At 44.4% G+C, this 274,260-nt stretch overlaps 4 protein-coding genes and 1 long non-coding RNA gene across 5 annotated transcripts; 2 read left to right on the forward strand and 3 right to left on the reverse strand.

Moving 5' to 3' along the window:
* Nucleotides 1-2,655: 2,655 nt before the first annotated feature.
* LOC115106464 (unconventional myosin-Id-like) lies at nt 2,656-119,814 on the reverse strand. The gene is made up of 22 exons (XM_029629231.2): nt 118,616-119,814; nt 89,154-89,362; nt 88,445-88,538; nt 80,388-80,553; nt 80,223-80,276; nt 79,551-79,646; nt 78,774-78,890; nt 75,164-75,367; nt 74,636-74,781; nt 74,277-74,391; nt 73,924-74,094; nt 51,675-51,745; nt 50,837-50,911; nt 46,161-46,293; nt 45,630-45,796; nt 42,955-43,162; nt 31,502-31,725; nt 30,875-31,013; nt 30,444-30,548; nt 30,127-30,240; nt 22,094-22,248; nt 2,656-5,774 (listed from the first exon to the last, which is right to left on the reverse strand). Exons 1-22 carry the CDS (start codon nt 118,708-118,710, stop codon nt 5,618-5,620), a joined length of 3,015 nt encoding a protein of 1,004 aa, XP_029485091.1. The 5' UTR covers nt 118,711-119,814; the 3' UTR covers nt 2,656-5,617.
* Nucleotides 119,815-119,917: 103 nt separating this feature from the next.
* Nucleotides 119,918-123,315, reverse strand: LOC115106465 (uncharacterized). Its single transcript, XM_029629232.2, has 9 exons — nt 123,297-123,315; nt 123,035-123,072; nt 122,767-122,844; nt 122,485-122,550; nt 122,257-122,319; nt 122,120-122,159; nt 121,401-121,853; nt 121,085-121,177; nt 119,918-120,995 (listed from the first exon to the last, which is right to left on the reverse strand). Exons 2-9 carry the CDS (start codon nt 123,047-123,049, stop codon nt 120,586-120,588), a joined length of 1,218 nt encoding a protein of 405 aa, XP_029485092.1. The 5' UTR covers nt 123,050-123,072; nt 123,297-123,315; the 3' UTR covers nt 119,918-120,585.
* A 674-nt stretch (nt 123,316-123,989) lies between these two features.
* Nucleotides 123,990-126,998, forward strand: LOC135564016 (uncharacterized). Its single transcript, XR_010460760.1, has 2 exons — nt 123,990-124,259; nt 124,376-126,998. It is a non-coding gene; the product is annotated as an uncharacterized LOC135564016 (long non-coding RNA).
* Nucleotides 126,999-128,003: 1,005 nt separating this feature from the next.
* Nucleotides 128,004-141,372, reverse strand: pdk2a (pyruvate dehydrogenase kinase 2a). The gene is made up of 11 exons (XM_029629233.2): nt 141,139-141,372; nt 135,434-135,575; nt 132,614-132,685; nt 132,352-132,536; nt 132,167-132,256; nt 131,884-131,961; nt 131,427-131,503; nt 131,238-131,336; nt 130,407-130,517; nt 130,053-130,166; nt 128,004-129,748 (listed from the first exon to the last, which is right to left on the reverse strand). The coding sequence occupies exons 1-11, from the start codon at nt 141,254-141,256 to the stop codon at nt 129,605-129,607; spliced, it is 1,230 nt and encodes a 409-aa protein (XP_029485093.1). The 5' UTR covers nt 141,257-141,372; the 3' UTR covers nt 128,004-129,604.
* A 41,550-nt stretch (nt 141,373-182,922) lies between these two features.
* tbkbp1 (TBK1 binding protein 1) lies at nt 182,923-227,406 on the forward strand. Its single transcript, XM_065007940.1, has 9 exons — nt 182,923-183,159; nt 191,217-191,342; nt 194,548-194,652; nt 196,615-196,759; nt 210,193-210,395; nt 210,562-210,623; nt 218,586-218,701; nt 222,935-223,740; nt 224,342-227,406. The coding sequence occupies exons 1-9, from the start codon at nt 182,932-182,934 to the stop codon at nt 224,468-224,470; spliced, it is 1,920 nt and encodes a 639-aa protein (XP_064864012.1). The 5' UTR covers nt 182,923-182,931; the 3' UTR covers nt 224,471-227,406.
* The last annotated feature ends 46,854 nt before the right edge of the window (nt 227,407-274,260 follow it).

Raw genomic sequence — 274,260 nt, forward strand, 5'->3', positions numbered from 1 at the left:
TCGAGACCACCTTTAGTCCACACACAGAGAAGTGTACAAAGCTCTCCCTCGTCCTCCATTTGGCAAATCTGACCATAATTATGTCCTCCTGATTCTTACTTACAAGCAAAAACTAAAGCAGGAAGTGCCAGTGACTCGCTCAATATGGAAGTGATCAGATGCACAGATGCTAAGCTACAGGACTGTTTTGCTAGCACAGACTGGAATATTTTCCGAAATTCATCCGATGGCATTGAAGAGTATACCACATCAGTCACCGGCTTCATCAATGACATCTTCACAACAGTGACCATACGTACTGTACATATCCCAACCAGAAGCCATGGATTATAGGCAACATTCGCACTGAGCTAAAAGCTAGAGCTGCCGCTTTCAAGGAGAGGGACACTAATCCGGACACGTATAAGAAATCCCGCTATACCCTCCAACATACCATCAAACAGGCAAAGTTTCAATACAGGACTAAGATTGAGTCCTAATACACCGTCGCTGACGCTCGTTGGATATGGCAGGGCTTGCAAACTATTACGGATTTCAAAGAGAAGCCCAGCCGCGAGCTGCCCTATGACACAAGCCTACCAGACGAGCTAAAATATTTCTATGCGCGCTTCGAGGCAAGCAACACGGAAGCATGCATGAGAGCACAAGCTGTTCCAGACAACTGTGTGATCACGCTCTCCGTAGCAGATGTGAGTAAGACCTTTAAACAGGTCGACATTCACAAAGCCTCAGTGCCAGATGGATTACCAGGACGTGTATTCAGAGCATTCAACCTCTCCCTGACCGAGTCTGTAATACCTACATGTTTCAAGCAGACCACCATAGTCCCATAGTCCCTGTGCCCAAGAACGCCAAGGCAACCTGCCTAAATGACTACTGACCCGTAGCACTCACGTCTGTAGCCATGAAGTGCTTTGAAAGGCTGGTCATCAACACAATCACCCCAGAAACCCTAGACTCATTCCAATTCGCAAACCGCCCCAACAAATCAACAGATGACGCAATCTCTGTTGCCCTCCACACTGCCCTTTCCCACCTGGACAAAAGGAAGATCTACGTGAGAATGCTGTTCATTGACTAAAGCTCAGCATTCAACACCATAGTGCCCTCAAAGCTCATCACTAAACTAAGGACCCTGGGACTAAACACCTCCCTCTGCAACTGGATTCTGGACTCCCTGACGGGCCAGCCCCAGGTGGTAAGGGTAGGCAGCAACACATCTGCCACGCTCTTCCTTAACACAAGGGATCCTTAGGGGTGCGTGCTTAGTCCCTCCCTGTACTCCCTGTTCACCCACGACTGTGTGGCCAAGCAAGACTCCAACACCATTATTAAGTTTGCCGACGACACAACGTTGGTAGACCTGATCACCGACAACGATGAAACAGCCTATAGGGAGGAGATCAGAGACCTGGCAGTGTGGTGCCAGGACAACAACCTCTATCTCAACATGAGGAAGACAAAGGAGCTGAATGGCTCCATTCAGATCGACAGGGCTGTAGTGGAGTGGGTCAAGAGTTTCAAGTTTCTTGGTGTCCACATCACCAACAAACTATCATAGTCCAAACACACCAACACAGTCGTGAAGAGGGCACGGCAACACCTATTCCCTCTCAGGAGACTGAAAAGATTTGGCAATCGGTCCCCAGATCCTCAAAAAGTTCTACAGCTTCACCATCGAGAGCATCCTGCCTGACTGGTTGCATCACCGCCTGGTATGGCAACTGCTCGGCATCTGACCACAAGGCGCTACAGAGGGTAGTACGTATGGCCCAGTACATCACTGAGGCCAAGCTTCCTGCCATCCAGGACATCTATACCAGGCGGTGTCAGAGGAAGGCCCTAAACATTTTCAAAGACTCCAGCCACCCAATTTCTAAACTGTTCTCTCTGCTATCGCACAGCAAGCGGTACCAGAGCACCAAGTCTAGCTCCTTAACAGCGCCTATCTTCCAAGCCATAAGACTGCCGAACAGTTAATCAAATGACTATTTGAATTGACCCTACTTATTATCTATGCATAGTTACGTTACCCCTAATGTACAGATGACCTCGACTAACCCGTACCCCCACACATTGACTCGGTACCTGTTCCCCCTGTATATTATAACATTATTGTTATTTTACCGTGTAACTTTTTTGAACTTCAGTTTATTTAGCAAATATTTTCTTACTCTGCATGGTTGGTTAAGGGCTTGTAAGTAAGCATTTCACGGTAAGGTCTGTTGTATTTGGCGCATGTGACAAATTTGATTTGATTTAGTGATCGTCCATCGGAAGGCTGATGATGTGTCTGTTGAGGACAGGGAGAGGGAAGTGGTGATGCTGTCGACCTGACCTGTGACCTGACTGCAGAGGCTTTGACTGTCGCGACGTCATCTAGGGAAACAGCTGCTAGGTTAGTAGGCGGTTTAGCGTGGTTTGGCTCCCCCCAAAAATCACACAGACAACACAACAGCTGGGAGAAGGAAAAAAAACCCTCACAGACTAGCCTATATACCAGCAGACCTTGATGAACCATGTCTTTTCCTGGTTGAAGAGAGATAAAAGGGGTGTCATCATCACATCTCCCCATTCACAAATTTGCACACACACGCACAAGACTAGGTGAGTAATATCAAATGCTGTATGCCAACAAAAGATGAAGTCATTGAGCAAACTTGAGCAAATACATTTATTAATCAAATGATTGATCAAATAACCATCATTGTGGCTCTTGCATATAACATAAAACAGTGACGTTCCCTTCAGATTTGGTCCAAACACTTTTTCTTTCATCATCAATATTGATATATTACATAAATATGCCAAATATAAAATTAGGCACGTACATTTTCTGATCAAACTATCTATATATTCATCTAGATATTTGGTGTATTGAATACATTGAAGGAAATGAGAAGATACAACAATGTTATCAATCTTCCCCAATTTAACATTTCCGGATATCTTTGCAGTACAATTTAAACCATTTTAACCATGAAAAGTTGGGAATACGGGACACATTGTAATCAAAAGGGTTAGCAACAGAACAAACCCAATGAAATAGCATAGACTGGGATCCCTTCCTGAAGGAACGTTAGTGATATCCGGCTAGGAAAAAAAATAACAATGGAAGGGATTGTAGGTAAAGCTTTGGATCAGACAAGTCAAAACCCAACACAAACCAATGAGGGACAAGGATGCAGCAGACACAACACCTTCTAGAGTCACAGATCACAAACTGTAAGGTACAGCTGATAGAACATTTGAGTGTAAGAGACTAAATGGCTATGGACTCAACCAAAAAAATCTGGAAAACGTGATGGAAAAAGTAACCTATTTTCACTTTGATGACTTTTTCCCATTTGCACTGGATGTACGGTAGAGGACTCAGGATATGAATAGTCTCCATGCTGCACCCCAAAGAGTGTCAGTGAACCATTAGAATCCTCTACTCAACTGAAGAACCACGTGTTGTTCCCGTCTTATTTATGTAGTAGTGGGGAAATTGGGCATCTCATCTAGCTCAGTGTCTTCATTGATGCACTTTCCCTCTCTCTTTCTCTTTCGTCTCCTCCTTCCTTTCCCTCTCTCCTCAGGGTACGGGGGGGGGGTCAGAGTAAACTCCTCCTCGGCTCTGCAGTGGCACAGTCTACCCACCCGGGCATAGTGCCAAGACGTGATGGAGTGAGGGGAAAGAGAGAGAGCGATAGAGAATAAGAGGGGAGGAGAGGAGGCAGCCAGGCTGGGCTTTTGTTCTCAGACAAAAGTATCCTTCCCTAAAAGACAGGCATGTCGGTAGACAGGAGATAGAGAAACCTATTTCGGTGGGATGTGACACACAGTCACAGACAGAGCATTGTAATGAGTAGTGGAATAGAGAAGCCCTGTCGAAAAACATATTGTATAACTGGAGAATATGGGGGGATAGCTATAGTTGGCCTTCTCATAATAACCAAGTCTTACAGGCAGCCCTGAGGACTAGCCACATATTAAAAACCTGCCGTTAGAGATACTACTGTGACGTCCCTGATAATAGCCACAACACAATACATAGCCTACAACTTTCCCCCCAATACAGGGACATTTTCTGGTCTGAAGTGGCTTATTAACCAACAGAACAAGGTCATCATAAGCCATAGCTGCAAGGTAAAGGAATATTTGATCAGTTGAGAGGGACGCTAACTAACTAATTACAATACCGATTTTTACGGACGATATTCAAAGCAATTAGCGCTCGGCAGCAATTCTGAAAGTGATTGGAGAAAACTTTTTTCACTCCGAAAAGAATGCCAAGTGACAGAGCGATATCTGCAGCAGTGCTTTGACACTGAAACTAGAACTACTGGAAGTAGGCCAAGGATCTTGGGAAATAGCGGTGTTCATAATATCCCTCCACTGCCACCTCAGTCTAAGTCAATACCCACTGGGCACAGATGGCAATTCAACGTCTATTCCAATTGGTCCATTCCAATTCAACGTCTATTCCAATTGGTCCATTCCAATTCAACGTCTATTCCGAGTGGGTTCAAAGTCATTTCCTTGGAATGACATGGTAACAACGTTGATTTAGCCAGTGCGTGCCCAGTGGGCAGGCCTAGTCAGTCACACAAGAACACAATACTACTGATTTACTGCGCGGGTACAGTGTCGGCATCCTTTCTCTCGTCTATGGAAAACGTACAGCATCTGGCTGTGTCGTCTATGGAAAACGTACAGCATCTGGTTGTGGTCATATAGCATAGACATGCTGAAATGTTGACATAATGGATTAAGTAATTTACGGTGCATCAATAAATCATTATCTAGAACTATTGTCATGAAATGTACACAATCTGGCGGGGGCAAGTCCACTAATAAGCACATTTTGCGTAATACTATAAGCATGTAGAGTACTATTAATGTACATACAGTACACAGAGAGAACAGATAACAGGTTTTAAATTGAGATTTTAATGCTCCCCTCAGAGCACGTCGTGACGTTCGGGTTCAAGATATGCTCAACACATCCCACTTCACACCCTGTGACTAACCGACTAAACACTTCTCATCTGTGCCTCTGACACGGGTTCTGTCCCTGAAATACATGGGACAACATTCTCTCCCGTTTCCAATGTGTATATGTAGGACTGTCTGTGAGTCTCTAGTCCAAAACAAAAGGGTAGTGTTAAAAAAATAAAAAATAAACTTCCATCAAATCTCCACTTTAGATCAAAATAAATAACGAAATCTGATTCTAATCGAAATAAACCAAAGCTAGCGTAATATAAAACGATTAATGCCCCAACTAAACATATGAACTTGATATTGAAAAGTGAGGGGGAAAAAATCTACTCTTTGATGAATTATTGTTGTGCATGTGTGAGAGTCTGTCAAACAAATGTCGTTTTTTTTGCATGTGTTAAACATCTTACATGTCCTATTGAATTTTTTTGTTGTTGCGTAAAATAAATACCCATTCAAAAAAGGTACACATTTGGCATGTCTGTCATTCTGAGAGCTCAAATCCTCCCCTGCATCATTTCCATACTATCTAGTTCACAAATCAGCTCTATACCTAACATATATATGGTTCCTGTAGTCTTCATTTGACACTTGTCATCGTTACAGACCGAGTGGCCCCCGAGGGGCCCTTTTAGTTTCCAGGAACTGCCAGAATGTAACCGGAGCGGCTCTTAGTGAAGTCTGGCTGTGATTGGTTGATTTTGGGCTCCACAATGATGGTGCACTTCCTGCCGTTCATACTGCACTGGATGGGACTGGCGATATTCACTTGCAGCTTCCTCTTCTCACTGCAGAGAGAGGGAGAGAGAGAGAGAGGGAGAGAGCGAGAGAGAGAGAAAGAGAGACTTGTTAAGCATGTGTTGAACATGCATAGCTTACAGCTGTTACATCAATATCAACAGAGAGAGAGAGTATGGGTGTATGATGTTTGGTGTGTGTTTCTCGTTCAAAAGGCTAAAGGCCTTTTTACACCAAAAACACTGACATGGTTCACTACAATTGAATGTGCATCCTTCAGCATTGTCAATATTCCTCGTCATAATATGGACATGACAGCGAACTGGATGCCAACGGGCATAGATATAGACTATAGAGCAAGGCTCAGCATACCTGTTCCCGGAGAGCTACCATCCTGTCGGTTTTCGCACCAACCCTAATCTAGTGCACCTGATTGTAATAATTAGCGGGTTGACCAGCTGAATCAGGTTAGTTACAACTGGGGTTGGAGCAAAAACCTGCACGAGGGTAGCTCTCCAGGAACAGGGATGGAGAGGCCTGCTATAGACCATGTTAGACTGGTAATGTAGATTGACAATAGCGAGCCCACGTTAGGCTAGCCTATACCCCAGGAATGATCCCTGTGCCTGTACTGTAGGTACGGCTCACCAGCCAATTGGATTTTAGCGCTTGCCATCTAGTGAAGGGGTTTCTGGCTGAATGGCCATTGCACTATTCCCTCTTTGAGAGGATCAATGAGGCAAATCAAAGATTTGTTGAGGGGGAAAAAAGCATTTGTGAGGGAGTCAGGGTGTCTGGGCAAACAGATGGAGTGTTTTAAAGTGTGTGTTTAAGAGCTGTAACTAGTGCTACAGTGAACGACAGCACCTGGGAAGAGAGGGAGAGAAATGCTTGTCTACGTAATCCAACTCTCATCCTGACACCATTCCACCATAACGACGGTCGCTCGCATCGTTTGTCAACAAAACATAATTCATGATAATACACTTGGTGACTCGTGGAAACGGCCGGAGCCAAAACATCCACTCAACCAGCGGTGCTAAGTCTACAGAAATTAATCAGCGCGACCTCGACACCCATTAGTTACGCAACAATGCTTAACAAACAAAAATAAATCACCTCAAACTACCCACGTCAGACTTCTGCATTTTACATACAGCACTGTAGACTAGCAATGAGGGCTGCATCTGTCATGGCCGCCCATGCCAGGGCCAGCCAATAGGACAACAGCTCAGATGAATGCCCGGGCCTGTCTCTGGTGCTTTCACCACCTCTCTTTCTCTCTGTCCGTCCGTCTCTGTCCGTCCGTCCGTCTGTCTCTGTCCGTCCGTCTCTGTCCGTCCGTCTCTGTCCGTCCGTCTCTGTCCGTCCGTCTCTGTCCGTCCGTCTCTGTCCGTCCGTCTCTGTCCGTCCGTCTCCGTCCGTCCGTCTCTGTCCGTCCGTCCGTCCGTCTCCGTCCGTCCGTCTCGGTCCGTCCGTCTCCGTCCGTCTCTGTCCGTCCGTCCGTCCGTCTCTGTCCGTCCGTCTCCGTCCGTCTCCGTCCGTCCGTCCGTCTCCGTCCCTCCGTCTCCGTCCGTCTCCGTCCGTCCGTCTCCGTCCGTCCGTCTCCGTCCGTCCGTCTCCGTCCGTCTCTGTCCGTCTGTTTTTCACAATTACTGACATTTAACCCTAGTAAAGAATTCCCTGTCTTAGGTCAGTTAGGATCACCACTTTATTTTTAAGAATGTGAAATGTCACAATAATAGTAGAGAGAATGATTTATTTCAGCTTCACAATCCCAGTGGGTCAGAAGTTTACATACACTCAATTAGTATTTGGTAGCATTGCCTTTAAATTGTTTAACTTGGGTCAAACATTTCGGGTAGCCTTCCACAAGCTTCCCACAATAAGTTGGGTGAATTTTGGCCCATTCCTCCTGACAGAGCTGGTGTAACTGAGTCAGGTTTGTAGGCCTCCTTGCTCGCACACGCTTTGTCAGTTCTGCCCACAAATGTTCTATAGGATTGTGGTAAGGGATATGTGGTGGCCAGTCCAATACCTTGAATTTGTTGTCCTTAAGCCATTTTGCCACAACTTTGGAAGTATGCTTGGGGTTATTGTCCATTTGGAAGACCCATTTGCGACCAAGCTTTAACTTCCTGAGTGATGTCTTGAGATGTTGCTTCAATATACCCACATATGAAGCCATCTATTTTGTGAAGTGCACCAGTCCCTCCTGCAGCAAAGCACCCCCACAACATGATGCTGCCACCCCGGTGCTTCACGGTTGGGATGGTGTTCTTCGGCTTGCAAGCCTCCCCCTTTTCCCTCCAAACATAACGATGGTCAGCATGGCCAAACAGTTCTATTTTTGTTTTATCAGACCAGAGGACATTTCTCCAAAAAGTACGATCTTTGTCCCCATGTACAGTTGCAAACCGTAATCTGTCTTTTTTATGGCGGTTTTGGAGCAGTAGCTTCTTCCTTGCTGAGCAGCATTTCAGGTTATGCCGATATAGGATTCGGTTTACTGTGGATATAGAAACTTTTGTACCCGTTTCCTCCAGCATCTTCACAAGGTCTTTTGCTGTTGTTCTGGGATTGATTTGCGTGGTCCCATGGTGTTTATACTTGCGCACTATTGTTTGTACAGATGAACGTGGTACCTTCAGGTGTTTGGAAATTGCTCCCAAGGATGAACCAGACTTGTGGAGGTCTACAATTTTTTTTCTGAGGTCTTGGCTGATTTCTTTTGATTTTACCATGATGTCAAGCAAAGAGCCACTGAGTTTGACGGTAGGCCTCGAAATACATCCACAGGTACACCTCCAATTGACTCAACTTATGTCAATTAGCCTATCAGAAGCTTCTAAAGCCATAACATAATTTTCTGGAATTTTCCAAGATGTTTAACCTCTTCAGTCGACCCTCTACTTTTTTGAACATTTTGTTAAAAATCGCGCAACATTTCAGCGCCCTGCTACTCATGCCAGGAATATAGTACGTTCATATGGTTAGAATGTGTGGATAGGAAACCCTCGGACGTTTTTAAAACTGGTTAAATCACGACTGTGGCTATTACATAACGTGCGTTACATCGGAAAGCGCAGGAAAACCTGATCACAGAAAATGGAAATAAATATCCTTGCGCCACTTCCAGCAATTGTTAACAGTGAGCCGAATTAGATAAGACCGAGCATTCAACTCCCACAGCATCCCCATGTTGTCTAGAGTCTTGTGAATTGAATCATCTTTGATTCTTGGTTGAACCGAAACAGGGGCACCGCTTACCTCCGGTCTCCGCCCAGATCATTCCGGAAGAGCTCTCTCCTGAAATTTTTTCCAAGACGACAGCTAATGATATTTACATCGCCTACGGATGATTTTTATCACTTATTAACGTTTACTAATACCTAAAGTAGCATTACAAACGTATTTCGAAGTGTTTTGTGAAAGTTTATCGTCTACTTTTTGAATTTTAAAAATGACGTTACGTTGTGAAATCGCTGTTTTTTTCGTTTATCACACAGTCTACATATAACGATATCTTGGCTTTATATGGCCCGATTTAATCGAAATAAAGACCCAATAGTGTTTATGGGACATCTAGGAGTGCCAACAAAGAAGATGGTGAAAGGTAATGACTGTTTTCTATTTTATTGTGCGGTTTGTGTAACGCCGAAATGCTAATTATTTTGTTTACGTCCCCTGCTGTGCTTTTCTGTTGTAGTGTATTGGTGCATGCTATCAGATAATAGCTTCTCATGCTGTCGCCGAAAAGCATTTTAAAAATCGGACTTGTTGCCTGGATTCACAACGAGTGTAGCTTTAATTTGATACCCTGCATGTGTATTTTAATGAACTTTTGAGTTTTAACTAATACTATTAGCATTTAGCGTAGCGCATTTGCATTTCCAGAGCTCTAGTTGGGACGCAAGCGTCCCAAGTAGAGGCAAGAGGTTAAAGGCACAGTCAACTTAGCAACTTGGTTGAAATCGGAAGTTTACATACACTTAGGTTGGAGTCATTAAAACTCGTTTTTCAACCACTCCACAAATTCCTTGTCAACAAACTATAGTTTTGGCAAGTTGGTTAGGACATCTACTTAGTGCATGACAAGTAATTTTTCCAACAATTGTTTACAGACAGATCATTTCACTTAGAATTCACTGTATCACAATTCCAGTGGGTCAGAAGTTTACATACACTAATTTGACTGTGCCTTTAAACAGCTTGTATAATTCCAGAAAATTATGTCATAGCTTTAGAAGCTTCTGAAGCTTCTATTTGGTTTGGTCAGGGTGTGATTTGGGGTGGGCATTCAATGTTTTGTGATCTACGATTTTGTATTTCTATGTTTTGGCTGGGTATGGTTCTCAATCAGGGACAGCTGTCTATCATTGTCTCTGATTGGGAACCATACTTAGGTAGCCCTTTTTTCCTCCTTTCTTTGTGGGATGTTGACTTTGTTTAGGGCACATAGGCTTTGAGCTTCACGGTTTGTTTTTGGTAGTGTTTATTGTTTTGTTCGGCGTCATTTAGATTAATAAAAGAAAATGTACGCTCACCACGCTGCACCTTGGTCCTCTTCGGAGAGGAGGACAGCTACCTTCCATCCTCCTCTGGCTAAATTGACTTCAATACAAAACCTAGGAGGCACAGTAATTAAGACAACTTCCAGAGGACGTCCTCCAACCTATCAGAGCTCTTGCAGCATGAACTGACATGTTGTCCACCCAAATAAAGGATCAGAGAATTAATCTAGTTCTTAAATCATAAGCTACAGCTAGCTAAAACTGCACGCATAAAATAGGGTAGTTGACTCAAAGAGACAGAAAGACAATAGTTGAACAGTTTCAAATTAATTTCTTCAAAAACAAAAGAGAAGCAGCGTAAAGAGAGAGATAGCTATATTTAATATTTTTTTCACTTTAATTTACTTCGCTAGTTAATGCAGCTAGCTAATTTAGCCTACTCAAATACCCGGCTCATACCGAGAGGATTGCTATTTATGTTGGATAGCCTTAGCCAGCTAGCTAACACTGGAACTCTTCCAAGTCAAGGTAAGCTGTCGGTTGTATTAATCTATTGCAATCGGGGCCCGCTGGTGTAACTGCTAAACTGCTTGCTGTACACTGTACTGCGTGATTTGCCTAATAGAAACATTTGTTTTCAACTGTTGGACTAATGATTACACCCTAAATCAGCTAGATGCAGGCAAGAGTGTGCAAGGCAGTATTGAATGTGCCACTGTTTTGATTCTCCAATTTGTCTTTTGAAATGTGCACCGTTATAAACCTTCATTCATAGGCTTGGTTGTAGAAACCTCATGATGGATATAGGGAAAATTTGAGTATCATGTAATAGCCTAAACCTATGGATTTTACATTGAGCTGGGTGAATGGGATATGAATGAGAGTCATCCAATATGCTGTAATAGAAATAAAGCCATGCTCATAAAAAAAAGAAACATCCTCCCTAATCTTAAACAGCACCGACCGCCACTGACACACACAGACGTTGCATAGAATATGTGTATTGGGACATCTTTATATGTGGTTAATACTAAGAAACGCTTAAGAAATGTAATATCCATTGTAAAATCCCTGTGATTCTGGTAGACGAAAAGCAAATCAGTCGACTGTTGATGTCACATCAATCCAATACTAAGTGACCAGTCTTAGTCGAGTTATCTCCCCAGGGGGACACTCAGACACCACTGCCTCTCCTCTCCTACTAGAAAAAAACATGATTTCCTACTCTCTTCCCCAGTAACTGTCTCTTCTCTGACTTATGAATCCTCTACCTCAGCCTCTCTGAGGATAAAGTGGAAGAAAAGGAAGAGAAGTAGGGAATCTTCTTAGAGGTTGGGGACCGACAGGGCAACCTATCTGCATCCACGCAACACCGCTGACTCATCCTTTTAGGAGTGTTTTTGTCTCGGAGCCAAGCTCTCCTGTCTCCTGCAAAATATATGAGAACTTCCCATGCTTAAGAGATACAGGTAAAGTCACTCAGCAAAGCCGCTGTGGCTTGCAGAAGACTCTGGGCTCAGGATTAGGTTAAATACTGAGCAAAAATCTAAATGCAACAATATTTATGATTTTACTGAGTTATAGTTCATATAAGGAAATCAGTCAATTGAAATAAATTCATTAGGCCCTAATCTATGGCGTTCACATGACTGGGCAGGGGCGCAGCCATGGTTGGGCCTGTGCATAGACCCACCCACTTGGGAGACTGGTCCACCCACTGGGGAGCCTGGCCCAGCCAATCAGAATTAGTTTTTCCCCACAAAAGGGCTTTAGCTGTCCAGGTGGCTGGTCTCAGACGATCCCGCAGGTGAAGAAGCCGGATGTGGAGGTCCTAGGCTGGCGTGGTTACACGTGGTCTGCGGTTGTGAAGCTGGTTTGACGTACTGTCAAATTCTCTAAAACGACGTTGGAGACGGCTTTATGGTAGAGAAAAGAACATTCAATTCTCTGCGAACAGCTCTGGTGGACATTCCTGCGGTCAGCATGCCAATTGCACGCTCCCTCAACTTGAGACATCTGTGGCATTGTGTTGTGTGACAAAACTGCACATTTTATAGTGGCCTTTTATTGTCCCCAGCGCAAGGTGCACCTGTGTAATTATCATGCTGTTTAATCAGCTTCTTGATATGCCACACCTGTCAGGTGGATGGATTATCTTGGCAAAGGAGAAATGCTCACTAACAGGGATGTAAACAGATTTGTACACACAATTTGAACGTTTTAGAGAAATAAGCTTTTTGTGCGTATGGAACATTTCTAGGATCTTTCATTTCAGCTCATGAAACATGGGACAAACACTTCACATGTTGTGTTTATATTTTTGTTCAGCGTAAAATAATTGATATGTGTAGGTTATATTTAGACCATTTAAAATCTTCTCTGAGAGACTTTAAAGTCCCTTTCAATGTGCTATGCTGGGAAATACCTATCAAGCTAACTAACAACAGAGGACTTGTTGTAGTGTGACGCAAATATGTGCAGATTACTGCAAATCTGGACAGTGCATGTGAATAGACTGTCTGTGGCAGAGACAAAGACAGACCAGATGCTCAACAAGAGTGCAGGTTCTATGCCAAGAGCAGCACGCCTGCCCCGAGGGAGGGGCTCCATAGGGTGCTGTTGATGTGGATCGGAGATGGAGAGAAACCCCCACTGTTCGCCTGTCAGATCGAATTTCCCTGCTTTCCTTAACATCAGTTCTAAAATAAAACCTGCCCGCCTCCTCTGATGAATACTGAGATTGTGTGTGTGTGTGTGTGTGTGTGTGTGTGTGTGTCTTTACTGACATTTTCAACCTCTCCCTGACCGAGTCTGTAATACCTACATGTTTCAAGCAGACCACCATAGTCGCTGTGCCCAAGGAAGCGAAGGTAACCTGCCTAAATGATTACTGCCCCGTGGCACTCACATCGGTAGCCATGAAGTGCTTCGAAAGGCTGGTCATGGCTCACTCACATCAACAGCATCCTCCCGGATACCCTAGACCCACTCCAATTCGCATACCGCCCCAACAGATCCACAGATGACGCAAACTCAATCGCACTCCACACCGCCCTTTCTCACCTGGACAACAGAAACACCTATGTGAGAATGCTGTTCATCGACTACAGCTCAGTGTTCAACACCATAGTGCCCACCAAGTTCATCACTAAGCTAAGGACTCTGGGACTAAACACCTCCCTCTGACACTGGATCCTGGACTTCCTGACAGGCCGCCCCCAGGTGGTAAGAGTAGGCAACAATACATCTGCCACGCTGACCCTCAACACTGGGGCCCCTCAGGGGTGTGTACTTAGTCCCCTTCTGTATTCCCTGTTCACCCACGACTGCGTGGCAAAACACGACACCAACACCGTCATTAAGTTTGCTGACGACACAACAGTGGTTATCGATCACCGACAACAATGAGACGGCCTATAGGGAGGAGGTCAGAGAACTGGCAGTGTGGTGGCAGGACAACAACCTCTCCCTCAATGTGAGCGAGACAAAGGAAGTGATCGTGGACAACAGTAAAAGGCGGGCCGAACAGGCCCTCATTAACATCAACGGGGCTGTAGTGGAGAGGGTCGAGAGTTTTAAGTTCCTTGGTGTCAACATTACCAACAAACTATCATGATCCAAACACACCAAGACAATCGTGAAGAGGGCACGACAAAACCTTTTCCCCATCAGGAGACTGAAAAGATTTGGCATGGGCCCCCAAATCCTCACAAGGTTCTACAGCTGCACCATCGAGAGCATCCTGTCCGGTTGTATCACCGCCTGGTATGGCAACTGCTCGGCATCTGACCGTAAGACGCTATTGATGGTAGTTCTTGAACTGCACTGTTCATGGGTGGCTGAACCACTGAAGGACCATCAGGGAAATCAATATATTGATGAGGATGAGTCAAGCGCAGGGAAAGAAAAGCAAGAAGAGTGTCTTCAATGAGTTTCTTCATTACAGATGGAGCGACCGCTCCCTTTTAAAAGAGACTCAGGCTCTCACTTTGTCATCCCAGCCAAAATCAATAGATCAACGAAGACGCCATTCCTTCCAGCTTATCGATGCTTCACGGGTCCGAGTGACATGGGGGAAGGGGACGAGGTTGCGTTTGGAACCGGGATAATAGAGTTGACAGGCCCAAGCTGGAGGTGACAGGGGGAAAAGACGAATGGGGAGAAGCGAGGGATGAGAAGGATGAGAATGATCAGGAAAAAGAGTGGAGGGTAAAGGTCAAGCGGGGGCTACATCTCGGTATACTGTACAAGGATCGAGAGGCTTGCAGCAAGATGGTAGAGTACGTGGGTGTCTCTGTGTGAGCGTAGGTGGAAAGGCTAGAGGTATGGAAGGGAGGCCAGGGACCTTTCACCCCAGTCAGGGGAGGGGATGTCTGGGGCCACAACACCACTCTATGAGCATGGTAGAGGCCTGTTGACCTGCACCTCACTGCGTCTTTTACTGGTTGGTTGGTTGGCTGGCAGGCAGGCAGGCAGACAGCACTGCAGTGGTGCAGGGACCCACACAGAGGGAAACTAGGTCAGATCCCATCTCTCTCAGACACACACACACTCAGTCTACACCCCTCCCCTTCAATCACTCCACCAACCAAGTGACCCCCCAGGCTGATATTAAATATAAAACAGAGCAGGACTCTCTACTGTCCAGCAAAAACAGTGTGTGTGTGTGTGTGTGGTGGCTGTAGCCACATGTAAGTGTGTTATGATGACACGCGCACACGCACACACACACACACCCATCCATTTATGCAGGAGGTAGCAAAAACACCATTTTACCGTATGCTTTTGTAAGGCAAATGAGTGTTTATACGGATGTCTATCATTGGTGCTCTGCACAGTTTTACATGACAGGAATACTATCCAATCCATCACCTGGATAATGTATAAGGATGGAGACAGATCCATTCATGGCTAAAGAAAAATACTCTCTCTCCCTCTAGCCCCTGTTTCTCCCTCTCCCCCTCTCTTTGTCCTTCCTACAGCTTCTGTTTACCTGTCTGACACTGTTTTTCTGCCTCTCCATCCTTTTCCTCTCTCCTTCTCTGTCACTCCCTCCACCCCCCCCTCCCGCCCTCTCTCCCTCTCCAGAGGAGATGAGTTAGTTCTCAGCCAGCAGGGTTATTATTGGACTAAATACCAGACAAACATGGATCGGCTGGTCGCTATGGCAACTGCATCTGCAACACGGCACAGGGAGGGAGGGAGGTAGGAAGAGTAGGAGGGATGGAGGAAAAAAGGGGAGGAATGCTGACAAACAGAGGGGGGGGGGGGGCAGAGAGGGAGGGGGGAAGTGGGAGGGAGTGAAGGAGGGATAAAGGAGAGGGAGTGGAGGGGAGCATGACTTCCTTAAGTCTGAAATGCTCCACTCAGCATAAAGGGTGACCTTGATGGCGTAGGGAGACAAAATCACCAGTTAGCAGCACGCCGCCTCTGTCTGTCTTAGTGTCTTTAAGCGTGATGATGATGATGATGCCATTTCAAATTACACAGGAAAGTGCAGCACGGCACATTTGTTCACGCCAAGCAGCACTTCTTCATGGTTTGAATATTCATCACGCTTCCGTTGTACTGACACTGCAATAACACAAACTTAACAGATCGTCTTTCTCCGGAAAGGAAAACAGATGCCTACTTTCTCTGGCCGGGGAGGAGAGCAGAGAGGATTCGCCAGAGCAATCAGCGGCCTCAAGACTTCTGCTACCTGGCTGACAACAAGCAACAGATCTGTCACAGTCTCTTAGATCTCCTTCTCTCGCTCTCCTATGGCTCATCTTCTCTCTCATGAGTCAGCAGTATGAAGCCCATAGCCTCTGTATTGATCTGATGTAGCCTTTTGGTTATGTTCTGACCTGGGGCTGAACTGAGGGCTTGAATTGATCATGTAACTACGCTGCCCTGTCAAATCTGGGCCAACCTCAATCTGTGACACACATAACAAGGGAATGACGAGGGAGAGAGAGAGAGGGCGGGGGGGGGGGGGACAAAAGAAGAGAGCTTGAATGAAACGAAACAACAAAATGGTAGAAGGACTAAGCAAACAGTTACGTCCAATAACTGGCGTCACACAGACATGAACAGTATTACAGCACAGAAGTGTCTCATATCTTTAGTCTGTCGGGCGCCCTCTCTCCCTGTCTTTCCCTAGTGCTATTACGCGAGTGATGCTTTCCTTCTTATTACCGGGTTAGGCTGGGCCCAGAATAACACCATTCATCTCCACAGTGGGAAAACACAGGAAAGAATTCCTGGAGAGAGAGAGAGAGAGAGAGAAGAAAGAGAGGGCGAGAAGAGCACGAGAGAGAGCGCGCGAGAGTGGAGGAAGAGACAGCGACAAGAGACACACACTCATCCATCGTTTGCCTTCACAAGGATCTCTCCCTCCACCCCCCGTGTCAATACTTTCTGGACTTTCAGTAGTCACTGAAACAGCAAGACAACAGCAAGACAACCTACCACAGAAAGCTCTTTTCTCAGAACCCAGTAGTTCAAATACAGCGCTACACAACGGCGAAACAAAGCTACATCTAGATCCGAGACCATCGCAACAGAGTCATCTCTGTCAGGGACTTACACATCTCACAGTGGAACTTTCTCATTGGATCGGGTTCCACTGGAGCACAATGTATAGTTTAGAAACCATAACAAAGGGAAGAGTAGGGAAAAAGTAGGGAAGTAGGTCTGAGTCCGAATCAGACGGACATAGAGTAGAAAAACATAGCTAGATGTTTGAATTTGGACATGAAGACAGAGCTTGTGCATTGCTGGTATTTCACCGAGTTAGCTTCTTTATAATTCCTGAGAAAAATGAATAATTAACAAGGAGGCTATTTTTAGGACAGGTGTGAACTGGTGATCGGGTAAGCTGAATGTAATGCACATGTAATGTACACTGACTATACCAAACATTAGGAACGCCTTAATATTGAGTTGCATCCCCCCTTTTACCCTCAAAACAGCCTCAATTCGTGGGGACATGGACTCTACAAGGTGTTGAAAGCGTTCCACAGGGATGCTGGCCCATGTTGACTTCAATGCTTCCCACAGTTGTGTCAATTTGGCTGGATGAACTTTGGGTGGTGGACCATTCTTGATACACACGGGAAACTGTTGAGTGAGAAAAACCCAGCAGCGTTGCAGTTCTTGACACAAATCGGTGTGCATGGCATCTACTACCTTACCCCGTTCAAAGGCACTCAAATATTTTGTCTTGCCCATTCACCCTCTGAATGACACACATACACAATCCATGTCTCAAATTGTCTCAAGGCTTACAAATCCATCTTTAACCTGTCTCCTCCCCTGATTGAAATGGATTTAACAGGTGACATCTATAAGGGATCATAGCTTTCACCTGGATTCACCTGGTCAGTCTATGTCATGGAATGAGCAGGTGTTCTTAATGTTTTGGACACCCAGTGTGTATCAGGGTCATATACAGTCGACTGTAATGTACTGCATGTAGGGTGGATGATGTATAAGTAGTGGTCAATCCTCCTCCTGGAAAGCTGCCAATGTGCCCTTGAGCAAGGCACTTAACCCGTAATTGCTGTAAGTTGCTCTGGATAGAAGCGTCTGATGAATGACTCAAACGCAAATATAAAAACATACTGGGTATGCATGCAGGCTTTTGATCCAGCCCTGCAGTAACACACCTGATTCTACTAATGAGTTGTGTGTTAAGTGTTGTGGTGTGTTGTGCTACAGTGGGGTGCATGTCAATAGAACATAGGTCTGGGCTAAATATAGGAGAGAGAGAGCAGAGCAGAGCAGCTCATCACCTTAAATATTTAATCTCTCCTCTTCTGAGTTGCAGGGAGAGGGGTAGGGAGGGAAGGAGGAGAGGGAGGGATGGGGGAAAGGGAGGGGCAGGAGAGATGGAGGGGGGTATGAGAATGACAGAGTGAGAGAGAGGAAGAGAAACAGAGAGAGAGAGAGAGAGAGAGAGAGAGAGAGAGAGAGAGAGAGAGAGAGAGGAAGAGAAACAGAGGGAGAGAGAGCAAGAGAGAGGAAGAGAGAGCGAGAGCGAGAGAGGGAAGAGAAACAGAGGGAGAGAGAGGAAGAGAGAGAGGATGAGAGAGCGAGAGCGAGAGAGGGAAGAGAAACAGATGGAGGAAGAGAAACAGAGAGAGAGAGAGAGAGAGAGAGAGAGGGAAGAGAAACAGAGGGAGAGAGAGCAAGAGAGACAGGAAGAGAGAGAGAGCGAGAGAGGAAAGAGAAACAGAGGGAGAGAGAGCAAGAGAGAGAGGAAGAGGGAGCGAGAGAGGGAAGAGAAACAGAGGGAGAGAGAGCAAGAGAGATGGGAAGAGAGAGCGAGAGAGGGAAGAGAAACAGAGGGAGAGAGAGAGAGGAGAAACAAAGAGAGAGAGAGAGAGAGAGACCAGAGAGAGAGACCGGAGAGAGAGCGAGAGAGGGAAGAGAAACAGAGGGAGAGAGAGAGAGGAGAAACAAAGAGAGAGAGAGAGAGAGAGACCAGAGAGAGAGACCGAGAGAGAGGGAAGAGAAACAGAGAGGGAAGAGAAACAGAGAGAGAGGAAGATAAACAGAGAGAGAGAGAGAGAGGAAGAGAAACAGGGAGAGAGAGAGACGGAGGTACAAAGAAGAGGAATGAAAATAGGGGAACGACAAAAAAGGAAAAAGAGATGAGAAAAGAAAAGAGCGAGGGAGGAAGTGAGAGCATGGGAATATAATCCGTTTTCATGCAGAAGCGGCTGGACTATTTGTGAGTTTCTAGACAACTGTTGTGCGTCACAGCCGATAAGAGGGTTATGTTCTTATTCATATGTGGAGCAGAATTCGCCGCGTCTGTTTTACTCTCAACAGATTTGGCCCCGATACATTCTGAGAGGGCGCCTATCTACTCGTAAAATATGACAGCTTTGACATTTCTTGAACAAACCCGTCAAGTCGCGAACTCAATCTGAAAAGTAGCCTTTGCCCCCCTCCAGTGAAATAATCCCCCATATTGAAAGTTGGAACTCTCATACACTAACTACACAGAGAAAGAACCAGTGTTATTTGGAGTGGGGCTTACACAGTGTCACTATCACTCTGCACTGCACATGCTGTACATTTGGGGAATTAAAAAGCCAGCCATTGACACTGGGTCCCTGTGTGTGATGTAAGCTGCTATGGTCCTCCGCTCAGTATTGTGTGGGCTGTGCACCATGCTGAAGGACAGATAAAGGTTACATCTACAGGGATGTGTAGGGCACATAACACATTATACACACATTATACACACTTTATTCAAACATTATACACACATTATACAAACATTATACACACATTATAGCTAAGGGATCTTAGGGGGGGGGGGGGGAGAATGGTTCACCACCCAAAGGACATCCAACTAACTTCACACAACTGTGCATTGGAGTCAACATGGGCCAGCATCCCTGTGGAACACTTTCGACACCTTGTAGAGTCCATGCTGAGAGTCCTGTTCTGCAACTCAATATTAGGAAGGTGTTCCTAATGTTTGGCGTACTCAGTGTACATGGAAACACACACTGAGACGTCTCGGCGTGGCCTTTTGTTCTGGCCACGTTTCATTGTGATAGATGGGCCTCTATAGGAAGCACATGGAGACTAATTAAGAGGGACCCAATGGCAGAGGGCTTTCTCTCTCTCGGTCTCTCGCTGAGAGCGCGTATACAATGACACATGATAGCATCGGAGCAGAGGCGTGTTCAGGCACATCCCCCCCACAAAATAGACCCGTTTCAGACCAGAGGAAGGATATGATAAAGTGCCTTGGCTTAATTATAATGTAGGTATTCTACAGCAGGGAAAACATGCTGCAATCATCTATCATACGTTACTGAACTATCATACAAGGCCCAACTTAAAAACAACACGACATTAATGCTTGTTCTCTTGTCCGGGACAAGTAAAATAATAATAATGATAATAGTCGCACAAGAAGAATATAGTTTTAAGTTGTCTGAAAGGGCAAGTAAAAAAGTAAGTAATGAAAATCACACAAATCACGATATCACAAGCATTGGAATAATATACAAGTCAATGTGTAGGTGCTACGCATATTGGCTACAGCCTCGCGTCCAAACCGATGCTGACATGAGGAAGGCGCCAGAAAATGGAGCCAAACTTCAATGAGACTTTTAATGACAGTAATATAGGCTAAACGCCAGTCAGGTTTGACAGGTATAATGAAGGATAATTAACATTAACATCTTGAAAGGCTCGATTTGGTTGACGTTCTGAAGGCACGGTCGGTTCAGATCAAATGGTCAGACGACTGGAGAGTGAAGGACAGTGCCTGACAGGCACCACACATCATCACCCACCTTGAATCGGAGCAAAGGTGGTCAAGCATTTTGAAACTATTTAAAGATATACTTGTTTAAAACCTGGATATTTGATGTCCTTTTATGAAGCAAGTCTAACCTGGTTTCAAAGTAGCCTAGTCAAAATACGACCAAATGTTGAGGGAATTACTTAAACACTTAATATGTCATTGAAACCAGCATTTTTCAGGTAAGATTGGTTTTCAAATCAACTTTATTTGATTGTGCAGCAGCAAAAGGCATAATCCTAGTCATATTAGTAACCCGAGCCAGTTGATGCATCTTTAGATCTCCTCTCTTCATTTGTAACGGATATTTTAATCTCTGTCACATGAACCCGCTCGTGCGTGTGGTGAGAGCGGTGTTTTGTCGCTAATAGCATTTTGGAACATTAGTGCGTAGCCTACAGCCATGTGCACATAGTTGATCTTATAATATGAAGAAATACAACTTCATCAACATTTTAAGATAAACGGCCTGACCTGTTGCATCTGCCTCATTGCTTTTTAATTTTCTTCATGTTCAGCGGTATGAATTTTGGATCTGTCGTCCCAGAACTTTTGAACCGTAGACATATTTTGAATCAACCAACGGACAACGGGACACCTTAAATTACCAGCCCTGGGGGGGAATTATTTTATAAAAGACATAACAAGTATTTGGTTGTAATTGTAATGTTGTAATATTTGATAGGCTACCTAGGGTGGCCAACCATCCTCCAGGAGAGCCTTAAAGGGGCAGTGTTGTATTTTGAGACAGCCTTGAATATGTAAAGAAGCCAACAGGCAGAGTGTAACGTACATTTTTGTCTGATTCTCTGTGGTAAAAAAAAAGATAGTAATGCAACAAAACAAACATATTTTGGGGGGGACAAGTGACTTGAGCTTTTGGACAAGTAAAAACAATCGGTCCTCCTTGTCCTAAGGACAAGTGTCGAAACAAGTTCAAAGTCAAGCCCTGGTATATAATAGATGTACAGTACCATATCAGGTGGGACAGTAGAGCAGTTCAAATCTGCTGCGTGTGCAGTTTTTCCAGGGGTGACCGAAGGGACAGTGAGTAAGTAACACAGTAGGTGGGGGGTGACAGCTGGCCTGGACCACAATCTCCTTTCCTGTCTGCACATCTGAGAGAATGCACCATACAGAAGGTGCTGGACTTTGCTTACAGGAGAGCACAGGAGGCTGCTGAAGGGAGGACGGCACATATTAACGGCTGGAACGGAGCGCATGGAAAGGCATCAAACACATGGAAACCATGTATTTGATTTAGTTCCACCGATTCCGCTCCAGCCATTACCACGAGCCCGTCCTCCCCAATTAAGGTGCCACCAACCCCCTGCGGAGGACAGGTTCTGTATAGCTGTACTGGTTCTATGGCTCCCTGCAGACACACGTCACCAACATACGCAGACAGACAGAAAGACAGACAGAAAGACGAGTAGAAAGACAGACAGACTCACCCACTGACCGACTGACCACCTGACCGACCGACCAACAGACAGAAAGGCAGACACATGCACGGCACACATAAACACCCACTGGTTACCTTTTGAAATGGCTGAGCAGGGTGCCCACCAGCTCTCCAATGCGGCTGTCCCCGGCAGGCATCATCCCCTTTAGACAAACCACCAGGTCCCGGCTGTCCTTAGTGTGGAACACCACCAATTGATCCTTACCAGGGGACACACTGATCCCAGTCACCTGGTAGGACAGAGAGAGAGAGGACACACACGTAAGTACGCAGACACACACACACACACACACACACACACACACACACACACACACACACACACACACACACACACCAGGGAAGTTTGAGTTAGCGCAGCTCAATGGACACAGCAATACACTAGCGGTTCTCAGACTGAATCAAAATTGCTATCCATCACCCCTCATTTGCTTAGTAAGGAAAGGGACCAGGGCTTATTCTGACATGGTCCTACACAGACTGCAATAGACAGGTAAAACCCCAAGGTTCTGTGTGTAACGTCTGGCTGCTTCAAGGGTTATTGTTCCTGGTGTGATTTTTTTATTTAACGGAACATAACATCTCTAAGGAACGTAATGAAGATAATGAAAAGTAGACTGTATATTGTGCATTTGTTTGCTCTGGAATGAATCATATTTTGTTTTGTTGATGGATTTTTGCTGAGTGGGTTATACTGTTAAATAAATATGAACTGAACCGAGCAGAACTGTGTTTGTAAAAATAAATCAATTTAAAAAAAAATTTAAAAAGTGCTTGCTCAGAGAGGCTGAGAAGAATGTGGCCAAATATCTTCTTCAAGATAGAAATGTTTTCAGTTATTGGTCTTGATCCCACAGGACTAATCAATGACTGATCGAGGCTCATTGAACCAGCCAGTGTGGTCAGATGCCAACATTCTGCAGGTGTGTAGTTGGGCTTTACTGAGCTCTGCAAAACCCCACCAAATGTGTTAGACCTAGCCCTAACCTCTATTTAATAGCATCACAGGTAAACACCGCTTAAAGATGAGGGCTATGCCTAAAGGTCATGGTGTGTCAAATTACCTCTCTCTTAGACACCCTCCTTCTCTGTCTCTGTCCCCCCCTATCGTTCTCTCTCTCCCACAGGTCAAGACAGCGCAGAGGTTAGGGTCTAATGCTCATAGCATATAGTTTCTTGCTTTCTTTCCCTCTCTCTTTCTATCCCTCCCTACCTCTCGTTTTCTATCCCTTCCCCTTTTCACTCCTTCACCCTGTCTCGGTGAGTCCAGGCCCCATTAAGCACAGTGTAGAGTAGACTATGGCAAGAGTCTTACACATTACCCCTTTAGCCCAGCATCATACTGGGACAAAATAATAATTATACTATCTCCATCAGATGAAGGAAATGTGACAGCTCCACCATGGCAACATGCATCAAGGGGTAAACAACCAATAGCTAGCTAGCTGCTTCACCAATAGCTAGCCGAAATAACTGAACGTGAAATGAGCCCAGGGGTTAGAAACGATTTCAACAGGTATACTCCCAACACCATATGCTCGTGTTCGTGACAGCATATTAAGAGGAACAGGTTACATTTATATTTAAATGAACAGGTCAATTGATTGGAACGAGCCTCATTTCTTTTTAATTAGTTGGGATAATGAAACAGTCAGACTGGCGTTTTTTGATTCGGCTTCTTTCATCGAAATCAAATCAAATATTATTAGTCACATGCGCCATATACAACAGTGAAATGCTTACTTACAAGCCCCTAATCAACAATGCGGTTTAGAAAATATGAAAAATAAATAAAAAATGTTCAGGAGTCTTATGGCTTGGGGGTAGAAGTTGTTTAGAAGCCTCTTGGACCTAGACTTGGCGCTCCGGTACATGGTAGCAGAGAGAACAGTCTATGACTAGGGTGGCTGGAGTCTGACAATTTTTAGGATCTTCCTCTGACACCGCCTGGTATAGAGGTCCTGGATAGCAAGAAGCTTGGCCCCAGTGATATACTGGGTCGTACACAACCGTGCTCTCGATGGTGCAGCTGTAAAACCTTTTGAGGACCTGAGGACCCATGACATACTTTTTCAATCTCCTGAGGAGGTTTTGTTTTGCCCTCTTCACGACTGTCTTGGTGTGCTTGGACCATGTTAGTTTGTTGGTGATGTGGACACCAAGCAACTTGAAGCTCTCAATCTGCTCCACTACAGCCCCGTCGATGAGAATGGGGGCGTGCTCAGTCCTCCTTTTTCTGTTGTCCACAATCATCTCCTTTGTCTTGATCACGTTGAGGGAGAAGTTGTTGTCCTGGCACCACACGGCCAGGTCTCTGACGTCCTCCCTATAGGCTGTCTTGTTGTTGTTGGTGATTAGGCTGTTGTGTCATCGGGAAAACTGAATGATGGTATTAGAGTTGGGCCTGGCCATGCAGTCATGAGTGAACTGGGAGTACAGGAGGGGACTGAGCACACACCCCTAAGGGGCCTCTGTGTTGAGGATCAGCGTGGCGGATGTGCTGTTACCTACCCTTACCGCCTGGGGGCGGCACGTCAGGAAGTCCAGGATCCAGTTATAGAGGGAGGTGTTTAGTCCCAGGGTCTTTAGCTTATTGATGAGCTTGTGGGGCACTATGGTGTTGAACGCTGAGCTGTAGTCAATGAATAGCATTCTCACATAGGTGTTCCTTTTGTCCAGGTGGGAAAGGGCAGTGTGGAGTGCAATAGAGATCGCATCATCTGTGGATCTGTTAGGGCGGTATGCAAATTGGAGTGGGTCTCAGGTTTCTGGGATAATTGTGTTGATGTGAGACATGACCAGCCTTTCAAATCACTTCATGGCTACAGACATGAGTGCTATGGTCGGTAGTCATTTAGGCAGATTACCTTAGTGTTCTTGGGCACAACATGTTTAAAACATGCTGGTATTACAGACTCGGACAAGGAGAGGTTGAAAACCTTCTCCTATAGAGCTCCATTTTTATGGAACGGTCTGCCTACCCATGTCAGAGACGCAAACTCGGTCTCAACCTTTCAGTCTTTACTGAAGACTCATCTCTTCAGTGGGTCATATGATTGAGTGTAGTCTGGCCCAGGAGTGGGAAGGTGAACGGAAAGGCTCTGGAGCAACGAACCGCCCTTGCTGTCTCTGCCATGGCGGAGATCTTTGTGGACTATACTCAGCCTTGTCTCAGGATGGTAAGTTGGTGGTTGAAGATATCCCTCTAGTGGTGTGGGAGCTGTGCTTTGGCAAAGTGGGTGGGGTTATATCCTTCCTGTTTGGCCCTGTCCGGGGGTGTCCTCGGATGGGGCCACAGTGTCTCCTGACCCCTCCTGTCTCAGCCTCCAGTATTTATGCTGCAGTAGTTTATGTTTCGGGGGGCTAGGGTCAGTTTGTTATATCTGGAGTACTTCTCCTGTCCTATTCGGTGTCCTGTGTGAATCTAAGTGTGCGTTCTCTAATTCTCTCCTTCTCTCTTTCTTTCTGTCTCTAGGAGGACCTGAGCCCTAGGACCATGCCCCAGGACTACCTGACATGATGACTCCTTGCTGTCCCCAGTCCACCTGACCGTGCTGCTGCTCCAGTTTCAACTGTTCTGCCTTATTATTATTTGACCTTGCTGGTCATTTATGAACATTTGAACATCTTGGCCATGTTCTGTTATAATCTCCACCCGGCACAGCCAGAAGAGGACTGGCCACCCCACATAGCCTGGTTCCTCTCTAGGTTTCTTCCTAGGTTTTGGCCTTTCTAGGGAGTTTTTCCTAGCCACCGTGCTTCTACACCTGCATTGCTTGCTGTTTGGGGTTTTAGGCTGGGTTTCTGTACAGCACTTTGAGATATCAGCTGATGTACGAAGGGCTATATAAATTAATTTGATTTGATTTGATTTGAAATGTCAGTGAAGACACTTGCCAGTTGGTCAGCACATGCTCGCAGTACAAGTCCTGGTAATCCGCCTGGCCCTGTGAAGGTTGACCTGCTTAAAGGTCTTACTCACATCGGCTGCGGAGAGCGTGATCACACAGTCGTCCAGAACAGCTGGTGCTCTCATGCATGTTTCAGGGTTATTTGCCTCGAAGCGAGCATAGAAGTAGTTTAGCTCATCTGGTAGGCTCATGTCACTGGGCAGCTCTTGGCTGTGCTTCCCATTGTCATCTGTAATGGTTTGCAAGCCCTGCCACATCCGACGAGCGTCGGAGCCGGTGTAGTACGATTCGATCTTAGTCCTGTATTGACACTTTGCCAGTTTGATGGGTCGTCGGAGGGCATAGCGGGATTTCTTATAAGCTTCCGGGTTAGAGTCCCGCTCCCTGAAAGCGCCAGCTCTAGCTTTTAGCTCAGTGCGGATGTTGCCTGTAATCCATGGCTTCTGGTTGGAGTATGTACAGTACGGTCACTGTGGGGACGACATCATTGATGCACTTATTGATGAAGCCATTGACTGATGTGGTGTACTCCTGAATGCCATCGGAAGAATCCCGGAACATATTCCAGTCTCTGCTAGCAAAACAGTCCTGACCACTTTTTTATTGACCAAGTCACTGGTGCTTCCTGCTTTAATTTTTGCTTGTAAGCAGGAATCAGGAGGATAGAATTATGGTCAGATTTTCCAAATGGAGGGCGAGGGAGAGCTTTGTACACGTCTCTATGTGTGGAGTAAAGGTGGTCTAGAGTTTTTTCCCCCTCTGGTTGCACATTTAACATGCTGATAGAAATGTTGTAAAATGGATTTAAGTTTCCCTGCATTAAAGTCCCCGGGAGCCTCCTCTGGATGAGCATTTTTCCTGTTTGCTTATGGCGGTATACAGCTCATTGAGTGCGGTCTTAGTGCCAGCATCGGTCTGTGGTGGTATGTAGACAGCTACGAAAAATACAGATGAAAACTCTAGGTAGATAGTGTGGTCTACAGCTTATCACAAGACACTCTACCACAGGCGAGCAACACCTTGAGACTTCCTTAGATATTGTGCACCAGCTGTTGTTTACAAATATACAAAATCACTTGATTTTGTAATGAAACACTGAGAATGGTGTTGTTGTTTTTTTTATTCAAGATGTTGTTTGGTTTTGTAAATGTCATGTCGGTGGGTAGCAGGTAACCTAGTGGTTAGAGTGTTGGGCCACTAACCGAAAGATTGCTGGATCGAATCTGCCGTTCTGCCCGAGCAAGGCAGTTAACCCACTGTTCCGCGGGCTCTGAAGAAGTGGATGTTGATTAGGGAAGCCCCCCTCTCTGATTCAGAGGGGTTGGGTTAAATGTGGAAGACACATTTCAGTTGAATGCATTCAAATGTACAACTGACTAGAAAAAAGCAGGTCCGGGACAAGGTAGCACGTCCGGTGAACAGGTCAGGGTTCCATAGCCGCAGGGAGAACAGTTGAATCTGAAGCAGCAGCACAACCAGGTGGACTGGACAAGCAAGGAGCCATCAGCCCAGGTAGTCCTGAGGCATGATCCCTTATTGATGTCACTGGTAAATCCACTTCAATCAGGGTGAATGGGCAAGTCAATAGATTTAAGTGCAATTGACTGGGGTATGGTAGTAGGTGCCAGGTGACAGAACTGCAATGCTGCTGGGTTTTTCACGCTCAACAGTTTGGTCCACCACCCAAAGTTCATGCAGCCAACATAACACAACTGTGGGAAGCATTGGAGTCAACATGGGCCAGCATTCCGTTTTTACACCTTATAGAGTCCATGTTTCGATGAATTGATGCTGTTCTGAGGGCAAAAGGGGGGGTGCAACTCAATATTATCACGGTGTTCTTAATGTTTTGTACACTCAGTGTATATTGATAAGATCATCTTTGAGAACTAACAACCACCAAAATAAAAACTAGACAGTCAGGGAGAATAAAAAAATCCCAAAATGTTATGGCATGAGGAAACCATTGATTTAGTTATAATGTTGGAGTCACTCAATGTTGGAGATAACCTAAGAACATGTATAAGCCATGGCAAAATGTGTAAAATTGCAGGAAATTAGTTTAAAACAGCAACATTTTGTCTATGTGACCAAGAGGTTGTGTTTGGAGAGATGGAAAGATAGAGTGAAATAGAGTGAGAGGAAAGACAAATAACCTCTATTGGAAAGCGGAGCACATGTAGCAGCCAGGCGATTTGTGCACATGCCTGAACGACACCAGACATCAGCTGATCTGCCCTCCCGCACGGTCGTCATGACAACCCCGTCTCCTGGGAAGTTGGCATGACAACGGCGGAGGGAGAGAGCAACGGCCGGAGAGGGAGAGGGAGGAAGATGGCAGGAAGCAAAGGGAATGTGTTGGGAAAAAGAGGGATGGAGGGAGGTAGAGAGGGATGTACAACGGATATTTGTTTTATTTTTACGACTTAGTTTTTTTTTTTTTTCAAGGGCACAACAGTTAACACACTAACGATCGCTGTATGCACCGCAAGGTGGTGGTTAATTGACCTATAAATCGGAGGTAGACAGCCATGACTCCTCAGTAGCATGGACGTATGGGGAGCTATCCATCTCCTAGTGGATGCGTCTCAAGTCGCACCCTATTCCCCACATGGCGGACTACTTTCGTCCAGAGCCCTATGAACTACAGGGAATAGGGTGCCATTTGGGATGCACAATTGCCTCTGGTTCCTGCAGGGGCAGGAAATAAACACAAGGGCAGCCAAGATTTAGCGTGGCAGCAACCCAGCTAGCTCGCTAATCTACAGGCCTTTCCCCTCCATCTGACCTTCAAGTAATCGACGGTTCCTCGTCATGCCTCGCTGGCTCCCCTAGCAACCATACGTCTCCATTCCAACCTACTCTCTCACCTTGACCAGCTCTCTAGCTCCTATAGATGACATTCAGAATAATGGAGTATTTCGTCATACATTCAGTATGTGCGACCGCACTTGAAGAAACCTTCCGGATTGACTGACCTTCATGTCTTAAAGTAATGATTGACTGTCATTTCGCTTTGCTTATTTGAGCTATTCTTGCCATAATATGGACTTGTTCTTTTACCAAATCTTCTGTATACCACCGATACCTTGTCACAACACAACTGATTGGCTCAAACGCAGACTGGTACTGTAGCTGTACACAATGTTCTATACTGTAAGTATTGTGGGTACCATCATTTTCTACCCCTCCGAGTAGTCTTCTTATGTCTCCCAGTCTGTTCCATTTAACAATACTGAAGCTTCAGCCGTGTGTCCAGCACACACACTTTCTCTCTCCAGGATCTCATGCGTGTGTGTGTGTGTGTGTGTAAACAATAGCGAATAGCCCTTCAGCCAACCCCATTCTCCTCCTAGCCCTGCTTTTCCATTTCCATTACAGATGCAGCGATAGGACCGGGGTGTCCATCCTATAATTCTTTCCTGACAGTTTCTCCAGATTGAACACTGTGGTTCCTTGTCATAGTTGCTATCGGTCGCCTCAGCTCATTCCTCACTTATGACAACAGCACATGGAGGGAATATCTGGTCAGACGGATGACCTTTTTATACATTTCTATCCTCCCTCCCTCTCTCTCACCCCCCCCCCCCCCCCCACACTGTTAGTATCTGCCTGTTCTGTAATACCAGAGATTATACTTTGCCGCGCACTTTGACTCGTACGTGGAACGAGGACAGAGGTTTAAATGCGGGTGTAGGTTACATAAACGAGTTCTGATAAAAAGCCAGGGTGTTTTGGGTAAAAACAGGGACGCACTGCTGTGAATCTAAAAAACAACCATTCTCACCATGGAAACAAGGCTCATAGTCTTTGTGTGCCTCATAGTCCACCAATCAGTGAGAATGTTTTTAACATAACATGAATGCAGCAGGGAGAAAGGATTGGGAGAGTTGCACATTTAAACGCTGTTGCCTTAGCTACAAATAACAGTCTCCGTATATAGCATAATAAGAGACAATTTAAAACGAAACAAAATCCCATCTAACCTTTTTTCAATGGAAGTCTACCAGGACATGGGAAAGACAATTATTCCATTATCTCAACATAGGGTTCCATTTTCTCCTCCTCCTCAAACCGTGCTGTTATTAATTATCAATTGAGAATCATTTAGAGAGATCCATTATGCTGTTTGGAGCAGCAGCTAGTAAGATCCCCATCAAACCCAGCACGTTAAGAACACAGGGGAGATGATCCTACGTTGTAGAGGGGGATGCTCTTCATGGGTTTGTACTGCTTCAGGGGGTCCATCTTGTACAGGTGGCGGTCTGTGATGAGGACGGCTCGGTCCTCTGCCTTGTGGAAACGGTTGATCTGAGAAACACAAAGGTCCTCATCAGTTGCCCCCACAGGAGACACACAGCACTGGGAGTTGGCTAAACTCAGAGACAGTTAGGTGAGTGTGTGTGTGTGTGTGTGTGTGTGTGTGTGTGTGTGTGTGTGTGTGTGTGTGTGAGATGTGATCGGAATCTCTATTGTGTGTGTGTGGGTGCGGGTCCGCGTCTGCATCTACGTACCTTGCGCACGTTGCAGGAGAAGAGAACTCTCATGAACTTGTCCTTACGCTGCAGCTCATTGGACACCAAGGTGAAGGAGGACGCTGTGTCAGGACTGTCTCGTTTCTGAACACACAGACACACACAGACAGACAGACAGACACAGACAGACAGACAGGCAGACAGACAGGCAGGCAGACAGGCAGACAGACAGGCAGGCAGGCAGGCAGGCAGGCAGGCAGGCAGGCAGGCAGGCAGGCAGACAGAGACACACAGACAAAGACTGTCATGAAGATCATCAACTCTACAAAGACAAACCTCTTTCCATTGTATTTTAGTTCCAACAATACACACGGCGCACACACACATTTACAACTACATTCAAATAAAACAATAAAATCACACACATCAGAGCTACAGTGTCAGAACCCCCCCCAGCCAGTTCAACTCACCAGGTAGTTGCCCTCCCAGGTCCTCTGCAGCCCCAGGTCGGGTCTCTGGTCCTTGAGGGCCTCCAGGGTGGCCCCCTTAGCTCTGATCCGCAGCTTCTCCTCTGGAGTCATGTCTTTGATCAGCATCCACGCCCACCACCTAAAGCAGCATGGAAACACCCACAGGAATAGCCATGGAGCCAAGATATCGACTCTGATACAGTAGAATCTATAGCCTTGACAACATGATTGGCTATTTCTGACGTGATGATATTGTAGAACAGTGATTTCTTGGGGGGCTGCACACTCTCTGACAAGAAACATCCTGCCTTGAAACTGTACTTTCGGGGATTTACGTGTGGAATTTCACTTTCTCCAGATGAAAGTATTGAATGAGGCTTTGATGGGGGAAAATCAATGTCTACCACAGAGCTGAGGCTGGAGGAAACATGGGTAAGCACCTTCAAAGGAAACCGGTTGGAGTTTAAATCAGCACCCCTGGTTATGGCACTCCACAGAATTCTTACCACACTGATGATATACTGATGGAAGGGCTTACAGTGCATTGCGTTCAAGGGTTGATGTTCTGTCTGAACAGAGGTGAGACAAGTCATATTACAACCTTGTGTGTGTGTGCTGTTTGTTAACCTGTTGTAGAAGCTCCGCAGCGCCTCTTCAAACCTCCTCAAGACTTTGGGCGGCGTGGGCCACTTGACGTGCTTGCCGTGGTCCTTCATGGAGCGCACGTTTTTGAATTTGCGGTTGACGTCTTTGATGTAAGACTTGACTTTGAAGCGCCGGTAGGCCCGTAGAATGATGGCGGCGGCACGCATGCGCCGGTAACGCATCCTGGCTATGGTACCGCGCCATACCTGGTGAACAGGACCGAAGAGAGAGAAGGGGATGGAGAGGTTCATACAGTGGAAATGAATAAACTTTATTGATACCACCCAATAACAACTTTTACGTGAACAGGATGTAGGTCTAGAGTATGAAACAAACTAAATATAATACCTGTAAAATGTATATAAAGGAATACTTTTTTCTCTCTATATATTTTAGATACATAAACTAGATTTTGTGTATGTTTTAATGAACTCAAGCAAGAAAGCCAGAACAAAGATTCACATGATTAAAATGTCAAATTGAAGTTAGCTGTTGTAAATCTGAACAGCATGTATGTTGGACCTTTATTGAAAAGAATGCAGACACTAACTTGAATGTACGTTTTTTTATGAGCTCAAGCAAGAAAGCAAAAACAAAGATTAACATAATTACATTTCACGTTCAAGTTAGTAGCTGTAAATCTGAGCAGCTTGCATGTTGGACTATTACCGAAAAGAGCCGGCATAACCCCCCACCCCACCCCACCCCACCACCTCATCAAATCCCTCATAGCTATCCTTTGACAAATGACAGGAGTGGCAAAGAGTGGAATGTCAGCTAAAAAGGCTGGTACCCAGGCTGCTCAAACATGAAAGAATGAACTTCATAGCCATTAGTTATTTCTGTGCATTACAGAGAAATAATGCACACTAGAATGTCAGAAACTACACTGAACAAAAACATAAACTCATGTTTCATGAGCTGAAAGAAAAGATCCCAGAAATGTTCCATACTCACAAAAAATTAAACAATTGTTAACACATTTGTTTACCTCCCTATTAGTGAGCATTTCTCCTTTACCAAGATAATCCATCCATCTGACAGGTGTGGCATATCAAGAAGCTGATTAAACAGCATGATCATTAAAAAGGTGCACCTTGTGCTGGGGACATTTAAAAAAATTTTTTTTTACAACTTTACAATTTACAGTTTTGTCACATAACACAATGCCACAGATGTCTCAAGTTTCGAGGAAGTGTGCAATTGGCATGCTGACTACAGGAATGTCCCCCAGAGCTGTTGCCAGAGAATTTAATGTTAATTTCTCTACCATAAGCCGCCTCCAACGCTCATTTAAATAAAATTGTCAGTATGTCCAACCAGCCTCACAACTGTCATATGGGTGAGCGATTTGCTGATGTTAACACTGTGAACAGAGTGCCCCATAGTCGTGGTGGGATTATGGTATGGGCAGGCATAAGCTACGGACAACGAAAACAATTGCATTTTATCGATGGCAATTTGAATGCACAGATATACTATCACGAGATCCCGAGGCCCATTATTTGATATTATTTGGCCATTCATCCGCCGCCATCACCTCATGTTTCAGCATGATAATGCATGGCCCCATGTCGCAACGATCTGTGCAAAATTCCAGGAAGCTGAAAATGTTCAAGTTCATGCATGGTCTGCATACTCTGACATGTCACCCATTGAGCATGTTTGGGATGCATATCTGTATTCCCAGTCATGTGAAATCCCTAGATTATGGCCTCATTTATTTATTTCAATAGACTTTCCTTGTATGAACTTTTAACTCAGTAAAATCTTTGAAATTGTTGCATGTTGCGTTTATATTTTTGTTCAGTATAATTGAATACAGATTCACAAAAAAACATTACTTTTCTAAACTATTTGAATACAGATCTTGGAAAGTGACTACTTTTCAAAACTTTGTGAATACAGAATTCAGAAAGTAACTACCTTTTAAAACCGGACACATATCAGAGAAAGCAACTCATTTGTCATTATGGGGTATTGTGTGTAGATTAATGAGGATTTTTTATTTATTTAATCCATTATAGAATAAGGCTGGAACATAACAAAATGTGGAAAAGGGAAGGGGTCTGAATACTTTCCGAATGCACTGTACTCTAATGTTGAAGTGAATCCATGTCCTTCATGTATTTAATTATAGGCTATAGGCAATATTAAGATGAATATCCAAGAGCCCTCCAAACCATGTGCTAATGATCATATATATAAACTAATTCAACTAACTGTTGTAGTTTTTGGCTTTTCATCAAATATTTGGCAGTCATCACATTTGTTTTGTTTTCAAATAACTTGCATATTTTCAAATACCTTCAAATATTATATGGTTTTCTGAGAGGTATTCAAAATACCTTCAAATGTTATATGGTTTTCTGAGAGGTATTCAAAATACCTTCAAATGTTATATGGTTTTCTGAGAGGTATTCAAAATTACCTTCAAATATTATATGGTTTTCTGAGAGGTATTCAAAATACCTTCAAATGTTATATGGTTTTCTGAGAGGTATTCAAAATACTTTCAAATATGACTTGGTTTTCTGAGACCTGTATTTGAAAATCAAAGAAAATAGTTGTTTTTATTTGAACAAAAAAAGATATTCGACTACCTTGAGATTTGAATGTTGCTATTTAAAAATAAACTACAAAATACAACTATTTTCTGCCCATGTGCCTCACACTCCCCCAGTCCCCCACCTTGCTGCCCTAGGTGACTCAGAAATAAGGAGGGACGAGAGAGATCAGAGTGATTCATATTCATCGGTCCCATCTACCCATGGGCTGTATTTATTAGGCAGCAAACAGAAGAAAAAAAATACTGAAAACCGGGAGGGACTAACTGAACTTGTCCAATAAGAAACCCTCATTTTCGTTTTCCATTGCAAAATGTTTTACTACAGTGTGCAATAATGAATACAGACGGGCCTGTTACTATCCTCCCACGTGACAAGGATGATGATGAGGTGAATAAATGAATGGAATCCAACTCATAGATGGTCCCCACTAGCTAACAGTGTTAGAAAAAAACACATTCTAATTCAGATCTGATCAAATGTTTGGAGAAATTAAGTCTGTTTAAGGCGAACAGCATTGAGATAAGATATTATAATACAACATATTAAAATGGAGATGGAGAATTAAAGATATTTCTTAAGGGACCCGAGTGTATTATGGTCTTGGGTTGAGATTCACAGAATATGCTTAAAGGTGCAATATGCAGACATTTCTCCACCATTTCCTGTTTGCTAAAATTCTAATAGTTTGCCTAATTTCAGTTTATGTGAAACAATAAGCAATATTGTAAAGCTTATAGTATAGTGTAGAGAATCATTGTGCCATCTAAACCGCTGTGAAATATATTTTCATTTAGCAAAAATATTGTATTTTCAGCTGATGTACAAAACCGAAAGTAAAAGACGCAAAAACTAAACTCAAGAACGGAAAGCATAGAAATAGTGCACATATAACAGCTCTACCGCTTCTTAGACTTGCTTTCAATGAGAATGACACTTCTTTAACAAAACATTTCTATGTGAATTTGGATAAATATTGCCACTTTAAACTGATTGTGAGCAATATACTGTAGGGCTATTGGACCCTCAATGACCTTCTTCACTTTGATTTTAAACAAAGACTGGGATTGTGAGCAGAGAGATGGTGGGATGACTGCGTGTCAAAAGAAGCTCTCGAGTTAGAAGAACCTCGCAAGCTGATTTCATACAGTACATCTCTACCTAAACATTCCATATGGGCAGACATGAGAAATGTTATCTAAGTGACAAAATACTGTAACCACAAAATACTGTAGTCACATATTATGATACAACTGTGGCAGTGGTTGCCAAGCCCTTTGTATAAACATACATTTCAATGCGAATGTCCTGAGCTAAAAGTAAGAAGCCCGGTTACAGGAAGAGCAACAGCTACATTGGATAAGGCCTAACGTCATCTAAATCTATCTGAATTATCTTAAGCCGACTAAAATATACAACAGGTAAACGGCGGGATGTGTGTATTCACCATGGATTTAGGTGGACCGCCCGCCTGCCCAACACACACACACCCCACTGCTTGGCTGTGCTTAAACAAAGGAGGGGCAGACAGTGTGGGATGATCATGAGTAGGAAGGTGGGGAGAGGAGAGGACGACACCCAGGGGAACGTGTGTAAATCAGGCCAATAACACGGCCGGACCTCCGTCTTCTCCAATAAAGCCATCTGATCAGCTTTTTACAGACTCCCTCCATCCTCCCTTCAACATTGGGTCGTACTAGCCACACGCTGCCCTGGCTTTGGGGCACCAGATTTAAGAGCTCGTCAAAGCCAAATTGGGGGTGTCTTGGCCAGACAATGTGGGACAGATTGGTAAGGCTTTATTGGGGCGCTTTGAAATGCATGCTGGGTAGAGAGAGGCCGGCCGGCACAAATCACGTACCATGACAATGGCTGGATGTGTAGGGGGTTTGAGAGATATATATCTTCATGTAAACGTAGAGATATATAGGCTTGGTGTACTAAGCGATGCAACTGCTTTAGGCTTACTGAATATCCATATACCATTCATAGTCTCTGACCAAACATGCTAAACAAAATATCCTTTTATGTCATCCACAAAACTAATCAAACATGGAAAGATGGATAACCTAGTCAATTTGGGCAGGCGGGGCGACACACTCGACTACAATCCAATGCTGAGCGCCACTATTTCTTTGTCCTCTGGGGACACCAGGCTGGTTTTCCAGTGACATGCTCGACACCAAGGTGGGTGGAGACGGCATCAAGCGGAGTGTGTGACACAATTTAACAAGGGCACCACACACACACACTCTGACCGCAGGCAATCACCAGGGACACTGGGTGAGACACTGGGCCAACGGGTATTAGCATAAATCAATCCAGCGCTCGGGTGAACAGCAACAGCATCGCCACATGCTCAAGGCAGCAGGCTTGCTCTGAAACCCTCATTAGACTGACATCCTCTATACATGATCACCATGTTCCATCATTGGGCTCATGTACTGTGTGACAAAGGATTTTTAACAATGGGAATACTGGAACTGAAGTGATGAGGAAACAGGCTAGCTACGGATACTGATACGAATTTTGATATAAATAATTTGTGTTGCCTCCAATGACCGACGGTCAGACGCTAAAATCACTAACTGAATCAAAGAAACCATCAGAAATGATCGCTTGTATCCGGTCCGTCAATTAGAAATCCAGACAAGTAGATCATACCTTATTGTACATGAACAGACATGCCAGAGGATAGAAAGCAAGGGGGGATTCTATGAGGAGTCGGGGAACATTTTAAATGAAGGTCATCTCAGAGGAAAGGCTGGGAGCCAAACCTTGGTTGCCATGGTGAGAGCCCCGTCTATCCATATCCTTCCACTGTCAGGGGGACGCGTCAGGTCAGTGGATTGTTTTGAATGTGGAACGCCTGGCAATACTGTATCTTGTTGCTAGTGCGGTGAATCCGAGCGTGAATAACTATACTCAAAATAGCCTACAACTAATCAATTACATGACCAACTCAAGGATTTTTTTGCAATAAAACATGAGCCGGTATTAATTCGGTTTGCATTGTAAAATATCAAATAAGTATGTAATTATGAATTCAAAGGAAACAGCGGTGCCTTGATTGTTCAACAGTGGGAAGTGGGAAGTTGTCGGTGCAATGAGAAGTTGCAGCAAAAGAGAATAATCAAACTGTCACGGCGCTAGTTGACAGCACAGAACAGAACAAACAGCATGAAAGAACACAAAAGGAGAACGCAGCTGAGCTCCGAGAGACAAGAGGGATAAAATACTCCGGTACAATCTAGACACACTTCTTCATCATCAAAGTCTTCCTTAATAACAGAGGATGCATGTGCAGTATCTCCCTAAGCGAAGCAAAAGTCACTGACAAAAGGAATGACAACAAGAGAAACAACATGGCTCCAACCTGACGAGGCATTGGGGGATTATTTACTAAACAACAGTTGCTGACTTCTTACGTCTTACAAACACGTACGTTATCAAATGTCCTAGACTTTAGTAGCAACATTTGCATCGATGTGATGTTGTTCTAACTAAAATGTGTACGTATAAGGGGAGCTGACCCTCATAAGCCAAATTGTATCTTAAAAGGCATCGTTTCAGACTGAGGGGTGCTGTAACTCTGTTAGGGTTTGCTGTTCTTCTGTCTGTCTGTGGCATGGCCTCAGGGAGAGAGTGGAGGGGTCAGAGACAAAGCTCAACAGGGTCACGGCGCAGGGAGAGAGAGCAGACTGAGCGAAGTTCTGATGCAGAGCCGAGGGACGGAGGCCGTGGGTGCGACCGACGAACACACAACCACACCTGACATCTGGAATGAGGTGAAAGAGCTGAGAGACATGGTGGTGGAGCAGAGAGAGAAGCTGAGGTACACGGAGGCCAGAGTGGCAGCCAGTGAGGGCCTTACAGTGGAGCAGAGAATCACTACGAAAGAAGTAGACGAACTGAAGACAATACGGCCTTGGAGGCCAGACTGACAGCCAGTGAGGGCCTTACAGTGGAGCAGAGAATCACTACGAAAGAAGTAGACGAACTGAAGACAATACGGCCTTGGAGGCCAGACTGACAGCCAGTGAGGGCCTTACAGTGGAGCAGAGAATCACTTCGAAAGAAGTAGACGAACTGAAGACAGACAATACGGCCTTGGAGGCCAGACTGACAGCCAGTGAGGGCCTTACAGTGGAGCAGAGAATCACTACAAAAGAAGTAGACGAACTGAAGACAGACAATACGGCCTTGGAGGCCAGACTGACAGCTAGTGAGGGCCTTACAGTGGAGCAGAGAATCACTTCGAAAGAAGTAGACGAACTGAAGACAGACAATACGGCCTTGGAGGCCAGACTGACAGCCAGTGAGGGCCTTACAGTGGAGCAGAGAATCACTACGAAAGAAGTAGACGAACTGAAGACAGACAATACGGCCTTGGAGGCCAGACTGACAGCTAGTGAGGGCCTTACAGTGGAGCAGAGAATCACTACGAAAGAAGTAGACGAACTGAAGACAGACAATACGGCCTTGGAGGCCAGACTGACAGCCAGTGAGGGCCTTACAGTGGAGCAGAGAATCACTTCGAAAGAAGTAGACGAACTGAAGACAGACAATACGGCCTTGGAGGCCAGACTGACAGTCAGTGAGAGCCAGGTGGAGGAACTGAAGAACAAGAATGCAGGTAGGCCTAATACACCTGTGTACGAATTACGACATCTGCTTTATATGAGCATTAATGGCTTATGTTTACATCATTTCAAGCCAAGAAGACGAACTGTCAGGAGCGGAAGCCAAAGAGACTGCCAGTGAGACAGAGTGCAGCCAGCGAGAGAACAGAACAGCGCAAATCAGCTCTAACCAGAATAGAAAGAGGTGTGGCCCCGATGCACAACTGAGCAAGAGGACAAGTACATTAAAGTGTCTAGTTTGAGAAACAGACGCCTCACAAGTCCTCAACTGGCAGATTCATTAAATAGTACCCGCAAAACACCAGTCTCAATGGCAACAGCGAAGAGGCGACTCCGGGATGCTGGCCTTTCTCAGGACAAGAATAGACTGATGAGTTCCAGAAGGAAGTTCTTTGTTTCTGGACATTTTGAGCCTGTAATCGAACCCACAAATGCTGATGCTCCAGATACTCAACTAGTCTAAAGAATGCCAGTTTTATTGCTTCTTTAATCAGGACAACTGTTTTCAGCTGTGCTAACATAATTGCAAAAGGGTTTTCTAATGATCAATTAGCCTTTTAAAATTATAAACTTGGATTAGCTAACACAACGTGCCATTGTAACACAGGAGTGTTGGTTGCTGATAATGGGCCTCTGTACGCTTATGTAGAGTTTCCATGAAAAATCTGTTGTTTCCAGCTACAATAGTCATTTACAACATTAACAATGTCTCCACTGTATTTCTGATCAATTTGATGTTATTTTAAATGGACAAGGACATTTCTAAGTGACCTCAAACCTTTGAACGGTAGTGTATGTCACTGAAGGGTGTAGGCTATATGATGATACTAATCACATGATCTTTAGTAGCTTCTTGCTCTTCACTGTGCGAGAACCTTGTGAATACTCAATGCTGTAATGGTCTGAGGTGAACCTATTTTTGGAGCCCCAAATGCATGATAAAAATCAATACTACTTGGTGTTGTTCGGGCGGCAGGGTAGGCTAGTGGTTAGAGCGTTGGACTAGTACCGGAAGGTTGCAAGTTCAAACCCCTGAGCTGACAAGGTACAAATCTGTCGTTCTGCCCCTGAACAGGCAGTTAACCCACTGTTCCTAGGCCGTCATTGAAAATAAGAATTTGTTCTTAACTGACTTGCCTAGTTAAATAAAGGTAAAATAAAAAAAAATAAAAAACAAAGACATTGTCGACAAACCTTGGAGTAAAACAACCTCATATTGTGTTATAATGAGGTTAGACAGTCGTTCTCAGCTCATGAGGCATTTCAAAACTGCATTATTCAAAAATGAAATGGGCCTACGTCACTAACTGAAATGATCATTGAAGAGTTGTTCATATTGCAGAATGTATCTTGCATATATTTCTGTCAGATTGCCCATTTTGGAGGTAGCTAGGTGTTTTGCAGTCAGCAGGTGTAAATCTACCATAAGTAGTAGAACACCATACACACCGCTGCAACAATGCCTACATGAGACCAATTAGGATCAGGTTACATAGTGCTGAGGCGTGTGGATAGAAGGGGATCAGTTCAGGCCCAGTAGGCAGACAGACAGCGTGCTAGGGCTTACGCTAGGCTAACGCTAGCCTATCCTAGCCTACAGCCTCACTGATAAAAACCTCAGCCGCTCAGATACATGTAATGCTTTCAATAGCGATTAATGCCCAGTTCCTTATACACAGGGGACTGACTCTCTGTCATCTCAGCTAAAAGAAATGCCCTGACAGAAACTGATGTGGATGGCTGGGCTTAAATGTATGAAATATTCATTTAAAAAAAAGGGTAGAAGCTCATGAATCATTTATAAAGTCTCTGCATTTGTGTTGGATTGTAGTATTTAATCCCCTTTAGGTTGGTTCAGATTGGGACTAATCGGCCCTTTCTGAGGATAAGGTTCTGACTGCGGGTTGGATGGGGACTTGTGTGCTCAACTGCCCGCACAGTCCACACTAGGAAGTGGGCAGTGGAGCAGATACAGGCCATTGATAGTGGGATGTAGTGCACTCAGTCAGTCAGCGGGGAGGGCAGAGTTGATAGCCGTGACGGTGGATTCAGCGGAGCCAGGGTTCTATCCGCTGGCTTGGGAAGCAGAGGAGAGCCGGAGTGGAACGGCTTAGAAGGGGGCTCGGGAGAACTGGGCGGAACCCGAGGAACGACGGAGCGAAAGGTAGCGTGAAATGAGACTGGGAGAGAGTCCCTCTCTCTCTTCCCCCGCCCTCTTCAGGGGATGAGGCTCACGTAACGAGGCTGTAACGAGGGGATGACGGGGTGGTAAGGAGAAAGGTGCATTGTGTACTCCAGAACCAGGCATGGAGAAGGGTACCTCAAACCTAATTGTCAGGTTCTATATATAGGACCTCTCACTGCTTATGTGGAGTGCAGTCACTGACAAGCACTTGTGTTTGTCTGGGGAAGGAGGCTCGTATGGGGGGGAGGGGAAGAGCGCTTGAGATACTGGCATGGGTTCTGCCACCCCTGGCATGGTGGGGCGGATTGGCATAAGGCACATTGGTGTGCCAGCTGCTGATAAGGGGATTGCGTCGCACAGAGGATGAGCTGAGTGAGCTGAGCAGGGAACAAATAGAGTAAAATAGCAGTCTATTTTGCTTATATCTGGAGGGTGGTGCATGAGTGTGTGTGTACCTGCGTAGGTGTGAGCAATGTCCATTGACAAAGAACTTCTGTTCTTATTGTCTGGCAGAGCCCCTACATGATTCCTTCCACCCTAAACCTCTCTTTTGTGTGATGTTTGTTTTGGTAGAACGCCGGGAGTTCTCTCTGGTGTTTGTACTTGGTTATCAAAGTGACAACATCCTTTGAGGTAGGAAAACAGGAGCACGAGGCGAGCTCGTCTGTTGGGCAGCCCAACCAGGTCCTTGTAGATCAATACAGAGGTCAAACAATCGATCCCAGATTGAAGCCATTTGGTTGGTTTAAGCCTTTGATGTCTGTGGGCAGTTAGATCGCAGCACAGTCCTCTGAGAGAGCTGACTGAATCAAAGTTTTGAACGTGAAGGAATGTACTCCTAGGGATTTGAGTAGCATTAACAGGCTAGGTAAATGTATAGCCGTCAATCTTTATTCTACCAGAACACCAAACATATAGATGGCTCCCAAAATAGGCGTTCAAATCCCAAACTGGGAAAAGGAAAAACAAAATAGAACAGATAGACAGGCGCTGAGAAATGGACGTTTTGGAGCTCTGTACAGAGAAGGCATTACCTTTAGAGATGCTCAGCTAGATTTCACAGCAAATTGACAGCGCAACATTCTACAACAACAACCCCCCCCCCCCCATCTATACAGAAGCCTTGTACAGTCCTAGGCTGTCTTAGTGGGTGTGTAGGGCCCACTACCAACCAATCAACGGAGGAAAGCATATAGAAAATCCAACATCCATGTCCCCAATCCAATCACATAACAGAGAACATTTATGGAGAATTGGCTGTAATAAAACAATAACGGATTACGCTCCGGTCTGTATCAACGTCATAACAACTGTGATAAAAGGGTCTCGTACTAAATGGATTTCCCCTACAGCTACAGTACATTAGCTAATGGTTTATATTGATACATGTGGGTATCAGCATCTCAGGAGCTGTGGTGATATATTCCAACTAAGAGAGGGAGTCGCTGATAAAGGTTGAATAGGAGTATAGGGAACATTTCGATTCTGTTTTCACAGTTGGCTTGTTCTTTTAGTGTGCATGAGTTGCTAGCGGCGTCGCAGAAGTCTGCAGTGCGGATGTGTGGACCCCTCTTCTCTCCTCCAGATCATTTACTGAGCTGGGTCGGCGTGGGCAGATGAAACCCAGAGAGGAAGAGAGAGAAAGCCAACGCTATAATAATACAACATTATTTTAGGCTCTGAAAATATCTCGGCGCCTAGCGGCAGTGGCATATCAAGTGCTGAGTCGTTCCAGTCTCGGGAGTTTGTTACTCACATGAGAAGGAAGGAGAGTGAATTTAAATGAGGACACAAGAGAACGAGGTCACTGGATTTTTAGGTAGCTTTGACCAACAATCAGGCTCCCTGACAATGTGATATTGAATATTAAAGTGTCCGCTATTGAATTTGTAGCGTATTTTTGTCTTAAAACGTATTTGTATTCATTTATAATAATAAATGTACCTGTAGAGGTAACACCTATACAATGTTTGCACTCGACCTAGGGCCGTTGCGATGGAGACCAGGCCAAAGGTCAAATGTGACGAGATTGACACTGACCTTCTGAAGGAAGAGAACGATTCTCCCAACCATTTCGGTCCTCTGCTCCTCCAGGCAGAAGAGGGTGCGTGGCGTGCGGATGAACACCTTCGTCTTGCCGTACGCCACGTCCTGCTCGAAGCCGCAGCCCTGCAACAGCTTCTTTACCGCCTCTTTTTCCGATGGGAGGTCGTGATTGGGCCACGTGAACTCCGAGATCATCTTGTACCTGAAGGGGTGGAATGGAGGCCGAGGGGAAAGGAGTCCAATATCAGTGGACATCAAAATACGTAAGCACGATCGCAAACCAGAGTGGTTCTGATTGCTCAGTGGTCAGAGCACGGGGTGTACAATGCCATTTATTGGTTTAATTCCTGCATGGGTCATAAACACGGTATACAGTGTGTTAAATGCATGTCAAAAGCATCAGCTGAATGACTAGGACTTAAATTCCTAATGGTGTTTGCTTCTTTTATGAAACCTGAACAACAGAAAAACTGCCCAGCAAAATACAGAATGATTTGTAACTACTACAGGACACTGTGATAAGATATTATTTGACTTCCAAGAGAGGTTAGCAGGCCAGACAAAAAAAATCATGGCATTTTACTGCTAAGGTATGATGTAATACCAAATTATAGCAATTTCCAGTGAATGAAATGAGTGAGTGGGATAGTTAGAGGAGAAGTGTGCAAAATGATCACTGTTAACTATCACAACTATTACCTAATCTATACTGAAAAAAAGTATAAACTCAACATGTAAAGTGTTGGTCCCATGTTTCATAAGCTGAAATAAAAGATCCCAGAAATGTTCCAAACGCACAAAAAAAAGCTTATTTCTCTCAAATTGTGTGTACAAATTTGTTGACAGCCCTGTTAGTGAGTATTTCTCCTTTGCCAAGATAATCCATCCACCTGACAGGTGAAGAAGCTGATTAAACAGCATGATCATTACACAGGTGCACCTTGAGGCCACAAAAAATGTGCAGTTTTGTCACAGAACACAATGCCACAGATGTCTCAAGTTGAGGGAGTGTGCAATTGGCATGCTGAAAGCGGGAATGTCCACCATAGCTGAAGCCAGAGAAATGAATGTACATTTCTCTACCATAAGTACGCCCAACCGGCCTCACAACCGCAGACCACTTGTAACCACGCCAACCCAGGACCTCCACATCAGGCTTCTTCACCTGCAGCCCAGGACCTCCACATCAGGCTTCTTCACCTGCGGGATCATCTGAGACCAGCCACCCGGACAGCTGATGAAACTGTGGTTTTCTGTCTGGAATAAAGCCGTTTTGTGGGGAAAAACTACTTCTGATTGGCTGGGCCTTGCTCCTAAGTGGGTGAGGCCCTCCCAGGCCTCATGGCTGCACCCCTGCCCAGTCATTTGAAATACATAGATTAGGGCCTAATTCATTTATTTGAATTGACTTATTTCCTTATATGAACTGTAACTCAGTAAAATCGTTGAAATTGTTTCATGCTGCATTTAAATTTATGTTTAGTATAATTTGACCGAGGAAGGGCAGGGGAGTGGGAGATCGAGACAGCTGTGAATGAATTAGGGAAAGGGATTAACAGTTAAGAGAGTGTGTGTGTGTTTGTGTGTGTGTTTGTGTTTTCATCATTTGGAGCTTGTGTGTGACAGTGCAGTTTGGACCAATTCCTAATTAAACATTTGGTCAGTCTTGACTGCCAAGAGTCCAAAATAAATCCTCGAAAAATCCTCATTTTGCACACAATATAAACCTGTTTCTGTTTCCCAGATAACACACTTTTAGAGAAAAGTGTCCGAATTTATTATGCAACATCTCATCTGATGTAAGAGACTTGCTGCCACCTCAGTGACATCACTGCTGTCGCTTAGCGCCCGATCTAGCTCTGGAACAGAGACGCAAGGTGATGTGATGATGCAAAGCCCATCCTCCTCTCTCCTCTGCACAGATCTCTATGACCTAGTCCAGTACTGACTGGATTCTGCTTGATCAAACTCAAGCCCAGGCCTGGTTAATTCACGAGTTGGTGTTAGTAGGAGAACTGTTGTACACAAAATAATATCATAGCATCATGGTAGAGAAACATGGTTGGGAATGTTCAGTCTATACTGGTGAATGGATTGAAAACAGAGGCAGGAAGAAGGGAGGGTCACAGAGCTTGTTTTCCCCACTGAATTGCAGTGCGTCGACTGAATTCGATGAAAAGGAAATTCATTAAATAAATCCACTCTGTTACACGGCTGTTCCTAGTCAAGGGCACAGGAACATTGTGTTGGTGGGGAAGTATCAAATCAATTGTCTGGGACATTGGCTAAACAACACCTTAATATCGGACAGCAGGAAGTAACAAGATAAGGATGAGGTAGGTAGGGAGGATGACGTTGCCCCTAGCCAATGATCTTATGCAGGGGTGGGCATCTTGTTCAGGCTCTTGTTCCAGCCCAGTTATAAACACAGATGTAAGAACATCTTGCAATGAAATCACACATATTATCATGTATTTTTTAGCACTATGAAAATGTTGCTCTCACAGTAAGACTGCTGATCTAGGATCAGGATCACAACTTTTAGATCATAATGAATAAGATTACATGGACAGGAGAGACTTGATCGTAAAATCAGTACAACTCTGAGAAGCTTTTTGAATACAGCCCTGATTCTACTTCTACCCGGGAGATGGGGTGGAAGCTCATACCTCTGGAGGAAGCGGGGGTACTCCTGGCGGTTGGCGAATCCGGCGCGGCGCACACGGACGTTCTCCAGTAGGCCTAGGTACTCGACCTGGTGGCGACAACGCTCGTGCTCGAACAGCAGGGGCGACTTGACGTCGTTGGGCTTGATGCAGCGCACGTAGTACGGCTCCTACACACACACGCCACAGTAAGGTAACACATCATTGGCTACTATGGGGTTCGTCAGAAAGTGGCACTGAACACTGACAACAAGTCAATAGTCTGACATGGCTTTACCCACTGGTCTTCTATCTATTATCTACACTGTTGTGGAAGAACGGCAAACGGGAAAGCTCATTCGTGTAGGATAGCCAACATGTTTTTTCACCTATCCTGTGAGTTCACATTTGTGTAATTTTGGAGGAGAGGAGCTGAGGAAAGAAAACCACTTTAGACGTTGAAATACACACACACCAGCCAAGTCAGTAGTACAAACAAAAATTGGAAGTTGTTGGCCAATGAAATAGTTGCCCGGCGGTGGCCGCGCCCCTCACCTTGCAAGCCAGGTTCTCCACCAATGCGATCATGGAGTTCTTAAAGAGGGTAGCGGCCGTTAGGGGTCGTTTGGTGACCTCAGTGATCTTCAGCTTGCCCTCCGGCCACATCACTTTCAGCACTGGGTTGGAGCTACGGAGAGAGAGGAACAGAGATTCAGCTTCAGAGATTCAGAACAGAGATTCAGCTAACCACGGTTTGTGGTCATCAGCTATCCTTTAGCTCGAAAAGCTATCGGCAGTTTTGTACAACGCGACTCAGACCAGAACATACCGGACCTTTTTTCTCTCTCCATATCCCCGAATTTCTACCACAAGCTCTGGACATTTACATCTGGATATCGCAGCTAGCTAGCTGCTATCCGTGTGACTATTGGCTTACGCCGATCCTGGAGCAAACATCAATTATTCCGGAGCCAGCTGAAGAGTTCCATCAGCCACTCCTGGGCTACAATCACCTATCCGGACCCGTTTTACTGCGGATGCGGAGCCCCACCGGGCCTTCACGACTGGACTACCGACATTATCTGCCCGAGGGAGTTATCCAACTGGCCCCTCCGTCGCAACGTTACCTGAACGCCCATCTGCGGCCCGCTAATCATTAGCTGTCTTATCGGCTGCTATCTGAATAGGCCTATCGGACAGTTTATCTTGGGTCACAATAACTATATCTATTTTGCCAATTGGATTGATCCCCTCTACCACACGGTACCCCACTAATCTACTGACGGAAACGCACGAGGTGGCTAAAAACAGACCTCCCTCCTATGCCCGCTTGCTACCGATGGCCCGGCTAGCTGTCTGAATCGCCGTTACCCCAACCAACCTCACCACTCACTGGACCCTTATGATGACTCGACTAAGCATGTCACTCCTTAATGTCAATATGCCTTCTCCATTGCTGCTCTGGTTAGTGTTTATTGGCTTATTTCACTGTACAGCCTCTAGCCCTGCTCACTATACCTTATCCAACCTTTCAGTTGCACCACCCACACATGCGATGACATCACTTGGTTTCAATGATGTTTCCATATCTTTCTCATCACTCAATACCTAGGTTTACCTCCACTGTATTCACATCCTACCATACCTTTGTCTGTACATTATACCTTGAAGCTATTTTATGGCCCCCAGAAGTCTCCTTTTACTCTCTGTTCCGGACGTTCTAGACGACCAATTCTCATAGCGTTTAGCCGTACCCTTATCCTACTCGTCCTCTGTTCCTCTGGTGATGGAGAGGTGAATCCAGGCCCTGCAGTGCCTAGCTCCACTCCTATTCCCCAGGGGCTCTCTTTTGATGACTTCTGTAACAGTAATAGCCTTGGTTTCATGCATGTTAACATTAGAAGCCTCTTCCCTAAGTTTTTTTAATTCACTGCTTTAGCACACTCTGCCAACCCGGATGTTCTAGCCGTATCTGAATCCTGGCTTAGAAAGACCACCAAAAATTCTGAAATCTCCATCCCTTACTACAACATTTTCAGACAAGATAGAACGGCCAAAGGGGGCAGTTTTGCAATCTACTGCAAAGATAGCCTGCAGAGTTCTGTCCTACTATCCAGGTCTGTACCCAAACAATTTGAACTTCTACTCTTATAAATCCACCTCTCTAAAAACAAGTCTCTCACCGTTGCCGCCTGCTATAGACCACCCTCTGCCCCCAGCTGTGCTCTGGACACCATATGTGAACTGATTGGCCACCATCTATCTTCAGATCTCGTGCTACTAGGTGACCTAAACTGGGACATGCTTAACACCCCAGCCATGTTACAATCTAAGCTTGATGCCCTCAATCTCACACAAATTATCAATGAACCTACCAGGTACCACCCCAAAGTCACCCTCATAGATATCATCCTAACCAACCTGCCCTCTAAATACACGTCTGCTGTTTTCAACCAAGATCTCAGCGATCACTGCCTCATTGCCTGCATCTGTAATGGGTCAGCGGTCAAACGACCTCCATTCATCACTATCAAACGCTCCCTGAAACACTTCAGCGAGCAGGCCTTTCTAATTGACCTGGCCGGGGTATCCTGGAAGGATATTGATCTCATCCCGTCAGTAGAGGATGTCTGGTTATTTTTTTTAAATGCCTTCCTCAACATCTTAAATAAGCAGACCCCATTCAAGAAATGTAGAACCAGGAACAGATATAGCCCTTGGTTCTCTCCAGACCTCACTGCCCTTAACCAACACAAAAACATCCTATGGCGTTCTGCATTAGCATTGAACAGCCCCCGTGATATGCAGCTTTTCAGGGAAACTAGAAATCAATATACACAGGCAGTTAGAAAAGCCAAGGCTAGCTTTTTCAAGTATAAATTTGCTTCCTGCAACACAACCTCCAAAAAGTTCTGGGACACTGTAAAGTCCATGGAGAATAAGAACACCTCCTCCCAGCTGCCCACAGCACTGAGGATAGGAAACACTGTCACCACTGATAAATCCACTATAATTGAGAATTTCAATAAGCATTTTTCTACGGCTGGCCATGCTTTCCACCTGGCTTCCCCTACCCCGGTCAACAGCACTGCACCCCCACAACAACTTACCCAAGCTTTCCCCATTTCTCCTTCTCCCAAATCTAGTCAGCTGATGTTCTGAAAGAGCTGAAAAATCTGGACCCCTACAAATCAGCCGGGCTAGACAATCTGGACCCTTTCTTTCTAAAATTATCTGTCAAAATTGTTGCAACCCCTATTACTAGCTTGTTCAACCTCTCTTTTATGTCATCTGAGATTCTCAAAGATTGGAAAGCAGCTGCGGTCATCCCCCTCTTCAACGGGGGGGGACACTCTTGACCCAAACTGCTACAGACCTATTTCTATCCTACCCTGCCTTTCTAAGGTCTTCGAAAGCCAAGTCAACAAACAGATTACTGACCATTTCGAATCCCACCATACCTTCTCCGCTATGCAATCTGGTTTCAGAGCTGGTCATGGGTGCACCTCAGCCACGCACAAGGTCCTAAACGATATCTTAATAGACATCGATAAGAAACAATACTGTGCAGCCGTATTCATTGACCTGGCCAAGGCTTTCAACTCTGTCAATCACCACATCCTCATCGGCAGACTCGATAGCCTTGGTTTCTCAAATGATTGCCTCGCCTGGTTCACCAACTACTTCTCTGATAGAGTTCAGTGTGTCAAATCGGAGGGCCTGTTGTCCGGGCCTCTGGCAGTCTCTATGGGGGCGCCACAGGGTTCAATTCTTGGACCGACTCTCTTCTCTGTATACAGCAATGATGTCGCTCTTGCTGCTGGTGAGTCTCTGATCCACCTCTACGCAGACGACACCATTCTGTATACTTCTGGCCCTTCTTAAGGACCCTCCAGACAAGCTTCAATGCCATACAACTCTCCTTACGTGGCCTCCAATTGCTCTTAAATACAAGTAAAACTAAATGCATGCTCTTCAACCGATCACTGCCTGCACCTGCCCGCCCGTCCAACATCACTACTCTGGACGGTTCTGACTTAGAATATGTGGACAACTACAAATACCTAGGTGTCTGGTTAGACTGTAAACTCTCCTTCCAGACTCACATCAAACATCTCCAATCCAAAGTTAAATCTAGAATTGGCTTCCTATTTCGCAACAAAGCATCCTTCACTCATGCTGCCAAACATACCCTCGTAAAACTGACCATCCTACCGATCCTCGACTTCGGCGATGTCATTTACAAAATAGCCTCCAATACCCTACTCAAAAAATTGGATGCAGTCTATCACAGTGCAATCCGTTTTGTCACCAAAGCCCCATATACTACCCACCACTGCGACCTGTACGCTCTCGTTGGCTGGCCCTCGCTTCATACTCATCGCTAAACTCACTGGCTCCAGGTCATCTACAAGACCCTGCTTGGTAAAGTCCCCCCTTATCTCAGCTCCCTGGTCACCATAGCAGCACCCACCTGTAGCACGCGCTCCAGCACATATATCTCTCTGGTCACCCCCAAAACCAATTCTTCCTTTGGCCACCTCTCCTTCCAGTTCTCTGCTGCCAATGACTGGAAAGAACTACAAAAATCTCTGAAACTGGAAACACTAATCTCCCTCACTAGCTTTAAGCACCAGCTGTCAGAGCAGCTCACAGATTACTGCACCTGTACATAGCCCATCTATAATTTAGCCCAAACAACTACCTTCCCCCCTACTGTATTTATTTATTTATTTTGCTCCTTTGCACCCCATTATTTTTATCTCTACTTTGCACATTATTCCACTGCAAATTTACCATTCCAGTGTTTTACTTGCTATATTGTATTTACTTTGCCACCATGGCCTTTGTTTTGCCTTTACCTCCCTTATCTCACCTCATTTGCTCACATTGTATATAGACTTATATTTCTACTGTATTATTGACTGTATGTTTGTTTTACTCCATGTGTAACTCTGTGTTGTTGTATGTGCCGAACTGCTTTGCTTTATCTTGGCCAGGTCGCAATTGTAAATGAGAACTTGTTCTCAACTTGCCTTCCTGGTTAAATAAAGGTGAAATAAAATAAATAAATTAAAAGATAGAGGACGAGAGGAAAAGAGACAGGAGAAGATTGTTTATCAGTTCATCATTGTAGGTGCTGTTGTTCTGTTAATTGAAGGCTACTGCGGTGTCATGTGAGGGGAATAGGAGGAGAGGAGAGGGGAAAGCAGGTGTGTGTTGAGTCTCACCTGTTGTACAGTAGCCTTTTGAAGTCCTGGAAGAGAGTGTCCTTGTTCTTGTCGATGAAGCCAACCACCGAGTACCTGTGCAAATACAAAAGTGCACACACACACACACACACACACAAACCTCTTGATCATCTTTTTCTGACACTAAGACCGTCTTAAAACTTGCATCACCGAAGACGGTGCTTACAAATGACAACAGCGTCTCCTAAACCCTACTCAGAAACGATTAAAATGGATGAATCACAGAAGAATTAGAGAACAAATCCTCTGTTACCAGTCTGAGACAGTGGAAGAGTAGGAGCCATCTGTGTTACTCAGTAAGACCCAGGGGAAACTGGCCCATTACACCCCTTACTCTACAGTATCAGCCTGCATCTCAAATAGCACCCTATTCCCTATATAGTGCACTCCTTTTGGCCAGAACCTATTGACCAGAGACCTACAGTATGGGCCCTGGTGAAAGGTAGTGCACTATCTAGGGAATAGGGTGCCATTTGGGATGCAGAGAGTCTGAAGTTTGAGTGCTCCCTGAACCAATTAGGCTACGCTGCAGGAGGCAGAGTACATGGTTATTATAATGGTCTCATCTTTAAAGCCATATAATATGTTAACTATGGGGAGTTAGCTAGAGCTGCTGGGCTGGACAGGCAAGCAGGCACTGAGGATGGTTGGCACACTGTAGCATACAAAGCTTGTGATTTGGTTGATAGTGTTGGATGATCTCACGCTGTTGTACTGATTAGGGTATTAAGAGAACATAGTGAACTCCCTACTGCCGCCACAGTGACTTTTAGCCGAGAGTGGTTCCCTACAGTACACCACCGCAGCGGTTACTTACACCACATTCCCTGCATAGTGCCGGACACGGAAATCTCTGTCAAACTCCAAACTCTTGTCTGTCGGGGAGAGCTGAGGATGGAGAGAGATAAATAAAGAGAGAGAGACAGAGAAAGAGAGAGAGGGAGAAAGAAAGAGAAATTGAGTAACACAACCCGGGGGAAGTGGGGACATGTAACCTAATAGCTCCCATGCAGAGGAGCTAAAAAGATGGGGCAATATACTCTGTAATATCAAGGATACCTGTTTTCATATGTGCTATGCTCAGTTTTTCCTTACGGGAAAGTTGCTTCCCCAGATATAACATAGTGTGCACCATTAGAGAGCGACAGAAGCAGCATCCCCAGATGAGAGAGAGGAAATCTGTGCACATAAAATATGAATGAGCTGTATGTGGTGCCGCAGGAACTCATGTGGATGGCTGTATGTAGGCCAGTGTTGCCGCAGGAACTCATGTGAATGGCTGTATGTAGGCCAGTGGTGCTGCAGGAACTCATGTGGATGGCAGTTTGTAGGCCAGTGGTGCTACAGGAACTCATGTGGATGGCTGTTTGTAGGCCAGTGGTGCTACAGGAACTCATGTGGATGGCTGTATGTAGGCCAGTGGTGCTACAGAAACTCATGTGGATGGCTGTATGTAGGCCAGTGGTGCTACAGGAACTCATGTGGATGGCTGTATGTAGGCCAGTGGTGCTACAGGAACTCATGTGGATGGCTGGATGTAGGCCAGTGGTGCTACAGGAACTCATGTGGATGGCTGTATGTAGGCCAGTGGTGCTACAGGAACTCATGTGGATGGCTGTATGTAGGCCAGTGGTGCTACAGGAACTCATGTGGATGACTGGATGTAGGCCAGTGGTGCTACAGGAACTCATGTGGATGACTGGATGTAGGCCAGTGGTGCTACAGGAACTCATGTGGATGGCTGGATGTAGGCCAGTGGTGCTACAGGAACTCATGTGGATGGCTGTATGTAGGCCAGTGGTGCTACAGGAACTCATGTGGATGACTGGATGTAGGCCAGTGGTGCTACAGGAACTCATGTGGATGGCTGTATGTAGGCCAGTGGTGCTACAGGAACTCATGTGGATGACTGGATGTAGGCCAGTGGTGCTACAGGAACTCATGTGGATGGCTGTATGTAGGCCAGTGGTGCTACAGGAACTCATGTGGATGACTGGATGTAGGCCAGTGGTGCTACAGGAACTCATGTGGATGGCTGTTTGTAGGCCAGTGGTGGAGTGCAGTGAGGAGAGAAACGTAGCGTGACAGGAACGGCAGAGAGGTCTGCCGCAGTCCTCTGCAAACTCTGTAATGAGCCTGTGTGTGTATGTGTGTGCGTACCTGTTTGTGTGTGTCTATATATACATCCATCCATCCATGTTTGCACATCTGTGTGTTGATGTGTGTGACTGCGTCAGTGGTATATTGGTGTGCTACTGTAGAGTAGCTAGTGTGTCTGGTGACAGGGAGAGGACGCCCTAGGCAGCCCTGTGGCATGGTGGGAGTAGCATTATACAGTGGGTTTCATAAGTATTCACCCCCTTGGATTTCTTCACATATGTATTGTGTTACAAAATGGGATTAAAATGGATTTAATTGTCATTTTTTATCAACGATCTACACAAAACTCTGATATTTTTTGTATTTGTTGTATTGAAAAATAAAACACTAATATATCTTGAATAGATAAGTGTTTAACACCCTGAGTCAATACATATTAGGAACAGCTTTGGCAGCAATTAAAATCTGTGAGTCTTCTTGGGTGAGTCTCTAAGATTTGCATAGAGAGCCTGAGTCATCGAGAGGAGAGAGAATAGAGAGCCTGAGTGCCTGAATCATCAAGCGTAGAAAGAATAGAGAGCCTGAGTCATCGAGCAGAGAGAGAATAGAGAGCCTGAGTCATCGAACGGAGAGAGAATAGAGAGCCTGAGTCATCGAGGGGAGAGAGAATAGAGAGCCTGAGTGCCTGAATCATCAAGCGTAGAAAGAATAGAGAGCCTGAGTCATCGAGCAGAGAGAGAATAGAGAGCCTGAGTCATCGAACGGAGAGAGAATAGAGAGCCTGAGTCATCGAACGGAGAGAGAATAGAGAGCCTGAGTCATCGAGGGGAGAGAGAATAGAGAGCCTGAGTGCCTGAGTCATCGAGCGGCGAAAGAATAGAGATCCTGAGTCATCGAGTAGAGAGAGAATAGAGAGCCTGAGTCATCGAGTAGAGAGAGAATAGAGAGCCTGAGTTATCGAGTAGAGAGAGAATAGAGAGCCTGAGTTATCGAGTAGAGAGAGAATAGAGAGCCTGAGTTATCAAGCAGAGAGAGTATAGAGAGCCTGAGTCATCGAGCAGAGAGAGAATAGAGAGCCTGAGTCATCGAGTAGAGAGAGAATAGAGAGCCTGAGTGATCGGGCGGAGAGAGTATAGAGAGCCTGAGTGCCTGAGTCATCGAGGGGAGAGAGAATAGAGATCCTGAGTCATCGAGTAGAGAGAGAATAGAGAGCCTGAGTCATCGAGTAGAGAGAGAATAGAGAGCCTGAGTAGAGAGTAGAGAGAGAATAGAGAGCCTGAGTGATCGGGCGGAGAGAGAATAGAGAGCCTGAGTGCCTGAGTCATCGAGCGGCGAAAGAATAGAGATCCTGAGTCATCGAGTAGAGAGAGAATAGAGAGCCTGAGTCATCGAGTAGAGAGAGAATAGAGAGCCTGAGTTATCGAGTAGAGAGAGAATAGAGAGCCTGAGTTATCAAGCAGAGAGAGTATAGAGAGCCTGAGTCATCGAGCAGAGAGAGAATAGAGAGCCTGAGTCATCGAGCAGAGAGAGAATAGAGAGCCTGAGTCATCGAGTAGAGAGAGAATAGAGAGCCTGAGTGATCGAGGGGAGAGAGAATAGAGAGCCTGAGTGCCTGAGTCATCGAGCGGCGAAAGAATAGAGATCCTGAGTCATCGAGTAGAGAGAGAATAGAGAGCCTGAGTTATCAAGCAGAGAGAGTATAGAGAGCCTGAGTCATCGAGCAGAGAGAGAATAGAGAGCCTGAGTTATCAAGCAGAGAGAGTATAGAGAGCCTGAGTCATCGAGTAGAGAGAGAATAGAGAGCCTGAGTTATCAAGCAGAGAGAGAATAGAGATCCTGAGTCATCGAGTAGAGAGAGAATAGAGAGCCTGAGTTATCAAGCAGAGAGAGTATAGAGAGCCTGAGTCATCGAGCGGAGAGAGAATAGAGAGCCTGAGTGCCTGAGTCATCGAGCGGCGAAAGAATAGAGATCCTGAGTCATCGAGTAGAGAGAGAATAGAGAGCCTGAGTTATCAAGCAGAGAGAGTATAGAGAGCCTGAGTCATCGAGCAGAGAGAGAATAGAGAGCCTGAGTGCCTGAGTCATCGAGGGGAGAGAGAATAGAGAGCCTGAGTGCCTGAGTCATCGAGCGGCGAAAGAATAGAGATCCTGAGTCATCGAGTAGAGAGAGAATAGAGAGCCTGAGTTATCAAGCAGAGAGAGTATAGAGAGCCTGAGTCATCGAGCAGAGAGAGAATAGAGAGCCTGAGTTATCAAGCAGAGAGAGTATAGAGAGCCTGAGTCATCGAGTAGAGAGAGAATAGAGAGCCTGAGTTATCAAGCAGAGAGAGAATAGAGATCCTGAGTCATCGAGTAGAGAGAGAATAGAGAGCCTGAGTTATCAAGCAGAGAGAGTATAGAGAGCCTGAGTCATCGAGCGGAGAGCTCACACACACCAAAGGAAGAAGAGAAAGTCCCTGTAGATGGGAGTGAGGATGTTGTTAACGAGAGAACAACTCACAGGAAGCAAACTGTGGAGGAAAGTATACACATCTCTGTGTGACCGCATTCAAGTTCCTATTCAAAGCATTGAAAATGTAACATGTTTTCCATAGCAGAAATACTTCAGTGGAGCTGTGATAGGGAATTGATCCATGAAGGGCCCCATGCTCTTTACAGGCCAGTACCGCCAGCCAACCTGGCAGCTGGACATACAGCCATCTAGCCAGACAGACAGACGGAGGCTGCTGGAAGCCACCTTGTCCTCATCTATCACAATAAGTCCCCCCCCCCCACGCACACTGCCAGCTATACTATTACCACCTCTCTCTCTCTTTCTCTCTTTCTCTGTGTCTGTCACTCTTTATCCAGCCTAACGCCTACTGTATATCAGAGGGGGGCCGTGCAAGGGAGATACAACAGAAGGTTTAGAGAGGTAGAAAATAAAGAGAGAGGGGGACAAAACAATGGAAAGTAAAGGGGGTGAGAAAAGGACAGAGATGTCATAAGGTGAATGCACCAATTTGTAAGTCGCTCTGGATAAGAGCGTCTGCTAAATGACTTAAATGTAAATGTAGATACGCGAGGTGGAACAAAGAGGGTATGAGGGGAGACAGAGCGAAAGAGAAATAAGCCTGAAGCGAGAGGGGATACAGCAGAACACCTTCGACTGGAACAGAAAGGAGAGAGAAGACGGAGGTAGTGTTATGGGCAGGGGGGGATATTGGGTTCTTCACAGGTAGATATAGGACACATAGAACATATAACACATCAGGTGGATCCAAAACAGGTTTTGAACAAGTATATTGTGCCTATTTACACAGTCATGTGTACACGGACTGTAATCATTGGCATAAGTTCCCTTGCCTTTTGCATCTTTTAGTTCCACATTCATTCCTTGGAGAACGACGCTGCGCCTGCACACAAAAGCACCGAACGTTCTCGGGTTGAAATAGTACGTGAGCATGTAGGCCATTCATATCTGTAAACTCAGAGAAACGGGCCCCATGCATTTGTAATCACAATAAGGCGATAGCCTGGTGTGTAAATGGGTGAACAGCTTTATGGCAGAGACCCCTTCTGATCACCCCAACACCTGCTGTCCCTCGTCCTCCTGCCCAAATTTCGCCCTCCCTCCAGCATCTCTCCTCTCCTCTGCCACCTCCACCGCCATCCTGTTCACCACCTGTGCCCCCCCCCCCCCCCGCTGACTAAGCTGGCACCTGTCGGATAAACACGCCAGGCGGGCCGACTGACTGGATCCAAACCGGTCAATCACTCACCACAGGAGCCAATCAGGACACAGGGAGATGGACGGTGCAGCTGTCATGGTATTTACTCTCTCACTACATAACCTCTCTAGACTGCAGATGATTACTTATTAAAAACAGAAACAGACAGAGTGTACCAAACATTGGGAACACCTTCCTAATATTGAGTAGCAATACCATATTGCCCTCAGAACAGCCTCAATTCGTCAGGACATGGACTCTACAAGGTGTTGAAAGTGTTCCACAGGGATGCTGGCCCATGTTGACTTCAATGCTTCCCACAGTTATGTCAAGTTGGCTGGATGTCCTTTGGGTGGTGGACCATTATTGATACACACGGGAAACTGTTGATCTTTAGAAACCCATCAGCGTTGAAGTTCTTGACACAACAGGCACCTACTACCATACACTGTTCAAAGGCACTTAAATCTTCTATCTTGACCGTTCACCCTCTGAATGGCACAATCCATACTCAATTGTCTCAAGGCTTAAAAATCCATCTTTAACCTGTCTCCTCCCCTGATTGAAGTGGATTTAACAGGTGACATCTATAAGGGATCATAGCTTTCACCTGGATTCACCTGGTCAGTCTATGTCATGGAAAGAGCAGGTGTTCTTAATGTTTTGGACCCTCCGTGGATAAACTAGGCACCCACTTCTAGGACTAGTTCAAACGTGATATCAAGAGTATGATGCATTGAGAGGTAAAAAAGACATTACGTTGGAACCGGAGAAGTTGTGAAGCTTTCTCGCTTTCTCCCAGACGTGAATGAGAGCACTCTAGACATCCTTCCTTCCTGCCTCTCCAGTGCTTGTGTTGTAAACACCCTACAGCCTTGAACAGCAGGCCCATGCTATTAGCATCACATGGTGTATGCTAGGGTAATCACTTAACGATGGCCTGCCGCTGCCTCTGACGCACGCACACACACGCACACACACACACACACACATACACACACACACACACACACGCACACGCACACACACACAGCATCCTATGCTGCATCTGAACAGAGACGGCAAAGAGCAGGATCAGTGGGTGGATAGAAGAGGGGGGGTGAGGGAGAGGAGGGAGAGGTAGTGTGTGTGTCAAATAAAATAGTATTTGTAACATGCTTCGTAAAAAACAGGTGTAGACAAACAGTGAAATGCTTACTTACGCCCCTTCCCAACAATGCAGAGAGAAACATAGAAAAATAATAAATAGACCATTTGTAACGATAACGTGGCAATATACACAGGGTACCAGTACCGAGTCGATGTGCAGGGGTACAAGGTAATTGAGGTAGATATGTACATATAGGTAGGGGTAAAGTAACTAGGCAACACAATAGATAATAAGCAGTAGCAGCAACGTATGTGATGAGTCAGAATAGTTAGCACAAAATGGGGTCAAATGCAGATAGTCGGAGTAGCTACTTGTTTAACTATTTAACCGTCTTATGGCAGAAGCTGCTCAGGGTCCTGTTGGTTCCAGACTTCAGCAAGCTGAGAGAACAGTCTATGACGTGGGTGGTTTGAGACTGACAATTTTCTAGGGCCTCAAACACCGCCAGTTGCCATACCAAGCGGCGATGCAGCCAGTGAAGATGCTCTCAATGGTGCCGCTGTGTAACTTTTTGAGGATCATGCCAAATCTTTTCATCCTCATGAGAGGGGAAGAGGTGTTGTCGTGTGACTGTGTTGGACTGTGTGGACCATGTTAATTTCCTTAGTGATGTAGAAAAGTAGCCACAAAAAAGAATGAATTCCTATACAAAGACAGGGTATTACAGGGGTACGACCTCACAAAGTGTACAAGAGAAGGCAGAGAGCAAATTTGTAACGGTAGCGTTCGGTGGAAGGAGAGGAGGACCAAAGCGCAGCGTGGTATGTGTGGTACGAATGACACCTGCCTCTGATTGAGAACCATACCAGGCCAAACACAAAACCACAACATAGAAAAAGGAACATAGACTACCCACCCTAACTCACGCCCTGACCATACTAAAACAAAGACATAACAAAGGAACTAAGGTCAGAACGTGACAAAATTGGGAGATTCGAAATTTGAGGATGGTATCAACTAGTCTGGCTGACACCTAACTTGAAGCCCTCGTTACTTCGGAGTCTGGAAAGGCTATTTTGACGTTGTCGGCACGGTGTTATCATAATCAAGGGGCAGTGCTGTTTTACTGATTGGGTCTCCTCTGTGTCATTCTCACTCAAACAGCCACATGGACAGCCACACACAGCCCCCCAGAGCGCCGCCCCCTTCCAATACAACTGTTGGAATTATTTCAATCCCCTTCTTCGCGAATACTGCACTAACAACAGACTCCTGTCCAGACCAGCGTGTCACAGCTATCCCTCGCTGTGTACCACATCAGCCAAGCTAAATATCGACATCAGCATGTATGAGGAGAAGCAGGGAAACATTTCCCAAAACAACTTTATATAGCTACAACAACTGCAGTCCGTTTAACACTTCTTCAAAGTTATATTATAAAGTTGTCAGGAAGTAACCACTCCTGGAACACCACAAAGAGGAAGTAACCACTCCTGGAACACCACAAAGAGGAAGTAACCACTCCTGGAACACCACAAAGAGGAAGTAACCACTCCTGGCACACCACAAAGAGGAAGTAACCACTCCTGGCACACCACAAAGAGGAAGTAACCACTCCTGGCACACCACAAAGAGGAAGTAACCACTCCTGGCACACCACAAAGAGGAAGTAACCACTCCTGGAACACCACAAAGAGGAAGTAATCACTCCTGGCACACCACAAAGAGGAAGTAACCACTCCTGGAACACCACAAAGAGGAAGTAACCACTCCTGGAACACCACAAAGAGGAAGTAACCACTCCTGGAACACCACAAAGAGGACGTAACCACTCCTGGAACACCACAAAGAGGAAGTAACCACTCCTGGAACACCACAAAGAGAAAGTAACCACTCCTGGAACACCACAAAGAGGAAGTAACCACTCCTGGAACACCACAAAGAGGAAGTAACCACTCCTGGAACACCACAAAGAGGAAGTAACCACTCCTGGCACACCACAAAGAGGAAGTAACCACTCCTGGCACACCACAAAGAGGAAGTAACCACTCCTGGCACACCACAAAGAGGAAGTAACCACTCCTGGAACACCACAAAGAGGAAGTAACCACTCCTGGAACACCACAAAGAGGAAGTAACCACTCCTGGCACACCACAAAGAGGAAGTAACCACTCCTGGAACACCACAAAGAGGAAGTAACCACTCCTGGCACACCACAAAGAGGAAGTAACCACTCCTGGCACACCACAAAGAGGAAGTAACGACTCCTGGCACACCACAAAGAGGAAGTAACGACTCCTGGCACACCACAAAGAGGAAGTAACCACTCCTGGAACACCACAAAGAGGAAGTAACCACTCCTGGAACACCACAAAGAGGAAGTAACCACTCCTGGAACACCACAAAGAGGAAGTAACCACTCCTGGAACACCACAAAGAGGAAGAAACCACTCCTGGAACACCACAAAGAGGAAGTAACCACTCCTGGAACACCACAAAGAGGAAGTAACCACTCCTGGAACACCACAAAGAGGAAGTAACCACTCCTGGAACACCACAAAGAGGAAGTAACCACTCCTGGAACACCACAAAGAGGAAGAAACCACTCCTGGAACACCACAAAGAGGAAGTAACCACTCCTGGAACACCACAAAGAGGAAGTAACCACTCCTGGAACACCACAAAGAGGAAGTAACCACTCCTGGAACACCACAAAGAGGAAGTAACCACTCCTGGAACACCACAAAGAGGAAGTAACCACTCCTGGCACACCACAAAGAGGAAGTAACCACTCCTGGCACACCACAAAGAGGAAGTAACCACTCCTGGAACACCACAAAGAGGAAGTAACCACTCCTGGCACACCACAAAGAGGAAGTAACCACTCCTGGAACACCACAAAGAGGGATGCCATGATCACAATACAGAGGCAAAAAAACATCCACCTAAATGTCCTGGCCCATCATAGTCCCATTATATTGTACCTTTATTTAACCAGGCAAGTCAGTTAAGGACACATTCTTATTTTCAATGACGGCCTGAGAACAGTGGGTTAACTGCCTGTTCAGGGGCAGAACGACAGATTTGTAACTTGTCAGCTCGGGGGTTTGAACTCGCAACCTTCCGGTTACTAGTCCAACGCTCTAACCACTAGGCTACCCTGCCGCCCCCTGCCGTATATCAAATACATCCAGTAGTTTTATCTAAGCGAGAGGTCTATGTTAACAACAACCCAGCTCCAACCACCCCTTGATGTATACATAAACAGCCCTGACAAGACTGAAAACCAAATACAGGGATATTTAAAAAGGGATATTTTCATTAGACAACATAACAAGTCTCCAAAAGCCAAAATGCGCCTGAAGACACAGCCACTGATCAAGACACTTCTTCGTTTCCACTTTCTCTCTGATCTGGAGCGTGAGGTCTTTGCCAAAGGGTGGAACAGTGTGTGTGTGTGTGTGTGTGTGTGTGTCAGAGTGTTTACGGGGTGACAGTCAGCCAGGAGAACAGAGAGAAGCTTGGTGTGTAGCAGCTCTAGGTCTTCTTCATAAAAAATAGGGTGACAACATTAGTGCTGACAGACAGTGCAAATCTTATAACAGGCTAATCCACTATTATAGCACTGCTTCTCTCGCTCTCTCCCTCTTTCTTACACCCTCCCCTCCCACATCCCTCACTCCCTCACTCGATAGCCTTTCTCACCCCCCTCCCTCATCTTTCTACACATCCCCCACTCCCTCTGTATCACATCCCCCACTCCCTCTGTCACACATCCTCCCACTCCCTCTGTAACACATCCCCCTCCCTCTGTCACACATCCCCCACTCCCTCTGTCACACATCCCCCACTCCCTCTGTAACACATCCCCCACTCCCTCTGTAACACATCCCCCACTCCCTCTGTAACACATCCCCCACTCCCTCTGTAACACATCCCCCACTCCCTCTGTAACACATCCCCCACTCCCTCTGTAACACATCCCCCACTCCCTCTGTAACACATCCCCCACTCCCTCTGTAACACATCCCCCACTCCCTCTGTAACACATCCCCCCACTCCCTCTGTAACACATCCCCCACTCCCTCTGTAACACATCACCCCACTCCATCTGTCACACATCACCCCACTCCCTCTGTCACACGTCACCCCACTCCCTCTGTCACACGTCACCCCACTCCCTCTGTCACACGTCACCCCACTCCCTCTGTCACACGTCACCCCACTCCCTCTGTAACACGTCACCCCACTCCCTCTGTAACACATCCCCCACTCCCTCTGTAACACATCACCCCACTCCCTCTGTAACACATCACCCCACTCCCTCTGTAACACATCACCCCACTCCCTCTGTCACACATCACCCCACTCCCTCTGTCACACATCCCCCACTCCCTCTGTCACACATCACCCCACTCCCTCTGTCACACATCACCCCACTCCCTCTGTCACACATCACCCCACTCCCTCTGTAACACATCACCCCACTCCCTCTGTCACACATCACCCCACTCCCTCTGTCACACATCACCCCACTCCCTCTGTAACACATCCCCACTCCCTCTGTCACACATCCCCCACTCCCTCTGTAACACATCCCCCACTCCCTCTGTAACACATCCCCACTCCCTCTGTCACACATCACCCCACTCCCTCTGTCACACATCACCTCACTCCCTCTGTAACACATCCCCCACTCCCTCGGTCACACATCACCCCACTCCCTCTGTAACAAATCCCCCACTCCCTCTGTAACACATCACCCCACTCCCTCTGTCACACATCACCCCACTCCCTCTGTCACACATCACCCCACTCCCTCTGTCACACATCACCCCACTCCCTCTGTCACAAATCCCCCACTCCCTCTGTAACACATCCCCCACTCACTCTGTCACACATCCCCCACTCCCTCTGTCACACATCCCCCACTCCCTCTGTCACACATCCCCCACTCCCTCCGTCACACATCACCCCACTCCCTCTGTCACACATCACCCCACTCCCTCTGTCACACATCACCCCACTCCCTCTGTCACACATCACCCCACTCCCTCTGTCACACATCACCCCACTCCCTCTGTCACACACCACAATTCTCAAACTCACTTGAGAAGAACTCCAACAAAAACTGCAATGTTAAAAAACTGCCCGAGGTCTTTCAAGTCTGCAGAGTCTGAGCCCACTGAACCTGGGAGCCGTGAACATGTCTAAACATTTCAAGCAGAGCTGCTTGTAGAGTATGGGACGTGAAGCGTGAAAGTACAAATGTATCCCTCCAATGCACCAGGGATCAGCCTTAGAGCATTTTCACATATGCTTTTGCAATAATTACCACTTCTAAAAGTAGTCTTAGAGTTTTTTTCTGCCTCCTGATAACAATGAGAGTCAAGCATTTTTACTATGTCTACCCAGACCGTGGCTGATAGCATAACAACTCTACGGAAAAAGACATCCACATGCACACAATCATGTAACATTCTAAACTAGCTTTCTCTCTCATTCTCTGCTTTTTAAAAATTGTTTCATGTACGTAGTTCTGTCCTTGAGCTGTTCTTGTCTATTGATGTTCTGTATTACGTCATGTTTCCTGTTTTGTGTTGGACCCCAGGAAGAGTAGCTGCTGCTTTTGCCACCGCTAATGGGGACCCTAATAAAATACCAAATCTTCTCCACTGGAGTCTATGGGGACCGTGTACTCCAGCACACACCAAATAAAACAAAATGTTATTTGTCTCACGCGCCGAATACAACAGGTGGAGACCTAACAGTGAAATGCTGACTTATAAGCCCCTAACCAACAATGCAGTTTACAAATAAGAATAAGAAAAAGAAGGAACAAGTAATTAAAGAGCAGCAGTAAAATAACAATAGCGAGACTATATACAGGGAGTACAGGTACAGAGTCAATGTGCGGGAGCACCAGCCAAGGTAATTAAGGTAATATGGACAGTTGAAGTCGGAAGTTTACATACACTTAATTAGTATATGGTAGCATTGCCTTTAAATTGTTTAACTTGGGTCAAACGTTTCGGGTAGCCTTCCACAAGCTTCCCACAATAAGTTGGGGGAATTTTTGGCCCATTCCTCCTGACAGAGCTGGTGTAACTGAGTCAGGTTTGTAAGGCCCCCGTGCTCGCACACGCTTTTTCAGTTCTGCCCACAAATTTTCTAACGGATTGAGGCCAGGGCTTTGAGATGGCCACTCCAAAAGCTTGACTTTGTTGTCCTTAAGCCATTTTGCCACAACTTTGAAAGTATGCTTGGGGTTATTGTCTATTTGGAAGACCCATTTGCAACCAAGCCTTAACTTCCTGACTGATGTCTTGAGATGTTGCTTCAGAATATCCACATAATTTTCCTTCGTCACAATGCCATCTATTTTGTGAAGTGCACCAGTCCCTCCTGCAGCAAAGCACCCCCATAACATGATGCTGCCACCCCTGTAATTCACGGTTGGGATGGTGTTCTTCAGCTTGCAAGCCTCCGCATTTTTCCTCCAAACATAATGATGGACATTACGGCCAAACAGTTCTATTTTTGTTTCATCAGACCAGAGGACATTTCTCCGAAAAGTACGATCTTTGTCCCCAAGTGCAGTTGCAAACCGTAGTCTGGCTTTTTTATTGCGGTTTTGGAGCAGTGGCTTCTTCCTTGCTGAACAGCCTTTCAGGTTATGTCGATATAGGACTCGTTTTACTGTGGATATAGATACTTTTGTACCTGTTTCCTCCAGCATCTTCACATGGTCCTTTGCTGTTGTTCTGGGATTGATTTTCACTTTTCGCACCAAAGTACGTTAATCTCTAGGAGACAGAACGCATCTCCTTCCAGAGCGGTATGACGCCTATGTGGTCCCATGGTGTTATACTTGCGTACTATTGTTTGTACAGATGAACGTGGTACTTTCAGGCGTTTGGAGATCCCAAGGATGAACCAGACTTGTGGAGGTCTACAATATTTTGGCTGATTTCTTTTGATATTCCCATGATGTCAAGCAAAGAGGCACTGGGTTTGAAGGTAGGCCTTGAAATACATCCACAGATACACCGCCAATTGACTCAAATGATGTCAATTAGCCAACAGAAGCTTCTAAAGCAATAATATAATTTTCTGGAATTTTCCAAGATGTTTAAAGGCACAGTCAACTTAGTGTATGTTAACTTCTGACGCACTGGAATTGTGATACAGTGAATTATAAGTGAAAACATGTTGGTATTACAGACTTGGACAGGGAGAGGTTGAACATGTCAGTAAAGACACTTGCCAGTTGGTCAGTGAATGAGGTCCCTGTGGCCTTGTGAATGTTCACCTGTTTAAAGGTCTTACTCACATCAGCTGCGGAGAGCGTGATCACACAGTCGTCCGGAACAGCTGGTGCTCTCATGCATGTTTCAGTGTTATTTGCCTTGAATCAAGCTCGTCTGGTAAGCTCGTGTCACTGGGCAGCTCTCGGCTATGCTTCCCTTTGTAGTCTGTAATGGTTTGCAAGCCCTGCCACATCCGACGAGCGTCGGAGCCGGTGTAGTTCGATTTGATCTTAGTCCTTTATTGATGCTTTGCCTGTTTGATGGTTCGTCGGGGGGCATAGCGGGATTTCTTATAAGCTTCCGGTTTAGAGTCCCGCTCCTCGAAAGCGGCAGCTCTAGCCTTTAGCTCAGTGCGAATGTTGTCTGTATCCATGGCTTCTGGTTGGGGTTTGTACGTATGGTCACTGTGGGGATGGCGTCATCGATGCACTTATTGATGAAGCCAATGACTGATGCGGTGTACTCCTGAAAAGCATAGGAAGAATCACGGAACATATTCCAGTCTGTGCTAGCAAAACAGTCCTATAGCTTAGCATCTGCTACATCTCACCACTTTTTTATTGACCAAGTTACTGGTGCTTCCTGCTTTAATTTTTGCTTGTAATCAGGAATCAGGAGGATATAATTATGGTCAGATTTGCCAAATGGAGTGCAAGGGAGAGCTTTGTATGAGTCTCTGTGTGTGGAGTAAAGGTGGTCTAGAGTTTTTTCCCACTCTGGTTGCACATTTAACATGCTGATAGAAATTAGGTAAAATTGATTTAAGTTTCCCTGCATTAAAGTCCCTGGCCACTAGGAGCGCCACCTCTGGACGAGTGTTTTCCTGTTAGCTTATGGTGGAATACATCTCATTGAGTGCGGTCTTAGTGCCAGCATCGGTCTGAGGTGGTATGTAGAAAGCTCTGAAAAATACAGATGAAAACTGTAGATAGTGTGGTCCACAGCTTATCATGAGATACTCTACCTCACAGGCTGGCTGACTACACCGCTCGCGAGCATTGCAGAATAAATGTAGAAATCTATATTACACTGCTCACACTGCTCGCGAGCGCCAACGAGCGTCTGCGTTGCCAAAGGATAAAATAGAAGTCAGTCCGCCTCTCCCATCTCCTCATTGGTTTATAGAAGCAAGTACCCACGTGCCATCTCCTCATTGGTTATACCCACGTGGGTGACTGAAAAACTAAATAGGTTGGTGGCGGTAATGCAAGTAATTTATGAAAGTTGCCAATCGCAATATAAAGCCTGGAAGGAGGAGAGATGACTAGAAACGATTCGGTTGACCGTTTTATGTGTGGATTAATTGGTGGAGTAGAGGACCTTGTGCATTTCAGGTAAAATAACAACTCAATGTTTATATTCCAGGACAAATTAGCTAGCAACAGCAAGCTAGCTAAATAGGACAAATTAGCTAGCAAGTGCAAGCTAGCTAGCTAAATTGCCATAAATGTTTAATGCTTTTCAACCTGGACCCAAATTAATATAATTGGTTCAGTTTGTTTTGAGTTTGTTTTGATATTTTAACCTGCGTGTCGTGATCGTGTTTGGTATGGGGGGACAAAATACATTTATGCACGATGGCGCACGCGATGGTGCACGCGCGCAGCCGGTTTGGGTTCTGTGTCAGGCGAGAAAAACCTTGAGACTATATTTATAATTATACGTAGTCCGCCCCCTCGTCTTACCAGACACCGCTGTTCTATCCTGCCGATACAGCGTATAACCAGCCAGCTGTATGTTGATAATGTTGTCATTCAGCCACAACTCCGTGAAGAATAAGATATTACAGTTTTTAATGTCCCGTTGGTGGTTTAATCTTCCTCGTATGTCGTCGATTTTATTTTCCAATGATTGCATGTTAGCTAGTAGAACGGAAGGCAGCGAAGGTTTATTCGATCGCCTACGAATTCTCAGAAGGCAGCCCGACCTCAGTCTTCTTTTTCTTTGTTTTCTCTTCACGCAAATGACGGGGATTTGGGCCTGTTCCCGGGAAAGCAGTATGTCCTTCATGTCAGGCTCTTCGGACTCGTTAAAGGAGAAAAAAAACAGAAGAACTTCGTGGTGAGTGGTGAGTAATCGCTGTTCTGAAGTTCTTTTCGGTCATTAGAAGCGGTAGGAGCAACATTATGTGCAGAATAAGTAAAAAAATAAGTTACAAACAACGCAAAAAAAAACACACTCGGTTAGGAGCACGTAAAATGTCAGCCATCTTCTCCGGCGCCGTGATATTAGCCTAGCACTAGGTGTGTTATCTCTGCAGAGGGCTGTGTGCGTGCGCGCACACACACACACACACAGGAACACATGCACACACAAACAACAACACACATACCTCAACAGGATCGGTGTGTCCCCCGCGGGACGGTTGAGCTAACATGCGCTAATGTGATTAGCATGACGTTGTAAGTAACCAAATAATTTCCCAGGACATAGACATGTCTTATATGTGCAGAAAGTTTACATTCTTGTTAATCTAACTGCACTGTTCAATTTACAGTAGCTATTACAGTGAAATAATAACAAGCTATTGTTTGAGAAGAGTGCACAGTTATGTACTTGAAAATGTATCAATAAACCAATTAGGCACATTTGGGCAAACTTGATATAACATTTTGAACAGTAATGTCACGTTCTGACCATTATTTTCCTTTGTTTTGTCTTTATTTAGTATGGTCAGGGTGTGAGTTGGGGTGGGCAGTCTATGTTTTGTGTTTCTATGTTTTTATATTTCTGTGTTCGGCCTAGTATGGTTCTCAATCAGAGGCAGGTGTCGTTAGTTGTCTCTGATTGAGAATCATACTTAGGTAGCCTGGGTTTCACTGTTGGTTTGTGGGTGTTTGTTTCTGTGTCTGTGTTTTTCACCACACGGTACTGTTTCGGTTTTGTTATTTCACGTATTTGTTTATTGTTTTTGTATTTCATAGTGTTCAGTGCTTTTGTTATTAAAATCGTCATGAACACTCACCACACCGCATCTCGGTCCGATCCTTACTTAGGAAATCTGCCGTTACAACTAATGCAATGGTTCATTGGATCAGTCTAAAATGTTGCAGATACACTGCCGCCATCTTTTGGTCAAAATCGAAAATGAGCCTAGACTCGTAAGTCATATAACAGCCATTCTCTTGCATTTCAAATATGAAAGAAAATAGAAAATAAACATGTTTTTTTCTTTGTATTATCTTTTACCAGATTTAATGTGTTATATTCTCCTACATTAATTTCACATTTCCACAAACTTCAAACTGTTTCCTTTCAAAAGGTATCAAGAATATGCTAATCCTTGCTTCGAGTACCGAGCTACAGGCAGTAAGATTCTGGTATGTCATTTTAGGCAAAAATTGAAAAAAAAGTTACGATCCCTAAGAAGCACAAAAACGCACACGGTATGATAGCCATCTGCCTGCAAGCCCTCAAGGCCTCAGCCTTAAGCTAATCTTTGAGTTGATCTATGACCAGATGAATGGCACAGATGTAACGGTCGCTTTACTTGAGGGGGAATGCAGTCTATATCATTACCCATGGGAGTGATTGGACAATGAAACCTTGGCTAGTAGCGTTGCCCAATGTGTTGTCTTTGAATGGAGCAGGGATCATCAACTAGATTCAGTTGCGGGACTATTATTTTTTGAGAGGATAGACGGTCAGGGGGGCGGAACATAATTACAGATAATCTGTAAACTGCAAATTGACCGCAAGAAGCCCAAACATATATAATATTGGACTAAAACATAATAATGTCCAACCTTGCTTACATTTGTATACGAATTCTTCGGGGCATAGATTTTACAATGTGTCGGAAACGTTCGTTGCTCAATTGGTATCAAAGGACCTTAACGAGTGCCGGGAAAACATTCCCTACACCCGTACACCACCGCCACCAACCTGTACCAGGCAGGATGGGTCCATGGACTCATGTTGCTTATGCCAAATCCTGACTGTCATCAGCATAAAGCAACAGTAACCGGGATTCTTCGGACCAGGCAATGTTTTCCCACTCCTCAATTGTGTTTCCCACTCCCCAGTGTTGGTGATTGTGTGTCCAGTGTTGGTGATTGCCCACTGGAGCCACTTCTTCTTGTTTTTAGCTGATAGGAGTGGAAACCGTTGTGGTCGTTCTACTGCAATAGCCCATCCGTTACAAGGATTGACGAGTTGTGCGTTCCGAGATGCCGTTCTGCGCAATTATTTGTCTTTTCGTGGCCCGCCTGTTAGCTTGCACGATTCTTGCCATTCTACTTCGACCTCTTTCAGCAATGAGCTGTTTTCACCCACAGGACTGCCGCCGGCTGGATGCTTTTTTGTTTGTCGCACCATTCTCTGTAAACCCTAGCCTAGACACTGTGATGCATGAAAAGCCCAGGAGGGCAGCCATCTCTGAGATACTGGATCCGGTGTGCTTTGCACTGACGATCATACCACGCTCAAAGTAGCTTAAGTCACTTGTTTTGCCCATTCTAATGTTCAATCGAACAGTAACTGAATGCCTCGATGCCTGTCTGTCTGCTTTATATAGCAAGCCACAGCCACGTTACTCACTGTCTGAAGGAGAAATCAATCTTCATGAACAGGGTGGGTGTACCTTATAAACTGGCTGTTGAGAGTATGTGTCTCTATTATGCGTGGGAATACTTTGGAACAGATTTCTAGCTGATTTGCTGGTGTATTTACAGTCTTTTATGACAAACAAGAAAACTTTGTGGGGCAAATAAAATCAACTGGCTGCCAATTGGGGAACCCTGCCATAGAGAAACAGATAAGGTGATGACACATAACACAGTCTAGGAAGTTGAGGGTAAAACAACCTGGCTGTTAGTGATAGGTCCTCTATCTTTACCTTGTGCCTCCCCTCTTCTCCGTCTGTTCCTCTTGTTATGATTCTGTCTCTTCTCCCTCTCTCCCTCCCTCCCTCTAACACCCATGCCAGCGCAGCGAGACACCAACTCCATTGACTCCCATTGGCTGCCAGTGACATCACTGGGGGCAGAGTGTTGAGTCAGATAGAGAAACGAGTGCTGGGCTGACGCTTGTCTCCCTCTTGTGGTCCACTGAGTGAAATACAACCCTGTAAAATGCAGCCTTCTGAGCCACTGGGGAACAGATGTGCAGGTCAATTAGTTCATGTTAGTCTGGTGGTGCTTCTACACCTGCATTGCTTGCGGTTTGGGGTTTTAGGCTGGGTTTCTGTACAGCACTTTGAGATATCAGCTGATGTACGAAGGGCTATATAAATGCATTTGATTTGATTTGATTTGTGTACAATGACTTTAATGCCAATTAGACTTTAAACAGGATTTGATGGAACTGATAATTGAAACGTATACAGTATATGTCTCGTCTTATGTTTTAAAATACTACTCCTCCTCTGTTCCTGGTGATGTAGAGGTGATGTAGAGGTTAACCCAGGCCCCCAGTACCACACCTATTCCCCAGGAGCTCTAATTCGTTGACTTCTGTAACCGTAAAAGCCTTGGTTTCATGCATGTTAACATCAGAAGCCTCCTCCCTAAGTATGTTTTATTCACTGCTTTAGCACACTCCACCAACCCTAATGTCCTAGCCGTGTCTGAATCCTGGCTTAGGAAGGCCACCAAAAATGCAGAAATTTCCCTCTCCAACTACAACATTTTCCATCAAGATAGAACCGCCAAAGGGGGTGGAGATGCAATCTACTCCAGAGATAGTCTGCAGAGTTCTGTCATGCTATCCAGGTCTGTGCCCAAACAGTTCGAGCTTCTACTTTTAAAAATCCACCTTTCCAGAATTAAGTCTCTCACTGTTGCCGCTTGTTATAGTACCCCCTCAGCCCCCAGCTGTGCCCTGGACAACAAATGTTAATTGATTGCCCCCATTTATCTTCAGAGTTCGTACTGCTAGGTGACCTAAACTGGGATATTCTTAACACCCCAGCCATCCTACAATCTAAGCTAGATGCCCTCCATCTCACACATATTATCAAGGAACCTACCAGGTACAACCCTAAATCCGTAAACACGGTCACCCTCATACATATCATCCTGACCAACCTGCCTTCTAAATACAACTCTGCTCTCTTCAACCAGGATCTCAGCGATCACTGCCTCATTGCCTGTGTCCGTAATGGGTCCGCTGTCAAACGACCACCCCTCATCACTGTCAAACACTCCCAAAAATACTTCAGTGAGCAGGCCTTTCTAATAGACCTGGCCGGGTGATCCTGGAAGGATATTGACCTCATCCCGTCAGCAGAGGATGCCTGGTTATTCTTTAAAAGTGCTTTCCTCACCATCTTAAATAACCATGCCCAATTCAAAAAATGTAGAACTAAGAACAGATATAGCCTTTGGTTCACTCCAGACTTGACTGCCCTTGACCAGCACAAATACATCCTGTGGCATTATGCATTAGCATCGAATAGCCCCGTGATATGCAACTTTCAGGGAAGTTAAGAACCAATATACACAGTCAGTTAGGAAAGCAAAGGCTAGCTTTTTCAAACAGAAATTTGCATCCTGTAGCACAAATTCCCAAAGGATTTTGGACACTGTAAAGTCCAGTAAGAGCACCCCCTCCCAGAGGGCAGGAAACCCCGTCACCACTGATAGATGTACAATAATTGAGAATTTCAATAAGCATTTTTCTACGGCTGGCCATGCTTTCCACATGGCTACCGCTACAGCTCTGCACCCCCCGCTGCAACTTGCCCAACTAACCCCCCCACTTCTCCTTCACTCAAATCCAGATAGCTGATGTTCTGAAAGAGCTGCAAAATATCGACCACTACAAATCAGCTGGGCTAGACAATTTGGACCCGCTCTTTCTAAAATTATCCGCCGCAATTGTTGCAACCCCTATTACTAGCCTGTTCAACTTCTCTTTCGTATCGCCTGAGATCCCTAAAGATTGGAAATCTGCCACGGTCATCCCCCTCTTCAAAGGGGGAGACATTCTAGACCCAAACTGTTATAGACCTATATCCATCCTGCCCTGCCTTTCTAAAGTCTTCGAAAGTCAAGTTAACAAACAGATCACCGACCATTTCGAATCCCACTGTACCTTCTCCGCTATCTGGTTTCCGAGCTGGCCATGGGTGCACCTCATCCACGCTCAAGGTCCGAAACGATATCATAACCACTATCGAAAAAAGACAGTACTGTGCAGCCGTATTCATCGACCTGGCCAAAGCTTTCAACTCTGTCAATCACCGCATTCTTATCGGCAGACTCAATAGCCTTGGCTTCCCAAATGACTGCCTCGCCTGGTTCACCAACTACTCTCAGATAGAGTTCAGTGTGTCAAATCGGAGGGCCTGTTGTCCGGACCTCTGGCAGTCTCTATGGGGGTGCCACAGGGTTCAATTCTCAAGCCGACTCTCTTCTCTGTATATATCAATGATGTCGCTCTTGCTGCGGGTGATTCTCTGATTCGCCTCTACGCAGACGACACCATTCTGTATACATCTGACCCTTCTTTGGACACTGTGTTAACAAACCTCCAGACGATCTTCAATGCCATACAACACTCCTTCCGTGGCCTCCAACTGCTCTTAAATGCTAGTAAAACTAAATGCATGCTCTTCCACCAATCGCTGCCCGCACCCGCTCGCCTAGCATCACTACTCTGGACGGTTCTGACTCATGTGGACAACTACAAATACCTAGGTCTGTGGTTAGACTGTCCTCTCCTTCCAGACTCACATTAAACATCTCCAATCCAAAATTAAATCTAGAATCGGCTTCCTATTTCGCAACAAAGCCTCCTTCACTCTTGCTGCTAAACATACCCTCGTAAAACTGACCATCCTACCGATCCTTGACATTCAGCGATGTCATTTACAAATAGCCTCCAACACTCTACTCAGCAAATTGGATGTAGTCTATCACAGTGCCAACCATTTTGTCACCAAAGCCTCATATACTACCCACCACTGCGACCTGTATGCTCTCGTTGGCTGGCCCTCGCTTCATATTCGTCGCCAAACCCACTGGCTCTAGGTCATCTATAAGTATTTTCTAGGAAAAGCTCCACCTTATCTCAACACACTGGTCACCATAGCAACACCCACCCATAGCACGCGCGCCAGCAGGCATATTTCACTGGTCACCCCCAAAGACAACTCCTCCTTTGGCTGCCTTTCCTTCCAGTTCTCTGCTGCCAATGACTGGAACGAATTGCAAAACAAAAATCACTGAAGCTAACTTTAAGTATCAGTTGTCAGAGCCGCTCACCGATCACTGCACCTGTACACAGCCCACCCAACTACCTCATATTGTTATTTATTTTTGCTCTTTTGCACCCCTGTATCTCCACTTGCACATCATCATCTGCACATCTATCACTCCAGTGTTAATGCTAAATTGTAATTATTTTGCCACTGTGGCCTATTTATTTCCTTACCACCCTAATCTTACTACATTTGCACACACTGTATATATATTTTTCTATTGTGTTATTGACTGTACGTTTGTTTACCCCATGTGTAACTCTGTGTTGTTGTTTTTGTCGCACTGCTTTGCTTTATCTTGGCCAGGTCGCAGTTGTAAATGAGAACTTGTTCTCAACTGGCCTATCTGGTTAAATAAAGGTGGAAAATAAATAAATCACTGGGCTTGGTTGTTGCATTACTTTAGCATTACTTTATAATTGCCGGGAGCAAGCTTTTAAAATCACAAATGTTTTATAATCGCTAATGTTGTCCTAAAGTTAACACCACGCCATGTGGTAAGAAGAAACCCATTGGTGCATGAAGCCTAGGTTGATCAATTCCATGTGTCCACATTGTTGGTGTGAATTCCACTTTCAATTCAGTCAATACTGGAAATTAATACAAATTAAATGAATGAATTGCCAAAGATTTCCTATTGTTTCCAACGTACCTTGCGGCTGGTGTAGTGGGCGTGATTGGCCAGCTTGCTGTTGAGTCCCTGTAAGAAGACCTTGTCGGTGACTTTGCCCACGTTCATACAGGCCTCGTCCAGCACAGAGAAGATGCCCTTGTGTTGCAGCTCCACCAGGTCCACAATGATCTGGTTGTTGAAGAAGTCAATCTACGCCCAGGTACAGAGAGAAAACAGGGGATCAGTATATCATTACAACTAAAACCAGTACAGGGAGGAAGACGCTCCTAGTAGTCATATTCAATGGGAAGGAGAATGACTTGAGGCAAAGTGACAATGCTGCCGTAGAAGATACAAGACATGAGTGGTGTGGAACCAAGATGCGGCCTTACATGTTTCCAGGGGATTCCCTCGCGCTGGTACTCTTCCTGTTCCTGCCTCAGCACCAGCTGAATGAAGAGCTGCTGCAGCTTCTCATTACAGTAGTTAATACAGAACTGTTCAAAGCTGACAGACAGACAGACAAGGAGAGGGTGAGTGAATGACTGTGACCCTGATTTAAATTGAACTAGACCATACATGTTTTACGCTGTGTTACATACAAATCAACTAAGAGTCATGACAGAGAGATTGACACTAAATCTGTATAAATCCAGTACATTTCATATTGATGTATAAGAAAAGAGACCAACTCAAGTAGACGTTCTATACATTCTATGTTGACGTATTTCTAGCGGACACGGCTCATAACCTGTTGTTCTGAAAGATCTCAAAGCCGTAGATGTCCAGCACGCCGATGACCGTGTTCTTCCCGTGGACTTTGGCATCATAGTTTTTTACTTCGATGACATCATTGATCCTTCCCACGATCCAACAGAACATTCTTTCGTACATGGCCTGTTGGTCACAAGCCCCAACACCAAGGCAGACAACAGTAGACCAAAATCAATTGACAGAAAGCAGAGTGAAATGCATCCATAGTCAGCCTATCTACATTGGTTCCTCTTTTACACAGAAGCATTCATAAGATGTTACACTGGTTACTTTAAAAAAATGGGTAGCCCTACCACGTCTAAATCAACATTGGGCCCATTTCACAAACCCTTTTTGAGAGTTGGCATTATCATTGAGAGTTGGCATTATCGTTGAGAGTTGGCAATAGCTGCTGTTAACGAAGCAGCTAATGTAGTGTAGCGTGCTAGATAGCTACCTTAGCGAAGAGTCAGCATGTTGACAGTTAACTGTGCATCGGTTAATATAGCGTATTAGCATTAGCTACCTTAGCCAAGGCATCCCGGCCGTAGCTGGCCTCCTGGGCTGTGTGCTGCTTGTCAATGACGTCACGGCCGGTGGCCACAGTGCGGTAGAGCAGGGCCTTCTCAACATTCTCCTCCTTAGTGGCCAGCAGGTCCCCGATCACCGCCACCACCTTGGAGTTCTCAATCAGTGTTGTGTCACCATCCACACCAAACGTCAGGTTGCCCTGGGAGAGGTCACATGGAGGTAAATACAGGAAGAAAACTGTAAACTAAAGAGACTATGTGGAGTAATAGCATTGGAGAAAAGGGGAGGAGAATAGCACAAACAAAGGGCTGAACAGTTTCCATTCAAATGACGACGACATATTGCTGAGTATACAGTGCCTAGTGAAAGTCTACAAACCCTTTACACAGTCGTCACATTTTGCTGCCTTAAAAATACATCTAAAAAGGATAACATTCATTTATTTTCCTACTGATCTACACAACCTACTCGACATTCACAAAGTGAAAGACATTTAGAACATTTTCCAAATGAATACATAAAAAACACTTGGTGGACGCTCCTTCGGGCAGCCATTACAGCTGTGAATGATTTTCAAATAATATTCTACCAACGTTGCTCAACTCTTAGGGCAACATATGTTTTTCTTCAAATTTCTCAGTAATGCTCATGAAATTTGGTTGAGAATCATTGATGGACAGCACTATTCAAACCTCGTCTCTGATTTTCATGCAAATTTAGGTCAGGAATGAGGCTAGACCACACAGGAACACTTAACACCTCTTGGAAAGCCATTCTGGTGTGTCTTTAGATAAAAATGTGTGTAATTGCCTCGCTGCAAAATAAAACTACATCCTAGGGTTAGGTTTTCCTTTCACTAACAAACTCCCCAGTCCCTGCCGATGACAAGTATACCCATAACATGATGCTGCCACCACAATACAGAGGGTTTCACTTCTGCGTTGTGTTGTATTAGATTTGACCTAAATCTGTAGTTTTTAATTTAGGCCAAAAATTGTGTCGTTGCGGAGTTGTCTTGCAGTATTATTTAACAACCTGTTTGCAAATAGTCCAGTCGGAATGGCCTCTTTCATGACTTAATACATCTGAGACAAGGTTTGAATATTGCCGTCCATCATCGATTCCCAACCAAATGTTCTGAGCTTGAGCAATTTTGACAAAAACAATGCATATACAGCATGTTGTGCAAGGTTGGTAGAATCTTATTCAAAATGATTCACAGCTGTAATGTGTGTAATGTTGTCACACCCTGACCATAGTTTGCTTTGTATGTTTCTATGTTTTGGTTGGTCAGGGTGTGATCTGAGTGGGCATTCTATGTTGGATGTCTTGTTTGTCTATTTCTATGTCTGGCCTGATATGGTTCTCAATCAGAGGCAGGTGTTAGTCATTGTCTCTGATTGGGAACCATCTTTAGGTAGCCTGGGTTTCACTGTGTGTTGGTGGGTGATTGTTCCTGTCTCTGTGTTTTGCACCAGATAGGGCTGTTTTTGGTTTTCCACATTTATTGTTTTTGTAGTGTTCATGTTTATCTTTTGTTATTAAACATGAATCAAAGAAACCACGCTGCATTTTGGTCCGCCTCTACTTCACCTAAAGAAAACCGTTACAGAATCCCCCACCACAAAAGGATCGCCTTCCATGGGAACAGGTGGAGCCAGCTAGAAGAGCAGAGGCAGCCGGAGAGAGGAGCCGGCGATATGAGGGAACACGGCTGGCAAGGAAGCCCGAGAGGCAGCCCCAAAAATTTCTTGAGGGGCACACAGGAAGTGTGGCGAAGCCAAGTAGGAGACCTGCGCCAACTTCCTGTGCTTACCGGGGAGCGAGAGAGACCGGGCAGGCACCGTGTTATGCTGTGAAGCGCACAGTGCGGGTGCATTGCCCGGTGCGGTACATTCCAGCTCCGCGTATCGGCCGGGCTAGAGTGGGCATCGAGCCAAGTGCCATGAAGCCGGCTCTACGCATCTGGTCTCCAGTGCGTCTCCTTGGGCCGGCTTATATGGCACCAGCCTTGCGCACGGTGTCCCCGGTTCGCCTGCATAGCCCAGTGCGGGCTATTCCACCTCGCCGCACTGGCAGGGCGACCGGGACCATTCAACCGGGTAAGGTTGGGCAGGCTCGGTGCTCAAGAGCTCCAGTGCGCCTGCACGGTCCGGTCTATCCGTCACCACCTCCACGCACCAGCCCTCTGGTGGCAGCCCCCCGCACCAGGCTGTCTCTCCGGCTCATCCTTACAGAGGCTCCCGCCTCTCCAGCGCTGCCGGAGTCTCCCGCCTCTCCAGCGCTGCCGGAGTCTCCCGCCTCTCCAGCGCTGCCGGAGCCTTCCTCCTCTCCAGCGCAGCCGGAGTCTCCCGCCTGTTCGGCGCTACCAGCGCTCCCGCCCCTCAACCAGGGGCCGCCAGTGCCGCCAGTCAGCCAGGGGCCGCCAGTCAGCCAGGGGCCGCCAGTGCCGCCAGTCAGCCAGGGGCCGCCAGTGCCGCCAGTCAGCCAGGGGCCACCAGAGCCCCTCAGCCCAGAGCCGCCAGAGCCCCTCAGCCCAGAGCCGCCAGAGCCCCTCAGCCCAGAGCCGCCAGAGCCCCTCAGCCAAGAGCCCCCGCCCCTCTGTCCAGAGCTTCCGCCCCTCTGTCCAGAGCTTCCGCCCCTCTGTCCAGAGCTTCCGCCCCCCTGTCCCGAGCTTCCGCCCCTCTGTCCCGAGCTTCCGCCCCTCTGTCCCGAGCTTCCGCCCCTCTGTCCCGAGCTGCCCCTCAGTCCAGTGGGGTCATTTAGAGGGGTCGCCGTGGTTAGGAGGCCACGGAAGCAGACAATAAGGCGGACTAAGACAATGGTGAAGTGGGGTCCGCGTCCCGCGCCAGAGCCGCCACCGCGGGCAGACGCCCACCCAGACCCTCCCCTATAGGTTAAGGTTTTGCGGCCGGAGTCCGCACATTTGGGGGGGGGAGGTACTGTCACGTTCTGACCTTTATTTCCTTTGTTTTGTATTTATTTTAGTATGGTCAGGGCGTGAGTTGGGTGGGCAGTCTGTTTGTTTTTCTATGTTTCGGCCTAGTATGGTTCTCAATCAGAGGCAGGTGTCATTAGTTGTCTCTGATTGAGAATCATACTTAGGTAGCCTGGGTTTCACTGTGTGTTTGTGGGTGATTGTTCCTGTCTCTGTGTTTGCACCAGATAGGACTGTTTAGGTTTTCGTACATTTATTGTTTTGTTAGTTATTTCATGTCTAGTTCCTTTATTAAAGAACATGAATAACCACCACGCTGCATTTTGGTCCGCTTCTCCTTCACCACAGGAAAACCCTTACAAATGTATTACCTGCTTCCACCAGGCAGTAACTCTTGGTTGTGGAGACATACGCAATCCTCATTTTGGATTTCTTCAAAATCTGTCATATATTTTTAGAATGTGGAGTAGGTTGTATAGATCGATAGGAAAACAATCTAATGTAGTCATTCCCTTTTTAGATGACATTTTAAAGCAGCAAAATGTGAAGACTGTACAAGGGGTGTGTAGGTTTTCACAAGGGACTGCACATTTAACCCTGTTCCATGTGAACCTATGCTAACCCTGCTGGCAGGCCAATAGCGTTAGGAGTTAGTATGGGGTATTACCAGGTGCAGGATAGTGGCCAGGACCTTGTAAACCGTCTGGAGCTCATCTGCTGTGAAGCCGATCACCTTCATGGCGTCTGCCACTGCTTTGAAATCGCCACCATCGTCGATGGACGACTGTGACAGGGAGAGAGAAAGGAGGGAGATGGAGGAGTAGAACAATTGGAAAGTATTTGTCCCCTCATTTCACACAAATCACGTTACATTTGGTCAGTTTTGAAGGAAAACTTCCAGCTAGTGTCGTGAATTTAGTCAAAATATTTACTTGGCATCTACTTTGGGTCCGTCTGTAACACTGGCCAAGTACACCACTTCCTCACTTTGGCAAGGACGAGTTCATTCCTTACATGTTTCCCCTCCCAGCAGCCAAAGTCATACATTAGGAATCACTAGATGACCACAAATGTCTTCAAGACAGAACACTGAGTGTCAGTCGGGGACTATTCCTATGAAAATGGGACCATGTACAAACCACTTCAGCAGTGTGGGCCCTAGCTCTGTTCTGTTCCATGATGTCACGTTGTTTGTTGCTATAAAATGTTGTTTGGTTCCTACTCGTTTAGCTTAAAGTGCAAAGACAGCAGAATGGATATGCCTGCTTTAATTAAACAATGTTTTAATAGCTGGGCTTGTGTATCTTTATTCCTGGGAAAATAAACAGTGTGACCAAATAAACACAGCATGATAGTGACATTCTCTGTCTAGAGCTTGTTTTTGTGACCGTTTCTACAAAATTAGGGTTCAAACTAGATATAGTTCTGTAGTAACCTACAGTACCTTGATGTGGCCTCCCACTTTGATGTATTTGAAGGCTGTGGGGTCCTTCGAGACGTGGAGGGACCGCAAGAGAGACTCAGGACCTCCTTTAACCATCTGAAGAGAACGGATCGAGAATGAGAGAGAGACTGAGTCAGTACTGACACATGCCAATGACTGTTCAGTATTTACATTCTAAACCACTTACATTTAGCGACTTACAGGAGTAATTAGGGTTAATTGCCTTGCTCAAGGGCACAGACATATTTTTCACCTAGTCGGCTCAGGGATTCGAACCAGCGACCTTTTGGTTACTGGCTCAATGCTTTTAACAGCTAAGCTACCTGCCGCCCCCTATTTCATTTGAATGTTGCCATTAGTCATATGTAACTCCCCAGTAAAATGGAGCAAAGGAAAATAATAATCTAGATAGCGAGACCGGACCAATGGAGGGTGAAGTCCCTTGAGAATCGGGAGTTTATGGAGTGAGGAAGATGGAGGTTTATTAGTGGAGATAATGGGGTGAGAAGATGGATATATATTTTCAACTGACAGCACGGGGCTGTAACAGCTATGACATCACCATGCCTTTATGATTAACACAGTCACAGACCCACGGCCCATCTGGTCTGTATACCAGCTTATGGTGGAATCAGTCTGGCGTGTAACACACACGTAAACGCTCACACACACCTGGTAGAAAGAGTGGAAGCTTCTCTCCCCCTCCTGCTGGAAGATGACTCTGGACTGTAAGAGAAACAGATTTAGTTTAGTTGATTCAGAGAGAAATATATTTGATCTTTATTTATACAGGTGATCTCATCGGGAATAAAACATGTATTTTCTAGCGCCCCCTACCTTCTCCAGCAGGTAGTTGTTGATGTGGCCCCCGATGGGATCTCCCTTGAAGTCGAAGTTGATGTCCATGTACTTGCCGAAGCGGCTGGAGTTGTCGTTGCGGTTGGTCTTGGCGTTGCCGAAGGCCTCTAGTACACAGTTGGATTTCAGCAGCATGCTTTTCACCCTGGAGAGAGAGGCGACACATGTTCTCAGTGATACTAACGGCTCGCCGGGCTCCTATCAACTGATACTAACCCACTGAGATAAACAATAAGGTGGCCTATGGAGGACGACGGGGATGAATATAGTAGTGTGAGGTAGATACACGAGAGTTAAGACTTAAAGGGATAGTACGACATTCTGGCATTGTTCTACTTACTCCGAGTCAGATGAACTCGTGGATACCAGTTCTCCGCATGCAGTATGAATGAAATTAAAGGCAGCTTCGCGAGCCATTGCTAACATGCGTTAGCACAACGACTGGAAGTCTTCAGGTACGCTGGCCAGAATCTTACACTATCCCTGTTAGTTCTCCATTTTACACCGATTTAGGTAGAACTGTCATTACTCGGTCAGATCCTACAGTTGCCTGTCCCTTACGGGGCCCATCTGTGTTAGGACAAGGTTATAGATGGTTGGAGTGTCTTATATCAACATGGTCATGTGCAGTATACGACAACTCCATTTAGCACAGAGACTACGTTGGCCCTGGATATTTATGCTGTGTATTTATGCTGTGTAGTGCTGGGTCAGACCACAGGCTCCTCACAACATACTCTGTGCTGGGGTGCACACCTCCTCCCATGGCCCATACAAACACGAGCACCGCAGCGCACATATACCGCCCGCTCTGGCTATCCCATTAGTCGGAGCTCCATACAGCCTGTAGCATTTCCCTACAGGCAGGGCAGAACTGGGAGAGTTGTGGGCTTATAAACGTGATTTGTACTCTCTGTCTTAAAATAACACAAAACGACAGTTTTACTCCTTTAAAATGGCTACAGGGAAGATGTAGTGGGTCAAGGGCAATATATTCAGCACTAAAAGGCCATAAACAGCCCTATTTCTGGGATTTTATTACGAGTGGTGTGTGCCTATCATGTGTGTGTCATAAGGAGGGTTATAAAGTATTTATACAGCTGAGCTTTGATCCTTGGGCCAATGTAGAAATTATAACAGGGGTAATAACTAGTAATGACCTGATAGGCAGGGGTGTAGTGCTGCATGGAGTGATACTCTCTCATTTTTGGTCAAACGAATTCTGTAAAATTAATTCAGATTCCTTTTAAATAAATTATATTTAATTACCACTGAAATTCAATGAAAAACGATAGAAAGACAAACCAAATCAATATGTATAGCAGCCTAGAGATAAATGGTGGTTTCTTCCCTGTCTTCTCTGGTGTTGTCAAGGACGATGAAGAACTGTAGGCTTCGCAATAATGCATTTAGGTTATAGTTTTTAACAACGGGTCAAACAAGCTGTAGCTAGCTACAAACTAAACTGAAAAAACACGCTGCCGTGAAGCTACATTTTCAGATATTATATGTTTCTTAAAAATAAAAAAAATTCTCCCCAATTTCATGATATCCAATTGGTAGTTCCAGTCTTGTCCCATCACTGCAACTCCTGTATGGACTCGGGACAGGCGACGGTCGAGAGCCATGCGTCCCCTGCCAAGCCTCACTGTTTCTTGACACACTGCTCGCTTAAACCCGGAAGCCAGCCGCACCATTGTGTCGGAGGAAACACTGTACAGCTGGCGACCGAAGTCAGAGTGCACATGCCTGGCCACCACAAGGAGTCGCTAGAGAGCGATGGGACAAGGACATCCCGGCTGGCCAAACCCTCCCTTAACCTGGACATCGCTGGGCCAATTGTGCGCCGCATCATGGGTCTCCCGGTCGCAACACAGCCCGGGATCGAACCAGGATCTGTAGTGACCACTGCGCCACTCGGGAGGCACATTTAGTTTATAGTTTAGGATGAGTTAATAAACTACACTAAAAGATTGATTTTATGGCTATTTGAAAATGAATTTCCTGCAATTCTAGGTAGTAATGATTTATGTACACTACTTGGTCAATTGATTTGATAGCCTGTTTAATCTATGCAAATCAATTATATGAATTGATAGTTGACCTCTGTTTTCTTTTATTCTGTAATAGGGTATATTAGGGTAGGCCGTCATTGTAAATAAGAATTTGTTCTTAACTGACTTGCCCAATTAAATAAAAGGTTACATTTAGAAGAAAAAATATATAAAAAACAAAAACAAAAAATATTGTAACCATGTGTTCAAGCTAATCAAATCAAAGTTGATTTATGATACAGTGTAGTGTAGGCTACAAAATACAATCAAATGCCTACTCGCAACTAAAGCTCTCCTCGCAAACAGTGCAATGATATCAAGCTAAATGTATTTGTATTTACATTAGGCTGTAGTGTACAAATAGCTATACCACGTGGTCGTAGGTCTATTAGGCAATACTGCAAATTATTCCTGAACTGACCGAATGGCTAAGTTGGTTCAACTTCTTTATCATTGAGCGATCCTGACGCTGTCTTTTCATCACCAGGAAGGGCGCTCCAATCGTTTAAAGTAACACTCATCAAGATATGTTGCCTACAGCTAATATTCCTTCTCATCACTTAGGCCTAGTATTATTATTACAAATAGAAGATTATCACTTCTCACAATGGTGCTCGTTTAGGAAAGTTAGATCAAAGCTAAATCAATGTCTCGCAAGATCACATAATGATTCATTTGAGTTTTACAAAACAGAACTAAATATAATAGCATAGAATAGTAGGCCTATAATGTTACACCAAAAACACCTAACTTCTAACGAGATTTTAGGATGGTTAGCTGAGGCGGACGAGTCCCCAAAAAATGATCATGCGCCAAATCTCAACAAAGCGCAATATGCTTTTATTGAAACAAAATACAAGAAAAGGCTAATAGTTTGTTGACACCATCTGGTCTAATTAGCTCAAAATGCATATTGCCATGAAAAAGATCAATCAAATTATTAGCATGCAGACGCAGTTTTGGATTTTTCAACAAAAAAAACGTAAAGAATTCACAATGGACAGTAATTTTGAAATGAGGAATGTTTGAGGGTATACATTTTTTTGCATTTCCTTGAGACAATATGTGTGGGCATAGGCAGACATTGCAATTTAAAAAAAAAATGTAACCTTTATTAACTAGGCAAGTCAGTTAATAACAAATTCTTATTTTACAATGATGGCCTAGGAACAGTGGGTTAACTGCCTTGTTCAGGGACAGAACGACAGATGTTTACCTTGTCAGCTCAGGGATTTGATCTAGCAACCTTTCGGTTACTGGCCCAATGGCTACCTGCCACCCCAAATTGGAGGATGTATTGGATAATGTATTTTATGCATAGGCCTGTTCTACAATGATATTTGATACGCTACATCTGTCGGTACAAACTTTCAGGAAATAATGATGTCATTAATAGCACTACACTACTGCTGATAGGAGATATAATACAGCATGTGTACTTTAGAAGATAAGGCCTATAAGGATTTATACAACGGGTGGGTCTAATCCTGGATGCTGATTGGCTAAATCCGCATTCCAGCCGGTGTCTACTCCACAAATTACCACCAGCTAAAAGCTAGGAGGTTGAAATGCCTATTTACTCTGTTCCATCTCACTGCGCAATCCACTGTCTCATCAGCCCAGCCAGGCAATGTATAAACTTGATATCCATTATAAAAGCATCTAGACATTATCTCCAATTTCTTTTAGACTAGCAGTGGAGATTTGCATAAACCTCTCTGACATTTGCAGCATTGTTTCCATATTGCGTCACGTCGTTATTTGTTTATTGTTTTGTATTAGTTTGTATTCAGTTGTTCAGTGCTTTCTTTAATAAAAAAATCATCATGAACACATACCACGCTGCATTTTGGTCCGCTCCTTACAAGTTTGAAGTAATTGTGTTAGCTGTGTTGTTGGCTAGCTCATCTGAACAACAGTGTCCTGACAAGAGAGCACATTTTCTATGCCAGGTGAAATCATGCATCATTAGCTCACTGTTATGGATGTATCCAAATAAATGTCACTAGAAACAGGTTAAACAAACGCAAATGTAGCTAATTTGCTGTTATTCTGGCTGCACTATTTGACTTGACTAAGTTAGCTGTAGTTGGCCAGTTAGCAAGCAAAGGTTAAGAACGCCAGCCTGTATGGCAATGGAAAATTTAGAATGAACGAATGGGTCGCATCCATAGATACAGAACAAAAATACTTAGTGACTGGGTCGCGTCTCTGGCAACAAAAGACCAGCTGGCTTGGGTAGCAACCTTAGATTTGTGTCGGGACTATATTTTGTGGAAGGATGAAATAGTATGAATAAATTAATACAATGTTTTTTTAATGAAAATGTGTCAAACATTATTTGAATATTTTTCTAACCCATATAAAATGATAAAGCCCTGAAAGCTGGTGTTTGGAGGATATATTGGCACGGATTGCAGGCCCTCGACTTTGGTTAAAAGCCTGGGTGAAAGACTCGCTGGCACGAAAATAGGCATGAATGATCAATTCCCAAAAGAAATTGGAGAATGGCGCAAAGTTCTGTACCCAATCTTCAAGGTGAATAGATTATAAGGGAAACGTGTGTAGGCTACAAAAGTAGATGTCCTAACCGACTTGACAAAACTATAGTTTGTTAACAAGGAATTTGTGGAGTGGTTGAAAAACAAGTTGTAATGACTCCAACCTAAGTGTATGAAAACTTCCGACTTCAACTGTATATTTAGAAAAGTAATAAAATACAACAATTGTTAAAGAAGTAATCTACAACAACACTATACCATTCTAGATAGGGAATGTTGGAAAAATAATTATTATTAGACTTTCCATTTATAGTATTTTATAAATTGATAAGAAAGCATTTGAATAAAGGATCATTAGTGAAAGAATTACATCTTCAAATATAAGGAACTGGAACACAACAGTACTCAATCAACATGATAGAGTTAAAACACAGCAAACAGAGGACATAGAAGGCACAGTATGTGGGTATGTGTGGATGTATTGTGATGGAAGGTGAGATGTGTGTTTTTGTGTTTGGAAAAGTGTGGAGTTAAGTGAGTGAAAAAGGAAAACTGTTGCAAATCCCAGAGCTCATGTGTGCTTGTGAGCAGGGGTTGTGTGAGAGAGAGCTTTCAATTTTGTGTAGATATGGGATATACAGTACATTTTAAAATAAATGATAAATCTAGTTTATTTATTTATTGTCCTATCATAATTGAACATTCCCCAATCCTATACCCTAGACACCCACCAGAGCGACCCATAAACTAAAGAGAACTACTAAAGCAGCACTTTCCCCTCAAGATTCTGAGGCTGCTTGGCAGGGTTGGTCCTACAAAGCCAAAGCCCCCTAAAGGGAGAGCATACTATACAAGAAAATTCCAAAGCTGCTAATGAGAACCTTTACGACCTTGTACCTAGCCGGTGGGGATTCCGGTGGTGTGCCCCCACCCAGGTCATGGCAGTGCTGAAAACACTAGATGCAGTAACCCATTGGGAGGGGGACAATCAGAGAGGGGGCATATTATTGTGGCCCCAAAGTCTGACAGAACAGAGATGCTTGGGAAAATGGTCACAACGGGGGACCAGCGTGTGTGTGTTTCAGGGGAAGGGGGTGTATCTGATCTCCATCACCCAGGACTTGAAAATGGTTCATCAAATCTCCTGATTTTTGCCAGCATTAGCTCAATTTTGCATGCGTTCTCAAACAGCTACAACTGTATATGAATTTGTAAATCAAGTCCTTTCTTGAATTGGGCTCAGGGATGGAAAGACTTGAGCATCTGAGCTTATGGTTGTTTGTGGTAGAAAGGGGTTGAGGGTGTATGAGTGTGTGTATGTGTGTATGTATCCCACATCTGTTGCTAGAGGGTAATGATGTTAGGATGAATAACAACAATAGTGTCTGGTAATCTACCATTTATATAGGAGTGGTTAAAACATGCTAATAACGGTCCTCTGAGAAAATCAAAAAAGACTTGGTATACAGTACCAGTCAAAGGTTTGGACACACCTACTCATTCCTGGGTTTTTCTTTATTTTGACTATTTTATTAATTGTAGAATAATAGTGAAGACATCAAAACTATGAAATAACACATATGGAATCATGTAGTAACCAAAAAAGTGTTAAACAAATCAAAATATATTTTACATTTGAGACTCTTCAAAGTAGCCACCCTTTACTTTGATGACAGCTTTGCACACTCTTGGCATTCTCTCAACCAGCTTCGTGAGGTAGTCACCTGGAATGCATTTCAATTAACAGGTATGCTTTGTTAATAGTTCATTTGTGGAATTTCTTTCCTTCTTAATGTATTTGAGCCAATCAGTTGTGTTGTGACAAGGTAGGGGTGGTATACAGAAGGTATTTGGTAAAAGGCCAAGTCCATATTATGGCAAGAACAGCTCAAATACGCAAAGAGAAATGACAGTCCATCATTACTTTAAGACATGAAGGTCAGTCAATACAGAACATTTCAAGAAACAAGAGTTTCTTTAAGTACAGTTGAAAAACCATCAAGCGCTGTGATGAAACTGGCTCTCATGAGGACCGCCACAGGAAACGAACACCCAAAGTTATCTCTGCTGCAGATGATAAGTTCATTAGCACCTCAGATTGCAGCCCAAATAAATGTTTCACAGAGTTCAAGTAACAGACACGTCAACATCAACTGTTCAGAGGAGACTGCGTGAATCAGGCCTTCATGGTCGAATTGCTGTAAAGAAACCACTATTAAAGGACACAAATAAGAACAAGTGTCTTTGTGAGACACAGAGTAGGTGAATGGATGATCTCCGCATGTGTGGTTCCCACCCTGAAGCATGGAGGAGGAGGTGTGATGGTGCTTTGCTGGTGACACTGTCTGTGATTTATTTAGAATGCACGGCACACTAAACCAGCATGGCTACCACAGCATTCTGCAGCAATACGCTATCCCATCTGGTTTGTGCTTAGCGGGACTATCATTTGTTTTCAACAATACAATGACCCAAAACACACCTCCAGGCTGTGTAAGAGCTAATTGACCAAGGAGTGATGGAGTGCTGCATCAGATGACCTGGCCTCCACAATCACCCGACCTCAACCCAAATGAGATAGTTTGGGATGAGTTGGACCGCAGAGTGAAGGAAAAGCAGTCAACAAGTGCTCAGCATATGTGGGAACTCCTTCAAAACTGTTGGAAAAGCATTCCTCATTAAGCTGGCTGAGAGAATGTCAAGAGTGTGCAAAGCTGTCATCAAGGCAAAGGGTGGCTGCTTTGAAGAATCAAAAATCAAAAATATATCTTGACTTGTTTCACACTTTTTTGGTTACTACATGATTCCATGTGTGTAATTTCATAGTTTTGATGTCTTCACTATTATTCTACAATGTAAAGAAAATAGTGAAAAAAAAGAAAAATCCTGGAATGAGTAGGTGTGTCCAAACTTTTGACTGGTACTGTATAGCCATTGATTCTTGAGGAATATAACTTAGAAATGCCTCATGACCTTCAGTTGAACTGGAGTGTGACAGATTACTGACTACAATTTTGGACAGGTAACTAGTAACTGTAACAGATTACATTCAGAAAATAACCTGCCCAACCCTGGTTATAAGCAGTGCTGTAGCATGCACCTCCGTGAGGCGGTATTTTGTATACAATATTGAACATGTAGAAATAACACCGTATATGGTGTGACGGTATATCACCCAAGCCTACCTTCAACCAATGTTAATCTTGCATTGCAAGCAACGCACTTTTACTCAAGACTGTGTCCCAAATCATCACATTCTCTACGGCGATAGAGAGGCATTTCTGCTCCATCTAACAGAAACCCTCCCAGTGCATACCACAGATGAAATGGTGACAACTACCTCAACCTTTCGTTTATCATACTGTACTCCTGGGAATGCAAACAATTTCTGATTACTTCTGCATTCCCAGGTCATTTAGTATGGACATTCTGAGAATGTTCAAATGGAAACCTCTCACAGAAGAACGGCAGAATGTCTCACCTTTCCACCTCCGCTCTTTGCCCGGGGTTTGTGATAGCAGCAATGTATTGCATTATATATTTGCTGGCTTCAGTCTTCCCGGCGCCACTCTCCCCTGCAATGAAAAAAAAGAAACACAAAAATGTGTTAGAAAGTGCCAGGGCATCCAATGAGAGCGTCTAAAATGTCATCTATATTAACACAGGCTTCTTCAGGGTGAGTTTGGGGATTGATGCCTTTTGATACAGAATATTCCTCTCTTCACCACTAAGTGGCACTCTGTCAACCAAATAGATTCACCACACTGTCACAGCATGTGGCCACTTTCAATGTTTTCTTAGAAATAAGGTGAAGAATTGGTCCTGCTATTTTCAACTATATAGGTTCATATTGAGTTCCCCAAAAGGCTTTCCACTGAAATGACAAACTCACATTACTCCAGACAGAAAACTTAAGAGCAAAAGTCAGACATGACTTCAATATTTTGAGAAAATATTTTACACTTTAAAAAGGTACGTTTTCAAAGGAAAACTAAAGTTGGCATCAAGGAAGACGCAATTTGACCTGAACCAGTGTTATGTACGTGTATAACTTCTTATAAGCATTTATGAGCTCTTATAATATCCTATAATGTTGGGTATTTCTATGCTGCAATTAATTCACTAGACAGATAAGAATTCATCAATCAAAACTGATTTGGTTGGCCGTTTCTGGGGGCTTCCCCCGTTACCTGAGATGACAATACAGGTGTCCTTGTTCCTCCTCTTCATGGCTTTGTAGGCTGCGTCTGCGATGGCGAAGAGATGTGGCGGTCGCTCGTACAGCTCCCGGCCCTTGTACTGCTCGATGGTGTCTCGACCGTAGATGTTCATGGCACGGTAAGGGTTAACCGACACCACCACCTCGCCGATGTAGGTGTAGATACGACCCTTCTCAAACCTGCAGCCACATGAGACAACGAGCATGGTCAACTCCTCCTCATGTCACCTGACAACATACCGGTACCCCCCCCCAGTATATAGCCTCGCTATTGTTATTTTACTGCTGCTCTTTAATTAGTTGTTATTTTTTTTATATATCTATATATATATATATATATTTTTTTTTTAACTGCATTGTTGGTTAAGGGCTTGTAAGTAAGCATTTCACTGTAAAGTCTACCCTGTGGTATTCGGTGCATGTGACAAATAAACATTTGATTTGAACGTGTGATGCTACATTGCTGATTCATAAGATTATTAGAGGAAAAGGACCGTTTTTGGAGTAGAATGTATACATTTTCAAAAAGGCATATATTTAAAACATTTGTGGATAAAACATATCCACAAATGCTGGTCAGAAGTACAGGTATTCCAGTCAAATCTAACATTTTAGCACAACAAAAAAGCTCAAGACTATACGAGGTCATGTTTGGACAACCAAGCAATCTGCTCTCGCTCTCATCATAACCCTTGATTAGCCTTTATGATGTTCTATCACCAACCTTATCATCTCAACATTGACAGTAATCCACTGACTCTGTGCAGAGGTAACAGCATCTAGCGCTGAGAAACATTATATTAAGTGTCCAGCTCTCTATGTAAGACTATAAAAAAAATGTTTTATTGTCACATACACCAGATAGGTCCAGTGAAATGTGTTGTTTTACAGGGTCAGCCATGTTCAAGGGCACGTCAGATGTTTCACCTTGTCTGCCCTTTTGGTTGCTGGCCGAATGCTCGAACTCAAAGTACAGTCCGCCGGCCACTTCAATCCGTATTTACAGTCTTGTCCCATCGCTGCAACTCCCGTACGGACTCGGGGAGAGGCGAAGGTCGAGAGCCGTGCGTCCCACGAAACACGACCTAGCCAAGCCGCACTGCTTCTTGACACAATGCCCGCCTAACCCGGAAGCCAGCCGCAACCAACGTGTCGGAGGAAATACCGTACACCTGGCGACAGTGTCAGCATGCATGCGCCCAGCCTGCCACAGAGGTCGCTAGAGCGCGATGGGACAAGACAGCTGTGCCACTCCGGAGGCCCCCGCCAATTGATTTTATTAAACAATTGGTCCCCCAAAAAATGCCGCCCTCCGTTGGATTTCAAAATCCCGATGTGGCCCTCGAGCCCAAAAGGTTTACCCACCCCTGCTCTAACCGCTTGGCTACCTGCCGTCCTATCTAAACAAAGAAGTCCTCCATCACTATAGAATGAAGCATCCCTCTCTATATCTCAACCCTCCTTTCAACACAACAATGCGTCAAACAATGATAGCTGTCTATACTGATCTGCAGCCTAGAGGGATGCATGTATGCAGGCATGGATGCTACCAGGAACATGGTCTTGGTAGGTCCAACTCCAATGGCTACACACATTATGCAGTTGAAGACACTGATCCTACAGCTGTGTAGAATGCAGAGAGAGGAGCTGACTGGGGCTGATCTTGGCCTTCTCACTCTCTCTCTCTCGCTCTCTCTTTCTCTGCCCTCCGGCAGCCTGCCTGCCTGCCTGTCTCACTTCCTTCCTCTGCTGGACCAGGGTCTTTTCCCCCTACTCAGAAGAATAGAGCCTTTCTTCTCAGCTGCACCCCGGGCCAAGCCTACCTCTGCTCTGGCCTCTGGGTTCCTCCTGGCAGCTCTGGGTTCCTCCTGGCAGCTCTGGGTTCCAGAGGCCTACACTAACAGACAGTGGAATACAGCTTCAGGATCACTGCTTTTCCAGACTGTGTACCTCTGTATTGATGTACTTATGTGATATATCCAGGTAAGTTACTAAGAAAATATCCTATTTTACAGTATTTCAAAGACCCGGTTATCGTAATTACGATCTTAAGACCTTTGCTACAGCACTGCCCTTGCACAGAGTCCCTGGAAAGAAACCTTGGCTTCTGATTGTCGTGTCTTTACTATCATTAACTGAAGACTTATAGTTTTTATCAAAGATTCTCTGTAATTAGTTATTACGCGATCAGCTGATTAATCACGTAACTAATTAACTAGGAAGTCGGGGCACCAAGGAAAAATATTCCGATTTCAAAGTTATCATTTCCTAAAATAACTTTTCAGATATTTTATCTGATCAATTAGTCTTCGATTAATGAATTATTTACTGTACCTCACGTTACATGGTTGGTTATCTGCACGAACCCAGTCTTCACTATGAGTCATCCATACACACGTTAGTCTCATTCCAAACATCGTAAATGGTTGGTTATCTGCACGAACTCAGTCTTCACTATGAGTCATCCATACACACGTTAGTCTCATTCCAAACATCGTAAATGGTTGGTTATCTGCACGAACCCAGTCTTCACTATGAGTCATCCATACATCAATTAAATCATTTATTTATTACTAAGTAATTCACAGAAATGCATAAACAAACAAACAAAGGTAAATGTAATGATAGGAGGATGTGCCCTAGTGGGCTAAACCAGCATGTCGGCTTGTTAGACAAAAGGGGAAGTGGGGGTCGACTAAGAAGACACTACAGAGTGATAATTACAACAATTGAAATGCTAATCCTTTACACATGAACGCTCACTCATTCGGGAACAATTGCAATCAATATATATATTTACGCTCAGTGTGTCGTCTTGATCGCTGGTGAAAAGGTTGTGTCTTTTGTAGATTTGTCCGTCTCTCTCCCGGTTGTGGTTAGAGGGGATTGTTGAGAGTGATAGAATGGATGTTTCGGCGGTTGTCGTTCTTCGAGTTCAATGATACCGAATTTCTAGCTGCAGACTAGTAATTCATATCAAAGACTTGTTCTCATTCTGTCGGTATCGATAGTCTAAGAGTATAACCTTGTGGTATGGTTAAAAGATTCAGCAATGGTCCACAACCTTTGTCCCTCCTAATGGAGAAAACATGTTCTGCAACCTTTAGCCATCTCGTAATTGAGGTAAGCTCGGTCTGCTGATCGAAAACCCGAATGGGGTTTTATTCAGATAAAGCAAGCAATCTTGTGTTGTTAGATATAGGCCTATTGATAGTCATGGTGTGTTGTGCATTGGACATGCTTAAATGATGAACACTGAACGGAGCAACATACAAACATTGACAGAGCAATTGAGGTAAGCCACAACATACACATACACAATGGTTGTTGAAGAACTGGCCAAAACACACACAGAGCTGACTGTAATCGAACCAGTGTTTCAGCTGAAACGCCCAGACAGACAAACAGAAGAGAAAGATGGCTTTAGATATTAAATGAGAACTGAGAGAACAAATGAAAAGAGACCGAGAGCTTAATTAACGTACACTACAGTACACTACCCAAACAACCACGGCTAATTCTCTGACAGGTCAACACAGGTGGTGACTGGCTCATTCTCCTGCAGCCAACCATGTGTGAGCCCTCTCATGTCGTCATGCCACGCGCCACTGGGCATGGCTGACACAGAGACGCCATGTTCGTGTGCCCAGTTTGGCATCGTGTGCCCAGGCTGGCATGGTTGCCCATGCCCGAGGGCCTATGGAAGTGGTGGGCAGGCTGCTAAGCCTGGCAGGTTGGCTGGTGGCACCTCCCCTGGCACTAGAGAAGGAGCCATTGTGCCATCCTACAGGGCAGAATGCTGCTGTGTGCACTGCCCGCTCCATTGTTCACACGTCAATTGGGGGTCTTTGTATGAGAAGCACAGATAGGCCTCCTTTCCACTACATACCCTGGGCCAACACAGTGAGCTGCCCACTTAAAGTGCACGTGTACAATGTGATCTGGGGGAATGTAAACAATGAACTACCAGTTGGGAGTGTTCCATCTATGGCTGTGATCTCTGCTGGTTAGGAGTTGACAGCATCAAAAAGAAAAATTGCTGAATGCGAATCTACGTAACACTATATAGGCTACTGTAGACCTAACAGGTTTCAGACGGGACGTGGGGAAGTATAAGTCCAAAATCGAGAACATCACTAGGGAGTGTGATTTTGCCATTGTGGTTTGGTTTCCATCCACACTCAGTAACGTCATATATGGTAGAGAAGAAACACAATGGCAGACAAGGAAACAATCTGTTTGCGCTATATTACCGTTCCACCCAAACAGTCCGTCAGGCCGTTTCAACAATACAGACAGTGTCCTGGTGTTTTCCGAACCTCTGGGGTTTTAATAAATAGACATTATGATTCATGTCCTATTCCATCCTCATCTCTTCAGGATCAGAGGGCATCTGTCCAAAAACAGAATCAATTGTGCGCGTATTATGATGAGAGACACATCTGTGGGAGAGTATGTGTGACACCACTGGATGGTTCAGTGAGTCTCATTCCAGGGGATTTCAATAACGCAGAGAGATTATTACAAAGATAAACAAACAGACTGGAGTGTGAGTCTAGACTAAACGTTGGGTGGCTGTTTCTGGGAAGGTTGAGAGACGTTCTAGATCCCGGCTAGGGTCTTTAGAAAAACTGGAGGTGGGTGGGAGGGTACTATGGCAACTCTAGCGTCAGAGCGTGAGGGTGTTGATGTCAGCATGTCTCAGCGCTCCTCCCCTCTCTCCCTCCCTCCTTCTCTCCCTTCTCCTCCGGTTTCCCGGCAGCTCAAGGGAGGGGTACTGCTGGAAGGACATGAATGCTGTGGGTCATGCCAGTCAGACACTCTTCAACTCACAGCTGGGCCCAGAGCAGAAAGTGGGAGAGGGAGGATGAGAGGTAGACAGCGAGAGAGTACAAAAAAAGTACAAAAATGTATGAGCTTACCAGGATTGAGGGCAATTACATGTACATATTACCTCAGCACCGGTGCCCCCGCACATTGACTCTGTACCACTAGCCCCTGTATATAGCCCCACTATTGTTATTTACTGCTGTTCTTTAATTATTTGTTATTCTTACCTCTTACTATATTGGGGGGTATTTTCTTAAAACAGCATTGCTGGTTAAGGGCTTGTAAGTAAGCATTTCACTGTAAGGTCTACCTACACCTGTCGTACTCGGCGCATGTGACAAATACATGTTGATTTGATTTGAATTCCATTTCAATTCAGGAAGTACACTAAAATTCCAATTCTCTTCAATGCTTTTCAATGAGGAAAGTTTGGTTCACTTTTTGAGTTGACTGCACTCTGCATAAGAGCATCTGCTAAATTACTAAAATGTAAAATGAGAGAGAGAGAGACTAGGGAGAGAGACTAGGGAGAGAGACCAGGGAGAGAGACCAGGGAGAGAGACAGGCAGAGACCAGGGAGAGAGACGACCAGAGAGAGAGGGAGACAGGCAGAGACCAGAGAGAGAGAGACCAGCCAGAGAGACCAGCCAGAGAGACCAGAGAGAGAGCGGGAGAGACCAGAGAGAGAGACCAGCCAGAGAGACCAGAGACCAGCCATCGAGACCAGAGAGAGAGCGGGAGAGACCAGAGAGAGAGCGGGAGAGGCCAGAGAGAGAGAGAGACCAGAGAGAGGGAAGGTTGGATAGGGAAAGTGTGTGTATTTTGGACTCAAGATTAAGGTGTGGCCAACATTTTGGGACTGTCGTTTTCACTCCATTTTCCTTGACCTCTCCTGCCCTCTTCTTTTTACACCGCATTGCCCAGTTTCCAGTGACTTGTGCATGAGGTAGTTGATTGGGACTGGGCCTCCTTACACAGTACAAAAAGCGGAGAAGCGATATCCTTTGAGCTACACCACAAGCTAGACCACAAACAATCAATCTCAAGAGCTACCTTGGGCTTGGAGCTTGTTGAGCCACTGTAATGTCTACTTCACTATGACTGTCTGTCCCTACCGTTCGTATAAAGATTCCAATGCCAGCCCATGCGCACACACCCCTCAGAAGTGAATTACAAGCCGAAGCAAAGCATATAACCGCTGGCCCCAATCTTGTTTGGGTGGGTCTTTTATGGTTCTTTGTCAGTGGTTAACTAGGGTGGGGAGCAATTTTTTCACTCAAGTTTAGTTTAAAGTTGTATTGGTCGTATGTACAGGATACCCATGGTATACATCGACCAATGAAATGCTTACTTGCAGGTTCCTTCTCGACAATGCAACAATAAGAAATAAGAAAATGTGAATACGAACATAAAATAAATGGCAGTAGAATAGATGAATACATTTCAGCATAAGCATAATACAGGAACAATTTATAGTCCAAATATTTACACGTGTTTTGGGAAATGGGGATGGGGGCAAGTGACTAAATTGAGCAGAGCAAGAGTCTGGTAGTAGGCTTGGGTGGTATACCGTATATATATATATGCGTATATATATATATATATATATATATATATATATATATATATATATATATATATATATATATATATATATATATATATATACACGTATATATATATGCCCCAGGACTACCTGACATGATGACTCCTTGCTGTCCCCAGTCCACCTGACCGTGCTGCTGCTCCAGTTTCAACTGTTCTGCCTTATTATTATACGACCATGCTGGTCATTTATGAACATTTGAACATCTTGGCCATGTTCTGTTATAATCTCCACCCGGCACAGCCAGAAGAGGACTGGCCACCCCACATAGCCTGGTTCCTCTCTAGGTTTCTTCCTAGGTTTTGGCCTTTCTAGGGAGTTTTTCCTAGCCACCGTGCTTCTACACCTGCATTGCTTGCTGTTTGGGGTTTTAGGCTGGGTTTCTGTACAGCACTTTGAGATATCAGCTGATGTACGAAGGGCTATATAAAATAAAATAAAATAGATTTGAAATTTGATTTGATTTGATATATACCGTATACTAGGGTATTTGAAAATAGCCACGGGATGTTTTTTCAATACCGTCAAAACAAATTCTTTGAAATCGTTCTATACATTTTAATATTTGCAGCTACTTTTTAAGCACCTGCAGTACCTTGTGCAATACGTTACGAGATCAATCAGATCAAGTTCTTCATTTCGCCTGTCACATTATGAAGATTACCGTAGTTCCCCTGAACAGGTGAGCCAGTCACGTGCTTGTTTGTAAATAGCACAACGGGAGGAAATGGGAGCAGGTGAGTCCTATTGACAGGGGTCGCGTTTATTAATATATGTCATTTAGAAGTTGCTTTTATCCAAAGCGACTAAGCCATACATGCATACATTTTTACTTATGGGTGGCCCCGAGAAAAGTCTGTGTTTTTCTGCTTCAATAGAGTGATCAGGGACGCGCAACAATAGTTTTCCTTCACAGATAATGCATCAGTGCAACACATTCGGCAGAAAATCGCTTCAATTTCATCGGATGACAACAGAAGTGCAAAGTAATTTTCTGCCTGCAGCCACACAAGTAAATGAGCTTATGATGGAAAAGCAAGGTCTTTTTGAAAGAACAACTCATGACTATCATATTTCAAAAGTTTTGCTTAAAGTTAATCTTGCATTTTACCAGAGAAAATTAGATACACATCAGTCATAACACTGTCTGCAGATAGATAAGAATTCACAATCAGGCATTCTGAGTGGAGAAGCGCAACTGAACCACAAAAAAATGTGTCCCTCTAGCAGAGATGACAATAAGAAGCATTTTAAATCTGCATTTACAAAAAAAGTAAGTGGCTGAATGAATAAGGTGGCGGGGCATCTTATTGTGTTAGCTTTCTGCCGTGTCTCCTCCGAGCAGAGCAGGCAGGCCCGTTGCCCTAGCGACTCCAGTCTCCACACAGACACAGTGGATACATGCTGCTCCAAAGCCAGTACTGTTCTTCCTTCATACAAGCAAGTGTGGGGCCTCCCGAGTGGCGCAGAGGTCTAAGGGACTGCATCGCAGTGCTAGAGGGGTCACTACAGACCTACGTTCGATCCCGGGATGTATCACAACCGGCCATGATCGGGATTCCCATGTGCACAATTGGCCCAGCGTCGTCCGGGTTAAGGGAGGGTTTGGCCGGGGGTGCTTTACTTGGCTCATCGCGCTCTAGTGACTCCTTGTGGCAGGCCGGGTGCCTGCAGGCTGATCTCGGTTGTCAGGTGAACGGTATTTCCTCCGACACATTGGTGCAGCTGGCTTCCGGGTTAAGCTAGCGGGTGTTAAGAAGCGGGTCACTTGACCTTCACCTCCCGAGCCCGTTGGGGAGTTACAGCAATGAGACAAGATCAAACATTTGGGAGAAAAAGGGGTTAAAATATTTTAAAAACTGACGGAAGTTTTGTTGTCTGAAGAGAAAGCCTTGAATTGTACATCTTGTCTCATACAATCATTGGTTCCTGTAGGTGCTGGGTAGAGATATGACAGAGAGACGGTCATGGCCCCCTCCTCAGACTTTTTGGCAGAACGCCCAGAATATGTTCTATAAGTTAAGATAGGAGACGGTGCCAGTTACATGCAGGAGCCAAACGTTAATTATGAATTCATTATGTTCCATGAATAATGTAAATCATGCAAATATAACTTGTCTATGTAAGCAGTATATAACAGAACTAACGGGACTGCCCCGGAAGAGCTCTCGACCGACGTGTACTATGGTGCATTAGGTTTGTTGGAACCTCTCCAGAACCTCTTACGTTTGACTTTGAGTCCCTGGTGGTAATTTCCACAACACAAACATGCCTCAAAACTTTGTTCATTTGCACATTTTCATATTCGCTTGTAAAATGTCCAAACTCACCAAAAATGGCATTCGGTAGCTCCTACCGATATACTGTATGTATAACTTTATGAGCTGCATAGCCTGTCTTTGCAATTAGTTTATGTTCTTTTGTACTCTTTAGCATATGTAGCAGCAGGCTCCACGAAAATTCGCTATTTTTTGTGCTAATTATGTTAGCATTCTGGTAATAGATGCACAATGGCCGTTTTATTGTTTTTCTGGCGCCCACTTGTGTACTTAGCCGGTAATACCATAAATCCCAGAATGAGAGAAACGGTGTGACGACATGAAAATCTGGATACCGCCCAACCCTATCTGGTAGCAGCAGTTATGATGTGTGTGTAGCATGAATGTATGTGTGTGTGTGTGTGTGTGTGTGTGTGTGTGCATGAGTCAGTGCATGTGTGCTAAGGTGTGGAGAATCAGAGCACGTGGTCAGTCCAGTTCAATTGTTCAGCAGTCTGATGGCTTGTAGATAGGAACTGAATGACAATTCTTAAAAATACAGATAAAGAGAAGAATGCAACCTCACGAACGTACGTATATAACATAGCACGGTGGTCCTAAGAGACCTCTTTAAACCAAATAGCCTCTAGAGACTATCCCCTAGACCAGGGGTGGGCAAACTTTTTGACTCGCGGGCCACAATGGGTTCTAAAATTTGACAGAGGGGCCGGGCCAGGAGCATTTGGAGGGAGTGTTTGGGCCGGATATACTAAAGCATTAAATGTAGTGTGTGCAAACCTCATAGCACAGTAAGAACACTACAACCCAATTTATTAACTGTCTTTCAAATGTGAAAAATAGCCCTTATCAGTTAATAAATTTGTCTCAAGGAATATGCAAGATATGGCATTTACATACTATTTCGCAGATACTGGGAGGAGGAAATGTAAATAGATTAAAATAACATACGCACTGTGATTTATCAAGATTGCGTCTGTTTTTAATAAGTTTCAATCGAAGGTGCAAAGTTAAAGAAATCAACATTTATTGAAAAATGGAATCACTTTCAACATTCAAAACATATTATTACACAACGAAATACTCAAGCTCAATAATATCTACTTGTGTTAAACTCCGCAAAATCATGGATGGATTGTCCTGACCGCGCGCTCTATAAACTCGCCACGGACGCCCTCGCCTTCACGCGCAAACAGTACACGTGTATCGTTGCCAAGCACACAGACATAGGCTGTATTAAATATCCTACCTGCAGCTGAAAATTTAAATTAAGAGCGATGTGCGGCGTGTTAATTAAGCTACTGTACCGCTGCTGTGCGTAAATGCGCATTGCTCTTAATTAAAAGACGCACTTCCAAACTTTCCATATGAATTTTTTCATAACACAGCAGAAAAACTCACAATTTCAGTGGGAACAGTGTTATTGGTCTCCCTTTTTTGCCAGTGCATCAAAGTCTGGAGTTAGTTTTGTTGTGGCAATTCTCAGGACAGATCTGAGGTGTTGGTCAGTTAACTTGGATCTGTGATGGGCTTTGTTGATTTTCATGACGCTAAACGTCTGCTCACACACGTAGCCGCCCGTTCTTGTGTTGACTGCTTGCTAGCATAGTTTGCATGCTTCGTGGCAAAGTGACGGCTGATATTGTACTCTTTGAAAACCGCAACAGCTTCTTGGCATATCAGACATACAGCCGTTGATCGGACTTCAGTGAAGAAGTATTTTGTTGTCCACTCCTTATTAAACACTCGGCATTCGCTGTCCACTTTCCTTCTCTTTGGTCCGCTCATTTTCACAGAAGGGCTTAATGGTGACGTGAAACGAAGTGAAAATTAAAGTGAAATAAAGAGAAATACGCGCCACTCCAACAACGGTCAATGTGTTTTGAGTGCGCCATCTATTGGGGAAACGTGGGCATTGCAGGGAAAGGGGAAAAAAGGAGGTTTTTACTATAATTTGGACAAGTTCGGCGGGCCGGATTAAAAAGCCTAACGGGCCGTATGTGGCCCGCGGGCCGTAGTTTGCCCATGTCTGCCCTAGACCAAGGGGGGACAATGTACCAGGCACTTCAATCCGGCCGACGATAAAAAAAATTTACCCCTTTTTCTCCCTAATTTTGTGGGATCCAATTGGTAGTTACAGTCTTGTCCCATCGCTGCAACTCCCATACGGATTCCGAAGAGGCGAAGGTCGAGAGCCGCGCGTCTTCCGAAACATGACCCAGCCAAGCCGCACTGCTTCTTGACCAATGTGTCAGAGGAAACACGGTACCCCTGGCAAACGTGTCAGCATTCATGTGCGCGGCCCGCCACGCCACAGGAGTCACTAGAGCGTGATGGGACAAGGACATTTCGGCCTGCAAAACCCTCTCCTAACTCGGACAACGCTGAGCAAATTGTGCGCCGCCTCATGGGACTCCCAGTCCCGGCCAGCTGTGACAACTACCCGGGTCTGTAGTGACGCCTCAAGCAAAATGCATCCCTCTGTTGAATTCCCAACAGGTTTGCACACCACTGCCCTAGACACTTATGTACAGCTGAAAGGATTGGAATGGCATATTTTTTTTAAACAGCGCACGGTGGAATTGTTACCATATTACTTCATCATTCCAAACCTTCAAAAGATGCCTAGGGGTAAAAGGAATAGGACACAGCCAGTGTTATCGCCAAGGATCCAGTATAATAGACAACACAACACGTGCTAGCTGGCTGTTATCAGTGACTGTGACCTTGTTGGGGATTTCCAGTAATCAAGACAGGGATAATCTCTGGCTGTTCCAATTTTCTCTTTTCCCCATGAATTTACCACCAAGCAGTGTTCTGCTGTCCCTGTTTAGACTGATTGAATGATTTACAGCTTATCTGGCCCAGTGCATGCTGGGTACGACCTCTCAGGGATGACGATTTTTTTCACACTTTTATGGAGCTGTTTCATAGAGAGAAATGGAAACTGGTGATTCTGGCATAAATTAAGTTTGTCTACTGGAAGTTAAGGGTCATTTGAGGACATTTTGGGTCATTTCAGCCAGTGCTATTTCAAAGGAAAGCATAGTTCTGGAAAAGTGTTTGAATCCATTGAAGAGATATTCACTTCAAAAACTCCCATTACTGGTCAATATTTATATGTACATATTCTTATTCATTACTTTGCACTTGTGTGTATAAGGTAGTTGTTGTGAAATGGTTAGGTTAGATTACTTGTTAGATATTACTGCATGGTCGGAACTAGAAGCACAAGCATTTCGCTACACTCGCATTAACATCTGCTAACCATGGTTATGTGACAAATAAAATTTGATTTGATTTCATAGACATAAAACACATATTTAGTCACAGGCATCAACAGACAAATCTCCGAAATCTAGATATCTCTGAAGACTTTGATAAGCTGAACGACAACTACGAGTCAAAGTACATACTATATCTGATCCGATACAAAATGTTATCTTATGGCCAACTGGCCATTACACCTGAATGAAGCAATCCTAACATCGATCACGCCCATTCTCTTCACAGCCATCTATGGGCCTCCTTCTCCTTCAGATCTTGTCAAACATCTGAGAACTGCATTGGGAGATTTTCCATTGCTTTGTAAACTGTTCCTTAGTGCTAAAAAAAAGCTCCTGGCTCCCACTCCAGCCTGTCTGCCTGGGGCCTTAAACACAACACTCCCAGCCCTTGGCCCACAGACAAATCAATTTTCACAAGCACATACTGTAGGAGTGGATCTGGACTCCCCCTCTGTACCATAGTGCAGCTTCTGCAGCACAGCTGGCACAGAGCTGACTGGGTGAGATCACTACAGTACCTCCCCTTCCCTCTACTCTAATGACAGCACGTCTGCAGATTTATGATAGCAATCAGATGGGTTAGCAACTAGTGTTAGCGGCTCTTCTGGCTCTATAGGGGAGAGGATGCAGCTGAGAGTCCTTTACTTTTCAATGGTTTGGGACAGATGTTAGGATGTGACAGGGAAAATACAGGACATGACACACCCAGTATTGAAAGGGTGAGACAGAGAAACAAACAAGGTAACCTTCCCACTATTTTGAAATGAACCATTATTTACGAAATGAACCATTATTATGAACCAATCATATGATTGGAGTTTCTCCTGACCACGTGACTAGGAAAACCTCTGGGTCATAGGTCGTACATTGTAGGCCCTTCATATGATGACAATTACTAGAGGTGCCCATCTTGTCATCTTACACATTCAGTCAGAAGAACACTGAATGAAATGTAGAATAAAGCAGCGGGGCATATTTTGTGTTGACGCGTGAGATACAGACTAGCATGTGTTCCCATGAACTCCACTTTCATTGGCTCGCGTCTGAATACTTAGGAAATGGGAGCCAGGTGTAAGTAAACAGCTTGGCTGGAGATCTGGTGGCTGACAGACAGTAGTGTTTCTTTGGGCCTCGGCCCTTTACTACTCTGACGGAGGAGATCACAGCTACTTCCCAGGCCGATCCTGAGCTAGGGGAGCTCAGCGAGAGAACAAAAGATTCATTTTAGTCAGATTAAGTTTCAAGAATTCAATAAAGAGACTTCAGAGAAGAGAAGGGATGGGGAGGCTGGCTGGCTGTTGGGCCTGGCTGCCGGTCCGATGCGGAACATGCTTGCACTTTAACATGTTGGCCAGTCCATTTACCTATGGAAATTCACAGCCAACCAGCCGATGGGAGGATGACGACAGGCCGCTGGAGAGAGAGAAAGACAAGTCCATCCAAATTGACTCAGACGTTACTCAGCAGGCTATTTTAGGAACGCGCTGAGATTTCTGTCAGGGGTAAAAAGAGGGCAGGAAAAAGCACCAAAACAGACAGAAGGAGTGAGGGAGACAAAGAGAGAGGGAAGAGAGAAGTTAAGGTAGAAATATGAGAGCATACTTAGCTACCGTATAGGGATAGAGGGAGCATAGGATAGATATAAAGAGAAAGAAAGGAAAAGAGAGATAGAGAGAGTGTCTAGGTGGGCATTCAAAAGGTATGTGAAGTGAGTCATGCTGGGGCTGTGATCTGATCTCAGACCTGGCTGTGAAAGCCAGATCCCCCACAGTGCCTTAGGGCATTGAGCCAACAGGTAGACAAGGGAACAAAAGATCTAGAGAATGACATCGCCCAGCCACTACACCCACACAGTTTGACAGACACACACACACACACACACACACACACAAAAAGGTCCAAAGCAGCCATTTTCATCTAAATATCAAATGTAACCCGTTTCAAGAAGCTAGGCTTATGTCACAAGTCACTATTTCACAGGAGAGGCATTTGATTTGTTAAATTTTTTACATTTATTTATCAGAATGCATTTTTTGGGCAGAAATGCCTCCTGGAACATATGAACTTCCATGACCCCTTAATAACAGACTTGTATGCCATCTGCAAATACGAATGGAATTGTTAAATTACTAGCCTAGTTGGTTTAGAACCTTCTCGCTAGCTGTGATTGGCTGAGATAATGGATGGGCTAGACATCTGTAACATGCCTACAACATGAGCTGCTCGGTATGTGTAGATAATCCTTGCTACAGCGGCTTTTATAAAATGTATAATGTTAGCCATGTAGAACTGCAAAAGTGTTGCTACTGCACTCAACAACATTGCTGCCCAGAATTGAGCAGGCGCTATCGACAAAGATCAATGGGAAACAGTTGTGACGGACTACTTTCTGCACACGGTCAGTGTGAACCGGAGTGACTTGATACAACAACGGGTCAAACAAGCTGTAGCTAGCTACAGACTAAACTGAAAAAACACGCTGCCGTGAAGCGTTCATCCATGTACTTTTATTTGATTTTTTAAAATGTATACACCTTTTTCTCAGAAATTATATATATTTCTTTTAAATTATTTTTCTCCCCAATTTCGTGGTATCCAATTGGTAATTATAATCTTGTCCCATTGCTGCAACTCCTGTACAGACTCAGGAGAGGCGAAGGTCAAGAGCCGTGTGTCCTCCGAAACACAACCCAGCCAAGCCGCACTGCTTCTTGACACAATGCCCGCTTAACCCGGAAGTCAGCCACACCAATGTGTCAGAAGAAACACTGTGCACCTGGCGATCTGGGAGTGGTCTGAGTGGGGAGGGGGAAACTAAAAACTAGCTGTTATTGGCAGAGAGTTTAGGAACTCTTTTTCTTATTGGTCTATTAACTAATTTACCACCTTGTGATGGCACCAGGTAGGCTAAAACGCCATCCCACTAAAACAGCTTATCACCATTTTCAACATTTCCCAGTATTATTCCAACCTCAGTGTGGAGATACTTTTGTATATATAGTGTATAGTGGGGCAAAAAAGTATTTAGTCAGCCACCAATTGTGCAAGTTCTCCCTTTTAAAAAGATGAGAGTGGCCTGTAATTTTCATCATCGGTACACTTCAACTATGACAGACAAAATGAGAAGAAATATCCAGAAAATCACATTGTAGGATTTTTAATGAATTTATTTGCAAATTATGGTGTAAAATAAGTATTTGGTCAATAACAAAAGTTTATCTCAATACTTTGTTATATACCCTTTGTTGGCAATGACAGAGGTCAAACGTTTTCTGTAAGTCTTCACAAGGTTTTCACACACTGTTGCTGGTATTTTGGCCCATTCCTCCATGCAATATCCTCTAGAGTAGTGATGTTTTGGGGCTGTTGCTGGGCAACACGGACTTTCAACTCCCTCCAAAGATTTTCTATGGGGTTGAGATCTGGAGACTGGCTAGGCCACTCCAGGACCTTGAAATGCTTCTTACGAAGCCACTCCTTCGTTGCCCGGGCGGTGTGTTTGGGATCATTGTCATGTTGAAAGACCCAGCCACGTTTCATCTTCAATGCCCTTGCTGTTGGAAGGAGGTTTTCACTCAAAATCTCATGATACAGGGCCCCATTCATTCTTTCCTTTACACAGATCAGTCGTCCTGGTCCCTTTGCAGAAAAACAGCCCCAAAGCATGATGTTTCCACCCCCATGCTTCACAGTAGGTATGGTGTTCTTTGGATGCAACTCAGCATACTTTGTCCTCCAAACACAACGAGTTGAGTTTTTACCAAACAATTCTATTTTGGTTTCATCTGACCATATGACATTCTCCCAATCTTCTTCTGGATCATCCAAATGCTCTCTAGCAAACTTCAGACGGGCCTGGACATGTACTGGCTTAAGCAGGGGGACACGTCTGGCACTGCAGGATTTGGGTCCCTGGCGGCGTAGTGTGTTACTGATGGTAGGCTTTGTTACTTTGGTCCCAGCTCTCTGCAGGTCATTCACTAGGTCCCCCCGTGTGGTTCTGGGATTTTTGCTCACCGTTCTTGTGATCATTTTGACCCCACGGGGTGAGATCTTGCGTGGCGCCCCAGATCGAGGGAGATTATCAGTGGTATTGTATGTCTTCCATTTCCTAATAATTGCTCCCACAGTTGATTTCTTCAAACCAAACTGCTTACCTATTGCAGATTCAGTCTTCCCAGCTTGGTGCAGGTATACCATTTTGTTTCTGGTGTCCTTTGACAGCTCTTTGGTCTTGGCCATAGTGGTGTTTGTAGTGTGACTGTTTTAGGTTGTGGACAGGTGTCTTTTATACTGATAACAAGTTCAAACGGGTGCCATTAATACAGGTAACGAGTGGAGGACAGAGGAGCCTCTTAAAGAAGAAGTTACAGGTCTGTGAGAGCCAGAAATCTTGCTTGTTTGTAGGTGACCAAATACTTATTTTCCACCATAATTTGCAAATAAATTCATTAAAAATCCTACAATGTGATATTCTGGATTTTTTTTCTCATTTTGTCTGTCATAGTTGAAGTCTACCTATGATGAAAATTACAGGCCTCTCTCATCTTTTTAAGTGGGAGAACTTGCACAATTGGTGGCTGACTAAATACTTTTTTCCCCCACTGTATGTGGACACCCCTTCAAATTAGTGGATTTGGCTATTTCAGCCACACCAGTTGCTGACAGGTGTATACAATTGAGCACACAAACATTGGCAACATGACACCTTCACAGGATTCCACCTTTCCAACAAGTCAGTTCGTAACATTTCTGCCCTGCTAGAGCTGCCCCGGTCAATTGTCTGCGCTGTTATTGTGAAGTGGAAACATCTAGGAGCAACAACAGCTCAGCCTCGAAGTGGTAGGTAACACAAGCTCACAGAACGGGGCGAGGGCTGAAGCACATACAAATCATCTGTCCTTGTTTGCAGCACGCGCTCCAGCAGGTATATCTCACTGGTCACCCCCAAAGCCAATTCCTCCTTTGGTCATCTTTCCTTCCAGTTCTCTGCTGCCCATGACTGGAACGAATTGCAAAAATTTCTGAAGCTGGAGACTCACATCTCCCTCACTAGCTTTAAGCACCAGCTGTCAGAGCAGTTTCCAGATCACTGCACCTGTACTTAACCTATCTGTAAACAGCCCATCTATCTACCTACCTCATCCCCATACTGGTATGTATTTATTTATTTGGCTCCTTTGCACCCCAGTATCTCTACCTGCACATTCATCTTCTGCCGATCTACCATTCCAGTGTTTAATTGCTATATTGTAATTACTTCGCCACCATGGCCTATTTATTTCCTTAATTTACCTCATTTGCACTCACTGTATATAGACTTTTTGTTTTCTTTTGTTCTACTGTATTATTGACTGTTTTGTTCTCAACTAGCCTACCTGGTTAAATAAAGGTGAAATAAAATAAATCTACCGAGTTCCAAACTGCGTCTGGAAGCAACATCAGCACAATTTATATTTAACTAGGCAAGTCAATTAAGAACAAACTCTTATTAACGATGATGGCCTAGAACAGTGGGTTAACTGCCTTGTTCAGAGGCAGAACAACAGATTTTTACCTTGTCCGCACGGGGATTCGATCTAGCAACCTTTCGGTGACCGGCCCAACGCTCTAACCACTAGGCTACCTGCCGCCCTGCTCAAACAATAACTGTTTGTCAGGAGCTTCATGAAATGGGTTTCCAAGGCCGAGCAGCTGCACACAAGCACAATGCCAAGCGTTGGCTAGAGTGGTGTAAAGCTCACTGCCATTGGACACTGGAGCAGTGGAAACACCTTCTCTGGAGTGATGAATCATGCTTCACAATCTGGCAGTCCGACGGACGAATCTGGGTTTGGCGTATGCCAGGAGAACGCTACCTGCCCCAATACAACCAACTGTAATGTTTGGTGGAGGATAAATAATGGTCTGGGGTTATTTTTCATGTTTCGGGATAGGCCCCTTAGTTCCAGTGTAGGGAAATCTTAACGCTACAGCATACAATAACATTCTAGGTGATTCTGTGCTTCCAACTTTGTGGCAACAGTTTGGGGAAGGCCCTCCTGTTTCAGCATGACGATGCCCCTGTGCACAAATAGAGGTCCAAAATCGGTGTGGAAGAACTTGACTGTCCTGCACAGAGCCCTGACCTCAACCCCATCGAACACCTTTGGGGTGAATTGCAAGCCTAATTGCCCAAAATTTGTGCATGACCTCACTAATGCTTTTGTGGCTGAATGGAAGCAAGTCCCCACAGCAATGTTCCAACTAGAGGTCGACCGATTAATCGGAATGGCCGATTAATTAGGGCCGATTTCAAGTTTTCATAACAATCGTTAATCGGTATTTTTGGGTGCCGATTTGCAGATTTTTAAAATATATTTTATTATTATTATTTGTATACCTTTATTTAACTAGGCAAGTCAGTTAAGAACACATTCTTATTATCAATTACGGCCTACGAACGGTGGGTTAACTGCCTTGTTCAGGGGCAGAATGACAGATTTTCACCTTGTCAGCTCGGGGGATCCAATCTTGCAAACTGACAGTTAACTAGTCCAACGCAATAACGACCTGCCTCTCTCTCGTTGCACTCCACAAGGAGACTGACTGCCTGTTACGCGAATGCAGTAAGGTAAGGTAAGTTGCTAGCTAGCATTAAACTTATCTTATAAAAAACAATCAATCATAATCACTAGTTAACTACATATGGTTGATGATATTAATAGATATTATCTAGCGTGTCCTGCGTTGCATATAATCTGACTGAGCATACAAGCATCTAAGTATCTGACTGAGCGGTGGTAGGCAGAAGCAGGCGCGTAAACAGTCATTCAAACAGCGCTTTCTTGCATTTTGCCAGCAGCTCTTTGTTGTGTGTCAAGCATTGCGCTGTTTATGACTTCAAGCCTATCAACTCCCGAGATGAGGCTGGTGTAACCGAAGTGAAATGGCTAGCTAGTTAGCGCGAGCTAATAGCGTTTCAAACGTCACTGGCTTTGATCCTTCTAGTAGTTGTTCCCCTTGCTCTGCATGGGTAACGCTGCTTCGATGGTGGCTGTTGTCGATGTGTTGCTGGTTCGAGCCCAGGGAGGAGCGAGGAGAGGGACGGAAGCTACACTGTTACACTGGCAATACTAAAGTGCCTATAAGAACATCCAATAGTCAAAGGTATATGAAATACAAATGGTATAGAGGGAAATAGTCCTATAATTCCTATAATAACTACAACCTAAAACTTCTTACCTGGGAATATTGAAGACTCATGTTAAAAGGAACCACCAGCTTTCATATGTTCTCATGTTCTGAGCAAGGAACTGAAACGTTAGCTTTCTTACATAGCACATATTGCACTTTTACTTTCTTCTCCAACACTTTGTTTTTGCATTATTTAAACCAAATTGAACATGTTTCATTATTTACTTGAGGCTAAATTGATTTTATTGATGTATTATATTAAGTTAAAATAAGTGTTCATTCAGTATTGTTGTAATTGTCATTATTACAAATACAATTTAAAAAATCGTCCGAATAATCGGTATCGGCGTTGTAAAATCATAATCGGTCGACCTCTAGTTCCAACATCTAGTGGAAAGCCTTCCAAGAAGTGTAGAGGCTGTTATAGCAGCAAAGGGGGGACCAACTCCATATTAATGCCCATGATTTTGGTATGAAATGTTCAACGAGCACGTGTCCACATACTTTTGGTCAGTGTGTGTGTGTGTATATATATATATATATATATATATATATATAAAAAACACACGGAAAAATCACGTTTTTGACTGCACTGGGCCTTTAAGGGATTCTTGGATGACATGACAAGGGATTCATGACAAACACCTTACTCATTCGTTACAGAAACGGATCGTTAATCACATGAATGCAACATGCGTCATGTCTGTAAGTAAATTGGTTTCTGGGAAATTACAGCAGAAAGTTCATGTAGTGGAGGATGTGCTTCACCTCGTTAAAGCCAGACAGCCTTAATTGGGAAACCTAATCTCATTGAATCTATCAAGATTGAATCAAGGTCTTCCCAGAGCTAGGATAGATTGCCCTGTGCAGTGAGCATATGCCAGACAGAACTGTCTACTGAATGAGTAGCACACATTCCATACATAAGATGGGTAACTTACTGTATGACCCTACCGTACATATTTTGATTTGTTAAACAATTTGTTCTTCTTTTTTTTTTTTTTTTTACCTTTATTTAACTAGTCAAGTCAGTTAAGAACAAATTCTTATTTTTAATGACGGCCTAGGAATTGTGGGTTAACTGCCTTGATCAGAGGCAGAATGACAGATTTTTTTACTTTGTCAGCTCGGGGATTCGATCTTGCAAACTTTCAGTTACTAGTCCAATGCTCTAACCACTAAACTACCTGCCGCCCCATGATTACCAATAACACATGATTACATATGTGTTTTTTCATAATTTTGATGTCTTCACTATTATTCTACAATGTATAAAATAGTGATAAGAAAAACCCTTGAAGGTTGACTGGTATTGTATATAAACGCAACAATGTAAAGTGTTGGTCCCATGTTTCATGAGCTGAAATAAAAGATCCCAGAAATCATCCACACCATTTGTCCTTTGCCAAGATAATCCATCCACCTGTCAGGTGTGGCATATCAAGAAGCTGATTAAACAGCATGACCATTACAGGTGCACCTTGTGCTGGGGACAATAAAAGGCCACTCTAGAATGTGCAGTTTTGTCACACAACACAATGTCACAAGTTGAGGTAGCATGCAATTGGCATGCTGACCACAGGAATGTCCACCAGAGCTGTTGCCAGAGAATTGAATGAATTAAACTGCCTCCGTCGTTTTAGAGAATTTGTCAGGCATAAACTACGGACAATGAACACAATTGCATTTTATTGATGGCAATTGGAATGCAGAGATACTGTGATGAGATCCTGAGGCCCATTATCGTGCCATTTATCTGCCACCATCACGTTTCAGCATGATAATGCACGGCCCCATGTCGCAAGGATCTGCACACAATGCCTGGAAGCTGAAAATGGCCCAGTTCTTCCATGGCCTGCACACTCACCAGACATGTCACCCGTTGAGCATGTTCAGGATGCTCTGGTTCGATGTGAACAACAGCCAGTTCCCGCCAATGTCCAGAAACTTCGCAGTCATTGAAGAGGAGTGGGACAACATTCCACAGGCCACAATCAACAGCCTGATCAACTCCATTGGAAGGAGATGTCGCGCTGCATGAGGCAAATGGTGGTCACACCAGATACGGACTGGTTTTCTGATCCACACCCCTACTTTTTTTTTGAGGTATCTGTGACCAACAACTGCATATCTGAATTCCAAATCATGTGAAATCCATAGATTAGGGACTTATTTCAATTGACTGATTTCCTTATATGAACTTTAACTCAGTAAAATCTTTGAAATTGTTGCAGGTTGAGTTTATATTTTTGTTCAGTGTATATTAGACCGATAGTGTACAACAGGAAGAGGAAGTAGAACTTTCGACCTCTCTGCTTCTGCTCACTGCACCTGAACTGTGGAGAGACTTTGATCCCTGTGTTTGCTCTGCAGGGAGGGAGTCGGGTTGCTATGTTCGGTGAGTCGCACCTATTCCTATTAAATCTGCTGTTACGGCAACAAATTAATGTTAACAAGCCTGAAATGGGAGAAGCTGCCAAGCCCTATTTGTTCAGCACTTTCATAGTGGTTAAAGAAGAAGTGAGGTTTTTTTACAACCAAATCAATGTACAACTAAATGTTTATGTAAATAGCATGTTATAGAAGGGTCCAGACACTTTTACTTGTTTTGAGAAACTTACCCCAACCAGCAATTCACTTCCTCATCCTTGTTGTGCAGTACAGGGGCTCTGAAAGATCTTGAACAAATGCTCCAAAAACACCCAAATTCATCTTTTTAGAAATGGAAACACTCTCAGTATAGTGATTCAGGTCTTTCCATCCGGTGTATTCTATTTTGTGTGACTCGAGTAGTTTCCCCTATCCAGCTGTTCCATTCTCCATGTAGCCTGCTGCTAGAACAGTCACTCTAGTCGCAACAAAATGGTATAACGTTGCAGATAAAATTCAGAATGACAATTACATGTGTACAACATCTAAAGACCTGCATCACTATACAGAGCTTTTCCGTTTCTAAAAGGGCTTAATTTTAGTGTTTTTGGAGCATGTGTTCATGTTTTTCAGAGCCCCCGTACTGCACAACGAGGATGAAGAAGTGAATCGCAGGTTTGGCTAAGTTTCTGAAAAACAAGTGAAATTCCTAAAAAAAAAAGTATCTGGAACCATCTATAAAATAGAGATTTGGTTGTAATTTTTTTTTTAAAAGCACAATTCTCCTTTAAAGCCATAGGATACACTGCAGATACTGGGTTACAGTGGGGCTCAATGGTAGACCAGACACACAAACTCAATTTCGCAGAGCATGCCTTTCCTAGCCAGAGTGGACTCTAACAACTCTCCCTGCGGAATTGGGAGGTGCTTTCATGCAGATACAGTCCCAGTCTGAGCAGGAAGTGGAGCGCCAGTTCTGTGTACGGTACATGAAAATCATGAGCCTATTCCTCATGTTGTCATCCGAGTGTTATTATTTGAATCTTGTCATCATAACTTCAGTAGGACTTGCAATCTCGACATTGTGCCTTGTCAGATAGTTTCAGCCAATATTCAGGCTTAGAGAGGACATGCAGAAACAATAAAATGTGAGGCCAAAGAAAGGGAAATGCCAATGGGAAAAGGCAGCTTTTTCCTTTGCCTTCCTCCAGATGCCATATGTTTGTCTCCTTCCTTTCCCAATCCCCCAAAACCCTCTTAGGAGTTCAAAGATCAAACCAATTGAAACGACGATAGACACAGAATTTTTTTAGCTTTGTATACTACACAAAAAGAGTAATACTGTAGTCCCTAAGTCATGATGTTCCCTACAAGGGATACCACCATCTTCATGTTTTGATTAGGTATAAAGCATTATCTCTTGGCTGGCAAAAGAAACCTGCATCCTAATCTAACCAACCCAACACAACTAGAGTAGTATTGATGTGCAGGGTCACTATAAGGCTAGTTGTAACTATTTTTCTCATTAAAAAATAAAACACATTTTCAAAGAAATGTCTCAATCTGGTATTTATTAGGATCCCCATTAGCCACTACAAAAGCATCAGCTACTTAGGGTCCACATAAAACAGTACAGAACATTTTTAGTCAAGGACTGAAATACACACAGTGCATTTGGAAATTATTCAGACCCCTTCACTTTCCCCACATATTGTTTCAGCCTCATTCTAAAATGTATTAAATTGTTTCCCTCACCCCCCCAATCTACACACAATACCCCATAGTGACAAAGCAAAAACGGGTTTAAAACATTTTTGCAAATGTATTAAAAATGTAACTGAAATATCACTTTACTCAGTACTTTGTTGAAGCACCTTTGGCAGCGATTACAGCATCGAGTCTTGAGTATGAGGCTACAAGCTTGGCACAGCTGTATTTGGGGAGTTTCTCCCATTCTCTGTAGATCCTCTCAAGCTCTGCCAGGTTGGATGGGGAGCGTCGCTGCACAGCTAGTTTCAGGTCTCTCCAGAGATGTTCGATCGGGTTTGATTCAGGGCTCTGGCTGGGCTACTCAAAGACATTCAGAGACTTGTCCCGAAGCCCCTCCTGCGTTGTCTTGGCTGTGTGCTTAGGGTTGTTGTCCTGTTGGAAGGTGAACCATCGCACCCAGTCTGAGGTCCTGAACGCTCTGTAGCAGATTTTCAGAGAGGTCCTTGATGTACTTTGCTCTGTTCATCTTTCCCCTCAATCCTGAAATGTCTCCCAGTCCCTGAAAATAATCCCCACGGGATGATGCTTCACCTACGCTTGACTGTAAGGATGGGGCCAGGTTTCTTCCAGACGTGACACTTGGCATTCAGGCCAAAGAGTTTGATCTTGGTTTCATCAGACTAGAGATTTTTTCTCATGGTCTGAGAGTCTTTAGGTGCCTTTTGGCAAACTCCAAGTGGACTGTCATGTGCCTTTTACTGAGTGGTTCAGTCTGTCCAATCTACCATAAAGGCCTGACTGGTGGAGTGCTGTAGAGTTGGTTGTCCTTATGGAAGGTTCTCTCATTGCCACAGAGGAACTCTGGAGCTATGTCAGAGTGACCATTAGGTTCTTGGTCACCTCCCTGACCAAGGCCCTTCTCAACCGATTACTCAGTTTGGCTGGGTGGCCAGCTCTAGGAAGAGTGTTGGTGGTTACAAACTTCTTCCTTTTAAGAATGATGGAGGCCACTGTCTTCTTGGGGTCCTTCAATGCTGCAGGAATGTTGCTGTCCCCCTCCCCAGATCTGTGCCTGCACACAATCCTGTCTCAGCGCTCTAAGGACAATTCCTTATACCTCATGGCTTGGTTTTTGCTCTGATACACACTGACAATGGTGGGACCTTATATAGACAGGTGTGTGCCTTTCCAAATCATGTCCAATCAATTGAATTTAACCACAGGTGGACTCAAGGATGATCAATGGAAACAGGATACACCTGAGCTCAATTTCGAGTCTCATAGCAAAGGATCTGAATACTTATCTAAATAAGGTATTTATTAAATGTTTTATATATACACATTTGAAAATGTTCATTCTGGGTTATTGTGTGTAGATTGATGAAGGATTTTTAATTTTAATTTTATTTTAGAATAAGGCTGCAACGTAACAAAATGTGAAAAAAGTCAAGGGGTGTGAATACTGTACATTTAAAACGTCACACATAGCCTACATATCAGTACATACACACAATATATTAGTCTAATACATAGTACAGTGGAAATTACAATACAAGATGTATAAAATGGCTGTGTCTCTTCACAGTCCCCTTTGTGCAGTAAGGTGTTCTTTTATCTGTTTTTTTAAACTGGTTTTATTGTTTTGTTAATAATGGTAGCGGTTTGCCAAAAAAGTTCCCTGCAGACCCAACAACAGACAAAACAACACTGCCAAAGTGCCATATTAAGACAAACAGTGAACAGTGATAACATTCTGCTCCAAAGAAGAGTACTTGGTGTACACCCCCAGAGGTATATATCAGGAGGTTCCAGAATCAGACATGAGGAAAGAAACTTCGAGACTACCACCTTTCCTTTACAGTTTCCACCATTGTTAGGTTGGATCACAATGGTTTATTTGCTCAGCTTCATGGCCTCTTATCTGCTGACTGGTCCATTGAAGCAAATTCCCAAGACCTTTTCTGGAGTTTCACTGTTTTCATATGGAATGTTTCCAAAGAGATTGGGCATCTGTTGGGGTTATATTTAGGAAGTTCCTTGGCACTGTGCTCCCTAAGGCCAGACTGTTCAACTTTAAGTCAAACAAAGTAAATGTCAACTGGACAAGCACTCTGGCCAAAAGAAGACGGAAACTAAGCAGGCTACTCCACATCATTTATCATATAGTCACTAGGGGATAGATTCTGATTAGCGACTCAACATGGCTATCATGGGCTGACCGCAAAATACACCCCCGAGAGCCACGATGGCATTGAAAGTGGATATTTGGGAAATTTCGCACCTTAAAATAGCTATTGAAGGAGGCAAATAGATGCCTCATGTACTCTTGTCGGTGTATCCCTTCTCCAAGTGTTTCTCTATGCCTCCTTCACCCTGCTGCACACACACACACAGGATGAGAAGGGACAGGAGGAGGAAGTGCTCCTGGTCGGTCACACCCTCTGTAAATAACAACTTGCATACATCCTCTCCACTCTGGCTTGTCCAGCTGGAGGGAAAACAAACAGTAGGTCCAGGGAGAGCTAGGAAAATGATGCATGCAGATCCTGCTGCCTGGCTATCAAATGCAAACAGCTACGTTATAAACTGGATGCTTATCAGGATAGAAACACCAATAAAATCGAATAATTGTGAGGACAGCTTTAGACGTGTGTCTGTGAAAAGACTCTTGTACTGAACTACATGGTCTGTCTGTGGTCTGTCAAATAGTTCCCAAATCCACTATTCAACCCTGACCCTACAAGGTCCAGAGCCTGCTTGTTTTCCACCTGATAATTGCACACAGTCTCAGTCTCTGATTAATCAGTCTCTGATTAGAGGGGAACAATGAAAAAAAACACAGTGGAACTGGCTTCTAGGTCATGAGTTGAGTTGGAGGGCACTTTCTCCACTCAGTTACAACCAGGGCTCGCCAACCCTGCTCTTGGAGAGCTACCATCCTGTAGATTTTCGCTCCGACCCTAATCTAGCACCCCTGATTCTAATAATTGATAAGATTAATCAGGTTAGTTACAACTGGGGTTGGAGTGAAAACCTACAGGTGGGTAGGACTCCAAGAACAGGTTTGGAGACCCCTGGGTAAAACAAATATGACTTGGCACCAATGTTACGCATGATAAAGATAATTTCAGACATATAAGATGTAGGCCTATGTCTGTTTACACATGCATTCAATAACAGAGCTGCATGTTTCCCATTCCCATGCATGGATTACAAACTGCGGTTTGTATAATACTATAGTTCAGATAGCAAGAGAATATTGACTGGGTTGAGGCCCATTAAAGGATGACAAGTTATATGGATGTTTATTTGTGCAGAAACAAACATTGGAGAGGCTGCCTAGAAAGTAAGGTCTTTTGGTAAGCTATATAATTGATCTTCAGGAAACTAGATCCTCAAGTCTGGTTCTCTGCCATTGTCATGTCTACTGCTGAGGGGAGAACGGCTCATAATAATGGCCGGAACGGAGCAAATGGAATGTTAAACACCTGGAAACCATGTGTTTGATGTATTTGATACCATTCAACTCACTCTGCTCCAGCCATTACCAGGAGCCCATCCTCCCCGATTAAGTTGCCACCAACCTCCTGTGGGCTATAATGTTCCAAATATTTAGAGGTCATTTCCATAAAAGTCTCAAATGTGGTTACGTTAAGCGAGTAAGCTAAAGTTCAGCTCGTCGCCATTACCTGCAGTAATTCGAACAGGTCAAGGTGTTGACATCGTTCATTGACGTCAGCAATAAGGAAGTGTGACTTGCACTTTGATGTAGACTCGAGGTGCTTAGGAAAACAGACTTCAATATTGTTCCAACTAATTTCATTGCATTATCAGAACAGAAAATGATTTGAGAAGATCTACTAGAATCATCTCTGGCCATATTCAAGTCAAACAGGAGTAAGCTATTACAATGAGCATGACATAAAAAAGGGACTCCCATCCACAAGTCCCCACCCTGACATTCGATAGTGTCAGAAACCACATGCAAAGTTGCATGCAGCTGCAGCAGAGGACAGGTACACAGGGCCAGGGCAGTGAGTGACTGAATCTTTCCCACATTCACTTTCCCAAACATACCATGCTTGGTTGGCATCATCCCACAAACCACTCATGATGCAAAAATAGCCTTGGACAATCTGTACGTTAGGATGACGCTTTTCATCGGGAGCACCGTGAATCCTTGGGTGGAGCCCCATTCACACACAGCATGGCTCATATAATTACCAGTCGGACAAAGACAACATCTCTGAGGAATGCTGTGTGTCTGGACAGAATTACGGTCCAAGAGGAAGCTATGTCCATTGTTCTATGTCTGACCTGCATACATGATTCAAAAAGATCATGTATGCAGACAAAACACGAGGAATAGTGTTCACATGATAGGTCAATTCCTGTAGTAAAGGCCAAGTAATAGAACTGCTGTTCCTTGTTTCATCCATCAAATGACAATGAATAACTGGCACATCTATAGCTAGGTTTGCATCCAATTTGCGACAGATTTTCATACGAATATTAAAAAATCTGCATAAAACAATATGCTTCACGGAATCGTGGCTGAATGACGACATGGATATTCAGCTAGCGGGATACAAGCTGCACCGGCAGGATAGAACAGAACACTCCGGTAAGACGGGGCGGGGGGGGGTCTGTGCATATTTGTAAACAATGACTGGTGCACGAAATCTAAGGAAGTCTCTAGATTTTGCTCGCCTGAAGTTGAGTATATTGTGATAAACTGCAGGCAACACTACTTGCCTAGAGAGTTCTCAGCTATACTTTTTGTGGCTGTTTATTTACCACCACAGACAGATGCTGGCACTAAGACCGCACTCAGTCAGCTGTATAAGGAAATAAGCAAACAGGAAACGACTCACCCAGAGGCGGCGCTCCTAGTGGCCGGAGACTTTAATGCAGGGAAACTTAAATCAGTTCTACCAAATCTCTATCAACATGTTAAATGTGCAACCAGAGGGAAAAAGATTCTAGATCACCTGTACTCCACACACAGAGACCTACAAAGCTCTCCCTCGCCCTCAATTTGGTAAATCCGACCACAGCTCTATCCTCTTGATTCCTGCTTACAAGCAAAAATTTAATCAGGAAGCACCAGTGACTCGGTCTATTAAAAAAATGGTCAGATGAAGCAGATGCTAAACTACAGGACTGCTTTGCCAACACAGACTGGAACATGTTCTGGGATTCTTCCATTGACATTGAGGAATACACCACATCAGTCACTGGCTTTATCAATAAGTGCATTGAGGACATCGTCCCCACAGTGATTGTACTACATACCCCAACCAGAAGCCATGGATTGAGGCATGCACGTGACAAATAAACTTTGATTTGAGCATTTTCCCCACCAGCGATGTTTCCATCACTGACTTTTTTCGGATAAAAGTCTGTGGGTGATGACGTGGTGGGCATAAAATTTACTTTTGCCGTTAAATTCCCATGTACCGAATTAAAAATAGAAATTCAATTGGTTTCCATCGCATTTTCAACTCTACTGATGGTTTTGTCGCAAAAACTATTGCATTATATAGCAAATGTGCCCACTCTGGTCTTGGTACATGCGCTCCAGCCAACAGCTCGCAGATACAGTGCGGGTAGGGTACCATCATTATGGATAAGAGCAATATTATTTCACTTTATCAAACGGCAAAAACAATTTCATGTTTTCATCAGCCTGCTCGTGGCTTTTTTTCAGGTTATAATTCATCCGCATGAAATGGTTGGATGGAAACGTGACTAGTGATAAACAAATTTTGCTCTGCAAGATGTGCACTCCATAATTGAATGGGAATTCCATTTATATTACTCTGAAAAGTCATTAAATAGTAGCCTCGGCTATGGCATCGGCAGTCTGGCACAGCCAACTAAAAATAAACAAATCTGACAATTATATTGTAAGGTGTGGTGTAGGAATGTAGCACTGCAACTCTGACCTGTCAAAATGAACAGCAAACACTCTTGCACCTGTGGTGCTTGAAAACAACTCATACATTAGTCAGTCCTATACACATAGTGGCCTAATTGAACGAACAAAAAAGTATAACTATTTAGGCTTAGTACTATAAAAAGCGTCCATCAGACAGGGAAAGATGGCTTTCCTGAACCAACAGGCTACGTCTCGCCTCATTGAGGTGAATGACCGTGGTGGACGCCACTTGCCTACCTGAGCTTTAGGTTAGCCATGAATTCCTCCAAAGAAACATTGTCCAGAAGAACAAAGTCAGCCTTTCCAAACTCCAGACTCTCGTGTTCTGCCATGTTGTTTAAAAAAAATGTATCGGTTCAGAAGAAAATACTTTTTTGAAAAAGACAACTTCACTGTTTTGAGGTGGTCCTCCGCGACACCAGGTAAACAATGGCGAGCTGGTCAGTGCACCTATTCAAGCTCTAAATGGTCGAGGAGCATTGTCTTCATTCAAGGAACGTTAGTCAACAGTACAAGTGATACGATGTTATTTTTTACTCATTTTGAATGAGCTGCAAAAAAATAAGGAAACGATACAAAACAGCCAAACTTATAGCAAAACGTATCTAATTATTTGTTCTCAATACAACGGACGGTTTCAAATAGGAATGGTTAGTTCAGAATATGCTTTCATATCCAGACACTTGTTGCTTTCGCCGAAATGGTATTGTCCGGACTCCCGTTACACTAAACGCCTATCAATAGAGCCCTTTCCTTGAATTTCTCGTCTCGACTCTATACAGACGAATCCAATCCTACCCGCCTCGCAACGCTCCACCCCCTGGTCAGAAGTGTTGGTCTAAACTTGTCATGTGTACATTTTGAAAAAAGTACAATTCCCATGACAACTGAAGAGTTTTATACATTTCTCGGGTGACTAGTCATTTTGACAAGTTCTTCGAATCCAATTCAGTATGCCTAGTCAGGGCCTCAAATGATTCCCAATAATTACGCCATATAAGGAAACATTCATAGCCTACAACATCTCTTATGTGCAGACTAATCTACATAGCAGGCCTAAAAGAAACACCTGAAACTTGATCCCCCAACATTCTGGTCTTGACTGGAATAAAAAAATACTGTTGGGGAAGGTTCTCTGCACTGTTCAAACAATCCAGTAAATGTGAAGGAGTTAAGAGAGAGCGTGGCGTATGCTTGTTTGCATGTGACTATTCCTCTTTTGTTTGTTGATATTTGTAAATTAAAAAATAGAGCGTGGCCTTGTAAACTTCCAAAGGTGGAAGTTGCATCACAGGTGCTCTCTACCGTTTCCCCTGAAAATCGGAGCTTCCGGTTGTCAACAACTCAGCCTAGCTACATGCAGGCCTGCCATTTATGACTTTGGGTAGGTTTTGTATGTCAAAAATAATAGGATGTAAAAAATAAAACACTTTTTTTTTTTTCAAGACAGCCTGTAATTTTTAGGCTCAACTCAACTCCCTGTTACAGAATTTGTACCATTGACTGACCATATAGATGATGATGAACATATGACAAAAACACACTCAGCACTTTTAATTGATTGGAATTAGGCCTACTGAACACTGGCAAAATAAACTCAACATATAGGTTTACGACTGACAGTCTATATCACTTCACTGATGTTGCTGTAATTTGTCTACTAATTACAATTGTATGCCCTAGTATGCCATCTTGTGTTTGAGAGAGGTAGGCTATTATTTTCCCATCTCTTATTACTGTACTGTAATTGTATTAAAATACAAAAGGCCTATCTTAGTGATATAGAGTATCAACTAACACAGCATTTTACTCTGAAAACATCATGGGAGGGAAATAGTTTTCTTACTGGTGCCTTTTGCGAATGTCAGCAAAATATGGAAATTAAATGTCAAACAATCTGAGAATTACATTAAGACTGCCTAATTTCAACTCTTGAGAATCTAAATTGTTTTCATTTTGAATTAAAGCAAACTTTCACTTACTACAGAAGCAACATACAGTATTTATTTTAAGCCAAATGATTGATGTCCATGCATCTGACTGTAAGTTGCTCTGGACAAGAGTGTAGACTATGCTAAATGACCAAAATAAAAAATAAAATGTTAGAAGAAGTGTTTTCAACTGCAACGCTGTTTTGACAGGAACACCATTAAATCTATAAATAAGAATCATATACTAAATGAAAACAGACACATATTGGCTTTAGTCTACCTCTTCGACTGAACAAGCAGTGACCCACCAAATGTGATGGTATTGGACGAAGCAGTGGCCCAAGAGCTACCACAATCTTGGCTCACATACACCAGGGACCCTCTGCGCAGAAAGGTCATATAGGTGGACAGATTACCCACAGTGGAGGGACTACTGATTTTGGTGTGAGAGACAGCCACCCAGTAACCGTTGATCACCAACCATAGGTCCGTCTTGACACCATGTTTCCCACTCTGTGTGGAGAAGAAGAACTGGTAGACTCCTTTGACAGGAGCCCGGAACACCCCGGTCCTCCGGTTGAAGGCTCGCCCAACGTTCACAAGGACAGTCCTGTACTTGATGCGGTTCACCTTGCCTGAGATGGGCCCGGGATAGGAGGCAAAGAAGTGGACTTTTCTCTTCAGGGCTGGAGGAGAGAAAATGACCAGAGATCAGCATGGACATTTGGAAATGTATTTTGATTGTTTTAATTCAAAATGTTTTATGACCACTCACGTTTTGGCTTCTTCTTACACCTCCAGTTTATATTGTCTCGACTAACACAGGTCTCGCTTTTCCTGCACTTTCCACACACAATGGTGTTGATATCTGACAGGGGGGGAGTGTCACATGTTCAAATTGTAAAACACTCATGAACTACCACAATCAGAGTTCTAGCTATACATATCGTGTCCGTTTCCCAGACACAAATTATAGCCAAGTCCTGCCCTAAAAGGCGTTTTTAATGGAGAATCTCGATTGAAAATGCTTTTAGTCTAGGACTTACACTTAGTCTGTGTCTGGGAAACTGGCTCACAAAGACCAATGTTACCTGCACAGTAGGCCAGGTGACATGTCGTCGGTTTGGTTAACTTGTAGACGTAATAATTGCCCTGGCACTTCTTCACTTTGATGGGTGTGGACTTGAAAGCGCAGCAGTTCTTGTTCCAGTGGCCGCAGACCTTGCGGGTGACGATCCCTTCCCTCCTCTTCGGGTGAGGCCCGGCCAGCCACAGGGGGGCGTGGGTGCCACACTTGTTCATGGGCACACACCTCTCGGGCATCTGCAGACTGTTGCCCTTGTAGAACAGGCGGTACCAGCCTTGCCACTTGACGTTGCGGTCACAAATCTTGTTCTTGATGCTGGTGTTAGTGGCCCTCCAGGGCTGGTCCAGGACGGTGTAGCGGAAGCAGGGATCGAAGGGTCGCATGGAGTCTTCTTCCTCTGATGACCGCACAATGTCCCCCTCTCCATGGTTTGGGGGGTAAACAAGAGAAGTGCTGCCTACCAGAGATATCACATAGACAGAGACCAGACAGGAAAGGAACAACAGACCAGTTATGCTCACACTAACGCTAGTCATATGGAGATCTTGTCAAGGATTATAATGATGATCAAAATTTACTTATCAACAATAATGAAATCGACTGCAGTAAATGTCAGGCAGGTATACTACATAACAAGCTGCACAAACTATCATTGTAAAAAAAAGTTGTAGAAATGTAATTGTGACGTAAAGGACTTATAATCATATAATTTCATTCACTGACCTATTTCTGTTGTAGTCTCATTCTTAGGGCTTGTCAGCATCTGTGGAAGACGAATCAAAAAGTCTAATCTGCCCGTTTAAAGAAGTACAAAATTCTTTCACAAAAGATAGATCTTAATTAAGTGGAAAATCCCTTACCTGATTCAGGGCCTCCAGCTGTTGCCTGATATTTGTTTGTTCACATTTGAAGTGTTCCATTTCCTGAATAGATTTTTTATATATTTTTTATATGACAATAACCAATGAATAACTAATGAATCTTGTTACGCAGCATTATTGTTTAGGGGCGAACAAAGATTGATTCTTAGACTACATCATAGAAAGAATTTCTAAAACATGTCATTTAAGTTTCAAAAATTGCATTACCTTGTAGACAGCAGCAAGTTGCATCACCAAAGGTTGATCCTCAAACTTCCAAATCTTAAACTCAACCTGGAAGAATAAGATTTTTAAAAAGCGTTATTCATTCGGCAAACCTTTGGAAGTTTTATAGCACTGTGCCAATCTCATTATTTGGTTTGGGTTTGGAACTTCCATCTGATGTAAACAACATTGGGAAGAACGTATTTAATACATCATTATGATTTCTATATTCCAAATCTCCATCTGCTCTGCTTTTGAACATCACTCTGAGTAGTTGATACTCACAGAACTGGCATTCCCTACCGAGCCCACTGTGTAGGATGATAGCACAGCAAAGAACACAGCCACAGTTAACGCAATCATCTAGGGAAAACAGTGACAAATCAATTATATAAGATAGTACTATTTCAATTATTATACATTTCTAAGATTATTTTTTAGATATTGTGCTATTCCCAAATGAATGCTCTTGTAATTAACATATTAATTAGAAGAGGAGCGTGATCAGATATAAGGTATTTCGTTTTAAATTATGCTGGTTAAATATTCTTACCTGGAAACACTGCATCTCAGAGCCAATGATGAGGGATCCTGTAGATTAGGATACCAAAGTTAGGGAAACTATAAGGGCTGTCAAATCCCTCTGTCAAATGTGTTGAATCAGCACATATCAGAACATATCAGCATCATGGAGCAAATGATTCATGTAAATGCACCTAAAGGATTCGAAATGGTACCAATGGTACAGGAACTGATATTTGTCTTTAAATAATATAACCCTACAAAGCATTTGAAATTTAAAAACGTGTCCCCACCTGTTTAGGTCAGCATCATGAAAATCAGTCCGCGGATGGACTTATATACCCATGTACGGGGACTAATGTCACACACACAAAAAAGAGAAGTTATTAAGGACTTCAGTTAAACAGCATTTTACCCACTCAGTAAGTTTAGGTGTTACTTTTCACAGACAAGATGCAGACGTGTACATGAAATGATCTTACTATCAGCAGTTTTGGATGCAGTGTGGTCAACAATGGCCCATGGAAAAAGTTGTTGGCTATACATATTCATGAACTGCATTTGTACTTTTCATGGGTCAAAATGGGTCCTCATCGGGGTACAAAATCACGGCTGAATTGGGAAAGAAACTTTCAGTGTTGATTATATCAGACAACCAGGACAGTTAAACGTATTCTAATGGGGCTGATTCAAAATGGAACAAAACAGATACTAAGTGGTAGATCAATATAATAGATCAATATAGCCAAGAATTTGATGCTGTCCATTAAATAAAATGAACCCGATACACCGATCTGAAATGTAAAATCAGAAATGGCTCTTCAAATGAAAAGGTTCCCTGTCAAGTAGTTTTCATCTGTTTGATTTAGGTTTTGAGACATGTTGCTTGGGTAAGCAGCTAATGGGGCAATGCATGGGAAAACCACATGCAAGATATGATTGGTTGGAGCCATGGGTGTGCAAATGTTTTTTCAGCATCAGCAAAACTAAGAGCGGGGACATAGGCTGCAGTATGAATCTAAAAACACTTTACCTGCATTTTCCATTCAATCGTTTGTGGGCTAAACCTAGAATTGAAAAACAATGATACTTGAAACATTGATTGGATTAACGTGTGAAAATGTTGAATACGGAGTACTACTTCACGTTTCCTCTGTATTGGAAATGTCCAGTTTTTACATGCGTAAATGTCAGCAATGCACTCAGCACTGTAATAACCCGAGAAAATAGGTCCTATTCTAGACTGAGGGGTGCAGGTATTTGTACATTTTAAATGTAATTTATTTTTCAGATGTTTATTTTTCAGATGTTCTTATCCAGAGCGATTTGGTGACTCATACATTTTCCTATTTGTTTGTTCTGGTCTCCCTAGGGAATAGAACCCACCACCCTGGCATTGCAAGTGCCATGCTCTACCAACCGAGCCACACGGGACCCAGCCACTGAGGACTAAAGAACTTGAGACTACGTCCAAGATGTCCGAACGTTGATTTCAACATGATCTACTCATGCGATCGATGGACCGTCTATATCCAGCTTGCATTCGGTTTAGACGGCCCAACTTCACACTCAGTGCACACAGGGAGCAGCGCAAGCAGCGATAACTTCATCACGTTGTCCAAAAACATGGTAGACATTGGATGAATATAAAATGTTAATATCTTCGGCTGTTAGTGATGGGAAAAAATAGGCCTCATCGACAGTTATTTTAATAATTCAAATGATGTTTTGTACACAAAGATGACTAAAGTGTCTTAGGAATTTTCAAATCCGACTTCTCTATGCGGCTGTCTATGGAAATTGGCTTTATGGGCCCAGCTTCAATTAAACTGCAGTACTAAAGCAAGACTGTAGGAGCAGTCCAAACCGTCTAGACCAGAACCCTGGCCCATTGGGGCCGGTCGTCACTTACCACAGCCACAAAGTAATAAACCCTGCCTATTTAGACAATTTAACTTATTAAAAATGGGATTGTACATTTAACCCTAACCACACTGTTAACCCTAACTTTAAATTAAGATCAACAAGCTCATTTTTGTTATCATGAATTTTTACAATGTGGCTGTGCTATCTAGTGGAAACCCTTGGGTGCAGCTGCATAATGATGCTTGAGGGCTGTGCAAACACTGCAGTATCAAAGATACCCCAATAGGGGTAGTAGCAATGCTACTTTGGTATCTTACTGTTTCATGCCACTGAGAAGATGAATGAACTGGCATAGCTAAAAACAAACTTAATAAATTGGTAGAAATAACACATTGAGTCTGTAGTTGAACATCCCTTTTTAGACTAGTGCTATTGAAGAGTTCTTTCAATTTTCAGTTGTCCCACACAACATTGTTGTCAGGTGGATGACAAGTGTCCTCTCACAAAGAATGCTAGCTAGGCACAGTCAGCTAGGTATGTTGCAGCAAGTGTGTCCTTGACAGCAGACGTCTGTCACTAGTCTGTGTTGGATGACCCCAGTCATAAACAAGACTGGCTATTCTTTGTTAGGATGCACGTCAGACGTCTTTAGCCAGGGCACAGGTGGTCTGGCTTGCCAGACTCTTAGACTAGGCCTAGGGCATTGAACAAAATACTCTATCCCACTTTAATCTCATGGTTCTAATTCTAATCACCTATTCTTATGAATATGAAAAACACAGTGCCGCCGACGCGGCCCGCTACCAAAGACTGTGGGTTCTCCTTCTCCGTGGCCGACGTTTAAACGTGTTAACCCTCGCAAGGCTGCCTGCCCAGACCAGCTGGCTGGTGTGTTTACAGACATATTCAATCTCTCCCTATCCCAGTCTGCTCAAGATGACCAACATTGCTCCTGTACCCAAGAAGGCAAAGGTAACTGAACTAAATGACTATCGCCACGTAGCACTCACTTCTGTCATCATGAACTGCTTTGAGAGACTAGTCAAGGATCATATCACCTCCACCTTACCTGTCACCCTAGACCCACTTCAATTTCCTTATCGCCCCAATAGACCCACAGACGATGCAATCACCATCACACTGCCCTATCTCATCTGCACAAGAGGAATACCTATGTAAGAATGCTGTTTATTGACTACAGCTCAGCATTCAACACCATAGTACCCTCCAAGCTCATCATTACGCTCTCGGAGTGTGGTGTCAGGAAAATAACCTCTCACTCACCGTCAACAAAACAAAGGAGATGATTGTGGACTTCAGGAAACAGCAGAGGGAGCACCCCCCTATCCACATCGACGGGACATTAGTGGAGAAGGTAGAAAGTTATGTTCCTCGGTGTACACATCACGGACAAACTAACAGTGTGGTGAAGGCGCAACCGCACCTCTTTAACCTCAGGAGGCTGAAGAAATTTGGCTTGTCACCTAAAACCCTCAAACTTTTACAGATGCACAATTGATAGCATCCTGTTGGGTTGTATCACCGCCTGCTACGGCAACTGCACAGCTCTCCAGAGGGTAGTGAGGTCTACACAACGCGTCACAGGGGACAAACTACCTGCTCTCCAGGACACCTACAGCACCCGATGTCACAGGAAGGCCAAAAAGATCATCAAGGACAACAACCACCCGAGGCACTGCCTTACCACGCTACCATCCAGAAGGTACAGTACAGGTGCATCAAAGCTGGAACCGACTGAAAAACAGCTTCTATCGCACAGCCATCAGACTGTTAAACAACCATCACCAGCAGAGGATGCGGCCTACATACAGACATGAAAACATTGGTCACTTTAATGTTTATATATCTTGCATTACTCTTCTCATATGCATATACTGTCTTCTATACTATATATTGCATCTTAGCCTATGCCACTCGGTCATTGCTCATCCATATATTTATATTTTCTTATTCCATTCCTTTACTTAGATTTGTGTGTATTAGGTATCTGTTATGGAATTGTTAGATATTACTGCACTGTCAGAACTAGAAGCACAAGCATTTCGCTACACTCACAATAACATCTGCTAACCATGTTTATGTGACCAATAAAATTTGATTTGATGACAGTCGCTCACAAAAAAATATATATATATTGGTATTTTAGTCTAGCCAGCTATCTAAACTTATAGTAATCATGGCCGAATTACTGACCGGGCATGAAGGGCATGTGCTCAGGGGCCCTGACCTTCAGGCGCCCTCATTGTATAATTTTAACATGGCGTAAGTCACAGCAAAATGTGTAGAATTTCAAGAAATGAGCACGAGACTAACTGTAAAATGTTCCTTACTTGACTAGGCCACCCTCGATTCCATTCAGTCAACAAAGATGAGGGTGTCCCTGCAAAAAATCCCTGCAGCTCTGACGTCAAGGCTGCCTAGCTGTTGTCAGGTAAATCACTCTGCTACAGTAAGGCAAAACAAAATAACTTTGAGGATCATGCTACACATAGGACACCACATTATTAAAGATAGTGTCCTGTGTAAGGACTAACAGTAGCCATGGCTGTTCCAGAGAGAGCTTTTTGTTTACTATGGGCTGCCTGTAGAGGCCAGCTCTCACACACTTGGCATAGGGTTAACTACAACCTGGGTCAATCACTTCTATTTAAACTAAACTCCCAAGTCATCGTGGAAAATAACGTGGCTGTTCTAAATAGGCTGATGGAATAGGTCAAAGAAGAGAGTCAGTGTACTGACAGAAGCACATGCAGGGTGACATTCTAGATGTGTAGGGACATGTATACTGTGATGAGGGCAAGGTAGAGTTACTGAACTTGAAAGGTCATGGAGCTGGTTCCAGCCAATGGCAAGACAATTGTTTCTGCCTAGAAACACATCGCACTGATTATCTGGGCCCGGACAAGAAACAGCCACTAAGCATTGACTCCTTACACATAGATTAAATAAGCAATATAGCACAAATGATTCATACCCCTTCAAAGGGCTAAGTGGAAACAATTATTTCAGGTCTGTATGAACTGCCTGGAGATTGGTGGCTAGGGGTTGTTTCTGTACAGGGTCATATTGTCGTTATCTTCAAGCCCTACATTACAGAATTATTAAAACAAGCATTTGTCATTGAAATAGGTTTAATAATACCACATATTTACAATGTCAATGAAAAAATATTTTCATAAAAATAAAACTTAAAATATAACTGAAGAAATGTATAGAGTTTATTACAAAATAAAAGGGAATTGATAAAAGCGGATAGGCTGGGAGCATCTTCCCATCACATACACAGCATCAAATATTCCTATGTGACTGGCCTAGCCTTAAGGGTCACAGACAATAAGAACGATGTGCTTTGACCTTTGGGACGTGTTTTAACTAGCTTCTGATGAGCTTTGCCACGGGCAATAGAACGCCGGTGCGTAAAAGATGAACACTGGCTTCCTATCACATCACTGTCTTACTGCAAATGAACTTGGGTAAAATTGTTTCCACAATTTATTGCTCTAGAGCTTGAGTTCACAGGCATACAGAAAGTCACAACACTGAACAGAGCAACTCATTTTTGTTAGTTGAATCCTGTCCATTGAACTGTCAAGAGAAAATGTACTTGAAATGAAATCAATATATAGACATCAGGACCAATACTCATGAAGGCATCAAGACATGGTAGAACAGTACGTAATATTATTTTAGAATCAAATAAGTAAATAAGTCAGTCATTAGCAGCCTTCTCATAGATTGAATACTACATTGTTAATAATGTACATGGTTCAAGTAAAGAAAACTTGACTGACGCAGTTAAGGCTGAGGTGGCATTTTCTGACAGTCAGCGATTTAGAGCAAGGGAGGTCTAATGCCCGCCAGGACATTCAGTTATTCTACAGTACTGGTTAATCTAAGGAGTTCTACCACACCGCAACAGCTCCAGCTCACTTCCGTTTACAGTACATAAAGATCCTCTCAGAGAGTTCAAGCAACACATCGGATTGTCTTTTCAACCTGGGTCCGGTTCAGAAGGACGCAACATTCTGAATGTTGCAGATAGAAAATGTTATGTATAGAGATGCCGTGATTCCCTAGTCGACATGATAGAAAGGCTTGGCTGCTCTACACAAACGTTTCTACCTGAACGTTCCAGAACATACTGAACTGGCGTTACATATTCTCACTCGCCCACGGTCACGCTACACCATCTCAACAACATACTGGGTACAGTATCTGGGTCTTCAGACCCACCCTGCCACATCTCTCCCCCCAGAATTAAGTATTTCATCAACATCGAGCGATAGTAAAAGGCATAAACTGACACACACCCAGAAATGTTTTTTAATAGAAGTGCTGACTAACGGAGAGTAAACTAGAAAAAGAAAGCCACACATTCTTATGCTCCCAAACATTTCATGGGTAAAGCAACCATGTTTGTATGCCCATTAAATGTTTGGGAGAATAATTAGTGTGACAACTTTTTTTATTTTATTATCAACATCTGGCACTCCCATAAAAACCCTCATGGAGGTGAACAAAGATTATATGTTTTTATAATCTAAGCTCAAATAAAACCATGAAGGGCATCATTGTGAGAACAAGAAAACATGCCAATGCCAAAACCAGGATGGAAAACAACATCCAGTCATATGTGGGCGAGGTTAGGTGGCTGTCTGCCTTGGCTGTTGGCATGCAGAGCATCAATCTAACCAGGGTGGCGTCGACATGATCCTCATTTGGCTACCCTGTAAATGGTCAGGTCCAGGGGTTCTCTGCTGGGCACACACCAGTCGTCTGCCTCCTGGCTAACCTTGTAATTCCGCAGAGCTGTCTTGTTGTACACCGGGAGCCTCTCCACAGAGTCTGTGGACAAGGCCTGTGGAGGGAAGGAGATCGAGTTGTATTGTGTGTTCAAAGCATCCCCCCCAAAAGAAAGAAAGGTCACTTCTTTCCCCCACTAGCACGGCCTTTGCTGATAAATACTTTGTCAATAGAAAAATGTAATTGATACGATTGTGATGTGTTGTCTCACCTAGCTATCTTAACATGAATGCACTAATTGTAAGTAGCTCTGGATAAGAGAGTCTGCTAAATGAAAAAATACAAAATTCGAATGAATCCAAAGTCAGACGAGTTATATGACAATTACACGAGTCCCATTGTCTCAGTATGTAGCTTACCTTCATGTGGATGACAGCATCAGTGCCGTAACCCTCCATAGAGTAGAGCTGCAGGTCTCCCTGGAAGTACTGAGCGTAGAGCCGGGAGATGGGCAGGCCGTAGCCAAAGCCAGCCTGGAGAGGACACGACACGGCTCTAAACTATGGCTGCTTCAACAGTCTGATAAACATGAGTGTTTTGGGAAATTTGGATAGAAATATGTATTGTGTAGAACAGACAGACATGCCTCTCTGACATGTAGAGTAAGGAATCATGTCAGCTCTACTTCACAGCTTTTCTACCGGCAATGTTCAGTACATTGCACCCTCCTGGTCCGTGAAAGAATAGACTTGACAAAGAGCAGAGGCACTCACCAATGGGGTCTGAGAGTGCTCACCCCTCTCTGGCGTGGGGGCCGTAGAGTACATGTAGCTGAAAAGATTCTCAATCTTCCTGAAAGGGACTCCGCCACCCCTGTCACTCACCTACGCGTTGCCAGAGAGTGAGGGAGAGAAAGAGAGAGAAAAAAAGTCAGGCATTAGAGGAATGGCCAGTCATAAAAAAGGTGGAGATGGTGCCAGAAAGGTGGGTGCCCCTCGTGCCATTGGCTTAAATTCAACAGCCTGCCTTATGATAGGCCAAACCAAGGCATCTATTCTGCATATCGTCAAGATAACTGGACAATAAGGCCACTCAGTTCCCTCTCCCTCTTTATGTCACTGCAAGGTGCGTATTCCTTACGGAAACCGTTTAAGGACCAAACGGAAGTAAACAGAGAAAATTGAGTTTCTATTGAACAAATTCAGGTAGGTCCTTCCCCATTTAAGAAACGCTTTGCCACAGAATCAGAGTAATGAATACTCCCCAGGTGCACTGGTCAGCTCACCAAAAGAACAAGCAGTACTGAGATCAAGTTACTGCAGGACAAGGTTAATAGGATCTTAGTATGGAAGTCAATGTAGACCTAATCCTGTTCATCTAATCTGGGATTAGCAGCTTGGTTTAACATTAAACAGAATTAATAAGGGTCAAAATCTTACATAACAGCTTTAATAAGGATTTGGGGGGGGGAGACAAATAAAATGTAAATTCATTACGCCACAGATTATCATTAGCACTTGTGAGTGTGACAATGGTATTAATTGGGAATAATGGCAATCGTAATGTTTTTAAACATAGCAATACAATTCACTAACATACTGTACCTTGATTGACAGGTCCTCTCCTCCAATGGCCACCATGACTTGAATGGGTGGTAGCCTGTTGCTGGATTCATGGTTCTCAATTGTGGCCCTCATAGCATTCTGGAAAATGGACCAATAGACAACATAACATTCACAAGTGACTAACATCATCAATCTAAGAATACATTTTTAATGCAGGTTCTACCATACCTTGAAAAGCTCAAACAACATGTGGTAGAGATGGGAGGGCACATAGACAATGCTTATAGGTTGTTTCCGGTTGTTGACTGGGTAAAGCAAAAGAGAATAAATGAATAAACATCTGCAGTATAATTAAAATACAAAAGCCATTAGGATGTAAAGAGTCATCGACAGATTCTGTTGACATCCATTTAGATTATTCTGGGAAGAGAGGGGATTTAGTCACAGTGTCAATATTGTTCGAGGCAGCCAGCCAGCCATCGCCACTTATCCATTACTTCTGCCTCGCTGGAATAATTACTTGGCCCTCAGGTCCAGACAGAAGAGACTGTTGGTACACACAGCGGTGCCACTCAGACAATTTCATCCAAGACTCCCAAATTAGCATAAAATGGTAATCTACATGCATGCGTCATAGGTGATATCAGTGGAATAGATGATTAGTTACTCTTGGTTTGGTTCTTACCATTCATTTCTTGCAGCATCAGGTCTGGCGAGCTCAGATAGTACTGATCACACACCAACTTGGCGCTCTGGTAAGCATCTGGAAAAATACAACACCATGACATGACACAATAAGGGTGTTTGGGTACAAGAGAAATTAAAAAATATATATATTTGACTACATCAAAAAAAATACAATTGGTCACCTCTATTCTCTCCATGCACCCATAGGATATTACAAGTCTTTATAATCTATGACAGCTCAACACCACATTAAAGATCCATGAATTATTATTATGTTCTACCTCGGACCACCTCTGTGACATCACAGTGAGGGTCAATGCTCCCTATTGTGTTGGGGTGAAGTGGATTCGTTGCTCCATCAAAGACAAGAGCTACAGAGAGTCCAATGAGTGGAAAAGTCAGTTTCAAAATGGCCGACAATTGTCTAAAATAATGGATAACTTAGTGGACTGACATCTGTACTCACTGTGCTGGTTGATAAGCATGCGGATAGATATACGGCTCATGTAGAAACGGTCCAGGAAGTACTGAATGTTCTGGTTGGTGACTGGGTCCTGGCCGAACACCGACTTGTACTCAATGACGCCCTGTGCCATGGTGGGCACTACTTCATTGTGCCTGTTCCTGATATTCACCAGGGTGTCCACAAACCTAGAGGATAAAAGGTGACTGTAAGACAAACAGATTGAGAGGGCCTACCTGGCTATCAAAGATGATTGAGGACATACTCATCCAGGACACTGTGGCTGTCAGGAGTCTTGTCCAAGAACGCCAGGATTTCCATCAAGCTCTGGACATACCTGAAAACACGTTTTTCCAGTTTGCATCATTCCGGAGTAGTGTGGTGTATATGTTTAGCTGCAGCAATACACCTTATAACTAGGGTTGCAAAGCTACCGGTAATTTACCAAGTTCCCGGAATCTTCAGTAATTAACAGAAAACCAATGACGATCTATTTTAATTTTGGTCATTTATACTTGAACTTTTAAAAAATCTATTCATATATAGTATTCATTCATCAGTGTCCATATCGTCCATGAGTTTATAATAGACAGACCATATGGTTCAAGAGAAAATAGCCTAGATAAGAAAGCATCTAATCAACAATGGTATTTTCAATTAACTCGGCTACTCTTCCAACTATTGACTTTTTTGCACAACTGCCACCAGTTTGACGTAAAAACATTAACAAATGCATATTGACATAGTAACATAAATTAAAGGACATTTCATGCTGAAACCCTCACATTACAACACCAAATGGTATTCAATACATTGATAGCTTATATTTAGGATAATTTTTTACAGCTTTGTCATTCTATTTCTTATTTAAAAGCCTTATGTAATTATTTAACATGTGATAAAGCCAGAGAGAGGGCCAAGGATAATCTGAAGTACCCAAGAGACACTTGATGTCTTGTGATAGATTACATAAAATCCTTGAAAAATGTTAATTCTATAGCTAGAGGACTCCTGATATCTTCAGAAGTGATAAGCCTACTTTTTTTTGTCTTTATCTGTTGTGATATAGTACTGTCTTTTTGCTAGCTGGGGCCCTCTACTTTAAGTGCTGCATATCTTCCCAGTGGCCTACTTGGTGTGTGAACTGCATCACTTGCAGATAGTTGTTGACACATCAACCAGGATCAAGGTAATCAGTGGCTGTATTGGAGGGGGGAGTGGTTTCACCTCTACTAGGAAATCAGCAATTAGTACAGGGAGGCATGCTCTCCACCTCTGCTTAGCAATCCCCTGGTTTCTCAGGTTTGTCGCAAAACTAAGACCGTTGCCGAAACAAAAACGGTTTTGCGGAGTTGTTCGAGGAATGAAAGAGGAAGGCTCCACACCACTCTCACTTGAGTATCTTACCTAGTTATTTACAGATTCAAAATGTTGCCCTTTTGTAGCTTTGGCAACTATGTGTGTTTTCTATACCCATTTGCACCTCTCCCTGTAGCCTTTATAGACACTCCCCACTCCTTGGCTGCAACCCTTGTAATTTAGTGTACCCTACGCGCACAACTCATTTGGAATTCAGGGTCTCTGGCAGTGTTTGGAACTGAGGTCAAGAACACGGAGTTCAACTCAGCCTATGCTGACCTTCAGTCCCTTGAATATTTGGCCCTGACGGAGACGTGGATCACCCCCGAGAGCACTGCTACTCCAGCTGCTCTTTATTCATCTGACTGTTCTCTCAGAGCATCTGGTCATCGCAGTGGTGGCACAGGTCCACTTATTCCTCTTAACTTCTTGGTCACTGGGGGGGGGCAGTATTGAGTAGCTTGGATGAATAAAGTGCCCAGAGTAAACTGCCTGCTACTCAGCCATAAAAGCCAGAATATGCATATCATTGGTATATTTGGATAGAAAACACTGAAGTTTCTAAAACTGTTTGAATGATGTCTGAGTATAACAGAACTCATATGGCAGGCGAAAACCTGAGAAAAAAAATCCAACCAGGAAGTGGGAAATCTGAGGTTTGTAGTTTTTCAACTCATTGCCATTCTAATATATCTTCCTAAGGCTTCCACTAGATGTCAACAGTCTTTAGAACCGTGTTTGATGCTTCTACTGTGAAGGGGGGCCGAATGAGATGGAATTGAGCTAGGTGTCTGGCAGATTGCCACGAGCTTGTGACGCTTATGTGAAAGGTAACTTGCGTTCCATTGCTTTTCTACAGACAAAGGAATTCTCTGGTTGGAACATTATTGAAGATTTATGACAACATCCTAAAGATTTATTCTATACTTCTTTTGACATGTTTCTACGACCTGTAATATAACTTTTTGGACTTTTCATCCCACCTTTCGGCTGGACTTGCACGCGCGTTTGGATTTGTTTACCAAACGCCCTAACAAAAGGAGGTATTTGGACAAATTATGAACTTTATCGAACAAATCAAACATTTATTTTAGAACTGGGATTCCTGGGAGTGCATTCTGATGAAGATCAAAGGTAAGTGAATATTTATAACACTATTTCTGACTAAATGTGGACTCCACAACATGGCAGATATCTTTTTGGCTGTTTGTCTCTGAGCGCCGTACTCAGATTATTGCATGGTATGCTTTTTCCATAAAGTTTATTTTTATTTGACACAGTGGGTTGCATTAAGGAGAAGTGTATCTAAAGTTCTGTGTATAATAGTTGTATCTTTTATCAGTGTTTACTATGAGTATTTCTGTAAATTGATGTGGCCCTCTGCAAAATCACCGCATGTTTTGGAACTACTGAACATAACACGCCAATGTAAAATTAGATTTTTGGATATAAATATGCACTTTATCGAACAAAACACATTATGTAACATGAAGTCCTATGAGTGTCATCTGATGAAGATCAAAGGTTAGTGATTCATTTTTATCAATTTCTGCTTTTTGGGACTCCTCTTTGGCTGGAAAATTGGCGGTGTTTTTCTGTAAATAGCTTATATGAACTACATTTTCAAAGGTGAATGAAACAATATAAAACTTGATCTAAAAAAAAAAAAGAAACTGTTCAGTAGCACCATCAAACTTAACTGCACTTACAGAATAATCACTCTTACCAGCTCTGCACCATCTGCACGGATGGGGTTGTAAGCAATCGGTCAGGTAGCAAATTGATCTCCTTCATGATGTTAGATAGTCGCACAGGTAGCTCTTGTCTCAAAAAGACAAATGATGTCGTCTCGCATGCATTGGTGGAACCTGGGGGGGAAACATTAAAATAAAGTAGAGGCAGGCAGGCAGGCCTAGCTTCTTTGCTCTGGGAGACCTGTACATAATGGGCTCCTGTCGCTGAAGGATACATTCTGTATTCCTAAAACATAAACCCATTTACCAGCCCTCTGGTTCGATAAACTTTTCCTGTCACCGAAGGCTTGCCTACAATCCAGAATGCCTTACCAGTCGCTAAAATGTGCTAACTATGGTAAAATCAGCTTTTACATTTCCCGAAGCTCACGCCCTAGTCACCATACTCTGTAGCTCTCACCACGAGATTACTGCGTGATCCTAGATGGCAGCGCACCCAATATGGAGTGAATTCGGTAAACTCTGGAAAAGTTTAATGGCAAGCCACTGGAAGAAGAAAAAAACTTCAGACAGACAATCAGGTTGCGGCAGTCTTCTCCTACAATCTTGCTTTGGTATTGGATTTTAACACCCGGCCCAGAAAGACAATTTCCATAGACTGCCACAGAGACGTCAGATTAGAAAATTCCTAAGACACTTTAGTCATCACCTTTGTGCAAAAAACAGCCATTGAATTATTCAAAACATTGTTGCTGAGCTTTTAAAAATTTTTAACTCCCATTTTATATTTATCCAAATGTCTGCCATGTTTTTGGATGACTTCGTCACTGCTACCTGTGCACACTGAGTGCTTGTGGACATGTGAAGTTGGGCCGTGTAAACCGGATGCAACCCGGATATAGAAGATCCATGAACTCCTTGAGGCAGGCCGGGCGCCTGCAGGCTGACTTCGGTTGTCAGCTGAACAGTGTTTCCTCCTACACAGCGGGCGGGTGTTAAGTGCGGTTTGTTTCGGCGGATGTATGACTCGACCTTTGACTCTCCCGAGGCCGTTGGGGAGTTGCAGCGATGAGACAAGATCATAATTGTATATCACGAAACTGCAGAGAAAAGGGGGTATAGCTGGCTGCATAGACTCCAGTTGGACACAGAATATCCATCATATTGACCAGATACTCAAGTGGCCGCTCCAACGATGAAAAATCTCAAAATGTAAGGCAGTTGGGAGGAGACAAGATCAGATGGGACCAGTCTAGCCAATGAGAGGGCAGATATGCGTGGTCCCAAATTAGTGCATTTTCAAAGTTCCCGGGAGGTCACGCGTCCTACTTATATCAGTACACTCAAAAACAACCTAAGCATTACAACACTTCAATTCGCTAAAATAAGCCAAATGTAGCAAAGAAGCCATTATTTGTTCACCAAATCCGACACTCACTGACATCCATACAAAAATTCCTTGCTTGATGATTGTAAAAAAAATAATAATAATTAAAAGACAAATGCTGACAGATTGGGGGCCCAGTTATTCCTCCTGAGGCAGATGACAAATACGACGTTGCTATTATTCCTTTACATCTGCTAACCGGTTGGGCTAGGGATGTACTAGCCTTCAATGACAGGAGCCCAGTGTGTAGGCTACAAGGTCTCCCAGAGCAAAGAGTGCAGCCTAGGCCTGTCTAAATAACTTCTATACATTTCTAGTAGGGAAAATTATACATAAGGTAGGCTACAATAGGAAATCATGTCAGTGTTTTTGTGCCAAATTATGAATCCATAAAGATAACATTGTTGCAAGTGATGTTGAGGATAGGATAGCATACTTCTGATTAGTTTACTTCTGACCCATGTTTCCTCTAAGCTGTGTGTGGGCACGCTGTAGCCCTGAGACTACCGAGCAGTTCCCCCCCAGGACTGATGCGCAGAAACATCAGCCCACGAAGAGAAGTGATGATCACCAACCAGTCGATCACGATTGACTGGTCACTCTCCAAGGCATTCCTTGTCGATCGACAAACATTTTTGAGAAAGGAAAAAAACTAACACTTATGTTCCTATATTTTTTTTTGTGTCTCAGGTTGTTAGGGTTAGGTGCACCCGATTCAGCTGCCCTGCCCTCCGGGTAGGCAAACGGTTTCCATTTTATGTCTGAAAAGGTGCAAAGTCTGCTTCCCGGATAGAAAATCAAGTGCACTATAGTAGAGGTCGACCGATTAATCGGAATGGCCGATTAATTAGGGCAGATTTCAAGTGTTCATAACAATCGGAAATCTGTCATTTTGGACGCTGATTTTGCCAATTTTTACACCTTTACTTAACTAGGCAAGTCAGTTAAGAACATTCTTATTTTAATTGACGGCCTAGGAACAGTGGGTTAACTGCCTTGTTCAGGGGCAGAACGACATATTTTTTACCTTGTCAGCTCAGGGATTCAATCTTGCAACCTTACGGTTAACTAGTCCAACGCTCTAACCACCTGCCTCACGAGGAGCCCGCCTGTTACGCGAATGCAGTAAGAAGCCAAAGTAAGTTGCTGGCTAGCATTAAACTTAATCAATCATAATCACTAGGTATAACTACACATGGTTGATGATATTACTATTTTATCTAGCGTGTCCTGCGTTGCATATAATCGATGCAGTGCGCATTCGCGAAAAAGTACTGTCGTTGCTCCAACATGTACCTAACCATAAACACCAATGCCTTTCTTAAAATCAATACACAGAAGTATATATTTTTAAACCTGCATATTTAGCTAAAAGAAATCCAGGCTAGCAGGCAATATTAACCAGGTGAAATTGTGTCACTTCTCTTGCGTTCATTGCATGCAGTCAGGGTATATGCAACAGTTTGGGCCGCCTGGCCAGAATGTTACGTAATTATGACATAACATTGAAGGTTGTGCAATGTAACAGGAATATTTAGACTGATGAATGCCACCCGTTAGATAAAATACAGAACGGTCTCATATTTCACTGAAAGAACAGTTTTGTTTTCGAAATGATAGTTTCCGGATTCGACCATATTAATGACCTAAGGCTCACATTTCTGTGTGTTATTATGTTATAATTAAGTCTATGATTTGATAGAGCAGTCTGACTGAGCAATGGTAGGCACCAGCAGGCTCGTAAGCATTCATTCAAACAGCACTTTTGTGCGTTTTGCCAGCAGCTCTGCTGTTTATGACTTCAAGCCTATCAACTCCCAAGATGAGGCTGGTGTAACGATGTGATGTGAAATGGCTAACTAGTTAGCGGGGTGCGCGCTAATAGAGTTTCAAACGTCACTCGCTCTGAGACTTGGAGTAGTTGTTCCCCTTGCTCTGCATGGGGAACATGGTTCGAGCCCAGGTAGGAGCGAGGAGAGGTTCGGAAGCTATACTGTTACACTGGCAATACTAAAGTGCCTATAAGAACATCCAATAGTCAAAGGTATATTAAATACAAATGGTATCGAGAGAAATGGTCCTATAATAACTACCTAAAACGTCTTACCTGGGAATATTGAAGACTCATGTTAAAAGGAACCACCAGCTTTCATATGTTCCCATGTTCTGAGCAAGGAACTTAAACATTCTTACATGGCACATATTGCACTTTTACCTTCTCCAACACTGTTTTTACATTATTTGAACCAAATTGAACATGTTTTTATTTGAGGCTAAATTGATTTTATTGATGTATTATATTAAGTTAGTGTTCATTCAGTATTGTTGTAATTGTCATTATTACAAATACATTTTTTTTTGTCCTCCAATAATCGGTGTTGAAAAATCATAAATCGGTCACCCTCTACACTATAGGCCTACCGCTGGCCAATCGGATGGCTCAGATTAGTGTCTGCAGTAACATAGCAGACAAAAGAAAGCTAAAGCAATGTTATTACTGTGAGATTTCAAAACATTAAACCATGACTAGAGAGAGACTGTCAACAAACTGCTGTTTGAAGTGAGTTCATGTTTCAGTTCTTACTCAGCACTGTCAACCATTTGTATTAAACACTTCTATAAGCCATAAAATGCAGGCTCTTATTTCCACTCAGGGAACAAACAAGCACCGCAGCAGTAATGAATGAGTATGAAAGTGTATCCATAAGCTTGCATTGTTGTTTTTAGCGGCTTGGGTCTTTTTAATAAAGGAATATTTCTCTGTTCATAGGAGTAACAACATGAATTTGTGCATGAGGCAGAAGTAATGTGGTGCGGCTCGAGTTTCACCATGAGCTGGAAGACGGTGTCCCCTTTTGGTCAGTGTCAGTCGAGGAAATGGAGAGCAGAGGGATGTTGAGAAGCGGGCACTCAGTCTGCTGCGCTCTCCCTCAGCTGAAACTGACCAGCTGATGCAGGCACATCAGCCCAGTAAAATAAAAAGCTAACCATTTAAAATGTATGCTCACTCAGGTGTGCCTCAAGTAGTACAACAACTGATCTATTACCGGTGTGACCATAGAGACTACCTCGATGTTGAAACGTTTTATTGATGACCCAATCAATGCATTGGCAGGGAAATTCAAGCAAAGTCAATGTGGTGAAAATGTATTGGGCCTATAGCTTACTGCACAAACCTCATTGCTACAGTACTGTTTTTTATTTTTTATTTAATTAAAACATTTTTCTTTGCTGTGGCAATTGTGATCAAATCAATATTAGCCACTTTCAATGCAACATCCCAAAACAAAACTATGCAAGAGATTTTGTTGTAGGCAGAACACGTCGGTGTAGGATTATATTGCATTGACACATGACTCAGCCCGGTGCGGCATAACCAATCAGAGCTGCAGTAGGACTATATGCAAATAGACCATTGTCAAATATGGATCTGTGCCATTCATTTTGAACTGGACTTTGTTAACAACATGAGCAAACGGGCTTGTTCTGAGATCAAAGGGAGAACTGCAAAGTGTGCAGTTTGTCTTAAAAGGGCAGTGTTGTATTTTGAGACAGGCTTGAATAAGTGTAGCCAATAGGCAGGATGGCATAATGTCTTATTCTCTAATAAATGGTATGGGAATAATGCATTTTATTTAGTGAAGTGGTTACTTGCATCAAACAACAACATTTGCAGTCACCTCTGTCTGAAAGACAAATGGATAAACAGGTTCATGTCAAGCCTTGCATGTTTTTTCTCGTGGAATGTAGGCCTACTTTGAACACCACACATTTGCTGTTACGGTAGGCTGAATGATAGAACAGCCATTTCCATGTTAATGTTATTTTCTCCATTGTTTTTGATGGTAGACCCACATTATGATGAAGTAGCCTACTCGGTGTTCACAGTAACCACGCGCTGGAAGTTGCAGAGTTTTCACAACGTTCAAGTTTGCGCTCAGCATAAATGACATTTGCTCAGTGGCGAAAACAATTAGAGGGAACATTGCTTCTGACTAGCAGTTAAATGGGAGTTTGCTACAAATGCTGACGCAATACTCAGCACTATGAACTAGCCTAGTCTAGGAAAGGCAGACCAAAATATCCAGGAATTTCGCACAGTAGAGTAAACTGAAACAAATGCGTACATGCCAAGACAAGCATAGGCTTGTATCTGTCATTCAAAACAATAATCTCTCTGAATCTGACCATTCAAAGTGGTGCAAAGTCATAAATCACACTAGCCGCCTATGTAGCTCCAAAACAAGAGCGCGATATAAAACTCTAATTTAATTGCCTCAGCTCAATGTTACATATTGCATTAAATAGTCAGTTGTCCAACATGGTAGCAACATTGAAGGGCTTACTCACCAAAATCGAGAAATTGTTTCATAGAGAGTGGTGACGGTGAAAATTTTGCAAAATGTTCTATATGTTTAGGCACATTGGCCAATGTAGCATTTTTCACTATAAATCTCACGAATTTCATCGTTGAGGTCTTCAGTAAATCGCGTTGGGGAAAAAAATAGGGCTACTACAAGTGCTCCTTCTGTTCCAATGTTGATTTCCCAAAAGAACAGGCTCGGTGAAGACCTGCAGCCAATAGGACACCAAAGTAGTTGTTTTTCCATCCAATAAAAAGGTTGTGGGTCGGTCGGAGGGGAGGGGCTTCTGACGAGACAATTGACGCACCCACAACCTTTCACAGCGTCTAGCTTCTTACAAATAGGCTTATTTTCTATTTTATTTTACAAATGGGCTTATTTTGAAATAGAAGGCTCTAGAAATATCAGGCTCTGGAAATAGAACTGCTGGACAGTTTGAGGGTAGAATGTCCTCTCATCCAAAGTTGCAAGATGCTCTGAATAAGTAGGCTTCCAATAGAGTACCACAGTATGAGTCATAATACCCATAAAACCTAGCGGTCAAACAGGGAAATGGTTCCAATCGTTTGTCCAGCATTCAATTTTCAGTGGATTTTAGAAACACATAAAATAAGGGCTGTGTTTCACGTAGGCTTACCCTGATCTGACGTTTTGATAGCTGTGTAAATCGCTCCAGGACAAGGTGACTTTTATCAGTATTTGCGCCTACACGAAACACAGCCCTTATTTTAAGTGTTTCTAAAATCGCCTATGGGAAAAATGAATGGTGGAAAAACGATTGGAACCATTTCCTTGTTTGACACCTATGTTTCATGGGTATCTCTATGATGTGTTGACCACAGAAGCTGCAGCCATCATATGATAATTGCACCCCAATGCACTACCACAATAAAACACATAAACAGTAAAAACACAAACAGTTAAAGGCCCAGTGCAGAAAAACATTTCCACACTAAGGTTTGAATAATATTGTGAAAATTATGATAATGCCCTTTTAGTTAGTGATGGAGCCGTTTGAAAAGACCACCTCAAATTTTTGCCTGTTTTGGTGGGATGGAATTTTGTCCTGCCTGGTGACATCATAACAGCTAGTTTTCAGTCCGTTTCCCCCTACTCAGACCACTCCCAGACAGTGAAAGAGAGCGACCTGGCTCTCTGTGTTTGCTGGTCTGTGATCCTCTAGCACCTCCCTGGGTAAGATGGGAATGAGGCAACCTCAGAGTTACACACAAGGATACTTTATTGGCACACACAGGAATGAAAGGGACATGGAAAGCTAGTGGCTCTGTAACAGGAGAAAACAGAAGCAATGAATGTACACATACCTAATGAATACACCAGGGCAAGAATGCACAGATATCAGAATAAAGCTGTGATAAAGGACTGTATTGAAATTTAAGCTGACATGCTTGCTGAACAACTGGCCATAATATACACAAATACACAACTTCATACACGCACACCATCCGTCCAGAGATATGAATTAGTCCAGTTGTGCAGGACAGAGATTACATCATACCCCTGCACATCGACTCAGTACTGGTACCCTGAGTATAAAGCCAAGTTATCGTTACTCATTGTGTATTTATTCCTCTCTATTCTTTTTCTATATCTCTTTTTTTCTCTGCATTGTTGGGAAGTGCCCGTAAATAAGCATTTCACTGTTAGTCTACACCTGTTATTTAAGAAGCATGTGACAAATGAAAATGACATTTGTTATGCGCTTGCTGCTCTCTCTGTGACTGCTTGAAGGAGACTGAAAAGTGACAGATGGGCAGATGTCTGACCCGCTAGCAACCACCCTAACAACTAACCTGTCAACCAATCATTGACCAGAGCCCTAGGTGTAAAAGGACAGTTTATGACATTATGACCTCTAACTTAGCCTGCTAGGCTCCAGTGCGGGAAGGTTGCCTACTGCAAAGGTTAGAAAGTTAGTGTTTGCATCTCTGAGAGGACTGTGAGATGGTATGCTAAGAGTCTCCGGCAGTGGATTCATAACAGACAGTCCTGGCACAATTCTTGCTTGAGAAATTACTCTCAGCTAGCAAGCTGTTTTTGTTTCTTTTTGACCATTTTAATTGAAAACAATCACAGTAGGGTACTTAATTGTTACCCAGAAATTATTTGATGTTGAGATAAAAATGACTGCTTTGAACCTTCAATATTCAAGAGTATTGCTGCATTCAAGTTCTAGTCAGAACTAGGAACCTCCAAGTTAAAATTAACTTAAGTTATTTGCGTAGAGCTTCCTATTGGTTGATTCTGATATCTCCCAAGTAGTAAACTTGGGATCCGATTTAGGCATAACACATCAACCCTTGATCACAGTAGGTTGGTGGCACCTTAATTGGGGAGAATGCGCTTGTGGTAATGACTGGAGGAGAGTCAGTGGAATGGTATCAAATACATCAAACACATGGTTTCCAGGTGTTTGATGCCATTCAATTTGCTACGTTCCCCGGACATTATTATGAGCTGTTCTCCACTCTGCAGCCTCCACTGCCCCAAATACGCTAGATTCTTTTAATACAAGTACACATTTTTCGTTATGCTTGCATTCAATTGCCCCTCCCTGTTGCACACAACACGTTTCCATCCCCCCTGTCACAAGAGAAGCTATGGCTAATATAGGATGATTTAGTACTTTTTCTGAATTTGACCTCTTGACATGTGAAAACATGTTTGTTATGAAGTTGAACATGTTCTCTTTATGCCAGACTGTTAAAGGTGAAATAAAGTACACTCCCCAAAAGGCACTCTATTCGTGGAATGACCCACCAAATAACCTTGAACAATAATTGTTAGGTGTGTGTGCATGGATCACACGTAGTACACTGATTAATATCTATCATTCAAATTTCATGAAGCAAAAAAGAAAGCTTCCCAGCAGTTGATAATAGCATTTTATTTGACATGGTACAATACCACGAGTGTTGTGTTATCAATTGTAATCTTATTTAATGGCATTGTGTTTATTTACGTAAAGGTTTGTCAGCCGCTCAGTAGCCTACTGTATAGTGCTATCTATCAGCCGCCCAGTCTGTACTGTCTGCATGGTCTGCATCCATGGTCCTTTCTCTCTATTGGGTATGGAAATTGTCCCTCCAAGCGTAAGCCCCTGGCAACTGACAATCCGCTGTTTTGAATAAGAATGCCATTGTTGGGGGTTCCATGCAATCAAAGATCCTTGAGATGAACCTACCCCATTGAAGTTAATGTAAAATGGTGAAGGTTAGGGTTAGGTAAAGGTTATGGTTAGGGATGTCCCAAGGATCCCGTATAGCACTGACCATTGTCAGGGGGGACATTTTCACCATCAAATCCATCATTACATAAACTATGCCAATAAGGTGCAAATTCATATGAAGTGCTTTCTCCCTTGATCAACTTTTCGATAAACTTGGCTATTCAAAACAACTCTCCAAAGATTACACTGTGCTGTTGCTGTATGATTGAAAGACTGGAAAATAAACAAGCTGGGGTGTATTTCAATAACTATGAGAGGTGCAAGAGAGTCATGCAGAATAAAGTCTCTTCTCATCAAATGATTCTGCTACACCTACGCCCATCTAACTATTCTGTATTCATTTTGGCAGCAGTTCGCCAACTAATGGTCGATGCCTAAATACAGCGCAATCTGACAGTATTAGTCACTTTGTTTTCAGGTGTCAATAATGTAGAAATACCATGTAAAGCACTTCCCCTATGATTATACACCCCCATGTGGTGATCATAAGAACACCATTCAGCATTATTTTCTAATCTACAACCCTTGCTCTTATACCTGTGTGTAATTACTAGTACCTAACAACGAATCAATACATTCTTGGATAATAATTCACTAGTTGCTTTGAATTTGCATATTAATGGTATTGAGTGAATGCCCTCCCCTAAAATCCAGATGTGTTGGTCAATACTGAGATGTTAAGAAAGAATGTATTGAACACTGATGTTAACCTTTCTGGTTATAACCTTTTTCGGCAAGACAGATCTTCCAAAGGTGGTGGAGTGGCAATCTTTACCAACGAACACCTTCAGTGCTCCACCAAGTCTGTACCCAAACAATTTGATTCGCTGGTTTTAAGCATTCTTTGAAATAGCTCATTTGTTGACTGTTACTGGGTGTTATCGTCCACCATCAGCACCGGCCCGTACTCTACCTGCCCTAAGCTCTCTTCTGGTCCCTTATACTAAGTTTGAATTTGTCCTGCTAGGTGACCTAAACTGGGACATGCTTAAACAACCTGACCAAGTCCTAAAGCAATGGGACTCCTTAAATATTTATCAGATTATTACCAATCCCACAAGGTATGACTCCAAACACCCAGAAAAGGATACCCTCCTTGATGTTATCCTCACAAATAATCCTGATAGGTATCAGGATTATGTGTTTGTAATGACTCTCAGTGAAATGACCTGTCCTGATTTGTCATACACACTTGCTAAAAAACTTTGATGAGCAAGCCTTCCTTCATGACCTGGCCTCTGTAAATTGGTATAGAATCAGTTTAATTCCCTCTGTTGAAGACACTTGGACCTTCTTTTTAAATATTTTCAGTGGTATTGTTAACAAACACGCCTCCATAAATAAAATGAGAATTAAAAACAGGTTCATCCCCAGGTTTGACCTTGATCTTGCAGAGTTACTCCACCTCAAGAATTCAATTTGGTGAAAGGCTTGGCACACGCATACTCAGGCTGACTGGCTCTCGTTTAGGCAAATTAGAAACAAGTGCACTCAGGCTATCCGGAAGGCCAAAGTTAGTTACCTTAAGGAGCAATTCTCTCTCTGTGGGTCTAACCCCAAGAAGTTCTGGAAAATGGTTAAAGACCTGGAGAATAAACCCTCCTCCTCACAGCTGCCCATGTCCCTTAATGTTGATGATGTGTTTATTACTGACAAGGAGCACATGGCTGAGCTTTTTGTCAGGATTCCTATTTCACTCAGCCATGCCTCGTTCCTCTGATGAGGAGTAAGATAGATCGGACCAATTTGCAGCATGGTAAGTGTCCATAATTTAATAAGAAAACTGAACACTACAAAATAAACAACGTGAAACAAACTAAACAGTCCCGTGTGGCACAAATACAAACACAGAAAATAAACACCCACAACTCAAAAGTGAAACCAGGCTACCTAAGTTTGATTCTCAATCAGGGACAACGATTGACAGCTGCCTCTGATTGAGAACCATACTAGGCCGAACACAGAAATCCCAAATTATTAAAAAACAAACATAGACAGCCCACCCAACTCACGCCCTGACCATACTAAAACAAAGATATAATAACAGAACTAAGGTCAGAACGTGACAGCCTGTTCAACATTTCCTCATCTCCCACCCCTTCTAATGCTAATGGTCTCTCCTATCATTGCTATGCAGACGACACACAATTAATCTTCTCCTTTCCCCCTTCTGATGACCAGGTGGCGAATCGCATCTCTGCATGTCTGGCAGACATATCAGTGTGGATGACGGATCACCACCTCAAGCTGAACCTCGGCAAGACGGAGCTGCTCTTCCTCCCGGGGAAGGACTGCCCGTTCCATGATCTCGCCATCACGGTTGACAACTCCATTGTGTCCTCCTCCCAGAGCGCTAAGAACCTTGGCGTGATCCTGGACAACACCCTGTCGTTCTCAACTAACATCAAGGCGGTGGCCCGTTCTTGTAGGTTCATGCTCTACAACATCCGCAGAGTACGACCCTGCCTCACACAGGAAGCAGCGCAGGTCCTAATCCAGGCACTTGTCATCTCCCGTCTGGATTACTGCAACTCGCTGTTGGCTGGGCTCCCTGCCTGTGCCATTAAACCCCTACAACTCATCCAGAACGCCGCAGCCCATCTGGTGTTCAACCTTCCCAAGTTCTCTCACGTCACCCCGCTCCTCCGCTCTCTCCACTGGCTTCCAGTTGAAGCTCGCATCCGCTACAAGACCATGGTGCTTGCCTACGGAGCTGTGAGGGGAACGGCACCTCAGTACCTCCAGGCTCTGATCAGGCCCTACACCCAAACAAGGGCACTGCGTTCATCCACCTCTGGCCTGCTCGCCTCCCTACCACTGAGGAAGTACAGTTCCCGCGCAGCCCAGTCAAAACTGTTCGCTGCTCTGGCCCCCCAATGGTGGAACAAACTCCCTCACGACGCCAGGACAGCGGAGTCAATCACCACCTTCCGGAGACACCTGAAACCCCACCTCTTTCAGGAATACCTAGGATAGGATAAAGTAATCCTTCTCACCCCCCCCCCACCCCCTTAAAAGATTTAGATGCACTATTGTAAAGTGGCTGTTCCACTGGATGTCTTAAGGTGAACGCACCAATTTGTAAGTCGCTCTGGATAAGAGCGTCTGCTAAATGACTTAAATGTACATGTAAATGTAATGCGACTAGCCCCGATGCTCCTCCCTATTTCCCCCCTGGCCCTCTACAAAGTTTTCCCCTGCAGGCAGACACTGAGTCTGAGGTGCTAAAGGAGCTCCTGGAACTTGACCCCCCCAAAACCACCTGGGTCAGATGGTTTAGATCCTTTCATCTTTAAGGTTTCAGCCCCTATCATCGCCAAGCCTATCTCTGACCTTTTTAACCTGTCTCTCCTCTCTGGGGAAGTTCCCATTGCTTGGAAAGCAGCCACAGTATGTCCTTTTTTTAAAGGGGGAGATCAAGCTGATCCTGTTATAGGCCAATTTCTATTTTGCTCTGTTTATCAAAAGTGTTGGAAAAAATTGTCAATAATCAACTGACTGGCTTTCTTGATGTCTATAGTGTTCTCTGGTATGCAATCTGGTTTCTGTTCAGGTTATGGGTGTGTCACTGCAACCTTAAAGGTCCTCAATGATGTCACCATTGCCCTTGATTCTAAGCAATGTTGTGCTGCTATTTTTATTGACTTGGCCAAAGCTTTTGATAGGGTAGACCATTCCATTCTTAAGGAGTATTGGTGTCTCTGAGGGGTCTTTGGCCTGGTTTGCTAACTATCTCTCTCAAAGAGCGAAGTGTATAAAGTCAGAACATCTGCTGTCTCAGCCACTGCCTGTCACCAAGGGAGTATCCCAAGGTAGGCCCCACGCTCTTCTCAATTTACATCAACAACATAGAACAGGCAGTAGGAAGCTCTCTCATCCATTTATATGCAGATGCTAGTCTTATACTCAGCGGGCCCCTCCCCGGGGTTTGTGTTAAATGCTCTACAACAAAGTTTTCTTAGTGTCCAACAAGCTTTCTGTACCCTTAACCTTGTTCTGAACTCCTGCAAAACAAAGGTAATGTGGTTTGGTAGGAAGAATGCCCCTCTCCCCACAGGTGTGATTACTAACTCTGAGGGTTTAGAGGTTGAGGTAGTCACCTCATACAAGTACTTGGGAGTTTGGCTAGATAGTACACTGTCCTTCTTTCAGCACATATCAAAGCTGCAGAATAAAGTTAAATCTAGACTAGGTTTCCTCTATCATAATCATTCCTCTTTCACCCCAGCTGCCAAACTAACCCTGATTCAGATGACCATCCTACCCATGCTAGATTACAGAGACATCATTTAAAAATCAGCAGGTAATGGTGCTCTTGAGCGGCTAGATGTTCTTTACCATTCGGCCATCAGATTTGCCACCAATGCTCCTAATAGGACACATCACTGCACTCTATACTCCTCTGTAAACTGGTCATCTCTGTATACCTGTCGCAAGACCCACTGGTTGATGCTTATTTATAAAACCCTCTTAGGCCTCACTCCCCCCTATCTGAGATATCTACTGCAGCCCTCATCCTCCGCATACAACACCCGTTCTGACAGTCACATTCTGTTAAAGGTTCCCAAAAGTACACACATCCCTTGGTTGCTCCTATTTTCAGTTCGCTGCATCTAGTAGCTACTGGAACGAGCTTCAAAACACACTCAAACTGAACAGTTTTATCTCAATCTCTTCATTCAAAGACTCAATCATGGACACTCTTACTGACGGTTGTGGCTGCTTTGTGTGATGTATTGTTGTCTCTACCTTCTTGCCCTTTGTGCTGTTGTCTGTGCCCAATCATGTTTGTACCGTGTTTTGCGCTGCTACCATGTTGTGCTGCTGCCAAGATGTATTGCTACCATGATGTCCAAAAAGTATCCAACTCTACAGTAGCTTACTCTCAGAGAGACTATTCTAACTGAACTCTCAGTGATTCACACTTACAGCCTCTCCCATCCACTGCTCAGCCCTGGGGGTCAAATAACTTTACCAGTGGCTACTCTGGTAATTTTCCTCTCCCTTGCTAGTCCTAGGTGTAGTCCAGGCTGCAGTCCCCCATTGTAAATAAACAGGCTGTTATGTCAAGCCTGATTGCCGGAGCATTCTGTCTGTGCCTTAGTGATTGCCAGATAGGAGTGTGGACAACAGCCCCAGTGGAATTTTCCTCTGCGGCAGGGCAGGGGGAGCTTATGGCCTACTTAGCACAACCAAACCAACCCTACTCCAAATGGACCAATGCACCGCTTTGCCACTTAATGAGATCAATCAGCTCCCATTGCATTGTGGATGGATGAGGCTGTTTGGAGAACCACTCCAACAGTCACCTTTAGAGGGCATTTAAATGTGAATGACTGAAATGCCAACATCATGTTGTGCTATGCCCTTAACAGAGTGCACAGTTGAAGTGCTACGTTTGAACAATTCAGAAGTGTAATTGGGGAGGTGAACAACAGTGCAGAATCTGCTGTCTGTCAGTGGTTATCGTCATCAGTCTTTTGCTTGTTGTGTTTTGGGGATGGGGATGCAAAGAAAGAGGGTGATTCCTTTGAAATACACGTTTTCTTGTAGGAGCATGGCCCACCGTTTGAACTACACAAAGAAAAGAAAAAGTACATGAGACAGACATATGTATGTGTGTGTGTGTGAGAGAGAGAGAGAGAGAGAGAGAGAGAGAGAGAGAGAGAGAGAGAGAGAAACTACTGATTCTGTAGTTACTTGGAGCACACCTGAGACCACAACCAAAACATCATAAATTTACAATAAGCCTGACTGGATAGTTTTCTATTGCCCAGACAGCACTGGTCTCTTGTGACTCAGATGACTAATGGCTGTTAGTTTTCATGATCAATTTATCCAAATAAACTTTTGCAGATGACAGCAGCAATGAGCTACCAGAGGAGAAATAAGATAATGGTCTTTTGAAATAAGTGAATTGCAAGCTATTGGGTTCTTGGAATAGACCAAGGTGGATAATACTGTACACAGCAAATTTCCAGGTGTTAAAATCTTGGTGTTCAGGTAAAAAGTGTTGTGAGTGTTGATTCTAGTGAGGTTAACACTAGCGGGATTGAAAATGACACCACATGGTGTTGTTACTCGACTGTGTTGAGTTAATTTCTGCTAACTTTCTGAGTGAAAAATATGTAGGAGGGGCCTCATTATCATACTTCCCAGCATGCTTTGTTGCATACATATATTTTTTAAATAGTTTGTTTTAATATCTATGTTTCTGCATGCACATTGATTGAATTGTTCTTGTACTCTACAAATAATAATAATACACTTTTTTTATCCCCTTTTCCTCCCCAATTTCATGGTATCCAATTGTTAGTAGTTACTCTCTGGTCTCATCGCTGTAACTCCCGTATGGACTCGGGAGAGGCGATGGTTGAGAGCCATGCGTCATCCGAAACACATCCCAACCAAGATGCACTGCTTCTTAACATAGCACGCATCCAACCTGGAAGCCAGCCGCAATAATGTGTCGGAGGAAACACCGTACACCTAGCAACCTGGTCAGCATGCACTGCGCCCGGCCCGCCACAGGAGTCACTAGTGCACGATGAGACAAGGATATCCCTGGATATCCCTGCCAACCAAACCCTAACCCGGACAACGCTAGGCCAATTGTGCGCCGCCCCATGTGCCTCCCAGTCGCGACAGAGCCTGGGCTCGAACCCAGAGTCTTTGGTGGCACAGTGCCTTTAGACCACTGTGCCACCCGGGAGGTCATAATTTACATTTTTCGAAACTAATCCAATCTGTTGGACTTATTGCAGCTGTTACTGAGATGGTTGTTCCAATTTATATGGTTTAGGTAGTCTTTTACTAGCTAGTAGTTTTCTATAGGATTAATTCTGAATGCAGGTTACAGGTGTTAAAATGTTCCAACTGTTGAATTTTCTCCCTCTAGCTGGACTCCTATAGGAATTACAAATCCCTTCACAGGCCAGCATATTGTTTACCTGGCTACCCAAATTCTTAGCTCTGGGCAAATGCTATGTCACGCCCACGGATGTTAGTTTGTTCTCTGCAATGAGTCTGGATCTGAGTAACTCCCCAACGATTTCTAGAACGCAAAAACATTCTAATTGTTCTGATTGGTCCCAAAACCCGATGTGTTGGGCCAGAGCCAGAACACAACTGGGTAAATCACCATTTGGAAAATGCATCATTGGCTTTGATGGTTAGAAATGAACCAATCGCTGATGACTTTGTTTTGTGCAACACCCTTCATTTTGACATGACCACGAACGACTTCAACGATGGCAGTCTCAGACTGAACTATGTAGCGAACAAAGCGGAATCATTATTGTTGAGCCGTCAGACAAGCATATTGTTACTTGCATATCTGATGTTGGCCATGAGACCACAATGTTGGGGGGGAACTAGGTCATAACTAAAGGCCTTATGACATGTATAATACATGGTCATAAATGGTTTGCTTTTAATTCCAAAACACACACTTAGTGAATGAAGGTTGGTGAAGGTTTCAGGACTGGAAATTATTGGCTGCAAAAACCATGTCTCTGTCACTAACAAACATAGGCATGCGTGGGTGTCACTAACAGTCCTTTGCAAGGCATGGTGGGAAATACTCTTAGGGTGTAAATTTGTTAACACTTTGAAAAGTGTTCATTTAACACTATTTTGGTGGGTCACATATACACACCTAGAAACAGTTAAATTTCTCACTGTGGGTATCACAATTATTATCTAAAATTTGCTATGTAGAATGATTGATGTTATAAGAGTAGCCTAAAGTTAAATTCATTTTTGCATAATCTGAAACAGTTTTTATTTTGACAGATTAAGATGGCCTTTTATAGTTCGTTTTCTTACAAACCGACAGAGGCAAACGACGTATTAAAACGTTGAGACAGTGTGATGTGCTGCTGCTGCGGTTTTGACCCGTATGACGTTCCTATTCCCGCGACAAGAATCCACATCAGTCGAGCACAGAAGTGTGTGATCTCCAGTCATATCAGCGGTTACTGTGGAAGAAAGGAGAGGTGGAGAACACTGGCCACTATCAACGGGCATTGGGACTCGCCGTGAACAAGCGCTTTTTTGGGGGTGCACTGTAACCCTCTTGAGCAATGGCATCAATAGATCGATCAAAGGGAACGTGTGAGTATTGTCTCGCCTTTTTTTATTACGATTTATCATCCGTATATTATACATATCGTACGGTGATGGTGATTGTAGAGTTTCCAATAGAGCCTCTTGATTGTGTGTGCAAGGAGACAGATGCAGACAAGGTTGAGAATGTAAAAGAAGCAACGCGCTCCGTGTATACAGCCATGTTGTACAGATTGCACAACAAATGACCACGGAAAAGAACGGCACAATAAGTATTGATTCATTATCAGCTGCAAGCGAACATACAATAAATTAGCAGTATCTTAAAGGAGACGCGCGCGTGTTTTGACAACATCAGCACCACCTCAAATGGATGGAGTTGTCATCTGATCTTGGCGACAGAAATCGCCCAACTTCAAGCGCCACGTAGGTGAGGGATGCATGCTCATACGATATTTTCAATAGACGATCAAACAATTTTCTCAATTACATAAGCAAAATTGTATAGCTTGCAATTCAATTGTTAAAACTGTACAGGTTTATTTAATTAGACCACTGATTTAGTAGCCTTGACCAATTACAATTCTATACAAATACATCAATTAAGATAGTGTTGTGTTATTATTGAAACGCAAGGAACATTTGCACTATGTGGGAAGGAGTTTGGGCATGGGGGCCTGCCTGCCTGTTCACTTTTGGTGTAGATCGACTTTTGCTCTCCAGTTATGTCAGAAATGTTTGGTTGGCTATAGGACAACCATAGCATGATGGCGTGCAACTAATAGACCGTGTGATCTTGGGATGAAATCAGTCTAATGGAAAACCACAGTAGCAACATCTGGACTGAAACCTAAAGGGGAATGTGACATGACACAAAGTTTCATTGGATAGGCAATGACATTTATTCTGAGGTGAGTGAAAGGCAATGCATTTTTTATTTATCTTGGATAGGCCTAAACTCACAACTGTGCATGTAATACCGGCATATACTTTACCGTTTACCTAAAGAGGAAATATAATTTGTCTACTTGTGGGATATTATGTTTGAGTCTTTCTGGTGTCGGGGGAAGCAGGTAGCGTATCAGTTAAGAGTGTTGGGCCAGTAACCGAAAGGGCACTTGTTCGAATCCCTGAGCCGACTAGGTGGAAAAATCTGCCGGTGTGCCCTTGAGCAATGCACTTAACCCTAATTGCTCATGTAAGTCACTCTGGGTAAGAGTGTCTGCTAAATGACTGCAATGTAAATTTAGTCATTGAGGAAGCCTGTATAAAATGGCTAGCATGATGACAAATTCAATCACAGTACTGAGGCGCTTTAGGGGGATACGAGGTTGCCTTGAGAGGATAAATTATTATTGTCCAGTGGACTGGACTGGACAGTTGGCTGCAGTGGCTCTACTGTGGTAATGAAGAGTGAACAGCGCCATGGTGCTGAAATTCATCCGCATCGCTTTGCAGAAATGTAAGAGTTTAAATAGGACTTTTCAGAAGAGAGAGAAGGAGGGATTGTTGAGTTCATCTCGACTGTAGGTTGTGCTTATATTGGGGTTTGGGTTCTCTGACAACCCAGGTCCTTGTGTATTGGTCGTCATGTATACAACTACCACCACCTGTTCCCCCTGCAAACCCTTGTGTTGTCGCTTAGGCCTAAGCCTGACTTGATTACTTCGCTCTCCATTTGCAGTACTGCTGTACTGCTGGGCCCGCTGGGGCCTGTCCATCTGTGTGCAGTTGCTTATTTAAGGGACTGAATCACTTTGTGTATTAGCCTACCTGCTAATCACCAGCCACATAACTACTGTAGCCTCTAACAGGGCTGTTGATGTGTCTCTCAGTTAACCATGTTGTTTTTTCTTTTCTCAACCCTAAATTGGATTGTGGGAGCATCTCAGCTTGTGTCTGACGTCTTATGTTAAGTGTTGTGTTTGCGCTGTAATTAGTGCAGAACTGTGGAGCTGAGGTACTTGTTAGTAGGTTGTTAGTATGTCCATTTTGAGGCTTTACTGCTTCCTTTAAGGCAAACAAAGCACAGACATGCTGCACAGCAGAAGACCAACCAGGAGTACATAGGGAACCATGGGGAGAAGGATGTACAGTATCTCCACACCACTGACAACCGTGGGGGACACGTATTTACCAGTTACATCATCATGTGTGAAAGGGATAAGGCCATTTGCTGGTCCAGACCAATTTTGCCCTATCCGAGGTCCCATAGGACACAAATCTCTCCAGTTTCTGTCTTGTCTGGCGTTTTATGGGTCACCCATAATCAGAGGCCCAACCTATCAAGCAGCCAATTTTGCTTCAGTCGATTAATTAAGACTGTTGGCGCTGCATTGTGCTGTCCGACCTTCACTAAGTGGGTTTAGCCTAGGGAGCTCACCATCTCCTTACTCTCTACTGGTGACGAATGGGGATTGAGCGGTTTGGCACCATACTGTTGGAATGCTGAATAGAAGAGTGTTTCTCTCTGAGAGGTAACCCGCCGAGGGAGAGTAAATGCGTTGAATTAGCTGGTTTAACCAAGTGGAATCGAATTGGTCTGGAAATTGCAGTTTCTCTTCCCTATCATCGGAGTCAACTCTATCCTTTAGAATTCAATCTTTTTGGGCAATCTGTGAGGGCCGGTGTGGTGCAGGTTTTTGTTCCAGTCAGGCAGCATCACACCTCATTCTACCAATCTAACAACTACTTTTCAATCAAGACTTCTTTAGAATTGGAACAGCCAGTACTAGGAGTGGGCAGTCTTACCCACATAGGCTTGGTGTAGATGCAGGCTCTTTTGTTCCAGCTTTTCAATCCAAACTTTGATTAGTTGAATCAGAGGCGTCACCTCTTGCCCTTCTTGCCCCTCTCACCTACACCCATACTGCAGCGAGATCTACCTCTGCAAAGCCAACCACCAGAGAGTATAGTGATGTGTCTTTAATACAGCCAGTACCTGCAAGACTGCCTAGCCTAGCACACTGGCATATTGAGGTCATCCATCTCCGTCCATGTTCTCAACACCTGAGACCTGCATTCCTTCCAACTCTGGGCTCTCTGCTTAGCTATGCATGTGTAGTAACTTCATAAGCATGACTGAAGTACCCCTCACTACCAACCAAGAAACAGCCCTAACGTGACTCACGGCATAGCCTGCCCATGTATATAAAGCAAATTCCATGTCTCACCCAGTGTCTTTCCAACGATGTGTCACTCATTTCTGCCTAGCCCATTCGACACGGATGCTGCTGGACATTTATGTAAGCCACTCACACTCTGACACATTTAGCTGATGATGAGGGAGGAGAGAGAGCAGGAACCCTGCTACATGATGGAATATTCATGGCCTGCTTTTAAGGGTTGTGAGGGGTGATTGAAGGAGAGATGGAGAGAGACAGAGAGACGGAGAGAGGGAGAGAGACGGAGAGAGGGAGAGAGACGGAGAGAGGGAGAGAGACGGAGAGAGAAGGAGAGAGGGAGAGAGACGGAGAGAGGGAGAGAGACGGAGAGAGGGAGAGAGACAGAGAGAGGGAGAGAGACGGAGAGAGGGAGAGAGACAGAGAGAGAGAGAGCCTGAAGTTGTGCACTGATCTCTTCTCCTTCCTTCAAAAGTAGCCTACTGTATAACAACACACCTGGAAAATCTATTAAGTAGCTTGGATTCTTTCTATGGCCCATTTCTTCTCTCTCCCTTTGTGTTTCAGACTTGAACCCGAGGTGACCCAGCATAAACGTCTCTTCCGTTGATCTAGTCCAGGTCGGGGGAGTTTTCCGGCTATTGTCTAAGTCAGAAAAGTGCAGCGTTAATTTGTAGGTTGCGTTAATGTTCAAACAGGTTTTGACCATAAAATGGCACATCATTTCGGTTGAGTTGTGAGGGAAGGAGGGGCATTCTGAGTTGTGAGGGAAGGAGGGGCATTCTGTTCAGTTCTGTTTGATGAATATTGGGGAAACAATCACCATGTTAGCCCAGGGTCATTGCTAGTGTCATTGCTAGCTCCTCCCCAGAGCTTTATCAACTACCAACTGCTTCTCTTACTGACTGTCAATCATTAATTCCAAACATCAAAATCATCCACTCAAACAGACAAGCACCAGAATCCAATTAACCATAATAGATCCTTAGGCGTGGCTACAGAGGGGAAATTGAAATGCATGGTGCTTTTTGAAGTATGACGGATACTACTGTTTGTTTGATGACTAGCCGACACAAGTGTTGCCGGGTGCTTGACTTAATATGAGCACAACAAATAGCAGCCACCCGTAGAGCCGACTGTTGTTTCCCAAAAGCACAATAATGTGCAACCAGCTAGCACATACAGTTTGCGCTACTGTGCTTTTCACTGCAACACATACGCCGAGTGGAAAAAACATTAAGAACAACTGCTCTTTACATGACATGGACTGAGCAGGTGAATCCAGGTGAAAGCTATGATCCCTTATTGAGGTCACTTGTTAAATCCACATCAATCACTGTCGATGGAGGGGAGGAGACAGTTTAACGAAGGATTTTTAAGCCTTGAGACAATTGAGACGTGGATTGTGTATGTGTGCCATTCAGAGGGTGAATGGGCAAGACAACACATGTAAGTGCCTTTGAATGGGGTAAGGTAGTAGGTGCACCAGTTTGTGTCAAGAACTGCAGTGCCGCTGGGTTTTTCTATGCTCAACAGTTTTGTGTGTATCAATAATGGTCCACCACCCAAAGGACACCCAGCCAACTTGACACAACTGTTGGAAGCATTAGAGTCAACATGGCCCAGCATCCCTGTGGAACGCTTTCAACACCTTGTAGAGTCCATGCCCCGACAAATTGAGGTTGTTCTGAGGGCAAAACGGGACAGTTACAACTCAATATTGGGAAGGTGTTCCTAATGTTTGGTATAGTCAGTGTAGACGTTAGCCAGAGAGCTCCCGTTTCTAATGCAAAGCTTTCCCAGTGCTTCGCTTGATATGAGCACAACAAATATCTGTCATGTCCAGCCAATTTGCTTCCCCAAGAGCATTTTGCCCATTTAGGATCATTATCACCTTCTATGCCTCTGAGACTTGGTGCTACAATGTTTCCAAATGAGAGGTCAAATTTAAAGCAGTGACCACATTAAGGATGTTTAAGTACAGTTTTGTTCTCTGACCTCTGGCAGGTTACAAGAGCCAGAAACTGTATATTGCAAAACATACTTGCCTCTCTCTCTCTCTCTTTCTTTCTTTCTCTCTCTCTCTCTCTCTCTCTCTCTCTCTCTCTCTCTCTCTCTCTCTCTCTCTCTCTCTCTCCCTCTTCTATGTCCATTCCCCTTCTCTCTCTCTCTCTCTCTCCCTCTTCTATGTCCATTCCCCTTCTCTCTCTCTCTCTCTCTCTCTCCCTCTTCTATGTCCATTCCCCTTCTCTCTCTCTCTATCTCTCTCTCTCTCTCTCCCTCTTCTATGTCCATTCCCCTTCTCTCTTTCTTTTCTGTCTGTCCCTCTCTCTCTCTCCCTCTTCTATGTCCATTCCCCTTCTCTCTTTCTTTTCTGTCTGTCCCTCTCTCTCTCTCCCTCTTCTATGTCCATTCCCCTTCTCTCTCTCTCTCTCTCTCTCTCTCTCCCTCTTCTATGTCCATTCCCCTTCTCTCTCTCTCTCTCTCCCTCTTCTATGTCCATTCCCCTTCTCTCTCTCTCTCTCCCTCTTCTATGTCCATTCCCCTTCTCTCTCTCTCTCTATCTCTCTCTCTCTCTCCCTCTTCTATGTCCATTCCCCTTCTCTCTTTCTTTTCTGTCTGTCCCTCTCTCTCTATACCCCCGTTCCTTCTCCCCCTGTTATTCCTTCCCTCTCTCTATATATCCCGCCGGCTTCTGTTTTTCACCTCTCTTTTCTCTCCCTCCCTCCTTTCCTCTCTCTTTCGTCTTGTCTCTGTTACGTAACATATCGTAGTCTGTGTGGAGACAGAGGCGGTGACCCCCGCTTGACAATATTTTGACAGCCAGACAAAAGGTAGGGCTTGGCACTGGCATCTGCCCTGTGTCTGAGCTCCTCCATCAGAGCGCTTGCTTCAGATGAATCTCTGCTGTGACTTATTCATTCTGGAAGGAAGGGGCCTCACCTTTCATCCCTATTTGTTTGCTCCTCTCAATAAAAAGCAACTCCACTGCTTGTCCAAGCTGTTTTGATAACTCTGCACACAGACTACTTCCCTATCGGCTCCACTCTATTTGGCGGTTGCTAGTTAGTCAGACAGTGTTAGTGTGGGTTTGTGTCAATGTGACATATCGTTGCCTTGATGTTGCTGAGGCGTTGTGTGAGCGTTGGGACAGGAAGGTACATGGTCTCTGTTCTGTTCCTTTAGTGTAGAGAACACCTGGTTCAATTGGTGACGGACTGGGAAAGAGTGATGCAACTGAATTGAAATGGGACCTCTCTCTCTCTGCCCACTCAAGGCACTAAGCCCGACCATGGAGGCGTAATGTAATATGAGAGAGAGAGGGAGAGAATTTGATAGAGAGAAACTATGAGAGAGAGAGGATTTGATAGAGAGCAGGCTGTGTGTGTGTGCTGTAAGAGAGAGAAGGAAAGAGTGTGTGGGAGAGAAAAAGAGAGTGAGAGAGAGAGTGTGTTGTGTGAGGGAGTTTGCTTTAGGCCCCTATTCACCCTGGGGATTTACAGGGTTCTTTTTGTGTCTCGAAAAACCAGGTTACCCACTTGCCTGTCACTTGGTGATGTGCTGGACTGCCTTAATTCCCCCAGGTGGCACTAAAAATAACCACTAATGCTCTGAGAATGCCCCAGCTGCCTCGTTTGGCTGGAAAACCCTCTTTCCTTCTACTGACGTCTTCAACGTTAGCAGCTCCATGACAGCTATTGTTAACAGTCCTAATCCTGCTGCAACCAAAGCATCACAGCCCTGCATATGAAATAAACCACGAGGAAGTACAAACAAATAGATAGTTAGACAACACAGCGGCACGTTTCAATGAACAAGAAACTATCTCGCTCTTCAAATGAGGCTCAACTAATATACTGGGTGGTAAATTGACTCAGAGGCACCGAAAAATCGAAAATCGTTTGTGGCCGTAACAGAGCTCACAAGGCCAATATATTTCCTATAAAAATATATTTCCTATATTTCCTATAAAAAGGCCAGCTGAGGAAACAGTGTTGTGCTAGCTGCTAAGATGCATTGTTGGTACCTGGAGAGAACAGAGATTGAGAGGAAGCTGAGACTTGTCTTTTGAACACCATTTGTTGCAGTCTTTTGTTCGAGCGGAGGGGAGTCTAAACTGGGCCTCTCTCTCTTTGTGCCTCCTAGCTGAGTCAGTCTTTGATGCTCCTAACAACTGACACGGGCAGTTTTGTTGTTTTGCTGACATTGGTTGAGGGTAAGTGGAAAAAAACAATATCTGGATCGGTTTGGAAGGGTTCTTTCCTGCAGTGCAGTATGGTCACTGCCCATGGTCTTGAATCTATGTGACTGTGTTCACATGTGATTATTGGGTTTCAGTTACCCCTAAATGACTTGTTCAGGACCTACTTTATACTTTTACTATTAAAGGGACAATCTGCGATTGTTACTTACATTTTTGGACTTTTAAGTTAATGATATAGCCATGGTTCTTGAAGAATATAGCTTACACTATAAATACAAAGTATGTGGACACCTCTCAAATGTATGGATTTGACTATTTCAGCCACACCCGTTGCTGACAGGTGTATAAAATTGAGCACACAGCCATGCAATATCCATAGACAAACATTGGCAGTAGATTGTCCTTACTGGATACTGACCAAGACTCCCTGTGAGTTTTAGAATTTATTTGAAGATTATTCTATTGATTTTCAAATCAATCCACGATTATGCACCCCAACACATATCAGACATGCTTTTAAGTTATGTACCCAGTAGGTCCTCTGGAACGGGCCTTCTAACTATCTCAAAGCCTAGGACTAAGTGGCATGGACAGGCTTTTCCTTAAGGTGCTTTTTACTTTGAATTATTATTTAAAACATTTTTATCCTCTTATGTTTGTTGTGTAGTAAATCTTTTAGTTATTTGACTGTTAGTTTTCTACTGTGAAGTGCTTTGTTGCATTCATGTCTGAAATGTGCTATATATACTGAACAAAAATATAAACGCAAAATGTAAAGTGTTGGTCCCATGTTTCATGAGCTGAAATAAAAGATCCCAGAAATGTTCCATTTGCACAAAAAGCTTCTTTTTATCAAGGCACAAGGCGAGACCCAGATGCAGACACAAGAGGCAGATGGTTGGAATATTACAATGTTTATTAATCCAAAGGGGTAGGCAAGAGAATGGTCGTGGGCAGGCAAAAAGGTCAAAACCAGATCAGAGTCCAATAGGTACCGAAGGGCAGGCAGATTCAAGGTCAGGGCAGACAGGATGATCAGGCAGGCTGGCAGGAAAGTATTCCAGAGTCAGGCAGGGGTCAGAACCAGGAGAACTAGCAAAAGAGAATAGAAAAGGAGTACGGGGAAAACCACACAGGTTGACTTGACTAAACATACAAGACGAAGTGGCACAGAGAGACAGGAAACACAGGGATAAATACAGTGGGGAAAATAAGCGACACCTGGAGGGGGTGAAGACAATCACAGGAACAGGTGAAACAGATCAGGGCGTGACAATTTCTCTCAAATTTTGTGCACAAATTAGTTTACATCCTTGTTAGTGAGCATTTGAATCTTTGTCTGGATAATCCATCCTCCTGACAGGTGTGGCATATCAATAAGCTAATTTAACAGCATGATCATTACACAGGTGCACCTTGTGCTGGGGACAATTAAAGGCCACTCTAAAATGTGCAGTTTTGTCACACAACACAATGCCACAGATGTCTCAAGTTGAGGGAGTATGCAATTGGCATGCTGACTGCAGGAATATCCACCAGAGCTGTTCCCAGAGAACTGAATGTGCATTTATCCACCATAAGCCGCCTCCAAGGTGGTTTTAGAGAATTTGCCAGTACGTCCAACCGACCTCACACCTGCAGGCCACATGTAACCACACCAGCCCAGGACCTCCACATCCAGCTTCTTCACCTGCAGGATTGTTGAGGAGTATTTCTGTCTGTAACAAAGCTTTTTTGTGGGGAAAAAACTCATTCTGATGGGTGGTGCCTGGCTCCCAAGTGGGAGGGCCTATGCCCTCCCAGGCCCAAACATGGCCGCGCCCCTGCCCAGTCATGTGAAATCCATAGATTAGGGCCTAATGAATTCATTTCAATTGACTGATTTCCTTATGTGAACTGTAACTCACAAAATCTTTGAAAAGTGTTGCATGTTGTTTTTAGTTCAGTATAAATCAAGCTTGATTTAATTTGGTGAGTAATGAACTTCAATTAACAACAAGTGTGTTATTTTGAGCGAGGGGTATGTAGGCCTGTACAAAATGTGTGGAGAGTGCTGAACTGGAACATGCGCAATCATTGCTCCTTAACGAGCCTGTGTTTAATAAGCCTGAGTCTGTGGGTAATAATTGGCTGTCATGCACAGCTCACCGTTCTGTCACTCTAAATAGAAGGTGCCGCCTATTTGTTTAGCCTGCATCCCATTCATCTCCCCTGCTATCTATCTCTCGCTTTCCTTTCTCTATCGCGTTTCATATTTCGCCCTCTCTCTCTCTCTCTCTTTCTCCTTTTTCTGTGTGTCTCTCTCTCTCTGCGTGTCTGTCCCTCTATCTTTCGACCTCTTTCTTACCTCTGACTTTCTCTGTGATGTGTTGTTCTGTCCCTCCAGTTTTTCAGTTTCTTTTCCCTCTCGAGTGTTGCTTGTTCTGTGCTCCCTTAGGTCCTTCCATCACAGTCTCTCTCAGGTGGCAGCTGTACATCTCTGTCGTTTGCAGAGGCAAGTGACGTCTGTTATTACGTGCTTTCCACTCATTGTCTGCTGAGGACTTCTGTGTGTGTGTGTGTGTGTGTGTGTGTGTGTGTGTGTGTGTGTGTGTGTGTGTGTGTGTGACTGTTTGTTAGTGATGCGCGGGTTGACTCATAGCCCGCGGTTATATCCGTGGGGTGGGCGGGTTTAGGGTCATAAAATATTATATATTATTTGGGAGGGCGGATGTGTGGCGGATTGAATAAAGAGAAAACGATGCATGTATACATCTTGTGTGTTAGATCTATAGGATACATTGAGGTTTTTCTTTCATATGTTTTGCTCTGACGTTCGTGCGTAAGCCTAAACTTTAGGACTTAACTGTACGCAGGCCAAATACACTCCAATTGCCGACTGCTTTTAGGAACTTGGGAAGAAAAAGTTCACGTTGATCCACTGAGGTTAATTCAGGAAGAGAAAAGCTGCAAAACGGAGAGTAGAAAATAAAAAGGGAGGGCTTTCAGAACAGTAGCCTCGTGTTTGGAAATATGTTTTTGATGATTGTGAGGTACGATACAAATTCAACAAACTTAAAATATGGCAGGTAAAGGGAACTTTACTGGACAAATGGGTCAAATGGAAAAGTAACTGAAATCTGGACACTGACTGTTGGTCTAACCTCTCACATACCCTAATATAATATTAACTCATGCAGAATTAAGCAGTTTGTGAAGTCAAATGATACACCAAATGTACATTTTGACTCTAGAACAGGAGGGGAGATATATGATTGATTTATTTCAGCAACTTGAGGGAATGAATGCGTGGATAGGGACCGTCTGCAAAGGTGCTATCCTTATCACCTCCATAAAAGCTCATAGTATTTCAACCACAAAAAACATGCATCCAAGCCAAACTGAAATCTTATCTGAAACATACTGGGTCATTTTCATAGCTTTAAATTCCCTTAACTGGACAAATTGATGTAATTTGGAAATACTGAACATTTTGGAAAAACTGAAAATATTGAAAAAAAACTGAAAATATTTCCTGTTTTTTATTAATTATTGCATTTTCTCCCCGGTCCCTTGACGTCTTTCCCGTGGGAGAGAAGCAGAGATGAAAGCAAGAACTTTACCAATGTCAACTAGATTAAAGCATTCATAATGATGAATGACATATTTTCTGCTAAGCAAGGGTTTATTTAGTATTCTAGGGCAACAAGTAATGACAGAAGGTAAGCTACATGTATCTAATTACAGGCAAGTTGACTAACAAATAGCCTACAGGACATTTGTGGGTTCGGGTCAATTGCAGGCCTCAGATTTTCACTTCATCACATATAGTCGGGCGGTTGCGGATGAACAAACAGCTGACCCGCGCATCACTACTGTGTGCGTCTCTGTGCACGCGCGTGCACGTCTTCATAGTGTCAACAGTCCGCTGTGTACAAGTGACATTCAGCTTAACTTTCTCCCTGAGCTCCATTCTTTTAACTCCAACTAGAATGGAGAGACAGTCCTCCTCTTTTCCCAGTCAACTTCTTACAGCCCTTCCTCTAGTTTGGCTGTGTTTCCATCATCTCTTCACCCACTCTCCTCCCCCTTCCTCCAGTCTGTGAGGAGATGAGCAGAGCGTCACAGGGATGGTGGTGGGGTGAGAAGAGGGGGGGCCTCTGTCCTCTGCCAAGGACACCCCATGCTTTTCATTAGAGTAATGGACTAATGCCTTGAGAGAGAGGAACATGTGTGCACACACTCTGAGACACACACAACTTGGCTGTGTTTACACAGGCAGCCCAATTCTGATCTTTTGCCCAATTTATTGGCAAAAGATCAGACCTAATTGGGCAAAAGATCAATAAAAGGGCTAAAAAATCTGAATCGGGCTGCCTGTGTAAACGCAGCTGTGTTTCTCTATCAAACCTACACAGACGCTGACATAGACACACACACACACACAGAGAGAGAGAGCAATATTGCTTACGTTCATCAAATATTCCTCCTGATCCAACCCACTGCTTTCACACTCATCTTTTTCTCAGCTGCTGGTCCAGGCTGAGAGGAGAGTAAGACGTGCTGTATTCATTAATCTGAATGTCATAGCAGTAAATGCCATAGCACTGAAAGTCAGTTCAATCACACATATTGTTATTGATTGACTAATCAACACTGTCTCATTTTTCATCGCTCGGCAACAATATCCCTCTGAGTTTACAATGGATTTCACATGACTGGGCAGGGGCGCAGCCATCAGTGGGACTGGGAGGGCTTAGGCCCACCAACTTGCGAGACTGGCCCACCCACTGGGAAGCAAGGCCCAGCCAATCAGAATGAGTTTTTCCCCGCATAAGGGCTTTATTACAGACAATCCTGTAAGTGAAGAAGCCGGATGTGGAGGTACTGGGCTGGCATGGTGACATGTGGTCTGCGGTTGTGAGACCGGTTGGACTTGCTGCCAAATTCTCTAAAACGTTGGAGGCGGCTTATGGTAGAGAAATTAACATTCAATTCTCTGGCAACAGCTCTGGGGGACATTCCTGCAATCAGCATGGCAATTGTACGCTCCCTCAAAACTTGGGACATCTGTGGCATTGTGTTGTGTGACAAACTGCACATTTTATAGTCTTTTTTATTGGCCCCAGCACAAGGTGCATCTGTGTAATGATCATGCTATTTAATCAGGTTCTTGACATGCCACACCTGTCAGGTGGATGGATTATCTTGGAAAAGGAGAAATGCTCATTAACAGGGATTTGAGAGAAATAAGCTTTTGTGTGTTTGGAACATTTCTGGGATCTTTTATTTCAGCTCATAAAACATGGGACCAACACTTTACATGTTGCGTTTATATTTTTGTTCAGTATAGTTGACCTGGTTAGCATTGTACTACAGATGTAGGATCTTAATTTGAGCCACTTTGCTACAGCAGTAATATAATCCTGCAGCAACAGGAATTATTTTGTGGATTATAATTAATGGACCTTTTTGTAGGGGTTGATACATTTTTCATTAGGGCAAATCAAGGTCTGAAATGTCAAAGTTGAAATTCTAAACTTTAGAAGCCTTTTTAAAACTCAAATACACTACATGTTTGCATTTCTCAGCAACAAAAGTGTGATCAAATTAAGATCCTACATCTGTAGTTGATCTGGGATGAATACAACATGGGCATGTAGAAAAGGCTTTTAGTGGTGTATGTGTGTCTAGGTAGCGACCCTGAAGACTGCACAGCTCTACTTCACTTCTACATCACACACTCTTCTTCTCTGCGTGATTCTGGTCCTCTCTATCTCACCCTTCCGTCTTATCTCTTCTTTCAGTGACGTGTGGTGAGATCAGTGGCAGGGTAAGCACGGGCTATTATCAAAGCCAAATTTACTCAAAAATAAAGCTTGATGAATCCCAAGTTCACCATACAACAGATAGCTCCAACAACCAGAGTGACATAGGCTATTAACAAAAATGTACGAACAATTTTAACCAAATGTGAATACCAAGATACACAAGCGGTCGCCTACGATGGCATCATATTTCAATTTCATCCAACCAAAATGTCACACTGATCAACTCAGGTCACCCATAGTCTGATGTAGCATCCAGAGTTACAACTGAAAAGCACTAAAAGACCAATATATGGACACATTTAATTAGGAAAATTTGCAACACAAACTCCATAGCTTTCACAATGGATTTACAATTCTTCCAATGATCATGGCTATTCTGTGCCACTAGTGTAAAGTGAAGTAGCTAGTTACCTAGCTGTATAGCTAATCAGATGTGTGGCTTTCAGATCACAGACATCAGAAATGTAACACAACTTCAAGGATACATATAGTTATAGCTCGTTACAACTAAATAGCTAGGCGACAAACCAATGAATGGCTCAGTCAGCTAGCTAACAAGCTAGCTACACTAGTAGCTGCTCTTTGCAACGCGGGTGTATTTACAGCTTTTCTTTATTAGATTATCACTGGGTAACCACTGCCTTCCCTGCCTACCCTGACTGCACGTCACTGATCTTTTCCAAGTAGCAATCGTTCACTCCAGTATTTATGCCTTCTGTGCATGTGGGCTATGCTCGGTGGCCTTGATGTTGCTCCGTAACGACTGAGCAGTGGAAATCATGGGGAGGGCGTGTTTCACTGTGATCATTCCTGGGTAAAGCCTCTGACTCACTACTGTGTGTGCGGGGGAGTGGGGGTGCACTCATATGTGCGTGTGTGTGTTTGCCCAAGTTTGATGGACAGCTAAAGGTGGCAGGCGTAGGAAGGAGTGGTGCGGATGGTGATTGGATGAAGAAAGACATTAAAAAAACAGACCAAAATCTCATTGTTTTCTGTTTGCTCTTGGAGACTGCTGCAGACTTTGAGCCTTGAGAAGGAGGGACTGCAGTGCTAATAATGAGGAGATTAATGTATTTTGTGGGAAAGTTGTCATTGAAACTTGGTGCTGAGAGTAATTCCCCCTCCTTGGGGGGGTATGATGAACTTTTCTGCTGGAGCTGCGGGTCCCCGCTCAGTACGACAGGGGGGATGACTGAGATGGAGGGAGGAAGGGAGGGAAGGCGATGCAGAGCCAGGCTCCCACAGGTTCGGGAGAAAGAGAAGGAGAGAGGAGAGGGAGAGAAAGATAATTAGAGAGAGAGGGGGAAGAAGAGAGACCGAAAGAGAGACCGAAAGAGAAGAGGCGAGAGAAAGAGAGAGAGAGCTCATTGTCCACCCCCTGCTCCCTCTATCAATCTAATGGGTGACAACCGCCTCTACATCCTCACACAAACCCCCTACACACACACAGCTCGAGGCTGCATTTTGCCAGGCTGCCTACGCTGATGCGGAGGGATGAATCATGGCATGGAATGCAATGGCACAGCATGATGTGATGGCTGTGCATTGTTAACACAGTACAGTTTGGTACAGTTAGAGTACTGACATCCTGTATGGGACAACACAGCTGATGTCAGACTGTAGATACATGGGGACATGGTGTAGGTCAAGTAGCTATACACCTGAATTCCAATCGGACAAAACAGTACAGAGAAAAAAAACTGGTAAAAACGGTGTGCAGGTGAGGTTGGTGGAGCGCTGCAGATGGAGTGTAAACAAAACCAAAACAGGTTTTTAGAAATGTTTGCAAATGTATTAAAAACAAAAAACAGAAGTACCTTATTTACATACTGTAAGTATTCAGATCCTTTGCGATGAGACTCGAAATTGAGCTCAGATGCATCCTGTTCCCATTGAACATCCTTGAGATGTTTCTACAACTTGATTGTAGTCCACCTGTGGTAAATTCATTTGATTGGACATGATTTGAAAAGGCACACACCTGTCTATATAAATGTCCCACAGTTGACAGTGCATGTGAGCAAAAACCAAGCCACGAGGTCGAAGGAATTGTCTGTAGAGCTCCGAGACAGGATTGTGTTGAGGCACAGATCTGAGGAAGGGTACCTCATTCTTAAATGGAAGAAATTTGCAACCACCAAGATTCTTCCCAGAGTTGGCCACCCGGCCAAACTGAGCAATCGGGGGAGAAGGGCCTTGGTCAAGGAGGTGACTGAGAACCCGATGGCCACTCTGACAGAGCTCCAGAGTTCCTCTGTGGAGATGGGAGAACCTTCCAGATGGACAACAATCTCTGCAGCACTCCACCAATCAGGTCTTTATGGTAGAGTGGCCAGACAGAAGCCACTCTTCAGTAAAAGGCACATGACAGCCCGCTTGGAGTTTGCCAAAGGCACCTAAAGGACTCTCGGACCATGAGAGACAAGATTCGCTGGTCTGATGAAACCAAGACTGAACTCTTTAGCCTGAATGCCAAGAATCACGACTGGAGGAAACCGGGCACCATCCCTACGGTGAAGCATTGTGGTGGCAGCATCATGCTGTGTGCATATGTTTCATTGCAGGGACTGGGAGACTAGTCAGGATCGAGAGAAAGGTGAACTTAGCAAAGTACAGAGAGATCCTTGATGAAAACCTGCTCCAGGGCGGACTGAACCTCAGACTGCGGTGAATACAGGTGTGCTAAATACAGGTGTAGCATCATACCCAAGAAACCTGTAATTGCTGCCAACGGTGCTTCAAAACAGTATGGAGTAAAGGGTCTGAATACTTATGTAAATGTGATATTTCAGTTTTAAATTTTGTATTAATTTGCAAACATTTCTAAAAAACAGTATTTGCTTGGTCGTTATGGGGTTTTGTGTGTAGATTGATGAGGGGAAAACAACTATTTTAGAATACATTTTAGAATAAGGCTGTAGTGTAACAAAATGTGGCAAGAGTCAAGGGGTCTGGATACTTTCCGAATACACTGTATATGAAAACCACAAAACAAACATAAGTACACAAAAAAAGTTTGTTCAATCAGTTAAACAAAGCATATTAATTATAATTGTACATGATATACTCAAAAGCGAGAAACTACGTTTGATTATGTGTGTATGTGTGAGAGTTAGACTACACGGAGGGGATTATTGGAGAGTTTGGTCCATCAGGCTGACAATGTGAAGATAAGAATTCCATAGTATGCAACCTCTGTATCTGATAGAGAATTGACTGCGAGGCGTGGCAGTGGGGAGGATGAAGGTTATCGAAACGTCTTGTGTTATATATATGGATTTCAGAATTAACCTGGGAAAATCCATTTGAAGGGTTTAGCGTGACCTCAACAGCAGATATAGTGGCACGTGACCACTTTTGAGGTCTGAAAATGTCAAACATGACACCAGCTAACCCAGAACGTAAAGACGTGTAAACATGCATGTCTGTCAGGACATATGGGCGCCGTTGTATGCCTGCTTTTTTCCATCTCTGCCTGGCATACACACAGTCACACACTCACACATGCGAGCAAACATATGCATGCACATACACGTGTGTGTGTGTATACGCACATGTACACACACACTCCTCACTGGGATGTTAATAGGTTCTCAGTGCGTGTGCTAGTACAGAGCTGGCCATGTCTCTCTAAAAGGAGACTCCTGCCGGGGGAACAGGTGTAGCTGAGGGAGACTGGGTATTACGTGGGCATTAGGCGGGCACATGGTAGCAGGCAGGGTGGCACCCCCCTCTGAGCCCTGGACTGGCCCATTCAGGGTTGTGATGTCTGAATTAGATGTGCCAAGCTTCTGCTGGGTTTTCCCTCTTTGTGCCACTGTTTCACACTAGAGATTCGGAAAAGCGAAGATGTATCTACCTTCTCCAACTACAAACTCTCCCAGTAATTCACACTCACAGTGACTCACTCCCCGAGTTCTTTGATTCTGAATCTATTGCCATTGGAATACATTCAGCTTGACCCATTTGGCTAGGGTTTATCACTTCTTTCACAAACGATTCATGCCCGGAGACAACACACTACACAGCTTGCATCTTTGTGGAAAAATTACTTTGGAAAGTATGCAAAACCACTGGAGAACGGAAATGCCTTTGTGACCTTTGTGAGATGTCTGAGCTTTTAATAGACAACTTTTAGTTAGTGAAAGAGAAAAAACTAACACTAACTTTTTTTGTAACTTTCAATGTGACTGTTACAATGGCCAAGGAAAAAGGGAAAAGTACACACATCCCACTGGTTCAGGTGCTGGACAGAAAAACAAATGTGAGGAAATGAAGGATGTTTACAACTCTGATATATACCTAAATACATTCTAGTGGGAATGTAAGCAGAGCTTTGCTCACATCCTTCATGTCTTTCCTCAAAATGACTGTCCATGATAAATATAGATCCTCATGTTATGGGATACATATGTTACAATACGGGAGATTGGGGTAAGTTGAGCCACCCTTGTTTCTAGGAAACCATACACAAAATGTATAATTTGACCAAATATTTAGGAACATGTAATTTCATTGAGTCTGTGAAGAAGCAAGTTAGGTCCAAAAAACTGTTTTTTCACCAAGTCAAATTCATTTATTGTGTTAGTTTCATGATGCATTGGCACAATGGTTGAACAAATGTATGTTTTCTTCTCAGGCCTAACGCAAGCTGGGATATGAGGTAACAACGGGGCCTATGTTAAAAGTGTTTTTTAAAAGTACAAATCAAATCAAACTGTATTTGTCACAAGCGCCGAAGTATAGACCTTACCGTGGAATGCTTACTTACAATCCCTTAACCAACAGTGCAGTTCAAGAAGAGTTAAGAAAATATTTATCAAATAAACAAAGGTAAAACATTTGTAACACAATAGCATAACAATAACGAGGCTATACAAGGGGTACCGGTACAGAGTCAGTGTGCGGGGGTACAGGTTAGTTGAGATAATTTGTACATGTAGGTAGGGGTGAAGTGACTAAAGTGACGATGCAGTCCGGTGGCCATATGATTAATTGTTCAGCAGTCTAATGGCTTGGGGGTAGAAGCTGTTAAGGAGCCTTTTGGTCCAAGACTTGGAGCTCCGGTAGCAGAGAAAACAGTCTATGACTTGGGTGACTGGAGTCTCTGACAATTTTATGGGCTTTCCTCTGACAACGCCTATTACAGTATATAGGTCCTGGATGGCAGGAAGCTCGGCCCCAGTGATGTACTGGGCTGTACGCACTACCCTCTGTAGCGCCTTACGGTCAGATGCCGAGCAGTTGCCATACCAGATGGGGATGCAACCGGTCAGGATGTTCTCGATGGTGCAGCTGTAAAACTTTTTGAGGATCTGGGGACCCATGCCAAATCTTTTCAGCACAATGTTTTTGTTAGGTGGTAAGCTTGTGTTAAAATATGCTCTAAAGTATTAAAAGACAAAAAAGTTACTGTGATTGTGTTGAATTGTGTTTGGGAAATAAAGATAAACATGGTTTTAAAAAGGTAGTGGTCATATTTCATTCAGTATAGACATTTGTAGGTGGCTTACCCCATACCCAGGGACAGTTGTGCCGAGAGACCACTTTTTTTGCGACAAGCTATGTTTCAAAACTGTAATGTTTACATGAACTTTGACTATTTCAAGTGTCATGACGTTGCCCTCTTTGAGTACAGCGAGCACCATCCCCCGCTCTCTGCTTCTACAACCAGACTGCAGTGGTCAGAGGTCGTAAATTCCTGAGAAGACCACATGGACACACAGTTATAGAGAGTAGTTTTTCATGGAGACAAAGGAAATCCTTCCACCTCACAAATTTCATGTTCCAGAGAAAGTGTAAAAGATCGGTGAAGAATCCAGCTACGAACTGGTCCGTTTGGCACAACTTGGGAAGCTCAAGAGAGACGGTGTGGCCACATTACCATAACGCTGTTTATATAATGGCCTCAGATAGGAGGTTTACATCTAATTGGTGTATAAGATGAATGAGTGAGTATGATACTGTTTGTATAATTGTGTAATATGATTGTGGACTGTTTAATGAAGAAAAATACAATTCCCTTTTGATTTGAACTAAATCATAGGACCGCCCCTGAGCCCAGTTAGGGTCAGACATCCTGGGACAGCCCTCTTCTGCCATTCCGAATAAAACCCAACTTTGAGAAATTATCGTCAGACCAAGCTTACCTCAATTACGAGATGGCTAAAGGTTATAGAATCTTTTAACCATACCATGTGGTTAAACTCTTAGACTATCGATACCGACAGAATGAGAACAAGTCTTTGATACCAATTACTAGTCTGCAGCTAGGAATTCAGTATCATTGAACGCGAAGAACGACAACCGCCGAAACATCCATTCTATAACGAATGTCACTTTGAACTATCCCCTCTACCCAAGACAGAGAGAGAGAGAGGGAGAGAGACGGACAATTCTACAAAATAAAGACTTTTCACCAGCGATCAAGACGACACACTGAGCGTAAATATATATATTGATTGCAATTGTTCCCGAATGAGTGAGTGTTCATGTGTAAAGGATTAGCATTTTAATTGTTATAATTAACTCTGTAGTGACTTCTTGGCAAAAAACCCCACTCCCCTTTTGTCAAACAAGCCGCCATGCCATGTCAGCCCACTAGGGCACATCCTATCATTTCATGTAACCATATTTACTGTTTGTTTATGCATTTCTGTGAATTACTTAGTTAGTAATAAATAAATGATTTAAGACAATAGATGTATGGATGAGTCATAGTGAAGACTAGGTTCGTGCAAATAACCAACAATTTACGGCGTTTGGAATGAGACTAACGTGAGGTAAAATAAATAAATCATTAATCAGAAGACTATTGATCAGATATGAAAATATCTGAAAGGTTATATTGGGAAATTATAACTTTGTAATCTGAATACTTTCCTTGGTGCCCCAACTTCCTAGTTAATTACAGTTACATGATTATTCAGTTTAATCGAATAACTAATTACAGAGAATCTTTGATAAAAACGAAGTCTTCAGTTTAATGATAGTAAAGACATGACACAAGGGATACACAACATCCTGAAATATATGTAGACATCTTTGTTAGAAAGAATATTATATTTCCCTTGAAGGAGTGACGCTGAATGTAAAAACAAATGGCTCAACTTACTCCACTCTCCCCTATGCGGGATTTACTGAATACCTTACTATTTTACATACACAAATCAGATCTGATCTCAAGAAGAATCGATATCTAACCCCACATAGCAGGCGCACCACACAAGACAAAAGGCTGGTGGCAACAACAGGCACTGATTATGCAATATTATGCATGCTGATATCATTTTTCAGTAACTATCAATAAAGCATTCATTTCTTCCCTAATGAGGTCCTTTGATGAATCTGAACCACAACGCTGAATCTCTGTTACTGTAGCGACCTCACCAGTATGCACAGTATCCGGTGCTATATGTGGCGGTAGTACAGCCATAAAAGGTGGTAGAAGGTGCCCGTTTGCTCTCGGGAGAGTGCTGCGGCGCTCTGTCTCTGTGTGTGCCGGTGCAATGCGTGCCATCTCAGCCCCAGGTAATGTATGACTTCCTGTAGCAATCACTCTAATGAAGCGGGCAGGGAGGGGGAGGCAGCTAGAGCCCAGTAGGTCTGAGAGATATAGAGTACTGAGAGAGAGAGGTGAGCGGTGACAGAGAGAGAGAGAGAGAGTGAGAGAGAGTGACAAAGAGAGAGACGATATTTTGTGGAGGGAAGCTATTTAGCTGAGTATGCAGCAGCCAGAGAAAAGCCAGTCAGTGATAAATGCCCTGTCTCTCCAAATCAAAGTTTATTGGTCGGGTACACAGATTTGTAGATGTTATCGCAGGTGCAGCGAAATGCTTGTGTTTCTATCTCTGACAGTGCAGTAATCCCTATTAAGCCTTGAGACGTTTGAGACATGGATTGTGTATGTGTGCCATTCAGAGGGTGAATGGGCAAGACAAAATATTGAAGTGCCTTTGAACAGGGTAAGGTAGTAGGTGCCAGGCGCACCAGTTTGTGTCAAGAAGTGCAACTCTGGGTATTTCACGCTCAACAGTTTTGCGTGTGTATCAAGAATGGTCCACCACCCAAAGGACATCCAGCCCACTTTACAAAACTGTGGGAAGCATTGGAGTCAACATGGGCCAGCATCCCTGTAGAACGCTTTCAACACCTTGTATAGTCCATGCACACAACGCATTGAGGTTGTTCTGACAAATTCCCAGGCAAACAAATTCCCAGTTCTTCCATGGCCTGCACAATCACCAAACATGTCACCCATTGAGCATGTTTGGGATGCTCTGGATCGACGTGTATGACAACGTATTCCAGTTCCCACCAATATCCAGCAACTTCACACAGCAATTGAAGAGGAGTGGGACAACATTCCACAGGCCACACTCTACAGTCTGATCAACTCTATGCGAAGGAGATGTGTTGTGCTGCATGAGGCAAATGCTGGTCACACCAGATACTGACTGGTTTTCTGATCGACGCCCCTGCCTTTTTTAAAAAGGTATCTGTGAGCAACAGATGCATATCTATATTCCAAGTAATGTGAAAGCCATAGATTTCGGGCCTAATTAAATTATTTAAATTGATTGATTTTCTTATATGAACTGTTAACTCAGTAAAATCTTTGAAATTGTTGCATGTTGCATTTATATTTTTGTTCAGTGTACACTGGGAACACTAAAATAACACATCCTAGATCTGAATGAATGAAATATTCTTATTAAATACTTTTTTCTTTACATAGTTGAATGTGCTGACAACAAAATCACACAAAAATGATCAATGGAAATAAAATGTATCAACCCATGGAGGTCTGGATTTGGAGACACACTCAAAATTAAAGTGGAAAACCACACTAAGGCTGATCCAACTTTGATGTAATGTCCTTAAAACAAGTCCAAATGAGGCTCAGTGTGTGTGTGGCCTCCACGTGCCTGTATGACCTCCCTACAACGGCTGAGCATGCTCCTGATGAGGTGGCGGATGGTCTCCTGAGGGATCTCCTCCCAGACCTGGACTAAAGCATCCGCCAACTCCTGGACAGTCTGTGGTGAAACGTGGTGTTGGTGGATGGAGCGAGACATGATGTCCCAGATGTGGTCAATTGGATTCAGGTCTGGGGAACGGGAGGGCCAGTCCATAGCATCAATGCCTTCCTCTTGCAGGAACTGCTGACACACTCCAACCACATGAGGTCTAGCATTGTCTTGCATTAGGAGGAACCCAGGGCCAACCACACCAGCATATGGTCTCACAAGGGGTCTGAGGATCTCATCTCGGTACCTAATGGCAGTCAGGTTACCTCTGGCGAGCACATGGAGGGCTGTGCGGCCCCCCAAAGAAATGCCACCCCACACCATGACTGACCCATCGCCAAACTGGTCATGCTGGAGGATGTTGCAGGCAGCAGAACGTTCTCCACGGCATCTCCAGACTCTGTCACGTCTGTCAGTGTGAACCTGCTTTCATCTGTGAAGAGTGAAGAGCACAGGGTGCCAGTGGCGAATTTGCCAATCTTGGTGTTCTCTGGCAAATGCCAAACGTCCTGCACGGTGTTGGGCTGTAAGCACAACCCCCACCTGTGGACGTCCCCCACCCTCATGGAGTCTGTTTCTGACCGTTTGAGTAGACACATGCACATTTGTGGCCTGCTGGAGGTCATTCTGGAGGTCATTTTGCAGGGCTCTGGCAGTGTTCCTCCTGCTCCTCCTTGCACAAAGGCGGAGGTAGCGGTCCTGCTGCTGGGTTGTTGCCCTCCTACGGACTCCTCCAAGTCTCCTGATGTACTGGCCTGTCTCCTGGTAGCGCCTCCATGCTCTGGACACTACGCTGAAAGACACAGCAAACCTTCTTGCCACAGCTCGCATTGATGTGCCATCCTGGATGAGCTGCATTACCTGAGCCACTTGTGTGGGTTGTAGACTCCGCCTCATGCTACCACTAGAGTGAAAACACCGCCAGCATTCAAAAGTGACCAAAACATCAGCCAGGAAGCATAGGAACTGGGAAGTTGTCTGTGGTCACCACCTGCAGAACCACTCCTTTATTGGGGGTGTCTTGCTAATTGCCTATATTTCCACCTGTTGTCTATTCCATTTGCACAACAGCATGTGAAATTTATTGTCAATCAGTGTTGCTTCCTAAGTGGACAGTTTGATTTCACAGAAGTGTGATTGACTTGGAGTTACAAGTGTTCGCTTTATTTTTTTGAGCAGTGTATATACAGTGTCTTCAGAAAGTATTCACACCCCAGTACTTTTTCCATATTTAGTTGTGTTACAGCCTGCATTTAAAATAGATTACATTGAGATATTGTGTCACTGATCTACACACATACCCCATAATGTCAAAGTGGAATTTTGTTTGTAGAAAATAAGTATTCAGCCCCTTAAATAAGTTCAGGAGTAAAAATGTGCTTAACAAAACACATAATATTCTGTGACTAACATTCTAATTCTGTGTTCAATAATGACTACCCCATCTCTGTACCCCATACAATTATCTACTAGGTCACTCAATCGAGCAGTGAATTTCAAGCACAGATTCATCCACAAAGGCCAGGGAGGTTTTTCAATGCCTCACAAAGAATGGCACCGATTAGTAGATCTGTAAAAATGTAAAAAATAATACATTGAATATCCCTTTGAGCATGGTGAAGTTATTAATTAGGCTTTGGAGGGTGCATCATTACACCCAGTCACTACAAAGATACAGGCGTCCTTCCAAACTCAGTTGCCAGAGAGGAAGTAAATAGCTCAGGGATTTCACCATGAGGCCAATGGGGATTTTAAAACAGCTACAGAGTTGAATGTTTGTGATATGAGCAAACTGAGGATGGATTAACAACATTGTAGTTTACTCCACAATACTAACCTAAATTACAGAGTGAAAAGAAGGAAGCCTGTACCGAATAAAAAATATTCCAAAACATGTATCCTGTTTGCAATAAGGCACTAAAATAAAACTGGAGAAAATGTGGCAAAGAAATGTACTTTTTGTCCTGAATACAAAGCGTTATGTTTGGGGCAAATCCAACACAACACACCACTGAGTACCACTCTTCATATTTTCAAGCATGGTGCTGGCTGCATCCTGTTATGTGAATGCTTGTAATCGGCCAGGATTACGGATTTTTTTTACATAAAAACTAATGGAATACTATAAGCACATGCTTATAACACAGCTATAAGCACATGCTTATAACACAGCTATAAGCACATGCTTATAACACAGCTATAAGCACATGCTTATAACACAGCTATACGCACAGGCAAAATACTAGAGGAAAACCTGGTTCAGTCTGCGTTCCAACAGACACTGGGAGACAAGTTCACCTTTCAGCAGGAAAATAACCTAAAACACAAGGCCAAATATACACTGGAATTGCTTACCAAGACGGCATTGAATGTTCCTGAAAGCCTAGTTACAGTTTTGACTTAAATCGGTTTGAAAATCTATGGCAAGATTTGAAAATGGCTGTCCATGAATGATCAACAATCAACTTGAAGATTAAAAAAAAAAAGAATAATGGCAAATATTGTACAATCCAGGTGTGCAAAGCTCTTAGAGACTTGAGGCGTTTTAGTAGAAACACAAGGAATAGAGCAGTAAGCAGATATGATTAAAATAGCTGAGTAGGCAATGACTAAGTTACGAAGCAAGCAGCCCTGGAACTTTTTACACACCTTTGTTATAAGCCAAATTAACTACAATATCCACGGCCAGTTATAGTATTGTTGTCAAGTATATACCACAAAGACTTGATTTCAGAAAAGGTGTCCTACCACCATTTCAAAAGACATTTCAATTGGATCTTGCATTGGGCAGGTCCTCACTTTTCTGCTGTTTGTTAAAGTAGTTGGATCACCCTCCCTGTAGGCCTATGTGACTCTCTTGTGCAGTGAACCGCCTCATAAATAGAGGTTACTGATATCATCGGGGGTGCACTTCATCTTCCATGACAACTAACCCCCCAAAGTCATGGTGGAACGTGAGGAGACTGAGGTCAGGTTACTGTGAATTAGCATGGTTGGTCAGTTAGCATGGCTAGCTAGCATGCTCAGAGCACAAGGCTAGCCTAGAGTGTTAGCATAGGATATCTAGGGAAAATACTGTGGTGAGGCGGCTTGTGAACTTGTCAGTTGCCACTGACGTCTATGCTTCTCACTGCCCTTTCACTCACTGAATATTTTACAGTGTCAGTGCCAGAAGAGTCTGGAAGTCCCCATTAGAGTCTGTTTATAGACATGCAAGGAGTGGCATTAGCCTTCCTGGCATTTTAGCAACGTCTTCGTCAGGATGCTGAAAGCATGGAGTGATGATTTGAGAGCAGCCAGAAGCTCCAGTTATGAATATTACTGTAGTATGAGTACCTTTGGACCAGGTGTTACACAGAAATTATGCAGAGAGCTCTTTGGCCATGCACACCAGTGGTGGATTTGGCATCGAAAAAAGGATGCAACTGGACGCACACCACACATATCTACATGCACTATATATGCAAAAGTATGTAGACACCGCTTCAAATTTGTGGAATTCAGCCACATACCTGTTGCTGACAGGTGTATAAAATCGAGCACACCGCCATGCAATCTCCATAGACAAACAATGGCAGTAGTATGGTTTTACTGAAGCGCTCAGTGACTTTCAACGTGGCACCGTCATAGGATGCCACCTTTCCAACAAGTCAGTTCGTAACATTTCTGCCCCGCTAGAGTTGCCCCTGTCAACTGTAAGTGCTGTTATTGTGAAGTGGAAATGTCTAGGAACAACAATGGCTCAGCCGCAAAGTGGTAGGCCACACAAGCTCACAGAACGGAACCGTAGAGTGCTGAAGCACGTAGCGCGTAAAAATTGTCTGTCCACAGTTGCAACACTCACTACCGAGTTCCAAACTGCCTCTAGAAGCAACTTCAGCACAATAACTGTTCGTCAAGAGCTTCATGAAATGGGTTTCCATGGTCGAGCAGCCGCACATAAGCCTATGATCACCATGCGCGATGCCAAGCGTCGGCTGGAGTGGTGTAAAGCTCGCCACCATTGGACTCTGGAGCAGTGGAAACGCGTTCTCTGGAGTGATGAATCACGCTTCATCATCTGGCAGTCCGATGGACGAATCTGGGTTTGGCGGATGCCAGGAGAACGCTACCTGCCCGAATCCATAGTGCCAACTGTAAGGTTTGGTGGAGGAGGAATAACGGTCTGGGACTGTTCATGGTTCGGGCTAGGCCCCTTAGTTCCAGTGAAGAGAAATCTTAACGCTACAGCATACAATGACATTCTAGACGATTCTGTGCATTTAACTTTGTTTGGGGAACACCCTTTCCTGTTTCAGCATGACAATGCTTCGTGTACAAAGCAAGATCCATACAGAAATGGTTTGTCGAGATCAGTGTGGAGTAACTTTATATCAATTTTTTTACCCCCCTTTTTTATCCCCAATTTCGATATTGTCTCATAGCTGCAACTCCCAAATGGGCTCGGGAGGCGAAGGTTGAGTCATGGGTCCTCCGAAACATGACACGCCAAACCGCGCTTCTTAACACCCGCCCGCTTTACCCGGAAGCCAGCCGCACCAATGTGTTGGAGGAAACACCGTTCAACTGATGACCGAAGTCAGCCTGCCTGTGCCCGGCCCGTCACAGGGAGTCGCTAGAGCGTGATAAGCCAAGTAAACGGTGTGGAGTAACTTGACTGGCCTGCACAGAGCCCTGACTTCAACCCCATTGAACACCTTTGGGATGATTTGGAACGGCGACTGCGAGCCAGGCCTAATCGCCAAAAATCAGTGCCCTACCTCACTAATGCTCTTGTGGCTGAATGGAAGCAAGTCGCCTCAGCAATGTTCCAGCATCTAGTGGAAAGCCTTCCCAGAATAGTGGAGGCTAAAATGGCGCCGGAGGAGATGGCTGCTGTTTTACGGTCTCCTAACCAATGTTTCTGCATTATGTACAAAACGGAAGAAAAGAGCTTCTGGATATCAGGACAGCAATCACTCACCTCGGATTAGACAAAGATTTCTTCAACAACAGCAGCAAGCAGGACTTGCACAATATTCTCCAAACACCCTACAGAGGACGAAGAGCCAGATGCCTTGTCCGGACCCGCAGAAGACTAGGAAAGCTGACATTACCGTCAATATTGCTCGCGAACGTGCAATCATTGGACAATAAACTAGACGAGATAAGATCACAAATATCCTACCAACAGGACATCAAAGACTGTAATATCCTATGCTTCACGGAATCGTGGCTGAATGACGACATGGATATTCAGCTAGCGGGATACAAGCTGCCCCGGCAGGATAGAACAGAACACTCCGGTAAGACGAGGGGGGTCAGTCTGTGCATATTTGTAAACAATAGCTGGTGCACGAAATCTAAGGAAGTCTCGAGATTTTGCTCGCCTGAAGTAGAGTATATTGTGATAAACTGCAGGCCACACTACTTGCCTAGAGAGTTCTCAGCTATACTTTTCATGGTTGTTTATTTACCACCACAGACAGATGCTGGCATTCAGTCAGCTGTATAAGGAAATAAGCAAACAGGAAATCACTCACCCAGAGGCGGCGCTCTTTAATGCAGGGAAACTTAAATCAGTTCTACCAAATCTCTATCAACATGTTAAATGTGCAACCAGAGGGAAAAAAATTCTAGATCACCTGTACTCCACACACAGAGACGCGTACAAAGCTCTCCCTCGCCCTCCATTTGGTAAATCCGACCACAACTCTATCCTCCTGATTCCTGCTTACAAGCAAAAATTAAAGCACGAAGCACCAGTGACTCTGTCTTTTAAAAAATGGTCAGATGAAGCAGATGCTAAACTACAGGACTGCTTTGCCATCACAGACTGGAACATGTTCTGGGATTCTTCCGATGACATTGAGGAATACACCACATCAGTCACTGGCTTTATCAATAAGTGCATTAAGGACGTCATCCACACTGCCGTACATACCCCAACCAGAAGCCATGGATTACAGGCAACATTTGCACTGAGCTAAAGGGTAGAGCTGCCGCTTTCAAGGTGCGGGACTCTAACCCGGAAGCTTACAAGAAATCTCGCTATGCCCTGCGACGAACTATCAAACAGGCAAAGCGTCAATACAGGGTTCAGATTAAATCATACTACACCGGCTCCGACGCTCGTCGGATGTGGCAGGGCTTGCAAACTATTACAGACTACAAAGGGAAGCACAGCCGCGAGCTGCCCAGTGACACGAGCCTACCAGACGAGCTAAATCACTTCTATGCTCGCTTTGAGGCAAGCAACACTGAGGCATGCATGAGAGCATCAGCTGTTCCAGACGACTGTGTGATCACGCTCTCCGTAGCCGACGTGAGTAAGACCTTTAAACAGGTCAACACACAAGGCTGCAGGGCCAGACGGATTACCAGGACGTGTGCTCTGGGCATGTGCTGACCAAATGGCAGGTGTCTTCACTGACATTTTCAACATGTCCCTGATTAAGTCTGTAATACCAACATGCTTCAAGCAGACCACCATAGTCCCTGTGCCCAAGAACACAAAGGCAACCTGCCTAAATGACTACAGACCTGTAGCACTCACGTCCGTAGCCATGAAGTGCTTTGAAAGGCTGGTAATGGCTCATATCATCACCATTATCCCAGAAACCCTAGACCCACTCCAATTTGCATACCGCCCAAACAGATCCACAGATGATGCCATCTCTATTGCACTCCACACTGCCCTTTCCCACCTGGACAAAAGGAACACCTATGTGAGGATGCTGTTCATTGACTACAGCTCAGCCTTCAACACCATAGTACCCTCAAAGCTCATCACCAAGCTAAGGATCCTGGGACTAAACACCTCCCTCTGCAACTGGATCCTGGACTTCCTGACAGGCTGCCCCCAGGTGGTGAGGGTAGGTAGCAACACATCTGCCATGCTGATCCTCAACACTGGAGCTCCCCAGGGGTGTGTGCTCATTCCCCTCCTGTACTCCCTGTTCACCCACGACTGCATGGCCAGGCACGACTCCAACACCATCATTGAGTTTGGTGACGACACAACAGTGGTAGGCCTGATCACCGACAACGACGAGACAGCCTATAGGAAGGAGGTCAGAGACCTGGCCGGGTGGTGCCAGAATAACAACCTATCCCTCAACGTAACCAAGACTAAGGAGATGATTGTGGACTACAGGAAAAGGAGCACAGAGCACTTCCCCATTCTCATCAATGGGGCTGTAGTGGAGCAGGTTGAGAGCTTCAAATTCCTTGGTGTCCACATCAACAACTAACTAGATTGGTCCAAACACACCAAGACAGTCGTGAAGAGTGCACGACAAAGCCTATTCCCCCTCAGGAAACTAAAAAGATTTGGCATGGGTCCTGAGATCCTCAAAGGGTTCCACAGCTGCAACATCGAGAGCATTCTGACCGGTTGCATCACTGCCTGGTACGGCAATTGCTCGGCCTCCGACCACAAGGCACTTCAGAGGGTAGTGTGTACGGCCCAGTACATCACTGGGGCAAAGCTGCCTGCCATCCAGGACCTCTACACCAGGCGGTGTCAGAGGAAGGCCCTAAAAATTGCCAAAGACCCCAGCCACCCCTGTTCTCTCTAATACCGCATGGCAAGCTGTACCGGAGTGCCAAGTCTAGGACAAAAAGGCTTCTCAACAGTTTTTACCCCCAAGCCATAAGACTCCTGAACAGGTAATCAAATGGCTACCCGGACTATTTGCATTGTGTGCCTCCCCCAACCCCTCTTTTACGCTGCTGCTACTCTGTTTATTTGATATGCATAGTCACTTTAACTATACATTCATGTACATACTACCTAAATTGGCCCCACCAACCAGTGCTCCCACACATTGGCTAACCGGGCTATCTTCATTGTGTCCCACCATCCACCAACCCCTCTTTTTACGCTTCTGCTACTCTCTGTTCATCATATGCACAGTCACTTTAACGATACCTACATGTACATACTACCTCAATAAGCCTGACTAACAGGTGTCTGTGTATAGCCTTGCTACTCTTTTTTCAAATGTCTTTTTACTGTTGTTTTATTTCTTTACTCACCTACACACACACACACACACCTTTTTTTCCCACGCCATTGGTTAGAGCCTGTAAGTAAGTATTCCACTGTAAGGTTTGCACCTGTTGTATTCGGCGCACGTGACAAATGAACTTTGAATTGATTTGTTATAGCAGCAAAGGGGGGACCAATACCATTTCAATGCCCATGATTTTGGAACGACATGTTTGACGAGCAGGTGCCCACATACTTTTGGTCATGTAGTGTATCTTCCTACTAATCATCTCTCTCTCCCTCTGGCAGGTTGAGGCTCTGAGCAATGGAGTCTCTATTCGGCGGTGAGCTTAGGCTGCTGGGAGGTGGCGAGGGCTTAAAAGAGGACGGCTGTGGCGACGTGGGCTGGTCCTCCTCACCCCTCCCTGAAGACATGTACTCCGCCTCCCACTTCACACTCATCACCGCCTACCAGGACATCAAGACACGGCTGGCGGGCCTGGAGAGAGAGAACAGCGGCATTAAGAGGAAGCTCAAGATCTACGAGATCAAGGTAGGCCTCAGAGCTGATAGGTTGACAGATGAGCTTTTCCTGATCCTGACCATGTGACATGACCAGGAAATAGTCTAAGCTCCAGTTAGGGGTCTGAGATGTTTCTGGGAAAGACAAACTCTTTGGTCCAAGCAAGACTCTTCTTATTATTGGTGTCCTTTAGTAGTGGTTTCTTTGCACCAATTCGACCATGAAGGCCTGATTCATGCAGTCACCACTGAACATGTTGAGATGTGTATGTTACCTGAACTCTGTGAAGCATTTATTTGGGCTGCAATCTGAGGTGCAGTTAACTCTAATGAATTTATCCTGTGCAGCAGAATTAACTCTGGGTTTTCCTTTTCTGTGGCAGACCTCATGAGAGCCAGTTTTATCATAGAGCTTGATGGTTTTTGCGAATGCACTTGAAGAAACTTTCAAAGTTCTTGACATTTTCCATATTGACTGACCTTCATGTCTTAAAGTAATGATGGACAGTCATTTCTCTTTGCTTATTTGAGCTGTTCTTGCCATAATATGGGCTTGATCTTTTAATAGTGCTATCTTCTGTATACCCCCCCTACCTTGTCACAACACAACTGATTGGCTGAAACGCATTAAGAATGAAAGAAATTCCACACATTTTTAACAAACTTTTAACAAGGCACACCTGTTAATTGAAATGGCTTCCAGGTGACTACCTCATGAAGCTGGTTGAGAGAATGCCAAGAGTGTGCAAAGCTGTCATCAAGGCAAATGGTGGCTACTTTTAAGAATCTCAAATACAAAGTATGTGTCTAAGCTTTTGACTAGTACTGTATATATTGTTACTGTGTAAATTGTTCAAAGTAGTCATTGAGCATACCGTAGTTTGAATGGTTTGTTAAACTTTTAAATCAATGGTTTTTGTTTTTAAACGTGGAATTGCCCAGGAGTCTCACTTACTTACTGATGGCCTTGTGGTTAGAGTGTCCACCCTGATATTGGAAGGTTGAGAGTTTGATCCCCGGCCGAGTCATACCTGTCCAGGGGGTGTACTTGCACATCAAGCTGCCTCACGCTACAGAAAAAAGAGGCTGCTGCTCCTATGAGCTGTTCCAGCTCGCAGACGCCAAGTCTCGTGCAAGGCTACTTACTGACGAATCTAGCTTCCATATGCCCTGTGTTGATGACTACCACTGTTGCATGTTGCATGTGAGGGACGAGGTCTCAGTATCCCATCTGTGGTGGTATTGTGCTGAGTAAGTGATGTGTCACCCCCGCTCTCTACATGCATGGAGTAGCAGGAGAAGTAGTGTAGAGGAGCACAGCTGGTGCAGCAGATGAACAGTCTGAGCTGTCCCACCTGGCAGGGGGGACTCTAATGTGACCCTGTGGGACAACGCTGCAGGTGGGATGAAAGAGAGGAGAGAAAGCGGACAGGATGGAGAGAGAGGTGTGGAGGGAAGAGAGAGAGATGGGTGAAGAGCAAAGTACAGAGAGAAGGGCAAGAGAGAGAGAGAAATAAAGAGGAGAAGAGAGTGAGCGGGAGGGTGGTGAAGAGAGTGCCCTCGGGGCTTGAGATTGCTATTTTTGTCTCTGTCCTGCCCCCCCAGATGTATGTACCCTCAGTAACAGACTGTCCATTAGGAAAGCAGCTGGCACTCAAGGCTTTTGGCCTCCATAAGGTTGCAGTGCGGTTGAATGCCTGTAAAGTCTTTATTAAAATAACAGTTTGTTCAGTTTTAATCACCCCAAAAAAGAATGCGTTGATTTGGTTAGTACTGAATTATTCTCTTGTGACAGATGAAATAGAATAGCAAGATTTGGTTCTGGATGCCGAGATTCCTACTAAATACGATGTGCTGTGCCTGTTTAAATACATTACGTAGCTAGTCTGTGCTTCTTTTTTTTTGATAATGCGATTGGCCTTTCCAAAATTGCACAAATGTGAGGAATTAGTTGGTCGGAATCTGAGTTGCAGATATGAAAATGTTTTTTATTTTTATTCTCCAATGTTAAGGCTGGTTTAAAGTAAGGTGGATGACAAGTAGAGAGTTTAGAGCAGTGGCGTCAGTTCAGCTAAACCTAGGGTATGGCAAAGTGGGGTGGGGGGGGGTCGATTCCCCCAAGGCATTTTTAAGTTTCAGGCTCATTTACTGCATTTCGACACAATTGAAAAACTCACAAATTATATGAAGAACAGGAAAAACAAACAAAAATGACCCCAGACATTACTTATAACTGCAATATTTGGTCTGTGAAACTGAGTGTACAATGTGAACCACAACTGTCCTCCTCGTCATAAATTGACTCATTTACTTTTGTAATGGTGCATACAGTGCAACATTAAATATAAGCATAATACACGCAATCGAGTCACAACTTCTCGGCCGACTCTTTTCTCTGTATATATCAATTATGTCGCTGATTCTTTGATCCACTCTACGCAGACGACACCATTCTGTATACCTCTGGCCCTTCTGTATACCTCTGGCCCTTCTGTATACCTCTGGCCCTTCTGTATACCTCTGGCCATTCTGTATACCTCTGGCCATTCTGTATACCTCTGGCCCTTCTGTATACCTCTGGCCCTTCTGTATACCTCTGGCCCTTCTGTATACCTCTGGCCATTCTGTATACCTCTGGCCATTCTGTATACCTCTGGCCATTCTGTATACCTCTGGCCCTTCTGTATACCTCTGGCCCTTCTGTATACCTCTGGCCCTTCTGTATACGTCTGGCTAGACTGTAAACTCTCCTTCCAGACTCACATTAAGCATCTCCAATCCAAAATGAAATCTAGAATCGGCTTCCTACTTCGCAACAAAGCCTACTTCACTCATGCTGCCAAACATACCCTCGTAAAACTGACTATCCTACCGATCCTCGACTTCGGCAATGTCATTTACAAAATAGCCTCAAACACTCTACTCAGCAAATTGCATGCAGTCTATCACAGTGCCATTCGATTTGTCACCAAAGCCCCATATACTATCCACCACCCACTGTAACCTGTATGCTCTCGTTGGCTGGTCCTCGCTACATATTCGTAGCCAAACCCACTGGCTCCAGGTCATCCCCAAACCCACTGGCTCCAGGTCATCCCCAAACCCACTGGCTCCAGGTCATCCCCAAACCCACTGGCTCCAGGTCATCCCCAAACCCACTGGCTCCAGGTCATCCCCAAATCCACTGGCTCCAGGTCATCCCCAAACCCACTGGCTCCAGGTCATCCCCAAACCCACTGGCTCCAGGTCATCCCCAAACCCACTGGCCCCAGGTCATCCCCAAACCCACTGGCTCCAGGTCATCCCCAAACCCACTGGCTCCAGGTCATCCCCAACCCCACTGGCTCCAGGTCATCCCCAAACCCACTGGCTCCAGGTCATCCCCAAACCCACTGGCTCCAGGTCATCCCCAAACCCACTGGCTCCAGGTCATCCCCAAACCCACTGGCTCCAGGTCATCCCCAAACCCACTGGCTCCAGGTCATCCCCAAACCCACTGGCTCCAGGTCATCCCCAAACCCACTGGCTCCAGGTCATCCCCAAACCCACTGGCTCCAGGTCATCCCCATATTGTTTTTATTTACTTTTTTTGCTCTTTTGCACACCAGTATTTCTACTTGCACAACATCATCTGCACATCTATCACTCCAGTGTCAATTGCTAAATTGTAATTACTTCACCCCAATTGGAGTATTTATTGCCTGACCTCATTTTCACACACTGTATACAGATTTTTCTATTGTGTTATTGACTGTACATTTGTTTTTCCCATGTGTAACTCTGTTGTTTGTGTCGCACTGCTTTGCTTTATCTTGGCCAGGTCGCAGTTGTGAATGAGAACTTGTTCTCAACTGGCCTACCTGGTTAAATAAAGGTGAAATAAAAAACGTTTTTTTTTTAAAACAGGGCCGACATCAATGTGAAAGTAACCGGAGTAAAAGAAACAGCTGACCGTGAACTAGGCCAAATAAATCCTACACATGATTTGAAATAAAAGGCATACATCCAGGGGCGCAACTTTGGTTTTAGAAGTGTGTGTGTGGGGGGGGGGGGGCTTGGGGGCGTCCGCATGGTCCTAAAGCACACCGTTGCCTCGTTTTGTATCACATTCTTATTATAGAACTGGGGGGGGGGGGACAAAAATGCACCCCTGCTTACATCAAAGACTTACTTAAGTCTACAATCGACAGGGGCCCATGATGACAAACTCAACCAAAGAGTGACAAAAATCCCAAAATACAAAAGGAACATCTACACATTCCCTTTTAAAGTGTGTAGCGCCTTGGTAGCCTACAGGTAGACATAGTGGAGCTCCGTGGCATGGAGCTGAAGGGACAGTTTAGTGGCCAGTATAGAATTATTTTGTTTATGGGCAATTCAAATGTATTTTAGCACAGTTAGGTATCATAACTAGCACACAGATCTTAAGAAATGGTAGGATCAATTGTAAATTGGCACTCCACATGAAAAGGTTGCCGACCCCCTGCTTTAGGCTTTATAAAGCCACCCTTGTGGAACGACACATACAGTGAAGGCTATTACGAGAGTGTCATTGTCTCCTGGGCTTCCCACCAACGTTGTCTTGTGCGCTTCCCGCTCAGTTTTGCATTTGCCTGTCTGCATTATTCGCCAGGGAAGGGAAACCTTCTGCGAATATCAAAGCATTGTATCAACAAGGTAGCTCTGAGAATACTGAAGCATTGTATCAACAAGGTTGCTCTGAGAATATTGAAGCATTGTATCAACGAACTAGCCGGCTCAGAGAATATTGAAACATTTTGCATCAACAAATATTGATATTGCAACATAGTAGCCAATGAGGGGGCGGCTCACACATTTTCTTCCCCGGGCCAGCTTGTCTCTGTCTGATATTATTGTGTTGCCTATGCAGTACTTGCACTATCTGGATGCTTTTTATATTTAAAAAAAAAAAAGCTCTACATCCACACTATAGCTAAATAACGTAGCGATGTTTAATTACGTTTTGCCTGCAAGATTTATAAGAAAATCTCATTTAAATTGAGGAAGATGGACAAGCAAGACTGATAGAGGGAGAGGTGGAAATTCATTATAACAGAGGCAGGTAGTCTATAGGTAGGGATTAGGGCAGCCCAGTCATTCAAGATTGACCGAAATTGGATATCTATGCATGTTCTGATGTCGGAAATGCCTTCAAAACTTGCCACTGGGGGCAACAGTGAGCACTCTTACCATCAAGTAGGCTTGATGTAGACTTTTGCAAGGGTGTTGTGGACAGGGGGGGTGGATGGGCGAATAGATCAGAAGGTTGCGTGTTCAATCCCAGTCGTGGACAGTGTTTTTATTTTTTACATTTTTAACCCTATCCCAAACCTTAACCCTTACTTTAACCATTCAGAATTCAGAATGAGTGCCTAAACTTAACTTCGAAATGTGACGTTTGGAGACGTTTGGAGAAATGGAACGATACAGAGCAGCAGGAGCAAATTTGACGTTTGGGGAACATGGATGAACGTCTAATTCTGCAGTGAGACTGTGAAAACCTGTTGCCTTAGAGATGCAGGCAGAGGATGATGATGGAGTAGGTCTACAGCAAAACGTTTTTTTAAAGTTAGCCCAACTAAGTAATAATTGATGATTTGCATGATCTCAATTATCATTCTGTCACTGCATGACAATGTACATTTGTTATAGCCTACAATTGTTATTGTCTTTGAAGCCAAAATGCGCTAAAGAGCAAGTACATGAATACCAATACATGAAACCAAAATTGCACTAGCCTACTGGATGAATGAATATCCTTGTTGTTAGGTTAGATTACTCGTTGGTTATTACTGCATTGTCGGAACTAGAAGCACAAGCATTTCGCTACACTCGTATTAACATCTGCTAACCCCGTGTATGTGACAAATAAAATTTGATTTGATTTGAACATCCATTATGCCTACAGCTATCACAGCCTATATTTTAATGGTAATAAAATAGCTTTGTGTTTTGAATGGTCACTGAAAAAGAGGGTGTCCCCACCCCCCACCTCCCAATTCAGCCCCTGGCTATCAGATTACAACAAGGCTTACAAGGCCAAGTTCAAATGCCGACATCAAATTCAAAGCAATCGGCGCACTGCCTAAATGGCTGACTCACAAGATAAACTGTCACCGTCTCTGCTCTTTGCTTTCTAAAAGTGAGAGAAAAGGATGCAGGCTGGCAGCTGCTCCTCAAGCAATGCTGCGCATGGTCCTAAAGCCAGTCAGGAAATACCCTAAACAGCCAGCCAATACATAAAACAGCCATTGCATTTTAATCGGGATTGGACTGATTTTTAGCCTACTTTACATTTATTGTCTTGAGCTAGGGTATGGTGACTGCCTTACCCTGCCATACCCAAATGACGCCCATGGTTTAGAGTGGCGTGTTCTTCACGGTGTGACGACTGTGTGGCCCTGGAGACTTCCTTTCAGAGCTCCAACACGCTCTGCTAATTCAGCCTGAGTAGAAAGAAGTGTTCGTCTAAATGGAAAATGTCTGTTTGTTCCTCACCTCAACATCACTGGATGATTTAGGTCCAAAAGAGAGATGAGCTGTAAGATGGAACCATCATTTTCTTTCTGGTTATATTATATAACTTGTGTTGTCCCTGTTTGGTTTGGTTTCCCCAGATGCTCAACTCACTCATGCTGTCCCTCTATGCTCTGTATTTCTCTGTATTTCTCTAACAATGTAAGATCACCGCGTTGCAGGAGAACTTTCCTGCAGGAAATGTCAAATACGTTGTGTATTTGAGGTTTAAAAAGGCTTCTGAAGTTTGTCATTTTCCCTTTGATTTTCCCTTACAAAAAATAGATCAACCCCTACAAAAATGTCCATTACTTATAATCCACATAATAATGCACATTTCCTGTTGTGCAGCATTACTTTCCAGCTGTAGCAAACTGGTTCAAATGAAGATCCTACATCAGTAAAGTCTAACAAGATTTAATTATTATTTTACACAGGTACAGTACACACCTACTCATTCCAGGGTTTTTCATTATTTTTTACTATTTTCTACATTGTAGAATAATGGTGAAGACATCAAAACTATGAAATAACATATATGGATTCATGTAGTAACCAAAAAAGTGAAGTGTTAAACAAAATATATATTTTATATTTGAGATTCTTCAAAGTAGCCACCATTTGCCTTGGTGACAGCTTTGCACACTCTTGGCATTCTCTCAACCAGCTTCATGAGGTAGTCACCTGGAATGTATTTCAATTAACAGGTGTGCCTTGTTAAAAGTTAATTTGTGGAATTTCTTTCCTTAATGTGTTTGAGCCAATCAGTTGTGTTGTGACAAGGTAGGGGTGGTAGCCCTATTTGGTCAAATATCAAGTCAATATTATGTCAAGAACAGCTCAAATAAGCAAAGAGAAACAACAGTCCATCATTACTTTAAGATATGAAGGTTAGTCCATTTTTAAAATGTCAAGGATTTTGAAAGTTTTAAAGTGCAGTCGCAAAAAACATCAAACGCTATGATGAAACTGGCTTTTATGAGGACCGTCATAGGAGAGGAAGACCCAGAGTTACCTCTGCTGCACAGGATAAGTTCATTAGAGATACCTGCACCTCAGATTGCAGCCTGCATTTATTTAATAAATGCTTCACAGAGTTCAAGTAACAGACACATCTCAACATCAACTGTTCAGAGGAGACTGTGTGAATCAGGCCTTCATGGTCAAATTGCTGAAAAGAAACCACTACTAAAGGACACCAATAATAAGAAGAGACTTGCTTGAGCTAAGAAACATGAGCAATAGACATTTTCCCTGTAGAAATCTGTCCTTTGGTCTGAGGACTCCAAATTTGAGATTTTTTAGTTCCAACCTACGTGTCTTTGTGAGACGCAGAGTAGGTGAACGGATGATCTCCGCATATGTGGTTCCCACTGTGAAGCATGGAGGAGGAGGTGTGACTGTGTGGGGGTGCTTTGCTGGTGACACTGTCAGTGATTTATTTATAATTCAAGGCACACTTAACCAGCATGGCTACCACAGCATAATTATCCCCCTTATTTCCCCTGTATGTATGTGTACATAATTCCATGATTCTCTCTCCCTTCCCAGTTCCCAATGATCAGTGAGTTTGGGGAGGACAGGAACTCCTACTGCAGCTTTGAGTCCAAGGAGAATGCCCTGCTGCAGTCAGAGAACGGCAACCTGCAACAGAGAGTCAACGCCCTCACTCACGAGGTGAGACACCTGGGGCTTAATTTAATTCCACCCACAATGCAGTATTTATGAAAGGCAGTTGCTGTCCTTTCTGTGGTCAAATCAAATAACAGGATGATTTTGCGAACTGTGAAAACTGAGATGCTTTTGGTTTTCAGAATAAGTGCGTGGGAGCAGGCTGTAGTTTGTACACAGTGTAAACATTGCTAGAGCAGTGTTTCCTCTGGCCATAAAACAAAATAACTACTCTATTCTTCCCTGTAAAAAAATGGTATATCACTTTGTCTCTTGCTGAGAGGGAGGAAGGAGAGGCAAGAGAGGAGAGGTGAGGGGGAACAGTGTGGAGGGAGTATGCAAAGCTGTGAGAGAGTAAAAGAGCGAGAGGGAGGAAGTGGTTTATGGGGAGCGAGTCAAAGCGTGCCCATGGAAGACACAAGGTCACAGCGCTTCAACACAGGCCTTTATAAAAGATTGAATGTGTCACGCCTCAGCGAGTATGCTCCATACACAGTCAAGGCACTTTTTGCATCCCCTGCTAACCTGAAACGGTGGCTTCCACCTAGTAAAATAGGGGCGGACTTGTCTGGTCCATTTTCAGCTTAGTGGGCCTGTCTAACTTGTTTTTTTTGTTGCACAGAATTCACATTATCTGGTTAATAATGGGGGCCTCAAAGAAAGAAATGGGCCAGTGTGTTAGAAATGCCAGGGCTGATTTCTGGTCCCAGTCCACCCCTGTAGGAAGACGACGGTTGCTATCCACAAAGCTATCCACTCATCTTAGTCACGATGTTGACAGCCTGGCTCACCTTGGCCGTGATTTCAGTGTGTTACCATAGACACGCTGCTGCTGAATAATTCTCTGCTCAAGCATCCAGTAATGTCGTATCTCTCTTTGTCCTAGCTCCCTTTCTCTCTTTCCCTCTCTCTCTCTTTTTTCTGACTTTCTCTCACTCCTTCTTTCTCTCTGGACCTCTTCCTCTCTCTCTTTCTCTCTCTCTCTCTCTCTCTCTGTCTCCCTCGCTCTCTTTCTCTCTCTCTCTTTCTCATCAGATGCTTTCCCGCCCCCTCCTTTGTTTCCATCTTGATCTCTTTCATTTGTCTTCTTCCAAAGTCATCTATCCATTTGCCCACCATGTCTCCCACATACATTATCAGTAATGAGTTTCTATGACTTTGACAATCTAGTTATCAGACAGGGCCCATGTTCACAAAGAGTCTCAGAGTAGGAGTGCTGATATAGGATCAGTTTAGCCTTTTAGATATTAATGAACAAGATTCTATGGCCTATCCTACTCTGAGAGGCTTTATGAATACGGGCCTTGATCTGTGGGTGTAAAATTAACCAAGAACCTATTGTTGCAAAGTCTTTTGTCTCAATGTTGAAACTAATTGATGGAATGAGAATACATGTAAAGGCTGTCGAGACTGTCGGAGACACTGTAACCATGAATGGCTGGTGATGGCACACATCACTGACTACAGCTCAGTGTTCAACACCATAGTCCCCTCCAAGCTCATCACCAAGCTCGGAACCCTGGAGACTGAACACCTTCCTCTGCAACTGGATCCTGGACTTTCTGACAGGTGCCCCCAGGTGGTGAGGGTAGGTAACAACATATCTGCCATGCTGACCCTCAACATGGGGGCCCCTCAGGGGTGTATGCTTAATCCCCTCCTGTACTCCCTGTTAATCCACAACTGTGTGGCCATGCACAACTCTACCATCATTAAGTTTGCTGACAACACAGTGGTAGGCCTGATCACCAATGAGACAGCCTACAGGGAGGAGGTCTGAGACCTGGCAGTGTGGTGCGAGGACAACAACCTCTCCCTCAAAGTCAGCAAGACAAAGGAGCTGAGCGTGGACTACAGGAAACCGAGGGGGGAGCTTCCACATCGACGGAGCTGTCGTGGAGCAGGTTGGAAAGATTTGGCTTGGCCCCTCAGATCCTCAAAAAGTTGTACAGGTGCACCATTGAGAGCATATTGACTGGCTACATCACCGCTTGGTATGGCAACCGCCTTTGATCGCAAGGTGCTACAGAGGGTGGTGGGAATGGCCCAGTACATCACTGGGGCCTACTTCCCTGCCACCCAGAACCTCTATACCAGACGGTGTAAGAGGAAGGAAAAATGTCAAAGACCCCAGCCACCCATGCCACATACAGTGGCGAACCCCCGCAAGGTTCGATCACGGCAAGCGGTACCGGAGCACCAAGTCTAGGACCAAAAGGCACCTGAACAGCTTCTACCCCCAAGCCATAAAACTGCTGAACAGTTAATCAAATGGTTCCCCGGAGTATGTCATTGACCTGTGCATAGAGTCACTGACTCTCTTAGACTGACTCTATGCACACTCACTGGACTCTACCCACACACTCACTCATACACACTACACTGACACTCCAACACACACACATGGATATTGATGCTACACACACCCATACACACACTTTCATGCTTCTGCTACTCTGTTTATTATCTATCCTGATTGCCTAGTCACTTTTACCCCTAAAGAAGTACTCAGCTACCTTATACCTCGTACCGGTACTCCTTGCATATAGCCTCGTTATTGTTAGTTGTTGTGTTACTATTTTATATTTGCTAATTTTCTTACTTTTTAACTCTGCATTTTTGGGAAAGGGTTAAAAAGTAAGCATTTCACAGTAAAGTCTACACCTGCTGAAATTCACCAAATGTGACAAATACAGATGTTTTTTGTTGTTGACACTAACACGGTCTGAAGTTGTCCTGTATAAGGATCATTATGCAATATTTGTTCAGGCTTCAGACTGAGAGAAACCTTAAAAAAAAAAACTCAAATAAACAAGTGTATCTGTTTTTTTCTAAGAAGTTTCAACAGTGACATGAATCAAAACAGGAACTTGTGGCTGGCCCTTCAGTCATATAATTCCTCATCTCTCTCTCCCTTTCTCTTTCTTACTCACTCTCTCTCTCTCTCTCTCTCTCTCTCTCTCTCTCTCTCTCTCTCACCCCCTCTCTCTCCCTCACCCTCTCTCCCCCTCTCTCTCCCTCTCCTCTCTCCCCCTCTCACTCACCCCCTCTCTCCCCCTCTCACCCCCTCCCCTCTCCCCCTCTCTCTCTCCCCTCTCCCCCTCTCCCCCCCCCTCTCTCCCTCTCTCTCCCTCTCACCCCCCTCTCTCCCTCCCCCCCTCTCCCTTTCTCCCCCTCTCACCCCCCCTCTCCCTCTCCCTCTCTCCCCCAGGCCCAGAAGAGGAAGGAGCGTGAGGAGCAGCTGGAGGATGTGATTCAGGCCTATGAGAAAATCCACATGGAGAAGAGCAACCTCCAGAGAGACCTGGACAAGATGGTCAGATACCTCCATCCCATACCTTCATCTCTGCGTCCCTCCACCCTTCATCCAGCCATTTCCCATCCCTGCATCCCTCCTTCCTTCCTTCCTTCCATCCATCCACTTCTTCATCACTGCATCCCTCCATCCAGCCAATCCACGATATGTCCACAAATGTCCCAAAAATGCTTTTTGAACATCCATATAATGATATTAAATATTCATATTAAAACTTTTTAGGAACGGTAATTATTTATTGAACACTTTCCCTAAGTTTCAATGACGACAGGGGGTCTAGAGCCTTGCCTAACCCCAAGCAGCTGTTCAGAGGCCCTATATCAGTAGAGGGTTTCTCATGATTAATTATGAGGCCATGCTTCTACCCCAACCTGTGTGTTCTACCTGGTTACAAGCCAGATTGAAGCCCAATAAAGCAGAGATCCCCAACAATACTTTAGAAATTACTTCCCAAAAAATGATTTAAGAAAATCGTGTCTGAAATTGAAAAGCATCACTATGCACTCTCAGCATTTTGCATGTGTTCCAAAGGATATTAGATCACGTGTGTGAAAGAGGTTGATTGTAGAAACCACCTACCCTGAAACCATTTACAGTAAATGTGAGGTCCTATATAATTACTTTATACTGGCTAAGATTTTAACTACACTACTGTTCAAAAGTTTGGGGTCACTTAGAAATGTCCTTTTTTTTTTAAAGAAAATAACTTTTTTTTGTCCATTAAAATAACATCAAATTAATCAGAAATACAGTGTAGACATTATTAATGTTGTAAATGACTATTGTAGCTGGAAACGGCTGATTTTGAATGGAATATCTACATAGGTGTACAGAGGTGTAATGAGTACGATGGGAGACTGGCAGCTTCATTAAATCGTACCCGCAAAACACCAGTCTCAACGTCAACAGTGAAGAGGCGACTCTGGGATGCTGGCCTTCCAGGCAGAGTTGCAAAGAAAAAGTCATATCTCAGACTGGCCAATAAAAAGAAAAGATTAATATGGGCAAAAGAACACAGACACTGGACAGAGGAACTCTGCCTAGAAGGCCAGCATCCCGAAGTCGCCTCTTCACTGTTGACGTTGAGCTTGGTGATTTGCGGGTACTATTTAATGATGCTGCCAGTGAGGACTTGTGAGGTGTCTGTTTCTCAAACTAGACACTCTAATGTACGTGTCCTCTTGCTCAGTTGTGCACTGGGACCTCCCACTCTTTTTATTCTGGTTAGAGCTAGTTTGCTCTGTTCTGTGAAGGGAGTAGTGCACAGCGTTGTATGAGATTCTCAGTTTCTTGGCAATTTCTCGCATGGAATAGCCTTAATTTCTCATAACAAGAATAGACTGACGAGTTTTAGAAGAAAGTTCTTTGGTTCTGGACATTTTGAGCCAGTAATCGAACCTACATATGCTGATGCTCCAAATACTCAACTAGTTTAAAGGCAAGTTTTTTATTGCTTCTTTAATCAGAACAACAGTTTTCAGCTCTGCTAACAAAATTGCAAAAGGGTTTTCTAATGATCAATTAGTCTTTTAAAATTATAAACTTGGATTACTAACACAACGTGCCATTGGAGCACAGGGGTGATGGTTGCTGATAATGGGCCTGTGTATGCCTATGTAGATATTCCCAAAAAATCAGCCGTTTCCTACAATAGCCATTTACTACAATAACAATGTCTACACTGTATTTCTTATCAATTTGATGTTATTTTAATGGACAAGAAATGTGCTTTTCTTTCAAAAACAAGGACATTTCTAAGTGACCCCAAACGTTTGAATGGTAGTGTATGTTATACCTGCCATTATGTATACCATATATAAAACTCTAACCAGGACACTAACAAGCATTTGGTCTTGCACCCAACTTTCCACTAGTCTGATTCCAGATCTGTATGTGCCTTACCCAACTTCTCCGAATATCATTGTCAAAGCCATATGTTTGTGTTTCTGTATCTGATCCTAGACCAGCCTAGTGGAGAAACACGTAGAGCGAATCCTAGGTCTGGAGTCTGCTCTGAGACAGAGGGACAACTCGCTACAGAAGTTCAACACCCAGCTACACAGCAAAGACATCCAATACCTGCAGCTGCACAGCCCAGACAATCACAGTGAGTCTCTATTAAGGTGGCACAAGCCTTGAAACCCTTCTCACACACAATTGTCTGCCGACGCTTGCAGGATTGGATTAGTATTTTCATTTCAATACACTTTTGTCCAGGATCTGATTTAAAATATGATTAGTCAATGTCCTCATAAAAATACAAAATAAAAATTGGCAGCTTTACTGTCTCCAGAGCCAAATTCAAATGGGATGGACCCCAATCCTGTTTGTTCCAGTAGTTGGGTTTATCTGTCTTCCTTTTCCTATTCCTAGCATATCTTGCTGTGTTGACCGGGGTGTTTTTTTAATGAGCTGTGGTCCTCAACTAACTGGTTAAGTAAAGGTTAAATACATTCCACTAAGGACGACTCGCGCCCATCTTCTTCTTTGGGATAATGGCATTCGCAACAATTATATGTGCATTCCGCCACCTAATGTGCGGGTGTATAATAAAGATCCCCCAAAATGAAACAATCTGGGGGAAATAATCAAATACAATCAAATATATATATAGGCTCAGCAAAAAAATAAATGTCCCTTTTTCAGGACCCTGTCTTTCAAAGATGATTTGTAAAAAATCAAAATAACTTCACAGATCTTCATTGTAAAGTGTTTAAAACTTCTTATGGCTGGGGGCAGTATTGAGTAGCTTGGATGAATAAGGTGCCCAGAGGTACCCAGAGTAAACTGCCTGCTACTCAGTCCCAGTTGCTAATATATGCATATTATTAGTATATTTGGATGGAAAACACTCTGAAGTTTCTAAAACTGTTTGAATGATGTCTGTGAGTATAACAGAACTCATATGGCATGCAAAAACCTGAGAAAAAAAATCCAACCAGGAAGTGGGAAATCTGAGGTTAGTTGTTTTTCAACTCATTCTTTATTGAAGATACAGTGGGATATTGGTCATGTTGCACTTCCTAAGGCTTCCACTAGATGTCAACAGTCTTTAGAACCTTGTTTGATGCTTCTACTGTGAAGTGGGGCCGAATGAGAGGGAATGAGTCAGAGGTCTGCCAGAATGCCTTGAGCTCGTGACGCTCGTTCACGTGACAGCAAGCTCTGTTCCATCGCAATTCTACAGACAAAGGAATTCTCCGGTTGGAACATTATTGAAGATTTATGTTAAAAACGTCCTAAAGATTGATTCTATACATCGTTTGACATGTTTCTACGGACTGTAACATAACTTTTTGACATTTTGTCTGCTCCTAGTGAACGCGGTTCGTGAGTTTGGATTTGTTTACAAAACGCGCAAACAAAAGTAGCTATTTGGACATAAATTATGGACATTTTCGAACAAAACAAACATTTATTGTGGAACCGAGATTCTTGGGAGTGCATTCTGATGAAGATCATCAAAGGTAAGTTAATATTTATAATGTTATTTCTGACTTCTGTTGACTGCACAATATGGCGGATATCTTTTTGGCTTGTTTGGTCTCTGAGCGCCGTACTCAGATTATTGCATGGTTTGCTTTTTCCCGTAAAGCTTTTTTGAAATCTGACACAGCGGTTGCATTAAGGAGAAGTGTATCTAAAGTTCCATGTATAACACTTGTATTTTCATCAACATTTATTAGTAAATTGATGTGGCTCTCTGCAAAATCACCGGATGTTTTTGGAACTACTGAACATAACGCGCCAATGTATACTGAGATTTTTTTATATAAATATGAACTTTATCGAACAAAAAATACATGTATTGTGTAACATGAAGTCCTATGAGTGTCATCTGATGAAGATCATCAAAGGCTAGTGATTAATTCTATCTCTATTTCTGATTTTTGTGACTCCTCTCTTTGTCTTGAAAATGGCTGGGTTTTTCTGTGACTTGGCTCTGACCTAACATAATCGTTTGTGGTGCTTTCGCTGTAAAGCCTATTTGAAATCGGACACTGTCGTGGGATTAACAAGAAGTGTATCATTAAAATGGAGTGAAATACTTCTATGTTTGAGGAATTTTAATTATGGGATTTCTGTTGTTTTTAATTTGGCGCCCTGCACTTTCACTGGCTGTTGTCATATCGATACCGTTAACGGGATCTCAGCCCTAAGAAGATTAAACACTGTTTCCCATGCTTGTTCAATGAACCATGAACAATTAATGAGCATGCACCTGTGGAATGGTCATTAAGACACTAACAGCTTACAGACGGTAGGCAATTAAGGTGACAGTTATGAAAACCAAGACAGGCCTTTCTACTGACTCTGAAAAACATCTGTGTGAATATGCCTTAGGCATGCTGCAAGGAGGCATAAGGACTGCAGATGTGGCAAGGGCAATAAATTGCAATGTACTGTGAGACACCTAAGACAGCGCTACAGGGAGACAGGACGGATAGCTGATCGTCCTTGCAGTGGCAGACCACATGTAACAACACCTGCACCATATCGGTACATCCAAACTTCACACCTGCGGAACAGGTACAGGATGGCAGTAACAACTGCCCAAGTTACACCAGGAATGCACAATCCCTCCATCAGTGATCAGACTGTCCGCAATAGGCTGAGAGAGGCTGGACTGAGGGCTTGTAGGCCTGTTGTAGCAGGTCCTCACCAGAGATCACCGGCAACAACGTTGCCTATGGGCACAACCCCAACGCTGTTCGCTGGACCAGACAGGACTGACAAAAAGTTATCTTCACTGATGAGTCGCGGTTTTGTCTCAACAGGGGTGATGGTCGGATTCACGTTTATCATTGAAGGAATGAGCGTTACACCGAGGCCTGTACTCTGGAGCGGGATTGATTTGGAGGTGGTGGGTCCGTCATGGTCTGCGGCGGTGTGTCACAGTATCATCGGACTGAGCTTGTTGTCATTGCAGGCAATCTCAACGCTGTGCGTTACAGGGAAGATATCCTCCTCTCTTATGTGGTACACTTCCTGCAGGCTCATCCTGACATGACCCTCCAGAATGACAATGCCACCAGCCATACTGCTCGTTCTGTGCGTGATTTCCTGGAAGACAGGAATGTCAGTGTTCTGCCATGGCCAGCAAAGAGCCCGGATCTCAATCCCATTGAGCACATCTGTGACCTGTTGAATCGGAGGGTGAGGTCTAGGGCCATTCCCGTCAGAAATGTCCAGGAACTTGCAGGTGCCTTGGTGGAAGAGGGGGGTAACATCTCACAGCAAGAACTGGCAAATCTGGTGCAGTCCATGAGGAGGAGATGCACTGCAGTACTTAATGCAGCTGGTGGCCACACCAGATACTGACTGTTACTTTTGATTTTGACCCCCCCTTTGTTCAGGGGCACATTATTCAATTTCTCTTTGTCACATGTCTGTGGAACTTGTTCAGTTTATGTCTCAGTTGTTGAATCTTATGTTCATACAAATATTTACACATGTTAAGTTCGCTGAAAATAAACGCAGTTGACAGTGAGAGGACATTTCTTTTATTGCTGAGTTTATATACAGTGCCAGTCACAAGTTTGGACACAACTACTCATTCAGGGTTTTTCCTTATTTGTAGTATTTTCTACATTGTAGAATAATAGTGAAGACATCACAACTATTAAATAACACATATGGAATCATGTAGTAACCAAAAAAGTGTTAAACAAATCTAAATATATTTGATATTTTATATTCTTCAAAGTAGCCACCCTTTGCACACTCTTGGCATTCTCTCAACCAGCTTCACGAGGAATGCTTTTCCAACTGTCTTGAATGAGTTCCCACATTTCCCTATCCCATCTGGAGGAATATCTATGTAAGGAATATCTATTTAATAATGCTGTTCATTGACTACAGCTCAGCATTCAACACCATAGTACCCTTCACGCTCATTATTAAGCTTGAGATCCTGGGTCTCAACCCCACCCTGTGCAATTGGGTCCTGACTTTCTGACTGGCCGCCCCCAGGTGGTGAAGGTAGGAAACAACATCTCCACTTCGCTGATCCTCAACACTGAGGCCCCAAAAGGGTGCTGCTCAGCCCCCTCCTGTACTCCCTGTTCAGCCATGACTGCGTGGCCATCAACTCAATCATCAAGTTTTCAGACACCACAACAGTAGTGGGCTTGATTACCAACAACTACGAGACAGCCTACAGGGAGGAGGTGAGGGCACTCAGAGTTTGGTGTCAGGAAAACAACCTCTCACTCAACGTCAACAAAACAAAGGAGATGATTGTGGACTTCAGGAAACAGCAAAGGTGAGCACCCCCTATCCACATCGCCGAAACAGCAGTGGAGAAGGTGGAATGTTTTAAGTTCCTCGGCGTACACATCACAGACAAACTGAAATGGTCCACCCACACAGACAGTGTGGTGAAGAAGGCACAGCAGCGCCACTTCAACCTCAGGAGGCTGAATAAATTTGGCTTGTCACATAAAAGCCTCACAAACCTTTACAGATGCACAATTGAGAGCATCCTGTTAGGCTGTATCACGGCAACTGCACAGGCCTCAACTGCATGGCTCTCCAGAGGATGGTGCGGTGTGCACAACACATCACCGGGGACAAACTACCTGCCCTCCAGGACACCTACAGCACCCGATGTCACAGGAAGGCCAAAACGATCATCAAGGACAACAACCACCCGAGCCACTGCCTGTTCACCCTGCTATCATCCAGAAGGCGAGGTCAGTACAGGTGTATCAAAGCTGGGACCGAGAGACTGAAAAACAGCTTCTATCTCAAGGCCATCAGAGTATTAAACAGTCATCAGTAACTCAGAGAGGCTGCTGCCTACATTCAGACTCAAATCATTGGCTACTTTAATAAATGGATCACTAGTCACTTTAAATAATGCCACTTTAATCATGTTTACCCCTCTTACATTACTCATCTCATATGTTTATACTGTATTTTATACCATCTACTGCATCTTGCCTATGCTGCTCGGTCATCGCTCATCCATATATTTATATGTACATATTCTTATTCTATCCCTTTAGATTTGTGTGTATTAGGTAGTTGTTTTGGAATTGTTCGATTATTTGTTAGATATTACTGCACTGTCGGATTTAGAAGCATTTCACTACACTACGCTACAAATGAACATCTGCTAACCATATGTATGTGACCAATAAGATTTGATTTGATTTTACATATGCTGAACACTTGTTGGCTGCTTTTCCTTCACTCTGCGGTCCAACTCCTCCCAAACCATCTCAATTGGATTGAGGTTGGGTGATTGTGGAGGCCAGGTCATCTGATGCAGCACTCCATCAAATCAAATCAAATGTACATTTACATTTTACATTTAAGTCATTTAGCAGACGCTCTTATCCAGAGCGACTTACAAATTGGTGCATTCACCTTATGACATCCAGTGGAACAGTAGTGCATCTAAATCTTTTAAGGGGGGGGGGGTGAGAGGGATTACTTTATCCTATCCTAGGTATTCCTTAAAGAGGTTGGGTTTCAGGTGTCTCCGGAAGGTGGTGATTGACTCCGCTGTCCTGGCGTCGTGAGGGAGTTTGTTCCACCATTGGGGGGCCAGAACAGCGAACAGTTTTGACTGGGCTGAGCGGGAACTGTACTTCCTCAGTGGTAGGGAGGCGAGCAGGCCAGAGGTGGATGAATGCAGTGCCCTTGTTTGGGTGTAGGGCCTGATCAGAGCCTGGAGGTACTGAGGTGCCGTTCCCCTCACAGCTCCGTAGGCAAGCACCATGGTCTTGTAGCGGATGCGAGCTTCAACTGGAAGCCAGTGGTGAGAGCGGAGGAGCGGGGTGACGTGAGAGAACTTGGGAAGGTTGAACACCAGACGGGCTGCGGCGTTCTGGATGAGTTGTAGGGGTTTAATGGCACAGGCAGGGAGCCCAGCCAACAGCGAGTTGCAGTAATCCAGACGGGAGATGACAAGTGCCTGGATTAGGACCTGCGCCGCTTCCTGTGTGAGGCAGGGTCGTACTCTGCGGATGTTGTAGAGCATGAACCTACAGGAACGGGCCACCGCCTTGATGTTAGTTGAGAACGACAGGGTGTTGTCCAGGATCACGCCAAGGTTCTTAGCGCTCTGGGAGGAGGACACAATGGAGTTGTCAACCGTGATGGCGAGATCATGGAATGGGCAGTCCTTCCCGGGAGGAAGAGCAGCTCCGTCTTGCCGAGGTTCAGCTTGAGGTGGTGATCCGTCATCCACACTGATATGTCTGCCAGACATGCAGGGATGCGATTCGCCACCTGGTCATCAGAAGGGGGAAAGGAGAAGATTAATTGTGTGTCGTCTGCATAGCAATGATAGGAGAGACCATGTGAGGTTATGACAGAGCCAAGTGACTTGGTGTATAGCGAGAATAGGAGAGGGCCTAGAACAGAGCCCTGGGGGACACCAGTGGTGAGAGCACGTGGTGTGGAGACGGATTCTCGCCACGCCACCTGGTAGGAGCGACCTGTCAGGTAGGACGCAATCCAAGCGTGGGCCGCGCCGGGAGATGCCCAACTCGGAGAGGGTGGAGAGGAGGATCTGATGGTTCACAGTATCGAAGGCAGCCGATAGGTCTAGAAGGATGAGAGCAGAGGAGAGAGAGTTAGCTTTAGCAGTGCAGAGCGCCTCCGTGATACAGAGAAGAGCAGTCTCAGTTGAATGACTAGTCTTGAAACCTGACTGATATGGATCAAGAAGGTCATTCTGAGAGAGATAGCGGGAGAGCTGGCCAAGGACGGCACGTTCAAGAGTTTTGGAGAGAAAAGAAAGAAGGGATACTGGTCTGTAGTTGTTGACATCGGAGGGATCGAGTGTAGGTTTTTTCAGAAGGGGTGCAACTCTCGCTCTCTTGAAGACGGAAGGGACGTAGCCAGCGGTCAGGGATGAGTTGATGAGCGAGGTGAGGTAAGGGAGAAGGTCTCCGGAAATGGTCTGGAGAAGAGAGGAGGGGATAGGGTCAAGCGGGCAGGTTGTTGGGCGGCCGGCCGTCACAAGACGCGAGATTTCATCTGGAGAGAGAGGGGAGAAAGAGGTCAGAGCACAGGGTAGGGCAGTGTGAGCAGAACCAGCGGTGTCGTTTGACTTAGCAAACGAGGATCGGATGTCGTCGACCTTCTTTTCAAAATGGTTGACGAAGTCATCTGCAGAGAGGGAGGAGGGGGGGGGGAGGATTCAGGAGGGAGGAGAAGGTGGCAAAGAGCTTCCTAGGGTTAGAGGCAGATGCTTGGAATTTAGAGTGGTAGAAAGTGGCTTTAGCAGCAGAGAGAGAAGAGGAAAATGTAGAGAGGAGGGAGTGAAAGGATGCCAGGTCCGCAGGGAGGCGAGTTTTCCTCCATTTCCGCTCGGCTGCCCGGATCCCTGTGTATTTATATAGCCCTTCGTAAATCAGCTGATAACTCAAAGTGCTGTACAGAAACCCAGCCTAAAACCCCAAACAGCAAGCAATGCAGGTGTAGAAGCACGGTGGCTAGGAAAAACTCCCCAGAAAGGCCAAAACCTTGGAAGAAACCTAGAGAGGAACCAGGCTATGAGGGGTGTCCAGTCCTCTTCTGACTGTGCCGGGTGGAGATTATAACAGAACATGGCCAAGATGTTCAAATGTTCATAAATTACCAGCATGGTCAAATAATAATGATCACAGGCAGAACAGTTGAAACTGGAGCAGCAGCACGGCCAGGTGGACTGGGGACAACAAGGAGTCATCATGCCAGGTAGTCCTGAGGCATGGTCCTAAGGCTCAGGTCCTCCGAGAGAAAGAGAGAAAGAGAGAATTAGAGAGAGCATACTTAAATTCACACAGGACACCGGATAAGATGGGAGAAGTACTCCAGATATAACAAACTGACCCTAGCCCCCCGACACATAAACTACTGCAGCATAAATACTGGAGGCTGAGACAGGAGGGGTCAGGAGACACTGTGGCCCCATCCAATGATACCCCCGGACAGGGCTAAACAGGAAGGATATAACCCCACCCACTTTGCCAAAGCACAGCCCCCACACCACTAGAGGGATATCTTCAACCACCAACTTACCATCCTGAGACAAGGCCGAGTATAGCCCACAAAGATCTCCGCCACGGCACAACCCATATCACTCTCCTTCTTGGTCAAATAGCCCTTGCACAGCCTGGAGGTGTGTTTTGGGTCATTGTCTTGTTGAAAAACAAATGATAGTCCCACTAAGCACAAACCAGATGAGATGGCATATCGCTGCAGAGTGCTGTGGTAGCCGTGCTGGTTAAGTGTGTCTTGAATTCTAAATTAATCACTGACAGTGCCACCAGCAAAGCACCTCCACACCATCACACCTCCTCCTCCATCCTTCACAGTAGGAACCACAAATGCGGAGATAATCCGTTCACCTACTCTGCGTCTCACAAAGACACGGCGGTTGGAACCTAAAAATCTCAAATTTGTACTCATCAGATCAAAGAACATATTTCCACTGGTCTAATGTCCATTGCTCGTGTTTCTTGACCCAAGCAAGTCTCTTCTTATTGGTGTCCTTTATTAGTAGTGGTGTCTTTGCAGCAATTTGACCATGAAGGCCAGATTCACACAGTCTCCTCTGAACAGTTGATGTTGAGACGTGTCTGTTACTTGAACTCTGTGAAGCATTTATTTGGGCTGCAATCTGAGGTGCAGTTAACTCTAATGAACTTATCCTGTGCAGCAGAGGTAACTCTGGGTCTTCCATTCCTGTGGCGGTCCTCATTAGAGCCAGTTTCAGCATAGCTCTTGATGGTTTTTGAGACTGCACTTGGATAAACTTTCAAAGTTCTTGAAATTTCCCAAATTGACTAACCATGTCTTAAAGTAATGATTGGACTGTCATTTGTCTTTGCTTATTTGAGCTGTTCTTGCCATTATATGTACTTGGTCTTTTACCAAATAGGGCTATCTTCTGTTTACCACCCCTACCTTGTCACAACACAACTGATTGGCTCAAATGCATTAAGAAGGAAAGAAATTCCACAAATGAACTTTTAAGGCACACATGTTCATTGAAATGCATTCCAGGTGACTACCTCATGAAGCTGGTTGAGGGAATGCCTAGAGTGTACAAAGCTGTCATCAAGGCAAATGGTGGCTACTTTTGAAGAATATATCAAAAATACATGTATAAACACTTTTTTGGTTACTACATGATTTCATATGTGTTATTTCATCGTTTTGATGTCTTTACTTTTTTATTCTACAATGTAGAAAATAGTAAAAAATAAAGAAAACCCCTTAAATGAGTAGTTTTGTCCGAACTTTTGACTGGTACTGTGTCTATATAATCTATCAATAGCAACAATTTTATTAAACTAAGTCAGCCTGCTTTTCTAACAACATTCTAATCAGGTCTCTACTCAGGCTCAGAAGGATCCTGTGAGGGCGGGACATTTTCTGGCGACAGTAGTCCAAGCAGTGCTTCTGCTGTGAAGCGTCGGAGGCCCAAACACATGTTGGCTGCAGATACTGTTTATCTGTTTATCAGATACTGTCTATCAGCTTCTTGGACTTCTTGTACAGTACAGTTAATAACAGTGGTTATAAATGCTACAAAATCCACCTTCATTACAATAAGTGTATCCAGATCACTTGATTTGACGTACAACATTTGCAACTGGTTGCGGTCCGTCCACAGCCATATCTTCTTCAGCGCTGTGGCCTCTTTCCCCTCCAACTCTCTTCACCACCTGTAGGGGATTTGCTGTACAGCCCTGATCCTTGACACCTCAACCTCTTTCACCCCCTCAGGGCACTCTGGAAAATTCCGAAATATGATCCCCACCACATTTGCAACATTTCACAGACTACTCAATAACATATTCTTTCCATCTGCAAACACTTGGCACGTGGGCAAACTTTTTACACTTCTTGCATTGCATCAGGTTTTTCACGAACACTCTCACGTGGTATCTTATATATCCCATCTTTACATAGGTTGGTAGATACTCTTCATCAAACATCAATAATACAGATCAACTTTGCCCTCTTTTCACCATTCTTCATACAGGTCAAGCGGCGTGCATCTATGGCAACTGTCGGATGCATGGTGCTCTTGACAGAAATGTTCTTTCTTGCCTTGCATTGATATAGTGTGAGTGTTGTCTTGTTATTCTTCAGCACTGTTGTGGAGTTAAACGTCTGTGTAGGTGCCTTATTTTGTGCAGAGGGAGAGAGCTCCCGTCTCACTTTGTTCATTGTGCCGACTAAGCTTGTTTTATTTCCAAGCAACTTGTTCGCCATTGACCGTGAAGTGAAGAAATTGTCCATGGTGACATTTTTCCCTTTGCCAACGTAAGGTCCCTCGAGCCTCATCACCACATTCTCCGACACCTGCTGTCTGATGTGGATCTTTTCCAAAACGGCGTCCGTTCCTCTCTCCTATCTCACCGTTTCATTTGGTGGTGGCGCCGGGCTCCTGCTCAGTGCGCACCGTTCAGGCTTTTTACCACTCAGGTCTTGGAGGTTAAGGTTCGGGCTAAGGCTCAGAACCAGAGGAATAATCATCGGAGTTGTCGTGATTCATTTCTTCCTCGCCATCTGAGTCGTTTTCATTCAGATCTCATAGCAGCGCTAACGGAGCATGTGCATCCATTCGTCTTGGTCTTCTTGCCACTGTAAATTACACACACTCTCACTGTGTACTCCAAGTAAGACCAGAGTAGACTAATTGGGTGGACTGATATAGGGTACATAACATTTTGAGATTATAATTAGAATATACCAATAAAATAGAATGGCCCGCCCTGTTCCTCATTCGCAATAGGTAATTACATAATTAGGCATTGTCCACTTCCCCTTGCTCATTAACTCACCCATTCACCCCCTTTCCACCCATCATAGTTTACTTAATTTATTGTTGTTATATGTGTGAAATTACTTTCGGTATAGTTTAAGTTCAGTTTTGAGGCAATTATCGGAGTGATTATCACCTGGCCACTGCACCTTCCAATGTCTGTAGAATGAGCAGAGCGGGCCCTACTGTCTGTAGAATGAGCAGAGCGGGCCCTACTGTCTGTAGAATGAGCAGAGCGGGCACTACTGTCTGTAGAATGAGCAGAGCGGGCCCTACTGTCTGTAGAATGAGCAGAGCGGGCCCTACTGTCTATAGAATGAACAGAGCGGGCCCTACTGTCTGTAAAATGAGCAGAGCGGGCCCTACTGTCTGTAAAATGAGCAGAGCGGGCCCTACTGTCTGTAAAATGAGCAGAGCGGGCCCTACTGTCTGTAGAATGAGCAGAGCGGGCCCTACTGTCTATAGAATGAGCAGAGCGGGCCCTACTGTCTGTAGAATGAGCAGAGCGGGCCCTACTGTCTGTAGAATGAGCAGAGCGGGCCCTACTGTCGGGAGAATGAGCAGAGCGGGCCCTACTGTCTGTAGAATGAGCAGAGCGGGCCCTACTGTCGGGAGAATGAGCGGAGCTGGCCCTACTGTCGGGAGAATGAGCGGAGCAGGCCCTACTGTCGGGAGAATGAGCGGAGCTGGCCCTACTGTCGGGAGAATGAGCGGAGCTGGCCCTACTGTCGGGAGAATGAGCGGAGCTGGCCCTACTGTCTGTAGAATGAGCAGAGCGGGCCCTACTGTCGGGAGAATGAGCGGAGCGGGCCCTACTGTCAGGAGAATGAGCGGAGCAGGCCCTACTGTCGGGAGAATGAGGGGTAACAGGGGAAAACCATTCAAATAATGACATGCTCTCCTTAAACTGGTAACAACTCCAGTTCTGTTTGTGATATTAAGATTCTAACAACGGCAGTGTGTTATATAGACTTATTTAGGAAATGAACGGAGGGGGGCTTGACTTTAAAAATGACACAGTAATTAAATAAATTTATCACAAGTTAATAAGTTAATGAGCAGTCGAAATGACTGCTTTAGGGATTCTAGTGTTAACTACTCCTGAATTTTCCCCCCCTAAGTTATACACTATTAATGTCCAACGGGAGGCCAGAGATAACACCTTTTACCAGTGCCCTGCTCTGAAAATCAAAGCTGTCCACTGCATGCATCGATCATTTTGCTCTTTAGATATACACCATATCAACACCATATCGCCACTGGTTACTTTGACGGAATCCACTTTTCTCAACGCCTTCTTCACCATCCTCGTGACTTCAAAAAGGCTTCCCAAATGAAACGCACTCCAACAAGCAACGATTCATCAGACTCGTTATCCACAACCACTTTTCCCTTTTTGTTCCATTCTTGGACTTCACTGTTGTCCACTCATCCTTCTCACTAACTGTACTCAATGCGCTCTCAGCTTCGAACAACACTTCTGCTACCGCCATCTCAACCTCTCTCCACTGTCTGCTGGCTAGCTACCTCCCGCTCTCACGAGACTCATGTCAACCGAAATTGATTTGGGGAAACAGAACTACTATTGGCCAACACTCTCCCATCTTGCACTGCTGCTTCCTATATGCTAATTGAACAGTACCACCCACTCCAGCTGAGGGAAGCATGCTGGGTAGCAGGTCACTACTGAAGAGAACAGCTGCTATGGAGTCACAAGGCCTGAACTGTGTCCCCCTAGTAAAAAGGATGTAAAATGCGGATGAAATGTGTCATTAATACCTCTCTTATTGCTGAGTCATGCCGAGGTGTATTTATGTGAAGGGTTGTCCTTCAGATGGAAAGTGTTCATGATATGCTTTAGTACCATTACATGTTGAAATGTATTATTCTGTACACTACTGTTCACTACTGCCTCAACCACAGGCTGACCTGTACACATTCAAATAAAAGGGAAAGCCACTTAGTCTAGTACAGGGTTCCCTAACTGGCGAACCGCGGGCTGAATTTGACCCTGAATCTAGTTGATGATCCCAGCCCTAGGAGTTCAGCTGTGACTTGTACACAAACACAAATGTGTGTGTTTGATGTAATTGCGGAAGTTGCGTGCGAGAGAGTGTGGGCAATATACTGTGTTAGAGAGGATTTGTGTGTTTTCTATCAGTGCGAGTTGTGTGTATGTGTTTTTTTCCAGTGTCAGTGTGTCAATGCCTGTGTGTTGTGTGAGGTGGCTGGTGAGATGAGATAGAGGAGTCGTCTATCACAATAGCTATTGGCTGAGTGACGGCGTCTGTATGAGCTGGGCTCCGAGGCTGTGCCCACGCATGCTCCTCCACCCAGGTGGAAAATGAAGATGCGTGGAGCTGGCTTATCTGGCTGGTGGAACAGGTGGAACAATGTGGGCCAGGTGTAACAATGTGGGCCAGGTGTAACAATGTGGGCCAGGTGTGACAATGTAGGCCAGGTGTAACAATGTGGGCCAGGTGTGACAATGTAGGCCAGGTGGAACAATGTGGGCCAGGTGGAACAATGTGGGCCAGGTGTGACAATGTAGGCCAGGTGGAACAATGTGGGCCAGGTGGAACAATGTGGGCCAGGTGGAACAATGAAGTTACGTGGAGCTGGCTTATCTGGCTGGAAGTCCACATCACTATCCCTTATCCCTTCCCTGGAAAGTATAAGGATGAATGGTATAAACCCTGGGATAATTAAGTCCCTCTAGATTGATCATGTGTGTGTGTCAGCGTTGCCTTCCCCCTCCGCAGTGCTGGACTGTCCTGCGCTGACCCTACAGAACTCTCGTAGTCTAGACACTCTGTCAGACCTGAAGCTGCAGCGTCTGGAGGCGGAGCTAGAGGGGGTGCGGCACCAGGCCCAAGGGGCGTGTCAGAGGGAACAGGAAGTGAAGGCCGAGTGTGAGAGACTGCAGGAAGAGCTGAAACAGATCCAGAACAACCACATAGAGAGGGTCAGTGAACAACACACACACACCTAACACACTGGTAAGTCTTACAAACTGGTACATTCTCCCTCTATTTTCTAAAGCATAGTCAGTTCTGTCTAACTCTTGTTCTCACTTGGCTCTTACTTCGAGCACCTGCATGCTAATCTGTTTTCCCGTTCTTCTTTGGCAGGAAATGACTTCGTCGTGTGAGCAGTGTGATGTGGAGTGGATCAAGAAGGTGGGAGATGAGCAGTAAGTGAAGACAACAACCATTTACTGTGTGACACCTCCATAAGACCTGCAACCTTTTAGACTGCGAGAGGGAGAGAGAGAGACACGGAGAGAGATGAGAGGGAGAGAATAGTAGTAAACAGTAACGTTTCACTAGGAGCTGTACCTGACCCATATCTGAAGGTCTAGACTCTAGTCTAGAGGGTGTAACAGTTTGGTCTGGCTAATGTAGCCTTTAAGGAACTCATTAAAACCTAAATGAGCCCTTTTCCAGGCCTGTCTTAAAGTTGAATTCTGCCTAGAATAATGGCCTATCCATCACATATAAATTCTTTGATGTATTACTAGTACAGCATAGCCGCGGGAAGTACACTGAACAAAAATATAAACGCAACATGTAAAGTGTTGGTTCCATGTTTCGTGAGCTGATATAAAAGATCCCAGAAATTTTCCATTTTGCACAAAAAGCTTGTTTCTCTCAAATATTGTGCACAAATTTGCTTACATCCCTGTTAGTGAACATTTCTCCTTTGCCAAGATAATCCATCCACATGACAAATGTGGCATATCAAGAAGCTGATTAAAATCATGATCATTAAGGAGGTGCACCTTGTGTTGGGGACAATAAAAGGCCACTCTAAAATGTGCAGTTTTGTCACACAACGCAAGGGAGTGTGCAATTCGCATGCTGACTGCAGGAATGTCCACCAGAGTTGTTGCCAGAGAATTGAACGTTCATTTCTCTACTATAAGCCGCCTCCAATGTACAGTACCAGTCAAAAGTTTGGACCCACCTACTCCTTCCAGGGTTTTCCTTTATTGTTTCTCTACATTGTAGAATAAATTGTAGTCCGTGCATGATAATGTCGCATGGATCTGTACACAATTCTTGGAAGCTGAAAATGTCCCAGTTCGTCAATGGCCTGCATACTCATCAAACATGTCACCCATTGAGCACGTTTGGGATGCTCTGGATCGACTGTACGACCGTGTGTTCCAGTTCCCGCTAATATCCAGCAATGTTGCACAGCCATTGAAGAGGAGTGGGACAACATTCCACAGGCCACAACAGACTGATCAACTCTAAGCGAAGGAGATGTGTCGCGCTGCATGAGGCAAATGGTGGGGATGGTGCAATTTTTCTCATGGGGGGGGGTCCTGGAAACACTTTTTGCCCACACTGAAGATGTTTACATCGGTCTGCTAATACAGGACTCTTAAATGCCCATTTTTCAGCAGCGTCCTCGGCACCCCTCCTTCCCGCAGTTATGCCCATAAGCCTTGCACTGGATAATTATGTGAACCTCAGTCTCTTTCAATGTGGGGAACAGACTTGTGATGAGGAGCCTAGTTGTGTGTTGTGTGGTAATATATAATACAACAATAGAGGGCAGTGTGGGCACAAGAGCTTCCTGAAATACAGCAGTTGTCATTTGTTGTTTCTCAGAGGAACCAAAACTCACGCTGTGGACCCCTGTTGAATACCCCTGTCCTAGACACAGTCACGCCACACACAGCTCGCCCACAAGCTAGTGCAAAACCACACTCACGACAAGTTTGAGGGGAGTGAAATGCAAACGCTGTTTCGATAAGAAAGTGGAAGTAAAGTGTATGGTAGAATGGCTTAGGTTGAGTGTGCTAGAGGCCTGGGAGGGGAAGCCTACTACTTTTCCAGTCACATCTTGCTTTCCTATCCTTACTCACCAACCTACCTGCTAGCTGTTATTTTCTTTCTGAATGGCAGCTTACTTCTTGTAAGTGCTCTCATTTATTGTAAATGGCTCAGATTCACGTGGAACTGGTCATGTGTGTTGCATGTTCTGGAGAGCAACAGTTTGGCCCTCAGAGACACTTATAATTAGCTACAAATGGTCAGGAAAAATTGAGAGATTATTGAATTCGTTCATTTGATTGTATAGACTGTTATGGAATGAACTTGACTTGTAATTGCTTTGTTCAGTTCCATAGTATGGAGATCACATTTTCAATGTAAAACAAATTCAGAAAGACAACGAGCCAACTGTAAGGAACAACAAATAATATACAGTAGATCATGTGTTATTACAGCCACTGGCCAAAAACTGGTTGAATCAACATGATTTCCACATCATTTCATCCACAAAAAAATCTATCAATGATCTTAAATCAACTCGAAAAACTGATTGGTTTTGCAAAAAAGTCATCATTGTAAGGGCATTTCGTCTTTTTTTCACCCAACTTTTAACCTAAATCCAATGACATGGTGATATTTTTTGTTGATTTCACGTTGAATTCATGTAAATTGGCAACTCAACCGAAAGTAGACATTGAACTGAAGCCTGTGCCCAGTGGGTAGCTTTTGACACTGTGTAGGCTGTGGACACGAGAGTCGAAAGCCAGCACTCATTTAGTGCTTATCTTCATCAGAGACCTAAAGAGGGCTATGGAGCCTCATTACCTCTGCCTTTGTAACTTTATGTACCAGAATTTGTCATCCATTGCTATTAAATATCATTGACCAAATGGAACTTTTACTGAGAAATGATATGGTGTATGTATGTGATGAGTTGTATTTAGGATCTGCGTTTCTTACAGTTGAGTGAGAGCAGACAGGCCGTACTCAATAGCAGAGCAAAATAGATGTTAGAGCACACAGGCCAAGAAGCTGTGCAGTAGTTACAGAAACAGCAAGCCTACAGTCCGTGCTCTCTAATGTGTTTTCAGAGGTCAGATACAGCTCATATGGCCCACACCACACACTTAATCTCCCACACACAACCAACATATAGATTGGCTGTCATGAATTTCTTCCTCGCTATATAACAGTCATCTTTCCTCCTACACAGGCACACTCAAACACACACACATACACAGAAAAGTCATGCCCGAAAACACATACACACACACAGATGTGTGTGTTTCTGTTCCATCTATTTGAAATATACATTTGATTTACTGCTGAGTATTTTTGTATTTTGTATTACACTGTGCTGAACTACACTCCAATGTATTTTGTAACAAGAGACTTTCGAGGGTTGCATTTTGTACATTCAAAATACTAAATACTTTTCAATGCCATTTTTAAAAAACATTTACATTTTGGTCATTTAGCGGACACTCTTATCCAGAGTTATTTACAGTCGGTGCATTCAGTCAGATAAACAACAACATATCACAGTCATAGCAAATACAATGTGTCTATAACTGTTACTGAGAATGTTGTTGCTGTTTGGGCTGGCTTCTTGCAAATGTATTTCTGTATTTTAAAATACATTATACATGTATTTTAATTAAATACATTTCGAAATACAAGCATTTTGTAGTTTATTTTGATATATTGAGCTTTGGTATTGGTATTTTGTAATTGTATTTTGTAATTATTGCCAATCCCTGCACACAACACAGACTCAAACACTTCCAAAAAAGCTTTTCCAAAACGAAGGGGGATGCAGCGCATTGAAGTCTTGGCAGTGTGTTTATGAACAAACAGAGGTGTTCACACATAAGATATTGCACAAGGTGCTGTGAGTGAGATGTGTTGCTTTTACAAGCCATCTTTTGAAAGATTGTCAAAAGGCACAGGCGACGTAGAGACTTGTGTGAGCCACAGTGTGAAAAGGAAGAGTTGCATATGTCAAAACAGTCAATAAATACAGTTCTGTGTGAAAAAATGGCGAGAGACGGGAAACTGTCACTCAGACATTCCCCTCGGACTGTAAAAGAAGGTAAGGGGATTTCAACTCAAAGCGAATACAGCTACTTCCATTTACATGAAAGAGGACTGTTCCCCCCCCCCCCCCCCCCCCCCCAATGTCATCAGTGGTTTCCACAGTTCCTGTAAGTTATGGATGATCTATTGTATTTTCAGATTGTTGTGAAGGTGTTGGTGGAGAGTTATAATGAAGGGGCTTTAATAGCCCACTCTGTCTGGGTCATGCATAAATGTAGGGGTAGGCCTGTCTGAACAACTGATTCTATTGACTAACTGGTGGAACTTATGAATCCAATTTGTAAGTCGCTCTGGATAAGAGCGTCTGCTAAATGACTTAAATGTAAATGTAAATGTAATACAATGTCTCTGTGGCCAAAATGACAGAATTTTGTGGAATGCTACCTTTTCATAAATCTTAGAAATAGAAATGAAATGAATTGATTCTTAGGTTAACATTGAGATGTTCCATAGCTGTGGTTAATTTGTGGTGGCAGCATCATTCTCCTGAAAAATAAACGGTGAAGACCGATTTATGTATGTAGGAGAACTATCGAGGGAAATGGAAAAGATTCACAATAATGACAAGTGATGACTGTAATTTCCATTATCTGATGGTTTAGTGTTTGGTGATGTTAACTGGTTAAAAAACCTCAGTGTGATATGTTTTCTATTGGTACTGCATGTGCTTCCCTCTCCCTTCTACGCACAGTGGGTTGTGAGTATGACTCATAATTTGAGACTTCTCATGGCCATACAGAATTATTACAATTGCTCAATTTCTGGTCGTGCAGGTGAAGTATATGGGAAGTCTGTGTTTGTCTGACACCATATTTCTCTTATCTTCCACCATCACTATGTAGAGGAAGTGGAGTCAGATTCAAGTAAAACACAGAAGGTTTTATTGAAATGAGTCTGAGAGATAAGCTTTATCAGATCTGTTTGGGTACACATTGGCACCTATCTTCCTCCCTCCTCCCCATTTTAAAACATTGTCTGTGGCGATAAACCTGGTAGAAATTATAATACAGTACGTGTATCATACAGTATAGTTTGTGATCTTTGTCGTTTGGCTAAATACAGTGATTTTTTCTCTACGGGATAAAGATCAAAGATATAGGTGTAGTGCATTAGTGGAGACTAACAATGTTCTCAGAGAAGGCCTGCCGGTTTTGACTAGCAAAAGTTACTTTTCGTAAAAGGTTAGGAGAACTTGTGCAGCAGGTTAGGAAAATTAACGTAGCAGGTTAAGATAATTAGGTTATGGTTAGGAAAAAGGTTAGCTAAAATGCTAAAATTGTCCCTGACGCGACTCGAACATACACTATATACACAAAAGTATGTGGACACCCTTTCAAATTAGTGGATTCGGCTATTTCAGCTACACCAGTTGCTGACAGGTGTATAAATTTGAGCACACAGCTATGTAATCTCCATAGACAAACATTGGCAGTAGAATGGCCTTACTGAAGAGCTCAGCGGCTTTCAACGTGGCACCGTCATAGGATGCAACCTTTCCAACAAGTCAGTTTGTCAAATTTCTGCCCTGTTAGAGCTGCCCCAGTCTACTGTACGTGTTGTTATTGTGAAGTGAAAACGTCTAGGAGAAACAACGGCTGCGAAGTGGTAGGCCACACAAGCTCACAGAACGGGACCTCCGAGTGCTGAAGTGCGTAGCACGTAATAATCGTCTGTCCTTTGTTGCTACACTCACTACCGAGTTCCAAACTGCCTCTGGAAGCAACGTCAGGACAACAACTGTTCATCGAGAGCTTCATGAAATGGGTTTCCATGGTGGAGCAGCCGCACACAAGCCTACGATCACCATGCATAATGCCAAGCATCGGGTAGAGTGGTACAACATTCTAGATGATTCTGTGCTTTCAACTTTGTGGCCCTTTCCTGTTTCAGCATGACAATGCCCCCGTGCACAAAGCAAGGTCCATACAGGAATATTTTGTCAAGATTGGTGTGCAAGAACTTGACTTACCTGCACAGAGCCCTGACCTCAACCCCACTGAACACAATTGGGATGAATTGGAACGCTGACTGCGAGCCACGCCTATCGCCCAACATCAGTACCCGACCTTACTAATGCTCTTGTGGCTGAATGGAAGCAAGTCCCCGCAGCAAAGTTCCAACTAGATGTTGGCATTCCATTTCATCCCAAAGGTGTTCGATGGGGCTGAGGTCAGGGCTTTGTACATGCCAGTCAAGTTCAAACCATTTCTGTATGGACCTTGCTTTGTGCACGGGGGCATTGTCATGCTGAAACAGGAAAGGCTTACAACTTTTGACACAAAGTTGGAAGCACAGAATCGTCTAGCATGTCATCGTGTACTGGAACTAAGGGGACTAGCCCGAACCATGAAAAACAGCCCCAGACCATTATTCCTCCTCCACCCAAACTTTACAGTTGGCACTATGCATTGGAGCAGGTTGCGTTCCCCTGGCATCCGCCAAACCCAGATTTGTCCGTCGGACTGCCAGATGGTGAACCATGATTCCACACTCCGGTGAACACGTTTCCACTGCTCCAGAGTCCAATGGCAGCGAGCTTTAAACCACTCCAGCCAATGCTTGGCATTGCACATGATGATCTTAGGCTTGTATATGCGGCTGTTCGGCCATGGAAACCCATTTCATGAAGCTCCCTAAAACAGTTATTGTGCTGAAGTTGCTTCCAGAGGCAGTTTGGAACTCTGTAGTGAGTGTTGCAACCGAGGAAAGACGATTTGTACATGCTACGCGCTTCAGCACAAGGAAGGCCAGTTCTGTGAGCTTGTGTGGCCTACCACTTCATGGCTGAACTGTTGTTGCTCCTAGATTTTCCACTTAACAGTGTTGACAGGGGCAGCTCAGGCAGGGAAGAAACTTGACCAACTGACTTGTTGAAAAAGTGGCATCCTATGACGGTACCACGTTGAAAGTCACTGAGCTCTTCAGTAAGGCCATTCTACTGCCAATGTTTGTCTATGGAGATTGCATGACTGTGTAGGTGCAACAGGTGTAGCTGAAATAGCCGAATCCACTAACATCTAGTCCAAAGCCTTCCCAGAAGAGTGTAGGCTGTTATACCAGCAAAGGGGGGACCACCTCCATATTAATGCCAATGATTTTGGAATGAGATGTTCAACAAGCAGGTGTCCACGTATCTAGCTACAACCAGGACTGACCTGAGAAAAGACTGTGTTTCCACTCATGCGATTCTGCTGAAGAGATAAAAGATGCACTCTCTATTTTTTCAATGCAGTCTGATTTAACACACCGCTTCATTTTATCGTCTGTAAAATCAAATCATATTAAAACATTGCTGACGTAGGTCAAATAAAAGGTCAAATAAATTACACAGCAAATACCAATAGGCTGCGTTTACACAGCAGACCAATTCTCATCTTTTTTCACTAATTGGACTTCTGACCAATCACATCAGCTCCAGAAAAATATCTGATGTGAAAAGATCTGATGATGAATGGTCAAAAGACCAATTAGTGGAAAAAAGATCAGAATTCATCTTTCTTTGTAAACGCAGCCATTGTGTCAGACTCTTTTTTTCTTTTTTAAAGCTTCACATTTTCCATAACTAGCACCGCACGCAATAGGATGTGTGTCCCTTTTCTGTCATATCACCATATTGTCTACCACCATCAATTTCAATTCAATTCAATTCAAGGGGCTTTATTGGCATGGGAAACATGTGTTAACATTGCCATCATCAATGTTCCAGTAAATCACAAGAGTCTTATGTGAAATCGTTTTTTTGAGCTCAGATAAGCAGATCAGAGGCTGGATAGCGCAACACTGCTGCCATCTACCACAACCACCGCCTTTTCGCTCTTTTTATGTTTTCAAATACCACCCGTGTTGCCTTGTAACAGTTGTTTGAAATAGCTGCTTCGTTACCATGGAAAATGCCTGGGTGTCATGTTGAGACAGCTGGCTGTCTACTTTATGTCTGACTCCTTCACAATGGTGTGATTCATGTGTCATTAATATGATTGGTGTTCAGAAAAAATACTCTATATTATGCAATGATATCAACAATGTAATTGGTATGCAGTCAATCTGGAGATGAGAAAGGAAGGCATCTAGGAACTGCTTAGATCGACGTATGATAGATGTCAAGTGTAAATAACCATGGACATTTTGAAAACTAGAATGCATTTAGTCAGGTAACCTCAGTGTGCACACACATTTGAAAGCAATATTAGTAGAATGATTTCAAAGGGGGATTTTGATTGTTTGGTTGGTTGGTTGATTGATTGGTTGATCAACTCGGTTCTTTCCCCCTGCAGGGTGAATTTGGCACTAGCCTACACAGAGCTAACTGAGGAGTTGGGACGTCTGCAGAAACTGAGCTCCAAACAGAAAGAGATCCTGAAGAAGACCTCCCAGGAGCATCATAGCCCAGGTTAGTAACATCGCTAGAGAATGATATATGGCCCACATTTAACAGGCTAGCCCAGGTTAGTAACATCGCTAGAGAATGATATATGGCCCACATTTAACAGGCTAGCCCAGGTTAGTAACATCGCTAGAGAATGATATATGGCCCACATTTAACAGGCTAGCCCAGGTTAGAAACATCGCTAGAGAATGATATATGGCCCACATTTAACAGGCTAGCCCAGGTTAGTAACATCGCTAGAGAATGATATATGGCCCACATTTAACAGGCTAGCCCAGGTTAGTAACATCGCTAGAGAATGATATATGGCCCACATTTAACAGGCTAGCCCAGGTTAGTAACATCGCTAGAGAATGATATATGGCCCACATTTAACAGGCTAGCCCAGGTTAGTAACATCGCTAGAGAATGATATATGGCCCACATTTAACAGGCTAGCCCAGGTTAGTAACATCGCTAGAGAATGATATATGGCCCACATTTAACAGGCTAGCCCAGGTTAGTAACATCGCTAGAGAATGATATATGGCCCACATTTAACAGGCTAGCCCAGGTTAGTAACATCGCTAGAGAATGATATATGGCCCACATTTAACAGGCTAGCCCAGGTTAGTAACATCGCTAGAGAATGATATATGGCCCACATTTAACAGGCTAGCCCAGGTTAGTAACATCGCTAGAGAATGATATATGGCCCACATTTAACAGGCTAGCCCAGGTTAGAAACATCGCTAGAGAATGATATATGGCCCACATTTAACAGGCTAGCCCAGGTTAGTAACATCGCTAGAGAATGATATATGGCCCACATTTAACAGGCTAGCCCAGGTTAGAAACATACCTTCAGAAGTTTACATCTTAATACAAGTTTTTTTTTTTTTTATCGTCAAATTGTTTTTTCTTAAAAACATATTTAAACATATCCTTTAAACCTGACCATGACGTCACAAAATACTCTATAATAACGTTGTTGCAACCAGTTTTGTCCGCTGGGAACATTTACAACTTTCAAACTGCAACGCCTTTTTGTCTTCCTCTGTCATATCAACAGCTACCTCTTTACCACAAACCCCAACCCAAAAAGGTGTTTCAATGCATGCTTTTTTTTGTTTTTTTGCAGACACTGGGAAGGGTAATGAACAAGCTACATCTTGAAAGCAGCATTGTCATTCATACTTGCTTCATTGGCCCATTTGCATAGATATTCTTTATTTGTTGCTGTCACAGTACCCAACCTGACACACATCACAGGATGGGAGAAGCACAGGGACTGCTGCAGAGCAACACCCCTTGAGTAATTACAGATAAAGAGCTTTGCTCAAGGGCACAACGGAGGTAGGGAGGATATGGGACATACAGTATACTACGGCTTACAGCTCACTCCCTCAGCTCGGGAATTTTAACCGGAAAAGAGAGGAATGAACTAGACTCTCAAGGAACTGGAATGTACACTACATGACCAGAAGTATGTGGACACCTCCTCATCAAACATCTCATTCTAAAACCATGGGCATTAATATGTAGTTGGTCCCCCCTTTGCTGCTATTACAGCCTCTACTCTTCTGGGAAGGCTTTCCACTAGATGTTGGAACATTGCTTCCATTCAGTCACAAGAGCATTAGTGAGGTCGGGCACTGATGTTTGGTGATTAGGCTTAGGCTTGCAGTCGACGTTTCATTTCATCCCAAAGGTGTTCGATGGGTCTGAGGTCAGGGCTTTGTTCATGCCAGTCAAGTTCTTCCACACCGATCTCGACAAACCATTTCTGTATGGACCTCGCTTTGTGCACGGGGACATTGTCATGCTGAAACAGGAAAGGGCCTTCCCCAAACTGTTGACACAAAGTTCGAAGCACAGAATCATCTAGAATATCATTGTATACTGGAACTAAGGGGCGTAACTATGAAAAACAGCCCCAGACCATTATTCCTCCTCCACCCAAACTTTACAGTTGGTACTACGCATTGGAGCAGGTTGCGTTCACCTGGCATTCCACTTCACAATAGCAGTGTTGGCTGGGGAAGCTCAAGCAGGGAAGAAATTTGACGAACTGACTTGTTGAAAAAGTGGCATCCTATGACAGTGTCATGTTGAAAGTCACTGAGCTCTTCAATAAGGCCATTCTACTGCCAATGTTTGTATATGGGGTTTGCATGGCTGTGTGCTCAATTTTACACACCTGTCAGCAACAGGTGTAGCTGAAAAAGCCTAATCCACTAATTTTAAGGGGTGTCCACATACTTTTGTACGGAAAAATTGAAAAAGTCAAGGGGTCTGAATACTTTCTGAATGCACTGTATAGTGTAAAGTAATTAGGCCTACAGCAGTTTTTTTACTCTCCTGGGGTTGCAGAGCTACATATACAATACAGATGTAGGATCTTAATTTGAGCTAGTTTGCTCCAGAAGAAAAGTAATCCTGCAGCAACAGGAAATGTGAATTATTACATTAATTATAATTAATTAAAACATTTTGTAGTGGTTGATACATGTTTTGTTAGGACAAATGATGTCTGGCATTTTGAAGTAGAAATGACAAACTCTAGAAGCCTTTTTAAACCTTGAATACACTACAAGTTTGCATTTCCTGCTATGCAGGACAATTCTTAGCAACAAAAGAATGATCAAATGAAGATCCTACATCTGTATGTGTGCTGAAATACTTACATTCTCTCCTCAAGTCTCTGTTTTCTCAAGTCTCTGTTTTCTCTCAATTTCAAGACTCTGTGGAGAGTTCAAGAACACCATTTACCCTTTTTTCACTCAACCGCAGAACCAAAAATGTTTCCCCTTTGAGATGCTTCTGATTCATCGATGCACCCATCTTTTTTTTGTTGCTAAATTGCTGATAGCTGTCACAAGATTACAGGAAGCATCTCACACTGTACTGTAAAATGTGTCAACATTCAATTAGTTCTGTGTCTCTTAGGTGAGGGGAAAATAATGTATTCATAAATGTAATTTTTTTTGCCTATCTTGTCGAGTGCGCTGCTTGTGGAGAATTGATTTATGCTTTGTGATCAGACAAACATATTTGCATTGCAAATCCAGAGCAACACAGAGTGCCTGACGCACTGTAGAAAGAAGTAGAGAAATGTTATTCAGGAAAATAGCATAATGCGATATGGTAGATATGAAAGATTATACACTTTTTCTTCATTATCAAAAATATAGTTGATTCTGTGTTATTGCTAGAGACGTTTACCAGACAAAAACTCCTCCTGGCCCTAGCTACTTCTCATACAGATCACTCTGTTGTCACAGGGAATTTTCCTGCACACCAGAAAATACTCATTGTAGTGTATTTGAGGTTTAAAAAGGCTTCTAAAGTTTGTAATTTCCACGTAAAAAATGTCAGACTTGATTTGCCCTAACAAAAATGTATCAACCCCTACAAAAATGTATCAACCCCTACAAAAATGTCCATTATTTATAATCCACATTTCCTGCAGGATTACTTTCCTGCTGTGTGAAATGGAAATGTGTTTTTTTGGATTAGGGTTAAGTGACTTGCTCTATTAGGGTTAAGTGCTTTGCTCAAGGGCAGATTGACAGATTCGAACTAGCAACCTTGCGTTTACTGGCCCAACGCTATAACCGCTATGCTACCTGCCAACCACCTGTATGTCCAGTGCATTTGGAAAGTATTCCGACCCCTTCCCTTTTTCCACATTTTGTTACATTACAGCCTTATTTTAAAATGTGTTAATGTGTTTATGATTTTTTTCTCAATCTACACACAACACCCCATAATGACAAAGCAAAAACAGTTTTTATTTTATTTTATTTTAGCTAAGTTATTAAAAATAGAAAACAGAAATACCTTATTTACATAACTATACGGACTCTTTGCTATGAGTCTCAAAATTGAGCTCAGGTGCATCCTGTTTCCATTGAACATCCCTGAGATGTTTCCACAACTTCATTGGACTCTACCTGTGGTAAATTCAGTTGATTGGACATAATTTGGAAAGGCACACACCTGTCCCACAGTTGTCAGAGCAAAAACCAAGCCAGGTCGAATACATAAAAAAAAAAATCAATTTTAGAATAAGGCTGTATTGTAATAAAGTGGGAAAAGTCAAGGGGTCTGAATATTTTCCGAATGCACTGTACTTATGAGTAACAAGTAACAACAGGCTTTAGTCCTATTTTGGCAAGATGTAATAACTTTTGTCTTCGAGAGACAGTCTTGTGTGCTGCTCTCTGACTCCCCCTGTCTCTTCTGTTTCCTCAGTCCAACGCCAATCCCACCCCCCATCTCCCATTCATCACCAACGCCACTCCCCTGTGCCCCAGCGCCACTCCCCCATCCCGCCCCAGCACCACTCCCCCATCCCCCAGCGTCGCTCCCCAGTTCTCCAGCCACAGCGCCTCTCCCCGGACATGCACCGACGCTCGCCCCTGCTGGAAATCAATGATGGGCCCGCCTCCTACTCCTGCCGGCCAGCCAGCCACCACCTGAGGGCTAGCTTCCAGGGCCGTCGCAGCTACTCCGAGGTCGCTGACCCTTCGGCCTACCAGCGGCCGCTGCGCCTCAGCCTGGACCCCGTGTCCACCCTGCCCAAGCCCCGGCCCTACAGGGACTCCAGCTACTCCAAGCAGCATCAGCAGCACCAGCATGGAGGCTCACAGCATGGGGGGTCCCCCCACAGAGGAGGCCAGCTCCGAGGTTCCCAGTCTGGGCTGCAGAGGGCCGGCAGCGAGGTGGGCCTCCACGAAAGTTCCCGCCACGCTCGAGAGCTGCCCTTCCCCCTGTCCGAGGTCTCTCCCAGGTCTCACCTGCACTTTGAGCCCCCGCCACCCCCCACGCCCGCCCCCCAGCTGCCGCAGTCCTCTGAAGACGAGGAGGAGTGGACCTGCCCGCACCCCATCAGCCCCCCACGGACGCTGGGCGTGCCCAACAATGTGTCGCCTCATGGGGTCATGAGGGGGCCGGCGTCCTGCTCACCCTTCCCCATCCCCTCCAGACCCAACACCCTGACCTGCCACCCGTCAAGTTACCTGCACACAGAGCACGCCCAGTCCTGGCCCTCCATCAATGTGAGTCACACGCACACTCTATCCCAAATATGCTGTAGAATATCATTATTGTATCACAACAAATCTCAAAAATGGTCAAATGGGTCAAGGTTAGCTTGTTATCCCCCTCAATCAAAATATGTCTTTGAAAGAGAACTGCCCTTGACTTGTTAATGCCTTCCTGCACTGTGCTATTTAATGGGAAATGCTCTGTGTCACATGACATTTGTTCCAATGCACCTTTACATATGAGCTTATTTTCTTCATGAATTTACCTAAATGGTCCAAATATTATAATTGATAGTTTGCATAGACCAGGGCTGCCCAACCCTCTTCCTGGAGATCTACCATCCTGTAGGTTTTCAGTCCAACCCTAATTTAGCATATCTGATGCAGCTAATAAGTAGAATCAGGTGTGTTAAATTAGGGTTGGACTGAAAACCCACAGGACGGTAGATCTCGAGGGTGATGGCTGAGCAGCCCTGCCATAGACCCACACTGCTTGTTGACCTGAATGCTGTGTGTGTGTGTGTGTGTGTGTGTGTGTGTGTGTGTGTGTGTGTGTGTGTGTGTGTGTGTGTGTGTGTGTGTGTGTGTGCGCGCGTGCGTGCTTTGGATACAGCTGTGGATGGAGACAGAAGAGAGTGACATGAGGAGCTGCCCTCTGTGCCAGCTCATCTTCCCCATTGGTTACCCTGATGACGCCCTCATCAAGCACATCGACTCGCACCTTGAGAACAGCAAGATCTGATCGCCATGGCAGCACTGCACCCTCTTTTTAGTTGCTACTGTTTTTTACTTATTGTGGAGTTATTTTAGGTTTTATTGCGTTTTTAAGCTGGCTAGCTTTTGTTTGACAATACTTGAGGGCTTTTTGTGTTTTTTTTAGCATGTTTGGAAAAAATAGGTGGTTTAAGAAATGACATGGATGGTGTTGAGGTTCATGACAGACAATTTCCTTGACAGATGCAAGATCAGGGACATTCCAGGCAACTTGCAGTCCATTTCTTTTTATATCTCACACTTTACCAGTACTACTTGCTGTAAAGTGTCCTGCTTTTACTTTCCTCTCTACCTGTACAGCAATACAGACCAACACAATGAATTCCTGGAATTATTTGGGTGACTCTAATGGATAGATCCAGTCTGTTTTTTATTCAGGGCTTTGCGATGTGCAGTCAGAGGTCAGAGTTATGTTATGGAGAGAGTATGGCTGTGTTAATTGTGTGTAGAAATGAACTTGTCCTGCAGGGCGGGCATGTAGTTGGCGTGACGACCTCGCTGTAGTGGAGTGGAAGGAACGCACAGGCAGTTTATCTTTAGGCTTGTGGCCTGATCAAAACTCTATATGAATCTTAGCACCTTAAATTAACCTAAATGAGCCTATATTAAAGCATAATTCCCCCCACACCTAAATTTTCCAGTTAATGTATAGTTTGATATATCTGTTCAGTAACAAGTCAAAAGAATCTTAAGATATATTTTATATTTTCATCTCCAAATGATAATATGTCACACATGTATCATGTTGGTGACATTTCACCCTCACAGGCTTACACACAGCTGTATATGGAAAGTAGGAAAGAAGGACTCCTTATAGGGAAAAGAGTGCATGGAAAATATTTGTATATGATAACAGTGATTCAACTGGGAGTCTCTTTACTTTTCCTGAAGAAACGACCTGAAAACACTTATAGTGGAACACTATTTATCACTTTTGTCCAAAAGAAAACATTTCTCAATCCTTACAGTCCAACACTGGCACACTTAGTATTTTGTATCTTATACATAGATATCTTAAATATAACCTCCAAAATTCAGAGTGAGTGTTTGGGGTAATATTATGGAATCACTTTTTTTTTAATTGAGTCGAATATGTTGTACATAATTGTTATCTGACGTTTTGGTGAGACACAGTGTCTGCGTTTACACATGTCAAAACACACCAATCATAGTGTAACAGATCTGAATTGGGCTGCCTGTGTAAATACAGCCAATGTCAATGTGTATCCATCAATGCATTTAGGTGGTTGTCAATTTTGGACAAAATTATATTCAGAATTCACCAACATGTCAAGTTGAACAATGAAATAACACAAGGGCCATACATTGATTTGAGCAAATCAGTGGCCTTTTAGAATCCACAAATATTCTATACTGTTATGTATATTCATATATCACTCTGTGTAAAACTTTTAAAGCTGTGTACAGACAGGTATTGTAAGCCTAATGCAAGTTCTTCTGTGGTCCATAACTTTAATCAAGACATCTGCTATTAATAATCTCTATTATCCTGGCTACTAATTTAAAATATACACAGAAAAATCACATTCTGCTATTCATCTATTTTATGACCTACTGGTTTGAAGTACCGTTCTTGCTAGCTTATCTTCAATCAATTTAACAACCTACATGACTAATACAGAATGCTGTTGATAAGCATTTGATATATTCTTGGCCCAATTTGTTATGTACCAAAGAAGAAATGTAGCACACCATAGTTTGGTTACTATAAGAGCTATATATATATAGCTCTTATAGTAACCAAACGATGGTGTATATATATAGTTAACTAAATATTCTATAGTAGGCCTACAAACGGGTGGAAAATTAACAAACTCACCTATGTAAAATCCTATGGTCATATGTAAAAAAATAATAATAATAATACGCAGACACACCTTTACATCTCAAAATGATTTCACTTTGGGAACTCTGTTCCCACGCATTCCTGACCCTCGGTAGTACATCTATATTCTCTTTTGAAGCTAACAATGATCTATATGATTGTGGAGTTAATGGTATAATGTGAAGAATAATGGTATCAATTGCCAGCCAGCCCACACAAAGACAACATTGTCTGTCATTGGCTGTGTACAGAATGTCATGTTGGATTGTACCTTTTGATTACTTTGAATGAAGTACCCTTTCATAACCAAAGAAACCTAGATTAGATTTATGTACAAGATATACACTTATCTCTCTTGATGATGACCAAGTATCAATTAAGCATATCATGTTCACACAGATATGAATGGAGAGATAATACACGGATATGAATGGAGAGATAATACACGGATATGAATGGAGAGATGACTAAAATGTCAGTGTAAATAGGAATGGAGAGACGATACCGTTTTAAGGAAAGCATTCATGACCAAAATATGTTGACCAGCAGCTGTAGTACATAGCAAACACGCCTATCAGTTCACAATGTTAAGCAGTCAAATGTATATACAATACACACACACACACACACACACACACATACACACGCACAGTCTGACACTCAAACCGCTATCCACAAAGAGGTAAGTTATGTAAAGATTTCCTCTCCTGCTTTTTTGTTGTTGCTGCAAATCCTCCGTCAAGTTTCAAATCAGATCAAACACTGACATTGACAACGTCTATAAACCCTCTTTCTAGCTCTGTGACTTATCTGATGATAACAGTAAACCCTCGCCTGGAAAACCCTCGACGGCTAACTGATAAGAGCTCGACAGATCTTTCTCACAAGCTGAAGGGCCACTAATGAGGAAGAAGAATCACTATGGAGGTATTTTGTGCACCGCTGGATTTCAAGGACTTTCAACAACTTGCATTTCAAAATTAAAAAATAGTTGCGTAAGGAGTTGTGACTTTTTCTTTCTGTATCTACATTTCCTGAAAAATAAACTGGAACTTGCACTGAAAGGACTCTCGGAATTAGTTGGTTTCACTTATGTAGAGATAAGCAATTATTTAGTAGTCTATTTAGTAGTCAAGATAGCATTTATTGTGTACCTATACATAATTCTTGTGTATCTCTAATATTCAGAGATAAACAGTTGTCCGGGCCAATCTTTACTAAACTGCTGTGGTGTCTAATTTCCAAACGATCCTATCTATCTCTCCCAGAGCCACTCCAGACTGCAGAGCGGAGTCTAAGCACAAGGGGGAAGCAGACAGTTGGAATCACATTGGGAATCACAGTCCATCCTCTTTACTGTCTATTTTATAAATTACAGATAGGCATGAACCCAATCTCTCTCTCTCACATACAGTTTGTATCGCTATCCTTGCTGGGACCAAAGAATTGATTACCATCCAAAATCTTATTTTCCCTAACCCCGAACCCTTAATCTAAACAGCACCCTAACCTTAACCCTAAAACTATACCTAACCCTAACTCCTAAACCTAACCTAAATGTCCCCTATTGTCAGAATTACCCTCGTTTTACTATCCTTGTGAGGACTTCTGGTACCCACAAGGATAGTTAAACAAACAAACAAAAACACACACACAGGGTGTGTGATGACATGTGTGTTCTGTGTTGCACTGTGAATGCTGCTGTCAGTGCAGCACAAGCAGTGGCTCATCAGCAGCTGTAACTCATTTGTTCCAGCCCCAGTGCTGACTACACACTGTGAGAGAGAGAGAGAGCTGCGCTACTTGTGACAGCATTTTCCTCACCACATCGAAAACATGTGCTGCCAATATGCCACACTATTTGAGAAGTAATCAACTTTGAGTAGAGCTCTTCTGTCGTATCAAGCTAAATAATTCAGATGATTCCACTATGGTTAAAGATGCACTATGCAGAAATCGCTCCGCCATTTCCTTGTTGCTAAAATTGTAATAGTTTCAGTTTATGTGACAAAACAAGCAAGTATAGTGTAGACTATCATTGTACAATCTAAACCGCTGTGAAATATATTTTCCATAACCCAAAATATTGTATTTTCAGCTGTTTGCAGCTGGTGTACAAAAGTAAAAGACGCAAAAACAAAACTTAAGAACGGGAAGCATAGAAATAGAGCACAAACAAAAGATCTACCTCTTATTAGACTTGCTTTCATTGAGAATGACCGAGCTATAACACACATTTCTATGTGAATTTAGTCGGGTCACCCAAAAAGTTACATATTGCGGCTTTATTAAAGTGAGGTTGTTTAATAACTAGTTTGCATTGATAGTGCAATACATTTATAGTGGGTTTAGGGGCCAGTATATTTGACGGAGAAACCTTTGCAGGACCACATAGGCCTACACTCCACCACAGCATACACTACCGTATATATAGAAAGGAAAAATGTCGCAGCTCGTGTTCTGTTTCTTGCCTCCTCTGTAAAACAGAATAGGCTAAACTCCAGTTGTCACCTATTACAAATCAGACAAAAGCAAATTCACATTTTTTGTTGAGACCTCAAACATGAGCAAATACACTTATGTTTATCCTCTGGTATAGTATGTATTTCTGACGAAAACCCCCTCTCTACCCCCACACCATACCTCCGTTTCCTAACTTCAGCTCTCAACCTCGAGTCATACCTCAAGAACTCGAACACTCAAAGCACCCACCCATCCGGTCCTTCCTAACCACAAACCTCTAGCAGAGCTGAGCACAGGAGGTGGACTGAAGAGCTACAGTAACAAGAAAACACATCTATTTACCCATTCAAATAGTGATACATGCCATACACTCACTCTCTAATGGAAAAACAACTCTTTAACACTGTAAGCACACACACACACGTGTGTATATATATATATATATTCTGCATATCCTGTACTTTTTTCAGCCATCTAAATAACATTTCACAAGTATTCCCAGATTTGTACACAAAACTGAGAAGGCTTTAATGTATTCACCATATGAGCCCTTCTGGTTTTGCGTTTGAAGCTTTGCTGCCTTGTAAGCAGGGCCTAATATGTATATGTTTAGTATATATAATATATATAATTAGTAATGATGGTCTGTCTCCTCCAGGCCTGTGTTGGGTCATTGTCCTGTTGACATTCTTCAAAGTAGCGAAAAGTACATTTCTTAATGCGTTTGAGGGAATCAGTTGTGTTGTGACAAGGTAGGGGTGGTGCACAGAAGATAGCCCTATTTGGTAAAATACCAAGTCCATATATTGACAAGAACATCTCAAATAAGCAAAGACAAACGACAGACCATATCATTACTTTAAGACATGAAGGTCAGTCAATACGGACAATTTAAATAACTTTCAGAGTTTCTTCAAATACAGTCGCAAAAACCATCAAGCGCTATGATGAAACTGGCTCTCATGAGGACTGTCACAGGAAAGGAAGACCCAGAATTACCTCTTCTGCAGAGGATAAGTTCATTAGAGTTACCAGCCTCAGAAATTGCAGACCAAATAAATGCTTCACATAGTTCAAGTAACAGACACATCTCAACGTCAACTGTTCAGAGGAGACTGAATCGGGCCTTCATTGTCAAATTTCTGCAAAGAAACCACTACTAAAGGACACCAATAATAAGAAGAGACTTGCTTGGACCAAGAAACACGGGCAATGTACATTAGACCGGTGGAAATCTGTTCTTTGGTCTGATGAGTCCAAATCTGAGATGTTTGGTTCCAACCGCCGTGTCTTTGTGAGACGCAGAGTAGGTGAACGGATGATCTTCGCATGTGTGGTTCCCACAGTGAAGGATGGAGGAGGAGGTGTGATGGTGTGGGGGTACTTTGCTGGTGACACTGTCAGTAATTTATTTAGAATTCAAGGAACACTTAACCAGCACGGCTACCACAGCATTCTGCAGCGATACGTCGTTCCATCTGGTTTGTGCTTAGTCCCACTATCATTTGTTTTTCAACAGGACACTGACCCAACACACCTCCAGGCTGTGTAAGGGCTATTTGACCAAAAATAAGAGTGATGAAGTGCTGCATCAGATGACCTACTTTGAACAATCTCAAACATAAAATATACTTTGATTTGTTTAACACTTTTTTTGGTTACTACATGATTCCATATGTGTCATTTCATAGTTTTGATGTCTTCACTATTATTCTACAATGTAGAAAATAGTAAAAAATAAAGAAAAACCCTTGAATGAGTAGGTGTGTCCAGACTTTTGACTGGTACTGTATATATTGGACTACAATAGGCTCCTAAACACACTTTCCAGTGGCAGACTGATTCACCCAATGATGATAATGATGGCAATAGCCTATCTCAAGTAAGATACTTTGAAAAACAGTACTGCTGTTTACTCAAAACTGGGAGTTATATTATATTTAGGCAAACTGACAGCTGCAACCAACCCCAGTAGTATAATTCATATATGGCAGTTAGGACTGGCAGCCATTGCTAGTGTACCCATGAGTTTAACAGTCACATTTCCAGGGTAAGAGGTTCCAAAATCTTTCTATTTTCGATGGATAATATGTCTATGACCACAACAACAAGCAGTTCAATATTTGGTGCACGTGTTGCCCAAATTGCAGCCTTCCTGACTGTAGTCATAGTGGTAACTCCCAAAATAAAGGAAACACTTGAGTAAATGAGGGATACAAAGTATATCTTATGGTCTGGGGTGAATTGTCCTGGCATGGTTTAGGTCCATTTGTAGAACCTATGCCAAGTCGCTTTGAAGCTGTTCTGGCAACTCATGGTGGACAAACACCCTATTAAGACACTTCTGTTGGTATTTCCATTATTATGGCCGACACCTGTATGTGCTTGTGAAAAAACTTTAACCACAGTTCTTTTTTAGAAACTATTGATCCTCTGTGGCTAAACTATGTTCTCTGGTGTATTTTGAAGATTGAGAGCGGGCTTCTGCCTCAGCAGCAATTTGTATTCATATGAATTTGTGTAAAATGTTATTGTGCCCGTCCTAGCTGTGCCCTGGACACCATATGTGAATTGATTGCCCCCCCATCTATCTTCAGAGCTCGTGCTGCTAGGTGACCTAAACTGGGACATGCTTAACACCCCGGCCATCCTACAAGCTTTATGCCCTCAATCTCACACAAATTATCAATGAAACCACCAGGTACAACCCCAAATCCGTAAACACGTGCACCCTCATAGATATCATGATGACCAACCTGCCCTCTAAATACACCTCTGCTGTTTTCAACCAGGATCTCAGCGATCACTGCCTCATTGCCTGCATCCGTAATGAGTCTGTGGTCAAACGACCACCCCTCATCACTGTCAAACGCTCCCTAAAACACTTCAGCGAGCAGGCCTTTCTAATCGACCTGGCCCGGGTATCCTGGAAGGTTATTGACCTCATCTCGTCAGTAGAGGATGCCTGGTTATTCTTTAGAAGTGCCTTCCTCCCCATCTTAAATAAGCATGCCCCATTCAAAAAAATTGGAACCAGGAACAGGTCTCTAGACCTGACTGCCCTTGACCAGCACAAAAACATCCTGTGGCGTTCTGCATTAGCATCGAATAGCACCCGTGATATACAACTTTTCAGAACCAATATACACAGGCAGTTAGGAAAGCTAAGGATAGCTTTTTCAAGCAGAAATTTGCATCCTGTAACACAAACTCAAAAAAGTTCTGGGACACTGTAAAGTCCATGGAGAATAAGAGCACCTCTTCCCAGCTGCCCACTGCACTGAGGCTAGGAAACACTGTCGCCATCGATAAATACATTATAATTGAGAATTTCAATAAGCATTTTTCTACGGCTGGCCATGCTCTCCACCTGGCTACCCCTACCCCGATCAACAGCCCTGCACCCCCCACAGCAACTCGCCCAAGCCTCTCCCATTTCTCCTTCACCCAAATCCAGATAGCTGATGTTCTGAAAGAGCTGCAAAATCTGGACCCCTACAAATCAACCGGGCTAGACAATCTGGACCCTCTCTTTCTAAAATTATCTGCCAAAATTGTTGCAACCCCTATTACTAGCCTGTTCAACCTCTCTATCATATCGTCTGAGATTCCCAAAGATTGGAAAGCTGCCACCTTCATCCCCCTCTTCAAAGGGGGAGACACTCTAGACCCAAACTGCTACAGACCTATATCTATCCTACCCTGCCTTTTTAAGGTCTTCAAAAGCCAAGTTAACGAACAGATTACCGACCATTTCAAATCCCAACCAATGACCAGCTCTGAAACAGCTATGCAATCTGGTTTCAGAGCTGGTCATTGGTGCACATCAGCCACGCTCAAGGTCCTAAATTATATCATAACCGCCATCAATAAGAGACAGTACTGTGCAGCCGTATTCATCAAGCTGGCCAAGGCTTTTGACTCTGTCAATCACCACATTCTTATTGGCAGACTCAACAGCCTTGGTTGCTCAAATGATTGCCTCGCCGGGTTCACCAATTACTTCTCTGATAGAGTTCAGTGTATCAAATCGGAGGGTCTGTTGTCCGGACCTCTGGCAGTCTCTATGGGGGTGCCACAGGGTTCAATTCTCGGGCCGACTCTCTTCTCTGTATACATCAATGATGTTGCTCTTGCTGCTGGTGATTCTCTGATCCACCTCTACGCAGACGACACCATTCTGTATACCTCTGGCCCTTCTTTGGACACTGTGTTAACTAACCTCCAGACGAGCTTCAATGCCATACAACTCTCCTTCCGTGGCCTCCAACTGCTCTTAAATGCAAGTAAAACTAAATGCATACTCTTCAACCGATCGCTGCTTGCACCTGCCCGCCCGACTAGCATCACCACTCTGGACGGGTCTGACTTAGAATATGTGGACAACTACAAATACCTAGGTGTCTGATTAGACTGTAAACTCTCCTTCCAGACTCACATTAAGCATCTCCAATCCAAAAATAAATCTAGAACCGGCTTCCTATTTCGCAACAAAGCATCCTTCACTCATGCTGCCAAACATACCCTCGTAAAACTGACCATCCTACCGATCCTCGACTTCGGCGATGTCATTTACAAAATAGCCTCCAACACTCAACAAACTGGATGCAGTCTATCACAGTGCCATCCGTTTTGTCACCAAAGCCCCATATACTACCCACCACTGCGACCTGTACGCTCTCGTTGGCTGGCCCTCGCTTCATACTCGTCGCCAAACCCACTGGCTCCAGGTCATCTACAAGTCTCTGCTAGGTAAAGCCCCACCTTATCTCAGCTCACTGGTCACCATAGCAGCACCCACCCGTAGCACGCACTCCAGCAGGTATATCTCACTGGTCACCTCCAAAGCCAATTTTTAATTTGGCCGCCTTTCCTTCCAGTTCTCTGCTGCCAGTGACTGGAACGAATTGCAAAAAATCACTGAAGCTGGAGACTCATATCTCTCTCACTAGCTTTAAGCACCAGCTGTCAGAGCAGCTCACAGATCACTCCACCTGTACATAGCCCATCTACAGAAATAGCCCATCCAACTACCTCATCCCCATACTGTATTTATTTATTTATCTTGCTCCTTTGCACCCCAGTATCTCTACTTGCACATTCATCTCCTGCACATCTACCTTTCCAGTGTTTAATTGTTATATTGTAATTACCTTGCCATCATGGCCAATTTATTGCCTTACCTCCCTTATCCTACCTCATTTGTACACACTGTATGTAGACTTTTTCTACTGTATTATTGACTGTATGTTTGTTTATTCCATGTGTAACTCTGTGTTGTTGTATGCATCAAACTGCTTTGCTTTATCTTGGCCAGGTCGCAGTTGTAAATGAGAACTTGTTCTCAACTAACCTACCTGATTAAATAAAGGTTAAATAAAAAAATTAAATAAAAATGCTGTTCTTTATGTGCAGAATTCTATTTAGCGACTATAAAGCGGTGCTATCACTAAGAATAAACTATGTCACACTTCAACAAGTGATACTTCAACTGTTAGAACAACAATGTGCTATATATGGGTTGGGGAGTTGCATGTTAGACATGTTTTTCATATTTTCATATTTAAGTAATTTCATTCAACATATCAAATATACTGTATATCAATACATGTATTATTTTCTGAATAAATACACTACATGCCCAAAAGGATGTGGACACCTGCTCGTCGAACATCTCATTCCAAAATCATGGGCATTAATATGGAGTTAGTCCCCCCTGTGCTGTTTTAACAGCCTCCACTCTTCTGGGAAGGCTTTCCACTAGATGTTGGAACATTGCTGCGGGTACTTGCTTCCAATCAGCCACAAGAGCATTAGTGAGGTTGGGAACTGATGTTGGGCTATTAGGCCTGGCTAGCAGTCCAATTCATCCCAAAGGTGTTCGATAGAGTTGAGGTCAGCGCTCTGTGCAGGCCAGTCAAGTTCTTCCACACCGATCTCCAAAAAACATTTCTGTATGGACTTAGCTTTCTACACGGGGGCATTGTCAGGCTGAAACAGGAAAGGGCCTTCCCCAAACTGTTGCCACAAAGGTGGAAGCACAGAATTGTCTAGAATGTCATTGTATGCTGTAGTGTTAAGATTTCCCTTCTCTGGAACTAATGGGCCTAGTCTGAACCATGAAATCAACCCCAGACCATTATTCCTCCTTGACTAAACTTTACAGTCGGCACTATGCATTCAGGCAGATGGTGTTCTGCTGGCATCCGCCAAACCCAGATTCATCCGTCGGACTGACAGATGTGTAAAGTGTGATTCTTCACTCCAGAGAATGGGTTTCCACTACTCCAGAGTCCAATGGTGGCGAGCTTTACACAACTCCAGCCGACGCTTGGCATGGTGATCTTAGGCTTGTGTTCGGCTGCTCGGCTATGGAAACCCATTTCATGGAGCTCCTGACAAACAGGTCTTGTGCTGATGTTACTTCCAGAGGAAGTTTGGAACTCGTAGTATTTGTATTTATTTTGTATTATGGATCACCATAAGAAATATCCCATACTCTTCCTGGGGTCCAGCAAAATTAAGGCAGTTTATACAATTTTAAAAACATTCAAATACATTCAGACTGTGTGCTCTCAGGCCCCTACTCCACATTTACATTTTACATTTACCACCACTACCACATATATACAGTACAAAATCCATGTACTGTATGTGGTGAGTGTTCCAACCGAGGATAGATGATTTTTACGTGCTTCAGCACGGTCCCACTCTGGGAGCTTGTGTGGCCTACCATTTCGCGGCTGAGCTGTTGTTTCTCTTAGACGTTTCCACTTCAGAGTAATAGCCCTTACAGTTGACCAGGGCAGCTCTAGCAGGGCAGAAATTTGACGAACTGACTTGTTGGAAAGGTGGCATCATATGATGGTGCCACGTTGAAAGTCACTGAGCTCTTCAGTAAGGCATTTCTACTGCCAATGTTTGTCTATGGAGATTGCATGGCAGTTTGCTCTATTTTATACACCTGTCAGCAACAGGTGTGGCTGAAATAGCTGAGTCCACTCATTTGTAGGGGTGTCCACATACTTTTGAATATATAGTGTATATTTGAATCTACCTTTGTAATGTCATACTAGTGTGCACAACACCCTCTCAAATACAATACATTAGAATGAAAAGTACATCAATGAATCTTTTAAACGTTTTTAAAATACACTATTTGAAGTGTGCTGTGGTTAGATGCTTAAAAAAACTACACAATTTCCTTTTAACAACAACAACAAAAAGAAGAAGTGGTCATAGTGAGTTTAACACCGGTAAATGTCTTTGACTGTGTTGTGGTCTGTCAGCTTTGCACCCTAAAGTTTGAATTAAAAAAATTAAAATGTGATCCTTCACATTTTTCAAGTATGCAGAATGGGCCTAAGCACTTCAACAATTGGCTTTTCTCCATAATTCTTCATCAAATATACATTTGGTCACAAAACACAAATATTACAAATATATTCAATAAGATGTTTTGCAAAATGTATTGTTTCAAATTCATTATTTGCAGTATGTAATACAACTACACTGAACAAAAATAAACGCAACATGTAAAGTGTTGTCCCATGTTTCATGAGCTGAAGTCAAAAATCCCAGAAATGTTCCATTCACACAAGAAGCTTATTTCTGAGTAAAGAGAAGCTGGGCTGTTCGACACATTTTTAACAACATTTCACCTCAGACAATAACATATTAATTACATTTAGCCTTAACGCTGCTATAATTTAGAGCAACGCCGCGGAATCAAAAATAGGAATAATCCTCACTTCTCTGTTAGTCATCTTCATCACAGGCTCTGAGTCAGCCCTAGCTTTTAGCTGTTTTGTTTTATTTTACAGTCCTTTATTTTACACTCATTTGGTATTTATAATATAATTACTTATGTTTCTAAATAAATAAAAAATACTTGATAATTACTTGAAATTGCGTAATAAGTCATTCCCTGGCCGTGGACCCACTATGAGGGTCTCTCAGGGACAGTTGAGATATGCAAAAAACACATTTCCAATTCACACGTGTATAATACCCACTTGTATATGTGTAACATAGGACATATATAAGCTACCACCAAAGTAGTATTATAATAAGTCATTCTTAGTACATAATTATTAACAAATCATAAGGACATTTCGCTGTTACTCATTTCTAAGTCATTTTCAGATGGTGACTGCAGAATGTGAGAGTTTGCAGCCCTGTCTCTGTTATCAAATGCTCCTCCTTTCACTCCTGGCATGACTGTTCTGTCACATTGTGCTCTACCTCAAACAGAAACCACTGCCAGCCTTTCGCTGGGTGAAAATGTTTCATACGACGATTAGTTAGTTACAAAATATGTATTGTACACTACACTCTTAATAATTAATTCAATGCTAAGCTATATTCAGCATTATGGCAGGTGTTGCTGTCCCAATAGATCCCTGTCTTGTCCTGTATCCATTGCCAGAACATTCCACATTGCCCACTGGGTGGCCATTCAGAACACAACAACCACCTCGCACATAACGAGGGCATCCTCCATCTCCACTGTCATCACAATCTTTTGAACAGCACTCTATGAATGTCAACCATAACCAACAAAGTGTCTTCCACAAGAAATTACAACATTTGGTGGTTTGTTGATTAGTGGAGGGAAACGCTCTCTCAGGACCCATCCGGATTCTCCAATAAGTGTTAAATTGAGATCTGGTGACTGACACACACACACACACACACACACACACACACACACACACACACACACACACACACACACACACACACACACACACACACACACACACACACACACACACACACACACACACACACACACACACACACACACACACACACACACACACTTTAAACCCGACTGGCGCAGTAGTTTAAAGCACTGTATCGCAGTGCTAGAGGCGTCATTGCAGAACCTGGTTTGATCCCGGGCTGTATCACAACCAGCCATGATCAGGAGTCCCCTAGGGCATCGCACAATTGGCCCAGCATCGTCCTGGTTAGGGTTTGGCAGGTGTAGGCCGTCATTGTAAATAAGAATTTGTTCTTAACTGACTTGCCTAGTTAAATAAAGGTTAAAAAAACACTATGCTCCTTTGAGACCCCTCTTTCAATGTCACTGAGATCTCTTCTAGCCATGGTAGCCAAAATAATGAGCAACTGGGCATTTTTATACATGACCCTATGCATGATGGGATGTTAATTTCTTAATTAACTCAGGAACCACACCCGTGTGGAAGCACCTGCTTTCAATATACTGTGTCTCCCTCATTTACTCAAGTGTTTATTTTCAGTTACCTGTATATTGATAAAGGTAATAATGATGATAAAGATGTGATTATGATTATTCCTGCTATTCATTGATATTATTATAATTTATCTTATGCCAGTATCTTGTAATATCTTCTATATGACAGAAAAGTTAGGCTACTAAATACAGTATAAGTCCACTGATGGCCAATGTATCTGAGAGTCACTGCCTCTGACGTGCCCTCATCAGCATGTTAATTACATGTTAATTGCATGTTAATTTGAAACTGGTCCAGTCAAGAGATTGAACCCTGGGTGCTGAGCCACAGTCAGTAAACACATGTTGGCATGAATGATAAGCTACACACACACACACACACACACGCAGCTTTATTTTTGTAACATTTCAGGACTTTTTGTGAAGTAAAAGTGTTTGACTATTTAAAAAATTATATTTTCCCTACCCCTTAACCTTAACCCCCAAAACCCTAACTTTAACCATAACTCCAAAACCTTAAACCTAACCCTTGAGCTTAAAATAGTATTTGAACAAACATGAAAAAGTCCTGACTTGTTTTCCCACCTTGTCAGGGCATTGGGATGAATTGTCAGGACATTGGGATGAATTGTCAGGGCATTGGGATGAATTGTCAGGGTATTGGGATGAATTGTCAGGGCATTGGGATGAATTGTCAGGACATTGGGATGAATTGTCAGGACATTGGGATGAATTGTCAGGGCATTGGGATGAATTGTCAGGGCATTGGGAGGAATTGTCAGGGCATTGGGATGAATTGTCAGGGCATTGGGAGGAATTGTCAGGGCATTGGGATGAATTGTCAGGGCATTGGGATGAATTGTCAGGGCATTGGGATGAATTGTCAGGGCATTGGGATGAATTGTCAGGGCATTTGGGATGAATTGTCAGGACATTGGGATGAATTGTCAGGACATTGGGATGAATTGTCAGGACATCTGGGTGAATTTTAGGACACTGGGATAGCAAAACAAGTAGACACACACAATCACACCCAAGAACACTCGGGTAGAGGCGTAGAGTGTCGCAGTGACGCTGTGACCTGCGTTTGAACCTCTGACCTGTGTAACTCACCCCTATTGATGTTGGGACACGCTCTCGCTCACTCACAGCATAGCGCTTCAGCAAGCACAGCATGGCCCAAGGGGCACTGGTCGTCAGAGTAGAGGGGGAGTGGGACGGGGCAGGGGAGGGAGGGAGGGATGGAGGGATGGAGAGAGAGAGAGTCAAAACTTCAACCGTACAACCTTGAATTGGATTCTTACTGCTAAGGACTGCCAAGGACTACCCAGCAAAACAATAACCAGCAAAAAAGCCACCCATCCTGCAAGTGAGTGAGTAGATGCTCAATCTATAGCTACTTCCAAGGACTAGAAGCAAAATAAAAATATTACAATTATCTCTAGATATCTTAATATAAGATTATATTTTCCTTTATGAAGTTAGTACAGGACAGAAGTCCTATCCTAAAGTGTGACGTGAGAATGACCTTGAATACAATGGCAGCAAAGTATTGCAATCTCCCCTACCCAAATGAAGAGGCCATCAAAGTACAGTTTCCCCAGAAGAAGAAAAAATGATGCTGCACGTAAAACGTAAATAGATAAGCTCCTCTTCCCTAACACATGAGTGGTCATCTCCACCCTGCTTCCATGAAAAGATGTTCACCCTGCCACCATACAGCGGGTGAATGCAAGCATTTCCCATGACTGTACCTCGAAACCATCTGGCCCATCACCACATCCCTGGATTGGGACAGCCTCTATGACTAGGCACACTTCTACAAGGCCATGGTCTGCCCCTTGGTCTTGGTCTCCCCCTTGGCCATGGTCTCCCCTGCCAGGACCCTGAATGACATTGCATTCAACCACAGCCCCAGCACCTCACACAGGAGCAACCGTGTGATGAGCACCCCGCCCAGACCTGCAAGACTCCCTCCCAGACCTGCAATACCCCACCCCCCACCCCGGACCAGCACCCAGAAGACCTGCACCCTGAGGACCTACACGCAGACCACAGCACCACCAGCCACACCTCCACCCCAACCAGTCGACACCCCCCCAAACCAACCCTGGCCACACCCTATATAGCCCTCCCCAGATCAGGCCTATGCCCCTCCAAGCTGGCACTTAACGAACTGTACAAGGCTATAAGCAAGAAAACCTACATCTAGAAGCTGCTTTTCGGCGATGTTATCTCCGCATCACTAAGACACGTGATGCCCAAATTCCATCAACACATCTCCAACGCCTCTAGGGGTGATAAAGTCCTCGACCAAGCAAGCATACAAGGCCTTCCTCATCCACCATTTGGCAAATCAGATCATGACTCCATAGTACTCCTGCATCCTGTTAACAAGCTGAAACTCAAACAGGAAGTATCCAGGGAGCGCTCTCAGAGCACGCAGAGAACAGCTGGCAGGCATATTCCCTCAAATGTTCAACCTCTCCTTGTCCCAGTCTGTAATCCCAACATGTTTCAAAATGACCACAATTATTCCTGTCCCCAATAACTCTAAGGCTTCATGCCACAATGACTACCACCCTGTAGCACTCACTTCTGTAATCATGAAGTGCTTTGAGAGGCTGTTTATGGCACACATTAACTCCACCATCCAGACACCCTAGACCCACTCCAATTTGCATACTGCCCAAACAGATCCATAGATGACACAATCTCAATTGCTTTCCACACTTTCCTTACCCACCTACATAAGAGGAATACCTATGTTGAATGAAGGAATGAATGAATGCTGTTCATTGACTACAGCTCAGCATTCAACACCATTGTCCCCTCCAAGCTTGTCACCAATCTTAGGACAATGAACATCTCCCTCTGCAACTGATCCTGGACTTCCTGACAGGGCGACCCCAGGTGGTGAGAGTAGGCAACATCACCTCCGACCACACTGACCCTCAACAAAGGGTCCCCACAGGGGTGTGTGCTTAGTCCCCTCCTGTACTCCCTGTTCACCCATGACTATGTGGCCACGCTCAATTCCAACACCATCATCAAGTTTGCCGGCGACGATGAGTCAGCCTACAGGGAGGTGGTCAGTGACTTGGCAGTGTGGTGCCAGAGTAACAACCTCTCCCTCAACGTCAGTAAGAACCAAGGAGATGATCGTGGACTACAGGAAATGGGGGAGCGATCACGCCCCCATCCACATCGACGGAGCTGCAGTGGAGCAGGTCGAGAGCTTCACGTTCCTCGGTGTTCAGATCACTAAAGGCTTAAATTGGTCAAAACACACGCGAACAGTCATGAAGAAGGTGCAAAAGCACCTCTTACCCCTCAGGAGGTTGAAAAAGTTTGGCATGGGCCCTCAAATCCTCAAAAAAGTCTACAGCTATACCATTGAGAGCATCTTGGGGCCTCCCTGCCATCCAGGACATCTATATCAGGGGATGTGGTAACAAGACCCGGAAAATCGTTAAAGGCTCCAACCACCAACCACTTGCACGGCAAGTGATACCGGTGCATCAAGTCTGACACCAACAGGCTCTTGAACAGCTTCTATCCCCAATCAATAAGACTGATAAATAGCTAACAAAATAGCTACATGGACTATCTGAGTTGACCTTGTATCTTTATTGACCTATTGACCTCTATGCACACTCACGGGGCCCTACACACACACACCCACTCCATTCAAGCTGTTGTTACTCTGTTTATCTTATATCCTGTTGCCTAGTCACCGTACAATTATACATATCCCTGCACGATGTAAATACGGTATTGGAACTAATCCTGTATGTACTATGCTTACTTACTTACTTATTGTGTTCTTCATATTTCCTCTTATTTTTCGTGTGTTTTTTCTGGTATTACATTGTTATTGATTATTGGGTTTTGAGTTTTCAAGAAAGGCATTGAAACTGAAACTGTATCCCCCCAATTGTCCCAACCCTGATCTGTTTCACCTGTCTTTGTGCTTATCTCCCCCTTCCAGGTGTCACCCTTCTTCTCCATTATCCCCAGTGTGCTTATACCTGTGTTCTCTGTTTGTCTGTTGCCAGTTTGTTTTGTTTGTCAAGCCTACCAGCTGTTTTTCCTGTGCTCCTGTCTTTCTCTAGTTCCTGTTTTGTTTTAGCTTCCCGGTTTTTACCATTCTGCCTGCCCTGACCCTGAGCCTGCCTGCCGTTCTGTAACTTGTCACACCCCCTGGATTACTGACCTCTGCCTGCCCTGACCCTGAGCCTGCCTGCCGTTCTGTAACTTGTCACACCCCCTGGATTACTGACCTCTGCCTGCCCTGACCCTGAACCTGCCTACCGTTCTGTAACTTGTCACACCCCCTGGATTACTGAACTTTGTCTGCCCTGACCCTGAGCCTGCCTGCCGTTCTGTAACTTGTCACACCCACTGGATTACTGACCTCTGCCTGCCCTGACCCTGAGCCTGCCTGCCGTTCTGTAACTTGTCACACCCCCTGGATTACTGACCTCTGCCTGCCCGGAGCCTGCCTGCCGTTCTGTACCATGTCACATCCCCTGGACTACTAACCTCTGCCTGCCTTTCACCTGTCCTTTGCCTTCCCCCCTGTTTCTGTAATAAACTTATGTTACTTCGAAACTGTCTGCATCTGGGTCTTTTCCTGAGCCTTGATACCAATAGAATCCTCATACTATTTAAAACAAATGTTTTATCCAATTGGTAGTTACAGTCTTGTCCCATCGCTGCAACTCCCGTACGGACTCAGGAGAAGTGAAGGTCGAGAGCCTTAAGTCCCTCGAAACACGACCATGCCAAGCCACACTGCTTCTTGATACATTGCTCGCTTAACCCGGAAGCCATCTGCACCAATGAGTCGGAGGAAACAGTGTACAACTGGCGACGGTAGTCGCTAGAGCACGATAGGACAAGAACATCCCGGCCATCCATACCCTCCCCTAACCCGGACGATGCTGGGCCAATCATGCACCGCCTCCGGACGCGGCCGGCTGCAACACAGCCTGGGATCAAACCCGGGTCTGTAGTGACGCCGCTGGCACTGCGACGCAGGGCCTTAGACCGCTGCGCCACTCGGGATGCCCTACCTGGAGGTGACAGCATCCCATCCCCAATTTGCCCCCCTAGACGCACGATAAAACAACCAACAAAAACGGGCCACAACTCCTGCAGCTCTGTTGCACGCTGGGTCTGTACAAAGTTAATGGTAGGCTTCGAGTGGACTCCTACGGTAGGTACACCTAAACATAGTTAAACATAGTTTATCTCTTGGCAGTAGTACTGTGGACTAATTTATCACTGACCTCAACCCAGAGTCTCTCAGAGCATTCACAGTCAGCCCACTGTCACCCCTATCAGATCACAGCAAAATCACAATCTACTTGAACAGAGAAATACTCAACCATGAGGCATCGAAGTCGAACAAACTGCATGCTATTAAGAAATACTATAGATGGAAGGAGGGTAGTGTACAAACCTACCAAAAAACAATTGGCCAACAACAAATACAATCTCTCCGAGACAACTTCCTGAAAAAAATGTTTCTCTGCAATAGTGAGTGTGCAAACTTAGCAGCCTGAACAGTATATTTGACCTATCAGAATATCAAAGTTAAATACAGGCAGAAAACGTAAGAAAACTAACAACAATGAGAAATGGTTTGATGAAGAATTCAAAAACCTAAGAAAGAAATTGAGAAACCTTTCCAACCAAACATAGAGACTCAGAAAACCTTAGTTTATGCCTTCACTGTGGTGAAACACTAAAACGATACAGAAATACACTAAGAAAAAATAAGGAACATCATGTCAGATATCAGCTCCATGTGATTGAAGAATCAAATCAATTCTGGGAAAATGTGAACACATGAACAAGCAACAATGCTGAGTGCTAACATTGAAAAGGTACTAAAAAAGTGATGAGGCATCCGTCCTTGCCCCGAAACAGGTAGCCCTAATTAAGTCTTGTATTAATCCACGTCCTCATTCAAGGCATAAAACAAAAGGCAATCTTGTATCTATTCGATTTCAAACCAAACATGAAAACCATGGCTATTTCATTCATAGGGTTATCTACTAAACATAGCATGTTTATGTTAGTGACTCTGATCTGAAATTCCGCAGCTGTGGCCTTGGACAGATTCATGTAAATGTCATGTAAAAAAATGTTTTAATTGTAATTCTGCCTTCTCAGTTTTTTATAATTACTGAGACTTGGTTAAAAAAGTCTGTGCCAGACTGATGTGTCTCTAAATGGATATAAAGTTTAGAGATCTGACAGAGCTGGCAGAGGTGGGGGAGTTGCCACACTCATAAAGAACAACTTCAATGTTGCTGTGTGTATTACCACCTCTGTCCCCAAGCAATTTGAATGTCTTGTCCTAAATGTGGGCCTTGGTAAAAATGCCCAACTGACGTTAGTGGGAGTTCATCGCCCTCCTTCAGCCCTCCCAATCGCTCATAGCAAATTGTCTGACTTGCTGTCTAGCTATGCTAAATCTGAATGATTCATATTGGGTGATCTTAACCTGGATTGGTGGATGCCAGTATCAGATAGACTGAAATATATTTGTACTGAGCTAAATTGATCTCAACTGATCAAATCAAATCAAATCCAATTTATTTATATAGCCCTTCATACATCAGCTGATATCTCAAAGTGCTGTACAGAAACCCAGCCTAAAACCCCAAACAGCAAGCAATGCAGGTGTAGAAGCACGGTGGCTAGGAAAAACTCCCTAGAAAGGCCAAAACCTAGGAAGAAACCTAGAGAGGAACCAGGCTATGAGGGGTGTCCAGTCCTCTTCTGACTGTGCCGGGTGGAGATTATAACAGAACATGGCCAAGATGTTCAAATGTTCATAAATGACCAGCATGGTCGAATAATAATAAGGCAGAACAGTTGAAACTGGAGCAGCAGCACAGTCAGGTGGACTGGGGACAGCAAGGAGTCATCATGTCAGGTAGTCCTGGGGCACGGTCCTATGGCTCAGGTCCTCCGAGAGAGAGAAAGAAAGAGAGAATTAGAGAGAGCATATGTGGGGTGGCCAGTCCTCTTCTGGCTGTGCCGGGTGGAGATTATAACAGAACATGGCCAAGATGTTCAAATGTTCATAAATGACCAGCATGGTCGAATAATAATAAGGCAGAACAGTTGAAACTGGAGCAGCAGCACAGTCAGGTGGACTGGGGACAGCAAGGAGTCATCATGTCAGGTAGTCCTGGGGCACGGTCCTAGGGCTCAGGTCCTCCGAGAGAGAGAAAGAAAGAGAGAATTAGAGAGAGCATATGTGGGGTGGCCAGTCCTCTTCTGGCTGTGCCGGGTGGAGATTATAACAGAACATGGCCAAGATGTTCAAATGTTCATAAATGACCAGCATGGTCGAATAATAATAAGGCAGAACAGTTGAAACTGGAGCAGCAGCATGGCCAGGTGGACTGGGGACAGCAAGGAGTCATCATGTCAGGTAGTCCTGGGGCATGGTCCTAGGGCTCAGGTCCTCCGAGAGAGAGAAAGAAAGAGAGAAGGAGAGAATTAGAGAACGCACACTTAGATTCACACAGGACACCGAATAGGACAGGAGAAGTACTCCAGATATAACAAACTGACCCAAGCCCCCCGACACAAACTACTGCAGCATAAATACTGGAGGCTGAGACAGGAGGGGTCAGGAGACACTGTGGCCCCATCCGAGGACACCCCCGGACAGGGCCAAACAGGAAGGATATAACCCCACCCACTTTGCCAAAGCACAGCACCCACACCACTAGAGGGATATCTTCAACCACCAACTTACCATCCTGAGACAAGGCTGAGTATAGCCCACAAAGACCTCCGCCACAGCACAACCCAAGGGGGGGGCGCCAACCCAGACAGGATGACCACAACAGTGAATCAACCCACTCAGGTGACGCCCCCCTTCCAGGGACGGCATGAGAGAGCCCCAGTAAGCCAGTGACTCAGCCCCTGTAATAGGGTTAGAGGCAGAGAATCCCAGTGGAAAGAGGGGAACCGTCCAGAGCCTTTCCGTTCACCTTCCCACTCCTGGGCCAAACTACACTCAATCATATGACCCACTGAAGAGATGAGTCTTCAGTAAAGACTTAAAGGTTGAGACCGAGTTTGCGTCTCTGACATGGGTAGGCAGACCGTTCCATAAAAATGGAGCTCTATAGGAGAAAGCCCTGCCTCCAGCTGTTTGCTTAGAAATTCTAGGGACAATTAGGAGGCCTGCGTCTTGTGACCGTAGCGTACGTGTAGGTATTTACGGCAGGACCAAATCAGAGAGATAGGTAGGAGCAAGCCCATGTAATGCTTTGTAGGTTAGCAGTAAAACCTTGAAATCAGCCCTTGCTTTGACAGGAAGCCAGTGTAGAGAGGCTAGCACTGGAGTAATATGATACATTTTTTGGGTTCTAGTCAGGATTCTAGCAGCCGTATTTAGCACTAACTGAAGTTTATTTAGTGCTTTATCCGGGTAGCCGGAAAGTAGAGCATTGCAGTAGTCTAACCTAGAAGTGACAAAAGCATGGATTAATTTTTCTGCATCATTTTTGGACAGAAAGGTTCTGATTTTTGCAATGTTACGTAGATAACTAAACCAACTTAAAACACACAAAAAATCTACTCTTTTGAATATTATTCTGATAAACACTGTCAGGTGTGTGCGTACTGGTAGCTAAGTCAGGTGCAGGAGAGCAGAGAGTTGTGAACAGGCGAGAGCAGAGAGTTGTGTTATTGAGGCAGGAGAAACCAACAGACGGACGCAATTGCGTTAAAACCTCCAGCCCATAGGCAAAAGTGCAAAACGTGCAAAACAGTCACAATAATTTATGTTTAACAATAAACATCTTCGTGAACAACACGGTATAAGCAAACCAGTCTGGCGCGCCAACAATTAACACGTAACACAAACAATTTCACACAAAGACATGAGGGGGAACAGAGGAATAAATACATGCAGTGTGATTGGGGAATGAAAACCAGGTGTGCAGGGAACAAGACAAAACAAATGGATCAATGAAAAATGGAGCGGCGATGGCTAGAAAGCCGGTGACGTCGACCGCCAAACGCTGCCCAAACAAGGAGAGGATCCGACTTCCTGAGGAGAGACACATGGAACAAGGGGTTAATATGGTAATCGGGGGGAAGCTGTAACCTGTAACATACCTTGTTCACTCTCCTCAGGACTTTACATGGCCCCACAAACCGCAGGCCCAGTTTCCGGCAGGGCATGCGAAGGGGCAGGTTTCAGGTCGAGAGCCAGACCCGGTCCCCCGGTGTGAACGCCGGAGCCTCACTACGGTGATGGTCCGCGCTGGTCGTTTGGCGCAGTGCGGCCTGCTGGAGGTGACCATGGGCGGTATCCCATGTCTCCTCCGCACGCCTGAACCAATCGTCCACCGCAGGAGCCTCGGTCTGACTCTGATGCAAAGGTGCCAGAACCGGCTGGTACCTAACTACACACTGAAAAGGGGAGAGGTTATTGGAGGAGTAGCGGAGCGAGTTCTGCGCCATCTCTGCCCAGGGCACGAACGACGCCCAATCCCCCGGCCGGTCCTGGCAGTAGGATTGCAGAATCCTGCCCACATCCTGGTTCACTCTTTCCACCTGCCCATTACTCTCAGGTGGAAACCTGAAGTGAGGCTGATCGAGACCCCCGGACGATCCGTCAGAAAATCCACCGACATGTGTGACCAAGGCCGTTGTGGAACGGGTAAGGGACGTAGCTTACCTCTGGGCAGGTGTCTAGGAGCCTTACACTGACCGCACACCAAGCAGGAGGAAACATAAACCCTCACGTCATTTGCCAAAGTGGGCCACCAGTACTTCTCAGTCAGACAGCGCACCATCCGACCGATCCCCGGATGACCAGAGGAGGGTGCCGTGTGGGCCCAATAGAGCAACTGGTCACGGACAGCAGACGGAACGTACTGACGCCAGACGGGACACTGGAGGGGAGCGGGCTCTGTGCGCAATGCCTGCTCAATGTTCGCGTCCAGCTCCCACACGACCGGCGCTACCAGGCAGGATGCAGGGAGAATGGGAGTCTGATCCATGGGCCGCTCCTCTGTGTCATACAGCCGAGACAGTGCGTCTGCCTTCATATTCTGGGAACCTGGTCTGTAGGACAGGGTAAACAAAAGACGGGTAAAGAACATGGCCCACCTTGCCTGATGAGGATTCAGTCTCCTTCGCTGCCCGGATGTACTCCAGGTTGCGGTGGTCAGTCCAGATGAGGAAAGGGTGTTTAGCCCCTCAAGCCAATGTCTCCACGCCTTCAAAGCTTTAACCACAGCCAACAGCTCCCGGTCACCTCATCATAGTTCCGCTCTGCCAGGCTGAGCTTCTTCGAGAAGAAAGCACAGGGGCGGAGCTTCGGTGGCGTGCCCGAGCGCTGAGAGAGCACGGCTCCTATCCCAGCCTCGGACGGGTCCACCTCCACTATGAACGCCAAAGAGGGATCCGGATGGGCCAGCATGGGGGCCAAGGTAAACAGATCTCTTAGGTGCCCAAAAGCCCTGTCCACCTCAACTGACCACTGCAGACGTACAGGACCCCCCTTCAGCAGTGAGGTAATGGGAGCAGCCACCTGGCCAAAACCCTTGCAGAAAGTCCTTGTTGATTACAAATAGGTAATTAAAGGTTGGCTGGTCCTCATTAAAGTATCGTAGATCACCTCAATACTCCCTTTTTGTTTATAAAGCTCTACTATACAAGCTTCCGATCTACCTAACTTCATTGTTCAAATATAAAAAGATGAGATACCGCACCCGTTCACAGGGTTGGTTAACCCTTGATATTCCTCAGTTCTCCACTGAACTAGGGAAATCCGCTTTCAGTTTTAACGCTCCAGTTCACAGGGTTGGTTAACCCTTGATATTAGTCTCCCAGTCCCTGCTGCTGAAAAACAACCCCACAGCAGGATGCTGCCACTACCATGTTTCACAGTAGGGATGGTGCCAGATTTCCTCCAGATTTGTTGCTTGGCATTCAGGCCAAAGAGTTCAATTGTGGTATAATCAGACCTGAGATTCTTGTTTCTTGTTTCTTATGGTCTGAGAGTCCTTTAGGTGCCTTTTTGGCAAACTCTAAGGAGCCTCTACCATAAAGGCCTGATTTGTGGAGTGCTGCAGAGATTATTGTCCTTCTGGATGGTTCTCCCATCTCCACAGAGGAAATCTAGAACTCTGTCAGAGTGACCATCGGGTACTTGGTCACCTCCCTGACATAGGCCCTTCCTCCCCCAATTGCTCAGTTTGCCGGGCTCTAGGAAGAGTCTTGGTGGTTCCAAAAGTCTTACATTTAAGAATGATGGAAGCCACTGTGTTCTTGGGGACCTTCAATGCTCCAGACATGTTTTGTTGCCCTTCTCCATATCTGTGCCTCAACACAATCCTTTCTCTGAGCTCTACGGACAATTCCTTTGACCTCATGGTTTGGTTTATGCTCTGACATGCACTGTCAACTGTGGGACCTTTATATAGACAGGTTTGTGCCTTTCCAAATCATGTCCAATCAATTGAATTTACCACAGATGGACTCCAATCAAGTTGTTAAAACATATCTGGGGTGATCAATAGAAACAGGATGCACCTGAGTTAAATTTTGAGTCTCATAGCAAAGGGTTTGAATACTTAAATAAGATATTAAGGTATTTCTGTTTTTTACTTTTAATACATTTGCAAAAATGTCTAAAAACATGTGTTTGCTTCATCATTATGGGGTATTGTGTGTAGATTGCTGAGAAAAAATACATATTTTATCCATTTTAAAATAAGTCTGTAACGTAACAACATTTTGAAAAAGTCAAGGGTTCGGTATACTTTCTGAAGGCACTGTACTTCGTGTACAATGTAAAACCCCAAACAATGCAGGCAGAGTAGAAATAGGACCATACTTGCTTGTTATCAAAATCCAGAAAAGAGCTGTGAAATTCTACAACCACCTAAAAGGAAGCAATGCCTATACATTCCATAACAAGGCCATCACCTACAGAGAGATGAACCTAGAGAAGAGCCCCCTAAGCAAGCTGGAACAGACACGAACAGACCCCACAGAGCCCCAGGACAGCAACACAATTAGACCTAATCAAATTATGAGAAATTAAAAACAGAACAATTAGAAAAACTGGAAAGAATCAGCCAAAATAACTGAGCAGATTGGAATGTTATCTAGCCCTAAACAGAGAGTACACAGTGCCAGAATACCTGACTGTGACTGACCCATAATTAAGAAAATCCTTGACTATGTACAGATTCAGTGAGCATAGCCTTGCTATTGAGAGAGGCTGCCATAGGCAGACTTGGCTCTCAAGAGAAGACAGGTTATGTGCACACCGCCCACAAAGTGAGGTGGAAACTGAGCTACACTTCCTAACCTCCTGCCAAATGTATTACCACATTAGAGATACATATTTCCCACAGATCACACAGAATTGTAAAACTAATCAAGCATTGATAAACTCCTTTATCTGTTAGGCGAAATACCGCTGTGTGCAATCACAGCAGCAAGATTTGTGGCCCGTTGCCATGAGAAAGGGCAACCAGTGGAGCACAAACAGCATTGTAAATACATCAATATTGATCTGTTTATCTTCCCCTACTATTCGTACTACAACTATTTGCACATTGCTAAAACACTAGCTGATAATATAACATATATTTTTTATTAATGTTGTTTTGTGTCTTCTCACTTTTAAAAATAATTTATTTTACTTGCTTTGGCAATGTAAACACGTTTCCCATGCCAATAAAGCCCCATTGAATTGAGTTGAAAGACAGAGGAAGAGAGAGAGAGAGAGAGAGAGAGAGAGAGAGAGAGAGAGAGAGAGGGAGGAGGGATCTTTAGTATGAAGATATACAGAAGATATACAGAACCTTTCTGAGCCATAGACTCACAGGGATCTACCAAAAAAAACAACTAGCTCCATATCCAGGAGTGCCATTCTTCATCCATTGTGAAAAACACTGTTCAGTAGTTTAAAGACCCTGCAACAACCCTGCTTTGGGTTCAAATAACACATATCACAATGATGTTGTACCCTCAAGCCTGGAACTTGACCTCTCGTGCTCTAGCAATGATCTTCGAGAGGCTTGTTTTGAGGAGTGTAGGCCTATCTTTACACTTGTAACTTTATTGTCAGATACAGTATGTAAGTGATTGTCACTTGAGGAATAGTAGGTCCATGTCCGCTGCCATTTGATGACAGCAGAGAGATATGAAAATGTCTGGGTGGTTATGTTGTTCGACTAGGGCCATTCCTTCTCATCATTAGGCGGCGCCGCATGGCAAATGGGTGGCGTAGGCCCTTTTTTTCAATGCGGCAGGTTCACAGCTCCGATCTGTCACCCTTCGCTCGCCCTAATGTGCGAAAGCAAGACGTGTTGCGCCTATTAGCACTTCCTGGCAAGGCTGGCACGCTGATCCTCGTCCCCGGGGAGTCTGGCAATATGGTGCCGCGCGGTCACCGCCCGCCAGCCCAGGCTCCCGCTGTCACAACAAATCACGCATCCCCCCACCAACATTGTCACTGCTACTGCCGCTGCTACCACAGCTCAGGCCACATCACAGCCAGTGTACTGGAACACCATGGAAGGGCCCACCCCATATATACAGACACCAGCATCAAGGGACACTGGGTAGAGCAGAGCAGCCTGTCAAGGTGGGCAGAAGTTCAAATCTTGGGTAAACATCTGTTATGAACATGAATAACTTCAACAGGAGGATGGCATAGATGAATAAATCAATTCTACAATGTAGAATGCACACAGACAGTTCTATCCAAACAGAACACTGAAATGGAAGACGGAAAGTGTCTCTGAAAGTCTATACTGTGTTAAGAGAGACACAATGAGGCCTCCCGAGTGTGTCACAACCGGCCGTGACAAGGAGTCCCATCAGGCTGCGCACAATTGGCCCAGTGTCGTCTGGATTAGGGGAGGGTTTGCTTGGCTCATCTAGCGACTCCTTGTGGTGGGCTGGGTGCCTGCAGGCTGACCTCGGTGGTCAGTTGGGCGGTGTTTCCTCCGACACATTGGTGCGGCTAGCTTCCGGGTTAAGAGTGTTAAAAAGCACGGTTTGGCGGTTCATGTTTCGGGGGACGCATGACTCAACCTTCTCCTCTCCCGAGCCCGTCGGGGAGTTGCAGCGATGAGACAAGATTGTAATTGGATCGCAATTGTATATCACAAAATTGTGGAGAAAAAGGGGGAGTCAGTAAGGTCTCTACTCATCCAGGAAAGACAGCGTGGCATTTTCATTGACTTTCATTGTGGGTAAAAAGTGTATAAAACATTAAGAACACCTGCTCTGTCCATGACAGACTGAACAGGTGAATCCAGATGAAAGCTCTGATCCCTTATTGAATCCCTTGTAAAAATCGACTTCAATCAGTCTAAATGAAGGGGAGGAGACAGGTTTTTAAAAAAGTTTTTTAAGCCTTGAGACAATTGAGACATGGTTTGTGTATGTGTGCTATTCAGAGGGTGAATGGGCAAGACAAAATATATAAGATTTTTCACGCTCAACAGTTTCCCGTGTGTATCGAGAATGATCCACCACCCAAAAGACATTCAGACAGCTTGACACAAACAGTGGGAGGCATTGGAGTCAACAGGGGTCAACATCTCAGTGGAGCGCTTTCGACACCTTGTAACGTCCATGCCCCGACAAATTGAGGCTGTTCTGAGGGCAAAGGGGGATGCAACTCCATATTAGGAAGGTGTTCTTAATGCTTTGTACACTCAATGTACATGTGGGAAGAACCACAGCGGTTCCATTTCGTAGATGACTAAAATGGGGTCACTGTCACTTTCAATGACAGAGTTCCCTTATCATTTGACTGCAAGTGTTTTCTAACAGCAAGCTGGTGTTACACTCCCGTATGCTAACACGCTTTACCATCAGCATTTAGGAATTCATCGCATAAAGAAAAAAGTGTGAAAAGGGATATTTTTTCTGCCAGAATGGCCACAATTATATGATATTATATAAGTTGTGTTTTGTGTGAAATACTGCATCTGAATATAATTATACCCACACTTGGCTTGCATGGACAACTTAACATACACAACTAGAATAACGCCGTTTAGAACTGCTGAAAAATAACTCTCTTGGCTGTGAGCACAAGGATTGTGCAGAGGCATTGGAAAGGTCGAGCTAACCCACTGGGCAAAGACTGGTAGAATCAACGTTGTTTCGACGTCATTTCAACCAGAAAATTCAATGTGATGACGTTGAATCAACGTGGAAAACTGATTAGAAAGTCATCAACATAAGGGAATTTCATACATTTTTCACCCAACTTTTAACATACATCAAAACTAGACGTTGAAATGATGTCTCTGCCCAGTGGGCGAGGACTGTTAAACATTCTGACAGCATCAGTTGAGGCTGCCTTACCTGCTCTTAAAGGTCAATAAATACCTAACGCCGTATACCTAAAGTGAAGGTAGCATAAACCTATCCACATGTAACATATAGATTTTCATTAGCATACCCATCAAAAGTCCCAATGCATAGTTACACCTCACTCTTCTATTTTTCAAGTTATTATGTAAAACCGATCATAACCGATGACAATTTCATGACGGGATTTTTTGGGGAGCATTGGGTCAACAAGATCACTCTCAATCACATAGATGTGCCATGCTACTGCATGAGAGTATGTCCAACATCAGGGAAAAACGGAAGCGTTTCGTTGTGACACTATGGCTCCTAGCGTTGAGTAATACCCCCAAAAGGTGCCTCGTTATCCCAGCCATCACCGCCGCTCCTCCCTGCCACCGTGGCAGTACCCGCCAGGCACCGTACCGTGTGGCATGGGGCTGCTTCCTAGCCAAGTACGGCCAGGCAGGTTCTGACCTGAAATTAAATGAAGATTTACATCTGCCAGGGGTGGTGCCGGCCCGGCCGGGCAGGGATATTAGAGCTGTGCGCTGGGAGCAGGGGCGGCCGGGGGGTGGCAGAGGGGGATGCAGAGGGGAGGGAATGGGGGTGGAGGTGGTGGGGGTTGTCTGCTGAACTGTCACAGCTCCACGCCTGGCTGGCCGCGCTCCTATTAACACTGCCGAGACAAAGGGGTGACACATTCCAGCCCGCAAGGGGCAGATATACACACACGCACACACACACATGCACCAGGTGCACACACACATTCAGGCGTATATACACTCCGACAGAAAACACACTCAAAACACAATATACACACAATGATATAAACAACTGTCGCACACAAAACCACAAACATATACACATGTGCACACTGACACACATAAAAAGCACAAAAAAAAGAAAATCTATTGCTCGACTCACAGCAGGGGAGAGAGAACTGTGTGTGTGGAGGGGTGGGGGGGGGTCACACATTGACACAAACACACCAACACATCATGGTTCACACACAGCTCGGCTGATGGATGGAGGGTGGTAGAAAGCGATGCCAGAGCATGACATGATTGAACTTTGGGACATCTCTGTTCTCGACAGCTTCAACAAGCAGAGGGCACCCGGTGGTCACCAGGGGCATGGCTTCGGTCAATTTCGGTCAACAGGGGGAGGGGAAGAGGCAGATATGGGAGAAGTGGGGGATGGGAGAGGGCACATGAGGCGTCAACGTGTCATCGTAATGTCAGCCGATGTCAAGTGTACTCATCGTTGGCTGTAATTTTCAGAGCAATTAGAGTGCTTTATATTGAGAACCTGGATCACAAACAGAGGGGCTGGTTGGCTGTTGCATCGATCCTCACAGCCATGTAGAGAGACAAACACACACAGACACACACGCCATCCTCACAAACCCTGCCAGCTAGTAGCACTTCATTTGGCTGATTTCTAACTTTTCTCACTAGCTTTCATTCCAGTCTTCTGCAGCTGATGATCTGTTCTAGTTTTCTGCTGCAGATTTCTCACTTTTCTGGTTTTCATTCTAGTTTCATGCTGCTGGTTTCTCACTTTTCTGGTTTTCATTCCTGTTTTCTGCTGAAGATGAGTTGTTCCAGTTTTACAGTTTTCTGCTGCAGACTTCTCACTTTTCTGGTTTTCATTCCAGTTTTCTGCTGCAGATTCTGACTTCTCATTTTCATTCCAGTTTTCTGCTGCATATCAAAATCAAATCAACTGTTATTGGTCGCATACACATATTTAGCAGATTGCTGGTTTTCCTAACACACACACACCAATACAATAAAATAGTTAAAGAATGGAATTAAGAAAAATATAAATTTAGGACAAGCAAGCAATGTCGAAGTCCGAAGTATAGATATATATATTGACAAAAAATATGCAACATGTAAAGTGTTGATCCCATGTTTCATGAGCTGAAATAAAAGATCCCAGAAATATTCCTTATGCACAAAAAGCTTAATTCTCTCAAATTGTGTGCACAAATTTGTTTACATCCCTGTTAGTTAGCATTTCTCCTTTGCCAAGATAATCCCTCCACCTGACAGGTGTGGCATATCAAGAAGCTGATTAAACAGCATGACCATTACACAGGTGCACCTTGTGTTGGGGACAATAAAAGGTCACTCTAAAATGTGCAGTTTTGTCACACAATGCCACAGATATCTCAAGTCTTGAGAAAGCATGCAATTGGCATGCTGACTGCAGGAATGTCCACCAGAGCTGTTGCCAGAGAATTGAATGTTCCTTTCTCTAAAGGCATCCAAGCCGCATCCAACGTCTTTTTAGAGAATTTTGCAGTACGTCCAACCCACCGTGTAACCAGGACCTGCACATCCGGCTTCTTCACCTGAGGGATCGTCTAAGACGAGCCACAATGAGAGCTGATGAAACTGTGGGTTTGCACAACGGAATAATTTCTGCACACACTGTCAGAAACCCTCTCAGTGAAGCTCATCTGCATGCTCGTCATCTTCGCTTGATCTGACTGCAGTTCGGCGTCGTAACCGACTTCAGTAGGCAAATGCTCACCTTCAATGGCCACTGCCACGCTGGAGAAGTGTGCTCTTCATGGATGAATCCTGGTTTCAACTGTACCGGGCAGATGGCAGACAGTTTATAGGCAAGCGGTTTGCTGATGTCAACGTTGTGAACAGAGAGCCATGGTGGTGGTGGGGTTACAGTATGGGCAGGCATAAGCTACGGACAAGGAGCACAATTGTGTTTTATCGATGGCAATTTGAATGCACAGAGATACCATGATGAGGCCAATTGTCATGCCATTCATCCACCGCCATCACCTCATGTTACAGATGGTAATGCAAGGCCCCATGTCGCAAGGATCTTTACACAATCCCTGGAAACTGAAAATGTCCCAGTTCTTCCATGATCTGCATATGCAACAGACATGTCACCCATTGAGCAAGTTTGGGATGCTCTGGATCAACGTGTACGACAGCGTGTTCCAGTTCCCACCAAAATCCAACAACTTTGCACAGCCATTAAAGAGGAGTGGGACAACATCCCACAGGCCACAATTGAAAAAGTATGTGAACCCCTAGGCCAATGACTTCTCCAAATGCTAATTGGAGTCAGGAGTCAGCTAACCTGGATTACAGCCTTGAGTCTTCTTCAGTATGACGCAACACGCTTGGCACACTTTTATTTGGGGAGTTTCTCCCATTCTTCTCTGTAGATCCACTCAAGATCTGTCACGTTGGATGGGGAGCGTTGCTGCACAGCTATTTTCAGGTCTCTCCAGAGAAGTTCGATCGGGTTCATGTCCGGGCTCTGGCTGGGCCACTCAAGGATATTTAGAGACTTGTCTCCAAGCCACTCCTGCATTTTCTTGGATGTGTGCTTAGTGACATTGTCTTGTTCGAAGGTGAACCTTCACCCCCAGGAAGAGAACCTGAGAGCTCTGGAGCAGGTTTTCATCAAGGATCTCTCTGTACTTTGCTCCGTTCATCTTTCCCTCAATCCTGACTAGCTTCCCATTCCCTGCCGCTGAAAAACATCCCCACAGCATGATGCTGCCACCACCATGTTTCACCATACGGATGGTGCCAGGTTTCCTCCAGACGTACCGCTTGGCATTCAGGCCAAAGAATTCACTCTTGTTTTCATCAGACCAGTGAATCTTGTTTCTCATGGTCTGAGGGTCCTTTAGGTGCCTTTTGACAAACTCCAAGTGGGCTGGCATGTGCCTTTTACTGAGGAGTTGCTTCCGTCAAGCAACTCTACCATGAAGGCCTGATTGGTGGAGTGCTGCAGAGATGGTTGTCCTTCTGGAAGGTTCTCCCATCTCCACAGAGGAACTCTGTAGCTCTGTCAGAGTGACCATCGGGTACTTGGTCACCTCCCTGGCCATGGCCCTTCTCCCCTGATTGCTCAGTTTGGCTGGACGACCAGCTCTAGGAAGAGTCTTGGTGGTCCCAAACTTCTTCCATTTAAGAACGATAGAGGCCACTGTGTTCTTGGGGACCTTCAATGCTGCAGAAATGTTTTGGTACCCCTCCTCAGATCTGTGCCTCGACACAATCCTATCTCGGAGCTCTACGGACAATTCCTTCGACCCCATGGCTTAATGTTTGCTCTGACATGCACTGTCAACTGCAGGACCTTTATATAGACAGGTGTGTACCTTTCCAAATCATGTCCAATCATTCGAATTTACCACAAGTGGACTGCAATCAAGTTACAGAAACATCTCAAGGATGATCAATGGAAACAGGATGCACCTGAGCAAAATTAAAACCTATTTTCTCCTTGTCCTTATGGGGTGTCGTGTGTAGATTGATGAGGAAAAAACAATTATTTAATCAAAGAATAAGGCTGTAAGATTTACATTACAGCCTTATTCTAAAATGGATTAAATAAATGTGTAAAAAGTGAAGGGGTCTGAATATTTTCCAAATGCACTTATATATAATGAGATGTATAGACATTATGGACAGTATATGGATAGAATATGTAGTATGTCTGAAGAATACGTAGGGTAGAATAGTATACTGTATGTACAGCAATAGATAAGTAGGATAGGCCTTGACTAGAATACAGTATATACATATGAAGTGGGTAAAACAGTATGTTAACATTATTACAGTGACCAGTGTTCCATGTCTAAGTACATAGGCAGCAGGCTCTAAGGTGTAGGGTTGAGTAACCGGGTGGTAGCTGGCTAGTGACAGTGACTAAAGTTCAAGGTGGGGTGATGGTTGGAGGCTGGCTAGTGGTGACTATTTATCAGTCTGAAGGCCTTGAGATAGAAACTGTTTTTGGAGCTGTTTTTCGGTCCCAGCTTTGATGCACCTGTACTGACCTCGCCGTCTGGATGGTAGGCCGTGGCTCGTGGCTCTTGGTGATATTTATGGCCTTCCTGTGTCACTGGGTGCTCTAGATTTCCCGAAGGGCAGGCAGATTTTTATTTATTTTTATTTCACCTTTATTTAACCAGGTAGGCTAGTTGAGAACAAGTTCTCATTTGCAACTGCGACCTGGCCAAGATAAAGCATAGCAGTGTGAACAGACAACACATGGAGTAAACAATTAACAAGTCAATAACACAGTAGAAAAAAAGGGGAGTCTATATACATTGTGTGCAAAAGGCATGAGGAGGTAGGTGAATAATTAAAATTTTGCAGATTAACACTGGAGTGATAAATGATCAGATGGTCATGTACGGGTAGAGATATTGGTGTGCAAAAGAGCAGAAAAGTACATAAATAAAAACAGTATGGGGATGAGGTAGGTAAAAATGGGTGGGCTATTTACCGATAGACTATGTACAGCTGCAGCGATCGGTTAGCTTCTCTGATAGCAGATGTTTGAAGTTGGTGAGGGAGATAAAAGTCTCCAACTTCAGCGATTTTTGCAATTCATTCCAGTCACAGGCAGCAGATGAGCTGTCCCAGTTTTCCAGTTTTCTGCTCTCTAATGCTCTCTCTGTCATTTTCTTTCTTTCTGTCACTCATCGCCTCTCTTCATAACAATGTCACAGTCAGCAAAAGATTTCAACATATTCCTCTCATGATTATACATTTGTGTAGTTTTTCTTTGAAATGTATTTTGATTTTCCCGACATTGCTCAATTGCTACTGAATGTAGCGACTTCTGTGTGACAGAGGGTCTGATTTGAGGGTCTGATTTGAGGGGTCTGATTTGGGGGTCTAATTTGAGGGTTCAATTTGAGGGTCAAATTTGAGGGTCTGGTTTGGGGGTCTGATTTTAAGGGTCTGATTTGGGGGTCTGATCTGAAGGTCTGATTTGAGGGCCAAATTTGGAGGTCTGATTTGAGCATCCAATTTGAGGGTCTGATTTGGGGGTCTGATTTGAGGGTCTGGTTTGGGGGTCTGATTTTAAGGGTCTGATTTGAGGGTCTGATATGAGGGTCCGACTTGGGGGTCTGATTTGAGGATCCAATTTGAGGGTCTGATTTGGGGGTCTGATTTGAGGGTCTGATTTGAGGAGGGCACCTCGTTTTGACACAGCTAATATCAGCCATGTGGTCCCAGTCCTTTTTCTCACACCTTGGGGAATGTCTGCCCCCCTTTTTGACATGAGTCTGGCTTCCTACCTAGCGCCATCCCACTCCTAACCCCACATACACACACTATCCTCACCACACTTCACCATGCAAACCACTATACCAGCTTCTGTCAACAGCATCCACAGCAGCCTAAGCAGACATAGTGGATCATGTAACATGATTGAAATTAAACAACAACAAACTCTACAGTTTTTTTGTGGAAATGTTGAAATTATGGCATGGAGTGTTTCCCACAGTCTACTAAGGGCAACTCAAACGCCTATTATCATCTATACTGAACAAAAATATAAACCCAACATGCAACAATTTCTAATATTTTACTCACAGTTCATAGAAGGAAATCAGTCAATTGAAATAAATTCATTAGGCCCTAATCTATGGATTTCACATGACTGGGCAGGGGTGCAGCCATGTGTGGGCCTTGGAGGGCATAGGCCCACCCACTTGGCAGCCAGGCCCACCCACTGGGGAGCCAGGTCCAGCCAATCAGAACAAGTTTTTCCCCCAAAAAGTGCTTTATTACAGACAGAAATACTCCTCAATTTGAGAGAAATAAGCTTTTTGTGTGTATTAATTATTATTTTTGTTCAGCTCATGAAACAAGTGGCATTTATATTTTTGTCCAGTGTAGTAGGCTCCTAGGGCGTTGGGGATGGGGTTGGGGATGGGGTTAAACCGTGAGCTATGGCTCCGATGCTCATAGGTTAAATCCTAGTAGGCACTTGTTTTTTCTGCTTTCTGTTTTAACTGGTTTTGACTGACAGATAGCATAGAGCAAAATATTCCGTAATTAAAACGGCAACACACTCCATAATATTGCAGCAAAGGCCGCCCCACTCGCCACAATAAAAACGACCAGCCATGCAATATCTCTGTTGCTGCAGGTATAGTCCGTGCTTGACTTGGGCAGGAGCTCATCGGAGCTGAGTACCGACACCTCAAATGTTCTACTGCTTGTGCTCCTGTTCCTCTTATAGAATATTAGCTCAAAGTATTGTGAAGCTCCTGCACATAAATATAAAGATTACCGGCACCTAAAATGAGTACCGGCACCTGTTTCAGTCCAAGTCAACCACTGGCTATAATGAGGTGGGGTGTTGTCTTTGGAGATGTGAGTGATATGTTGAGTGATTCATGTATAACTTTTCTAAGACATTAGCACTACATAACAACGCCATTTGAATCTTATTTTGTTATTGGCGACTTGGTTGTGTGAGAAAAGACACAGACTGGGAGAGAGATGATTGAATGAGAGAGAGAGAGTGAAGAGAGAGGGGGGGCAAGAGAAGTAGGTTGCTGAGAATGTCAGGTGCCAGTGTGGTAGGCTGGTGGCTGGTTGATGGTTGCTCTGGGTACATCTATATGTGCGCCTGGTTGAACACTGTTCTAAATCTGATACAGCTTCACAGCTCTGCTGCTATCATGGCTGCCTGGCTCATGCCTGGCTGACTGACTCACCAGGCCATCAGCAGGAGAGAGAAGCTGGGCATGTCTACTGGTATCAGACTGAAGTCAAAGCCCTCCATCCCTCCATCCCCGTCACCTTCACAAAGCCTTAGTGTCTCCCTCCACTCGGGTGTCCTCCCGCGTCAACCCACGCGTTAGTGACACACGTCTATCCTGGGCGCTGCTGCCATCCCATTCGCCCCCTGTGCCCACGTCCTGTCTGCTTGCGTTGGCACCACCCGTGTCACCACCAGCCACTCGGCACCCCAGCGCTTGTGCCCAGACTGTCTCTGACTCCCTGTGCCCGCCCCAGCGAAGGGGAATTATTGTGACTGGAAGATTTCAAGCGCCCTCGCCATCGTAAGTCAAAGATGAGATGTCACAAACACATTACAGTCTTCAGTAGTTGTCACAAGGCATATTGAAGGGGACAAGCGGCTCTGGTTGTGACACCGGCATGGCTGTGTGAAACACGTTAGTGCAGAGTGGTTGGATGGATGAGGGCACCAGTAGTGACAAAGGCTTGCAAGACTCAAATCGGAAGCGGTTTGCGAAATGAATAGAGAAGGGGTGAGGAAACTGGAATAAATGTATAAAACACATTTAAAACACCGTATGCATAAAATAAACAACTTTAAATCAAGCTTTTTCATTAAACAACACATTCTCTGTGATTACCAACTATTCTGACACCACCTTCTGTATTAGTATTTATTTATTTGTTGCACTGATTTGACTGCCGCTAAATGCCACACCGTGTCCTATGCGATGTATCCTTGTCTGCTCCTTGACCATCTCCCTGGCCTGTGAGTGGTTGTGACGGCAGAAAGAGAGAGAGAGAGAGAGAGGAGGAGGAGGAGGAGGAGGAGGCGCCGCCTGAGACCAGGGCCCACTCTCCTCTCACCTCCCTCCATGTGTAGGTGCAGGATGGAGGATGGATGTATAAATATAAATATTCCCGGCTCCCCCCCCAGGGGCCCGCTTGGTCCAGCAGGGCCCTCGCTGCGCCCCTCCCCCCTCTCCCTCCACACCATCTAATTAGGATGTTGGGCCTTGTTAGGGCCGGCAACCCCAGGGCCTGCTGATACAAAAGTTGATTCTATCAGACGTAACAAGTCAAAGCTACGGGGACAGATGCTAATTTGAATTCATTCAAAGGAAGGGTCAGCTACTGCGACAAACAGAGACCAGGGGGAAAAAGGGGGGAGACTGGTGCTGGAGACCTCACGTCCCCTCATCCCCTCTGAATGGCAGGTGCACAGTGGATCTGTGAGGTATCAGAGCCCTTATTGTGTAGTTGCCCTCTGTGGGGGATACCGTTTGTGGCAACCTCTGTGTGGGACACCGGCTGTGGCAACCTCTGTGGGGGACACCGGCTGTGGCATCCTCTGTGGGGGAAACTGACTGTGGTAAGCTCTGTGGGGGATACTGGCTGTGGCATCCTCTGTGGGGGATACTGGCTGTGGCAACCTCTGTGGGGGATACCGGCTGTGGCATCCTCTGTGGGGAAAACTGACTGTGGTAAGCTCTGTGGGGGATACTGGCTGTGGCATCCTCTGTGGGGGATACTGGCTGTGGTAACCTCTGTGGGGATACCGGCTGTGGCAACCTCTGTGGGGGATACCGGCTGTGGCATCCTCTGTGGGGGATACTGACTGTGGTAAGCTCTGTGGGGGATACTGGCTGTTGCATCCTCTGTGGGGGATACCGGCTGTGGCATCCTCTGTGGGGGATACCGGCTGTGGCATCCTCTGTGGGGGATACTGACTGTGGTAACCTCTGTGGGGGATACTGACTGTGGTAACCTCTGTGGGGGATACTGACTGTGGCAACCTCTGTGGGGGATACTGACTGTAGCATCCTCTGTGGGGGATACTGACTGTGGTAACCTCTGTGGGGGATACCGACTGTGGTAACCTCTGTGGGGGATACCGACTGTGGTAACCTCTGTGGGGGATACTGACTGTGGTAACCTCTGTGGGGGATACCGGCTGTGGCATCCTCTGTGGGGGATACTGACTGTGGTAACCTCTGTGGGGGATACTGACTGTGGTAACCTCTGTGGGGGATACTGACTGTGGCATCCTCTGTGGGGGATACCGGCTGTGGCATCCTCTGTGGGGGATACTGACTGTGGCAACCTCTGTGGGGGATACTGACTGTGGCATCCTCTGTGGGGGATACTGACTGTGGTAACCTCTGTGGGGGATACTGACTGTGGCAACCTCTGTGGGGGATACTGACTGTGGCAACCTCTGTGGGGGATACCGGCTGTGGCATCCTCTGTGGGGGATACTGACTGTGGTAACCTCTGTGGGGGATACTGACTGTGGTAACCTCTGTGGGGGATACTGACTGTGGCATCCTCTGTGGGGATACCGGCTGTGGCATCCTCTGTGGGGATACTGACTGTGGTAACCTCTGTGGGGGATACTGACTGTGGCAACCTCTGTGGGGGATACCGACTGTGGCAACCTCTGTGGGGGATACTGGCTGTGGTAACCTCTGTGGGGGATACTGACTGTGGTAACCTCTGTGGGGGATACTGACTGTGGTAACCTCTGTGGGGGATACTGACTGTGGCAACCTCTGTGGGGGATACTGACTGTGGCATCCTCTGTGGGGATACTGACTGTGGTAACCTCTGTGGGGGATACTGACTGTGGCAACCTCTGTGGGGGATACTGACTGTGGCAACCTCTGTGGGGGATACTGGCTGTGGCATCCTCTGTGGGGGATACTGACTGTGGTAACCTCTGTGGGGGATACTGACTGTGGCAACCTCTGTGGGGGATACTGACTGTAGCATCCTCTGTGGGGGATACTGACTGTGGTAACCTCTGTGGGGGATACCGACTGTGGTAACCTCTGTGGGGGATACCGACTGTGGTAACCTCTGTGGGGGATACTGACTGTGGTAACCTCTGTGGGGGATACCGGCTGTGGCATCCTCTGTGGGGATACTGACTGTGGTAACCTCTGTGGGGGATACTGACTGTGGTAACCTCTGTGGGGATACCGGCTGTGGCATCCTCTGTGGGGGATACTGACTGTGGTAACCTCTGTGGGGGATACTGACTGTGGCAACCTCTGTGGGGGATACTGACTGTGGCATCCTCTGTGGGGATACTGACTGTGGTAACCTCTGTGGGGGATACTGACTGTGTGGCAACCTCTGTGGGGGATACTGACTGTGGCAACCTCTGTGGGGGATACCGGCTGTGGCATCCTCTGTGGGGGATACTGACTGTGGTAACCTCTGTGGGGGATACTGACTGTGGCATCCTCTGTGGGGGATACCGGCTGTGGCATCCTCTGTGGGGGATACTGACTGTGGTAACCTCTGTGGGGGATACTGACTGTGGCAACCTCTGTGGGGGATACCGACTGTGGCAACCTCTGTGGGGGATACTGGCTGTGGTAACCTCTGTGGGGGATACTGACTGTGGTAACCTCTGTGGGGGATACTGACTGTGGTAACCTCTGTGGGGGATACTGACTGTGGTAACCTCTGTGGGGGATACTGACTGTGGCATCCTCTGTGGGGGATACCGGCTGTGGCATCCTCTGTGGGGGATACTGACTGTGGTAACCTCTGTGGGAGATACTGACTGTGGTAACCTCTGTGGGGGATACTGACTGTGGCAACCTCTGTGGGGGATACTGACTGTGGCATCCTCTGTGGGGGATACTGACTGTGGTAACCTCTGTGGGGGATACTGACTGTGGCAACCTCTGTGGGGGATACTGACTGTGGCAACCTCTGTGGGGGATACCGGCTGTGGCATCCTCTGTGGGGGATACTGACTGTGGTAACCTCTGTGGGGGATACTGACTGTGGTAACCTCTGTGGGGGATACTGACTGTGGCAATCTCTGTGGGGATACCGGCTGTGGCATCCTCTGTGGGGATACTGACTGTGGTAACCTCTGTGGGGGATACTGACTGTGGTAACTTCTGTGGGGGATACTGACTGTGGCAACCTCTGTGGGGGATACTGACTGTAGCATCCTCTGTGGGGGATACTGACTGTGGTAACCTCTGTGGGGGATACTGACTGTGGCATCCTCTGTGGGGGATACCGGCTGTGGCATCCTCTGTGGGGGATACTGACTGTGGTAACCTCTGTGGGGGATACTGACTGTGGCAACCTCTGTGGGGGATACCGACTGTGGCAACCTCTGTGGGGGATACTGGCTGTGGTAACCTCTGTGGGGGATACTGACTGTGGTAACCCCTGTGGGGGATACTGACTGTGGTAACCTCTGTGGGGGATACTGACTGTGGTAACCTCTGTGGGGGATACTGACTGTGGCATCCTCTGTGGGGGATACCGGCTGTGGCATCCTCTGTGGGGGATACTGACTGTGGTAACCTCTGTGGGGGATACTGACTGTGGTAATCTCTGTGGGGGATACTGACTGTGGCAACCTCTGTGGGGGATACTGACTGTGGCATCCTCTGTGGGGGATACTGACTGTGGTAACCTCTGTGGGGGATACTGACTGTGGCAACCTCTGTGGGGGATACTGACTGTGGCAACCTCTGTGGGGGATACCGGCTGTGGCATCCTCTGTGGGGGATACTGACTGTGGTAACCTCTGTGGGGATACTGACTGTGGCATCCTCTGTGGGGATACCGGCTGTGGCATCCTCTGTGGGGGATACTGACTGTGGTAACCTCTGTGGGGGATACTGACTGTGGTAACCTCTGTGGGGGATACTGACTGTGGCAACCTCTGTGGGGATACTGACTGTGGCATCCTCTGTGGGGGATACTGACTGTGGTAACCTCTGTGGGGGATACTGACTGTGGCAACCTCTGTGGGGGGATACTGACTGTGGCAACCTCTGTGGGGGATACCGGCTGTGGCATCCTCTGTGGGGGATACTGACTGTGGTAACCTCTGTGGGGGATACTGACTGTGATAACCTCTGTGGGGGATACTGACTGTGGCATCCTCTGTGGGGGATACCGGCTGTGGCATCCTCTGTGGGGATACTGACTGTGGTAACCTCTGTGGGGGATACTGACTGTGGCAACCTTTGTGGGGGATACCGACTGTGGCAACCTCTGTGGGGGATACTGGCTGTGGTAACCTCTGTGGGGGATACTGACTGTGGTAACCTCTGTGGGGGATACTGACTGTGGTAACCTCTGTGGGGGATACTGACTGTGGTAACCTCTGTGGGGGATACTGACTGTGGCATCCTCTGTGGGGGATACTGACTGTGGTAACCTCTGTGGGGGATACTGACTGTGGTAACCTCTGTGGGGGATACTGACTGTGGCAACCTCTGTGGGGGATACTGACTGTGGCATCCTCTGTGGGGATACTGACTGTGGTAACCTCTGTGGGGGATACTGACTGTGGCAACCTCTGTGGGGGATACTGACTGTGGCAACCTCTGTGGGGGATACCGGCTGTGGCATCCTCTGTGGGGGATACTGACTGTGGTAACCTCTGTGGGGGATACTGACTGTGGTAACCTCTGTGGGGGATACTGACTGTGGCATCCTCTGTGGGGGATACCGGCTGTGGCATCCTCTGTGGGGGATACTGACTGTGGTAACCTCTGTGGGGGATACTGACTGTGGCAACCTCTGTGGGGGATACCGACTGTGGCAACCTCTGTGGGGGATACTGGCTGTGGTAACCTCTGTGGGGGATACTGACTGTGGTAACCTCTGTGGGGGATACTGACTGTGGTAACCTCTGTGGGGGATACTGACTGTGGTAACCTCTGTGGGGGATACTGACTGTGGCAACAGACAGGACGGGGAACTCCATGTAAGAGCAACAGCCGGGTTACATCGTTCTGTACTGCTTCCTCTTGATTTAGGATGAGGATCTGGGTGGAAATGCTATGAGAAGAGGCATAAAGCATTTTGGGTTCAGTCAATCTGCCAGTCTGTATTCATGTCTTGTCTCAAGCTACTTTCCTCTACCTGTCTTTCCCTCCTTCTTTCCCTTCTTCCATCTCACTCTGCATGGACGCTGTTGGTTTGTCACAGTTCCACTTCCCCCCTTGTCGTATACCCTGTTCCCTCGCTCCATCCCACCATCCCTCCCTCCCTTTCTCTCTCTCTTCCCCCTGACCTAGTTTTATCATTTGATCCTGACTGGAAGGTTAACCCCTAGAGGGTACACGGTGTCAGCCTTGCGCCACGTCAATTCCCCCACAAAGGGCAGCCTTTGTCACTTCATATTTTCAAGGCTCCAAAAGCAGGGTCTCTTCATTGTTGTTTATATATATGTATACGTTCTCCTATTGGGCGCCCTCGCCTCCCATCGCCCATTGCCTCCCCTCGTCCCCTGTTGCCAGTCACCAGGTGATCCCGCTACTGCTATTGGCGCTGATAGACACAAGTGCACTCAGTGGGGATCTATATGCCTCTATGCACAAACAATTCGTAGACTGGACAATGAATCTCCCAATCCTTCATAGACTGTTTAGTGTAAACAAAAATAGATTTGAGTAGTATCTCAGTATTCAGAGTATTCAAAAAAGTGGGAAAAGTTTTGCTCCCTCAACTAGTTTCTCCGATCCCTCTGTCATCCATCTCCTCTGTGGCCTGTGACTCGGAGAGACAGGGCGGTGTACAGGGTGGTTTAATAATGGGAGGGCCTCTGTCTGATGAGACCAGGCACAAATTAGCCAATGTGTTGTCTTTGCCCCGGCCCGCACGGCTCGACAGCAGAGTGACTGGTGCCAGGGCGTTACAGGGTGTTGGTGCTCCTGGCAGGAAGTGAGCCTGGGCCCTGGTTGCGACCCGATACGGCCACGCTCTGCCAGGGGTCAGCACCCATCATGCACTGGGGCCTAATGCTACTGATGAGAGGGAGCCCGCCCCGAAGGTCAGTGCATCCGCAAGGTGTGGCCACACAGCGTCAGGATAACCTGAGCTGACAGACAGGCGCGGCCACACGTGCATATACACACACATACAGTGCGAACACACGTACATACCATAGGAGGCTGGTGGGAGGAGCTATAGGAGGACAGGCTCATTGTAATGGCTGTGTTTGAAACCATTCCATTTATTCCATTCCAGGCATTACAATGAGCCTGTACTCCTATAACTCCTCCCACCAGCCTCCTCTGACACACACATCAAAACTATGAAATAACACATATGGAAACATTTAGTAACCAAAAAAAGTGATAAACAAATCAAAATATATTTTATATTTGAGATTGTTCAAAGTAACCACCCTTTGCCTTGATGACAGCTTTGCACACTCTTGGCATTCTCTCAACCAGCTTCATGAGGTAGTCACCTGGAATGCATTTCAATTAACATGTGTGCATGTTAAAGGTTAATTTGTGGAATTTCTTACCTTCTCAATGCGTTTTAGCCAATCAGTTGTGTTGTGACACGGTAGGGTTGGTATACAGAAGATAGCCCTATTTGGTAAAAGACCAAGTCCACATTATGGCAAGAACCGCTAAAATAAGCAGAGAAAAACGACAGTCCATCATTGCTTTGAGACATGAAGGTCACTCAATATGGAAAATTTCAAGAACTTTGAAAGTTTCTTCAAGTGCAGTTGCAAAAACCCTCAAGCATTATGATGAAACTAGCTCTCATGAGGACCGCCACAGGAAAGGAAGACCCAAAGTTACCTTTCATAGTTTTAATGTCTTCACTATTATTCTACAATGTAGAAAATATTAAAAATAAAGAAAAACCCTTGAAGGAGTGGGTGTGTCCAAACTTTTGACTGATACTGTATGTACAGTTGAAGTCGGAAGTTTACATACACCTTAGCCAAATACATTTAAACTCAATTTTTCAATTTTTTAAAAACTCAAGTCCTGACATTTAATCCTAGTAAAAAATCCCTGTCTTAGGTCAGTTAGGATCACCACTTAATTTTAGGGAATGTGAAATGTCAGAATAAAGGTAGAGAGAATGATTTATTTCAGTTTTTTTTCTTTCATCACATTTCCAGTGGGTTAGAAGTTTACATACATTCAATTAGTATTTGGTAGCGTTGCCTTTAAATTGTTTAACTTGGGTCAAATGTTTAGGATAGCCTTCCACAACCTTCCCACAATAAGGTGAGTGAATTTTGACCCATTCCTCCTGACAGAGCTGGTGTAACTGAGTCACATTTGTAGGCCTCCTTGCTCGCACACACTTTTTAGTTCTGCCCACACATTTTCTATAGGATTGAGGTCAGGGCTTTGTGATGGCCACTCCAATACCTTGACTTTGTTGTCCTTAAGCCATTTTGCCACAACTTTGGAAGTATGCTTGGGGTCATTGTCCATTTGGAAGACCCATTTGCGACCAAGCTTTAACTTCCTGACTGATGTCTTGAGATGTTGCTTCAATATATCCACATAATTTTCCTACCTCATGATGCCATCTATTTTGTGAAGTGCACCAGTCCCTCCTGCAGCAAAGCACCCCCACAACATGATGCTGCCACCCCCGTGCTTCACGGTTGGGATGGTGTTTTATGGCATCCAAGCATCCCCCTTTTTCCTCCAAACATAATGATAGTCATTATGGCCAAACAGTTCTTTTTGTGTTATCAGACCAGACAACATTTCTCCAAAAAGTATGATCTTTGTCCCCATGTGCAGTTGCAAACCGTAGTCTGGCTTTTTAATGGAGGTTTTGGAGCATTGGCTTCTTCCTTGCTGAGCGGCCTTTCAGGTTATGTCGATATAGGAATCGTTTTACTATGGATATAGATACTTTTGTAACTGTTTCCTCCAGCATCTTCACAAGGTCCTTTGCTGTTGTTCGGGGACTGATTTGCACTTTTCGCACCAAAGTACATTCATCTCTAGGAGATAGAACACGTCTCCTTCCCGAGTGGCATGACGGCTGCGTGGTCCCATAGTGTTTATACTTGCGTACTATTGTTTGTACAGATGAACGTGGTACCTTCAGGCGTTTGGAAATTGCTCCCAAGGATGAACCAGACTTGTAGATGTCTACACATTTTTTTCTGAGGTCTTGGCTGATTTATTTTGATTTTACCAAGATGTCAAGCAAAGAGGCACTGAGTTTGAAGGTAGGCCTTGAAATACATCCACAGGTACACCTCCAATTGACTCAAATGATGTCAATTAGCCTATCAGAAGCTTCTAAAGCATTGGCATCATTTTCTGGAATTTTCCAAGCTGTTTAAAGGCACAGTCAACTTAGTGTATGTAAATGTCTGACCCATTGGAATTGTGATACAGTAGGTTATAAGTTAAATAATCTGTCTGTGAACAATTGTTGGAAAAATTACTTCTGTCATGCACAAATTAGATGTCCTAACTGACTTGCCAAAACTATAGTTTGTTAACAAGACATTTGTGGAGTGGTGGAAACACAGACAGACACACACAGAATCATAAAAATACACCAATTCATATGCATACATACAGAGTGGCATAAACACACATACACAAACATACAGTCATACCACACAGACATGGACACCACAAAACACACGTTCATACAAACCTCACACACATACATCTATACGGGGCAAGAAAATCAGAAACTACTACTACTACTACCCCATCTGTTTCCTGTCAATCTACAATGGTATTCATTTTCGGAAAGCCCTGAGTGAGCAGGCCCAAAGATAATAAAAGTCTATACAGTCAGAGTACCGCAAACGTGATAGTCCCTAATAACCAGCATGTTCATCTTGTGCATTGCGCTGTCCTGTGCTCACGGTCTGAAAATGACAGAAATGGTTAACAACACGGCTAATAGTGTGGAAACGATCCACTGCTTTGTGTCCCGTGTCTCTGTCATGTTGGCTACTTGGTGCGTGTTTGTGTCAAATGGAGGAAAACGTACGCAGAGGCTAAAAGCTGGATCCTCAAAGGTCAATAACTTGCACATTCTGCACGAGGCGCATAGAGATTGCATGTGTTAGGTTCTCAATAAGCAGAGTTGCCAATGACGATTACTTGTCGACTCCTATTTATGAACAGGGCTTTTCGGCAAACTCTATTTGATAGATTGATGAGCACTCGCCTTGATTCTCTACTCTTTTTTTCTGAAGACAGTGACTGCTCCCTGAAGTTGAAAATGTCAAGCCAAATGTCACAGTAGATGTTGGTGGAAGATCAGTGGGAGTCCATGATCCATTATGTGTAAATCCAATTCTCAATATTTTTTCAGAGTATCCGGTGGTATCTGGGGGTCAGTGCCCCTTGGTCCCCAGATGCCCATCATGGTAGCAGGGGAGTGTGTATGTGTGTGTTTTTATGCTCCCTGACTGTCTAGCTTTCATTCTGGTGATTATTAGCGAGCTGGACACAGTCAATAAACTGTATGAATGTAGGTCCATTATCATTTCAACACGGTTTCAATTTGGTTGTAGTCATTTTTAAGTATATTGAGTTCGCCCCCCTCCCCCCAAAAAAATATATCCCAGTAAAGAGTATCCACTAGCCTCCCAGGTGGCGCAGTGGTCTAGGGCACTGCATCGCAGTGCTAGCTGTGCCACCAGAGACTCTGGGTTCGCACCTAGGCTCTGTCGCAGCTGGCCGCGACCGGGAGGTCCGGGTTAGGAAGAGTTTGGCCGGTAGGGATAACCTTGTCTCATCGTGCTGGCCGGGTGCAGTGCACGCTAACCAAGGTTGCCAGGTGCACTAGTGTTTCCTGTGGCGGGCCGGGTGCAGTGCACGCTAACCAAGGTTGCCAGGTGCACTAGTGTTTCCTGTGGCGGGCCGGGTGCAGTGCACGCTAACCAAGGTTGCCAGGTGCACTAGTGTTTCCTGTGGCGGGCCGGGTGCAGTGCACGCTAACCAAGGTTGCCAGGTGCACTAGTGTTTCCTGTGACGGGCCGGGTGCAGTGCACGCTAACCAAGGTTGCCAGGTGCACGGTGTTTCCTCTGACACATTGGTGTGGCTGGCTCCCAGGTTGGATGTGTTAAGAAGCAGTGCGGCTTGGTTGGGTTGTGTTTTGGAGGACGCATGGCTTTCGACCTTCGTCTCTCCCAAGCCAGTACAGGGGTTGTAGCGAAAAGGGGGTAAAATTTAAAATTTTTAAAAATTAAGTATCCACTCACATCAAGTGGATAGATTGTCTTCCTGTAAATAACAGCTATGACTATAGACATAATACAATTCAAATTCAGTGGGAGTTAGGCTGAAGTAAAGACTGAGGTAAATCAAGGCTGGGGAGTAGGTAGTCAGAGCTGCTGGCAATGACCCTGATGCCACAGAGGAGAGGATGGGGTGGTGGGGTTTGGATGGGGCGGGAGTCTGAAGTGGATAGGTTGGCTGGGGGTGAAAGGAAACACCGGGGTGTTGATCTCCGGGAATGCGGCATGCCAGAGTGCTGGCTCGACAGGCACCAAACCCAAATACCTTTGCCCACACTCTTCTTGTCTCTCTCTCTACCCCCCTTCTTCCTGCTCATCTATCCTGCAGGTTAGCCTTTTTGGCATGAATCTTGTTATGGAGGCAGCTCTGCAGAGTGGTCACTAGCTGGCACAGCCACAAAGTTATCAAATCTGATTTTAAACCGAACCTTAACCACGCTGCTAACGCTAATGCCTAACACTAACCTTCAATTAAGACCAAAAAAGCACATTTTTGTTTTCATTCATTTTTACAATAAAGTACATTTTGACTTACCAGCTGGCCATCTACCATAAATCGCTCAGTTCTGCCTCGAGGACAAGACTCATCCCAATAAACGTCAACCTGCATCTATCCTTGGGGATATGGAGTGGGCCTCAATTGCCCCTCCCCCCCCTCACTTTCCATAGCCCATGAAATAGGAGAGCACCGCTTCTCCGCTTCCTCCAAAAGGATCAGCGCTCGGCTCGGTCTCCGGACGGGACAGCATTCCTTCCCCCAGCATGCTGTCGCTGGCCGGCTGTCACACCGGGTGGCCAGAATAGCCCTGTGACGTCTGCCCCGGTTACTTGAAAAACCACCTTGTCCTGTGAACTGCGAGAGCAAGGATACACAAGACAACATCCCTGGCCCAGATGTATCCCTATCTAACGCTGAGTGGGTACGGTGGCACTCACAGGCGCAGGGCCGATGCACTGATACATAACATACACACCTGGACAGTTGACAGAAATACACACATTCTCTCTCTTTTGTTCCCTAGTGTTGTTATTGTGACCTGATCAATAGAAACAGTTGTCAAAGTTCATGTAGTGCCGACTAAACAATATTCAGTGTGTCCTTCATCCTTCAGTTCATAGATGTGTTGAGTTGTATTTAAGGAGAGTATTATGATTGGGGGGTGGGGGTTACCTGGTGCTCAGGGCATGACCTTCAACTCCATTGAACGGACCAATACCGTATGTGATGTACAATAACAGAACACCATGCTCCTATAGACACTGTGGCACCAGAGATACTGTCCATAATGTATATGTTGTTAAACGTTTTTACCCGGTCTATACTGGCACGTCCCAGATGGCATCTATAGGTGGGTGACACAGATTGTCAACTCTTCGTTCATATAGGAGTTATCAGAACAAAAGAACAAGGTTTGCCCACCAGCAACCTGGGGACGCTGGTGACTGGGGGGGGAAGCGTCCGAGGCGGCGCGATGTCAGTTGTGTTCGCGTTTCACATGATGCGTGTTGACTGCAGCCCTGCGTTTGTCAGAGAAGGTGTCTGCTCTGCAGTCAAAGTGCCACAGCCCCCAGATTGACACTCATTAGTGAGTGCCTCTAAGTTAGGAGCCTGTGGGGGGCATGAGGAGGGCGGCGGGGTGGGCAGGGGGGCGAGGCGGGCGAGGCGAGCGACAAAGGCGAAGGGCCACATCTCACTAAAAATAAATGATGCAAATGATTGATACAGATAGCGGCAGACTGATAAAGCCAGATGACTCAGAATGATTGGGAGGTGGGCTGGGCAAGACCCCTGGTTGGCAAGCTGTTGTCAGTTGGAACGCGGGCTTAAAGCCACCACCACGTCCAGATCATCGTCCCAACATCCCCTCCCTCCTCCCCCCTTTGCTTTGGTTGTGTTTGACCCCCCCTAGCAAAGCCCCCCCTCTGTCTCCTGCCACTCACAGACCGCACACACACCCCAACGCCTGCCCAAGCCCGCAGCCCAGAAGCAAGTGGAATGAGGGGCCGCCAAACCTGAGGCTCGCACACATACACACAGACACACACAGACACACAGACAGACACAGACACACAGACACACACAGCGCTGTGTCCTGGGCCCTTGTGCCCTAACCCTGCTGCACTTTCCATGGCTTCACAGCCAGAGCCACATGTCCATCATTGTATTTGTGCACCAGTTCCCCAGCTCAAGTCATTCATTACGCGTGTCTGCAACTGTCAATCATTCAATCAATCATAACATTATTACAGCCCCCCAGCGAAGGC

Source organism: Oncorhynchus nerka, linkage group LG23, assembly GCF_034236695.1.
Source record: "Oncorhynchus nerka isolate Pitt River linkage group LG23, Oner_Uvic_2.0, whole genome shotgun sequence".
Lineage (NCBI taxonomy): Eukaryota > Metazoa > Chordata > Actinopteri > Salmoniformes > Salmonidae > Oncorhynchus > Oncorhynchus nerka.

Excerpts from the sequence above, each read along its gene's own strand:
- LOC115106464 (XM_029629231.2), bottom strand. The coding sequence starts at position 118,710 with ATGGCAGAACACGAGAGTCTGGAGTTTGGAAAGGCTGACTTTGTTCTT. Across the intron at positions 75,368-78,773 it reads TGGCCACTATCCTGCACCTG|GGCAACCTGACGTTTGGTGT; the intron begins GTAATACCCCAT and ends GACCTCTCCCAG. Across the intron at positions 45,797-46,160 it reads TGGAGAACCTGGCTTGCAAG|GAGCCGTACTACGTGCGCTG; the intron begins GTGAGGGGCGCG and ends GTGTGTGTGTAG.
- LOC115106465 (XM_029629232.2), bottom strand. Across the intron at positions 121,178-121,400 it reads TCACCTGGCCTACTGTGCAG|ATATCAACACCATTGTGTGT; the intron begins GTAACATTGGTC and ends CCCCCCTGTCAG. Across the intron at positions 120,996-121,084 it reads GTGTAAGAAGAAGCCAAAAC|CCCTGAAGAGAAAAGTCCAC; the intron begins GTGAGTGGTCAT and ends TCTCTCCTCCAG.
- pdk2a (XM_029629233.2), bottom strand. The coding sequence starts at position 141,256 with ATGAAATTCGTGAGATTTATAGTGAAAAATGCTACATTGGCCAATGTG. Across the intron at positions 130,167-130,406 it reads AGCACTCTCAGACCCCATTG|GCTGGCTTTGGCTACGGCCT; the intron begins GTGAGTGCCTCT and ends TGTCCTCTCCAG. Across the intron at positions 129,749-130,052 it reads ATGCTGTCATCCACATGAAG|GCCTTGTCCACAGACTCTGT; the intron begins GTAAGCTACATA and ends TTCCCTCCACAG.
- tbkbp1 (XM_065007940.1), top strand. The coding sequence starts at position 182,932 with ATGGAGTCTCTATTCGGCGGTGAGCTTAGGCTGCTGGGAGGTGGCGAG. Across the intron at positions 196,760-210,192 it reads GCACAGCCCAGACAATCACA|TGCTGGACTGTCCTGCGCTG; the intron begins GTGAGTCTCTAT and ends CCCCCTCCGCAG. Across the intron at positions 210,624-218,585 it reads AAGAAGGTGGGAGATGAGCA|GGTGAATTTGGCACTAGCCT; the intron begins GTAAGTGAAGAC and ends TTCCCCCTGCAG.